Below are 217,037 nucleotides of genomic sequence, written 5' to 3'. Positions count from 1 at the left end.
CACAGCATTAAATTGTTAGAAAAACAAACACTCAAACGGGATTCTCTAAGTTAACTGTGCCAGAACGCACGACTACAATCCGAACAAGTTTCTGCGCAGATGGTATGTGACGAGATACTTGGGCAAATAAGTCGTTGCATGAGGACCGATCATTATAATAAAAGCACGTCTCATACGACTTTATTATCTTTGCGAGTGTATGTAATTTAGTTACATCATTGGTGTGAAGCAACCTGCGTTAAATGTTTGTTTTGTTTTTGAAAGCCACAGTGACGCGAATTTTAAATATGTTGCTAATACTAGTAATAGTAGCGTCTTGCAACATTGTGTCTGGTACAACAATAAAACCAATTGTAATGTGGCATGGAATGGGTGAGAATAAATTTTCAGCTATTATTATCGAGCAAAATTAAGATATTTGTATAAATTGACGTTTCTCTTCTTTTGTAATTTTTTTCCAGGTGACAGCTGCTGTAACCCAATTAGCTTAGGGAGAATAAAATTAGTAATCGAAGACACGTTTCCAGGTGTCTATGTGAAGAGTATCAAAATTGGTGCCAATATAATTGAGGTATGTTACGGCTTGTATATTTGACCCCTTTTTGTAAACAGATGGTACTTCACGACATTATTAAAATGAACGCTTTATCTCTAGGACACGGAAAACGGATTCTTTTTAAATGCAAATGTGCAAATTGAAGAAGTGTGCAGTCAGCTAGCAAATGACAGTAAGCTAGCAGACGGATACAATGCGATAGGTTTTTCCCAAGGAGCGCAGTTTTTGTAAGTTATATCTCACCAAGAGCTAAGTTTTACAATTTTGATGGCAAAAAACTCGTTTAAATAATGTTCTAGTACGTAACACACTTTGAACGATTCGGAAATATTTCTGTATGAGTCACTTCCGCATTGCAATATGTAATGTAATATTGTTCACATACTCTTAACTTTACAGGATAGAAAAGAAAATTAAAATTGAATTGGATCATTATCAAAATGAAGAGAAGTAAAAGAATCCCACAAGTTATAACAGAATGACTCATCATAAGTTCATTGGTGCTAGGAATTGATCATTATCAAAATTCTTGCTCTTTAAATGTGCTATGCATGAGTAAATAAGTTCAAAATAAAACACAATTTACTACAGTCAAATAACCATGTTACCTAACCGGAATATAAAGTAGAATAGTTGACAACATTACTGGTGTTTAACAACTATGGCCTGTATACTGTCATTTTTCTGGCCTGCCCCCAGGATATTTTTAATCCTTGTTCCAATATGCCAGTTGACAACCTTTCAGCCATTTCAAAGTGTAAAGTGATGTATAAATCTTGTAAGTGACTCACCTTGAGAGTAGTTGAAAAATTGTCATTCGAAATATCAGAAGAAGAATTAAGAATATCATGGATGAATGCCTAAAAAATGATGGACAATTTGATCCCACAGGAAAACTTCAAAGTTATGACATGAGCTAAATATTTACCCAATAACTCTTGTTTGTTAAATGTATCTCGAAACTGCCTCAAAATGTAAGTGTAAATGCTTCTGGAGATGCTTTCCATGGTGAGCATTGGGGAGTACAAAGAGGTAAATTTTTTATGTGGTACATCACTGCAGTATAATATATGATTATATGATGAACAACCAAGATACACAGGCACTTTCTGAGCATTACAGGTAAATTAAATAAACATTTAGTTTTTACAGGGTATCGTATAACTCTCTTGGCAAATGCCTTTCTGAGATTGATGTCAGAAATACTCCTCTGTGATAGAGACAAGGAGGAGATTGAGCCAATAGGCCTAATTAAATCACTGAAGACTAAGGACTCTCATGGATATGATTATGTGCCTAGCAGAATGTTAAAGTACTGTGCTGCACATGTTAGCTCTGTATTTAGTCGTATTTGTAATTTTTCCTTTAGGAATGGTCAGTTTCCTGAACAATTGATGTACTCAGTAGTAAAGCCATTTTATAAAAAGGGAGAAACGGATAATGTAGACAATTTTCGACCTATTTCTAGCCATCAGTGTTTGCTAAAGGCACTGAAAAGGCTGTGTATGTAAGGATAATTGATCATTTTATATCACACAATTAGCTATCAAATGTACATTTCGGCTTTAGAAGTTGTATAACAACTGAAAAATGTTCGAACTCTATACATATTTTTTGATTTTAATAAGGTGTTTGATTGTGTTGATCCCAAAATATTGCTCCAGAAGTTGGACCATTACGAAATACGGGGAGTAGCTCACAATTGGTTCATCTCTTATTTTAGAAACAGGCAGCAAAAGGTCGATATTCACAATGTTGAGAATGGCTGTGATGTGGGGTCTGAGTGGGGTATCGTCAAGTGGAGGGTGCCTCAGGGTTCAATGTTGGGGCCACTCCTGTTCCTTATTTATATAAATGATATGTCCTCTTAGTATTACGGGTAACTCTAAAATATTTGTGTTTGCTGATGGCACTAGCTTGGTAGTAAGGGATGTTGTGTGCAACATTTGCTCGGTTTCAAATAGTGCAGTTCACGACATAACGTCATGGCTTGTAGAAAATAAACTAACACGAAACGACAGTAAGACTCAGTTTGTACAGCTTGTAACAATTTCTAGGTGTTCAGATAGATTGTAAAGTGTTGTGGAAAGCCCACATTTAGGATCTTGTTCAAAGACTTAATTTTGGCATTTTTACTATTTGAACGGTATCTGAAGTGAGTGATTGTTCGACACGAAAATTAGTCTGCTTTGATTATTTTCATTCGCTTATATCGTATGGTATTATATTTTGGGGTAACTCTTCCCATTCTAAAAGGATATTTTTGGCTCAGAAACGGGCGGTTCAGGCAATAAGTGGTGTAAGTTCACGAACCTCTTGTCGACCCCTGTTCATAAGGCTGGGTCTTTTAACATTGGTCTGTCTCTCTCTCTCTCTCTCTCTCTCTCTCTCTCTCTCTCCCTCTCCCTCCCTCCCTCCCTCCCTCCCTCCCTCCCTCCCTCCCTCCCTCCCTCCCTCTCAGTCAAACTTGCATTTGGATCGGACTTCCTTAACTCTTGTGCAGAAAGATGTGCAGTAAACTGCTGCATCCATTTTCAATAAACTACCACTGGAATTCAAAAATCTTAGCAGTAATCCATGCGCTTTCAAATCGAAACTGATGAATTTCCTGATGGGTCACTCCTATTCTGTCAAGGAGTTACTTGAAAAATTAAGCAGATTCTTGTTGTATCGTTGATTGCGTTTACTTAAACTTATGGATTGACTTTATTCGGGTTCATAAACATTTTATTTTTATCAGTTATTACTTTTATGTTGTAATTTCATGTACTGACACATTCCATGAACTTGGAGAGTTGCTCCTCAATTTGGTCCTATGGAACTTGACATGTAAATAAATAAATAAATTCTACATTGGTACATATCTATCCAGTGCATGGTCAACTATTCTTTTAAATTTCCTGTCCATGCTCCTGCTGTTTGTTGAAAGCTTCAAGTTCCTCACTCGAGATTTGACATTGCTGATGTTTTATCTAGTTTACTGAACATATATATCTTTCTGCTTAGTTTAGTTGTCTTTTATACTTTGATAATCATTGTTGCCACAACCATGTCTTGGTCACTGATACCAGTTTCAGTGTGGACGTCCTCAAAAAGATCAGGTCTATTTGTTGCCGGTAGATCCAATATATTTCCATTGTGAGTGGGGTTCCTAGCTATCTGTTCTAGGTTGTTTTCAGAGATGGCATTTAGTAATGTTCCACAAGATGTCTCATCACGCCCACCACTAACAAAACTGTGATTCTCTCAATTAATTCTTGGATGGTTAAAGTCTCCACCGATGATTGTAGCATGAGTGGGGAACTTATGTACAAGTGAACTGAGGTTTTCTCTAAAGTTTTCGGTTACATCAGGGGATGAGTCTGGTGGGTGATAGAAGGATCCAATTATAATTTTGTGCCTACCCCTCATACTGAGTGTTGCCCAAACTATCTTACTTGCAGCTTCAATTTCTGTCTTGATGGATTTCAGTTTCTTGTCTACTGCAACAAATACATCACCCCAACCTCCCATTTACCTATATTTCGATACACACCCAATTTTTCCCAAAAATCTCACTGCTGTCAATTTCTGATTTCAACCAGCTTCCTAAGCTAGTAGAATGTGAGCTTCACTGTTTTTCATGAGCTCTTCGAACTCTGGCCATTTGTTGTCAATAGTTCAGCAGTTTACCCTTAGTATTATCATCATCTGGATTGTATGGAGAGTTGCCTAATCTAAAAAACTCTTGTGTGCACCCCATGCATAATCAGCTACCTGAGTAGCAGCCTCTTATGTATAGTGCACACCTCGCCTATTTAGGGGGACTCTACAGTTCTCAACCCTGTGTTGCAAGTCCAGGAAGTCGCAGCCGAGCTTATCCCAGAACCTTTGAAGTTTCTGGTTCAGTCCTTACACTCGGTGCAGAACCAAAGGGTACAGTCAATTCAGGGGACAGTGCTGCAAATTGTGAGATTTGTTGAAACTCCTCGCACTAGGTTGGCCTTCTCAATTGACTCTGCCACTCGCTGGAATGACCCAAGAATGACCTTGTAGCCGAGACGACAGGCATCATTTGTTCCATTGTGTGCCACAATCTGCAGTTGGTTGCACCCTGTTCCCTCAGTGGCTGCCGGAATAGCCTCTTCCACATGTTGAATGAGGCCTCCAGGCATACACAGAGTGCACCTGGTGTCATTTCCTGACCCTTGCTGCCATTACCCCAAGGGGTACCAGCGTTCACTGTACATTTGAACTGCTGATGTTTAATAGACCCCTATCCTGTTGTGTTTGCCTCCTGCTGACGTCGTACAAAACAGGTTTCCCCAAAATAGGTGAAATGAGGCCTACTGGCTCAGTTTCAGTTTCAGTGAAAGACAGACAGGTTCTTTCAAAGAAGATTAAAGTAGTGGCTTTTAGACATCTAAAAATTGTTATACTGCACCAGTGAAAATGTGAGAAACATACTAAAGGGGTTTAGATAATGAATGTGTGTATTCAGATAATGGAAAGTCAAGGTTGGTATATCAGCAATGTAAGGATAAGATAGATTGCTTCTTACTTTAAAGATGACACATTAAGTTACAGACAGGCACAATGAAAAGACATTTACACATTAGCCATCTCTGTCAACTTGGACCCATGTTGGAGGTGCATGAGGTGTGCTTGATTGTGTGAATGAATGTGTGTGCATTTCTGATGAAGACTGTGGCTGAAAGGTAATGTGTAAGTGTCTTTTCGTTGTGTCCTTTTACAACATAACATGTCATCTTTACAATCTTTTTATCAGTAAGTGACATACCCAACAACATTCTTACAATATGTATATATTGTGAATGTTTTTGTGCAATAGCAAAATGACTTCTTTATTCCAACCTCTTAGTACAGCTTAAATTCCAAATTCAAGGACAAATAAATACCACATAGTCACTGTTCCCACCATCACCAGATATGTGAAACCCAAGTTGTGCTGTTCATGGTTGAAATCCAGAAACCTTAGGTTGTGGAGCTCATGTTCGTACTGTGTTTCTTGACATTTAGAAAACCTTTGCCACAGTTGCACACTGTCGTGTAGTCAACAAAATACATACATGTGGAATATCTGCACAGAAATGCCATCGGATTGAGGACTTCTGGTGAACAGAACCCAGGCACTGTGAGAATCGAAGGTGATGTCTGGTGCACCTTTAGGTAGTTTAATAATGTGACTACTGTTCATGGCATGTAATGCATAAATACAGGGAGATGGCCTGGTGGATAACACCTGTAGCCTTATGAGGTTATTGCAGATGATGCAATAGTGTGCAAGGAGGTTTATTTCTAATACACATAAAGTTAAATAAAAGATTTAATATCATTCACTATGCTGCTGGCGATCAGTCACTGTAATCAGGAAAAGTGCACTTATGGTGTTGGCAGCTGTTGTGCTGATGTTGTTAACAACTCATGTGCTGAACGATGGGAACTGAATGCAACAAATAGTGAGTCGGTTGTCAATAGTGAATCAGAATGCTCAGCCATAATTTTCTATGGTCGATAAATAAAGGTAGCTACTATTTTGTACTGTTAGGTTAAAATTTAATGACATTGTCACAATTTTCGCAAAAATCTGATATACATCTACATCCATACTCCGCAAGCCACCTGACGGTGTGTGATGGAGGGTACCTTGAGTACCTCTATCGGTTCTCCCTTCTATTCCAGTCTCATATTGTTCGTGGAAAGGAGGATTGTCGGTATGCCTCTGTGTGGGCTCTAATCTCTCTGATTTTATCCTCATGGTCTCTCCGCGAGATAAACGTAGGAGGGAACAATATACTGCTTGACTCCTCAGAGAAAGTGTGTTCTCGAAACTTCAACAGAAGCCCGTACCAAGCTACTGAGTGTCTCTCCTGCAGAGTCTTCCACTGGAGTTTATCAATCATCTCCATAATGCTTTCACGATTACTAAATGACCCTGTAACGAAGCACGCTGCTCTCTGTTGGATCTTCTCTATCTCTTCTATCAACCCTATCTGGTACGGATCCCACACTGCTGAGCAGTATTCAAGCAGTGGGTGAACAAGCGTACTGTAAGGTACTTCCTTTGTTTTCGGATTGCATTTCCTTAGGATTCTTACAATGAATCTGTCTGGCATCTGCTTTACCAACGATCAACTTTATATGATCATTCCATTTTAAATCACACCTAATGCGTACTCCCAGATAATTTATGGAATTAACTGCTTCCGTTTGCTGACCTGCTATATTGTAGCTAAATGATAAGGGATCTTTCTTTCTATGTATTCAAAGCACATTACACTTGTCTACATTGATTCAATTGCCATTCCCTGCACCATGCGTCAATTTGCTGCAGATCCTCCTGCATTTCAGTACAATTTTCCATGGTTACAACCTCTCGATATACCACAGCATCACCCGCAAAAAGCCTCAGTGAACTTCCAATGTCATCCACAAGGTCATTTATGTATATTGTGAATAGCAACGGTCCTATGACACTCCCCTGTGGCACACCTGAAATCACTCTTACTTCGGAAGAATTCTCTCCATTGAGAATGACATGATGTGTTCTGTTATCTAGGAACTGTTCAATCCAATCCCACAATTGGTCTGATAGTCCATATGCTCTTACTTTGTTCATTAAACAACTGTCGGAGACTGTATCAAACGCCTTGCGGAAGTCAAGAAACACGGCATCTACCTGGGAACCCGTGTCTTTGGCCCTCTGAGTCTCGTGGACGAATAGCGCCAGCTAGGTTTCACACGATCGTCTTTTTCAAAACCCATGCTGATCCCTACAGAGTAGATTTCTAGTCTCCAGAAAAGTCATTATACTCAAACATAATACGTGTTCCAAAATTCTACAACTGATCGACGTTAGAGATATAGGTCTATAGTTCTGCACATCTGTTCAACGTCCCTTCTTGAAAACGAGGATGACATGTGCCCTTTTCCAATCCTTTGGAACGCTACGCTCTTCTAGAGACCTACGGTACACCGCTGCAAGAAGGGGGGCAAGTTCGTTCACATACTCTATGTAAAATTGAACTGGTGTCCCATCAGGTCCAGCGGCCTTTCCTCTTTTGAGCGATTTTAATTGTTTTTCTATCTCTCTGTCGTCTATTTCGATATCTACCATTTGGTCATCTGTGCAACAATCTAGAGAAGGAACTACAGTGCAGTCTTCCTCTGTGAAACAGCTTTGGAAAAAGACATTTAGTATTTCAGCCTTTAGTCTGTCACCCTCTGTTTCAGTACCATTTTGGTCACAGAGTGTCTGGACATTTTGTTTTGATCCACCTACCGCTTTGACATAAGACCAAAATTTCTTAGGATTTTCTGCTAAGTCAGTACATAGAACTTTACTTTCCAATTCATTGAATGCCTCTCGCATAGCCCTCCTCACACTACATTTCGCTTCGCGTAATTTTTGTTTGTCTGCAAGGCTTTGGCTATGTTTATGTTTGCTGTGAAGTTCCCTTTGCTTCCGCAGCAGTTTTCTAACCCGGTTGTTGTACCACGGTGGCTCTTTTCCATCTCTTACGATCTTGCTTGGCACATACTCATCTAAACATATTGTATGATGGTTTTGAACTTTGTCCATTGATCCTCAACACTATCTGTACTTGAGACAAAACTTTAGTGTTGAGCCATCAAGTACTCTGAAATCTGCTTTTTGTCACTTTTGCTAAACAGAAAAATCTTTCTACCTTTTTTAATATTTCTATTTACGGCTGAAATCATCGATGCAGTAACCGCTTTATGATCGCTGATTCCCTGTTCTGCGTTAACTGTTTCAAATAGTTCAGCTCTGTTTGTCACCAGAAGGTGTAATGTGTTATCGCCACAAGTCGGTTCTCTGTTTAACTGCTCAAGGTAGTTTTCAGATGAAGCACTTTAAAAAAATTTCACTGGATTCTTTGTCCCTGCCACCCGTTATGAACGTTTGAGTCTCCCGGTCTATATCCAGCAAATTAAAATCTCCACCCAGAGCTATAACATGGTGGGGAAATCTACTCGAAATGTTTTCCAAATTATTCTTCAGGTGCTCAGCCACAACAGCTGTTGAGCCAGGGGGCCTATAGAGACATCCAATTACCATGTCTGAGCCTGCTTTAACAGTGACCTTCACCCAAATTATTTCACATTTCGGATCTCCGTCAATTTCCTTTGGTACTATTGCACTTCTTATCGCTATAAACATGCCTCCCCCTTCACTGTCCAGCCTGTCACTGCGGTATACATTCCAATCTGAGTTTAGAATTTCATTACTGTTTACATCTGGTTTCAGCCAACTTTCTGTCCCTAGTACTATGTGGGCATTGTGACTGTTTATTAATGAGAGCAGTTCTGGGACCTTTCTATAGATGCTCCTGATGTTTACTATTAGCAGATTAATATTGTTATTCCCTGTTGCATTTTGCCTACTCCTACCTTGCCGCGTCTCTGGAGGCGTCTTTTCGGGGCTAGAGAGGAATTCTCTAACCTAAAAAACCCACATGTGCTCTCCACACGTACTCCGCTACCCTTGTAGCCATTTCCTGCATGTAGTGCACACCTGACCTATTCAGGGGGACCCTCCATTTCTCCACCCGATAGCGGAAGTCGAGAAATTTGCACCCCAGATCTCCGCAGAATCGTCTGAGCCTCTGGTTTAAGCCTTCCTCTCGGCTCCAAACCAGAGGACCGCGATCGATTCTGGGAACGATACTACAAATAGTTAGCTCAGATTCCACCCCGTGAGCGAGGCTTTCTGCCTTCACCAACTTCGCCAGCCGCCTGTATGAACTGAGGATGACCTCTGAACCCAGACGGCAGGAGTCATTGGTGCCGACATGAGCAACAATTTGCAGTCGGGTGCACCCAGTGCTCTCGATCGCCACCGGCGGGGCCTCCTCCACATCTCGGATGAGACCCCCTGGCAAGCAGACAGAGTGAATGCTGGCCTTCTTCCCCGACCTTTCCGCTATTTCCCTAAGGGGCTCCATCACCCGCCTACCGTTGGAGCTCCCAATCACTAATAAACTCCTCCCCCTTTGTGCCTGCTCAGACCTTGCAGAAGGAGTGGCCACATGTCCACTCACAGGCAGAGCGGGCGATGCCACACGGCCAGCCTCCACATTGACCCTCCGCCTCGTGTGCCGCGAACGCTGCTAAACCTGCCACTCCCCTTGGGGAGAGGGTGGCCCAACCGCGCCCGGTACCCGCAAAGATGTCTCGACAGCAGGGACAGTGGGTGAAGCATGTAACACCTGGGGTGTACCATGCAACACACCAGACTCCCCACTGCCGCTAAACTCTGAGGCAGCAGCCTGAAGACGGCTGTCTGCGGCTGTCAACACGTTCAGCTGTTCGCGAACAGTGGCCAGCTCCTCCTGCATCCGTACACAGCAGTCACACATCCTATCCATCCTAAGAAATCAATTTACTATAGAGAGTTAATCAACTTTTAACTAGACTGCCAATTTGCTAAAGGCGGCTGATAGTTGACTAAACTGTGGTTACTAGACACTTCTTGTAGAAAACAATGAAAATAGCACTACCTGTCTCTGGACTCTATTCAAAACAAATACTAGCACTACTGGCCCTGTGGCTGACTAAAGGGACTCTTACTGTATTCAAAACACGAAATCTATGGAACACTATTACTAGCACTTGACAATTAAAGCTTCCTAAAAGCAAAAACACACAGAAGAAGAAGTGACAAGTAAGAAAAATACAGTTAATACTTAAATTAATGTAGCTTGCTGCACAGCATACGTGACACAAATGGCAGTTACGACGACACTTGTATGCTACAGCAATGATGAATATTTATCTTGGGCTACACTACATAGCAATCTGTTACAACAATTGTATTGTCATGTTCAGATATGTTGGCTTTGCCAGCCCACAAGTAGATTGTCACATTCCTACATAACCTAGGTCTCATGCTAACTGTAGGCCAGTCTGTCTGTCTTCCATTCACATTTATTGGCTTCTCCAGCTCATGACAACACTGTTACATTCCCAAACTGACCTAGGCCTTGGGCTTCACTACAGATCAGTCTACAAGCACATCTAGTTGTTTCCATTCACCAAATAATACAAAAATCTGTAACTAGCTACAAAATTCATTGTAACCAGATCAGCAAAAGTTATTGTGGTGCTCTCCATGTCAAAAACAATCAATTGGGATCTTATGCCAAAAGATTCAGTAATTTTTTATTGCCTATTATGTACTATCGCTCTTTTGACTATGACCATTGTCAATTAATTACCAACATCCACAAGTAATGTAAGATGCACAAACACCATAAGTGCCCTTTAGCCACAAGGGGGAAGTATCAAAAACTTCGTCTGGAAGTGTAATTGCAATTACGATAGATGTTGCTCACAAAATGCTCATTCAGCCAATTCTTGACTACGGTTCCTGAGTCAGAGACCCTTAATGAGCCGGATTAATGGGAGAGATAGAAAAGATTCCAGAAAGATCTTCACAGTTCATTGCTGGTTTGTCTAATCAACTCCTATGTCACAGAAATGGTCAGCCTACGCAAGTGGGAGACATTACAAGAAAGACCCAGTGCATCACATCATGCCTTTCTCACAAAATTCTGGAAGCTCTCATTCCAAAAATAGTAAAGAAACATATTACTTCCTCTAACATAAGTCTTGCTTAGTGATCACAAATATGAAATTAGAGGAATTTGGTGTGATACAGAGGTGTACTGCGAATCTTTCTTCCCATGCACCACCCATTAAGTGGAATAGGAAGGGAGAAAGATTATACTGCAACACTTTGTACCCACTGCCCTATACCATAAAACAGCTTGTTGAGTACAGATGTAGACATAGACATAGAACAGTCCTTTGCTGCAGCAGACCCAAAGGATGGAAGTGCTCTTTCCTCATATGGTATTACACTCGGCCTTGTTTAATACTTGTTGTGGAGGTTATAACTGAAAGAAAGAACCCATCCTCATTGTAATAAATCTAGGGATGAAAGACATTACCCAGATCTCAAACTTTACTGCTGTTTGTGAAAATCATCACTCCATGGTGGAAGCTTGTAGTAGTAGTAGTAGTAGTAGTAGAAGATTCGAGCTTTCAGTTTTAACCTGTGATGCGATCAACAAGGCGACTGTTGGTAATATGTAAAGACTATGGTGACTGTCACATGATACAATCACACGTTGAAGCATTGGGACCCCTGCAAGAATGTGGGGGTTTGGACAGGGACATTCTTGTAATTAACATCTTCAGAGATATTGAAAGACCGAGGAAGGTGATGTAGTGGTTAGTACACTGGAGTCGAATTTGGGAGGATGACAGTTCAAACCTGCGTCTGGCCATCCTGGTTTAGATTTTCCATGATTTCCCTAAATCGCTTCAGGCAAATGCCGGGCTAATTCCTTTGAAAGGGCATGGCCAACTTCCTCCCCCATCCTTCCTTCATCTGATGGGGCCTATGACCTCACTGTTTCGTTCTCTTCCCCAAACCAGCCAACATATTGTTAACTTTGGAAAATACAGGTTTTAGCTGGTACATAAAACCAACTATCGAATGCACAGTGGATGAAAAAAAAAGTTATTGTGAGATATTCATTAGTCTTACCTTCTCACAAGCAAACTATCTATTGAATCCAACTGAGATGTTATGCTACACTACATATCGGTTGATTACAAAAACCTCCAATAAAAAATTGTACTGTCAATGGTCAGAGGACTATAGCAGTAGTGTAGACTTCACCATATGCCATGATAATATATGTATATTACATTCAGAGTTGAGTAAGGCTTGTGAATGGGCAGATGACTAACCTTTATCTATATAATCTGTTGTATTGTGAAATTGCAGTCCATCTGGGGCAAAATGCTGTTACAGTAATGGACATGTGGAAGATATGGAACAAAGAGAAGTTGCAAACCCAGCAGTGGACTATGGAACATGGCGCCCTCATACCATTGGCAGGTCTAGGACATCATCCTGACTGTTGCCACAACTCCATAGCTCTGCTACAGGTATCATACCACTGAATGAACTTGTATTCTGTTAGTGTCTGCTGCACAAAAGATATCATCTAGAGATTTCTTTGGACAGGGTGCACCTGATAACAAATCAAAGATAACTTCAATTAAATGGACTCATGAGGGCAGCAGAAGGTGTGTTGATTGATAGCAATTATCTTTTCTGGCGGGGCTGACTAATTTTGTTAACAGTGATTGCCTATTATATGCGAACCACTGTAAAAGTGAAAATCATCTCCAACTGTTCATTACATAGTGTAATTTGAAATCTATGCCTGCGATTAGTTTCTAGTGATCATGGGTGGTCATGTCTATTAATGTTTGAGTGCTACCAACAGCAAAGATTTGATGTCCAACATGATGCTAATTCTTCAAAACAGTCAAATAGCTTGTTCCAGCAAGATAATATTTGACATAACACTGTATTCTTCAAAATAACTTATCCCTTTGTTAATTCACCTGACATGATTTCAATTGAATTTTGCCACTAAGCACGGCGGTATTGGGAAGATTCTCATTAAACGCCAGTGGCAGTGAAGTGCCATGCATCACAGAGAGATTTACTGCTGAAATTCTGAAAGTGTACATTCCAAGATGATTAGGGTACCCTATTGCTTACATTGCATATGCATGCAGGTAATCCCTCCCCCCCCCCTTCCCCCCCCTCCCCCCCCCCCCCCCCCACACACACACACACGCCCACACAAAACAAAACAAAAATCCTCACCAAATGACCATGATGGGAAAATGAGAGAATATAAAACTCATACAGATGCTTGCCAACGGTCATTCTTGTAATGCACCATTCATGAGTAGAATAGGAACAGTAAAATATAGTTTTGCAGCAGTTAGCTCTACTGCACGACATAAGACAGCATTTTGAGTACACATGTATGCATGGACTTTGGAGAGGAAGTTACATGTGTCATCCTGTGCTAAGACCATTGCGTAGCAAGAGTGGTGCATTATCAGAAGAGGGTACATGTTTTATGTTTCATGCAGCAATAGTTCTGCTGCGGTACAGATAACAGATACATCACAGTGTGTGAATGGAATGACATGGCAACTGGAAATGTCCTTCAGAGTTGAAGTACATGCGCAAAACGTCTAACCTGCTCGCAGATTCACTGTGAAATTCTGGTGGTATATGGACCAAATGCAATGAAATGTCCAGCTGTAGTGAAATGCTGCCAACAGTTTGACCAAGCCCAAACAGATATTTGTGATGCTGATTGAGTAGGAAGACCATTGATATTGACCACAGATAACAATGCCTAAACAATCAAGGAACTGATCTGCAGCAATCCTAGTGCGACTGTCACAGACATTGCTCAACAGATGAGCATCTCGATAGGCATTGTTCATTGTACTGTTTTAGATAATCTGCAGTATCGGATTTCTTGCTGATGCTGGGTTCCGTGATTACTGTCACCTGGACACAAAAATGCAAGCTTTACACTGTCTTGAAGGTTACTCCAAGGAAGGCAATGATTTCCTAAGCCACATCATTATGGGCGATGAGACATGTGTCCATATTTTGTGCTTGCAACAAAGAGTGTACCTGTGGATTGGAGCACCTCTTTGCTTCCACAGAAGAAATGCAAAGTTGTGCAACCTACTTGGAAGGTCATGGCCTCCATTTTCTTCAGCAATGAAGGAGTTGTGTACACAGAGTTTACGCCAAAGAAAATAACCATTACTGCCAATTTGTGCAACGCAACGTTGGTATTGCAGTGCAGCACCTGAAAGAACAACAGACTTGGAAAATTGAGCAAAGGCAATGTTCTCCTGCAGAACAATGCAACACCCTCTGTAATGTGTGCAGCATTGCCATAGAGTCCAATTCTTGTTCCATGTTGTCCTTTTCAGAAAGGTGAAAAAGCGTCTGGATAGGAAAAAGATTTTCCAACAGTGACGATGTTCACACAGTGGTTCTGGAATGACTGCAAAAGAAAGGAGCTGATTTCTAGCATTGAGGAATTGAATGATTTGTAGGACATTCTGAACGTTGTATAGAGAGACTGTTGGCTATGTTGAAAAATAATGTCACGTATCTGTGTCACTTGGACCTGTAGTGCAGAGTTCAATAAAATTTACTTTGCCCACTATAACAATGCATAACTTATTTTTTGAAACCCCTCTCAACAGATCTTATGCACAAAATGTTTGTTCAACTGCTTCTTACCTGTAAACAAATTTTCTATCTTGTGTACTTTATTTGAAATATTAGTTTATGACACACATGGTGCTGCAGAACAACTGATTAGTTCAAATTTGATTTGTCTCCTGATATAACAGTTTTTTTCATAAAGAATCTTTCACTCTGTGAAGTTTTGAAAGTTCATGGCAGTTTTGAACTGTATGCCTGACCAGAACTTGAAGTAAGGACCTTGCCTTTTGCATAGGACCACAGAGCTGTATCTATCTCTGTCAGTCTTGTAGGAGAGTAACTTTGGTGATGCTGATTGAGTAGGAAGACCATTAACATTGACCACAGATAACAATACCTAAACAATCAAGGAACTGGTTTGAAGCAATCCAGTACAATGAACAATGCCTATCAAGATGCACTTTGTAGTGCTCTAACTGATAAAGCTATCCAAGCAGACTCATGAATGCTCTCTCAGCTTCACTTGTGCCAGTATTTGCCACATACTCTCCAAACTTCACAGAAACTCTGCTGCTGTTTCAAAATGGTGCACACATCTCTGTAGGATGAAAAATTCATTCTGGAAACTAGTTCCTATCCTGTGCCAAAGCCATCTCTCCATAATATGCTTTCTTGTTAGAGTACTAGTCCCGCAAGGTATACGGGAGAAATTCTGTGAAGTTTGGAAGACAGGACAAGATGTACTAGCAGAAGCGAAACAGTGAGGGTGGATTACAAGTCGTGGCTGGATAGCTTAGCTGGTAAGAGCATAGTCCATGAAATGTGAGGTTCCGGGTTCAAGTGTCAGTCCGGTGCACACTTTTGATCTGCCAGAAAGTAAGGCTGCATTTTAACAATTCATGTTTTTTGTGACAAGTTAAAAGTGAGTGCCAGAACATGCCTGTTGTGAGCAGTGCACTACCGATAATGCTATTTGACCATGCCTAGTGGAAGACTCGGAGTGTCAGCTTGCCTTTCATTCATTTCTACACCTTTCATACGCCACAATTACTCTTCCACAAGACTGACAGAGATAGATACAGCTCTTTGGTCGTATTGGAAGTGATAAGCCTGTACATCTGATTCACTCGCTTGAGATCATATAATCCGCATCATGTTCAGTCTGAAGAAAAATTTGGACTTCGCAGCACAATTCCTCACGTACTAGCAGTACAAAAATGTCTGTCATAAAATTTTTTCCTGTGCATATTTCAGGCAGTAAATGAACGTTAAAAGATCGGCAATCAGGCAACAGTGTAATTACATATATGGCAACTTCCTTTGCCAGGATACAGCAGTATTGCCATGCAGTTGGTGCAGTGGATAGCATTTTGGGTTAGTATGCAGGAGGTCCCCCCCATGAACCATGGACCTTGCCGTTGGTGGGGAGGCTTGCGTGCCTCAGCGATACAGATGGCCGTACCGTAGGTGCAACCACAACGGAGGGGTATCTGTTGAGAGGCCAGACAAACATGTGGTTCCTGAAGAGGGGCAGCAGCCTTTTCAGTAGTTGCAGGGTAACAGTCTGGATGATTGACTGATCTGGCCTTGTAACATTAACCAAAACGGCCTTGCTGTGCTGGTACTGCGAACGGCTGAAAGCAAGGGGAAACTACAGCCGTAATTTTTCCCGAGGACATGCAGCTTTACTGTATGATTAAATGATGATGGCGTCCTCTTGGGTAAAATATTCCGGAGGTAAAATAGTCCCCCATTCGGATCTCCGGGCGGGGACTACTCAAGAGGACTTCGTTATCAGGAGAAAGAAAACTGGCGTTCTACGGATCGGAGTGTGGAATGTCAGATCCCGTAATCGGGCAGGTAGGTTGGAAAATTTAAAAAGGGAAATGGATAGGTTAAAGTTAGATATAGTGGGAATTAGTGAAGTTCGGTGGCAGGAGGAACAAGACTTTTGGTCAGGTGATTACAGGGTTATAAATACAAAATCAAATAGAGGTAATGCAGGAGTAGCTTTAAAAATGAATAAAAAATAGGAGTGCGGGTTAGCTACTACAAACAGCATAGTGAACGCATTATTGTGGCCAAGATAGACACAAAGCCCATGCCTACTACAGTAGTACAAGTTTATATGCCAACTAGCTCTGCAGATTATGAAGAAATTGATGAAATGTATGACGAGATAAAAGAAATTATTCAGGTAGTGAAGGGAGACGAAAATTTAATAGTCATGGGTGACTGGAATTCGTCAGTAGGAAAAGGGAGAGAAGGAAACATAGTAGGTGAATATGGATTGGGGGGAAGAAATGAAAGAGGAAGCCACCTTGTAGAATTTTGCACAGAGCATAACTTAATCATAGCTAACACTTGGCTCTAGAATCATAAAAGAAGGTTGTATACCTGGAAGAATCCTAGAGATACTAAAAGGTATCAGATAGATTATATAATGGTAAGACAGAGATTTAGGAACCAGGTTTTAAAATGTAAGACATTTCCAGGGGCAGATAAGGATTCTGACCACAATCTCTTGGTTATGAACTGCAGATTGAAACTGAAGAAACTGAAAAAAGGTGGGAATTTAAGGAGATGGGACCTGGATAAACTGAAAGAACGAGAGGTTGTAGAGAGTTTCAGGGAGAGCATAAGGGAACAATTGACAGGAATGGGGGAAAGAAATACAGTAGAAGAAGAATGGCTAGCTCTGAGGGATGAAGTAGTGAAAGCAGCAGACGATCAAGTAGGTAAAAAGACGAGGGCTAATAGAAATCCTTGGGTAACAGAAGAAATATTGAATTTAATTGATGAAAGGAGAAAATATAAAAATGCAGTAAATGAAGCAGGCAAAAAGGAATACAAACGTCTCAAAAATGAGATTGACAGGAAGTGCAAAATGGCTAAGCAGGGATGGCTAGAGGGCAAATGTAAGGATGTAGAGGCTTGTCTCACTAGGGGTAAGATAGATACTGCCTACAGGAAAATTAAAGAGACCTTTGGAGCGAAGAGAACCACTTGTACGAATATCAAGAGCTCAGATGGCAACCCAGTTCTAAGCAAAGAAGGGGAAGCAGAAAGGTGGAAGGAGTATATAGAGGGTTTATACAAGGGCGATGTACTTGAGGACAATATTATGGAAATGGAAGAGGATGTAGATGAAGATGAAATGGGAGATACGATACTGTGTGAAGAGTTTAACAGAGCACTGAAAGACCTGAGTCGAAACAAGGCCCCGGGAGTAGACAACATTCCATTAGAACTACTGACGGCCTTGGTAGAGCCAGTCCTGACAAAACTCTACCATCTGGTGAGCAAGATGTATGAGACAGGTGAAATAGCCTCAGACTTCAAGAAGAATATAATAATTCCAATCCCAAAGAAAGCAGGTGTTGACAGATGTGAAAATTACCGAACTATCAGTTTAATAAGTCACAGCTGCAAAATTCTAATGCGAATTCTTTACAGACGAATGGAAAAACTGGTAGAAGCGGACCTCGGGGAAGATCAGTTTGGATTCCGTAGAAATGTTGGAACACGTGAGGCAATACTAACCTTACGACTTATCTTAGAAGAAAGATTAAGAAAAGGCAAACCTACGTTTCTAGCATTTGTAGACTTAGAGAAAGCTTTTGACAATGTTGACTGGAATACTCTCTTTCATATTCTAAAGGTGGCAGGGGTAAAATACAGGGAGCGAAAGGCTATTTACAATTTGTACAGAAGCCAGATGGCAGTTATAAGAGTGGAGGGGCGTGAAAGGGAAGCAGTGATTGGGAAGGGAGTGAGACAGGGTTATAGCCCCTCCCTGATGTTATTCAATCTGTATATTGAACAAGCAGTGAAGGAAACAAAAGAAAAATTCGTAGTAGGTATTAAAATCCATGGAGAAGAAGTAAAAACTTTGAGGTTCGCCGATGACATTGTAATTCTGTCAGAGACAGCAAAGGACTTGGAAGAGCAGTTGAACTGAATGGACAGTGTCTTGAAAGGAGGATATAAGATGAACATCAACAAAAGCAAAACGAGGATATTGGAATGTAGTCGAATTAAGTCGGGTGATGCTGAGGGAATTAGATTAGGAAATGTGACACTTAAAGTAGTAAAGGAGTTTTGCTATTTAGGGAGTAAAATAACTGATGATGGTCGTAGTAGAGAGGATATAAAATGTAGACTGGCAATGGCAAGGAAAGCGTTTCTGAAGAAGAGAAATTTGTTAACATCGAGTATAGATTTAAGTGTCAGGAAGTCGTTTCTGAAAGTATTTTTATGGAGTGTAGCCATGTATGGAAGTGAAACATGGACGATAACTAGTATGGACAAGAAGAGAATAGAAGCTTTTGAAATGTGGTGCTACAGAAGAATGCTGAAGATAAGGTGGGCAGATCACGTAACTAATGAGGAGGTATTGAATAGGATTGAGGAGAAGAGAAGTTTGTGGCACAACTTGACTAGAAGAAGGGATCGGTTGGTAGGACATGTTTTGAGGCATCAAGGGATCACAAATTTAGCATTGGAGGGCAGCTTGGAGGGTAAAAATCGTAGAGGGAGACCAAGAGATGAATAGACTAAGCAGATTCAGAAGGATGTAGGTTGCAGTCGGTACTGGGAGATGAAGAAGCTGCACAGGATAGAGTAGCATGGAGAGCTGCATCAAACCAGTCTCAGGACTGAAGACCACAATAACAACAACAACAATGCAGGAGGTCAAGGATTCAATTCTGGGACATGGATTAGTTATTTTTAGTTGCTAAAATAATCTGCATTGTACAGTATCTGGCATCTTAATCGTCATACATCAATTACAGTAGATCTTTTACAAAACATTTGCAGTTGCATACTGCGAACACAGAAATGGAAATACAATCAGTTTCGTTGGTCAGATTTTAAAGAAAACTTTTGTACCTCATGGATGTGGATTCTTTCGCACCACTGCATCTACTAGATTCCAACTAATTTTGTGTGTACACTCCCCCAATAGTCCCATCGATTAATGATTAATACTAACTGTTATTATTGCCACGTTCAGGCCCATTACATTTAGTTAGGGTCTTATGTCACCAGTAGGGCTAGCAGCATGCTTTCCAAATAATTTTGTGGGATTATTGGGGTAGGGCACACAGATAACAGCTTTGGAATCTAGTAAATGCAGTGGCATGAAACAGTTCTCATGCACAATGCACAAAAGGCTTCTTTAAAAGCTGACCAGTGAAAACGATTGTACTTCCATTCCTGTGACGTACTACGTAACTTCAAATGTTTTGTTGAAGACCCACTGTAATCACTGTATGACGATTAAGACATCAGATACCATACCACGCAGACTACTTTTGGCAAATAAAAACAAATAAGCCTCAACCCACAACTGAACCCTCGACCTCCCGCATGCTAACCCAAAACATTATACACAGCAGTATATACAGCACTGCTCTGTTTGGTGACAGAGATGGTTACCGTACATTTGGTTACAGTGGTGCCAGATGGCTAATCTTTGACATCCATTTACTGCCCGAAATATGTGTCAGATGACATTTTGTGACAGACATTGTTGTATTGCTAGTACGTGTGGGATCGCTCTGTGAAACTCCAATGCACGAATTTTTCTTCCCCCTATATAACAACATATGGTGCTTTTCTATTGGAAACCTTGATCTGTATGTTTAAGATAATTTCGCAGTGTTCACTAAATTCCATTTGTCTTCCATCTCTCTTATTCATGTTCCCTAATACAAGTTTACTGACCCATTTTGGATTTTGGTGGTTGTCTGCCCAGGCATTAAAGCATCATGTTGTAATGTTTCCTTTATCATTCTAAACAGTTCCTATTTTATATCACTCCTATCTCTGTATTTTTAACTGTTGTTGTTGTTTGTTGGAAAGTAAGCTTGTGTTATGCATAGAGCAACCGGAGACACCATCAGTTTTATCATCAATAATCATTGACATGGCAGGTATAAATTTTTGTTTGTACTTCTATTTCCTCTTAGAGAAATAGATAATCCCTTGATTAGATTCTGATTTTTCTTTTACAGCAAAAGTAATACTGACTTCATCAAATGTAAAGTCTCGAATGCCTTTCCACCTGGTTCCTGATGCACTAAGATATTCTATCTGATCTTGGAGCAGGATTTCTTTGGAGGACTATTTTAAAAATATGTATCTTTCTCTGTTGTTGTATGTCTGTTAGGACTGATTAAAAGTTTGTGCAAAATGTTTACCTCTTATGTATTCAGTTAAAAGGTCATTGACTTGTATATAATGGAATGAGTAAATGTAATGACTTACCATATAGTCCAGCTGCAATACCAGTTCAGTGTTGTTGGCTGGGACGTGTAGGTGTGCAGGTGTATGATTATTCTGTTTGCTCTGAAGGAAGATTTATCCAAAAGCTCAGCAATGGCCTTACTCTTTTGTATGTGCCTCTTGATAGCTCAATGATTTGGTGAGTTGTTACTCCTTCCATTATGTATATTCCAGCTGAATGTAATAAAGAAAGATGTCATTTAAAATATTCTGTCAGGTTATCTGATAATTCTTGTTCTTTTTTTATAACATGACTTGCATCAAATACCAGTCCCTGAGTAGTTATGAATAATCTTTATTTTTATGTTCCCTGCCAACAGGAGAGCTGTTGCTCAACGCTGCCCGTCTCCTCCTATGATTAATCTTGTGTCACTGGGAGGGCAACATCAAGGAGTTTATGGTCTTCCAAACTGTGGATACCCGGCACATAAATGGTGTGATTACATACGGAAAATATTGAACGTAGGGGCATACTGGAGGTAAATTCAGTTTTTGCAGTATTTATAAGAATTCATAAAGGTAAAGCTGGTGTTACCTTTGTTAAGTGATTTGATGCAGTTGAAATTTTCCCTTGTGGAGACAGATTGCAAAATAAGGGAAGTTTCAAATAAAAAGATGAAGACTCTGGAGTCTCTTAAGTTCTACTCTTTGAGGGTTTAATACATAAAGGATTTGTGGAGCTATTTCACAGAGGTTTGGGCTTGGGTACTACTGCCATAAGAAGAACTGCCAACTTGGGGAACATAGAAACCAGTGTGATAACAATTTTACATATTTTCATTCACTGAAATCCTACAGGGTAACATTCTGGGGCAGCAGCTCACTTAGACAAAACATTTCCATTGTACAAGAAAAATAGTTACGATTATGTTCCGGTTTACACACACAAATATCCTGCAGGTGTCTACATTCGTACTTTATGAACTGCTGTGAAGTGCATGGCAGAGGGCAATTCCCATTGTACCAATTATGAGGGCTTCTTCCCATTCCATTCACACATGGTATGCAGGAAGAATGGCTGGTTAAATGCCTCTGTGCATGCTGTAAGTAATCTAAATTTACCATCATGACCCCTATGGGAACGTTATGTAGGGGCTTGCAGTGTATTCCTAGAGTGTCATTTACAGCTCTTTCTGAAACTTTGTAAGCAGGCTTACTCTGGGTAGTTTTCATCTATCTTCAAGTGCCTTCCAGTTCAGTTTATTCAGCATCTGTGAGATTCTCTCCCAGGGGTCAAACAAACATGTAACCATTTATCCTGCCCATTTCTGTGTATGTTCGATCACCATGCCAGTTCTATTTGGTACAGGGACCACACACATGTTCTAGCATAGGTGACTTGAGTGATTTGTAAGCAATTTCCTTTTCAAACTGATTGCATTTCCCTCATATTCTACCAATAAACTGAAGTCTGCCACATGACTTAATCTTCTACTGAGCCTATGTAATAGTTCCATTTCATATCCCTACAAATCCTTACACCCAGGTATTTATATGAGTTGACCTATTCCAGCTGTGACTCGTTGATACTTTGGTCATATGACACTACAGTTTTTCGTTTTGTGAAGCTCACAATTTTACATTTTTGAATATTTAAAGCAAACTGCCAATCTTACACCACTGGGAAATCTTATCAAGATATGACTTCATATTTGTGCAGTGTAATTGGATGTATAAAAAAATCTACTTACCAAGCAATAGCAGGAGAACACACCCATAAAGGTACAAAAATTTGAAAATTTCTGGGATTTCCAGAAAGCATTTGACATGGTGCTCCACTGCAAGCTGTTAACAAAGGTTTCAACATATGGAATAAGTTCACAGATATGTGAGTGGCTCAAAGACTTCTTAAATAATAGAACCCAGTATGTTGTTTTTGACGGCGAGTGTTCCTCAGAGACATGGGTATCGTCAGGAGTGTCCCAAGGAAATGTGACAGGACCGCTGCTGTTGTCTATATACATAAATGATTACAGTAATTGGAGTTGAGTGACTGTAGGGAGATACAAGGGTGACAGACAAAATTTCCAATTGCTGTGATGAGTGGCAGCTATCCCTAAATGTGGAAAAATGTATGGTAATGCAGATGAGTAGGAAGGAAAAACTTGTAATGTTCCGATACAGTATTACTAGTGTCCTCCTTGACACAGTCAAGTTATTTTAATATTTGGGCATAACAGTGCAAGACAAAGTAAAATGAAACAAGCGTGTGAAAACTGTAATAAGGAAGGCAAATGATCATCTTTGGTTTACTGGGATAATTTTAGGAAAGAGTGGTTCACTTGTAAAGGAGACTGCATATAGGAAATTGGTGTGACCTATTCTTGAGTACTGCTTGAGTGTTTGGGATCCGTACCAGATTGGATTGAAGAAAGGCATCGAAGTAATTCAGAGGCGGGCGATTATGATTGTTACCAGTATGTTTGTGCAACAAATAAGTGTTACAGAGATTCTTTGGAAACTCAAGTGGGAATCCCTGGAGGGAAGGAGGAGTTCTTTTCGAGAAACACTCTTGAGAAAATGTAGAGAACCAGCATTTGGATTTATCTGCTGAATGATTCTACTTCCACCAACATAACATTGTGTGTAAGGACCATGAAGATAAGATACAAGAAATTAGGACTCATATGAGGTGTATAGACAGTCGTTTTTCTCTCGCTCTATTTGCGAGTGGAACAGGAGGGGAAATGACAAGCAGTGGTACAGGTTACCCTTCGGTCCGCACTGTATGGGGCTTGTAGAGTATCTCTGTAGATGTAGATGTAGATCCCAATATTCTTCCATGGACACACTCAAATTTACTTCTACCTCTGTCAATGACTTTCTGTCCAAGGTAACATACTGCATCCTCCCTACCATAAAATTCTCAATCCAGTAACAAATTTCACTTGGTACTCCATAAGATTATGTTTTTGAAAATAAGTGTAGGTGTGGCACTGAGTCAGATGCTTTTTGGAAATCGAGATAAGCATTTAGGAATGTTCACCACAGACTTTCATTCATTCACTTTTGAACAATACACACAGCTGTAATTTGATAATCTGTCCAAGGTAATAATGTCAAAAATAATCAATTATTATACTGATGAGGTGAAATGAAATTAAATGTTGTGTGGCCAGGGCCTCCCATCACGTAGACCGTTTGCCTGTTGCAAGTCTTTTGAGTTGAGACGCCACTTCGGCGACTTGCGTGTCGATGAGGATGAGATGGTGGTGGTGGTGGTGGTGGTGGTGGAGGTGATTAGGACAACTTAACACCCAGTTCCTAAGTGGAGGAAATCTCCGACCCAGCCAGGAATCGAACCCGGAACATCAGGAAAGAAGACTGAGATCTAGAAAGTAAGACATCGTCAAATAGATTTCTGAATTTGAATTAACTGTCAAAGATAAATACAGTTCCATAACTGGAGATCAGTTAATGTTGCTGAATATGAACCCAACAAAAGGCTGTTGTCCTGGTAGTTCAGATTGTCCATTTGAGAAAGGAAAACTTGGACAGAATGGATTTAGTAGCAGTTATTGGCCAGATCTGTGGTTTGTGTGTAGGTCCCTGGCTCAGCTGTAGAGTGAGAAGCCATTACACAATGAAACTACAGTTAAATGATTGTAGACATTGAAAAGGAACAGTCACAGAAATTTAAAAATGTATTTGCATTTATAGCTTCAGTATTTTTGAAAAATGGACCAGTGTGCATGTGAAAGCAGAGAAAAGAAAGGTGCTCATAGGGAGTCATAGTTATTCCTGTATATGTATATGGAGACACATTAGGTGCACTATTATTATTATTATTATTATTATTATTATTTAGCTAAGCTACAAATTCTTAAAAATAATAATAATAAACTTTTGAACTAAAGTACACTTATGGTGTCCACAGCTCTTGAGCTGCATGCTGAATCTAATGATTTCTTTCAGCAGATGTTACATTGATTACATTTGTTTTTTATACAGAGAGCAGAAAGGAAACTAGATGTTCTTGCAGACTGACCCGTAATGTAGCCCAAGGCCTTGGTTAGGTTGAAAAGTGACAGTTTGATTGTGAGCTGGAGAAGTCATTGGATGTGAATGGGAGAAAACTAGATGTGCTGGTAGACCGACCCATAGGAAAGCCTGAGGTCTAGGTTAAGTTGGAATGTGACTGTTTGGTTGTGAGATGGCAAAACCAACAAATTTCAACACAAAAGTAGATTGATGTGTAACGTAGCCTGAGATATACATTTGTCATCCTACTTGTATGTCTTACACTGATTTTCCAAAAATTTTGACAGCGTGGTTAAATTATTACCTAAATAATAGAACAAAATGCCAGCTACCTTTATTTACAAATGATCGAAATTGTAAAAGAACATTCTGATTGGCTACCGCTAACTGACTCGCGATTCCTGATTTTCAGTTCCCGTTGTTCATCATGTGAGTTTTTACCAGTTTCCACCAGCACTGCAACAGTCGCTGACAACATAAGTGTACTTTTACCAGTTTTTGTGTTTTAATAAAATAAGGTAGATGGTGTACTGGCAATTTATAGCATGATTTTTTTGTGTGTTATTTCATTGTGTTTGTTTGAAGGTATTATAAAATGTGATGTGAGTGAAAAGTGCACAAACTGTTACAGGTTAGTGAGTTGTGGGATATTTTGCGAATAGTGTATCAACTCATTTCAGTGGGGTGAATGTAGCTAATGTGAAATCTAGCAATTACTCTCCTGTATCTGCATGACATGTGGTAGAAATAGATCACTAGCAGTTCAGGAATTGAGAATATTATGCTATTCAGGTGTAATTAGAGGATGCTAGACAATAATTAGACATGCTACAGAGGAGACGGTGGCGAAATGGGAACTGACATTCAGCAATGAGGCCTTAGGAAGAGAATGTACTCTGATAGTTTGCCTTTGAATGTTGATAGCAGATTTAGCCAGCTGTCAGTCATGTGGAGAGGAGCTTTCAGTAACTGTAAGGGCAAGTAAGATGAAGGAGACAACTCAAGTTGTTAGGAAACCTAAGTTAAATAGGAACAGTAAGAAGAGAGGATTCTGCTGGTAGGTAGCAGTCATAGATGTGGTGTAGGCCCACGGTTGCAGGAGACACTAGGTACGGAGTAACAAGTCAGCAGTATTTAAAAGCAAGTGGTGGGCTCAGTAAGATGACAGAGTACTTGCAGGCTTTGTGTAAGGATTTTACTAAAGAGAATCAGGTACTGACAGTGTGAGAGTCTGAAATAGTCTTGATAGGGACTGGACTTGTGATTTAGGTGGTGAGTTGGACTGGATTGGTACTCAAACCTGGACTCAGTTGGGAGTATCTGTAGGTTAGTCTGTAGTAGACAAAGCCTGCACCTGAATGGGACTGGGAAGGGATCATTGGTGAAGCTTACAAGTGACAGTATATTAGGTGGATCTGGGATCACTGAGGGCCAAATTATGGTGATAACACACACAGAGAATTATTATTTATTAGAATGTAGCCAGGTTGGAGATATCTTTGCTTGAGGGAGGTTCCTTTAATGCTAGATGTTAGTTAAAAAAGTGAGGAATGCAGATCGGAAGAAGCAGTAAGCTTATTTAATAAATATACTAGGGGGCTTAAAGGTAGAGTAGATGAATTGTTAATAATTATTGACACTGGTATTACTTTTATCTCAGAGCATAATTTACATAGTGAAGAAATGCTAAGGTTTCCTTTGTGTTCTATGTAAGGTACTTGCAGAAGAGAGGTGTGCCCATTTATACCAAGTGTAATGTTTCATTCAAAAGTGTTGACATACCAAAATACTGTAAAGACCAAATATTTGAATGTTGGGCAGGAGAGTCTGGATTTTCAGGAAGAAAATTAATCTTAGTGACCACTACAGCTCCCCTGTTCAGACTACAGATTCCCTCTTCAGACTTGATGCTGTGCTAGGCTATGTTCTTAACAAAGACATGAGGTGGTTTTTATGTGGGATTTCAATGTAACATTTGTGATTGATTCCCCAGGGAAAAAAAGTGACTGGATTTGCTTATATCATACAGCCTAGTACAGACAATATACATTCCAATTGGAATTCAAGGAAACAGCTGCATGATCATAGACAGTATCTTCATAGACTATTCTCTAGTTGATGGGCACAGTGTGAGACAAATTAGTAATGGCCTGTCATATGATGATGCACACCTAGTAACATTGAAGGGAATCAAGGCAGATCCATATCCCAAAGTTGTAAACAAAATATTGAGAGATGTGAGACCTCTTGCACTGCAGACATTTGAAGCCAGTCTTGAAGTAGTAGTCTACATACATACAAATTATGACAAATATAATACATTTCTTCGAACTTGTATCACTTTCTTTGATGTCTCATTCCCATTTTAAAAATGCAGGCACGTATGTAGTGATAACATTAGCAATTGATTTTGATAAATAATGGCACTAGACTACTGTACAGGTCATTTGTGGAAGAGATATCGGGGCAGAATGTGGGTGCTCGACATGTGAAACCTCTTTTGTGTGAGAATTAAACTTTTACTGATCCACCAACATTGTGCGAAATATTTAATAATAATTTTATGTAAGTAGTCAGCAGTTTAAATCAAAATTTTCTTTGCACAGCTAAATATGCAAAACTCTTGAAATCTGGTGTTTGAAGGCAAATACAGCACATACACGGGAAACAAGCAGAGATGAAAATTGAATCAATTATTAAATCTTTTAAGACAACATTCTCATGAGTATGATAAAATTTTCAAGTAGGGATATGAAGATCAGTGTGCCCTATGTTAGTTCTGTACTCAGTCATGTGTATAATGTTTCCTGGCTGATTGAAAATCATTTATAAAACAGGTGGAAGAAATAATGTAGACTATTGGCCGATTTCTTTGTTGGCAGTGTTTTCAAAAGTTTTTGAGAAATAATTGTATAACATTGTTGTGGCAGATCTCATAATTTGCTGCTAGACTCAGAGTTTAGCTTCTGGGAGTATACACAGAGATTGCAATTTATTCTTTTGTATGTGAGGCACTGGGAGGGCTGAATGATGTGTTAGTACAGTAGGTATGTTCCCCGATTTAACAAAAGCATTTGATTGTGTGTGTATCACACAATACTTTTGCTGAGCTGTTTGGAGGGCCCAGCCCATAACTTTCCAAACGTTCTCAGTTGGGGAGAGACCCAGCGACCTTACTGGTCAAGGTAGGGTTTGACAGCTGATAGAAATGTTCACTATGCATGGGCAAGCATTATCTTGCTGAAAATGTAAGCCCAGGATGGGTTGCCATGAAGGATAACAAAATGGGATGTAGAATATCATTGACATACTGCTGTGCTTGAGGCTGCCACAGATGACAACCAAAGAGCTCTTGCTATCAAAAGAAATAGCACCCCAGACCATCACTCCTGGTTGTCGGACCACATGGTGACAACAATCAGGATGGTATCCCATTGCTGTCTGAGGCATCCCCAGACAAGTCTTCATTGCCATCAGAGCTCAGTTTGAAGTGGGACTCATCACTGAAGATAATTCTTTTTGAGTCAATGAGATTCCAGGCCGAAGACGTATTTGGAGACACTCTGGACAACAGTGGGATACCAACGTGACATTCGCCTGCCCCACTGCCTGATATCCAGAAATGGATGGTCTGAGGTAGCGTTTCTTTCTGTAGCAGGACCCCTTTGGTTGTCATCTGCAGCTTCCTTACACCACAGCGGTATGTCGACAACATTCTACAACCCATTTTATTGCCCTTTATGGCAAGCCATCCTGGGCTCACATTTCTGCAAGATAATGACTACTCGTACACAACGAGAGCTTCTACTGCTTGTCTTCTTGCTTGCATACCCTACCTCGGCCAGCAACGTCGTCAGATCTCTTCCCAGCATTATGGCCCTCCAACCAGCTCAGGTTTTGATGATCTAACGTGTCAATTGGACAGAATTTGGCACGATATCCTTCAGAATGAAATCTAAGTAATCTTATCGATCAATGCAAATCAGAAAACTGCTTGCATAAAGGCGAAAGGTGGACCAACATGTTATTGACTTGCTCAGTATGAAGCTCTTTCTGTTGAATAAGTTGTCCAATTTTTCTGAAATTATAATCATTTGTTTGTCATTACGTGTACATCTACCAATTTCCATCCCATTCGCATAATTCCTTTGTTGTGGATGACTTTTTTGTGTCTTTAATATATAGTTTATAATTGATGTAGCTAATACAGTTTTCAGTAACATTAGCACATGGTTTTCAGAGATCAGATTAATGTTTAGCTGCAACACAACTTAATGCTTTCAGTTTTTGACGTGGAACAGTCATAAAAGTGAAATTTTTTTATTCCAAGGTGGTTAAACAGTCGAAGTCAAACATTTTCAATTCTTAGGACCGAGGTTAGGCAGAAGGCTTTCTTGGTAGTATGACATTGAAGATCTTGTGCAGAAACTGGATGCTGTTATCTTCACTGTTAGAATGATCTCCACGTGAAGGCTTGTTTACGTTGCTTACTTCCTTCCTGTTATTTTCTACAGTGTTACATTCTGAGGCAACTGTCTTTCGCCAAAAGTACACTCATGCCAAATTAGGGTGGCATCATTTCGTGAACTTTGTGTAGGTCGTTGTTCAGGTAAGTCTCTCAAGATTCCAACTCTGCCCTCCCTGTACATATATTCCATGATGGGATTTGTTATTGACAATACTGACTCATACAAAAGAAACTGCAACATTCATTCAGTGAACATAGTATCAGTTAACATAAAAGTGAATCAAAATTAAGTGCAGTAACAGAAGAGTGGAAATGGAAAATGTTCTAAGTGCCAAACCAAGCATTTGACAGGAGAATGAAAACTGTATATAAACGATTTGCATCCAAAAATTGAGAAGGTATTCTGATACCATAGGATTATGCTGCTCACCACATCACTGCAAAAAATAATGAGACACATTAAAAAAAGTAAATACTTTATCAAGAACATTCCAAGTCCCATACCAGGAAACTGATGCCAATACAATAAGGAAGTTTTTACGAGTTGATTCTTGCAAAGAAGAAAGCAGTGACTAACCACTGTTAATAATTCTATATTCACACAGATAGCGCTGTAATCATTTTCTAACCACCATGTTCATCTTCAGATGGCATGTCACATTTCTGTTACAGGATGTCAACAGGTCATCAAAGTCACGAAAAAGTAATGAAAATTAACGGGTGGTCGGACATTTCCTTATAAAACTTTTGTAAATAATCTCATTTTAAAAGGTGTTAGGTACGATCTGAGTAAAATTGATCTGCTAGCCAAACATTTCCCATCCCACATTAGTAGTACTTGCAAGGTGTAACTTAGCATCTGTCGAGTGGAGGAAGTGGGAAGAGTACACAAGTTTGATGCAGGAAGAAATGGAGTGCTGCGGGGAAGGGGGGGGGGGGGGGGGTGACATGCATTGTGATGTAGAAATTGAGGTCAGTGTTTGTTTGACATATTTAATAACAAAAAACAATGGAAAAAGTGCAACAAAATATGGATAGTGACAGCACAGTCCAGTGACAAAGCAGACAGCAATGCAGCCAACACTTTCTTCTTCTTCTTCATCTTTTTTATGTCACATCAGATTTCAGTTTGTTATACCATACAATTAGTATAATAATATTAAGTTATTTTTGGTGTTGTTTACATTAGTTGTTGGCTGTTTTTCTCCGCAACAACTAATGTAAACAACAGTAAATGTAATATAAATGTCAACAGCCATCTGAATGTGATGAACCTGTCATTTGGAAACTGGTGCCGACACTGTTTGTGTAAATAAACAGTATTATTTACAATGGCTGTTTGCTGCATTCTTCTTCACATTAATGAACTTGTATTTTGTGCACAGTCACAGTCTCAAAAATGTCTGTTTTTGACATAATTTTTATTTTTTATAATACAAGTACACAAATACAGCATTAAGTTTTTTACTGGTACAACTCTAGCTGACAAAAACCACTTCTCATATCTTTTAAATTTTGGAACTCCAGAGGAAAATATAGCTTGGCACAAAGACCATGCACCATCTATCGACAAATGTTTGAAATACTTGCCCAATGGTTTGGCACCTGGATCAAGCCTAGGGACATGCAACAGAGTACCAAGAAACCAATAGTCTTGAAAAACCATTCACAAAACTGGTGCTTGGCTGATCCTTTGACAGTAGAATGTAGCTCCTCCATGGGCATAGATGCAGTCACTGATTCTATTAGGAAGTGTGTTGTATGCTCTGCTACCATGAGTTGGCCCAGAGCTGTTGTAACTGGCCTTCAGTACAATGGATATTGGCTCTGTAATGCGGTTGATCACCAGTTTTGTTCCACACGTTTTCTGTTGAATACATATTGTGGGATCTTGCTGGCCAATGGAATACCCCCACATTGTGTAACAGTTCATAAAGACATGTGATGCGTCAGTAAGTGTTATACTGTGGAAAGATAGCATCAAGATATGTCTCATGAGAATACAGTATGTGTCATGTACAGTTGTGCCACCATAGTTTCCCAAATTCACTACTGGCCAGTAAAATTGCTACACCATGAACATGATGTGCTACAGACGCAAAATTTAACCGACAGGAAGAAGATGCTGTGATATGCTAATGGTTAGCTTTTCAGAGCATTCACACAAGGTTGGCACAGGTGGCGACACCTACAAAGTGCTGACATGAGGAAAGTTTCCAACCAATTTCTCATACACAAATAGCTGTTGACTGGCGTTGCCTGGTAAAACGTTGTTGTGATGCCTCATGTAAGGAGGAGAAATGAGTACCATCACATTTCTGACTTCGATAAAGGTCAGATTGTAGCCTATCACAATTGCGGTTTATCGTATCGCCACATTGCTGCTTGTGATGGTCGAGATCCAATGACTGTTACCAGAATATGGAATTGGTGGGTTCAGGAGGGTAATACGGAACGTCGTGCTGGATCCCAATGGCCTCGTATCACTAGCAATCGAGGTGACAGGCATCTTATCTGCATGGCTGTAACGGATTGTGCAGCCACGTCTCGATCCCTGAGTCAACAGATGGGGACGTTTGCAAGACAATAACCATCTGCATGAACAGCTCGACGACGTTTGCAGCAGCATGGACTATCAGCTCGGAGACTATGGCTGCAGTTACCCTTGACGCTCTATCACAGACAGGAGCACCTGCGATGGTGTACTCAACGACGAACCTGGGTGCACGAATGGCAAAACGTCATTTTTTCAGATGAATCCAGGTTTTGTGTTCAGCATCATGATGGTCACATCCGTGTTTGGCGACATTGCAGTGAACGCACATTGGAAGCGTGTATTCATCATCGCCATACTGGCGTATCACCCGGCGTGATGGTATGGGGTGCCATTGGTTACACATCTCGGTCACCTCTTGTTCGCATTGACAGCACTTTGAACAGTGGACGTTACATTTCAAATGTGTTATGACCCGTGGCTCTACCCTTCATTCGTTCCCTGCGAAACCCTGCATTTCAGCAGGATAATGCACGACCGCATGTTGTAGGTCCTGTACGGGACTTTCTGGATACAGAAAATGTTCAACTGCTGCCCTGGTCAGCACATGCTCCAGATCTCTCACCAATTGAAAATGTCTGGTCAATGGTGGCCTTGCAACTGGCTCATCACAATACGCCAGTCACTACTCTTGATGAACTGTGGTATCGTGTTGAAGCTGCGTAGGCAGCTGTACCTGTACACGCCACCCAAGCTCTGTTTGACTCAATGCCCAGGCGTATCAAGGCCGTTATTACGGCCAGAGGTGGTTGTTCTGGGTACTGATTGCTCAGGATCTATGCACGCAAATTGCGTGAAAATGTAATCACATGTCAGTTCTAACATAATATATTTGTCCAGTGAATACCTGTTTATCATCTGCTTTTCTTTTTGGTGTAGCAATTTTAATGGCCAACTATGACCTGAACTTATACACAATGGATTCCCACACTATGACACTAGGGTTAACACTGGCGTGTGTCTCCAAAACATTGGCAGAATGTGTCCCCTCACATCAGGTCACCAATACTTGTAGATGACAGTCATCGAATGTAGTTCAGCACCAAACCAAATATCATCATGGGAAATGGTGTGACACCACTCTTCAGCCTTTCATGTTTCCCAGATACAGCACCACTTTAAATGACACTATTGTGGCCCCTGGCAAATGGTACAGGATGTCATGGAATTATTATATAAATTCGATTACACGTGCCTGAATGGCTGATGCAGATATGAAGGGGCTGTGAGGTACAAACAATACAGCAATCCTCCTTTTGCGGGGTCAGGCTTGGATCAGCTAGAGTCATGACAATGCCTGTGATATTCACCACAACTCCACTCTGTCCAATATGAGACCTCTGCACGTGCCACACTCCTGGATATTGTTTAATTTGATCGACTGACTGTATGCAGACACACTATGATGTCCTTTCCATTTCCCGTCCAGTTCTTGTAAGATTGACTCACAAGCCCATGTGGTATCCTCCATGATTCTTAGTATTACTTACTATCTGTCTGATGCAGTGCATGCCCATTATATACCCTGTTGGGGTGATGACATGGTAAAACAACAGTGCACTCTGGTGGCTGTTCTAGTTGTCATAGATCAATCCATCTCCAATCATTCATATATCTGCTGATGGTATGTATGTGTCTACATTGGATCATTCCATTTGGTGCTCAATGCTTTTGTTAATTAGTTCAGGATATTTCTAGTGTCTTTTTCCTTCTGGCACTGGTTAAACATATTTCCATCCAGACAATTGGTGGTTACAAAGTATTAACCATTATCATTAATGTTAGGGAATTGAACTATTGCTTGGGCTAATTAAAAATTTGGCATTGATGATGGAGTAAAATGCCATGTAGAGCAGGATGTCAATACTGTGCAGATTTGGAGTGTCTTATGCACTATCAGTCTTTTCAGTAATCATTTGCATGCATTCAGAGCAAAAAATGTTGCTGACTTGTAATTTTCTGGTAAACAATAGATTACTGGGTATTTTAGTACTCAAATATATCCTAATTAGGCATTAATGTGTTTCATCATAGAGCACAAATATATTTTAATTATTTTTTCTAGACAGCAGAGTGGCTAATTAGATCCATTGATGTTGTGGACCATTGACATTTTCATTGTAAGAGATGGGCACCAAATATGTCACAGTGGAGTGTTGCAAAGACCATCTTTTGAATATCTTTTTCTTCACACAGTACATTGGTATTATAAATGTTAATATTGCAAAACTTGTGTTTTCAGAGAATGTTTTGGCAATTATGCATTAGGTCTGCACTATTTCATAATGTCTTACATTTTTTGTGTTGTTAATAATTATCATTGTCAGAAATATTTACAATGTTGATGAGGTACTGAACAATTAAATGTTTTCACAGTTGGGTGCAGCGTGAATTAGTACAGGCAGAATACTGGCATGATCCACTGAACGAAGAAGAGTATCGCCAGAGAAGTATCTTCCTGGCTGACATAAACAATGAACGACAACTGAACGAGACCTACAGAACTAATTTACTGAAGCTAAAGAACCTTATCCTGGTGCGCTTTAACAATGACACAATTGTGGAGCCCCGAGAGACAGAATGGTTTGGCTTCTATCGTCCAGGACAGGCCAAAGAAGTGTACTCGTTGAGGGAGAGCCCACTGTACATTGAGGTAAGCCTGATACATGCACTGTTGCAGGATATTACAAAGAGTAAGAATTTAATTTCACTTGTAACAGGTACACAGTTTCAACTAAATAGTTTCTGAATTTCATAATACTTTAGGTATTACATGCTGTAGTTCTTGTTAAGCCCTTCCCCTGAAGCATATGAGAGCGGTTCATAAAGCTCATGTGTTTAAAGACAGAAGTTATTGCTAAACCGACTTGGTGTTGTTACTGTGTGTCACCATCTGGCATATAACGCTAAAATAAAAATTACAAAATTCATAAGTGAGTTTGGATTTTGCAGCCATTTTAGTAAAATGCGTTTCATGATTTTTCTGAGACAAAAGAAGTGCAGTATCATTCAGTGATTTATGTTTTGTTTTTGCATGGGAAAACGTGACAAGATGAAGGGAAAATTGGAGGCTGTTCATGGTGACACTTTGTCATCTACATCTACATCTACATTTATACTCCGCAAGCCACCCAACGGTGTATGGCGGAGGGCACTTTACGTGCCACTGTCATTACCTCCCTTTCCTGTTCCAGTCGTGTATGGTTCGCGGGAAGAACGACTGTCTGAAAGCCTCCGTGCGCGCTCTAAGTGCATGTTCAGTGACAACAGTTACATAATGGTTCAACAAATTTAAACAGAATCAAACATCAGCTTTTGATGAGAATCACACAGAATGTTGAGCATATGAACTGAGAAATAATTGATGTAGTCCATTACATGATTTTTCCTAATTATTGACCAAGGGTGCACAAAGTAGCTAAAGTCATAGATTTGTTGCCAGGAATGGCAGTTAATAATTTATATGGTAGTTGGCCATGAAAAAATTATGAGCACGATGTGTACTGCTGTTGTTGAGTGAACAACAGATATGGCTTTCAATACAAAGAACTTTTTGTGTCATGTTGTCACTGTTTATGATACCTGAATTCATCATTATACCCCAGAAACCAACCAGCAATCAAGTCAATGGATTGTATATGGTCAATCTGCTCCAAAGACGGTGAAGACATTCCCACCAGCTGGACAGAATATGTTTGGCAAGGATTTCTTGTGATGTAAATCATGACAGACTAATAAAAGTCCTAGAATAACTAGAAATTATTGGTGAGCAATACTACAACCATTTCAACATGGATCGGTGAAGTATTCAGCGTAGATGAACACACACACACACACACACACACACACACACACACACACACACACAGAGAGAGAGAGAGAGAGAGAGAGAGAGAGAGAGAGAGAGAGAGAGAGCGCTACACACCTAGAGGTTGTAAACAGTAACTGTTTACAATGTACCACAGAGGTGTTAGGAGAAGTGAAGATGAACAATTTGATGTAAGGCACCTGTGGTCTGTCAATCTGGGAATCAGCTTCAGACCTAGAAAACTACCTAATTTTCAGTGCACATATGCCACGCAAGGTTGTTAGTATCATCTCACCCTCTTTTCCGCAGCTCGTGGTCTAGTGGTTAGCATTGCAGCCTCTGGATCAGGGGTCTCAGGTTTGATTCCCGGCCAGGTCAGGGATTTTCTCTACCTGAGAACTGGGTGTTTGTGTTGTCTTCATCATTCAGGAAAATAGTGAGACAGGGCAGTGAAAAGATTGGAAATTTGTAAGGGCGCCGATAACCACACTGTTGAGTGACCCAAAAATCAAAATCAGCTTCTCACCCTGCCAGCTGCCAGCTTTTGTTAACATTAATTCGTTAATATTTCCTGTGAGGGTAATGAAAGTAGAATACTTTTGAACATATTATGCAAAAACTAATTAGGTTTCAAATTCCATCTAAACTTAACTCTTACAAGCATGGTAGTCTCGTAGTAAGAAGGCAAGAGAAACAAAAGATGTAACTATTAATTTTATGTGCTTAAAATCCACAAAATTGCGAGATACAAAGTTACACGAACACCAGTTTCACAATTTTAAATGCACAACTAAGCCAGGGGCATAAAAGGGTGAGAAGACCTTGTAAAATTTCTCCCTTGGGTGGCTTTTTTTGTTCAATTTAATGATGTTTCTCCAACTTATTAGACCACAAGTGTCTTATATTTATTTGTTCATCTCAGTATCCCCTACACCACTGTGATATGTTGTAAAGTTATTATTTACACCATATATAGGTTTATACAACCAACTAGCTTCACTAGAATCTCAGGAAGTCATGGGTCATTTTGAAAGAATGACACTGTTCTGGTCCATTGGTGTACTTGCATTAAAGAAACCTGGTGTTGCATTTCATTTTAATCTGTTGTTGCAAGTGTCACAAATGTCTGGCGATTAGAAGCAGTTATCTGTGTTTCCTTAGCAATGGAAAGGCAGCTGGACCTGATTGGACATCTGTGATATTCTGTACAAATTATGCATAAGAACTTTCTAATGTTATAGCAACAGTTTATTTTAGGTTGCTGGAGCAACAAACAATACTAAGAAATTAGAAAGGCGATTCATTCCCATTTTCAGGAATGGTTGTAGGACAGGTACACACAATTATAGCCCTATATTACTGACATCTGTCTGTTGTAGACTTTCACACCACATTTTTGTTTATGTGTTGTGCTCTTGTTGGAGAATGAAAGTCAGCTCTATAGTTATCAACATCAATTCTATAAAGAGAGATCTTGTGAAACCTGGCTTGCTGTGTTCATCCATGTGATACAGGGTACCTCATAATTGGCACCATGCCTTAGGAACAGTGGCCCTTAATACACACATTCCATCTGGATAACAACTTGATTTACTGTCTACCAGTATCAATCTGTGCTGCTGATCATCTTCAGGCCTCAGTTGGAACAAAAAGAAAGTTACAATGATTTTACAGAAGTGCAATATTATGAACACTTGTCTCATAGATAGTAGAAATAACACCAAAATATTATGAACACTACACACACAAATGGCACCACAAAGTGGAGTTTTGTCAACAGCTGTTTGAAACTAATGTAAAAAAAAAATGTGACAGTGAAAAAATTTTTTATAGTTACATGACATAAGTCATATAGGAGTATGTTAAAACAGTATAAAACTATATCTTCATGTATAATTAAATAAAAAAGAAAAATTAATAAAAAAATCAGACTTACAGGAGACACTAATTTAGTACATTTCAGCATAAGTGATGCATCATACTTTAATACATTTAAAAAAAAAAAGTTATAAACTTACTGACAGCACCCTGTGCATCATACATTTTTGTTGTTTACATATTTTAAAAAACCAGGGGAAAATATCTGAGACCAAGAATGTGCCTTCATTTTAATATACAGGGTGAGTCACTAACTATTGCCACAAAAAATAACTCCAAACGTATGATAGGAGCTGAAAAGTTTGTGGGACAGAAGTTGCATGGGACAATGGGGGCCATAATATGACATTGGTTTTTTGTTGCTAGGTGGGGTCACTGCAGAGATATGAAGGTCAGCTTTGTTTTTTTAAATGGGATGCTACAGTTTGGTACTTATTTTCTGATAGTGGCTATTGAGACGAACCCAATGGTGTGTAACAGTAAGGTCTTTGAAGGTCAACGAAGGTCAAAAAGGTGGCATAACATCAATTTACAGAAGGTGTTTGAAGTGATGACCATTGGTATCAATGCAGTGCTACAGTTTTCCTATCATGAATTGAGTGGTATTCCTTATCACATTGAGAGATATTCCTTAGCACATTATGCTCTGACAATTCTCACTCGCATATCTTCAGATGTAGTTGGAACATCTTTATAAACAATCTCTTTTACGAAATCCCACAAGAAAAAGTCCAGAGGCATCAAGTCTGGTGAATGAGCCGGCCACGACACATCTCCTTTGCATTCAATCCAACGATTTGAGAATTGTCTCTGCAACACATTTGTAGCCATCAGCAAAAAATGTGCTGGACATCCATCGTGTTGATACCACATTCTGTTCCTTGATCCTAAATGTATTTCTTCCAATAACAAACCTAATGTTTCTTGCAGGAATGTGGTGTACTTCCTACCAATAAGATTTCCTTTGATGAAATAGGGGCCTATAATTCTGTCCTCCAGAATCCCACACAATACATTCAGCGACCATGGTTTTTGGTGTGCAACTTGCCGCAGCCAGCATGGATTTTCAGTTGCCCAATAGTGCATGTTATGCAAATTAACATTTCTATAGTTTGTGAATGTAGTCTCATCAGTCTGTGAATGTAGTCTGTCTAAATAAAATCAAATTAATAAATCTGTCATCCCTCTGAATCTGAAGTTGAGCCCATCAGCAGAATTCAATGTGACGCATACACTCTGTACCAGTTAATTCTTGATGGAGACTGATATGGTAAGGATGATATTTATGGCAATGCAGAAAACAAACAACACCACTCTGGCTCATGCCAGATTCCTTTGCGATTTGACGCGAACTAACACAAGGATCTCAAACCACAGCGGCAAGAGTGCCAATTTCTGTTTCCTCGTTAGTAACTTTCTTTTGCTGGATATGTTTCCGATGCGATAAAGATCCAGTTGTTCTCAATTTATCATACTCATATTTAAATGTACGAAGTGAAAGGTGAGTGTATTGAGGATATCTTTCAGCGTATAAGTCTCTAGCTCTCACTGAATTTCGTTGGCATTCTCCTTAAATGAGAAACATATCGACTTGATCTTCGAAGGAATAGACGGAATGCATCATTCACATTTGCTTGATTTGACGATACTGATCTTACCGTTCCTATTTGTGTTATATTCCAAAACTGTTGAATGGTGTTTACATGTCAATGGCACATTAGATGGATACGCTGTATTTGGCGAATATTTACTATTTGCACGATATACGAGAGAGAATTGTCAGAGCATGTGCTGTAATAAGTGTCGAAGTGATAAGCAATATCACTTAATCCATGATAAGAAGATTGCAGCACTGCGTTGGTACCAATGGTCAACCACTTCGGACACCTTCTGTAAATGGATGTTCATGCCACCTTTTTGAACTTCAAAGACCATACTGTTACACATCATTGGATTTGTCACGATGGCCACTATCAGAAAATAAGTACCAAACTGTGGCATCCCATTTAAAAAAAACAAAGTTGACTTTCATATCTCTGACATGACCCTACCTAGCAACAAAAAAAACAGCGTCATATTATGGCCCCCATTGTCCCATGCAACTTTTGTCTCACAAACCTTTCAGCTACTATCATACCTTTGGAGTTATTCTTGGTGGCAATAGTTAGTGACTCAACCTTTATAAGAATAGGAATACACTCAGAACTCTTACTGTGAGGTAAAACGGGAAGAGGGAGGGGGGAGGAACAATAACTGCATTAATGCAGTACCTTTCAGCATGGATGACGCATTAGACAGCACACTGTGTATCATACATTTTTGTTTTTGTTTACTTATTTTAAAAGGCAGTGTAAAATTATGGAAGATATCTTAAACTTTTTGAATTTGCCTTCACTTTCTTGAATAAGAATAGAAATGCACAGGACCCTTACTGTAAGTTATAAAAGGGGAAAAAAATGTGTTTATACATGTAACAGACTACAGTCTGTGCTGACCACCTTCTGTAAAGGTCAGCTAACATGATGAATACATTCCTGTTTGTGGAACAAGGCAGAACATCAGGCATTATGCATGTACTGGAGGATATCATCATAAATATTCAACTAAGTGTTATGAGAAAATTCATTCTAGAGTTCCAGCATGCTGGATTAATTGCAGGGCAGCAAATTGTGTTAACTAGTTTGATATAGAATCAGCCAAAGTTGCAATACTAACTTTTTACATAATTGCTGACTAGTTTTGGGTGACCTGAATCCATTGTCCACACATACAAAACAGTATTTTCCGAAATAGCGTATAAACCATGTCAAGATTATACACCTACTTGTAACAGAGTCATGTTTAACTATGAACAGTGGTATATGTTTGTTCTGGCAGTGCTCATTGTTAAACTTGACTTTCTTATACGTTTATGTATAATCTTAACATGGTTGATATGCTATTTTGGAAAATACTGTTTTGTTTGTTTGGACGGTTTGAAAATCGGTTCGTGTAATCTGAAACTAGTTATCAATTAAATAATAAGTTAATGTTGCTAACTGTAACTGTGTCTATATCAAGCTGAAAAATTCGATCTGTTCGTTAATATTCTTGTCAGGTTCTTTTGAAATCTATACTGCCAAGAGAAAAGAACATTTACCAGAATGTTAATGGACAGAATGAATATTCCCATTGCACTTACTGTAATGTTTATGATGACATTGTCCAGTAGTTGTACAATGCCTGATGTTCTTCCTTGTTCCGTGAACATGAACGTATTTATTATGTTGTGTGGCTGCAATGGAAGGTGGTCGGCATAGATTGCAGCCTATGACATGCATAAACACACTACTGCATCGCCCCTCCCTCGGCGTGCTTTGGTAGGTGGTGCACTCTAGCGGCCACTCACTCCTCAGACTGATATTACTCAGGATTCATACGTATCTTAAAAGTGCTTAAAGATACTTTATTTTTATACTGTGCTATAAAAGTCCTTATATATGCCTTATTTTGTCCTTTTTTTAAATTACTGTCCTTCCAAGTTCTTGTTTTTGCCTTGGCAGTTATATTCAAACTTAAAAATCACTTAATGTATCAAACTTAAAAGGAGAAAAAGAAAGGCTGCATGTATAGGCCAAAGGCCAAAGCAGTTATGAGGCTTGCTCAAATGCTTGACATGTAGGGTGAGATGGGTAAGGCTCTCCCTGCCTCAGGCTTGTAGATTAAAGTGGGTGTGTGATTACATGCTCTGGAAGTTTTGGATGACATTTCTCTGTTCGTTGCTTGTAGAAAAGCGGAAAATTGCCAAGCCAGTTTCCAATTCCTATAGGGTTGTTTCATCAGCACTAAAGCATAAGTTATTAAAAAGAAAACTTCATTTTTTCACATCTTACAAAGTAAATCATTATCTTCTCAATTTTCGTTTACTGAAGAATGAGAATGTCAAGAAAATTGATTTCTCAGATAAGCTTGTTACTTATGAAGTGGGGTCATCTTCGCTCAGTGAATTAAGTAAGGTAGATTTAGGCTCTGTTGGAGGCAAAATTTTGTCTAGCATGGTTAAGGAGGAAAAGATTACCAAGAAAAATGTTCTAACCTTTATCATGAAGCACAGTCATTTATTTTGAAAATGATTGAAAGTTTTCCTGAAAAATCTCCATTACGATATTACTTTGTACATTGTTCAGTCTATCTTGATCCAGAAGTTATTCTTGAAAATAGAGATGCTTGAAAGAAAAAATGAAATTAATACTGAATAATCTGCTCGAAAGTGGTCATGTTTTGGCGGAAAATTGTGATTCCCTCATATTGAGTTTGGAGATTTTGTACAGAAAATTCTATATCAAGAATGTAGAGATTTTGACATTAACATTTTGAGATTAGATGACTTCTTGTACAAGAAATGTATTCAAGATGTTTCAAAGAAATCTTGGAGGTTTGCAAGAATATTTTAATCTGGTCACATGGTCAAGCAACAGTATAGTGTGGATTCTCAATCAACAATGCCCTAGAAGTAAAGAATTGAAAGAAAGGGCCTATGTTGCTACACAGCAAGTTAAAGACCTTTTTAAATTTTGTGGGGGAGTGCAGAATGTACAAATTACTAAGGATTTGTTGGCATGTGCATCTTCTGTCAGAAAAAAAATGTGTGACTTATCTTGAGGAACAAAAACAAGTGCAGAAGATCAAGACACTATCAGAAAGAAAGCATGGATTGCAAGAGAGTTGGGAGGTTTAGAGCAGAATGCACCTCAATTCTAACATTTCTTTATTGCGTAAATCAGCTGATGAACTTTCAGAGATTGCAGAAAGGACGAGGATCATTTCTCATTACTCACAATCTAATCACTAGTTCGCAATATTATGCACTAAGGAAAAAGACTCGTGAAAAGAAAGAAGTGGTTCAGGCATTAGACCGCCAGAGTAAGGAAAAAATAAATGACCTTAAAAACATGATATGAATTACTGTTTTTTGTCTATACTGTGGCTTTTTTAATTTATTTATTTTTTAGTTCTTATAAGTTTTTCTTATTGATAATTCGTTCTCAGTGTCATTAAAACTCACACACTTGGAATTACTTTTGTGTGTTGTTGCATGATAGAAACTGCAGAGAGGACTATAAAATGTGACATACTTACTTTAACTGCTTTAATAAGAAAAGCATTTATCAAAGATGAAGCAGATGTGCAGTGAAGAATATTGTTGGTAAGGTTTTAAAGAATTTCCCTTATTTCTGTTAAGTTGAGACTGTTCATAATAATGGCATGTGGCGGGGGCCTCCCGTCGGGTAGACTGCTCGCCTGGTGCAAATCTTTTGATTTGACGCCAGTTTGGCGACTTTCGCATCGATGGGAATGAAATGATGATGATTAGGACAATACAACATCCCGTCCCTGAGTGTAGAAAATCTCCGACCCAGGGAATCGAACCCGGGCCTTTAGGATTGACAGTCCATCGCACTGACCACTCAGCTACCTGGGGCAGACCTGAGGCTGTTCAGCTTTATTATAGTAATACTATATTGAAGTTATCATCTGCTTGTGCATTTGTGTTTTATTCTTGACCTCACTATAGTATGGAGTGCATTGTTGTCAGTAAAGAAAAGGTGCTTAAAAAATTCCTTAATTTTTATTTCGTAAGTTCAGTATGAACCATTTGACACTTAACACTTTCATTTAATTGTATTAATAGTAAGCTAAGAAATAGCTGTGGTTATCTCATAACTAAGTTCCATTTTCATCAGTTTTTCTGTGGCTATTTTATAACTAATTTCATTTATCGTTCCCTTTTCTAACTTGCAGTAAGAGTGCTCAGTGTATTTCTATTCTTATTCATTTGAATGAAGGCAAATTCATTAGTTCAGATCTGTTTGATTATTTTACATTCTTTTAAAATATGTAAACAAGAATGAAAATGTATCATACACAGTGTGCTTGTAACATTTATTTATTATCTATTACGTATCATTCATGCTGAAATCTACCACATTAATGCACTTTTATTTTGTAACTAGACTTCTTCTTTTCCCCCCTTTATTACCGTTTTATAGTAAGAGTTGTCAGCATATCCCTATTCTTATTCATTAAAATGAAAGTAAATTCTTAGTCTAGGATTTGTACAGTAATTTTGCACTGGCTTTTTAAAATATGTGAACAAAAATGGAAATGTATGACTCAAATTGTGCTGTCAGTTCTTTTAAATTTATTATTGTATAATGCATCCATCATTCATGCTAAAATGTACTACATTAAAATGTCCTGTGAGTTTGAATTTTTTTATTAAAATTTCCTTTTTTATTTTATTATATACCACATGGAGAAATAGTTTTACACTGTTTTAACTTACTCTACTATGACTGATGCAAATGTCATGTGATAGGAGAATTTTTCCCCACCACATCCTTATTTTTCACTTTAGTTTTACACAAATGTTGACAAACTGCGCTTTGCAGTGCCAGGTAGGTGTCAGTTCATAATATTTTGTATTTATTTCTACTACCCCTGAGACAAATTTTCTTTATATTGCACTTCTGTAAAGTGTTAAATTAAATGTTGTGATTCTGGTAGTGTTTGTTTATTTAATACAGAGTATCATAGACAACATTATCCAGTTTGATACCATCTATCTTGCCTTCCAGAAGCCATTATATACAGTTCCACAGTGTTCTTTAGTGAACAAAATGTGAGCTTACTGAGTGCTGGACCAGTTATGTGATTGGATTCAGGGCTTCTTAGTTGGTAGACATCATCACATCATTCTTCACAATAAAAAATCAAGAGACGTGAAAACAGCTTCAGCTGTACCACAAGGAGGCGTTATATATGACTGTTACTGTTCATGATATAAATAAATGATGCAGTGGATAATGTTGGACTCTCTGTGAAGATGTTCATTAATGATGATGTCATCTACAGGAAGGTCACAATGGCAGGCTGTAGTGAACTACGGGAACAAAAGCAGAGGGTTAGCTATTGTTGCTTGGACTGGGAATTAATCCTGACTGTAAATAAACATAACATATTGCTGAGAACCTGGTGAAGAGACCCAGTGCTACAACACCACTGGCAATAAATCAGTGGAAACAGAAACAATCGTAAAATATCTAAGAGTAATGTCCAGAATGATCTAAATGATCCCACAGAACTACTTGTATAAAATGCTGATGACAGTCTAGATCCAATGGAAAAACCTTAAGGAAATGAAATCATCTGTGAAAGAAGTGGTTTAAAGAACTCTTGTTTCACTGAATCTTCAAACGTTTATCAGTTTGGGTCCCTTACAGATAGGAGTAATATTGGGGGGGGGGGTCACCATAGACTTGTTTAATAAATGCAAGAGTGTTAGGGAGGTGCTCAACAAACTCCACGAGCAGGCACTACAAGAGAAGTGGTGTTCCTTCATGTAGAGGTTTGCTGTTGAAAATCTGAATGTGTACATTCCTACATACATAATGTAAAATGAGTATGACAGGAAAATCAGAGACATTAGAACTCATATGTAGATTTAACCACAGTCATCCTTCACATGCACCATTTGCAAATGGAACAAGAACATAGGGAAATGATAGTAGTACTCAAATTATCTTCACCACACACTGTATTGGTGGCTTACAGAATGTAGATGTAAATGTAGATGACAGCCATACTGGCAATGAACTTGAAATGAAAGACTTTAATGGAATTACTTTTACCTTTTTTAGTTGTTATATCACTTTATGATAAGGGTAACTAGATGAATTGAGAGTGATAGCTACAAATTGTAATTTAATGTAAATTCGTAATGTGAAAATTGGCTATATTGGTTGACTGTGTGTGTAACAATAGGAAGAAATTTGAATATGGGAGATGTACATGTTGAGAAGACTGGGCAAAATGTTTTGTCACATTATACTCAATATATTTTGTGAAAATTTCCTTGCATTGTGGATTACATGACCCATACATGAAGAAAACATTCAGTGCACTGAATTAAAAAGCTCAAGTATATCAGTTGCTAGTATATCTTAAGATAGGAATTGGTAACCACAGTGTTATTTTAACATCATTGTTTGCTAGAAGGCATTATTCATTTAAGACTGTCACAAAACATTTCATACTTTTGACTGTCCCCTCAGGGTGCCAGAACTATAGATCTGTTTCTTTTATGTCAATTCATGATGGAACATTTTTGTGGTTAAAAATTCATTACAAAAAGCAGCATGGAGGGTGGAAACTGTGTAGAGTAGGGCGAGAGTGTGAAGTGAGTGAAGTGGGGAGCATAGGGACAGAGGTGGAAGTGGGTGTGGGAGAGGCTAGCAGGCATTGAGGCCAAGAGGATAGCGAGATTGAAGGATGTGTCATGAAGACAATTTCCATCTACATAGTGTGAAGCAGCTGGTATCAGTGTCAAAAATACAAATGACAAGGTTTGTGAAGCAGCCATTGAAGTAAGCATGTTGTGCTCAGCAGTGTATTCTACCACTGAGTGATCAACTCTGGTCTTGGCCATAATTTGGAGCTCGTCATTAATTCAGATGAACATCTGATTGATAGTCATGTCCATATAGAAGGTCGTGCAAAAGGCAAAAGTTACAGCAAATTTGCTGTATGATATGACTGGTTACACATGTCCGTGCCCCCCCCCCCCCCCCCCCCCCAATTGGGAAAGGACAGGCTCTGAGGTGGAGCCACCCCAAAACATATATTAAAATAAATTTCTCAGTAACGTGTTACAGAATTTAAATTATTAAAAGCCATTTTGCATATTTCCCATGTGGATTTAAATATCGCCAGTCAACATTTTAAGAACTGTTGGTATGCGATTTCACACGGTATTTTTTGAACAGATAGTAGCTAATCTTAAGGCTGCACCTAGAAACAGGGCTTAGCTCTGCGTGGCATAGGTTTGGGGGAAGGTGGCTTCCACATAGTACAGCTCTTATGGGTGTGTCTAAGGCTCTGGTATTTCAGTCTAAGGGTGTCCTGCCAACCAGCACACAATTTTCACATTCCATTGCTTACGTCAAAGTTGCTGAAACTTTGCTATTGAATCCCTGTGTCTTTATATCTTTGGCCTCAAGCAGTTACAGGTGTAGACAGGGCACAACAAACTTTCAGCAGCAAATTGAAAAGTAAGAATGTAGGGAAATCAGTAAAGAGAAAGAAAGTGTTGTTGTTAGGTAGTTCCCATGGAAGAGGTGTTGGCCAACTCTTGCAGGATGAACTAGGATCAGAATACCAGGTCACCAATTTTTTTAAACCTAGTGCTGGTCTGGAGCAGGTGACAGAGGATTTAGGATCACTTTGCAAAGATTTCACTAAGGAAGACACCGTGGTTATAGTGGGTGGGGCAGGTAACAGTATTGACAGAGATCCTGGGTACAGCATAGAGTGTGACCTGGCGAAGATTGCATCAGCATCGAGGCATACCAGTGTTGAGTTTGTATCTGTTCTTGGGCGCCATGACCGACCTCATTTGAACTCTTCTGTCAAGAGAGTTAATTTGGAGCTGGAACGGCTGCTCATGTCGGGTGCGGGGTCACACATTGGTGTGGTTCATGTTGATTCTGTCAGTAGGTGGGATTATACTAGGCATGGCCTTCACCTCAACAGGAAGGGGAAGGGTAAATTGGCTGGGGAAATAGCAGGAAAGTTAAAGGGGGGAGGCACTGTCATGAGTGGTAAAATACCAGTGGTTATAGGATTCAGAAAAGACCCTTTTTTAGGGTAGGGAGGACAGAAAGAAAACAAATTTTAAGAGAGGTTAGAACTGAGACAAACCTTCAGTTTGAGAAAGAAATCAAAAAACATAATTCCAGCTTATTACATCAACATAAACAGCCATTGGTTAAGAATTTTCAACTGTCAGCAGATATTTTAACTCCATCCAATTTTAAGTCAGTCAATGTGAAATGTCAGCTATCTTTATTGCATCAAAATATTCGAGGACTGAGAAATAAAATTAATGAATTAACTATCTGCATAGATGAATTAGAGTCTTCAAACCCAGCTGACATAATCTGCCTCTCTGAACATCATGTGACCACTGGTATAGAACTTTTAAGTGTTACAGGGTTTAGGTTAGCATCTCACTATTGTAGATCAGAAATGGAGAAAGGAGGAGTTGCCACATACATCAGGAACTGTCATAAATTTAAGAACATAGACATTCATAAATTTTGCCTAGAACAGCATATGGAAGCATGTGCAACAGAATTAGAATTTCACAAAAAATCTTTCATAATATTAAGTGTATATCGAGCACCTGCAGGTAACTTTAATCTGTTTGTAAACCACCTTGAAGCTGTACTGGCCCATTTAACAACCAAAAACAAAGAAATAGTGGTTGCTGGTGATTTCAATGTAGATTTCCTTAAAGACTCTCCCAATAAGAACCTATTTGAGTTAGTAACACTATCATTCAACTTAATTCCCACAGTAAAGTTCCCCACTAGGATAACCACTTGCTCACAAACAGCCATTGATAATATCTTTATAGAAAAGTCAAATGAACAAAATTATATTACAAAACCAATAGTCAATGGCCTCTCAGACCATGACATGCAGTTCCTTCTGTTAAATGTTAATACTGAACAAGATATAAAATCTGTTAAATCTGAGCTCAAGAGGGTAATCAGTAAGCCAAAAATTGATTATTTTAGGACACTCCTCAGAGACATTCACTGGACTGATGTTTACAGTGCTCATGGCATGAATGAAAAATATAACATTTTTGCTAATAAAGTGCTTACCTTATTTGAACACTGCTTTCCCCCAAAACTTACCAAGGTTAGAGCAAAGTCTACAAAGAAGCCATGGATTACTCGAGGAATAGGGGTATCTTGTAAAACAAAAAGAAAACTGTATCTGTCAATCCGAAACATTTCCAATGTTGATGCTATAGCACATTATAAGAAATACTGCAAAATATTAAAGACTGTAATACGGATGTCAAAGCAAATATATTACAAGGAAAAGATAGTCATATCAGATAACAAAATAAAGACAATATGGGATATAGTGAAGGAGGAGACCGGTAGAACCAGACATGAAGAGGAACAAATAGCATTAAGAGTAAATGATGCATTGGTGACAGATGTGTATAGTGTTGCAGAACTTTTTAACAAACATTTTATAACTGTTACTGAAAAGATGGGGTTGTCAGGTTCGGTAGATGCTGCTATGGATTACCTTAGACCAGACATTTCAAGTAACTTCCATAATATGAATTTGACCCTCACTACCCCAACAGAAATAATGTCCATCATAAAATCTTTAAAATCAAAAACATCTAGTGGGTATGATGAAATATCAACAAAGTTAATTAAAGAATGTGATTCTGAGCTAAGTAACATATTAAGCTATCTGTGTAACCAGTCGTTTATCAGTGGAATATTTCCCGAATGGCTGAAATATGCTGAAGTTAAGCCACTGTTTAAGAAGGGAGATAAAGAAATAGCATCAAATTTCCGTCCAATTTCACTGTTGCCAGCATTCTCAAAAATTTTCGAAAAAGTAATGTACAGTCGTCTTTATAACCATCTTATCTCAAATAACATACTGTCAAAGTCCCAGTTTGGATTTATAAAAGGTTCTGATATTGAGAAGGCTATCTACACTTACAGTGAAAATGTACTTAATTCATTAGACAAAAAATTGCAGGCAACTGGTATATTTTGTGATCTGTCAAAGGCATTTGACTGTGTAAATCACAATATCCTTTTAAGTAAACTAGAATATTATAGTGTAACAGGAAATGCTGCAAAATGGTTCAAATCTTATATCTCTGGCAGGAAACAAAGGGTGTTATTAGGAAAGAGACATGTATCAAGCTATCAGGCATCATCCAACTGGGAACTAATTACATGTGGGGTCCCACAAGGTTCCATTTTGGGGCCCTTACTTTTTCTTGTGTATATCAATGACCTTTCATCAGTAACATTACCAGATGCCAAGTTTGTTTTGTTTGCTGATGATACAAACATTGCAATAAATAGCAAATCAAGTGTAGTCTTAGAAAGATCAGCCAATAAAATATTTGTAGACATTAATCACTGGTTCCTAGCCAATTCTTTGTCACTAAACTTTGAAAAAACACACTACATGCAGTTCAGAACTTGTAAGGGGTGTCCCAAGAGTATATGTCTAACATATGATGACAAGAAGATAGAAGAAGTGGACGGTGTTAAATTCTTGGGATTACAGCTTGATAATAAATTCAACTGGGAGGAGCACACCACAGAACTGCTGAAGCGTCTTAACAAATCTCTGTTTGCAATGCGAATTTTGTCAGACATAGGGGATATAAAAATGAAAAAGCTGGCATACTATGCTTACTTTCATTCCATAATGTCATATGGGATTATTTTCTGGGGTAATTCATCAAGCCAAGCTAAAGTTTTCCGGGCACAAAAACGTGCAGTAAGAATTATATGTGGTGTGAACTCAAGAACATCCTGCAGAAGCCTGTTTAGGGAACTAGGGATACTAACTACAGCTTCCCAATATATTTATTCCTTAATGAAATTTGTCATTAAAAATATATCACTTTTTCAAACCAATAGCTCAATTCATGGAATCAATACTAGAAATAAGAATAATCTTCACAAGGATTTAAAGTCACTTAGTCTTGTACAAAAAGGTGTGCATTATTCAGGAACACACATTTTCAATAACTTGCCAGCAGCCATAAAAAGCTTAACAACCAATGAAATTCAGTTTAAGAGAAGCCTAAAGGATTTATTGGTGGCCAACTCCTTCTACTCCATTGATGAATTTCTGAGGAAAACCAACTGATTTGTATATAAGTACAACATATCTTCTGCACAATTTCAGTGCAGTAATGTGTTCACTGAAAATTTGTGTGTGTGTGTGTGTGTGTGTGTGTGTGTGTGTGTGTGTGTAAGTATAATCTAACTTCTGCACCATTTCAGTGCAGTAATGTGTTCATTGTAAATAAGTATTACAGTAGTTGTATTACATGTTTCTTACCTTATAAATAAATAATAAACTTTTTTATTTTAAATTCAGTGCAATAGTATTTGTAAAATGACTCTTAGTGTTCATTAAAAAATGACGATCATTCCACTTGGGACCTGTGGAATGGTACATTAGCTTATTTGTTTTAGTTTAAATATTTGTCATGTATTGTTGTTTTTCTGACATGTTCCACATCCTGGAGGACCTCCTCACTACGGATCAATTGGAATGAAAGTAAATCTAATCTAATCTAATCTGTTATCTGTGATGTGTCATTAATCAGTGTTTGGAAACAATGCAATATGAATCCATTGTGGAAGGTATCAAGTAAAATATTGAAACTTGTAATTAGGAAGAAAGTGAAGGAACTTGGTTTGCCCAGACCTAATGTAAACATGAATCAAGTACCAAACTAGTGTAAATTTAGGCTACGGTATACATGCAATTTTAACACAGCAGTGTACAATGCAGCTGGGTGGTTGCATGTGCTATGCCACTTAAAATGAATGTTTTTGTAATACACAAGTATAAATACGGTGTGTAAATTACAATGGTGAATGCTCCGGTAGCTCATGTCAGCCAGTCACAGCACAGGATTTGCGACATCATGAAAACATCCCTGTTCCATCTCACAAAATGAGAACGCCATGATTTGACCACACAAAATATTGAAGTTTAGAAATGAAAATACAAGAAACATCAAGCATGCAGCAAAGTTAATATATACACTGCATTAATGATCTTTCCAAAACGCGTCTTGTAGTTCGATTTGTTGGGGGATAAGTTAGCTTCCTATATATTTTATCTTTCATTTAGTTTTTCATGTTATTTAGTAGTTCATTATGAAATGGAAAAAACATATGGCATGTAAATGCTTGGCTAGAGTATGATGATGTTGCTCCCACTCCTCCTGTAATTTTGGTTGTGGTGACAGACTAATTTGTAGGATAGCCCAACGTCTAGGTTAGCGCCAGTCGATAAACGTTGCAACCTTCCCCAGCATGGAAACAATGAGCCACGCCTGGAATAGGATATTCATGTGATAGAACTCTAATATGATGTGCTGCGGCCAAGAGTAGGGTTAACCACTCAGTGATAGAAAATACTGCTGTGCTCAGCATGCTTGACAATGCCTGCTTCAAACCTTTAACATTTGCATCCTCATCCCTCATACTAGTGTCTCTGAACTGTGTGTATGGAAATTGCCTTTACAACACATACTTTGATCCCAGAATCCTCCTAGTCTCGATCCCTGTTAGCTCCTGTCCCACATCCAATTCCACTCATATCCCCATGAACCATATCCCGCTCCACTCCACTCACTTCTTCCTCTAAAGAAACTACTGCTTTGTTTGCCATTTCACCCTCCTTGTCCATTGCTCCATCTGCCTACATATGAGCAAACTCTCCAGTGCTGGAGTCCAGTCCTGTGCACTTGCCTTCCCCTCCCAGACGTTAGCCACTCTTTCCTCCGATCTTTTGTACCTCTCCCCACTTCCTTTGTCCCCTGAGCCAGTTCGCCTGATAAAAGCACTCATCCTATTCAAGCTTCGTGGCTGGTACAACATAGTCATGTGGGACAATGTAGCCATTCTAACTATACAGTGAGCTGTTGCCTTTACTCATTTCATTATGTATATTCCACTAAGAACTTTCCCTGATCGATAACATTTACTTGGAGTAGTGTGTGGGATGTAATCACTTGTTTTTGAATTGTTACAGGACCGTATAGGCCTAAAACAGATGGATAAAGAGGGCCGCCTAAAACTGATTGCAATTGATGGTAATCATCTGCAGTTTAGTGAAGAATGGTTTGTCAATACAATCCTTCATGGTTTTCTAGAATGATACTTTATCATTACAGGGAAATATTAATGAGTATAGGGGGATGTATTTCCTGCAAGTTTCTGAAAAAGTACAGTAGACTAAAAATATTTATTTTTAACTGCCAATGAATGCTAGAATGATGAATGTGAGAAATAGTAGACAAAAAAAACTCAACACATACACATATCATTTTCTAACAAACTAGTTAACTTCACTGTTTGGTATACTTTATTTTAAAAACAGTAATAATTGTGCAAACTTGGAGTGTGTGTGTGTGTGTGTGTGTGTGTGTGTGTGTGTTGTTCTGATATGCATATTGAATGTTGTCTGTATTTATTATTTTATTAACTATGCCCAAACACTGTCTGCTTCAATCCAGAGAATCACCCTCAAAGCAAATATAGTTTTTACTTGTACTGTTTTTGGGAACACGTCAATCCTCATTATTTACAAGACTTGTTTTCTAAATCCTGAACAAATTTTGTGTGTTAATTTTGGCAGATGAATGCACACTTTGTATGCAGCTTAATTCAGTGTAGACATTACGTAGTCTAATCTCAAGATTTTTGTAATCCTCTGTAATTTTATTATTGGCCCTTCTGGATTCCTTAGTGGCTGTGGTATGTGATATTCTGATATCAGATTTTTTTGTGCTTCTGTGTAAATACTCTTGTTGTAATTTGGTGAAAATAAAAATAATGTAATGAAAACTATGAAAAAGCACTGCTTTATGCTTTTGTTTTGTACATTAAAGGCTTAGTGAAATGGAAGAAATGAAGACTAGTGACAGAGCAGCCACAGACTGAACTGTTTCTGCTTTGTAATTTTGTAATATGGCAGCAGAAAAAAATTAACATCTTTAGATAAGTTTCATGTCACTGATGAGTATATACATGTTTGAATACAATTGAGTATTCTATGCATATGATGTAACAGGCTGGTGTAGAAATACTATTTATTGTTTATTTATTTTATTCATTTATTAACAATTGCAGCCCACTATCTGAAAAGCTGTAACAGACTTTGCAACCTGTGTTTTTGCATGTAATAAAAGTGTAGATAATAATTATTACTCTTTAATAATTACAAATAACATATATAAAGTGATTAATTAAGGGTGTACAGCAGGTGATTTATTGCATTATTTTTTTATGTTGTAAAATAGGCCCTACATACAATCTGCTGGTCCTAGGAGCACAACTGAACTTTCATTCTGAATTTTTTGTGTATGTTACAAAGTAATGCGAGATAACTGGACTTAAATGTCTTTCTAGACCCTCTTAATTTCACTAATCTGTGCCATTTGTGGCATCTATTCAGAGAGCCATAGGAGGATTTGTGTATTCTCAGTCATTGTGTAAAGATATGATTAAAGAGTGATCTTATTTGAGAAATAACTTTTGATACTTATTTTTCAAGTATTTTTTTTTTCTCATTTTTGATACTGCCAGTCTATCTTACATCTGCATACAAACATTCAGGTGTAATGTCGTAGTTCACTGTTCCTGGATACACATTTTTTGTAGCAATTCTTACACTATTTTACTGTACATCTTCATACTCCACTTTGTCAAAGACATGCATAATTTCCTGACATATATGAGAACACGTGGAAACAGAAATGTTGAATTCTGATAGCTTCCTCAAATTATTCGCTTGTGTAGTTCCGAAACAATTTAGAAGCCTGGCGTTTGTAACATACTTTTGAACAGTTGGGGCATAAATTAACCCATGTGTTAGACCAACCTTTGTACATTTTACATTACTATTCACTGACTAAAGAGCTGTAGTTTGAAAATCACAACTTGGATCCATGGCTTGATGGTGCCTGCTCCACACTCTAATCCTATAGTCAGCTCTTATCAACTGTTTTCCAGTTGTCAAGGGTACAGAGGCACTCACATCGGTCATCTGCAGCCATATCCCAATAACGTCAAATTTCGCCACACTGTCCAAATGGACATATGTTCATCGTACATCTCACATTGATTTATGCAGTTATTTCATGCAGTACTGCTTGTCTGTTAGCACTGACAACTACACTAACACCTCTGCTCTCAGTCGTTAAATTTAGGACATCAGCCACTGCATTGTCTGTCGTGAGAGCTAATGCCTGAAATTTGGTATCCTCGGCACACTCTTGACACTAGACCTCGGAATATTGAATTCCCTAATGATTTCCTAAATGAAATATCCCATGTTTCTAGCTCCAACTACCATTCTGCGTTCAAAGTCTGCTAATTCCCATCTTTCGACCATAATCTTGTCAGACACCTTTTTCACATGAATCACCTGAGTACAAATGACAGCTCGACCAATGCACTGCCCTCTTATATCTTCTCTAGGCAATACTGCCACCATCCCTATATGTGCATATTGCTACCCCATCTCAGAGCTAAAATAGGCAATAAATAGAAAGCTAAAGGATAGAAGGAATATATAAATGGACTATGCAAGGGAAATGAACTTGAAGGCAAATGGAAGAGGAAGTAGATGAAGATGAGATAGGAAATAAGATACTGCAGGAAGAATTTGATAGGGCACAGAAAGACCTAAGCCGAATCACTGCCCCTGGAGTACCGTATTTACTCGAATCTAAGCCGCACTTTTTTTCCGGTTTTTGTAATCCAAAAAACCGCCTGCGGCTTAGAATCTACATCTACATCTACATTTATACTCCGCAAGCCACCCAACGGTTTGTGGCGGAGGGCACTTTACGTGCCACTGTCATTACCTCCCTTTCCTGTTCCAGTCACGTATGGTTCGCGGGAAGAACGACTGTCTGAAAGCCTCCGTGCCTCTCTAATTTTACATTCGTGATCTCCTCGGGAGGTGTAAGTAGGGGGAAGCAATATATTCGATACCTCATCCAGAAACGCACCCTCTCGAAACCTGGCGAGCAAGCGACACCGCGATGCAGAGCGCCTCTCTTGCAGAGTCTGCCACTTGAGTTTGCTAAACATTTCCGTAACGCTATCACGGTTACCAAATAACCCTGTGACGAAACGCGCCACTCTTCTTTGGATCTTCTCTATCTCCTCCGTCAACCCGATCTGGTAAGGATCCCACACTGATGAGCAATACTCAAGTATAGGTCGAACGAGTGTTTTGTAAGCCACCTCCTTTGTTGATGGACTACATTTTCTAAGGACTCTCCCAATGAATCTCAACCTGGTACCCGCTTTACCAACAATTAATTTTATATGATCGTTCCACTTCAAATCGTTCCACACGCATACTCCCAGATATTTTACAGAAGTAACTGCTACCAGTGTTTGTTCCGCTATCATATAATCATACAATAAAGGATCCTTCTTTCTATGTATTCGCAATATATTACATTTGTCTATGTTAAGGGTCAGTTGCCACTCCCTGCACCAAGTGCCTATCCGCTGCAGATCTCCCTGCATTTCGCTACAATTTTCTACTGCTGCAACTTCTCTGTATACTACAGCATCATCCGCGAAAAGCCGCATGGGACTTCCGACACTATCTACTAGGTCATTTATATATATATTGTGAAAAGCAATGGTCCCATAACACGCCACAGGTTACTTTAACGTCTGTAGACGTCTCTCCATTGATAACAACATGCTGTGTTCTGTTTGCTAAAAACTCTTCAATCCAGCCACACAGCTGGTCTGATATTCCGTAGGCTCTTACTTTGTTTATCAGGCGACAGTGCGGAACTGTATCGAACGCCTTCTGGAAGTCAAGAAAAATAGCATCTACCTGGGAGCCTGTATCTAATATTTTCTGGGTCTCATGAACAAATAAAGCGAGTTGAGTCTCACACGATCACTGTTTCCGGAATCCATGTTGATTCCTACATAGTAGATTCTGGGTTTCCAAAAACGACATGATACTTGAGCAAAAAACATGTTCTAAAATTCTACAACAGATTGACGTCAGAGATATAGGTCTATAGTTTTGTGCATACATGGAAGAACCCTGGAGATACTAAAAGGTATCAGATAGATTATATAATGGTAAGACAGAGATTTAGGAACCAGGTTTTAAATTGTAAGACATTTCCAGGGGCAGATGTGGACTCTGACCACACGCTATTGGTTATGAACTGTAGATTAAAACTGAAGAAACTGCAAAAAGGTGGGAATTTAAGGAGATGGGACCTGGATAAACTAAAAGAACCAGAGGTTGTACAGAGATTCAGGGAGAGCATAAGGGAGCAATTGACAGGAATGGGGGAAATAAATACAGTAGAAGAAGAATGGGTAGCTTTGAGGGATGAAGTAGTGAAGGCAGCAGAGGATCAAGTAGGTAAAAAGACGAGGGCTAGTAGAAATCCTTGGGTAACAGAAGAAATATTGAATTTAATTGATGAAAGGAGAAAATATAAAAATGCAGTAAGTGAAACAGGCAAAAAGGAATACAAACGTCTCAAAAATGAGATCGACAGGAAGTGCAAAATGGCTAAGCAGGGATGGCTAGAGGACAAATGTAAGGATGTAGAGGCCTATCTCACTAGGGGTAAGATAGATACCGCCTACAGGAAAATTAAAGAGACCTTTGGAGATAAGAGAACGACTTGTATGAATATCAAGAGCTCAGATGGAAACCCAGTTCTAAGCAAAGAAGGGAAAGCAGAAAGGTGGAAGGAGTATATAGAAGGTCTATACAAGGGCGATGTACATGAGGACAATATTATGGAAATGGAAGAGGATGTAGATGAAGATGAAATGGGAGATACGATACTGCGTGAAGAGTTTGACAGAGCACTGAAAGACCTGAGTCGAAACAAGGCCCCCGGAGTAGACAATATTCCATTGGAACTACTGACGGCCGTGGGAGAGCCAGTCCTGACAAAACTCTACCATCTGGTGAGCAAGATGTATGAAACAGGCGAAATACCCTCAGACTTCAAGAAGAATATAATAATTCCAATCCCAAAGAAAGCAGGTGTTGACAGATGTGAAAATTACCGAACTATCAGCTTAATAAGTCACAGCTGCAAAATACTAACACGAATTCTTTACAGACGAATGGAAAAACTAGTAGAAGCCAATCTCGGGGAAGATCAGTTTGGATTCCGTAGAAACACTGGAACACGTGAGGCAATACTGACCTTACGACTTATCTTAGAAGAAAGATTAAGGAAAGGCAAACCTACGTTTCTAGCATTTGTAGACTTAGAGAAAGCTTTTGACAATGTTGACTGGAATACTCTCTTTCAAATTCTAAAAGGTGGCAGGGGTAAAATACAGGGAGCGAAAGGCTATTTACAATTTGTACAGAAACCAGACGGCAGTTATAAGAGTCGAGGGACATGGAAGGGAAGCAGTGGTTGGGAAGGGAGTAAGACAGGGTTGTAGCCTCTCCCCGATGTTGTTCAATCTGTATATTGAGCAAGCAGTAAAGGAAACAAAAGAAAAATTCGGAGTAGGTATTAAAATTCATGGAGAAGAAATAAAAACTTTGAGGTTCGCCGATGACATTGTAATTCTGTCAGAGACAGCAAAGGACTTGGAAGAGCAGTTGAATGGAATGGACAGTGTCTTGAAAGGAGGATATAAGATGAACATCAACAAAAGCAAAACAAGGATAATGGAATGTAGTCTAATTAAGTCGGGTGATGCTGAGGGAATTAGATTAGGAAATGAGGCACTTAAAGTAGTAAAGGAGTTTTGCTATTTGGGGAGCAAAATAACTGATGATGGTCGAAGTAGAGAGGATATAAAATGTAGACTGGCAATGGCAAGGAAAGCGTTTCTGAAGAAGAGAAATTTGTTAACATCCAGTATTGATTTAAGTGTCAGGAAGTCATTTCTGAAAGTATTCGTATGGAGTGTAGCCATGTATGGAAGTGAAACATGGACGATAAATAGTTTAGACAAGAAGAGAATAGAAGCTTTCGAAATGTGGTGCTACAGAAGAATGCTGAAGATTAGATGGGTAGATCATGTAACTAATGAGGAAGTATTGAACAGAATTGGGGAGGAGTTTGTAGCACAACTTGATTAGAAGAAGGGATCGGTTGGTAGGGCATGTTCTGAGGCATCAAGGGATCACCAATTCAGCATTGGAGGGCAGCGTGGAGGGTAAAAATCGTAGAGGGAGACCACGAGATGAATACACTAAGCAGATTCAGAAGGATGTAGGTTGCAGTAGGTACTGGGAGATGAAAAAGCTTGCACAGGATAGAGTAGCATGGAGAGCTGCATCAAACCAGTCTCAGGACTGAAGACAACAACAACAACAACAACAGTTTTGTGCATCTGCTCGACGACCCTTCTTGAAGACTGGGACTACCTGTGCTCTTTTCCAATCATTTGGAACCTTCCGTTCCTCTAGAGACTTGCGGTACACGGCTGTTAGAAGGGGGGCAAGTTCTTTCGCGTACTCTGTGTAGAATCGAATTGGTATCCCGTCAGGTCCAGTGGACTTTCCTCTGTTGAGTGATTCCAGTTGCTTTTCTATTCCTTGGACACTTATTTTGATGTCAGCCATTTTTTCATTTGTGCGAGGATTTAGCGAAGGAACTGCAGTGCGGTCTTCCTCTGTGAAACAGCTTTGTAAAAAGGAGTTTAGTATTTCAGGTTTACGCGTGTCATCCTCTGTTTCAATGCCATCATCATCCCGGAGTGTCTGGATATGCTGTTTCGAGCCACTTACTGATTTAACGTAAGACCAGAACTTCCTAGGATTTTCTGTCAAGTCGGTACATAGAATTTTACTTTCGAATTCACTGAACGCTTCACGCATAGCCCTCCTTACACTAACTTTGACATCGTTTAGCTTCTGTTTGTCTGAGAGGTTTTGGCTGCGTTTAAACTTAGAGTGAAGCTCTCTTTGCTTTCGCAGTAGTTTCCTAACTTTGCTGTTGTACCACGGTGGGTTTTTCCCGTCCCTCACAGTTTTACTCGGCACGTGCCTGTCTAAAACGCATTTTACGATTGCCTTGAACTTTTTCCATAAACACTCAACATTGTCAGTGTGGGAACAGAAATTTTCGTTTTGATCTGTTAGGTAGTCTGAAATCTGCCTTGTATTACTCTTGCTGAACAGATAAACCTTCCTCCCTTTTTTTATATTCCTACTAACTTCCATATTCAGGGATGCTACAACGGCCTTATGATCACTGATTCCCTGTTCTGTACATACAGAGTCGAAAAGTTCGGGTCTGTTTGTTATCAGTAGGTCCAAGATGTTATCTCCACGAGTCGGTTCTCTGTTTAATTGCTCGAGGTAATTTTTGGATAGTGCACTCAGTATGTCACTCGATGCTCTGTCCCTACCACCCGTCCTAAACATCTGAGTGTCCCAGTCTATATCTGGTAAATTGAAATCTCCACCTAAGACTATAACATGCTGAGAAAATTTACGTGAAATGTATTCCAAATTTTCTCGCAGTTGTTCTGCCACTAATGCTGCTGAGTTGGGAGGTCGGTAAAAGGAGCCAATTATTAACCTAGCTCGGTTGTTGAGTGTAACCTCCACCCATAATAATTCACAGGAACTATCCACTTCTATTTCACTACAGGATAAACTACTACTAACAGCGACGAACACTCCACCACAGGTTGCATGCAATCTATCCTTTCTAAACACCGTCTGTACCTTTGTAAAAATTTCGGCAGAATTTCTCTCTGGCTTCAACCCGCTTTCTGTACCAATAACGATTTCGGCTTCGGTGCTTTCTATCAGCGCTTGAAGTTCCGGTACTTTACCAACGCAGCTTCGACAGTTTACAATTACAATACCGATTGCTGCTAGGTCCCCGCATGTCCTGACTTTGTCCTGCACCCGTTGAGGCTGTTGCCCTTTCTGTAATTGCCCAAGGCCATCTAACCTAAAAAACCGCCCAGCCCACGCCACACAACCCCTGCTACCCGTGTAGCCGCTTGTTGCGTGTAGCAGAATTTCAATGTACTACGAAAATCCGACTGGCAAGACTGTTGCTAATAGGAACCTGATGAAATGTGAATCACATGCAGTATTCACTTCACCATAAGAATAATACGAATATAAACATTTTGCCATGTATTCTTTCCTGTTTGTTGCTATCTCATTTAAATCCTGTCTGCCTAATAAACTACGAAACTAGAGTGAGACAACAGCAAACGCGGAAGAAAATACGTATCGTGTCCTGTTTATATTTGTATTATTTTTATGCCTAATAGTGATACAGTCGGAAATGCAGCACGGCAACTGACAAGATAGAGTGCAAAGCAAGCGGAAGTTCTGAAAAATGTTGGTAGGTGCCGCCACAACTAACTTCTGCCGTCGAATGTATGTAGCGCTACACAGGCATGCTGTGTAGGCGAGATAAATACTGGCGCCAAAACCTCTGCGTCAGTAAATAAATTTAAAAAAAAAGTGGAAGACGAGCTTTTTTTTCTCCGCCCCGAGTTTCGGAGTTTCGACCACTGCATTTTCATACATTATCCAACGAAGTAAATACAAATCACGCATTGTTCATCTTCGAAAGTAGCAGAATTTCAATGTACTACGAAAATCCGACTGGCAAGACTGTTGCTAATAGGAACCTGATGAAATGTGAATCACATGCAGTATTCACTTCACCATAAGAATAATACGAATATAAACATTTTGCCATGTATCCTTTCCTGTTTGTTGCTATCTCATTTAAATCCTGTCTGCCTAATAAACTACGAAACTAGAGTGAGACAACAGCAAACGCGGAAGAAAATACGTATCGTGTCCTGTTTATATTCGTATTATTTTTATGCCTAATAGTGATACAGTCAGAAATGAAGCACGGCAACTGACTAGATTTTTAAATCTAAAATGACTAATTTCTGTGCAGAATTTGATTTACTAAAGAAGCGGCCGCAAAGATTTTCAAACGGAGAAAAATTTTCGCCTAACTCTCGTTCAGAACATGTTCTATAATACGGAGTCTATTATTTGGTTCTTGTTGATCATTATCAAAGAAAGCAGCAGTGTAAGTAGCAACAAGTAGCAGTCACTTGCCATTGTTTCGCTAATGAGACAATTCCTCTCTTTGTTTAATCGTAAGCGGCGGTAGCGCGCACAAAAGCAAGCCATGCCGCGGGCGGCGACAGGCCGTAAACACGCACTATAAGAATGCGACAAACAATGCATGACGCAGTACAGTAATGCATTTTCAGCTTAGAGTGACAAACACCTATAACAAAGAAAACGGCCAGATCAAAGCAAAATAAGCAATCGATTCAAACCAGACGAAGCACGTGAAAAAGGAAGGGTACCCGTATAAATACGGACGGAGCGCCTGACGCATAGCAATGGCTACCTGGTAAAGCTTAACTGCTAAGCTTACGACTCGAACCAAACTATTGTGGCTGTATCGTCTTTCATTCGATCTAAATTGTGTCTCATATTACAATGGACCAACTTTGTTTCGATTTGAAGGTGCGGCCTAAAACTTTTCTCTCCCCTTGAATTTCGAGTCTCAAATTTCAGGTGCGGCTTAGATTCGGGAATTTTTTTTTTCCTTGATTTCGAGTCTCATTTTTCAGGTGCGGCTTACATTCGAGTGCGGCTTAGATTCGAGTAAATACGGTAGATTGACATTCCCTCAGAACTGCTGATGTTCTTGTGAGTGCCAGCCATGACAAAACTCTTCCATCTGAGTCATGATTGCAAGATACAGATATGAATTATTTACAGAAAAATAAAAGAACTGGTGGATCAGTTTGGGTTCTGGAGAAATGTTAGAACACATGAAACAATACTGACTTCATGGCTTAGCTTTGAAGATTGCTCAAACAAAGGGAAATCTACGTTTACAGCTTTTGTACGTTTAGAGAAATCTTTCAAGAATGTTGCAATTCCGAAGGTAGCAGGGGTAAAATACAGGGATTGAAAGGTTGTATATGACTTACACATAACCCAGACAGCAATTATAAGACTCTATGAGCATGAAAGGGAAGCAATGGTTGAGAAGAGTGTTAGATATGGTCAAAACCTATCCTCAGTGTTATTAAATCTATACACAGGATAAGGAAACTAAAGAATAATTTGGGGAAGGAATTAAAAGTTCAGGAAGAAGCAATAAAAACTTCAAGGTTTGCAGATGACATTATAATACTGTCTGAGACAACGGAGGAATTGGAAGAGCAGTTGAATGGAATGGACAGTGTCTTGAAAGAAGGATATAAGATGAACCTCAATGAAAGCAAAACAGTACTAATGGAATGTAGTCCAATTACATCAGGCAATATTGAGGGAATTAGATTAGGACATGAGACACTAAAAGAAGTAAATGAGTTTTGCTATTTGGGCTGTAAAATAACTTCTGATGGCTGAAGTAGAGATGGTATAAAAAGTAGGCTGATAATGGCAAGGAAAATGTTTCTGCAAGAGAAATTTGTTACTGTTAAATATAAATTTAAGTGCTGAGAATTCTTTTCAGAAGGCATTTGTCTGGAGTGTAGCCTTGTACAGCAGTGAAATGTGGACAATAAACAGTTTGGACAAAAAGGAAACTGAATCTTTTGAAATATGGTGTTACAGAAAAATGCTGAAGATTAGATGGGTACTGAATAGCATTAGGGAGAAAGAAATGTGTGGCGTAACTTGACTAAAAGGAGAGATCAGTAGTTAGGACGCATTCTGAGACATCATGGAATCATCAGTTTAGTATTAAGGTGAGGAGTGCGGGAGTAAAAATTCCAGGAGGAGGCCAAGAGAAGAGTACAGTAAGCAGATTCAAATGGATGTGGGTTGTAGAACTTATTTGGAGATGAAAAGGCTTGCATAAGATAGAGCAGTATAGAGAGATGTATCAAACCAGTCTTCATACTGAAGGTCACAGCCACAACAACAGCAACAACAACCACTTCTACCACTACCACAACTACTACTACTGCATTATTCAGGCAATCACACAATCAGAATATTTATATTAAGATCATGTTTTATTTTTAAGGTAACTTTGAAATTTGAAACAAAATGCTAATTGTACTTGACCAAAAAATGAAAATGTTTCTTGAAAGCCTATGCATTACAGTGCCTTATTGACTTACTGGTTGCACATCTCTATCTCCATCTACATGATTACTCTACAATTCACAATTACGTGCCTGAAGAGGGTTCATCAAACCACCTTCAAGCTATTTCTCTACCATTCCACTCTTGAACAGCGTGTGGGAAAAATGAGCACTTAAATTTTTCTGTGAGAGCTATGTTGTCTTATTTGACCATGGTGATCATTTCTCCCTCTGTGTGCAGGCATCAACAGCATATTTTCTCAATCAGAGGAGAAAGTTGGTGACTGAAATTTCACAAAAAGGTCCTACTACAATGAAAAAAACCTTTTAATTATTGCCACCCCAATTCACATATCATGTCTGTGGTACTCTCTCACCTATTTCACGACAATATAAAACGAGCTGTTCTTCTTCGAACTTTTTCGGCAATTTCCTTCAGTCCCATCTGATGCGGATCCTACACCGCACAGCAGTACTCAAGAAGAGGGCAGATGTGTGGTTTAAGCAGTCTCTTTAGTAGATCTGTTGCATTTTCTAAGTGTTCGGAGTTTTGGTTTGCTTTATCCACAGCATTATCTAGTTTAAGTTATTTGTTATTGTAATCACTAAGAACTTAGTTAAATTTACAGCCTTTAGACTTGTGTGATTTATCATGTAAACAAAATTTAGCAGGTTTCTTTTAGTACTCATGTGAATGACGTCACACATTTCATTATTTAGAATCAGTTGCTGCTTTCTGCATCATACAGATATCTTGTCTACTTCAGTTTGCGATTGGTTTTGATAATCTAATAACTTTAAGGAATGGTACATGACAGTGTCATCTGCATACAATCTAAGAGGGCTGCCCAGATTGTCTCCTATGTCATGTATGTAGATCAGAAAGAGCGGTGGGTCTATAACACTTCCTTGGGGAATGCCAGGTATTACTTCTGTTTTACTCAGTGACTTTCCATCAGTTACTATGAAATGTGACCTTTGTGAAAGGAACTCACGTAACTGAGGCTATATTCCATATGCACACAATTTAATTAAAAGATGCTCGTGAGGAATGGTGGCAAAAGCCATCTGGAAATCTAATAATATGGAATGAATGCGACATCTCCAGTTGATAGCTCTCATTACTTCATGAGAATAAAGAGCTAGTTGTGTGTCACAAGGAAAATATTTTCTGAATCTGTGCTGTCTGTTTGTCAATAAATCATTTTCTCCAAGGTAATTTGCAATGTTTGAACACAGTATATGTTCCAAACCCTACTGCAAATTGATGTTAGTGATATGGGTCTGCAATTCAACAGATTACTCCTATTTCATTTCTTGAGTATTGGTGTTACTTGAGCAACTTTACAATATTTAGGTGTTGAACTTACAGTAAGTGAGCAGGTGTATATGATTGCAAAGTATGAAAATTTTTAAAATTTTCTGTAGTCATGTTGGGTGAGAGCACATTTTTTGTCTGAAAAAATGATCTCACTGCATCTAGAGATGTAACTGGAGCAAATCTAACACCTTTAACATCTGTAGGATTCATTTCTGCTGCAATAGAACTGTCACACGGTATGACTTTTGAGAGTTTTTGAAGTTTGTTACGGAGATGCTAAACAAACTCCACTGGCAGACATTACAAGAGAGGCATTGTGCATCACGAAGAGATTTACTATTGAAATTTCGGGACAGCACTTTTCAGTATTAGTCAGCCAACATATTACTTCCCCCCACATACATCTCACGTAATGACCACGAGGAGCAAATTTGAGAAATTAGAGCCAATACAGAGGCTTACCTACAGTCATTCTTCCCACGCACTATTCGCAAGTGGAACAGGGTTGGAGGGATCAGATAATAGTATTGAAAGTACCCCCCACCACACACCATTAGGTGGCTTGCGGAGTATGATGTAGATGTAAAGTATACACCATAATAAATACTGAAAAATTCTAATGAGATAGCTTTGCATATTGTTGGCAAGTTTATAATAACCTGAAGAGTAATTTGTCAGAGCCAACCTTATACAGTCTGAAAGATGAGGATCAATCAGTTTATTTATTTTTATTCTAAGTTCATCACTGAAAACACATTCACACTGATAAGTTGATCCAAAAAAATGATTAAACATACAACACCACTTTTACACTTTTAGGGCTGGGAAATGTCATTTTTAAATCAATTTATTTCCTCGTCAAGTTCACTCTCACTACAAAAAAAGAAGAGTACTCATTTTACTTGAAATAGTTTCCACAGCCAGTATTTGGAAAGATAGTGATATGAAATCTAGAACAGGTTCCATTGCCCTGAAATTTGAAAATCCATTTTAAACTGTCTTGATTGTTGTAAAGCTGGCCGTTTACTTCTTTTCAGCTTCTTGACCCATTGCTTTTTTTTGATCAGACTGTATTCACGGAAACTGTTTCACATTTAATTTCTGTAACTTTGCAATTCAAAGGTCAATTTTTGCGTGAAACACATTATAGAAGAAATAGGTGCTGTAACTACCAAATTAGTGTGCTTGCCGCTTCATACTTCGCGTGTGAATTTTGTGCTCGATTCGGCCACTAGATGCCAATTGGCCTGCTAGTACAACAACAGTTGCATGTGCAGCCTGCTGCCTGTGTCTCCTGTTAGAAATAATGACTATACGGGACAGAGCGCAAGGCTCTGCTGGCCACTTGTGTGTTGTCTGTTGTATGTACTTTCTTCCTCATCTATAAATGCTTTTTTCATGTAAAAGCTGAAAGCAAGGGGAAACTAAAGCCGTAATTTTTCCCGAGGGCATGCAGCTTTACCGTATGATTAAATGATGATAGCGTCTTCTGGGGTAAAATATTCCCCCATTCTGATCTCCGAGCGGGGACTACTCAAGAGGATGTCGTTATCAGGAGAAAGAAAACTGGCGTTCTACAGATCGGAGTGGGGAATGTCAGATCCCTTAATCGGGCAGGTAGGTTAGAAAATTTAAATAGGGAAATGGATAGGTTAAAGTTAGATATAGTGGGAATTAGTGAAGTTTGGTGGCAGGAGGAACAAGACTTCTGGTCAGGTTACTACAGGGCTATAAACACAAAATCAAATAGGGATAATACAGGAGAAGGTTTAATAATGAATAGGAAAATAGGAATGCGGGTAAGCTACTACCAACAGCATAGTGAACGCATTATTGTGGCCAAGATAGATACGAAGCCCACGCCTACCACAGTAGTAGAAGTTTATATGCCAACTAGCTCTGCAGATGATGAAGAAATCGAAGAAATGTATGATGAAATAAAAGAAATTATTCATATAATGAAGGGAGACGAAAATTTAATAGTCATGAGTGGCTGGAATTCGGCAGTAGGAAAAGGAAGAGAAGGAAACATAGTAGGTGAATATGGATTGGGGGTAAGGAATGAAAGAGGAAGCCGCCTGGAAGAATTTTGCACAGAGCACAACTTAATCATAGCTAACACTTGGTTCAAGAAATATGGAAGAAGCCTGGAGATACTGACAGATTTCAGATAGATTATATAAAGGTAAGACAGAGATTTAGGCACCAGGTTTTAAATTGTAAGACATTTCCAGGGTCAGATGTGGACTCTGACCACACGCTATTGGTTATGAACTGTAGATTAAAACTGAAGAAACTGCAAAAAGGTGGTAATTTTAGGAGATGGGACCTGGATAAACTGAAAGAACCAGAGGTTGTACAGAGTTTCAGGGAGAGCATAAGGGAACAATTGACAGGAATGGGGGAAAGAAAGACAGTAGAAGAACAATGGGTAGCTTTGAGGGACAAAGAAGTGAAGGCAGCAGAGGATCAAGTAGGTAAAAAGATGAGGGCAAGTAGAAATCCTTGGGTGGCAGGAGAAATATTGAATTTAATTGATGAAAGAAGAAAATATAAAAATGCAGTAAATGAAGCAGGCAAAAAGGAATACAAACGTCTCAAAAATGAGATTGACAGGAAGTGCAAAATGGCTAAGCAGGGATGGCTAGAGGACAAATGTAAGAATGTAGAGGCTTATCTCACTAGGGGTAAGATAGATACTGCCTACAGGAAAATTAAAGAGACCTTTGGAGATAAGAGAACGACTTGTATGAATATCAAGAGCTCAGATGGAAACCCAGTTCTAAGCAAAGAAGGGAAAGCAGAAAGGTGGAAGAAGTATATAGAAGGTCTATACAAGGGCGATGTACATGAGGACAATATTATGGAAATGGAAGAGGATTTAGATGAAGAGTTTGACAGAGCACTGAAAGATCTAAGTCGAAACAAGGCCCTGGGAGTAGACAATGTTCCATTAGAACTACTGACAGCCTTGGGAGAGCCAGTCCTGACACAACTCTACCATCTGGTGAGCAAAATGTACGAGACAAGCGAAATACCCTCAGACTTCAAGAAGAATATAATAATTCCAAGCCGGGCGGAGTGGCCGAGCGGTTCTAAGCGCTTCAGTTTGGAACCGCGCGACCGCTACGGTCGCAGGTTCGAATCCTGCCTCGGGCATGGATGTGTGTGATGTCCTTAGGTTAGTTAGGTTTAAGTAGTTCTAAGTTCTAGGGGACTGATGACCTCCGATGTTAAGTCCCATAGTGCTCAGAGCCATTTTTTAATAATTCCAATCCCAAAGAAAGCAGGTGTTGACAGATGTGAAAATTACCGAACTATCAGTTTAATTCGGGGATGATCAGTTTGGATTCCACAGAAATGTTGGAACACATGAGGCAATACTGACCCTACGACTTATCTTAGAAAATAGATTAAGTAAAAGCAAACCTACATTTCTAGCATTTGTAGACGTAGAGAAAGCTTTTGACAATGTTGATTGGAATACTCTCTTTCAAATTCTGAAGGTGGCAGGGGTAAAATACAGGGAGCGAAAGGCTATTTACAATTTGTACAGAAGCCAGATGGCAGTTATAAGAGTGGAGGGGCGTGAAAGGGAAGCAGTGATTGGGAAGGGAGTGAGACAGGGTTATAGCCCCTCCCTGATGTTATTCAATCTGTATATTGAACAAGCAGTGAAGGAAACAAAAGAAAAATTCATAGTAGGTATTAAAATCCATGGAGAAGAAATAAAAACCTGAGGTTCGCCGATGACATAGTAATTCTGTCAGAGACAGCAAAGGACCTGGAAGAGCAGCTGAGCGGAATGGACAGTGTCTTGAAAGGAGGATATAAGATGAACATCAACAAAAGCAAAACGTGGATAATGGAATGTAGTCGAATTAAGTCGGGAGATGCTGAGGGTATTAGATTAGGAAATGAGACGCTTAAAGTAGTAAATGAGTTTTGTTATTAGGGGAGCAAAATAACTGATGGTCAAAGTAGAGAGGATATAAAATGTAGACTGGCAATGGCAAGGAAAGCGTTTCTGAAGAAGAGAAATTTGTTAACATCGAGTATAGATTTAAGTGTCAGGAAGTGGTTTCCGAAAGTATTTGTATGGAGTGTAGCCATGTATGGAAGTGAAACATGGGCGATAAATAGTTTGGACAAGAGGAGAATAGAAGCTTTCGAAATAGGGTGCTGAAGATTAGATGGATAGATCACATAACTAATAAGGAGGTACTGAATAGGATTGGGGAGGAGTTCGTGGCACAACTTGACTAGAAGAAGGGATCAGTTGGTAGGACATGTTCTGTGGCATCAAGTGATCACCAATTTAGTATTGGAGGGCAACGAGGAGGGTAAAAATCATAGAGGGAGACCAAGAGATGAATAGACTAAGCAGATTCAGAAGGATGTAGGTTGCAGTAGGTACTGCAAGATGAAGAAGCTTGCACAGGATAGAGTAGCATGGAGAGCTGCATCAAACCAGTCTCAGGACTGAAGACCACAACAACAATGTAAAAGTTACAATGTTCTTGGGGTAGAACACTTTGGCAATGAGTACAGTATTCGACTTCATGTGCTCCACTTCAGTCATCGGTTCTTTGAGTTTAATTTCCATGGAGGCAGTGCTTAAATCTTTTCTTAAGCAACAGCAGGCACTGACTGTTACTATTTCCCTTTTAATGACCACATGCAGCCTCACAGACGACATACTTGCCGCCATTCCCTGCGTATGATGATGCAGTAGAAGACTGGGATGGCTGTGAAAAATGCATGCAACATCATTTCCAGGAATTTGGGGTAACAGTGGTAAACTTGTGTGAGGCTCTTTTTGTCATGGATCTCACCTCATGTCTATCAGTTGTCAGCTCGCCCCTTACAAGAACCTTCAAGTCTTTCTTTTGGTCAGATGTGCAAGTTACTTTCTACCTATCTCAGTAAAATTATTCCATTATTGCTGCTCGTGTGGAGTTTTACCATTGCCAAAAGCTGCCAAAACAGTCATACAGGGCAGGGGCAGCAGTACTGCATGGACTTTGTCTTTGTCATAATTTTGTCACAAATGTTCATAAGGAACGCCAAGTAGACCAAATGGTTTGAGATGCAATCATACGAGTTACTCCTGACAGGGAAGCTCTACAAGTATGAAAATCCTATGGTTACAGAAGTATTAAACATAGCTCAGTCATTTGAAGTTTCACAGGCTGCAGGTAGTCCGATAGAATCCTGATCAAAAGTTTCATAAATTGTTCCTCTCACCCCTCCCAGCCTTCAGTCAGTTCACAAGGGAATGGAGAAGATGCAGCAGTCCAACAGGCATTTCAGCTTTTTAGAACAACTTATTGCATCAGTTCCGGGCTGCACCAACTATTTGGAGGACATAGTTCTTTCTGGTGCCTCTAAAGAAAAATATTTGCAGAAACTCCATGCTCTGTTTTCTGTTTTATCAGTCTGCAAGGTTAAAGTGCAATTTGGACAAGACACAGTTTTTTCAACCATCTATTATTTATTTGGGCTTTAAGTGTTGTGCGCTGTCATTACACCAGCATATTGAATCTATGGCAGCATTGCCACACCCTCATATCCATCAAGGAACTGTAGGCATTTTTAGGCAAAATTGCGTATTACCACAAATTCGTACCGGACGCTGCTGCTGTGGCACAACTGCTCCACAAAGACACTTTTTTTCCCAGGCATTGTTGGGGAAATAGTGAGAGTAGTTCCAGCGTGCCCACAGCGTGCATCCTTGTAGCCATGGCCAGCTCCCCGTCAGCTTGGGAAATAGTTCACGTAGATTTTACGGGACTTTTTTTAAATATGACCTGGCTCCCTGCGATTGATGTGTATTCTAGGTTCCTGTATGCAGTGCATTTTCTGTCTAAAAGTGGTGTTCAACATGTCACAGCTCCTCCTTCCCACCCCCAATTAACTGGGGAAGCAGAATGACTAGTACAAACATTTAAGACTCAGATGAAAAAATGTGTTTCGCGTGTGTCACCGGAAGTGGCTCTTGGCCGGTTCCTCGGTTCTTACAGGTTTACTCCTGTTGGAGGTAAAGAATCCAGCAGGGTTGTTGCGTAGCCATTAGCCCCGTACTCTGCTACTTCTGCTTCAACCAATGCCACAACATCCGCCTACACTGGTGTCGCAACACTTTTGTGGGCTCACACTTCTGACACCAGACTGGAAGACTGAAATGGGTGCCTGCGGTCATCGAGAGTCACCATTGTTGATGCCTCTGTGTCATTCGCATTGCTGAGGGGATGGCGTCACAACACTTTAACCTTGCGTGGACATTTCTGCTGCCCTGGCATCCTCTGTCCATCTGGCAGTCTCCCTACATCATGACCAGCGCCCTCGCCTTTTGTGCTGCCGCTTTCACAATTGTCTCCTCTGCTATGGTTGCTATGGTTGCCCCCTTCAGCTGTCGGGGGCCAAGGCAGAAGAACACTGCCTCCCTCGCTGTCACAGCCAACACCTCCACCACTGCCTCCTCCATTGCAGCCTGGGACACGAGGGAGGGGGCAGCACCACATCTGTCCACTCTCACGCCACTTCTGACCCTACATGCCGGTGGCAGCACGTCGCGTGACTCAGCAACCAATGTGAATGGCGGAAGAAATTTATTTGAGCACAATGCTCACTTCTTTGCAAAGGAAGATGAGTAACTACTAAGTGTGTGTGCGCGCGCGCGCGCTTTGCTTCATAGTTCATGCTTAATTTGGCCACTAGGTCTGCTAGTATGACAGCAATTGCATGCGCAGCCTGCTGGCTGTGGCCCCTGTTAGAACTAATGGCTACCTATGTCAGACACAAGGCTCCCCTGGTCTCTTCTATGTTGCCTGTTGTATGTACTTTGCCTCTCATGTGTTTATGCTTATTCATGAAATAAAGTTGCGGTGTTCCTGGGTTATAACAGCAAGAATTATGAAGCTTTCATTTTTCCTTTGAAGCTATTTGTTTAGCTCATTAAGTTTAACTACTAGTTCAGGTACAAATGCCATATCCAACAATCAGCACAAATCATGCAGTTGTGGGTAATCTTCCTCTCTTTCAGACACGAGAGATTTTATTGCTGGTGAAGTCCTCTAAATCTGTTTAGAACCATACCTCTATAAAGCCATTGAACTGCGGTGTGCAACTGCAGGTCTCCAGACAGGGTATCCAGCTCTTCTAATAGCACTCTAAACTTTCTTCTCTGTAGTGATTGCAAGAATTTTGAATTCACAATTTTTGTAACACTATTCATAACATGTATTACAGAATAAGTCTACAAAGCATCTGCTTATGCATGTTACAATGAAAGTTAAAGGCGATAAAGATACGCCGTTCACACACAATGTGACATCCTTTGTGTTTGTCATCAGTAGTAACAGATGCAAGTTTCTGAATAGACAAATCATATTCATAAATGAAGGATTTGAATGCATTGTAAACATTCCCTCCTCATGTAGCATCTTTGGAGGTCAAACTGTAAGCAGGTCTTTTACACTGAAATCCGAAAAATCAACCTTACAAAAATCAAACTTCAGGTGAATCAACTATCTACTGATTCGTCTAACTACAACCTGAAACACAAGCATGACGGCAAACCTGTTATCAGTTGACTTTTTATATTTTCTGCCATTAATTCTACTTTTATTGTCACAGTAGGTCTTGGCAGACAAGTCTCTGTCTGCCAATACTATCTCCAAATTGTTTTTCAATGTGGAAAACAGACTCGCTAGCTGCCAGAAAGCACTCCTTAACAACTGTGCCATTGTCAAATTGTTTTGCACATTTTCATCAGTACTTCTGATACATGAAATGATCCTATGTTTGATGAGAGACTTTTTATACAGGCTTTACAAAAATACTGCTGCAATTGTAATTTACTTTTAAGGTTAGAAAGTGTCTACCTTCTCAGCTAACTACCAGCAGCTGCTTCCAATTCGAAGTCTTTGTGAACTGTTCAAAATTGACATTCACCATTTCCCTTTTCAGGTATTACATATCAAACACATATACCTGTCTTTATGCAGTGTATATAAAACTGTTCTTTCCACCCACCACAGAAGTGGCATGTTTTCCTGTGTTTAGCTACATTCACATTTCACAAACACTGAGTGAGAACTATAACTTGGCATGTGGACTCCTTAGTTTGTATGAGTGGGACTATTAGGTGAATGTGTTGTCAGATTTACCACCTACAAATACCAAGCGAATCACTCATTGTCAACAAACTGGTATGTCACGAAAACAGTTCATTTAAACAGATTTTGGACATAGGTTTTGAAAGATCGACTCAAAGCCTTGTCAATCGACCAGATGACCACTATCGATGGGTTGAGCACCCCTGGTCTATGGAGATACTAAAAAAAAAAAAAAAAAAAAAAAAAAAAAAAAAAAAAAAAAAAAAAAAAAAAAAAAAAAAAAAAAAATTTCAATGGAGGAAGATACAAGCTGGAAATTGAGCGGTAACTCTGTTTTGAATGCTACAAGAAGAAGCAAAACCATCAAAAGTGCTTCATTCCCAAAGCACTTCCAAGAAGACAGTGGCTTGTTTCTTGGGTACTCCAGCCATGTGCTTTTGAGAACCAAAGCAATCTGTTTGCCCCAAGTCATCATTGAAGTCAGGAAAAGGTAACCAAAAATCATATTGTTCATTATTTTTACAATGCAAGTTGTCTAAACACATTGAACAATTGATTATGTGACAAAGAAAACAATGAATATATGTGTCTATCGCCGAATAACTTTTCTGTTCCCTTGAGTGATTTTCGTCACATCAAGAACCTGTCAAACCCTACCAAAACTATGTTTTTGAGATACTAACATTGAAGAGGAAAAAGTTTCCAGAATTGTCTTGAACACATGCAAATGTGCATAAATTTGACACAAATATTTTGAGAAACAGTAAAATGTTTGTACAAAAGAGAGATTATCTTTCACTGTTTTTGTTAAAAACCCTGGAGCATGAAAGTTTGGCTCAACTTTCCACTGCCACAGCTTCTATGGTTCCTTCTAATTTATGTAAATGAAGTTTAAGGTAAAAGACTGATCTGCACGAGGTCAACGCTAGGTCAGAAGATGAGAGATGTGAGTTGGGGAAGCCAATAGATGTGATGTCATATGAAAAAGTTCAGCTGTTAGTTATTCCACGGGAAAAATCTGCTATTGTTACTGAACAGTTCAAGTAGTGATTTTGGCTGATTATCATTATTTTTATTGCCTTGGCAAAATAGAGAGAGGAGTACACAAAATAGTCAATATTGATGGAACAAAGTGACATACCATACAATTCTTGCATGGGCAGAAGATTATTTTGTGTGTTCAAAGTGACCTCCCATCAGCAGCTAAACAATGTCAATGCAGCTGAACTGCTGACCAAGCTACAACTGTCAGTGTGGCTGGTGTGATAGCAGCACATGGCGCCTTTGTGGTTTCTCATAGCTTGTTCAGTGTAGCTGGCTTCTGTTGATAAACTTTTATTTTTCAAGGTCCTCCATAGGTAGAAGTCAAGAGGTGTAAGGTCTGGAGACTGTAGTAGGTACCCAACAGCTCCTCCTCGACCTGTCCATCCATCCAAGTAAGCTCTGACGTCTCTGTGGTAGTGATAAGTGCCATCATCTTGTAAGTAAAATCTTTTCTTTTAAACAAATGGCAGGTAAAATCTATGTTTGCAGCATATGACAGACCACTAAACACATTGACACCCGGTAGATTTACATGTTTGTCCATGTGAATGTGAGGATTTTCAGGAGCCCAGTATATGCAGGTGTGGCAGTTTACAGTACCGTTTAGTTTGAATTGCATATCGTCAGAGTGATAACCATCCCTGCACACCATACATCCTTGTGAAGAATGTCTTCAAACAACTCCCAGTACTCCATCCTTCGATCCGGGTCATATTCATTCATAGCATGCAGCAATCTTTGAATGTAAACTTCCCAATTTGCAGCCTTTAGAATTTGTCATACCCTTGATCAGCTTACCATGCTTTCATGTGTACCCTGCTTCACAGATTTTTGAAGTGACCTAATAAAATGTTGCAACACGGCAGCATTGGAAGCTGAACTTATTAAGGTTTTCAGTTGGCCAGACCTCTCCTTATGCACCTCCTGAACAGTATGGCCAGCTTCAAATTCATCCCAAATATGATTAATTGTTGTACATGTTGGTGGGTTAGTTCCATACAAATTACATCACTGCCGTAGTACCTCCATAATGTTTTCATACCTCCAGTATCACTCCAATATGGCCTTGTGTTGCTCAAACAACACTTTTACTTAATTCATTGCTGCATTGTCACCCACTGGAAAATGCGCGCCAAGATCTGTTGAGAAAACATTGGACTATGCTACTGTGCAAAATTGCAACAGTGTCATTTTGCTCCAAAGATATTAACTATGAAAGAGTGTCTACATTTATTCTGGACCAATGGCACTGCCTCTGACCTGAACTCTTACCCTTGTCTGTGATATGAAGTAAATTCCCGTTATCTGTTAAAATTATTCTGGTGAATAACTGACGCTATAGCAGATCAATCATGTGTATCCAGCCACAGCAATTAAACAATACTGTGCAGCAGGTGTGTAGCAGCCATTGCTGAATACTCTTCCATTTCACTTTGCCTTGTTTAGGCTCTTAGTGCTAGAATGAAACATAACAAAAAGCTTACAGGCAACACCATACTATCAATTGTGCATTGTTTATACTACTGTGCTTCAGAAGAATGAAGGGTTCTGCCAAAACGTAACGACTGCTGTGGAAGAGAATTTTAGGCAACACATTTAAAGCAAAGCAATATGGATTAGGATAGATGGCTACTCACCAGACAGATGAGAGATTGAACAGGACTGAGCACTATGGGACTTAACATCTGAGGTCATCAGTCATTGAACAGCAGACAGGCATATTTAAAAGTAGGCTAAGTTTTCCTTCAGATTAAAAAAAAAAACCACACACACACACACACACACACACACACACACACACACACACACACACACACACACATACACACACAGAGCGAGCCTCTGTCTTCTTTGTGCACTGAGGCATGACTGCAGTGAGTAGTGATCTCAGTTCGGGATGGATAGTTGAGGCACAGAACAGGCAAGGTGGGAGGGACAGCAGCATAAGTATGGGGAATTTGTCATTACTTATTTTTGAATGACTCAAAAAAGGTACACAAACAACCACAAAATATGAAACGAAAGTCCAAATGGTAACAAGGAGGCCAGTGTACAAAGTTGTGTGTGCTAAGCTAAGGTTTGTAGCAACCAGAAACAAGGGAAAATCAGTGCAGAGTTCTACACTGTCCCGGTGCTCCTGCTGTTTCCATTAGCCCCCACACCAAGTCTTTGTGGAGAGCACGTGCAGTAAGCCTTTTGTTAACTCGCAGATAATATCAAAATCCAATCTCGTAATTTCTCTGTACAATTTTAAGAAACAAACATAGGAAAAAGTCCCCTGAGGGGCATTTGATATATACAAAAGTGGAAATCTTTGATGTTAAAAATTGTGCATAATATTTATCTCCATAAAAAATGATTGAGGTAAATAGATCTAAATATTTCGCTTGACTCATTCAGCATTACAACCTTCCAGGACCTCACCACTGCCATCTCTCCAATTTTTAATTTGTAAATGATAGGCAAATTTTCCAGTACAGATTTCAGATTTTGGCTCCAACAATTTATTTCCTGAGAGAGAGAGAGAGAGAGAGAGAGAGAGAGAGAGAGAGAGCCATGTGAAAAGTAACTTCAATTATGTATACTACACGGTACAAATGTTTACATAAAAAAGTATGTAACAATCTCATTGCTTGCACAATGCAAACAACAAATTGTAGTTTTTGCATTTATTAATACAATCTTCCACAACAGACAAGAACACATAACAAATATAGAAAGAATAAATAGAGCGATGTGCGCATGCACTTTTTCATTCTTACCATTACAGATTCATTTATTCTACTGTGGATACATACTCGATTTCACTTTGGTAACTAATATTCAATCAATATGATGAAAAACGTTAGTAGATTGTATACAGAATACAATGAAATAAATTCAGCAATACTGTATTGAAAGCATTTCAAGTCATCACTGTCAATTTTACACCTGTACTTAGGCAGCAGAGTACAGGCACTTGAGATACAAGACCCAAGGACCTTCATTCACTCTTCAGTCTTATACTAGTCTTCCTCTTCAACACCTGTCAGGATCCATCTTTAACCGGATTATACTTCTTCACCTGCAAACAATAATAATGCACAGTCATCAAGTGATGTGATATTTCTGTGTCAACATGACTAATGTTCTTAAGCTTGCTCATTCATTGCCCTGAAGTTGCTGTCTACAATGTCAAACAATTAGGCTGTCCCAATTTTGCTTTCCTTAACAATACTTTTTAACTGATTATTGCTTTGACTGGCTAATAGAAAATAAGGCCTCTTGATTTTTTTTCTTTTTTTCCCAAACAGTATGTTATTCTTGTAAGTCTACACATAGCAGTACAAGAAGAAATACAGAAAACTGTATTACAGAATGTAGCCTAAATGCATATAATGGCCCCTTATTAGTAGTTAGAAAACAGAATGGAGACACTCATTTGGTTTTAAACACTATGACTTTGAATAAACAATCCGAGATGGAAAGGGATAGGCTCGTCAGTGCATAAGAATTACTGTCCAAGTTTGAATAAGCGAAGTTTTTTAGTTCAGTGGATTTTACAGCTAGATACAAGGCAGGTGCCCCTCCACAAGGGTTCTAGAGCCTGCACGACATTCCTGTTGGATGGGAAGTCTTACCAGTACAGATTACTTCCCTTTGGTTTAAATATATCTGTAGAAGTTTTCAAATGGGGCTCAGATAAAGCTTTGGGCAATGACTTATTTAATAATCATTCAAGTGGACAATATACTCTCATCAAAATATCCACGAATGTACTGCCAGTCTGATGATGGCGACATGTATGATCGCCGAAATATTGTGCCCGTTGGACACTGTAGACCGGGAGTACACCCATGGATATTTTGATTATCAAATACGCCGGGAGAAACTCAAGAATCACAATATACTCTCAGTTTCTAAAACACAGAAAGAACACTGCACTCTGCCTATTAAACTTTAAAAAGGTTGCAGGAGAGTGGGCTAACAATAAGTAACTCGCATTTTTAGAAGAAAGGAATTAAAAGTTTTGTAGGATTAAAAGACGCACAACCTGAGCCAGAACAAATTCAGGCAATAAAAGGTTGTCCAGTTCCTCGAAATATAAAACAGTTGAATTCATTTATAGGATTAGCTGGCTTCTATAACCAATTTACAAAAGATCAATCTATGAACAACCAATGACACTTGAAGCAATCTCAATGGATCTGGGATGATGGGGCAATGGAAGCATTAAACAAAATTGTTAGCTACTCTATCCTTCTTCATCTCCCAGTACCGACTGCAACCTACATCCTTCTGAATCTGCTTAGTGTATTCATCTCTTGGTCTCCCTCTACGATTTTTACCCTCCACGCTGCCCTCCAATACTAAATTGGTGATCCCTTGATGCCTCAGAATATGCCCTACCAACCGATCCCTTCTTCTAGTCAAATTGTACCACAAATTTCTCTCTCTCCAATTCTATTCAATACCTCCTCATTAGTTATGTGATCTACCCATCTAATCTTCAGCATTCTTCTGTAGCACCACATTTCGAAAGCCTATATTCTCTTCTTGTCCAAACTATTTATTGACCATGTTTCACTTCCATACATGGCTACACTCAATACAAATACTTTCAGAAAAGATTTCCTGACACTTAAATCTATACTCAATGTTAACAAATTTCTCTTCTTCTGAAACACTTTCCTTGCCATTGTCAGTCTACATTTTATATCCTCTCTACTTTGACCATCATCAGTTATTTTGCTCCCCAAATAGCAAAACTCATTTACTACTTTAAGCGTCTCATTTCCTAATCTAATACCCTCAGCATCTCCCGATTTAATTCGACTACATTCAATTATTCTCGTTTTGCTTTTGTTGATGTTCATCTTATATCCTCCTTTCAAGACACTGTCCATTCCGTTCAGCTGCTCTTCCAGGTCCTTTGCTGTCTCCGACAGAATTACAATGTCATCAGCGAACCTCAAAGTTTTTATTTCTTCTCCATGGATTTTAATACCTACTACGAATTTTTCTTTTGTTTTCTTCACTGCTTGCTCAATATACAGATTGAATAACATCAGGGAGGGGCTATAACCCTGTCTCACTCCCTTCCCAACCACTGCTTCCCTTTCATGTCCCTCAACTCTTATAACTGCCATCTGGCTTCTCTACAAATTGTAAATAGCCTTTCGCTCCCTGTATTTTACCCCTGCCACCTTCAGAATTTGAAAGAGAGTAGTCCAGTCAACATTGTCAAAAGCTTTCTCTAAGTCTACAAATGCTAGAAATGTAGGTTTGCCTATCCTTAATCCATTTTCTAAGATAAGTCGAAGGGTCAGTATTGCCTCACGTGTTCCAGCATTTCTATGGAATCCAAACCGATCTTCCCCGGGGTAGGCTTCTACCAGTTTTTCCATTCATCTGTAAAGAATTCACGTTAGTGTTTTGCAGCCGTGACTTATTAAACTGATAGTTTGGTAATTTTCACATCTATCAACACCTGCTTTCTTTGGGCTTGGAATTATTATATTCTTCTTGAAGTCTGAGGGTATTTCACCTGTCTCATACATTTTGCTCACCAGATGGTAGGGTTTTGTCAGGACTGGCTCTCCCAAGGCTGTCAGTAGTTCCATTGGAATGTTGTCTACTCCCGGGACCTTGTTTCAACTTAGGTGTTTCAGTGCTCTGTCAAACTCTTCACGCAGATCACATCTCCTATTTCATCTTCATCTACATTCTGTTCCATTTCCATAATATTGTCCTCAAGTACATTGCCCTTGTATAGACCCTCTATATACTCCTAAGCAAGCTTTATTGCAAGCCAAAATTCTGACCCATCCTCTGATGCATCAAACCTTTAAATTGGCTCATATGTATCAGAATGTGGACATGGATGTGAATTTTCAGGGGGAATGGGCTACCAATAAGGGAGAATGCAATACAATATCTTGCACCAGTCAATGTCTCAATAAACACAAATTAAATTGTGCAGCTACAGAAACAGTATTATTATCCATAGTTCGTGGTTTCCAAAACCCTTAGCTGGGAATCATAGACTGAAATATATACATATCATCAAGCTTTATTATTTTAATGGAGAGTAAGACTATTACACAGTAAATTAATGTGATGGGTACTTTTATTTACAATCATTTAAAATTAAGTTAAATTATGTGAAGGGTTCGTAAACTTTAGTGGCCAATATGCTCTCATGACTACCTTTGGGGATGAATGCGGGAGGCCCTGGGATTATATTTAGAGTAAATTGTTAGCTATAAGTTACATGAACAATCAAGTAAGGATATCAGCTAAGAAAATACAAAATGACCTGAAGATGGATATTTTAAGAAGGGCAGGGATTAGAATAAAATGTTTTTCAATGGGGATATGTTATTTTGAAGACAACATAAATACTCATAGCATTGGAAGTTGTGTATACCTAAACTACTAGTCTAGGATCTGATTTGGTTCATACACAAGGGATATGGACATGTTGGTCTACAAAAGTGTGTTCAACATATTTGGGTAGCAGAGAAATAAAAAGGATGGTATGTGGTTGTGATCTTAATCAGAATGTTAAAGAAAATAATGGACAAATAAGATATTCATGATGTGATTTTTTTCAGTTCTCTGCCAAAGGGCAGAGGTGATTTTTCTTATATTTTTGTTTTGATAGCTTGCTGGCCTAAACATATAAAGCTATATCCCATTAAACTATCCAATATAAATCCATGGAGAAGAAATAAAAACCTTGAGGTTTGCAGATGACGTTGTAATTCTGTCAGAGACAGCAGAGGACCTGGAAGAGCAGTTGAACAAAACGGACAGTGTATTGAAAGGAGGATACGAGAAGAAAATCAACAAAAGCAAAATGAGGATAGTGGAATGCAGTCAAATTAAATCAGGTGATGCTGAGGGAATTAGATTAGGAAATGAGACACTTATAGTAGTAGATGAGTTTTTCTACTTGGGGAGCAAAATTACTGATGACTGTCGAAGTAAAGAGGGTATAAAATGTAGACTGGCAATGGCATGGAAAGCGTTTCTGAAGAAGAGAAATTTGTTAACACTTGAGTATAGATGTAAGTGTCAGGAAGTCTTTTCTGAATGTACACTATGTGTCAGTATCAGCAACCTCAGTGGTCATTAGACATAGTGAGAGAGCAGAATGGGGTGCTCCGAAGAACTCACAGACTTCGAACATGGTCAGGTGATTGGGTGTTGCTTGCGTCTTATGTCTGTACACAAGATTTTCACACTCCTAAACATCCCTAGGTCCACTGTTTTCAATGTGATAGTGAATGGAAACGTGAAGGGACACGTACAGCACAAAAGCGTACAGGCCGACCTCATCTGTTGACTGACAGAGACCACTGACAGCTGAAGAGGGTCATATTGTGTAACAGGCAGACATCTATCTAGACCATCACACAGTAATTCTAAACTGCACCAGGATCCACTGCAAGTACTATGGCAGTTAGGCTGGAGGTGAGAAAACTTGTATTTCATGGTCGAGTGGCTGCTTATAAGCCACACATCACGCCGGTAAATACCAAACAACGTCTCGCTTGGTGTAAGAAGCATAAACATTACATGATTGAACAATGGAAAAATGTTGGGTGGAGCGACGAATCATGGCACACAATGTGGAGATCCGATAGCAGGGTGAATGCCCGGTGAACATCATCTGCCAGTGTATATAGTGACAACAGTATAATTCGGAGGCAGTGGTGTTATTGTGTGGTCATATTTCTCATGGAGGGGGCTTGCACCCCTTGTTGTTTTGCATGGCATTATCACAGCACAGGTCTACGTTTATATTTTAAGCACCTTCTTGTTTCCCACTGTTGAAGAGCAATTCGGGGGTGGGGATTGTATCTTTCAACACGATCAAGCACCTGATCATAATGCACAGCCTGTGGCAGAGTGGTTACGGGACAATAACATCCCTGTAATGGACTGCCTACAGAGAGTCCTGACCTGAATCCTAAAGAACATCAGAGCAGCACTCCATGAAGACTGGGCTGCCATTCCCCAAGAGACCTTCCAGCCTCTGACCTTTCGAAATGTGGTGCTACAGAAGAATGCTTAAGATTGGATAGGTAGATAATGTAACTAATGAGGAGGTACTTAACAAAATTGGAGAGAAGAGGAATTTGTGCCACAACTTGACTAGAAGAAGGGATTGGCTGGTAGGACATGTTCTGAGGCACCAAGGAATCACCAATTTAGTATTGGAGGGCAGCATGGAGGGTAAAAATCGTAGAGGGAGACCAAGAGATGAATACACTAAGCAGATTCTGCAAGATGTAGCTTGCAGAAGTTACTTGGAGATGAAGAAGCTTGCACAGGATAGAGTAGCATGGAGAGCTGCAACAAACCAGTCTCTGGACTGAAGACAACAACAGTAACCAGTTGCTTATGAGATTATTTTGTGGATGTAAGCAAACCAATCTCTTACTTACCGATAATGGAACTCAATTTATAAGAAGCAATTTTAAAGGGTTTTTGGCATGGGAAGGTGTAAAACATGTACTCATTTCAAAATATCATCTGAAATCCAATCCCTCTAAAAGAATTATGCAAGATCTGAGTGTTCCAAGAAATACACAACTTGAGCATAGAGGATTTTGGAGTTTCATGTTATCCTTAATGAATTATGTTACATGTCAACTGGACTTTACCTGGTAGAAAATATGAATACAAAGTTGACAAGAGAACCATTGTTAAAAATTTTTCTTTGCCTCGAACAGAAGAATACCAACTAGCAAGGTACAAGAACAGATAAAAACGAGATTAAGTAGACAAACCCAATGTCAAGTACAATATAATTTAAAAGCAAGTGCCCCTAATTTTAAACTAAGATATGAGGCTAGTAAAGGTAGTCATCACAGTTCAGAATTAAAGAAAAAAAACAAGCAAGTTTTTCCATTGTTATGAGGGTCCATACAAAATTATAGGGATTCCACATCAGAAAGCTGCTTTCCTAGTAGACCCACTGAATGGTAAAGAAAAAGGCTTCCACAATATAGATATGATTAAAAAATGTGTCTTAAGAAACATCTAGTACAATAAAATTAACAAACTTTAAACAGCAAAGAGACTGCAGAGCCTAGAGGAGTTCTTTCTTTTTCTACATCGAGCTGGATGTTACATCCACCACTTTTGAATGGAGGAAATGAAGGAGGATATGCCCTTAAATATGAAGTGTAGAGACAACAGGCAAACATTGAGATATTGATTGTTGTACCATCTAATAGGAGTACATTCATTCTAACACATGAGGACATTCAGAGTTACAGTAGTGAGTATGTAAAGAGCTATAAGACAAATATAGCATCAAAAGACTATTAAAAAACTGGTGTGAATAAGGGTTAGGGCACGAGTGTGTTACCTGAACATATATGTATAAAAGGAGGAGGTAGAGTTGTAAATGTTATTAACAGGATATTGTACCCTAATCTGTATTTATGGTGTGATCAAAAGATAGGTGGACCACTGTAGATATTTACATGAGAGTAGTATCTGTGGAAAGAGGTGTATCTTTACACTTACTGCACATGTTGGTAGCATCAGTTTCAAAATTTCTCCAAAGTAGCAAAGTAGGTGAATTTACCCGTGTTGGTCTGTTCCACAAGCGATTTTAAAGATGACATAGTAAAGAGACAAATGTCCCAGTTTTGTATGCCATTCTCCATGTTCGGATAAATAGGAAACCAACTACAGAATGTCTGCTGACAAATCTTTTTTAACTGTTCAAGACATGTAACTGTTCTGATTCGGTGGCATTTTATAAAGGGTGTAAATGGTTCTAGAGGGAGCTTTATTTTTTAAAATTTTTGTTGGAGGTATGTAATATGGTTGGGTTTATAAGAATTTTCTGTGCGAGGAATTTGCACACATAAAGGTTATTTGTGTCATGTTGTTAACTTCTCCACTTGGCGTCAACAGTGATGTCTTAGGACCACTTTTCAGGGCCCATTAGGGTGAAACCGGGGAAGTCTGTTCTGTAGGATATGGTGATCATCGTCCTACTCCCTGGCACAGAACCTGCCAGGAAGGGAATCCTGGGGTGGGTATCAATCTTTGGGGTTCTCTTCTTTACTATGTCCAATAGTCTCTGCTGTGGTACCCTTCTTATCTCTGTTTAGAGTACATACCCAATGATTTCCAATAGTTTTATGAGCTGGGCAAGAAAAGCCTGGATTCTGGAATAAACGTACTCAATTACATGAAAAATGAACAATTTGACTAAACGGCTGGACTGTATATCCTAGTAATGAGTGGTGCAAGAGCAGAAACCACAACATGTTGTAGAAAAAAACCTGTTATTGACCCTTATGGGTAATAAATGTTTGTTACCTGATATCTCATGTTCATAGTAAGGGTGAGTATCTGGTAGAAATATTATGGAACTTAATCAAAGTGAACCATGTACCTACGATTAGTAGTTCCACACTACTGTGGAGTTTTACCCAGTTAATAAACATGAATAAATAAATTAATTGAAAATGAGATATAATTACAACTATAATATTTTTAACACTTGTAGTGAAGTTGTACTTTAATTATTTGTTGTTTGGTTAACGGGTCAATGTAGTGATGACATCATTCATATAAGGGGAGGAATCTGTAGTGCAATATACCACTTTGATGACAAGATGTGTTGCACACGCATTTCTCGAACCAATGAATGATGACGCCACTATAAAAAGTTGATTTTCATAATGTATTAGATAATATATTGTTTGGATGTATGTTTTATTTATGCACATGTATCATGAGATAGATGGACACAACCTATCTGCATGCTGAGACGATGACAAACATTGTACAATGATCACAGTATCTGCTGGTCAGGCAGCTTATTCCGTGCCTTGGAGATATGGTGCATGCCACAGAGGAAGAGTGGTCGTGACAATGCCTGTGACTTCACAGGTTCAAGAAAATACCTATTACACAGAAATATTTTTGGACTGTTCTTATCAATGTTTTTGTGATTTTCAGCATAATGCAACAACTTTGTAAAGCACAGTTATTGTAAACAAGAGTACCATATATGAGAGGCTGTTAATGAGAAACCTCTCATTTATTTTACGAGCTGCATGATGGATTTGTACTATTAACTTCCAGCAGTAACTGTAGTACTTCAAGAAAAGAAGTTCAAGCAGAAGAGGTTGGCGAGTGTGCTCAAATAATAAAGTGAACAAGATTAAATAACATGAAGTCTTGGCTCTCTAACATACTTTATTTCGCCACCCAACATCACAGTAAAGAACCACCAGACTATCACACTAACAATATTTCCATTCATACACAAGGCTAGACTAGACTAGTTTCAGCAAGTTCAGTATGTCTTCTTGTAGCCTATAATAAAAACAGATTTTCTTTGTTTACTTTCAGTTTCTATCTACAAATTGATTTTCAGTTTTAACTACAAATTTTGCAAAATATGATTACTGGTGAACAGTGAATACCCAATCTGAATACTAGCTGTTAGCAGCCATTTCCTCCACCATTGTTTCATTCAGGATTTGCAGTGTCTTTTCCATCATTCTCATTTGATTTATTTACCTATTTATTTATTTTTTTTGTTGTCTAAATGATTACTGATTTAACCAACTAAATTGTAGCTTAATATGTTCTAACACTGGATAGTTATTTTATTTGGTTACAACAAGTTTTCAATACAATGTTCTCTCATTTTTAAAAACACCACGATGAAAAATGAATGATGTTCTGAAACTGTTGATAACTGACAATCATGTATGATTGATAAGTATTATTGGGTTCATCATTGGAAATAAATAAGATTAATTACTTTATTCAAAGTTGTAATTTTCAGCAACTGCAGCATATATTCCAGAGTAAAATTTGGTCCTAAGTACTTATACTTTACATAAATGTATAGCCAAGGTCTAAATATTTAAAAATATCCCTAATTTTTTAGGCTTCTGAAGATGACAAATTAATTCATCAAAATTGGTAAACCAAAGAAAAAAAACATATTTGCAACTGACAACTGAATTTTATTCTGAAATGAAAGATTAACACTAACATAAATAAGCATCTAATGAGTAAGTTACTGCAGATATTTTATTAGTTGCCTGATGAGCACTTATTTTGGAGTCATTCAAATAATTAATCATAATGCAACTGTTGTGGCTCAACACCTTCCTTTCTTGGAATTTATGGACTAATGTTAATTTCTTGAAAATATCTTGCTCTGTGGACATAGACTTTCAGCTGTCAAACTAATGTTTGTGACACTTTTGGGTAGACCAATGTGATGGTCTTATTGAGTTTGACTGGCTATCTGACATATCAGAAGGACCTGGCCACTAGGTAGTTTAGATCTGCCAACTCTGAAGGATGACTTCCACAATGTGGAAAGATTAAAACTTTGATTCTGTGGAAATGTATAAGTAATATACATGTCAATTTTACTTTCTTATTAATTATTGATGTTATATGATACCCACAAAGTTTAAACTCTTAACACCCTCTTTTAGGAATGAATTGTTGAATCTTTGCGAAGTGTCATCCTGTCACACTACATTTTCCAGTATCGGCACTTCTCATCAAATACCCAATCTTATTCTTCCAGTTGGTGTTGTACTTTCATCCTGTCACGTGTTCTGCACAAAAAATGACATGTTCATCTCTGACAATATTATGAAAAGGATAATTGCTACTCACCATATAGCAGAAATACTGAGTTGAACATAGTCAGAACAAAGACCGTCAAACAAACCTTTCAGCCAAAGAGGCCTTCATCAGGACACACACACACACACACACACACACACACACACACACACACACACACACACACACACACACACACACAAGACCACCATCACTAGCTGCCAAGATGGCGTCAAGCGCAATGTTCTCACTGCCAAGTTCATGTTAATAAGTTAGTGTTCTTATTTGATCATATAACTGCTTCTCACAGATAAAATCATAAATGGCCTTCAAGTAGCATGACACTAGAAGAACTTTTCTACCCATCAAGTACCACGAAAACAATGCATTGCAGGTGGTAATAAATAAAACAAAGTAACTCAACAAGCTGTATTTTACTCTTTGGAAAGTGGGAAAAAGTCACTGATAAACATTTGAGTCTCATTGTTACATAACGTTGTGAGACAATTTTTCCTTCCAATATGAGTGAGAACACCCAACTACATCAAGGCACGTGGCTACCAGCTTGCACGACACACAGTATCTGGCACTAACCTGCAGAGACACACAGCTGAGCCAGGAGCGAGAGGTTGGCATGTCACCCGTCAGCTGCCAAGTGTCAGTCACAGCTGAGTAGCATTCTATCGTGTCATGGTAGCGGTCCCAGCCCTCTTCACCACCCAGGACGTATATGTGCTCATCAATTACAGCAATACCTTTGACAAAATTGTGACATTAGATAAAACACAACACATGCAATTCTGTACTGCACAATGCCTGGTCGCACCATCAGAAATAAAGCACTAGGTAAATCAACAAATGACACAGCACTAGGTAAATCAACAAATGATACAAAGTTGTAAGTTCTTAGATGTTTATATTTATTAAAATCTGAACTTGAAGTCACGTGTTACAGATCATCTTATACGTTTAAAACTCTGCAGCTTGTGCACTGAAATTAATAGTAGACTTTGGAGGTGGGTTTTTTTTTTTTTTTTTTTTTTTTTTTTTTTTTTTTTTTTTAAGCTAAGTAGCATTGTCCCTGACTTAAGCAAGGGATATTACCTAAGGCAAACTACACAGAAATGAGCTTTTTGATCAGCTTACGTGCTGGAGCCTCCTCAATTTCTTATACAATTTACAGAAATGAGTAATAAGGATAATGTGTGTGTCCATACCCTAGATAGCTCTAAGGAGTTGGATATACTGACAAAAATCCTATAGCTCATTTATTTCCTTATGTAGTTTATAGTCAATAATCTGTCACATTTCGAAGTCATGATAAATTACTGGCAAACTAGCCCATCATAGAAGGGTGCCTTTGAAACTGAGCTCTAATGTGATTCCTGGAAGAAAATATACAAATAGAACAGCATTGGTGTACTGTAAAGGCAATTATCTGGCTTCCCCCACTGAACATCTCTCAAGACCACTTTGTCAAAGAGAATTAAAACCATAATCCCTGTACCTTCTTCCACTGTTGACACTTATTGCTAAAGCTGCAGCAAGCCTTTTCCATCATATTCTCAATTACTTTTGGTGGCTGTCTAGTTCTTTCTAATACACTGAAGAGCCAAAGAAACTGATACATCTGCCTAATGTTGTGTATGCACGCAGAAGTGCCGCAACATGACGTGGCATGGACTCGACTAATGACTGAAGTAGGGCTGGAGGGAACTGGCACCATGAATCCTGCAGAGCTGTCCATAAATCCATAAGAGTACAAGGGGGTGGAGATCTCTTCTGAACAGCATGTTTCAAGGCATCCCATATATGCTCAATAATGTGCATGTCTGGGGAGTTTGGTGGCCAGTGGAAATGTTTAAACTCAGAAGTGTGTTCCTGCAGCCAATTTGTAGCAATTCTTGACATGTGAGATGTCACATTGTCCTGCTAGAATTGCCCAAGTCCGTGGGAATGCACATAGTCATGGGAATGCACAATGGACATGAATGGATCCAGGTGATCAGACAGGATGCTTATGTACACGTCACCTGTCAGTGTCATATCTAGACGTATCATGGGTCCCATATCACTCCAACTGCACATGCCCTACACCATTACAGAGCCTCCACCAGCTTGAACTGTCCCCTGCTCACACACATGGTCCATGGATTCATGAGGTTGTCTCCATCCCCGTACACATCCATCAGCTAGATACAATTTGAAACGAGACTCATCCGACCAGACAACATGTTTCTAGTTATCAACAATCCAATGTCAGTATTGACAGGCCCAGACAAGGTGTAAACCTTGGTGTCATGCAGTCATCAAGGGTACACGAGTGGGCCTTCGGCTCCAAAAGATAGCATTGGTGAGGTTTCATTGAATGGTTCACACACTGCCACTTGCTGATGGCCCAGCTTTGAAATCTGCAGCAGTTTGCAGAAGTGTTGCACTTCTGTCATGTTGAATGATTCTCTGCAGTCATCTTTCATCCTGTTCTTGCAGGACCTTTTCCTGGCCATAGCAATGTCTGAAATTTGATGTTTTATCAGATTCCTGAGATTCACATCTGTGAAATGGTCGAAATGGTCATACGGGAAAATCCCCGCTTTATCACTACCTCAGAAATGCTGTGTCCCATCGCTCGTGCACCAACTGTAACACCACATTCAAACTCCCTAAAATCTTGATAACCTTACATTGTAGTAGTAGTAGTAGTAGTAGTAGTAACTTATCTAACAACTGCACCAGACACTTCTTGTCTTATACGGGCAAAGACAACTGCAGTGCCGTATTCTGTCTGTTTACATATCTCTGTGTTTCAATATTCATGCCTGTACCAGTTCCTTTGACACTTCAGTGTATTTCCATAGCCTTTAACTGAAAATCATCTCGCTTTTCTAGCCGTATCATTTTTCACTAAATTTGAGCTTTCAATAGCTGTCCTGTTCATCATAGGAATAAAATTACTACAAGAGATTTTACACTTCGCTACAAGCCACTAATACAACAAACATTGCTGCAGTGCCACAAATCTCAGAGGTTTTGATCTGCTGTCATTTGTGTTTCCAAAATCAGTCACTGTCTAACACACATGTATCCAATATTTTGATCCTGTTAATCTTTCAAGGCACTTGTTACCAATCACACCCAGCTCACAACTTAATGCAAACCGTTTATATTTCTTGTCACTGAGCAACAAAACTTATATAGTGTGTGCAATAAATGATACTTGCATTTTTGTGTTGTCGCAATTCATCAATGTGTCCCATTTTTTGAATAACCTGTTGCCAAAAATCTGCTTTGAAACTTCAGAACTTTCAGCAAATGACCAACACTTCAAAACAGAGTTTTACAATTAAAATTCTGTGTTACACCCTGTGAAGTGGGCGAGATACTGTCCTGTAGGGTTAACTTGGCAAACAACATTGGTTGCTCTGAATATAAATAGGAGTAGTAAGTTTTATATCAAGCTGAAGAATAAGTGCCTTTCTAGATTTAGTAATACTTTGGATATAAACTGTGTTCAAACATTACAAAACACCTCTAAGAAAATGATCTATACTCTGACAGTCGACAAGGATTCAGAAAATTTCACTCTTGTCAAACGTAAGTAGTTCTTTATTCACTAAAAGTAGTAAGTGCTACTGACAGGGGAGCTCAAATTGATTCCACATTTATAGATTTCAAGAAGACATTTGACACCAACACTCACAAGCGGCTTCTACCTCTGGAGTATTGTCTCACCTCTGCACTTGGATTCGTGATTTCCTCTCAGAAAGGTCACAGTCTGTAGCAACTGACAAAGTCATCAAATAAAACAGAAGTAATATCTGGCATTCTACAAGGAAATGTTATAGGACCTCTGCTGTTCCAAATTCATATAAAGTTATCTGTAAAAAGTAACTGGATAGATAAAAAAATCTACTCACCAAGTGATGGCAGGAACACACACATATAAAAGGTATTACAGTTCGCTAACTTTTGGAGCCAATGGCTCCTCCTCCTGGCAGAAGGGTTGAAGGGGAAGGAAAAGAGGTGCAGGGAAAGGACTGGTGAGGTTTTGGAAAGAGAGTCTAGGTCAAAAAGGTTGTCCAGAATCCCAGGTCAGGGGAGACTTACTAGACACAACAAGAAGGAAGACTTATTGTTGGGGACTGTGCAAGGCGAGATTTGAAAACATACGATGGTGCTTGCCTGATATATATATATCGAAAGTTAAACAATAGTGCACTACTGTTTAACTTTCGATAAGCCTCATTCATAGGTTGCAGGCAAACATCTACATGTGGCTACAATAGTTTCCTGTAGAACATGTACGAGCAGTAAAAACCTAACCACAAAGTTCATAGTTCTTGAAGAATAGAAAGGTACTTACGCAGCAGACACTGTCAATGTTTTAACACACGGTCTATTGGTGTAACACTTATTTCACTGTTAAGTTGATGCATTGTTGTCATTCTAACCAACACAGGTTCTTCGTCTGAAACTCTGCTGTGGACTGACTGTGTCAGGACCAAAATTCGGGCCCTTATATATCTCACAATAATAGATACTGAAACTTCACATTGTTCGATGCTAAATTTACAGAAATTACAATTAAAACTTAACTCATTAAATTAACTGAATACATCAAAAAATTTGTTCCATTTAACAGTTTCTTCTACTACAAGGGTTAGGCCGAATTATTTGTTTAAATGATTAAATTAAGAGATATCATTAGACTGAAAATTACTTGGGAATTAATTAAGAGCTGGATCTGCTAAAATGTTTTCGATTAGAGGTAAATAAATACTTTAATATTAGTAGTATTACGTCTTCCAAATGTTTGTAATTATTATAGAACTTATATTTGTTTATATGTCAACAGCAGAATTTAAGTTCTGAAACAATTACTGATTTCGCCCTATGATGAAAGTATTAACTAGGAATAGTCAAATTAGAAAATCAATTACATACATAAAACGAAGCGCAAAATTAGATCTTGTGTTATATTCTTTAAAACTGAGGGCCAACCTTTCTCTTATGAAAATGCAGATTATATTCACCTATATTAACGGTAATTAGAGAAGTGCAAAAATGAATTTTAAGGAGGCAGATGGCAAAACAAGAGGGGAAGTAAAAATATCCCAGCTTGCTTCATCACACATGGAGAGCTTAAAGGAGGAAGACACAGTAATATGAAAGACAGATTACTGCTAAAACATCGTGCATGAATTAACAACAGCAAAAAGCTAAGTGTTTTGTGTGCGATAGAGGTGGGAGATGGGGACAGCGAAAAATATAGGTCAGGAAATGAAAGATATAGAAAACTAAAAGGGAGTGAAGAAAGAAACAGTTGGTCTGAAGAAATGCTGAGACTAAAGAAATTAAATTAAGGCCAGGTGGGTGGCGAGAACCAAGGACATGTTGTTGTGCCAGATCCCACCTGTACAGTCCTGAGGAATTTGTGTCCGGGGTTGAACATAGATGGCATGTGTATTGAAACATGCACCGAGGTCACGACTGTCACACTGTAGAGCACACTCTGCAACATGATAGTGTGGCTGCTGGTATACATCCATTATCTATGCCATTCATCCTTACTAATAATTTGGTGGTACCCATGCCAATGTAAAAGGACAGTATTTACGTAACAGCTGATACATGACATGTCATGTCATTTCATTTCACAGGTGGCTCTCCCTTTGATAGAACATGTTTTGCCAGTTACAGGACTGGAATAGGTAGTGGTAGGAGGGTGCATAGGGCAAGTCTTCCAGCAGGGACGTTCACAGGAGTAGGAGCTGTAGGGTAGGGAGATGGGTGCAGAAGGAGCATATGGTCTGACAAGGATATTGTGGGGACTGGGAGGACAACAAAAAGCTATTCTCGGTATGGCGGGCAAAATTTCTGACAGAATGTACCTCACTTCAGGGTATGATTTCAGGAAGTTGTTGCCCTGTCAAAGTAGCTGATTAATACATTCAAGACCACGATAACACTGAATGACAAGAGGTGTACTCTTAAGTTGTGTTTGGAGGGATCAGCAGTGCCAGGATTGGATGTGATTGCCTGGGAAATCTGCTTTTGAACTAGGCTGTTGGGGTAATTACATTCAGTGAAGATTGAGGTGAGAATGGTGTTGTATTGCTGTAAAGACTCTGCATCTGAACAAATGCGTTTGCCTCGAATGCCAAGGCTGTATGGGATGAAATGTTTGACACGGAAAAGATGGTAACTGTCAAAATGTAAATACTGTTGTTTGTTGGTAGGTTTAATGTCAACAAATGTGTAGCTGACCTTTGGTGAGGATGAGAGCAGCGTGAAGGAACATGGTATTGAATTTGGAATTGGATCGTGTGAAACTTAATTGGGAGAATGTATTTAGAAATTCCAGAAATTTTAACATGTCATCCTCACCATGAGTCCATATGGCGAAGATGTCATCAATGTATCTAAGCCAGACCATGGATCCCAGGAAAGCCGTTTACAAGTGACCCATGAAAAAGTTGGCATAGGAAGTAGCTATCCCAGTTCCCATGGCTGTAACCCTGGTCTGTTCGTATGTCAGCTCCCAAAGATGAAGTAGTTGTAAGTATAAAGTTGATTAAAGTGAGCAGGAAGGATGTCATACGTTCGGAATCAGGTGGGCACTGAGTGATGAAATGTTCTGCAGCAGACAGACAATGTACTTGGAGGATGTTGGTATAGAGGGAGATGGTAAGCTGTGTGGTAGGAGTCGGATGGGCACAGATTTCAGATGATCTACAAAATTATTGGCATCTTTAATATAGGAGGGAAGTTTTTGTACTAAGGGTTGCACTTTTGATCAACTAAGGCAGATACATGTTCGGTGAATTACTCCCAAAAGCCTCACATTGAAAGTCCCTGTTTCTGAATGTAATCCTACTCCACATCAGTCTCTTTTACAATTTCAAATACAGCAATCTCTTGCACTTACTTGGCTAATCCATGACCTATTGCCTCATCTGCCAATTTCCAGTTCACCAGACTTCTCCCCTTCTACAAAATCCTGTAGGTATCTACCCCTCACGTTTCCTTGGATCATACCATTCGTCAAGCCAACTTCAAATTGCAACAACATGCCAGACTTCACCTCAAATGGCCACCCAACCTTCTCCTGAACTACCTCAATGGTGGCATTTCCCTTCCTGCCCCTCTGCAACTCCCTGAACAGCCACACCACCAAGCACCACCCCTCTCTAGCAAACTGAATTTGGCTAACCACCTTAACATTCCCCAGCCTTCACCACTCCCTTTCAGGCCAACAACAAGTCTGAATCATAAGAACTACTCAAAACAGCACAGTGTTCTCAACCTCTCGTCTAAAGCACTCACCCTTTCTAAGTTACCTGTATTATCCAAGGCTATCAGTTTCAGCCATTAACCTGCTTTTCATCATGCTGCTTTGGTGGAGGCCCTACTTTCCTTCACACATAACATCAACTGGAAACATCAGTTTGCAAACCCAATCCCAAAACCATTTCAACAGTGAACCTGACATTAAACCCTGCCTTGAACAGTTCCAATCACAAACCCAACTTGTCCACCAACACTATCTCTAAACCATCCCTTACAAGCCTTCCAAGAATTCCTCACATCCAGTATTGCTTCATAACTCCTCCTCAGGTCCCTACAACATGACCCTAACCTGATGACTCCCATCTTTATCCTCTCAGTGGACAAGAAATGTGACACTGTGGTACTTAACCAAAAGGAGTATGTAAGTGAATGTCTACACCAGCTGTCTGACACCTCTACATACAGCATCTGACATCAAGATCCCATCCTTGTGATTCTAGCTGACCTGCAGTCTCTCCTTAAAACTTCAGGGCCCTCACAAGGACTAATACCCTAATCAATAGAAGTTCTCACCCCACCCAAACCACACACCCCCACCTTTCACTTTCTTCCTAAGGACCACAAACCCAATCACCCTGGTCCTCCCATAGTTGCTGGGATCCAAGCACACACCAAACACGTATCTGCCTTAGCTGATCAACACCTGCAATCCACAGTACAAAGACTTCCCTCCTACATTAAAGACACCAACCATTTCCTATGTTGACTGAAAACTGTGCCCAGCCCCCTCCCACCACAAATCTTGCTTGTCACCGTTGACACCACCTCCTCCTATACCGACGTCCCCTAATGTGCATGGTCTGTCTACTGCTGAACACTTCCTCAGTTGGTGCCCACCTGATTCCACATGTGACATCCTTCCTGCTCAACTTTATGCTTATCAACAACTACTTCACTTTAGAGGGGCAGACATACAAACAGACCAAGGGTAAAGCCACGGGAACCAGGATGGCTTCTTCCTATGCCAACCTTTTCAGTGGTCACTTGGAGAGAGCTTTTCTGGGATCCATAAGCCTTCATGGTCTGAACTGAAGAATTTCCTCATGGGTCATTCCTTCTATTCTGTCGAGGAGTTCCTTGAAAAATTAAGCTGATTCTCATTATATTGCTGATAGCATAGCAGTCATATGGACTGACTTTTTTTCAGGTTCATGAGCATTTATTTTTATCTGTTATTACTTTTATGTTGTAAGTTCACGTACTGACACGTTCCAAGACCTTGGAGATTTGCTCCTCAATTTGGTCCTACAGAACTTGACATGTAAATAAATAAATAAATAAATAAATAAATAAATTGATATCTTTTGCCACATGACTTCTTGCTGAGGCTGACCTGTTGGATATTCCTAGAATAAAGTACATCCTCCCAACTAAACTTCACATGGTCCTTTTCCAAATACGATGCCATTTTATTTGATGTTGATCTCATTCTTACTGAAGGCCAGTTACCCACTTCTGCTCATATTAAACCTACTAACAAACAACAGTACTTAAATTATGACAGTTGCCATCCATTTGATGTCAAATATCCTTCGCATTCAAGGAAAATGTATTTGTTCAGGTGCAGTCCCTTTACAGCAATACACCACCATTCTCACATCATTCTCCACTGGACTTAATGACCCCACCAGCCTAGCTCAACAGCAGATTTCCCAGCTCATCACATTTAATCCTGGTAATGTTGATTCCTCCCAAAAAACAACTTATGAGTACACCTCTTGTCACTCAATACTATCCTGGTCTTGAATGTATTAATTAGCTACTTCAACAAGGCTATAACTTCCTAAAATCATGCACTGAAATGAGGTACATTCTGTCAGAGATTTTGCCCACCACATCTGGAATAACTTTTCTTCACCCTCCCAATCTCCACTGTATCCTTGTCAAGCCCTAATGCTCCTTCTGCACCCACCTCCCTACCCTTTCATTCCTTGCCTGGTGACTGTCCTGCTGCAAGTTTTGCCCTGTGCACCCTCCTACCACAATTTACATTAGCCCTGTAACTTGCAAAACATATTCTATTAAAGGGAGAGCCACCTGTGAAACAACATGTCATACCAGCTGTTACGTAAACACTGTTTGGCCTTTTGCACTGGCATGACTACCACCAAATTATCAGTTAGATGAATGAGCATAGGCAGAGCCCAATGTAACAGCCGTGACCTCGGTGCCTGTTTCACCATGTGTGCCCTCTGTATTCTTTCCCCAGACACCAGTTTCTCAGGACTCTGCAGGTGAGAACTGGCACTACAAAATGTCCTCGGCTCTCGTCACCCACCTGGCCTTAATTTACGTTAATTCCTGTCATCTCAACATTTCTAACAGTAGCTACTACTTTCTTTATTCCATTTCAGTTTTCTACATATTTCATTTTTTGTCATCGCCCTCCCACCTCTGTCACAGACAATGCACTCAGCTTTTCGCTCTTATTAGCTTCTGCTTGATGTTTTAGCAATTATCTCTATTTTGTATTACCATCTCTTTCATATTTAAGCTCTCATATTTTAAATCTCATCCAGTGCCATCCTCAACAATCTGTCTTTTCTCCTCATCCCATCTGGTAAGTCTCCCCTGACTCAGAGTTCTAATCGACTTTCCTGAATTCTACCCTTTTCCTATACCTCACCAGTCCTTTTCTTTCACCCCTCTTCCTTCCCCTTCAACCCTTCTGCCAGACAACAGAGCCACTGGCTCCAAAAGCTAGCAAGCATTAATACCTTTTACGTTTATCAATCACAACATGAAGACCACCTACCTAATAGCCGGCACACCCACCTTTGGCATGGGCAACAGTGGCGACGCATTGTTGCATGGAGGCAATGTGGCCTTTGTAGGCCGCTGGAGGGAACTGACACCACCTCTGCACACACAAATCACCTAATTCCCGTAAATCTGGGGAGGGGTGCAATGAGCTCTGATACCCAATTCGGTAGCACCTCAAGATTTGTTCGATTGGGTTCATATCTGCCAAGTTGGAGAGCCAGCACAGCAATTGGAACACGCGACTGTGTTTCTCGAAGCCCTCCATCAACACTCCTGGCCTTGTGAAATGGTGCATTACACTGTTCAAAAATGCCACTGCCATCTGGAAATCTGATCATCATGAAGGGCTGTACTTGGTCTGCAATTAATGTACAATACTCCTTGGCCATCATAGTGTCTTGCACAAGGTATATTGGACCGATGGAGGTCCACGTGAATGTTCCCCCAGGGCATAAATGAGCCATTGCCAGCTTGTTTCCATCCTGCATTACAGTTATCAAGGAGCTGTTCCACTGGAAGACAATGGATTTGTGCCCTCCAATCAGCATGATGGAGAAGGTTTTGGGATTCATTAGACTATGCAATGCTCTGCCACTGTGCCAATGTCCAGTACTGATGGTCACGTGCCCCTTTCCATCGTAGGTGCCAATATCGTGGTGTTAATGTTGGAACATGTATGGGTCGTCCGCTTGTTACAAGTTCGAGTGTTTGGTGCACTGTGTGCTCAGATACACTTTTATTCTGCCCAACATTGAAGTCTGATGTTAGTTCTGCCACAGTTCACCACCTGTCCTGTTTTACCAGTCTGCCCAGCCTACGATATCCAACACCTGTAATGAGGGGTGGCTGCCCAACCCGACGATGTCTGGATGTGGTTTCACCACCTGTTGAAGACACTCCCCATAGCACTAACACCCAACAAGTCGTGCAGTTTCTGAAATGTTCATGCCGAGCTTCCAGGCCATCACAATCTGCCCTCTGTCAAACTCTGATAGATCATGCGTCTTCCCCTGTCTACACATGGACAGCATACTCACTGATATACATGCATTGTGTGTGTATCTGACCAGCAGCCATTCCTCGTCAGGTAATGCTGCTATCGCCTGGACAGGGTTATATTGACAGTAAGTTGTTGGTCCTAATGTTCTGACTGATCAGTGTATATGTGTATCCTACCACCGCATGGTGAGTAGGTTTTTTTATCCATCCAATTTATATTTTCAAAAATTGATTATTATCATTGCTATAAATTATAGCAATGATTCAGGAGACTCTCTGAGCAGCCCTCTTATAACATTTGCATATTATGTTGTTTACCTTTTAGTAAAATCATCAGATTATCTAAATCAACTGCAAAACAATTTAGGCAAGTTACCTGTATGTTGTGAAAAGTGGCAACTGACGAAATGTGTGAGGACATCCACACAAGTACTAAATCTTAATTTTGATTACATGAGAAATCACACCAATATAAAGCTGTCAATTCAACTAAATACGTATGGATTACAATTACAATTAACTTACACTGGAACAATCGCACAGAGACTTTTATGGGGAAGCCAACCTTAGATTGCATTTTATTGGCAGAACATTTAGAAGATGCAGACAATTAATTGTGAATTGCAGAGTAGTCATGCAGATGTAGATCTATATATGCACTCTGCAAGCTACCATACAGTGCATGGAGGGAGGTACCTTCTACCACTGCCTGTCATTCACTTTCCTGTACCACTAGCAAAAGGAGAGGGGGGAAAAGCAACTGTCTACATGTCTCTATACAATCTCTAACCTCTCTTGTCTTCGTGGTCTTTACACGAGATGAACACTGTAGGCAGTAAAATCTTACTGAGGTCAATTGCAAATACTGGTTCTCTAAACTTTGCAATAAAGTTATGCAAAAAAGTCATCTTCCCTCCAGGAATTTCCATTTGAGTCCATAGTTACCTTAATACTTGCATGTTTATCAAACATTTCACTGTTCTCCTTACAATGGCCAACTATACCTTACCAACTTTGGTGGGAGCACTACTCCCTCTCCTTATCTAAGTTCTGATATATTATGCTGCTACACCATTATTTGCTAACAGCAGTACGGAAATACTGGTTATTGTACATTACTGCATGCATAAATTAATGAGAAAGAAATACATATTTGATAGCATAATATGAATGCTTAATTTTAGCAGTTACCAACTTTTTCCATGTGAGCAGGTAAGAAGAAGCAGGCAGAAGCACCAAAAGACTAAAAGGTTATACCCAATCTGCTAATATGTTAACAATAAGATTAATTTCTAAGAAGCTCTTTTTGCTCCATGTTCTGAATTTGGTCAACATTCTAGTTTATTGTTTTGTTTCTAAATATACCACAATTTTTATTAAAGTCCCACAGTTGACTTCTCCACATCACTGATAATGTTACTGGAGGAGGAGCAGGAGGAGATGTAGATGATGATGATGATGATGATGATGATGATGATGAGAAAGAGGAGAAGGAAGAGGAGGAAATGCTGCTTGGTTTACAAATTAATTGAGGCAGAAACACCGTTTCAACAACTACAAAGGCCACAGCTGTAATTGGTAGGTATAAGGAGGCAAAAAATGGTTACTGCTACTGTCTCTTAAGTTTTCAGGAGAGATCAAATATTCCATCTTTTTTCAGGAATGCTCCAAGATGATGTTAATTAATATTTTGGCTAACAACCTTTTATCATTCTCACATTCTCAATGTGAGTCGCTAGCTAGACTTTTAAAGCACTTTACCTCTCATTTCATTTGCACTATCAAAGGAAATATTGGCTGGCATTCCCATGTATGTCATCCATAATGATCAACCAAATACTTTGTAAGCACTGTGACTTTGCTGAATCTGCACTTGCACTGTTGTGCTCTTAGAGGCATCAAGTTTTATCTATGACACTCTTGTTACCAACAGTGTTATTTCTGACGTGTGTTGGCTCCACAGGGTAAAGTGCTTTAAAAATCTTGCTAGCTGCTCACCTTGAGAATGACAAAGGCTGTCAGCTGAAATATTGGTACAAGAGTTAATTATATCCGAGCAACATTCCTCAAAATGATGGAATATAGTTATTGCTACTAATCATCCCAGCTCCAGTTTTCCTGAGTGTGCTGTACAAGTGCTTACCGTCTCCTCCTTCCTTCATAGATCTTCGGTTCCTGGACACCTTCCCACTGGAATCCTCTCTCTCCATGTACGATTTCACTGTATCTGTCCAGTGTTTTCTGGACCTCCCTCACTGTCTCTCATCTGAGATTTATTTTGAAATATTTTCTGGCTGATCTTTTCTCATCCATTCCCTTAACTTGCCCAAACCACTCAGTGTGTGTTTTTTATTGCAATAGTAATAGGGACTCTAATGCTGGCTAAATTCCTAATCACCTCAGTTTTGATCTTTATCTTTCTAGTAATTTCGTTCATAGCTCTTGTGAATCTCATTTCTGTCATTTGAATTCTGCTGTAGTCTTTTTTTAGTAGGGTATACATGTATCTCCAAACCAGAAGTATGTGTGGTACATGGTTGGTTTTGCTTATTGTTGTATTTTGTAGGCCCATGAAAGGTTTCTGAACTGATTGTAAAAACTGAATGCTTTCTCTGTCCTGCTGAGTATTTCCTGATTAACAGTGCTATCTTTGGATGTTGTGCATCTGAGGCATTTGAAATGGGAAACTGATTCTAATTTCTTTCAAATATAAGTTCTGACTTTTTCCTTTCCTGTTGATGGTCATTGCTATAGTCTTTCTCTACCTTAATGACTAAAAAGTGCTGCTGTGGTCATCCTGAAGGAATGTGTGGCGTATAGATCTCCCCCTACTAAGCAATCATATACAACCGCTCGCTCACCGATAGATCTGTACCTACAGATAGGAAAATTGCGCAGGTCACACCAGTGTTTAAGAAGGGTAGTAGGAGTAATCCATCGAACTACAGACCTATATCATTGATGTCGGTTTGCAGTAGGGTTTTGGAGCGTATATTGTATTCAAACATTATGCATCACCTCGAAGGGAACAATCTATTGATACGTAATCAGCATGGTTTCAGAAAATATCGTTCTTGTGCAACGCAGCTAGCTCTATATTCGCACGAAGTAATGTCCGCTATCGAAAGGGGATCTCAAATTGATTCCGTATTTCTAGATTTCCGGAAAGCTTTTGATACCGTTCCTCACAAGTGACTTCTAATCAAGCTACGGGCCTATGTGGTATCGTCTCAGTTGTGAGACTGGATTTGTGATTTCCTGTCAGGAAGGTCGCAGTTCGTAGTAATAGACGGCAAATCATCGAGTAAAACTGAAGTGATATCAGGTGTTCCACAGGGAAGCGTCCTGGGACCTCTACTGTTCCTGATCTATATAAATTACCTGGGTGACAATCTGAGCAGTTCTCTTAGGTTGTTCGCAGATGATGCTATAATTTACCGTCTAGTAAGGTCATCCGAAGACCAGTATCAGTTGCAAAGCGATTTAGAAAAGATTGCTGTATGGTGTGGCAGGTGGCAGTTGATGCTAAATAACGAAAAGTGTGAGGTGATCCACATGAGTTCCAAAAGAAATCTGTTGGAATTCGATCACTCGATAAATAGTAATAGTACAATTCTCAAGGCTGTCAATTCAACTAAGTACCTGGGTGTTGAAATTACGAACAACTTCAGTTGAAAAGACCACATAGATAATATTGTGGGGAAGGCGAGCCAAAGGTTGCGTTTCATTGGCAGGATACTTAGAAGATGCAACAAGTCCACTAAAGAGGCAGCTTACACTATACTCGTTCGTCCTCTGTTAGAATATTGCTGCACCGTGTGGGGTCCTTACCAGGTGGGAATGACGGAGGACATCGAAAGGGTGCAAAAAAGGGCAGCTCGTTTTGTATTATCACGTAATAGGAGAGAGAGTGTGGCAGATATGATATGACGCGAGGTGGGATGGAAGTCATTAAAGAAAAGACGTTTTTTGTCGCAGCGAGATCTATTTACGAAATTTCAGTCACCAACTTTCTCTTCTGAAAGCGAAAATATTTTGTTGAGCCCAACCTACATAGGTAGGAATGATCATCAAAATAAAATAAGAGAAATCAGAGCTCGAACAGAAAGGTTTAGGTGTTCGTTTTTCCCGCGCGCTGTTCGGGAGTGGAATGGTAGATAGATAGTATGATTGTGGTTCAATGAACCCTCTACTAAGCACTTTAATGTGAATTGCAGACTAATCATGTAGATGTAGATGAACTCAGTAAGTAAGGCAATGTCTCCGAAAAGCGAGGTTCTGGGTTTGAGCTCCGAAAAGCGAGGTTCTGGGTTTGAGTCCTAGTCCAGTACACAGTTTCGATTCATCAGTAAGTTTCAAGACAGTACATACTCTGCTGCAGAGTGATTCATTGCATGGTTGAGTTGTTTCCTAACATTTTGATAAAACAATAACAAAAAGCATGCAAAAAGTGAAGAAAAATGAAACAAGCTGAGCACTTACCTGGTCTATATCTTCTTTCAATCATCGATGCCTTAAATTCCCAGCAGTTTGCTTGAACATCATACCGCTCGACCTTGTTGGTGTTCTCGGTAGATGCATGCCACCCTCCTGTATAGATCAACGTGACTATATATTGGCAATCACAATATAAACACTACAAAGTAAGTCACTCCTCTCTCTCTCTCTCTCTCTCTCTCTCTCTCTCTCTCTCGCACACACACACACACACACACACACACACACACACACACACACACACACACACACACACACACTCTCTCTCTCTCTCTCTCTCTCTTCATGCTCTCATTATTGTGGACGAACTTTTCCTGTTACCATCACCACAGAAACAGGGTATGCTGAGTTACAGGAGACACAACGTCCTCCACATACCAGAAATAGAAACCAATTCACTTTGTTAACAATGTACAGATGTGTAGTTTACACTCTACACTACAGTAATAGAATTTGTAATTTTGTGTACTCAGAGTTTTAGTCCAGTCTACAATAGGAATTTCTCCTTGAAAATTGTGTAGTATTTTATCAATGAAAATTTGTTACTGGAGCAGTTACTGTCTGAAGTACAAGCTTTGACCATTTATTATAATAAATACCATCTGCTCATATTAAATAAAATATCTGAGCATATTAAGAGACTTAAAATTTACGCAACTTTATCTGATTATGGTTCATTACCAACACAAAAAATCTGAAACATGGTTAGGTAGCTGTACTCCAACACATTTTGAAATCTAAGTTAATTACTGAAATACCAGAGCACCTCTCAAAAAGTATCCAAGTTACACTTCTCTACATTCCTACTGCAGAAGCAACCCACAATGTACGGCAAAGTGTATCTCCTTCCCATTCTATTTTTGGATGTCACACAGTGTTTAACTAGGGATGCTTTAATTATTGTCAAAGTACATCTCTCAATGGAAGTTCATATGATTTAGTCTCTAATCATGTAGTTTCAACTTCAACTGAAAATGGATTAAGATTTCTGATTAAAACTCTGTGGATTGCTGAAATGTGAAGTTTAATAAATCTTCTTGAAATCTGGAACACACAAAAATTATAATGCAATGGGTATCACATACAGCTTTTATTCAGTGAGTAAGAGGGCAGGAATTATGTAACTACATACATACTCCACAAGCCTGCTCAGTGGCAAAGGGTGTTCTCTGTAGCACTATAATTCCCAACACCATCCATTAATGGAACATGAAAGTGGGGAAGAACATGTAATTCCAATTTTCCTATTGTGGTCACTTCACTTCACAAAATCTGTGTGGCAAGAAGGAATATGTTTTCAGAACGAAATTTTAACTCTGCAGCAGAGTGAGCACTGATATGAAACTTCCTGACAGATTAAAACTGTGTGCCAGACTGAGACTCGAACTGGGACCTTTGCCTTTCGTGAGCAAGTGCTCTATTAAGGAGCTACCCAAGCATGACTCACAACCCATCTTCACAGCTTTACTTCCGCCAGTGTCTCGTCTCCTACCTTTCAAACTTCACAGGAGAACTTCTGTGGAGTTTGGAAGGTAGGAGATGAGGTACTGGCAGAAGTAATGCTGTGAGTCATGCTGGGGTAGCTCTGTGATAGAGCATTTGACCACAAAAGGAAAAGGTCCCGAGTTCACGTCTTGTCCACCACACTGTTTTAATCTGCCGGAAGTTTCAAGGAATATATTATTTATTCGTTTGTTTGTTTCTTCTTGGAGCATCTGCTCTCTGAATTTAACAGTGAACCTTTCCATGATGTACAGTGCCTCTTTAAGCATCTGCCACTGGAATTTGACAAACATCTCTGTAATGCTCTACTGCTTATTAAATGAACCCATGATACAACATAGTGCTATTGTTTGGATTTCTCTCTCTCTCTCTCAATTGAGGGTTTTGCAAGTCACTTATTTTGTGGAAAAATCACATTTCCCTAAGATTCTTCCATAGAAGACTTGCCATTTGCTAGTTTTACGAGGTTATTCCACTTTGATCTCTCGGGGCAATTACTCCCAGATACTGCAGCTGGATGGAGCACTAGGCACATAATTTTGCCTTTATTGAAAAATTAAAGAGTGATGAAGTTATATAGCTGAAAGCTGCCATCTGACCCCAACAGGATCTCATTGAAGCCACAAGTTTTGTTTTTTATATAAACACTGCGATGCGCACTATAGTGGTGTGTAAGGAAGAATAAAGAATAAGGCAACATGGTACACTCTGCCGAGGGGGGGGGGGGGGGGGGGAAGAGAGAGGGAGAGAGAGGGAGAGAGGGAGAGAGAGAGAGAGAGAGAGAGAGAGAGAGAGAGAGAGAGAGAGTACTTGGTAGCAGAGCACAAGTGTCCTCTGCGTCTTTCCCATGTCTAAAGCTCCAGCCTCTGCCTACCCTACAAGTGGCCATGCCGGGGTAAGCACTACAATGGGCCACTGTTTCTGCTTCTCTCTCTCCCTAGTGGAATTTATAAGCCCGGAAAACTATTACTGTCACTTCTTAATGTTGTGTTTGTGTTACACCACACATAATTAACAATCTAAGGGCTATGTAACCTCAGCATGCTTAAACTACCATGAAAATCAATGCTAAACTCTCCATGTGCACCATGGAGAACCAGCTACAATCAGACACAGCTAAGTGACGCTATTGGCTGAAATATTCCATAGTACACTGCTCCTTGCCACTGCATATTGTCCCCCATCACCCACCTTCTTTAAATTCAACTGAAGATGGCTGCCTGGTTATCAGCAAATATATCAAGACACACAGTCAACATTATCTGGTAACAATTCTTAAATTGATTATTTAAATGGAATTTCAATGATCTAGGAAACCTTAAAGATATACAGGAATCACACACTGCAAAATTATATGAAAACATGTTAATTATTATTAAGGAGAAAAGAAAAAGAATATATTTGACATACCAACAACATATATGTGACCATCGAGAACACAAGCAGCAGACCCACTGCGAGGAATTAACATAGGTGCAAGTTCTGTCCAGGTGTTTGTCCTTGGGTCGTATCTCTGGACTAACTCAATTCCATCACCATCTTCCAATACAGCTCCACCTAGCAAAGTAAAATATAAACAAGGTCTAGAGCAACAGGAATACAACTAAAAGTGTAACAAAAATATAAATCTATTCTGCTTCTCACAATGCAACTAATTAATTTTCAGCACCCTCACTGACAAAATTGTCACAGAAGCACGAATGTTACCAGGTTTCACTCACTGTAAGCAACCTATGCAATCTTTTATCTCTACTGTTAAATCGGTGAATCACAAAGTAATTAAGGAAATACAAAAAGATCTGAAAAATAAAAAAGATCGAAGTATTGAGAAGTAGCAAAAATGAAATTAGCAACAAATTATTGGGGGCTACTAGTAAATAAAGTGAAAGATTTCTGCTGCCTTAGAAGGCAAATAGTAAATTACTGGCAAATGCGAGGAGGACATAAAAGAACACCAGCACGGGCGAAGAGCATACGCTTGCCAAATGAAGTCTGCAACTATCAAACACAGCTTTTAACTCACTTTTAACTGACTTATTGGTTGCACATAGACACACAGAGTGGAACATGAGCCTACCACTCTGATCCAACCCCTCATAACTCCCCGAGCATGTCTTTATGACAGTCCGTCTTCCAGGTTCCAAAAACCTACTTCACCCTCTGTGAAACACGCTGCTCATGAACACCCATCCTGTAACAGAGTTGCCAACCTTTCTGCCAAAGCTTTAAGCGCTGTAGAAGTCTCAGTACCTTTTAAAGGCCTCACCTTTAGCCCAAAAATCAAGTTCAGCCGTGCTCGACTCGTAAAGGATTTTCTTTGTTCATTCTCTTCAGTGGAGACATTTCTTTATCACACACCCCACTGAAAACAGCCAACCAAAATCTCACATCGAACCTCGTTTGAAACACTTCCAAACTCCCCACAAACTGTGATCCTCCTCTCTTTCCACCAAATCATCCCCTGATAATCTTTCAAGAATTCATCACTTCTAACCTGGCCTCACATTCCTTCCCTAAACCCTTCTCCAGAGTGTCCAACATCAGGCCTATGGAACACACAGTTATCCGTACCCTGAAAACTAACCCAGAAATTTTTAACCTCCCTACACACAAAGGCTCCACTACTATAATCATGTTTTAGCTTTGAAGATCTTAGCAGAATTTTTAAAGAAAAAAAGATAACTTAAGATAATTTTTTGTTGAGAAAGTGTTACTACTGTAAACATGTTGACATATTCCCCATCACAGTGAGAGGTGATAACCAGCAACCCTCAACACGCAAATACATAAAAAGCTCAGCACTACCAGTCATACAATCCTGAACTAAGTAAGGCCTTTTTTTTTTTGCATCTTTCTATTAACATTTTTTTCCTTTAACAGCCACTGTCTGTCAACAAAGCAAATGTAAGTTTTGAAAGCTCAAGATATGAGTTTGTTTTTCCAAATTGGTGATACTGTTGAGATCCCAGTATGTGCCAACACGTGACATGACTCAACCATTCAAGAGACTTTTCCCACACTTCAAGTACTGCATTGTGGTGTCTACACCAATCCTAATATTTGCCTCATGATGCGTAATGCACAAAGGGATGATGCATGTGGGTGGTGGCCTTTGTATGCTTTAGCAGGGTGGTGGTACCGGATAGTACATCTATTCAGCAATTATTTTTGTTCAGCTTTGAATCAAAAAGTACTCTGCTGCACTTTGTGTGTCTGGTGAATTTGCTCTTAAATTCCACAATAACTAACAATGACCACTGTCAACACATCAACCACAGCAGGTGACTCTGGCAGTGGTGGTTTTCTTCCAGCTGAGGCACTCATATATCCTTGACATGGGTGCAGTGAAAAACATTATCAATGAAATGGAGTATCCCATGTGCCAGCTATTAATGATATTACCGTGATCAAATGCACTTTCATCAAGCAACTTCCCACTCTTTTGCTCTATCACATTGTACAATGGCCAGTACAAGATCTGACGGCATCCCAAGTCTCTCTCTCTCTCTCTCTCTCTCTCTCTCTCTCTCTCTCTCTCTCTCTCACACACACACACACACACACACACACACACGTCCAATATCTGTGGCAACAAACCTCTCCTCTCTGTCTAACAAATCAGCTTTCTCCAATTCAAATGCTTACGATTATGCTTATAAACAGAACTGTCTATTTTTAACATGAAACTGGAATTAACTGCAATTTGAAACAATTACGTTTAGGGAGTTCCATCATGATGCTGGTTTAAGCACCAGCAACAACTACTGACTTCACTGTTTTTACTTTCTATCATGATTTCACTTAAATTCCTTGTTGACTAGATTTCAAACTGATGGTATCCCAAACTATTCAACGATAAATAATCAAATTTATTACATGGTTCTAATTCAACAGTTGATGAAGTATCATCATCATCATCATCATCATCATCATCATCATCATCATCACACACTCCAACTGTTTAATACCCTGTCACCACAGCACAGTATCTGTCACTAATGCAGCTATGTCCTTTTAGTGGGCTAATAAAAAAATGAGAATCCAATATAATACAATTCTAGTACTACTCACAATAGCTGTCAATCACATGGCACATGACACAATGTCTGCACAGGATGCTCTGATCTAGCAGTTTTCTTCTTCTTCTTCTTCTTCTTCTTCTTCTTCTTCGCCCCACCCCAATTCTGGCGGTATCATGAGAATCTGCCCGTAGCTTTTTTATGGAAGTATGCCTTGCTGGCTTCCATCTGCACCAACTCTGACAATTCTTGCATCACCCTCTGACAACATTTTCTGCTAACCCATCCACAGGTTTTCTACTGCCAAGTAAAAAGCCATGCCACAACAGCCCACACTGCCTCAAAAAGTGAATGAAACAGAGCCCGTGACAAATAAAATAAATTTACCTGTAACATACAGCATGCCTTCGTGTGCTACAACAGCTGGACTTGTAACAGCCATCTTCATAGGCGCTATCATCTGCCAGGAATTGCTTTCTGGATCATACCGTTCTACGGAATCGAGGCGGAAGGAACCCTCCCATCCACCAACAGCATACACACATCCATCGAGCATAGCTAACCCTGTAATGCATTTAAAGCACCGATACAGTCTCTTGTCAACACCTTGACCACATCAACAATATGGGATATATTAGTTCAAACCAGTTCATCATAACTGACAAGTGATCACATTGATTACATTACGTTTGCTGAATGGCGACAACTAATCTTTTGAGGACACAATTTACATACTGCTACCAGTTTACTGCTGTCCTCAACACAACAATAAGAATATAAATAAACAATGTCCTCCACATATGAAGAGGTCGACATGAAAAGTAAAGATCATTAACCTGTAGACATGATGATGATATTGACATTTTATGGGCACTTGCCATCTTTTTGTTTAGCACTTGTATTAAATCTTTATATCTAAGTTTGTTGAAAAATATAACAATTTTCAGTGCAATTACCATAATATATAGTGTGCATAATAAACATAGATTGGAGGGTGATGAATGTGTTAATCTGTGGTTTAAGGGTCGTGGATGTGAAAATTTTATTGTATCAGGTGAATCCGAAACCTTACGGCATCCCACAATTTAAATAATAATAATAATAATAATAATAAAATATGATCTTGCCAAAAGCCAAGAAGCAATGCTTCTTCGTGGTATAGCTCCTTGGGGTGCCCTAGGATGCTCTGTGTGTGAGGAACCAATGTGTTACTCAGTAGCTCTGCACACGTTTAATTTTTACACACACACACACACACACACACACACACACACAAACCCTATCTCACGTCATTCCACGTTCACGTCAACAATCATCAGCATGCTCACTGATCAGCAGTAAAAATGTGCCCACGTGTAACAACTTTGTTCTGCTAACTGTCATCATTATTTTAGTTTATGACATACCTAACTCTGAACGTGGCACGAGCATCGGTGCCATTTCTTGCCAGTGGTCAAGAATTGGGTCGTATCTCCAAACAGAACGAGAGGCATTGCCATCAGGGAATTCTCCACCAGCCAGGTAGAGAGTGTTCTTGCCAGATGCTACCAAACCATGCTTACTGAAACACATTCAATAACACACACATCATAGATAACAATATAAATTTGGTAGTTAAGTCTCTTTACTTAGATGAACAGTTCTATTAAAATTATAAGGAATCGTCAACTCACACTGGCATAAGATGAAGGGGGAAAATGTTATAACTCAGTAAATGCAAAACCGTGCAGAACTTAGACGAGGAAACGAACGAACTCAGAATCCTTTACAGTAATCTTCATAACAACTGAACATCTTCACTGACACTGAATCAGGTCTACAGTATAAATGTAGATTAATGTTGTTGCCACACAAACTTCCCTCCAGTACTAAATTGGTGATTCCTTCATGCCTCAGCATGTGTCCTACCAACCAATCCCTTCTTCTACTTAGGTTGTGCCACAAATTTCTCTTCTCTCCAATTCTAATCAGTGCCTCCTCGTTAGTTACGTATCTACACATCTTGAGCATTCTTCTGCACCACCACATTTCAAAAGTGTCTATTCTCTTCTTTTCTAAACTGTTTATTGTCAATGTTTCACGTCCATACATGACTACACTCCATACAGACACTTTCAGAAAGGACTTGCCGACACTTAACCAATACTCGATGTTAACAAATTTCTCTTCTTCAGGGAAAGTTTTTCTTACCATTGCCAGTCTACATTCTATATCCTCCCTACTTCGAGTGTCATCAGTTATTTTGCTTCCCAAATAGCAAAACTCATCTAATTCCCTCAGCATAACCTGATTTAATTTGACTATATTCCATTATGCTCATTTTGCTTTTGTTGGTGGTCATCTTATATCCTCTTTTCAAGACACTGTCCATTCCATTCACCTGCTCTTCCAAGTCCTTGTAAGTCCGACAGAATTACAATGTCATCGGCAAACCTCAAAGTTTTTATTGCTTTTCCCTGAATTTTAATCCCCACTCCACATTTTTCTTTCATTTCCTGTACTGCTTGCTCAATACACAGATTAAATAACTCCAGGGATAGGCTACAACTCTGTCTCACTCCCTTCTCAACCACCAACTCCCTGTGCCATCTTATTTCTGTACCAATTATATATAGCCTTTTGCTCGCTGTATTTTACCCCTGCCACCTTCAGAATTTGAAAGAGAGTATTCTCTTCAAAGACTTTAGTCAACATAGTCAAAAGCTTTCTCTTAAGTCTACAAATGCTAGAAATGTAGGTTTGTCTTTCCTTAACCTATCTTCTATGAGAAGTCAGAGGGTTACTATTACCTCGCATGTCCCTATATTTCTCCTGAACCGAAACTCATCTACCCAAAGATCGGCTTCTACCAGTTTCTTCATTCTTCTGTAATGGATTTGTGTTTGTATTATGCAGCTGTAACTCATTAAACTGATAGTCTGGTAAGTTTCACACCTGTCAGAACCTGCTTTCTTTGGAATTGGAATTATTATATTATTCTTTAAGTCTAAGGGTATTTCGCCTGTGCCTGTCTCATACATCTTGCTCACCAGATGGTAGAGTTTTGTCATGGCTGGCTCTCCCAAGGCTATCAGTAGCTCTAACGGCATGTTGTCTACTCCCGGAGCCATGTTTCGACTTAACTCTTCCAGTTCTTTGTCAAATTCTTCCTTTTCATCTTCATCTGTGTCCTCTTCCATTTCCATAATATTGCCCTCAAGTACAATGCCCTTGTATAGACCCTCTATATTCTCCTTCCAGCTTTCTGCTTTCCCTTCTTTGCTTAGGACTGGTTTTCCATCTGAGCTCTTAATAGTCATACAGAAGGTTCTCTTTTCTCCAAAGGTCTCTATTTTTTAAATTCATTCATTAGTATGCCTAGATTTTTAGGTGTAAAATGTCACTAAAATGGTGCAGCATTTTGGGCAAAAAAGGTGCCAATTTTAAATGGGAAAATTTACTATGGAAAGTGTATGAAAGTCATTAAACCCCAAACCTGCCAAAAGAATATGGTATTGCAGAGCCTCTGCTGTTCAGAATTACGATGCAATGTACCTTTGGATATGCATGCAAGAATGTACAAGTGCAGGTTGTAGACACATGGTTGATGACATATGAAGGTTTGGCTCTGGCCATTAGGCGTGCTCAGATAGCCTAATGGTAAATCCGGGTTCGAGTCCCGGTGTGGTACAAATTTTCATTGCCATTATTCGATCATACAACTGATGGTTGTCCATATTCACAACTACATATACATTTAATGTCTTCCCAACACAACTCACTTAAACATTGAAAAATCTAATGAAACACATCACTGGACAAACTGATATCTCTCAGTCACTCATGAGTAAAGGGTTCAAACAAATAACAATAAACATTTTGATGTGTGTGAGCATGTTTCTCTGCAAATAGAGACAAACATTCTAAATTAATATCCATGAGAGATGTGCATTTAATTTTCAAACAGTACTCAATATTCATGTTCATGTTCACTGATATGAAGTGGATCTGTAACTAGACTAGGGCCATGTGTTACTTCACTATAGTAATGTTATTGCTCTTTACAAGACTTCATAAAGTGTAAAACTGATAAGAAACAGTGTTGTTTATCATTAGCAAAGTAAAAATTCTTATCAATTATAGAACACTTCCATCTGTTATAAACTGTATTTTTATGTCTATGAAGTTATACCACAATTTTTTTTAGTCTCCTGTACCCTAATCAAATTACAGGAAAATGTATGCTATGTGATGAATATATTACTATTCACAAAATGTTTGGTGACAAATCATCTCCAGCCAACATACACAAAAATAAATATACAATGGCAGAAAATTTACACCCATTAAACAGCATTTACAAAAAATTAAGTTCATCTGAACCATTCTAATAAACTTCACCACCAGTACTGACATACTGGGAGTACGTGCATTTCAGTTTATATTCAAGAAATGGCTGCCTGCTTGTCTACAGTAAGACGTAGGTTGCAGCAGTCACACAAAGATGATGAGACTTTTACAGGACAGACTAGCATGGTGAGTTGTATCAAAACAGTCTTTTGATCTCAAGACCACAAGAAAAACTTTATGCTATTGGGTTTCTTGTCAAATGCTCATATTCTGAAATGTAATAATTTTATAAAATTAGTGCAAACTAGAAATGAAATTGCATTTTTTATTTGTTGGCTTCAGAATGTCTCTACAAATCCTGTTTTAGAAACTGATAGTGGGTAGCCACCTTTTGTTACAATCAAATTTTTTACAGAATTTATAATCAGAAGAGATCACAAACAGCACTGGGAAGAATGGCAGCAGTGGGAGGAACATACCTGACAGCAAAAGGCAAGCACGCTAGTGTGCGCCACTCGTGCGATGCCGGGTTGTAGCATTCCACTGATCTCAAGACAACCTTGTCATCCTCACCACCAACTGCGACAATCACCTGAAGCAAATATCTGACCATGTAGGGCAACAGCATGCCACTTCTTGAATACTCTACAGCAAAATTAGGTATGACAAAGATAGGAAGCAGAGAAAAATGTGATGGTAACACACACACACACACACACACACACACACACACACACACACACACACACACACACACACACACACACAGATTTCTCAGCATATTCATTTATTTACACATCATATTCCACGAACGCTATTATGAGAAAAAAGCCTTTAGCTATGTGGACAGGGTCAAATTATTTACAAATATGCACAAGTAGCTACTTCTGGCAACTTCTGAAAAGTACACTAACAAAAAATTATGATTCGCCCTAACCCAGTTGCTATGACAATAAACTTCTTGATTAATTTATTACCACATATATACAACAGATTCTTATAAAAGAAGGTCATTTGTCTTTTGTACAACATTCTTCTTGTAAATGTCACAAATATTTTATTTTATACATCTAGTTCTGTAGGATCAGTGATTCAGCTTCTCCATTAAGCAGATATTTCAAATCCGAGCAATACGAGAGCCTGAGTTGCATTCATTTACAATTGTAGTCCTTCCGGAGTACCAAAACTGCTTCTGCTGAACACATGTTACACCTCCATACCTGTACTGTGCCGGCACAAGAGCGATGTCGTGTGCGAGGTGTCTGCAGCTCGGAGCGGCGGTCAGGTAAGAGATGGAACATTTTGGCTTCTTCGACCAGTGCTCTGCACTCTGGAGACTGCCGCACCACTGGCTGGCTTTCCACACAGTCATGTAGGAAGTAGGGGCTCAAGAGGGGTAGTCGAACATGTTCCAGAACCTATAAGAGGAATAGCAAAAACCCACAGTCTTAGTGTCCACTGAACTTCAGTCTTGCAGCTTATTATATCTAGGAAATACTTATTAATCACGTCGCACAATTATAGTTTGATTTAAGCAGTTGGCCTCCAATACTTACGCAATCTACTTATCTTAATCAACATTTTTCTGTAGCACCACATTTCAAAAGCTTTTGTTCTCATCTTGTCTAAACTGTGTATCATCCACAATTCACTTCCGTACAAGGCTACACCCCAGAAAAATGCCACAAATTATTTTACTGTCAAAATAGCAGAACTCATTTACCGCTTTTAGTGTCTTGTTTCTTAATTTAATTCCCTCAGCATTGCCAGATTTAATTTAGCTACACTCCATTATCATTGTTTTGTTTTTGTTTACATTAATCTTATAACATCCTTTCAATACACTAACTACTCTGATCAACACCACTTACAAGTCCTTTGCTGTCTCTAACAGAATTACAGAGTAATCAGCAAGCTTCAAAGGTTTTATTTGTTCTCTCTGAGCTCTAATTCCCCTTCCAAATTTCTCCTTGATTCCCTGTATTGCTTTCTTAACATACAGATTGAACAGTATCAGGATAGGCTACAACCCTGTCTCACCCCCTTCTAAACTACCAGTTCACTTTCATGCCCCTTGACTCTTATCACAGCCATCTGATTTCTGCACAAGTTGTAAATTGCCTTTCACTCACAATATTTTACTCCTGTTTCCTTCACAATTTCAAACAGCATCCTAGTCAACACTGTCAAAAGCTATAATTTAACATCCATTCTAAGGTAATTCATAGGGTCATAATTGCCTCTCATGTTCCACCATTTCCCTGGAATTCTAGCTGATCTTCCTCAAGGTGGCTTCTTCCAGTTTTTCCCTTCTTATCTACATAATTAATGCCAGTATTTTACAACCATTATCTGTTAAACTGATAGTTCAGTAATATTCACATCTGCTTTCTTTGGAATTAGAATTATTACATTCATTTTTAAGTCTGCAGGGATTTCCATCTCATACATCTAATATATCAGGTGGAATAGTTTTGCCCACGGTTTTCCCTCACAAGGATACCAGCAGTTCTGAGGGAATGTTATCAACTCCAGAGGCCTTGTTTCAACTTAGGTCCTTCAGTGCTCTGCCAAATTCTTCTCTTAATATTATATTTCCCGTCTTATCTTCATTTACTTCATCTTCCATATCAATAAATCTGCCTTCAAGTTCATCTCCCCTGTATAGTCCCTCTATACATTCCTTTCACCTTTCCCCTGCTTTGCTTAGTAGTGATTTTCCATGTAAACTCTTGACATTCATACAGCTTTTTGCTTAAGCATTTTGCACTTCCCGTAAATCTTATTTTTTTGAAGTTTGTATTTCCTTTCACCTGCCTCATTTTCTGCATTTTTATATTTTCTCCTTTCACCAATTAAATTCAATGTCTCCTGTGACATCCAAGGATTTCTACAGGCCTTGTCTTTACCTACTTTATCCTCTGCCACTTTCACTATTTCATCTCTCAAAGCTACCCATTCTTCTTGTACTGTATTCCTTTCCCCTCCTCTTGTCAATCGTTCCCTCATGCTCCCTCTCAAATGGTCAAAAACCTCTGGTTCTTTCAGTTTATCCAGGTCCCATCTCCTTAATTTGCTACCTCTCCACAATTTCTTCAGTTTTATTCTTGTTTTAATAACCAATAAATTGTCAGAGACCACATCTGCCTTTGGAAATGCCTTAAAATTTAAAATCTGGTTCCAAAATCTTTATCTTACCATTATATAATAAATCTGAAACCTTCTGGTCCCTCCAGGTTTCTTCCATGTATAAAGTCTTCTTCAGGATGCTTAAACCAGTGATAAATTACGCTCTGTGCAAAATTCTACCAGCAGACTTCCTTTTACATTCCCTTCCCCCCCCCCCCCCCCCATTCCATATTTTCCTACCATTTTTCCTTCTCTTCCTCTTCCTACAACCAAATTCCAGTCCCCCATCACAATTACATTTTGCTCTCCCTTAACGATCTGAATAATTTCTTTTATCTCATCATACATTCTTTCAATCTCTTCATCATTAGTGAAGCTAATTGGCATATAAACTTTTACTACTATTGTGGGTGCTGGTTTCACGTCTACCTCGGCTATGATAATGCATTCACTACGCTTCCTATAGTATCTTACCCACTTCCTTATTTTCTTATTCATTATTAGACCAACCCCTGCATTACCTCTATATGATTTTGTATTTGTAACCTTGTATTCACCTGACCAGAAATCTTGTTCATCCTTTCACCAAACTTCACTAACCCTCACGATATGCAACTTATAGATTTTACTTTTTATTTTCTAACCTACCTAACCTATGGTTTGATGGGCAGAAGAGTCACACAAAAAGCTCAAATTCATGTATTATGAAGAGGACTGATTGCTACTTAGAACTGAGTTGCAGACAAGCATAATGAAAAGACTGGTGCACATTAATAGCTTCTGACCAAAGCCTTTTCCAGCAAAGGAAAAAAAAAAAACTTCATGCTACCCATATTCAGACAAGCAAGCACATGTGGCATCTCCCTCTCTCCCTCTCTCCCTCCCTCCCCCCCCCCCCCCTCTCTCTCTCTCTCTCTCTCTCTCTCTCTCTCTCACACACACACTCACACACACACACACACACACACACACACACAAAAAAAACTGCTACCACCAGCAGCTCTGACCAGAATGCGACTGTCACATAAATAACAGTCTGGAATGGGGCAGGGAAGGGGGAGAGATAGTAGGGTACAGATGGGAGGAGAGAAGAGTGCTGTCTAGTGAGGTGTGCAGGAACTAGAGACTACCAAGTGCAGTACTGGGAGGAGGTGGTGTGTGTGTGTGTGTGTGTGTGTGTGTGTGTGGGGGGGGGGGGGGGGGGGGGGGGGGGGGATGGGGGGGGGAGGGAGGGGGGGAGGTGGAGCAGGGAAGGAGAAAGGACAGGTGGGTACACTGGCAGAGAGTGGCACACAAAGAGGGTGATGGAATGTGAAAAGGGAGGAGGTGATTGGACAAAGGGGTGGAAATTGCTGCGTGGAGGGTGTGGGAAGAGTAAGTTGCTGTAGGCCAAGGCCACGATAATTTCAGGAGTGGAGAATGTGTTTTAAGGATAGCTCCCATCTGCAGCGTTTGGAAAAGCTGGTGGTGGAGGGGAGAATCCAGATGGCCCGGGTTTTGAAGTGACCATTGAAATCAAGCATGTTATATCCAGCTGCATATTGTGTCTTGCAATGGTTGCATCAGGGCTGGTACACAACATGGCTCCTTTCACAGGGGGCCCAGCCTTCAATGGGGGTAAGATAAGCCTGTGACAGAACTAGGATAGGAAATGCTGGGGGGGGGGGGGGGGGGGGAGGGGGGGGGGGGATTGCGCAAGTTTTGCACCTGTGTCATCCACAGGGATATGATCCCTCTAGCAAGTGGTTGGGATTGGGGAAAACATACAAATGGGCTAAGATATTGTGGAGGTTGGGTAGGTGACAGAACATCACTTTAGAAGGTATTGGAAGGATCCTGGTAGGGTGTCCCTTATTTCAGGGCATCATGATAGATAATCAAACCCCTGATGAAGGATGTGGTTCAGCTGTTCCAGTCTGAGGTGACATAATGGGCTCTCTTTTGTAGCCAGCTCTTGGGGATAGTGGGAGGATGGGGGGGGGGGGGCAAAATGGCATGGGAAGTCTGTTTGCAGACCAGGTCCTGGGCAGGGGACAGTGCCTGTCTGTGAAAGTTTCGGTGAGACCTCCAGCATATTGGCAAAGATACACATCATCTCCGGGTCTGAGGAAGCCAACGTCTAGGTTGATGGCAAGCAGGGAACCTGGTGAAGTGGATGGGGGAGAGGATGTTGAGTCTGTGAAGAGATAAGAATAGGGTGTCTTGCCCCTGAGTGCAGATCATGAATATACCATCTATGAACCTGAATTAGAGCAGGGTTTGGGGAGGCTAGGAAGATTTCCTCTAAATTGCCAACAAACAGGTAGAATAGGAGGGTGCCATGCGAATGCCCATGGCTGAGACTTTTTTGTGTATCTTCCATCCAAAGAAGAAGCATTTTTTTAAAGATATATGTAGTTAGGTGAATGAGGAATGAAGTAGTGGGTCTGGAGTCTGAAGGACATTGGAAAAGGTAGAATTCAACTGTGGCAAGACCATGGACATTGAAGGGTGTTGGCGTATAAGGAAATGGTGTTAATAGTGACCAGTAGGAAACCAGGAGGTAAAGCGGTGGGGATGGTGGAGAGTCAGTTGGGATCTTAAGTTGGAGATTAGACTACATGTTGGAGGTGTTGGTCAATGAGGACCGAAATTCTTTCAGTGAGGACACAACACCCATCAACAATGGGGTGTCCAGGATTGTTGGGTATGCGAGTTTTGGGGAGCATGTAGAAGGTGGGTAGGAAGGGTGTTGTAAAGGTGAGGAGGGAAACTGATTCAGGGGAGAGGTTCTAGGAAGGGCCTAAGGCTTTAAGCACGGATTGGAGGTTATATTGGATCTATGGGATGAGATAACTCTGTTACAATTTAGAGGTGGACAGGTCACACAACTGGCAGAGGGTTTCTGCCAGGTAGTCACTGTGATTCATCACAACAGTTGAGGAGCCTTTGTCTTCAGGGTGGATGATTATGTGACGATCGGTTTTGAGACTTTATGGCTGTCCTTTCCTCTGCTCAAGGTTAGCGTTCTTAGGAAAGAACCTGGGTAATGATGATGAGGCCAAGTTGGAGATAAGGAAATCATGGAAGTTGACACAAGGGGGGGTTAGGTGGGAGGAGGGGGAGGACCTCAGACCACAGTTGGATGGTACTATGAACTGGATAGGCAGGATTCAATGTCGGAAATAGATTGGCTTGGGTTGGAGGGACTGGTGGCAAAGCAGTATTTCCATTTCAGGGTTCAGGAGGAGAGTAGGTCTTCGACAAGTCCAATATGGTTAAATTTGGAAGTAGGGCTAAAGGTGGGGCCTTTGGATAAGACAAACTTCTACGGGGTTGAGGATTTTGGTGGAAAGGTTCACAATAGTGTTAGGGGATTGTTTAGATTCCAGATTTGATGTGCTGGTAGAGAGTTTTGGGGGGATGTGGTAACTTGAAAAGATCCACTAAACAGAGTCTGGGTGCTATGAGGGATTGACGAGGAGTAACACACTGGGTAGGACAGGGGATGAATAGTTGTGCCCCAAGGCAGCAGCAGAATGTCAGCAGGCTCAATAACTTACAGAGATGGTGACTGACATACTCTTCCAGGTCCTGCAGAGTGAAGGATTCAATTTTGAAGATGTGACGTATGTAGTACAGACTGCAGAGTAGAAGTATCTTGCAGAGGGAGAGATGGTTCCGAGATGCTTGTGCCACGAAAATGTGTTTTTGCAATGCCAGGTTTGAGAGGGACAGGGACTGGTGGAATCGAAAAAGGTGAAGGTCATTGTGAGAGGAGGGGTGGGATCTAGAGAAAGAAATTTTTATGGTTACGCCATTGGGAGAGATTGAATGGTTTAGGCACAGTATAACAACCAACCAGCTGTCCAACAGGATGGATGACCACTGCCAAACTGTGGCCAAGAGCGAAGTAGCCCACCTCGTGGCACAACATGCAGCTGAAGATAACATGCTTGATTTCAATGGCTGCTTCACAACTGTCTATTCTTTTCCGAATATTGTTGATCTTCCAACCAGGAGTTTCTATCATTTGAAATTCATGTGTGGCATAGATCTCTAGTTTTTCTAGGCACATCAAAAATCTCTTCTTAGTTTTAATTAAAAATGGAGGTACACACTTTCCTGATACATGTGAAATTTTCACTTCTGAGAATGCTACTTGTGAGCTGGCAGGCACCACCCTCTGCATGATGGAAGCGGTAGCACAGTGGGGGACAGTAACGGCAGTAGTCCAGCCTGAGAGATGTCAAATGCCAACTACTCTGATTCAAACTATTCCTTTTGTATATAAATCAAGTCAAGTTTTCCGTAACTCAAGACGACAATTGTTTACTGATACATGATGTAAAACAAATATTCATAGCCAAAGTTGCTTTCATATACTGGGGCATTGGCATCTGACTGAGGTAAGCCAGAACAAGTACTGAAACGGGAAGATGACCAGCAAGAGAAAGTTCCCAATCGCCACACTTTGAGCCACTTCTCTGATTAATTTCCAATCCTCTAATGTGCCTCACAATATGATAGAAGCAGACACTGATCCATCTATTGTAGGGCGATGTTAGCGTGGCAGCACCTTGGTGCTATTCAAGAAGAGCAGGCAGTAAGGGCGCTGAAATTCACTCCCTCTGTTCACCTCATGCATGGCAAGCGAAGCATGCCACAGTCATCCACACTTCATAACAGATTGGAGGACGACAATGTCAAACCAATTCTACTAGAACCTTGTCCAGGGCAGCAGTATTGGAGTCCCATATTTGTCTACAACAGCCACTCCTCATGAAGTATGACATATTTACTTAAAAGGTATGGCTGGTACATCCTGCACCTACTCTTGTGATGTTAACCAATGTTCCAAAATATTGATCGTATGAGTACATATGAATAACAATTAAGGGGAGCAGCAGCCATCTGTGTGGCCAACGTCATTACACACACACACACACACACACACACACACACACACACACACACACACACACACACTCACTCAACTCACTCTACCAGTAACCAGTGCTTATGATGAAAATGGTTGTTATGGGCAAAAAATCCCTACAACACCGTTTGCGACAAATTAACACCAATGTGGAAAGCAGTTACATGTATTTTTTGGCTTACCATATTTACTCAAATCTAAGCCACACTCGAATCTAAGCCGCACCTGAAAAATTAGACTCGAAATCAAGGAAAAAAAAATTTTCCCGAATCTAAGCCGCACCTGAAATTTGAGACTTGAAATTCAAGGGGAGAGAAAAGTTTTAGGCCGCACCTCCAAATCGAAATAAAGTTGGTCCATTGTAATATGAGATACAATTTAGGTCAAATGAATGACAATACAACTACAATAGTTTGGTTCGAGTTGTAAGCTTTGCCAGGTAGCCATTGCTATGCATCAGGCACTATGTCCGTATTTAGGCGGGTACCCTTCCTTTTTCACATGCTTTGTCTGGTTTGAATTCATTGCTTATTTTGCTTTGATCTGATAAGTGCCGTTCTCTTTGTTACAGTTGTTTACGTCACTCTAAGCTGAAAATGCATTACTGTACTGTGTCATGCATTGTTTGTCATATTCCGATAATGAGTGTTTAAGGCCTTTCACCACTCGCGGCATGGTTTGCTTTTGTGCATGCTACCATCGCTAAAAAAAAAGAGGAATCGTCTCATTAGCGAAACAATGGCAAGAGGCTGCTATTTGTTGTTACTTATACTGCTGCTTACTTTGATAAAGATCATCAAGAACCAAATAATAGACTGTGTATGATAGAAGATGTTCTGAACGAGAGTTTAGTAAAAAATTTTCTCTGTTTGAAAATCTTTGCAGACGCCTCTTTAGTACATTACATTCTGCACAGAAATAAGAGTCATACTAGATTTAAAAATCTAGTCAATTGCCGTGCTTCATTTCTAACTGTATCACTATTAGGCATAAGAATAATATGAATATAAACATGACATGATATGTATATTCTTCCGCGTTTGCTGTTGTCTCACTCTAGTTTCATAATTTATTAGGCAGACAGGATTTAAATGAGATAGCAGCAAATACGAAAGAATACATGGCAAAATGTTTATATTCATATTATTCTTATGGTGAAGAGAATACTGCATGTGATTCACAATTCATAAAGTTCATATTAGCAACCATCTCTTCTCACAGGTAGGAAAATATTCAGAATGTCGAGTTGGCCATATTGACAAACACCCCAAACAGTCTTGCCAGTCGGATTTTCGTAGTACACTGAAATGCTGCTAGCCTGCTACATTCGAAGATGAACAATACGGAATTTGTATTTACTTCGTTGGATTATGTATGAAAATGCAGTGGTCAAAACTCGGGGCAGAGAAAAAAAAGCTCATCTTCCACATTTTTTTTTTAATTTATTTACTGATGCAGAGGTTTTGGCGCCAGTATTTATCTTTGTGCCTGCAAAGCATGCCTGTGTAGCGCTGCATATATTCGACAGCAGAAGTTAGTTGTGGCGGCACCTACCAACATTTTTCAGAACTTCCGCTTACTTTGCACTCGATTCTAAGCCGCAGGTGGTTTTTTAGATTACAAAAACCGGAAAAACAGTGCGGCTTAGATTCGAGTAAATACGGTATAATCTTTATACAATGTATATTTAGTTCTAGATTACATTTGCTACTGTTGTAGCAGTCCTCTTTTGTTTTCAAAGAGAGAGAAGTTCTGTTCATACAAGTTCAATTAAGGCACTCACACGGTCTTTGTATCAAGTTGTCATACTCTATCTCTGTTTTACTCAAAATCACTTGATTAGCACAGCAGAGAAGCTGTGAAATAGATGAAAACTGTCTTAACTTTCCATTCTGTGGAAGCATACCATATCCTGGGTAACATGGGTGAAGGGTGACAGGTAGATTCCATATTTCTAGATTTCTAGAAAGCATCTGACATGGTGCCCCACTGCTGACTTAATGAAAATCTGAGCATACAGAATTGGTTCCCAGGTACTCTAGTGGCTCAAAGACTTATTACGTAATAGAACACAATACATTGTCCTAAATGGCAAGTGTCCATCAAAGACAAGGGTATTGTCACAAGTGCCCCAGCAAAGTGTGACAGGACTGCTCTTTTTTTTCTATGTACGTAATCACTTTGATGGATAGGGCGAGTAACAACCAGCAATTGATTGCTGACGATGCTGTAGTATACAGGAAAGTATCATCATTGAGTGATTATAGGATAATGGATGAAAGATTTATAATTGGTGTGATGAATGGCAGCTTGCTCTAAATGTAGAAAAATACCAGTTAATACGGGTGAGTAGGGAAAATAACCCTGTAATGTTGGAATACAATATTAGTGGTATGCTGCTCGACAGTCTGATCAGTTAGATATCTACCCACGATGTTGCAAAGCACTATCAAATGGAATGGGCATGCAAGGACAGGTAGATGCCGTGTTTCTTGACTTTTGCAAGGCGTTCGATACAGTTCCCCACAGTCGTTTAATAAACAAAGTAAGAGCATATGGACTATCAGACCAATTGTGTGATTGGATTGAGGAGTTCCTAGATAACAGGACGCAGCATGTCATTCTCAATGGAGAGAAGTCTTCCGAAGTAAGAGTGATTTCAGGTGTGCCGCAGGGGAGTGTCATAGGACCGTTGCTATTCACAATATACATAAATGACCTTGTGGATGACATCGGAAGTTCACTGAGGCTTTTTGCGGATGATGCTGTGGTGTATCGAGAGGTTGCAACAATGGAAAATTGTACTGAAATGCAGGAGGATCTGCAGCGAATTGACGCATGGTGCAGGGAATGGCAATTGAATCTCAATGTAGACAAGTGTAATGTGCTGCGAATACACAGAAAGATAGATCCTTTATCATTTAGCTACAAAATAGCAGGTCAGCAACTGGAAGCAGTTAATACCATAAATTATCTGGGAGTACGCATTAGGAGTGATTTAAAATGGAATGATCATATAATGTTGATCGTCGGTAAAGCAGATGCCAGACTGAGATTCATTGGAAGAATCCTAAGGAAATGCAATCCGAAAACAAAGGAAGTAGGTTACAGTAAGCTTGTTCGCCCACTGCTTGAATACTGCTCAGCAGTGTGGGATCCGTACCAGGTAGGGTTGATAGAAGATATAGAGAAGATCCAACGGAGAGCAGCACGCTTCGTTACAGGATCATTTAGTAATCGCGAAAGCGTTACGGAGATGATAGATAAACTCCAGTGGAAGACTCTGCAGGAGAGACGCTCAGTAGCTCGGTACGGGCTTTTGTCAAAGTTTCGAGAACATACCTTCACCGAAGAGTCAAGCAGTATATTGCTCCCTCCTACGTATATCTCGCGAAGAGACCATGAGGATAAAATCAGAGAGATTAGAGCCCACACAGAGGCATACCGACAATCCTTCTTTCCACGAACAATACGAGAATGGAATAGATGGGAGAACCGATAGAGGTACTCAAGGTACCCTCCGCCACACACCGTCAGGTGGCTTGCGGAGTATGGATGTAGATGTAGATGTACATATGTAGATGTGAATGTGACTGAATATTTTAGTTTCTTCAACAACATTCATGTATTATTGGATGCATTTTCTTATGTAGGTACAGAATCACCTTCGGTTTCGTGCAACAGGCAGAGACAGAGTGGGGATACAAATTTTTGGCAATTCATGCAATTACACAGCCATGTTAAAAGGAAACTGTAAATGGGCATTTACCTTACTTTCTGCAGAGAATCTCAATGTAAATGCATGCGTTTATTTTCAACTACTTCAACACGAAACATTCGAAGAGAGGGACAGTAGCTGCTAACATGGCGTAAACTGTGAAATTCACAAAGAGACAGACGAACAGGTTATGATTTACCTTCAGGAGGCATGGTTCCTAGTATAGGGAATAGAAAAACACAAATCCATAACAATATTCAAACTTCAGAACCACAGGGTCTCCTTTGGGCAGCATTCTGCCACCTAACCAGTGTGTGTCACCCCATGCAGTATCTCCAGTTCTGGAGGTATGCAGTGCCTGAGCCAGGCAATGTCCAACACAGTGTTCATGCAAGTACTATTTACTAATTGGTAGCAAGCTATTTACAACATGAAAGTGGAGTGTACCTTGCATGGCAGTCCAGGGCGACACGAGCTGGCTCTGCACACTGCAGGTTACTGGTGCAGATAACTCAACTGATGCTGTATATGGGAGGAAGACTAAAACAGAGGGGGGCTCAGATGGAGGAGTCCCGTAAATTGCTGACATTTGTATTATGAACATTAGTCTGTTGTCCAAGACGTAGCTCTCTACCAAAAATTTCATATTCCAGTCCTGGAGATATCACTGGATGCTTTAATGACATGGAAAGCCATTACAGATTCAAACAAGCTCAGCAAGCAAAACTGTTTGTATTAGATTTAGAAATTTAGAGTGTTTATTTTTCCTTCTTCCATGAGACCATTCTATATCTTCTGAACAATATTGATATTAAAATCAAGTTCACCAGAGGAAAGGAGAAAGAAGGCCAAATTTGGTGTTTTGATGTACAGGTACCTACAAAATGTGATGGAACTTCAGGACATAATGTTTACGGAAAGACCACTCACACAGAGAGATACCTTCACAGAAATTCCAATTACCATCCCAAGCAGAGAACAGGAGTGACCAAAACAATGATGGACTGGACTAAATGAATCTGTGAACCACAGTACTTTGAAGATGAGCTCAATCACTTATGAACAGCATTCCGAAAAAATTAAAACTCTGGCAGAGATAAATAAGGCACTACATCCTAAAGGGTCTAGAGCTTCTAACAAAAAGGAACCAACTAAAAAGAAAGTTTTCTTCAATTTGTAAAAACTGTCACAGATAGCATCAGCAAAGCATCGAGAAAACACAGTACTGATACAATGCTTAAACCAGTAAGAAAGGTCCACAAACATTTGAACACTGCAAAGGACCTAAATCCGTTGCTTGCCACATTAGTAGTATACAGAGTCCTTTGAACTTGCAGCCAAATGTACAGAGGGACTACACAAAGAAGTGTTAACACCTGCCTTTAGAAACACGAGAGCAATAGCTGCTTGGGCAAGATGGATAAATCAGCAGTAGCAGATCATGCACTAGCATGGAAAACTGTCAAATTCGTTTCTCTCACACATTGGTTTCAGCAAGATCTAATAATCAAAACACTAAGATGTACAGAGAGGCCACAGAAACACGACCCTTAAAAACAATTTCAACAGCAAAGGAGGAGGACTGAAATTAGACTAGTTGTGGGCCTTGGTGCTAAAGAAAACAAACAGCACCGACTCTACCCCACAACAAGCTCCAAAGTACATGTCAGGGCAACTCTGTGATCTTAGGCAGCACTCGATATCACAAACTGACCGTTGTGTGTATATTTACAGCTTGGCCTGGTGAGCTTCGCTTTCTGAGTTGTTAAAGCCTCTGATGATGCCTCCGGCATTGGAGGATGAAACATTAGGCATAGAGCTATGCCTTGGACCATGGCCAAGTGCTCATAATACTGGGTGGTTATATTTAAACTGACAGTATTCAGAGTGCTGCAGTGTGGGGAACTGAAACATCGTTGTTATGTTCATTAATCGGTGCGCTCAAGGAGTATCCTGGGAGGGGAAAAAAAAGGTTCTACTTCCTGCCACCAGGTGAGGATATAGCACTGTATGCAGACAGGCAGCGTGGGTGCAGTAAAAGGGGAGGAACACCACACACTTGATAATGGTGGTTCCGGCATTTTTTGGTCACAAGTTACAACATGTATTCAATACGTGTCTCCTGACTAAGCAACATGCTGTGCCCATAACACGGCACTGTCGACAGTTGCTCACAGCACATCCACTGTCATCAGAGTGACATGTCATCGTACAGTAGCCTTCAGATCAAGAAGAGGTGGGATACATCCCTGATAAGACACAATCTTTCAGGTACCCCCACAACCACAATTTAGGTCACAGGATCTGGAAGGTCACACATCTTGAAATTGACTAGATATGACAATCATTACAAAAGCTTTCTAGAAGCAAATCTTTCACCTCGCAAGCGACATGTGGTGTCACCCGATCTTGCATGAAAATAGTGGTGTGGACACAGTTGCATTCTTGCAAAGCTGGAATTGTATGCTGCACAAGACAGTCCTTATATTGTGCAAATATCACTGTACATCTAACAGGCCAATGATGTGTCATCTCCGAGAATGAGGGAGATTGTGAAAACATTCACATAAGCTGAGTGCAGTGGATGTTCCTGCACAACATGTGGCAGAGTGGAACCCCTTTCACAGCCCCTACCAGAGTAAAATGTGACTCCTTCCCAAAGAATATTCCTCAGCCACATGTTCTCCATTTACATGCATGTCAAAAATTAAGGGCAAAGTCACAGCATGACAGTCTATTTGGGGCTTCATTTAGTGCACAGTTTGAATCTTGTGTAGAGATGACAGTGTAAAATGCGCCACAATATTTTTTGAACTGTTAACTGGGAAAGAGAGTATTCTCGTCACATCTGACTGCAGGATTTCAAACGTTTGCTGCTCAGTGGCTGTAGCTACAGCAGCTTCATCAATAACTGCCATGGAAAATGAGCTAAAGTTCCTCCCTGCTGCACCACCTAATTCACCTGTTTCTTCAACTTTCTTCTTCATATCCTGTTGCTCATTTATTGACATGGGACTTGTCCACAGCTATTTCTGTTGGCAATATTCCTGCAATTCAGTGCTACTATTGCTCCTATTCTGACTGCTATTGCTGGCATTTTGATAAAAACTTTACCAGCAGTGCACTGCCTTCTCAATAGCTACTCCATTTCATACAAAAAACCTCAACCTTCTGAATCCTTTACACCAATAGTCACTTCACGAAAGAAGTCAAGTGACGAACAGCATATCGACATCAAAACAGGAAACATTTTACATTTTGACTGCTGACAGCATCATATTTTCACCTGGTGGCAGAAACTGAAGGCTACTCCGAGTGTACTGATTAATAAACACACCCATAATGTTTCAGCATCCTGAGATGCACACAGCGCGCACTGCACTACCCGGTACACGTATTGCAAATACCTGCCGTGAAAGGCTGCCTCCTACTGTAAATTGTCAGCACTGATATTTGAGGAAAGAATATTTAATTTCATTGTAGTTGTAAGTCATTTGACGACATGTAGTTTATTAGATGATGTGATAGTAAATGTATATAGCCTAACAATGACAACTGATGTCTGCAACATTAAACTATTTAAATACAATACTGTTGTAATGGGACAAAACTATAGAAGAATTTTGAACAGAAGTCGGAGCATAGAACTGCAAGGAGGCCACAGTCAGACAGCAGGTGAACTGCATTATAAGCTCACATATCATCATACCAACTGTGCTGAAACTAGGTCAAAAGTCACAGACATCAGCTGCAGCTGGCCATCACCTGTGCTTGATCAGCATCCTTCAGCAGCAGCACGACTTCCATGACACTGTTGTAGGTACCAGTGTCTCGGGACCAGCTTTTGAGAAGCCAGTCCGGCTCAACTGACTTACGCGTCCTCAATGGGCAGACCACGGGCTATTCCAGATGGTTCACAGTGGCCCACAAATGCAGCCCTTCTGCAAATTCAGTGCCGAGCATCAGCATTTAAACGTCAGCCCAGGTGACTACGTCACATTCAGCACGGCAGGACCACGCATGACACTTGCCATACGTTGGCTGGAAGTCTCCATAGTGAACTCTGCCACCACCAGATTGTGAAAAAAGGATCTCTGCCTGTCTACTCAGCCCTGATACCAACACCGGACCAGCCACCAGCCTTGCTCTTCAGTGTCGATCCACACTTTGAATCCAGGCAATGCCATCTCCATGCCACTGGGAATGCTGCAGCCAGCCGTAGAAACAGAAGACTGCTGCCTGGCCTCGCTCCATGTCGCAACCACACTGTGGCTCAAGCAATGAATGACTGTGCTAGATGGATGGGATAATTAAAGATTTTTTCATTTTCATGGAGGAATTAAGTCGAATAATTGAATAAAGGACAGATTTCCACTTCTCCACGACCCTCCCGTCTCCCAAAACATCTACAGACGTTACCATATCCACAGGAAGACTAACACCTCCTAACAAGCAATAACTGCTTGTGTTTCACTCTGGTTTTTCAGCAGCTGTTCCTTGGTCCACTACACTGCCAAATGAAAAGTGATGATCAATTTCAAATATTCCAGTAAGCACCAAACAATGAAATCAAATACGATGGAATAAGGACAAATTATGAAAAGGATAGAATGCTACTCGCCACCAAGCGGAGAAGTTGAGTTCGCAGACAGGTGCAACAGCAAGACTGCTGAGCCAGTAGCTTTAGGCCAAAAGGCTTTAGTAGTAGTAGTAGTAGTAGTAGTAGTAGTAGTAGTAGAAGAAGAAGAAGAAGAAGAAGAAAATAAAAAACCACAAAAACCACTGTATCTGGCTGCCAAGGCCAGATTGCAAACACCTGTGCAGGATGGAAGAAGCAATCCTGGTGGTGGAGGTAAGTCTTTTTTACTTATCTCCTTTTCCACTCCCCCCCCCCCCCCCTCCCCTCTTCCCTCTGCCCTCCATATAACCTCCCAACTGCATCTAGCTGCCCGACCCTCTTACCACCTCGTACCTGTATGTTCCCACAACCAACACTTACTGTCCCCCACCCTTCTCTTGCTATCCCTCCCTATCCGCCTAACACCCAGATTGCTTCTTCCATTATGTACAGTTGCTCCCAGTCTGGCCTCAGCAGCCATCTCAGTGTGTGTGTATGGTGTTTAATTCAGAAGAAGACCTTCTGGCCAAAAGTTTACTTGTGGAGCAGTGACATCTTTAGTGATTAAGCTCGCTCTCTCTCTCTCTCTCTCTCTCTCTCTCTCTCTCTCTCTCTCTCTCTGTGTGTGTGTGTGTGTGTGTGTGTGTGTGTGTGTGTGTGTGTGTCAAATGCTTATTAAAGAACAAGTGCCATTTAAAACAAATTACATGTCCATCTAATGTGTCCATATTAGAGTTTACCATTGTTTATATTTTGTGACTGCTTATCAAAGATAGGGTGTTACTGGGCACAGGGACTTTTAGACACACATTTAACGTGTTGTGCAGTGTATGCAGCGCACAGACATCTAATCAATCTTTAACAGAGAAATGTTTTGTAACAGGAGTTATCCAAAATGTAAGAAATTTATCATTGAAATTAGAAATGGAGCTGTTAATACAGTAAAATTTGAGGAGAAGTATAGTACTGTGTGGGGTAATATTCATCAATAAACAGCTGTCAACTTTTCCTTGAAATACACACTTCCTAGGGTGCAGTACAGAGAACGCTGGTGGAGCAGCAATTACAACATTCTCGTGAACAATATTTGCTAGCAATGGAACCAAATCGTTTTGAATCCAGTGTCCAGTCCCGCTGATGGATTATGTAGTAATACATACATTAAAACTGATGGTCATCACTGTCAACAGTTGGTATGAGCTTTAGTTGTTGCTATAAAGTGCAAACTGTTTATATCAATAAGAAACTAAATATTCGTTTTTGATCATTAGTCTCTTATCTCAAAGCACTCTGTTTAGGATCCTCTAATCTAGATAATTTTGACTCTACAGGTTTGGGACATACTGTATATGGTAATAAGGGCCAATAATAATTTAGTGTTCAAGCAGACATGCTGAAACAGGACAGAACAATTTGTTTTATCCTTGGATCACTTGGCAAACAGAACAGCTTTGTAAGCACTAAGACCGCTGGCGGAGTATTTTGCTGTACCACCGCCACATACCGTATGTATGTTCTGCAGCAGGCCAAGCTCCGCCCCAAACAGGGTTACAAACAGATGCATTACTTCCGCCACAACCACCGTATTCCATCCTGCATAAAGTATTGAGAAGAGGTGAACATACAATGCAGATAGAAAGCAATGGAAAACAGCAAACTGTCTCACTACTTAATATGTTTATGTACAGGACACTGGAAAAGAGAATCTAAGTGATAGAGATGTGGTGTTATGGAAGGGTATTCGAAATTAGGTGGGCTGATAAGAAATGAGGTGGTTCTCTGCAGATCGACAAGAGGAGAACGTGTCAATAACATTGACAAGAAGAGATGGAGTAATGAGACATGTCTTGCATCAAGGTATAAGTTCCACAGTTATCAAGGGAGTTGCAGATGGTAACAGCGACTGGAATATTTCCAACAAATAAATGAGGGCACTGGATGTAAGTGCTTCTCTGAAATGAAGAATTTGGCACAGGAGAGGAAAACTCACATATTACGTTTAACAAAAGGTGGGTGTGGGTGTGAGTGGGTGGGTGGGCACGCATACTCTTGTCTAATAAATTATCATAGAACCAAACGGAGTTGCATTCCTAATACTGTACAGCACAAGTTATGAGACAGACCTTTAACTGCAGTATCTACCAATTGCCAATAAAAGCCATTACAGCTTTGTGAAGACCCAAAGCATGTTACAAATGTTGTGTAAAAGTAAATAGTACAAGTTTCATGGATCACACGCAAGTACTATGTACCAGAGTTATTTGTTTTGCAAACAGAATTATATAATTTCTGGATAAATATTTCAGAGCATTACAGACCTTATGAAACTCCTGCCTCCTGAGCTCTGGACTATGGTTGAACCACCGCATGATCGCCTGGAACACAGTGTCTTCTCCCTCCACTTCAAGGTTGTCACTGCTCACAAATTCCACCAGTTTTGCTGCAGAGAGGTTTAGAAATTCTTCACTACGACTGACCTCACGAAAATTTCTGTCAGGAAGAACATATTAAATTATTACTACAGTATTCATATTTTCTTGACGCCTTAACACCAAACTCGACACAATGTTTTACCATGAAGCCCAGGAAAGTCACATATTCATTCTACAGAAGTAAAAACATTCAGACAACTTTCTCAAATACAGCTGTGGTGTTACACTCAGAATTAATCATACACTCTGTAGTGTGCATCAAACCTATCTAACATCCATGTTTACACTCAAACTGTGATTAACTTTATACCAAGTAATGCTGTCCTCGACCCAGAGGTTGGTTTGAACATTACGGTCCTTTGCTAGGCATGGTCCTTTTGGAGGAGATGGTATACTTTTGTCTTCAGCTGAACTTTGAATTGACTGACACAGCCCATTCTAAGTGCACATACTGTTCAGCACGGATTCTAAACCCTGATGCTATTTGGCCTTTATCACATTAACAAATTGCTGCCACAGGTGAATGACACAAGCAAGGAAAAAGTGCTAGGATTGACTAAAGATCAAATCTCTCTATGTTTAGTCCAACACTTAAGTAGTTAACCTTTGAGTCATATACCTTAAAGACAAGTGATTAAAATATGAAGCTAACGTGAAAGGTTAATTGAAATCCTCACAAAGATAACCATGTTGATGGATAAAACCCACTGACAAACTTTCAGTGTCCAATTTGGAAGGATGGGCTTAATGAATAAAGGGACAATGTGGAAATCTGCAGGACAGCTTAGCATATTGGACCTTTTTCTGCAGGCCCCTGGTGGAAAGATACAAGCTGGAGACAAAGATAACATGTAGTTGCTCTGCCTCTACACCTGTAGGAAAGGATGAGTTCACCTTGTAACCAGTCAGTGCTACCTATTTCTCTTCTGTACCAGTACGATCATGATGTACAATGAAGTATTGCTGTAAACGATTTCCTCCACTAGGAAGAGATTTTGGACCTATGATTAAACACAGGAAAATATGATACAGAAAGGAATGTAAAATCAACAAAGGGCTGAAAAGTTTACTTAGTACTAGAGCCAAGCACTGGGAGGGAAGAACAGAGCCAATCATTAACAAATGAAGTCTCCCACGCCAAAATACCGAACTCCACTGTCAACTCCCCACAGCTCACCAATCAGGTGGGGCATGATCTGAACATGCTACTAACAGGTAAGAAATTGTTTTGCAGTCATGCCCCTTATAGGTCACAATTTCCACGCTCAATGATACGCTAAGATGGCATAAGGGATACCCTCCTAAAACAGTGGCACAAGTACTTTTTCAAACAATATTCGTACTGGTAAGTTATAGCCCGTACCCCATTTTAATGAGATCAAGTAATCTACCATTCTTAAAAGTCCAACTAAGTAGACAGTATCAAGCATTTTTCAGGAATGATTATTCATGTGAAATAAATGAATGTTTACGTAGAATACCAACGATCACAATATTCCTCCCCTCCTCATACCACCTCTTTTGGCTTTCCTGAGTAATAGGGGACATGACTGTTGTTACAATCTTTTGCCAGTGCCTTGATAGTCAAGAAGAGTAAGCAGAGATCAGTATCAACATTGAGTAGAGGTAATACTGCCTCGCTTTCAGTTTTCTGTTATGCAGCATTCCCCGTACAGATACACAAAATTTTGCATAGATCTGTGAGCCGGTGAGAAAATTGCAAGTGTAGTACATTGAGATAATATATGATACTTGGCACAGAGATTAAAACTTACCACCTGATTATGACCTGACTTCACTGTGATTTGCAGAATATTTATGTAGAGGTAGACTTGCACACAGACTCTTACTTTTCCCCATGAAACTAATTGGGGGTCATACCAATTTCATTGTACAACTAAAAAGCTTCAGTCTGCTAGTAACTCTTTCCTACTTCCCAACTTCTATTTTTAAATGTTGAGTCTTTTACCAACACAGCACAATTATTTTTTCATTAGAAACAGACAAAAAGGAAGAGAACAACTGAGCCCTAGACGCTGAATCTATGACACTGACAATTACTTCTCTTCTTATTAAGAAACAAGACAAGGAATACCATCCCATGGAAGGTACGCCACAGGCAAAATTCAACTGATGGAAATTTTGTAAAACAAACACACACACACACACACACACACACACACACACAGTCTCTCTCTCTCTCTCTCTCTCTCTCTCTCTCTCTCTCTCTCTCTCTCTGAGGGTGTCTCTCCGCCGTCCACCTCTAACCTTCATAATCTCTTAGTTCATCCCTATGAAATCCCCAAACCACCTTCCCTACCCTCTGGCTCCTACCCTTGTAACCGCCCCCGGTGTAAAACCTGTCCCATGCACCCTCCCACCACCACCTACTCCAGTCCTGTAACCCGGAAGGTGTACACAATCAAAGACAGAGCCACGTGTGAAAGCACCCACGTGATTTACCAACTGACCTGCCTACACCGTGAAGCTTTCTATGTGGGAATGACCAGCAGCAAACTGTCCATTCCCATGAATGGACACAGGCAGACAGTGTTTGTTGGTAATGAGGATCACCCTGTGGCTAAACATGCCTTGGTGCACGGCCAGCACATCTTGGCACAGTGTTACACCGTCCAGGTTATCTGCTTACTTCCAACTAACACCAACCTGTCAGAACTCCAGAGACGGGAACTTGCCCTTCAGTATATCCTCTCTTCTCGTTATCCGCCAGGCCTCAACCTCCGCTAATTTCAAGTTGCCGCCGCTCATACCTCACCTGTCATTCAACAGCATCTTTGCCTCTGTACTTCTGCCTCGACTGACATCTCTGCCGAAACTCTTTGCCTTTACAAATGTCTGCTTGTGTCTGTGTATGTGCGGTTGGATATGGGTGTGTGTGCGCGAGTGTATACCTGTCCTTTTTCCCCCCTAAGGTAAATCTTTCCACTCCCGGGATTGGAATGACTCCTTACCCTTTCCCTTAAAACCCACATCCTTTCGTCTTTCCCTCTCCTTCCCTCTTTCCTGATGAAGCAACCGTTTGTTACGAAAGCTTGAATTTTGTGTGTATGTTTGTGTGTCTATCGACCTGCCAGCACTTTATATATATATAAAAAGAAGATGTGACTTACCAAACGAAAGCGCTGGCAGGTCGATAGACACACAAACATACACACAAAATTCAAGCTTTCGCAACCAACGGTTGCTTCATCAGGAAAGAGGGAAGGTGAGGGAAAGACGAAAGGATGTGGGTTTTAAGGGAGAGGGTAAGGAGTCATTCCAATCCCGGGAGCGGAAAGACTTACCTTAGGGGGAAAAAAGGACGGGTATACACTCGCACACACACATATCTATCCACACATATATACAGACAAGCTCGTCTGTATATGTGTGGATGGATATGTGTGTGTGTGCCCGAGTGTATACCCGTCCTGTTTTCCCCCTGAGGTAAGTCTTTCCGCTCCCGGGATTGGAATGACCCCTTACCATCTCCCTTAAAACCCACATCCTTTCGTCTTTCCCTGTCCTTCCTTCTTTCCTGATGAGGCAACAGTTTGTTGCGAAAGCTTGAATTTTGTGTGTATGCTTGTGTGTCTTTCGACGTGCCAGTGCTTTCGTTTGGTAAGTCACATCATCTTTGTTTTTAGATTTTTTATATAGAAATTTATTGAACTCTTTTGCTGCTATGTGCGAGACCATCTGTCAACCAAGTTGTGCCACTGGTGCTAAAGTTGAGATCATATCAATTACTTCCGCTAGAATAACTTGGTGCATTCTTGCACAGACAATGCAGCAGGAAAAGGAACAATGGTAATGGTGGGGGATGTCACTGAGAACAGCCACCACACAGTAGGGGAGGCCCAGGTTGCAGCTGAAGCCTATGCATAAACTCATCTCTCATAACTTAAGCTATAGCTAGAGAGTCTGTAAACGACTACATTAACAGGATATGTCTGTACAACCTATTATTCAATGAATATAGATGTTTCAACTACCTTGTTTCTCACCAGAGTAAAAAAAATCACATACACAAAGGCTCAACCAAAGCAAAACTAGCCCAACTATGGGCACCCAGAAAGAAATCTCAAAAAGTAGCATAACAAACAACATCCTTTATTATGACACTCACAATGTAAAATGAAGAACATGTCGCATAGAAACTGTGTGTCAGTCCCTTGAAAACCTGTTCATCAATATTAACTACATATAAAATTTTCTTCTCCTTTCTCAGTCTCCTTCCTAAAGTACCGAATCCATGAGAAGTACTTTTAGCTATGCCTCCCCCCCACCCCCAAATTCTTAATTCTCTTTACTGTATGGTTATAATAGCTAACAGTTCCTGCAACTCTCTCAAGCACACTTGTTTCTTTGTTTGTCTCTGCCAACAAAAATTTAATGATAATACGTACAATCACTCATACCTGACTATGAAGAACTTATCCTTTTCATTCCATACGTTAAGTCTCCCCTGACCTGGACAACTTTCCCATTTTCCTAGACCTTTACAGTCCTTTTCCTTCACCCTTCTTCCTTCCCCTTCAACTATTCTGCCCGAAGGAGCCACTAGCTCTGAAAGCTTGCCAATCACAACAGTATTGAGGGTGTGTTCTTCTGCCATTTCGTGAGTATTTTTTTACCCAATTAAATTATTTTCTTGCACCTATGATGCACAAAGACAGCAGCATCATGCTTCACAGTCAAGAGATGGCAATAAGAATGCTCTAAGTGCTTCGGTTGGCAGGCACATGAGCTCTACCATCTAATAAAGACTCTTAACTACGATGTAGTGAGAACAATACTGTGGCACAGTTTCAACAGTGTGCATGTGCATTCACGTATGTACAAGAGAACCATTCTGATTTAGAAGATTTTTTTTTATTGTATTTGAAATCAAACTTGTCCACATAAAAACAAGTTATTACAGTACATTTTCATTTTGTGAAGCAAATCCTCCACTCTCGTGAGACTCATTATAATTACTGACCAAAAGAGAAACAGATGAAAGTCTCATTTTAGATGCATACCAGATGGAGAGGCTTTAGTGACAACAAATTTACATGAAAGAAAACCTGATGTAAATCTATTGGACTTCAAACGACATACATTAATGAATTTATAGCTACAGACTTTTTTCAGTTGTTCTTTTTCCAAAAATTTTAATGGCATGTCTGAAGAAAGTACTGTAATCATATATGCACTAGTGAGAATACTAACATCCAAGCTTACTTGTATAGTGGATAAAATGACAAGGTTCAAGGAGTTATCTGTGTTTTTAGCTCGGTGTTCCTGGATTAAGGGAAAGAAGACAAAAAATGTCTATGAATACTGGTTTACATATCTACTTTATGTACCCCTGTCTCTCTTTAAATCATTTCTTTAAGACATACTTTTACTGGTTCTAAAAATGATGCATTTTTCTAGAACATGGGAAAACCCAAATACAGACTGTATAAAATATGTCCAGTTGTTGGCTGTTTAAAATATCCATTCTGAAGTACATTTAAGCTTATGAGTATTTATGTATTGGAAAGCCTTCATTATTGAAAAGATAAAGCATAGTTTAATGTTTAATTTGCTTCCCTTTGAGGATACAGCATATAAAATAAGTGTTCCTTCCACAACGAAGACTTTTCAATAAGTTCACGTGCTGAAATGTACTGCCAAATGGATATTTTAAAAAGCCAACAACTGGGCATATTTTTAAAAGTTATTGCAAGTACATTACTACAACCACAGCCATATTAAGGCAACAGACTTGCCACATACAATTATTTTGCAAGTACTTGTGGCAATATCAAGAACACTGGAAATAGATGTCAAAAAATGAATCTAAAATCAAATATTGGCAGAATATAAAAAATTCACAAACAGGTTGTGGGTTCTCTAATAGTGTGAAAAAATGAGAAATTCTGATACCAATTGCACGTCATACGTCAAACTACTGCTGCTCAGCAAACAGAATGGTATGTGAGCTGACTGTGAGGGTGCACACAAAGGTTTTTTAGATTATGTGACTCTCCATCCAGTCCAGATTATGACAGCTGTTGGAAACCCAGAAGTATAACTGTAAGAACCAAAGAAATGCCCCACACAGGAGAGAATATTAAAATCCTAGTGGTTAAGTGTCAAACTATTTGTAATAAAGCATCCGGATTTTAAACACTCCTAAAAGGCAATGACGCTCACATAACACTAGGTGCAGAAGCTTTTTGAAATCCAGGGTTGACAGCAGTGAGAGTTTTAGGGAAAATTTAAGTGTGTTACAAAAGGACTGGCTACTGGGAATCAGATTGTGTATTTGTCACAGTAGATAAACATATGAAAATACAATTGAAGCTACATGCAAGATTGATTGAGCAAGACCCAATATGAAGGAGGGTGGGGGAGGGGGTAAAATTATAATTGGATTTTTCCATCTACCACCAGACTCAACTCCTGATGTAGCCAAAAACATTATACCGAAAACCTCCATTTGCTTGTACATTAGTTCCCAAACCATGCTACAATCACTAGAGGGGACTTTAATCATCCAACAATCAATAGTGATAATTACAGTTTATTAGTGATGGGCATGAGAAGAAATCTGATGAAATGGTGCTAAATATCTTCTCTGGAAACTACTTGGAACAGGTACTAAATATCTTCTCTGGAAACTACTTGGAACAGATAGCTCAAAACCCCACTCATGAAGGAAATACACTCCTGGAAATTGAAATAAGAACACCGTGAATTCATTGTCCCAGGAAGGGGAAACTTTATTGACACATTCCTGGGGTCAGATACATCACATGATCACACTGACAGAACCACAGGCACATACACACAGGCAACAGAGCATGCACAATGTTGGCACTAGTACAGTGTATATCCACCTTTCGCAGCAATGCAGGCTGCTATTCTCCCATGGAGACGATCGTAGAGATGCTGGATGTAGTCCTGTGGAACGGCTTGCCATGCCATTTCCACCTGGCGCCTCAGTTGGACCAGCGTTCGTGCTGGACGTGCAGACCGCCTGAGACGACGCTTCATCCAGTCCCAAACATGCTCAATGGGGGACAGATCCGGAGATCTTGCTGGCCAGGGTAGTTGACTTACACCTTCTAGAGCACGTTGGGTGGCACGGGATACATGCGGACGTGCATTGTCCTGTTGCAACAGCAAGTTCCCTTGCCGGTCTAGGAATGGTAGAACGATGGGTTCGATGACGGTTTGGATGTACCGTGCACTATTCAGTGTCCCCTCGACGATCACCAGTGGTGTACGGCCAGTGTAGGAGATCGCTCCCCACACCATGATGCCGGGTGTTGGCCCTGTGTGCCTCGGTCGTATGCAGTCCTGATTGTGGCGCTCACCTGCACGGCGCCAAACACGCATACGACCATCATTGGCACCAAGGCAGAAGCGACTCTCATCGCTGAAGACGACACGTCTCCATTCGTCCCTCCATTCACGCCTGTCGCGACACCACTGGAGGCGGGCTGCACGATGTTGGGGCGTGAGCGGAAGACGGCCTAACGGTGTGCGGGACCGTAGCCCAGCTTCATGGAGACGGTTGCGAATGGTCCTCGCCGATACCCCAGGAGCAACAGTGTCCCTAATTTGCTGGGAAGTGGCGGTGCGGTCCCCTACGGCACTGCATAGGATCCTACGGTCTTGGCGTGCATCCGTGCGTCGCTGCGGTCCGGTCCCAGGTCGACGGGCACGTGCACCTTCCGCCGACCACTGGCGACAACATCGATGTACTGTGGAGACCTCACGCCCCACGTGTTGAGCAATTCGGCGGTACGTCCACCCGGCCTCTCGCATGCCCACAATACGCCCTCGCTCAAAGTCCGTCAACTGCACATACGGTTCACGTCCACGCTGTCGCGGCATGCTACCAGTGTTAAAGACTGCGATGGAGCTCCGTATGCCACGGCAAACTGGCTGACACTGACGGCGGCGGTGCACAAATGCTGCGCAGCTAGCGCCATTCGACAGCCAACACCGCGGTTCCTGGTGTGTCCGCTGTGCCGTGCGTGTGATCATTGCTTGTACAGCCCTCTCGCAGTGTCCGGAGCAAGTATGATGGGTCTGACACACCGGTGTCAATGTGTTCTTTTTTCCATTTCCAGGAGTGTATATTAAACCTAATGGCAGCTAATAGACATCCACATTGAAGCTAGTACCAGTGGCTATGGGGCAGTTGTAGCAACTATGATTACCAAAACACAAAGAATAGCTACAGAAAGTACAAAGATTTGTGTGTTTCATAAACTACATAAAGAAACTGTGGTGCCATACCTCAATGAGGAACTTGGAACTTTTAGCTCAAGACAGGAGCACGTAAAGGAAGTACGGCTCAAGTTTAAAAGAACAGATGACCACGCACTGGATATATATGTACCCAGTATGACAGTTCATGATGGGAGAGACCCTCCTTGGTACACAGTCACTGTAAAGAAATTCCTAAGCAAACAGAAACTATGAAAAGCAGAAGACTGTAGAAAGAGAGATGTTGAATGAAACAAGTTTAGCTATCAAGAGAGCAATGCATGAAGCTTTCAGTGACTACCAGCAAAATATTATCCAAGGATCTCTCACAAAACAAAAAGACAGATAATTCAGTTACAGCATAAAGAAATTCCGGTCATTTGTAAAGGCTGTCATGGTATCAAAGTTTGTGTGCAGTCACAGAGTAGATAGGAACTGAAATTGTGGGAGCAAAGCAAAAACAGAAATGCTTAACCCTGTTTTTAAATGATCCTTTACAAAGGTAAACCCAAGAGAACTGTTCCAATTTAATTCTCATACCACAGAAGAAATGAGTGAAATAGATATTAGCATCAATGGCATTGGGGAACAGCTGAAATCGTTAAAATTGAATGAAGCTTCATGGTCTGATGGGATCCTTATCAGATTCTATACCAAATCTGCAGCTGAATTAGCCACTCTAATTATAACCTTTTCCACATCCTTCAAACAAAGGACTGTACCCAGTTGGAAAAAGCAAAGGTCACACCTGTCTACAAGAAGCGTAGCAGAAGTGATCCACAAAACTACAAGCCTATCTCACTGATTTTCATCTGTTGTATAATCTTGGACAACATTATCTACTCTACACTAATCTGCATGGATACTGGGAACACAGATCATGCAAACCCAACTTTTACTTTTTTCACATGACATACTGAAAATCATGGACCAAGGCAGTCAGACAGATGCAGTGCTTGATTTCCATAGTACATTTGACTCAGTATCACATATGTTTATTACTGGTACGAGTTCATATGGGGTATCAACTCAGATTTGGGACTGGACTGATGATTTTTTGGTGCAGAGGATTCAGCATGTCATCTTGAATGGAGAAAAACAGACAGGTGTTGAAGCAATTTTGGGTGCACCCCAGGGAATTGTGTTGGGACCCTTCCTGTCAGTGTTGTATATTTATGACCTCACTTGCAATATTAACAGTAACCTCAGACTTTTCACATATAATTCAGCTATCTACAACTGAGTATTGTCTGTGAGAAGCCACATAAATATTCAGTCAGATCCTGATAAGATTTCAAAGTGATGCCAAGATAGACAACTTACTTCAAATGTTTGGAAACATAAAACTGTACAGTTCACACAATGAAAAAAAATGTCGTATCCTATAGATATAATATCAAAGAATCACTGTTTGAATTGGTTAATTAATATAAATACCTGTGTGTAACAATTTGGAGGTTATGAAACGGGACAATCATATAGCCTCAGATGTAGGTAGGGAAGGTGGCAGACTGTGGTTTATTGGTAGAATACTAGGAAAATGCAATGAATCTACAAAGGAGACTGCACACGAAACACTGGTGCGACCCATCCTAGATCCAGGGACCTGTACCAAACAGGACTAACAGGGGATATTGAACATATACAAAGAGCAGTGGCACAGATGGTCATAGGTTTGTTTGACTTGTGAAAGAGTCTCATGAAGCTGCTAAAAGAACTGAACTGGCAGAATCTTGAAGATAGATGTAAACTATCCTGTGAAAACCTACTAAGAAAGTTTCTAGAACCAACTTTAAGTGATGGTAACTCTTTATTTAAAATTTCTGTCACAGTTGTGTGTAGTGCTTTATGCTGGTAATTAGTTTTGAATGTAGCCATTTCTTTTTAAATCAGACTTGCACTGAAATTCTTATCTAAGTAAAACCTCACTGACATACATTGGTAACAACACAGTCTTACAACAGATATTGTGATAAACATATTACACCATGATACTTTCAAAAGATGAAACAGTGCACAAAGTATCAAGCTGCAGTGTGATTACTACACTATCTGTCATAAGATTGTGTTATGTTACCCAAGTATGTTAGCAAGGTTTTACTTTGACAAGCACTTCAGTGCAGATCTGGGTTGAAAACGAACAGCTACATTAGAAACTAGTCACCAGTATAAATCACATGTGACTTTGACAAAAATTTTAAATAAGATATTATGAAATCTAAGTTGACGGTGCTTTCCCATCAAAATGTTGGAACTACATACATATTTAAGTGATTAATCTACGAAGCAGCACGGACATGACAAAAATCATGGGATAGTGATATGCACATATGCAAATGGTGGTAGTACATGTACACAAGGTAAAAAATGGCAGTGCATTGGCAAAGCTGTCATTTGTACTCAGGAGATTCATGTGAAAGGTGTTCAACATGATCATGCACACATGATGCGAATTAACAGAGTTTGAACACAGAATGGTAGTTGAGGCTAGTAAACTTGGGACATTCTGTTTCAAAAATCATTAGGGAATTCAATATTTCGTGATTCACATAGTTAAGAGTGTGCTGAGAACAACAAATTTCAGGCATTACCACTCATTACGGACAATGCAGTGGCCGACTTAAAGACCAAAGCAGCAGCATTTGCACAGAGCTCTCAATGCTAACAGACAACCAACACTGTGTGAACCAACCACAGAAATCAATGTGGGACATATGAACATATCTGTTAGGACAGTGCTGTGAAATTTGGCATCACTCGGCTGGGGTAACAAGACAGCCGACACGACTGCCTTTGCTAACAGCACGAGATTGCCTGCAGTGCCTCTCCTGAGTTTGTGACCGTATCAGTTGGACATAAGACGATTGGAAAACTGTGGCCTGGTCAGATGAGTCCATTTTTCAGCTGGCAACAGCTGATGGGTCCTCTGCCACATTTGAACCCTACCAAGTTGTCAACAAGGCACTGTGAATGCTGGTGGTGGCTCCATAATGATGGGGGCAATGTTTATATGGGATGGACTGGGTCTCCTGGTCCAACTGACTGGAAATCATTATGTTTGGCTACATGGAGACCATTTGCAGCCATTCATGGACTTCATGTTTCGCACAATCATAGAATTTTTATGAGACCACAATTGTTTGTGATTGGTTAGAAGAACATTCTTGGCAATTTGAGCAAATGATCTGGCCACCCAGATCGCCCAACAAGAATCCTATCAACTATTTATGGAGCATCACTGAGGTCAGTTCATGCACAACATTCTGCACCGGCAACGTATTCACAATTACAGATGGCAATAGAGGTAGCATGGCTCAATATTTCTGAATGGGACTTCCAACAACTTTCTGAGTCGACACCATGTCGAACTGCTGCTGCATTATGCCGCGCAAAAAGAGGTGTCCCATGACTTGTCACCTCCGTGCAAGCTCCTACATATTGCTCCCTTAGGGATCACAGAAACATTATTAATTACAGCACACACAGAGGCATTTAAGCAATCATTCTTTCCGCAATCCGTGTGTGAATAGAAAGAGAGAAAATCCTAATAATTGGGACAATGGAAAATACCCTCAGACATACACTTCACAGTGATTTGCAGAATGTATACATAAATTTAGATGTAAAGTTATATAAGAAACCGAAGTGCAGCACCAAAGACAACAAATTCTTGGAATTACGTGACAAAACTCTTAAAATTTCAAGTTCAATAGCCGAAGAAAAACTTAAAAAGGATTGCAAGGAAACAGATGCAAATCACAGGCAAGTCTGGAAAAAATAGGCATTTTCCTAGGAGTGAGGAAGGATGTAGTGACAACAATAAGATGGACCAGAATGAAGTGGGTGAAGCAGGAAATGGACAAGATTGAAGGAAACTTTTAAAAAGTAACAGGATTTTTGGGAGGAATCTTATAAAACTGACAGGATACAGACAGAGAACTAACTGTATGTAAGAAACGTGAATAGGAGAACTGTAGACTTGCAGAGCACTTTCACATACTGTTTAACTGTGAACCACCTAGAGACTACTGGAACTGTAGCTGGATACAGCAGAGAGAGAGAGAGAGAGAGAGAGAGAGAGAGAGAGAGAGAGAGAGAGAGAGAGAGAGAGAGAGAGGGGGGGGGGGGAGAGGGGGGGGGGCACATCATCTAATCTGGGATGAAGTCGTATAGGCCATAATAGACCTAAAGAGAGGCTATAGAATAAGATGGAATGACATCTGAGGTGAGGTTATCTGCCCAATTTGGGGGGACAAAGAAGTTAGTAGCATGATCCAAAGAAGCAACGACAGTGCAAGTGCATTAAAGGTGGACAAGAGGTACGCAAACAACTACAGAAGAATTTCGCTACTAGAGACTAGCTATAAGGTGCTGTTACATCTCCTCTTGAGAAAGAGAAGAAGAGCAAACAAAGTACAGCTAGAGACTATCAAGCCAACTTTAGGATTAGCAGAAGATGCATAGAATGGATCTTTACCCCGAAACAACTCAAAACACACAGGCCTTAAAGACAAGAAAGACAACAAATAGTAAGCTTCACGCACTACATGAAGGCATACATCACTGTCAAGACACATTTGGGATGACCCTGAAGAACATAGGGCTACATGTGAAAACTAATAACAAAAATCTTGACAGATATAAAGACAAGGGTAATTCATAAAAACTGCCTGAGAGTGGAGAGCAACAAACAAGGAAATGAGAATACCAAAAAGAGAGATGTGGGGAAAAAATATGGACAACAGGGCTCCAAAGTGGGCTGCCTAACCCTAGTGGACAAAATAACAGTGAGACAGCACAAGACATAAACAAAGAACTCTACAACCTAAGAAAGATTTCCGAAATGGTGAGACTGAGGATTGCCTACAGAAGGCAAAGACAGAATACTACTGTGGATTGATAAACACCACAAGGCACACTGCAAAAGTAGATAAATTTGAATGCCTGTGAGAATATATAACAGGTAGAAAGACAATTAGTCATTAATACAAAGGACCAAAATGAAGTCAACAGTGATTTATAGAGTAAAATGAACATACAAGTATCTACTCACACAAATATTCAATATTGCAAGTCAATGGTGAGGAATACAGTGTTGTGTGTGACTGGGCCTACAACAATAGGATGACATGGTGCAGAACACCTACGAAAATTCTGAGGAAAATACTGTGCCCTGAAACAGGAGGTGACGGATGGATGCGAAGACCTAGGGAAGAACTGTACAGGAGCACGAGGACAACACTAGGAGCAATCAGACTGAAAAGGGAAAGATATGTGGGGCTTGTTATGGGGCTGAATATGGATGGAGTAACTGAAAGTGTGTGGTAAACAATGGGTAGATCAAGAGGAAACATACGAACTAAGAACGTTGAACTCAAGAAGGATTCATCAGAATTAGCTATCAGCATGCAAGGGATGTAAAACGAGAAGCAAGCAGACACCAAGAAATATGTTACTTAACAACAGAAAAGATATAGGTAAAGAGGGAGAGGTGGGAGAGGGGGGCGGGGGAGTAGAAAGGATAACAAGGTTTTGGTAGGAGAAGAAAATGCAATCCATGGCACTACATAGGACTTCATGTAAGAAGAACAAGAAGAGGTGGATCTATCTGCCCCTGAAGAAAGAATTATTTTATAAATTAACTGTTGGCAACAAAATTCCCAGAACCAATTTCCCACTGAAACTGAAGCAAGTTCAAGTTAATCTAGAGTGGTGGTGACCACACAAGCAAAGAAGATGATCTCTCTAAAGATTGCGGAAACCTCCAATGCCATTCCATAAACTTCGATAACAAAATTCTCTATGAGAATATAAAAGACTATGGTATTACTATTCAAGTTTCTTCTCGATTTCAAATATTTCACACAAAATCAATAACAAGGGCAAACTTTTTGCCAAGTAGTCTCTTTATGAAAAATAATCATCCCTTTAAACAATAAAGCCTGTGGGAATGCTGCCATGCATCTCATGCTGGCAAATGACAGCGATAAAAGAAAAAGAATCTGGTAATAACTGGCATGCAATACACGTAACAGCAAAAGAGTTAAGGTGGAAAATAGACTTTCATTATTCCACCAATACATATTTTGTTGGAAGTCAGTTTTTAGCTTATGAAATCACCAAACCTCAAAAACCCAAAACATAAACTGCACAGAGTCTAACAGTTGTCAAGTAGTGTCACACCGACAGCTCTTCAGTGTATCAATTAGCATTATGTTTCAAAGTACGTTGCAACTAAATTTTTACTTACTTATTAGCAGCTCATTCTTGAATTATAGTGGAATGGTGTAAATACACAAAAATACCAAATCAAAGAGTGGAGGAGGTAAGAATTACAGTGTCGACATATATCCCACAACCTCCTCCCTCTTTATTGAAAAGCTGGATAAAGAGAAATGAAAACAACAATGCTTACATACTAAGATATTTGCGAAAGTATATTAGATGTGCCTGACAGTTATTTCTTTTGAGTAAAATCAGTTTATAACTAAATAAGTACTACAAAAACAATCCCTGTCTATGAACTTTTCACCATTAACAAAGAAATTTATTTTTATATCTTTCATTGTTGGCTTGTGTACAACAGTTAATTTGTAAGCAACTGATTTCTCACAAATAACATTACAGGATAAGTATATTGGCATACACAAAATTACAATGAGTACTACATCACAACTATTCCTCTCAAAATAGCTGAAAAATAATGAGTCATAAGCATGGGCAATGGGAGTAGTTTTGTGAAGAGGCTCATACATGAAAGAATAGAAAGGTATTCGTTAGAAACTATGAAATATTAATGAAGGTAATGAAGTCCAGTAAGAAGGATGAGCTGTCATTCCTCTGAAATACTAAATCAATAGCGAAAAATGAATACAAAATAGTGACAAATAAGCACAGTGAACATAGTTGTATCGCAATTAAAATGAAAAAGATTACATAAAATAAGGGAAAGGCAAACACGTACCTGAAGCATATCAACACATGCTGCATGGTAATATGTAACAGCAAACACAGCAAGGCCATTGTGTGTGTGTGTGTGTGTGTGTGTGTGTGTGTGTGTGTGTGTGTGTGTGTGGGCGCGCGCGCGCGCACGCACGCACTATTGATGGAAAAAGAGCTAGTGTGAATGCTGTTTTCTGTTACATGTTAACTTGCAACATGCATTGATCTGCTGTAGGTGAGTTGTTGCCTTTTCCTTATTTTATGTACTGTTTTGTCTGGGAACTTACTAAAAATTAAAATAAAGAGAAAGAAAAGGGATGGAGGGAGGGGAAGGAGGGGAGGAGCAGAGAGAGAGAGAGAATTTATTAACACCAGCAAAACAGGATAAGAATTAATAATATGCAATTTAATTACAATAAACACTATTGAAAAGTTCTCTTACTGAATCTATGATTTGCTAGCACATAATGTACATAATGTAGATATTAATAAAGGTAATAGGTAAACAGTCGATTTGCCATCAATTGCCATGGAAATCATTTTGGGACTGCATCGAAAGGGGATGCTATATACCATCTGGATTGGACTTAATCCAGTTTGTAGAATCACAAAAGCAGTCAGTCTGCCCCCAACTCCATCCGTGAACAAAATGAGAAAAACGATACAATAAAAAAATCCACTGCACACTTCACAGCAATTCGTGGAAGAGAGCAGTACAACAAATGGCAGCATATAATTTAATATCTCTGACATGCAATTTAACTTTCACGTTTCCCACTGAAACACTAAACTGGCTTTGAGGGAATCCACAGCACTTACTTGAGCGTATAGTTGTAAGCTTTTTCTTGCAGCTCTGTGCATGCATGAGTTTCTGCAAAGCAGTGTATTCCTACACAGTTCGTTGTGTCCATGTGGCTTTCAAGATACTGACATGCAGCGTCACGGACTGGGAGGACCTGGAGCAAGTTGGCAGCGGCGAGCAGAGACTGGACGTTGTTGCGTGTGACTGTGACAGAGCTAGTGTATGCGTAGTCCAGCAGCAGTGCCATTGTGGATGGCTCCACACCATTCACCACCACAACAGACTGCTTTGACTCTGCCAGTGTTGTGGTAAACATAGCCTGCATAAATAAATCTCTCAATAGTACATCAACAATACAAGAAGGAAAAATCTACTCCACACATTTCATGTGGACTAAATGCAAAACTTAATTTGTTCACCAAACTAGTTCATCTTCCACTTATTAAAATGGAATCAATACCATCTCTTGCACTGGGTCTACCTTTGCATTACACTACATGAATCATGTTCCATGGGTCCTGCAGAGAGTAGTTTCCGGGATGTGGAAAGAAAACTTAGGATCATTTAAGCACAATACAACGAAATGGCTTAAAATTATGAAATATTATTATGTCACAATACTAATATTAATTGTAAAATAATCCTAAACAATTTTAAGAGTTTTTGTGAAGATACTCTTAATGGAGTAAGAGTTGCTGAACGAAGTTTCTAATTTAGTCAAACTCCAATATATTAGCAACAAGACACACAATATTTTCTAGCACATTGTGTGTGTATGTGTGTGTGGGGGGGGGGGTCCACTTAACCAAATGCTGGTCACCTTCTAGGAATTCCAAACTGGTCTCACCATCCTTCCTCAGATCCCTTCCTAAGAACACCAACCTTTCACCAGAAGAAAGGACAGCCACACATAGCCTCAAAACGGATCGTGACCTAATGATCGAACCTGCAGACAAAGGTTTCCCAAATGTTGTGCTGAATCTCAGTGACTACCTGGAGAAAGCCCTCTGCCAATTGTTTGACTCCACCTACAAACTTTGCCAGAGTGATCCCATCCCAGATGTCCAACATAGCCTCCAATCCCAGCTGAAAGCCTTAGGCCCTTCCCATAACACCCCCTGAATCTGCTTCCTCCTCACCCCTATGACACTCTGCACACCAACCTTCTACATCCTCCCAACAATCCTGGATACCCAACTGCAGAGAGTGAAAGAAAGCTTTTGAAGTCTGGGTTGAGACATACCCTTCTTTGTAAACTACTAACATGAAACAAGAACACATCAATCAGATTACTGAAACAAAGCATCAAATATTTGATGGTACTTGCCTGTATTTACTCACACACAGCTTATAGACCACTCTTTAAAAATGTGGATATCCTCTCACTTCCATGTATCTATTTGCACTGTATGATAACTCATCATCATCATCATCATCATCATCATCATCATCATTTAAGACTGATTATGCCTTTCAGCGTTCAGTCTGGAGCATAGCCCCCCCTATACAGTTCCTCCATGATCCCCTATTCAGTGCTAACATTGGTGCCTCTTCTGATGTTAAACCTATTACTTCAAAATCATTCTTAACCGAATCCAGGTACCTTCTCCTCGGTCTGCCCCCCCCCCCCCTCCTACCCTCTACTGCTGAATCCATGAGTCTCTTGGGTAACCTTGCTTCTCCCATGCGTGTAACATGACCCCACCATCTAAGCCTGTTCGCCCTGACTGCTACATCTATGGCGTTCATTCCCAGTTTTTCTTTGATTTCCTCATTGTGGACACCCTCCTGCCATTGTTCCCATCTACTAGTACCTGCAATCATCCTAGCTACTTTCATATCCGTAACCTCAACCTTGTTGATAAGGTAACCTGAATCCATCCAGCTTTCGCTCCCATACAACAAAGTTGGTCGAAAGATTGAACGGTGCACAGATAACTTAGTCTTGGTACTGACTTCCTTCTTGCAGAAGAGAGTAGATCGTAGCTGAGCGCTCACTGCATTAGCTTTGCTACACCTCGCTTCCAGTTCTTTCACTATGTTGCCATCCTGTGAGAATATGCATCCTAAGTACTTGAAACCGTCCACCTGTTCTAACTTTGTTCCTCCTATTTGGCACTCAATCCGTTTATATTTCTTTCCCACTGACATTACTTTCGTTTTGGAGATGCTAATCTTCATACCATAGTCCTTACATTTCTGATCTAGCTCTGAAATATTACTTTGCAAACTTTCAATCGAATCTGCCATCACAACTAAGTCATCCGCATATGCAAGACTGCTTATTTTGTGTTCACATATCTTAATCTCACCCAGCCAGTCTATTGTTTTCAACATATGATCCATAAATAATATGAACAACAGTGGAGACAGGTTGCAGCTTGTCTTACCCCTGAAACTACTCTGAACCATGAACTCAATTTACCGTCAACTCTAACTGCTGCCTGACTATCCATGTAAAGACCTTTAATTGCTTGCATAAGTTTGCCTCCTATTCCATAATCTTGTAGAACAGACAATAACTTCCTCCTAGGAACCCGGTCATATGCCTTTTCTAGATCTATAAAGCATAGATACAATTCCCTGTTCCAATCATAACACTTCTCCATTATTTGCCGTAAGCTAAAGATCTGGTCCTGATAACCTCTTAGAGGCCTAAACCCACACTGATTTTCATCCAATTGGTCCTCAACTAATACTCGCACTTTCCTTTCAACAATACCTGAGAAGATTTTACCCACAACGCTGATTAAAGAGATACCTCTGTAGTTGTTACAATCTTTTCTGTTTCCATGTGTGATTACTGCTTTTGTCCAGTCTAATGGAACCTGTCCTGACTCCCAGGCCATTTCAATTATCCTGTGTAGCCATTTAAGACCTGACATTCCACTGTATTTGATGAGTTCCGACTTAATTTCATCCACCCCAGCCGCTTTATTGCACTGTAATCTATTGACCATTTTTTCCACTTCCTCAAATGTGATCCTATTTCCATCATCATTCCTATCCCATTCTACCTCAAAATCTGAAACATTACTGATCGCATTTTCACCTACATTGAGCAACTCTTCAAAATATTCCCTCCATCTGCCCAAGGCATCCACAGGATTCACCAGCAGTTTTCCTGACCTGTCCAAAATACTTGTCATTTCCTTCTTACCTCCCTTTCGAAGACTGCTAATTACACTCCAGAATGGTTTTCCAGCAGCTTGACCCAAAGTCTCCAACCTTTTTCCAAAGCCTTCCCAAGATTTCTACTTGGATGCTGCAATTATCTGTTTCGCTTTGGTTTTTTCTTCAACATAACTTTCTCTGTCTACCTGAGTTCTAGTATGTAGCCATTTTTGATACGCCTTCTTTTTCCTTTTACAGGCTGCCTTGACTGTATCATTCCACCAAGCTGTTTGCTTCATCCTACTTTTACACACTACTGTTCCAAGACATTCTTTAGCCACTTCTAGTACTGTGTCCCTGTACCTTGTCCATTCCTTTTCCAATGACTGTAATTGACTACAATCAACTAACCGGTACCTTTCTGAGATCGCTGTTATGTACTTGTGCATGATTTCCTTACCCTGAAGTTTCTCCACTCTTATCCTCCTACATACGGCCCTGACCTCCTGCACTTTCGGCCTCACAATCCCAATTTCACTGCAGATTAAATAATGATCAGTGTCATCAAAGAACCCCCTGAATACACGTGTGTCCCTCACAGCCTTCCTGAGTTCCTGATCTGTTATTATATAGTCAATGACAGATCTGGTTCCCGTGCTTTCCCAAGTATACCGGTGAATGTTCTTATGTTTAAAAAAGGAGTTTGTGATTACTAAGCCCATACTGGCACAGAAATCCAAGAGTTGTTTCCCGTACCTGTTGGCCTCCATATCCTCTCCAAATTTACCCATAACCTTTTCATACCCTTCTGTTCGATTTCCAATCCTGGCGTGAAAATCACCCATGAGCAGAACACTGTCCTTGTCCTTTACTCTAACAACTACATCACTGAGTGCGTCACAAAAACTATCCATCTTATCTTGATCTGTCCCTTCACAATGTGAATATACTGACACAATCCTAATTTTCTTGCTAGACACTGTCAAATCTATCCACATCAGTCGTTTGTTTACATACCTTATTGCAACAATGCTGGGTTCCATTTCTTTCCTGATGTAAAGCCCTACACCCCATTGTGCTATTCCTGCTTTGACTCCTGACAGGTAGACCTTGTATTCTCCCACTTCCTCTTCTTTCTCACCCCCTTACCCGAATGTCACTAACAGCTAAAACGTCCAGCCCCATTTTACTTGCAGCCTCTGCCAGCTCTACCTTCTTCCCAGAGTAGTCCCCATTGATATTAATAGCTCCCCATCTCATTACCATTTGTTTGCCAAGTCGTATCTTAGGAGTCCCTGGTTTGTCAGTTAGAGGTGGGACTCCGTCACCTCCAAAGGTCCGAGGCGTTTTGCTCTGATTGTTGCCAGCATCATATTTAAAGTACCAGGGAAGCAGGTTGCTAGCCTTACTTGCCCTGAGTCCCATTAGGTTTTACCCCTAACGGCTGAGGGACTAACCGGTGGATTTGGTAGTCTTTGCCGTATGAGCACAAAGGTGACCATGACTCAGAATATGTCAGAGATGCCCAGCCTTATTCCAAAGTAACTGGTATCCCGACTGTCGGGACCACTTACTTGGCCACTCATACGTTGCCCGTGGTTCATGAACTAGGACATGACTACAGGAACCCACACCATGATGATAACTTTTAGTGAAAAAATATGGAGTGTAAAATCTAATCCAATAAAATGAAAATATTCACCCCCCCCCCCCCCCCCACACACACACACACGCACAAACAACAACAAGCAAAAATATTTTCATAAATAGGCACTGAACGCTTAACCTAAATTTTGTTTAAAAAAAGGGACCCTAGATTACGAGAACATTATTTATATTAAGCTCTCCTAGAAATTAAATCAATAAATGACCTGCCAAGCCTCAAGCCATCTTCTGAGGGATATTTGACTTTCCACTTCTTTTATAGCATGCATAAGTTCCTTCAGAAAGTACACTAAATACTTGTATCTGTGCCTTGGCGATATACTATATAAACATTACTGGCTCTTAGGTAGCTTAAATGATTTACCACGTAAATGTTACTGTAATATAAATATCAATCCACTTGAACAGATGCCTTTATGCTCTTTCTGCTTTTACAATATATTCTCTTTCCTGATGTACAATGTATTCTGTATGTACAACTACTTAGCGCAACGTTAAATTTTATTACACACTTACTTACCCTGTATCACAATGTACCATTTGCGTACTACGTGATTACCTTCACCATTAAAATTAATCTAATCTATGGAAAACGATTTTTACTTTCTTAACATCGAATCCATTGATAATAGTTATCAGTGGCTGCCAATTCTGCCCAATAAACAACTACGCAAGTTATAAAGGGAGAAAAAAAAGGAAAATGTTGTCATCTCAGGAACAAGAAGTTCGCAATACGACTGCAAACTAGTAACAAACAACGTGTACAAACACTACAGTAGGTTATTTTTATAAAATTTTCTAATCTTATTTATACAAACTACAAGTTACGCCGGCTTACCTTAAAATATGGACTGAACGACGCCAAAACATTTCTGTGCGCTGGGAACTTTACACCATCAACTGAAAGGCTAACGTCGCAGAAATATCCCTCATTCCTTAAATCATTTAAACCAAGAAGTACCTAGACACAATTACAAACGTCACTCCACCATAGAAACAAAATCGCTGCATGCTTTCAATAAATAAGCATAATCAAATGGTTATACCTCTTGAGAATGAGAGGTTTCCACGAACTTGTATTCGTCTGCTCCTGGTCCATCAGAATTGTCAGCTGTTGACGTACTGTCACTGTCAGAACTGGGCTTCCTTTGTCTATTATTGTAAGGCAAACGATTTGTCGGAATAGTACCGTCGCCTCCTACGGCTGGTTGGCCTATTGGTACTAATAACATGCTGTGGAACGCCTACATTCGTTGTCTGAGTCCTACTGTTGTCACTGTAACCATTGTCTTTAAATAAAAGTGACATCAAATATAGATTGTTGATATCGATTAATAATGTGAGCTTAATTCATTACTTGTGTCTGGCAGAAGGCAGCCTGCAGAACTAAAAGAAAATTACATCAACACAACTCCTCTCATTTTATTCGATGCATGTCCCACCCTCCACTTACGCTCAAAGATATAAGGTATGCGGGGTACAACAAACCGGTGAAAACACGGACTTGTCAGAGACTTTACATCAACTATCTCTCTGGGTCTCTGCGTTCAATCATGGCCACCTCTATTACAGGCGACCGTGGTTCAATGGTAACGGAAAATCACATTCTGTGACTCACAGTACGTTATATCGAATAGCCAGATGTAAGGAATGAGCCGAATTTATTATACTTAAACATTCAGCTCTCGCACATCGTTACGATAGCGCAGAAACCACAATTAAGCGTTACACAAGAAGGTCCTAATTACAGCAAAACCAGTTTATACTTTGCAAGTACCGGTAAAATGCATTAAAAATATTATTTTCTATATTGTATCAATCATAAATAGCAAATTGTAGAAAAGCCTAGATATTCTACAGTGATTAAGTAAATAAAAATTATAGTGTGAAAAATTTTACACTGTAAGAGTAATCTCAGCAGTTCTTTAAGCAACAGCACACGCTGTTATACTGTTCCTGGGTTTCTTTGTGAACAATAGGTTGTCTATAATTCTGCTTTCGGTAACTAGGTCCAACAATTTAGTTTTAACATTGTATATATTCGTCCACGCAGTTTTTCTTCTCCTGTTGTCCACATGGGAAAAATAATGTAACTATCTACTGAAGTACCTAACTCATTTATGTGAGACATTATCGTCAAGTCGATGATCATGCTATTATGGTAATGGGATAATTCGTTTTTATATTGGGTACGTATATTCCTTAGTTATATAAGTGCTACAAGTTACCAAGTTGAAATCAGTCAATAACAGAAGCAGTTGGGAGAAGCAAAATTTTCGCTGGAAGGTAATAATAAAGTAATTTCTACCAAGTACTTCACAAAATTGGGAAGCTGGAGAAACAGTTATACATGATAATTATCGCTCTTAGACCAAAGAAAAATTGAAGCACAGTAATGGTTGTCCTTTTTTCGACTTACGTAATACCTGATGTTCCCCTGGTATGTATTTATTTCAATTTTATTAGTCCATCTCTTCGTTTCCCCTCTCTCTGTCCAACTTCTCTGCCCCCTCTCTGTCCACCCCCTTCTCTCCATTTTCCTCTATCAGCCTCCTCCATCCCTCCCACTCTCTGTCCATCTCGTCCCACCACTCTCTCTCTTTGCTCACTTCCTTCTACCTCTCTCTCTACCCATCTGCTCCTTCCCTCACAACTCGTGACCTAAGTGCCATACAATGATATAATTTTGTAGGTACATTAAGCTACATATGTGGTAACTGTTAAATGACTTGCAAATAGAATTAGTAACAAAGAAGTAAGAATTTCTAGCATCATGATGTTATGCATGATTTACTGCACTGACAGCAAAAATGCGGTAAGTGATAAAGTTTTCTCCTTGCATATACTGAAGGGGTTGCCAGTGAGAAAAAAATTCATCCAGGTTTGAAATTAATTGTGAAGTTCTTACAAGTCATTAAATGCATTTGTTCTGGATTCAAATCTGGATATTCGCACATCATTCCCTACATTTTTTTTCAGCCCCACCATTACTCCTTTGATAGGCAGGTGGTTGTTACCACCATTCCCATTCTTTCCAGACAGTAAGAGATATGTGTTAAGTTTCCATCAAATCAACCCAGTGGTTTCAGAGGAGATGTTTAACATAACTACACTCATGCTCATAAATTAAGGATAATTGCAGAATATGGTGCCACACAACGTGGCACTACACAAAACTGGCGTTAATAGCATAGGCACATAGGGAACACACACAACACAGATCTGTAAGTCAATGGTATTGGTGATAAGTTGAGAAAACTGTCCCGAAACACATGTGCTACAAAACGCCATTGTTTCCTGCGCATGTATCCCGACATCAATATGGGATATGATCACCATGTACACATACACAAGCCGCACAACGGGTTGGCATAGTCTGGAACAGCTGGTCGAGCAGCTGCTAGGGTATAGTCTCCCATTCTTGCACCAGCTTCTGAAGTGTCCTAGGGGTTTGAAGACGTGCAGTGATACGTCGACCAAGAGCATCCCAGACATGCTCGATGGGGTTTAGGTCTGCAGGACAGGGCCACTTCGTTCACCTGATATCTTCTGATTTAAGGTACTCCTTCACGATGGCAGCTCGGTGGGGCCATGCGTTATCATCCATCAGGAGGAAGGTGGGGCCCACTGCAGCGTTGAAAAGATGGACATACTGATGCAAAATGATGTCCAGATACACCTGATCTGTTACAGTCCCTCTGTCAAAGACATGCAGGGGTACGAGAACCAATCATAATCCCATTCCACATCATCAAATCAGGACCTCCAGACAGGTCCATTTCAAGGGCATTAAGGGGTTGGTATCTGGCTCTTGGTTCACGCCATATGATCTGTTACAGTTCCTCAGTCAAAGACATGCAGGGGTACGTGCACAAATCATAATCCCATTCCACATCAGCAAATCACGACCTCCACACAGGTCCCTTTCAAGGACATTAAGGGGTTGGTATCTGGTTCTTGGTTCACGCCTTATGAAAACCCGACGAGAATCACTGTTCAGGCTATACCTGGACTCGTTCATGAACATAACCTGGGACCACTGTTCCAATGACCATGTACTGTGTTCTTAACATCAGGCTTTATGGGCTCTCTTGTGACCAGGGGTCAGTGGAATGCACCTTGCAGGCCTCCGGGCGTATATACCATGTCTGTTCAGTCGTCTGTAGGCTGTGTGTCTGGTGACAAATGTTCCAGTGGCTGCGGGCACTGATGGTGAGATATCGGTCTTCTTGTGGTGTTGTACACTGTGGACGTCCCGTATTTTAGCGCCTGGACACGTTTCCTGCCTGCTGGAATCAATGCCATGATCTTGAGATCACACTTTGTGCACACGGAGGGCCCGTGTTATGACCTGCTGCGTGTGACCAGCTTCCAGTCGCCCTAGTATTCTACCCCTCATAACGTCATCAATATGTGTTCTTTGAGCCATTTTCAACGCACAGTCACCATTAGCATGTCTAGCAGTGTCTGAACACTTACTCGTTGCACTGTACTCTGACATGCACCAACACATCTCTGCATATGTGGGCTGCTGCCAGCGCCACTGCGCGACGACCGCAGGTCAAATGCACCGCATTGTTATACCCTGAGGTGATTTAAACCTGCAAACCACCCACCAGAGTGTTGTTTCACCATGTATCAGCATTATCCTCAATTTATGAGCATGAGGGTAAATACATATATACATTTATGTAATATCTCTGAATATCTTTTTTTTCATGATCTGATCTTGATGAAATGTAGCCTATATGTCACTAACTACACTGACATAACAAGTGAAAACGCCACAAAAATCCGTCTAGTATTTTTTGAGATTATCATGTTAAGATAAACAGACAAGGAAGTATTAGTGAAACTTTATATTACAATGTCTTTTTCTTCCCTCGTCCAATTTTGATTAATTACAGTCTGTAGAATGCCCCTAACTATGTTCTAGTTACTTGCAAAAACCCTGTAAAAACTACTCTAATAATTTTGGGGATTAGTACATTCAGTGAAAAGTACATCAACATAATGGTTTTACAGATTTATTGTACATATAGCCAGATGAAGATTTATGAACGTAATTATAGCTTTTGAACTGTAATGGTATATGTCCAATAAGGTTGGTATATATATATATATATATATATATATATATATATATATATATATATATATATATATATGTGTGTGTGTGTGTGTGTGTGTGTGTGTGTGTGTGTGTGTGTGTGTGTGTGTGTGTGTGTGTCTGTGTTTCTGTGTGTGTGTATGTATGTATGTATATGTATATATATAATGGTGATGTAATTAAAACCTCTATCTCTCTAAAATGTTGTCTAACTTAAGTTGGAACGATCACATAGCTAGTTCTGTGGGTAGGGCAAACCAAAGACTACGATTCATTGGCAGAACACTAAGAAAATGCAAGAGATCTATTGAAAAGACTGCCCACAGTACATGTGTATGGTGTACTGCTGTGTGGCACAGGATCTGCATCATATAGGATTGAGGGAGACATCGAAAACAATTCAAAGAAGGGCAGCACGTTTTGTACTGTTGCAAAATAGGGGAGAGAGTGCCACATGTATAATATATGAATTGGGGTGGCAATCATTAAAACAAAGGCATTTTTCGTTGTGCCAGGATTTTCTCATGAAATTTCAATCACCAGCTTCTCCTCAGAGTATTAATATATTTTGTTGGCGCCTACCCACGTAGAGAGGAATGATCATCATAATAAAATAAGAGAGATCAGAGCTCACACAGAAATATTTAAGTATTCCTTTCTCCTGTGCACTGTTTGAGAGTTGGGTGGCAGAGAAATAGCTTCAAGGTGGTTCAATGATCCCTCTGCCATGCATGTAATTGTGAACTGCAGAGTGTTGATGTAGATGTAGATGCAGATGTATGTTTATTCAGTAAAAATTTTCTTTCTAAAACAATAGCAGATAACAAAGTTAATGTGTTGTTTTGTTTGTGTCTGTGACAACCAGTAATGTCTCTGTCAACATTACTGAAACTAATTGTTTACTTAGTCCCAGAAAGAGTTTCTTCTAATTCGTATTGTCATCATGCAAAGCAGCTTAAAATGTGATAGATTCTGCCCTACTTGCTAACCTCTGTCAACAAGGCACAAAAAATAATAAAAATTAGAGCCATTATAACTTCAATACTGCACCTCGTAAACTGGAGGAGATTAAATGTTTCTAATAACATTTTCTAAATCTCGGATCTGCATATTGGCACATTACTTGAATGTCTGCTTTGTGACATGTAATGAAAGCAATGTAGAGTTTTTTAATGAAGAAAATTTACTAGAAATTTGTATTCTTAACTGTATATCACACTTAATGCTATTGTCAGTAATTACAGATTGAAATGAGGAGAAATTGATGTTTTGGATTGAAAACAATATTTTCATTTATTATGTAGATCCAAAATAAAAAATCTGGGTAAGTGTACATAGGATTTGCACACTGAGAGTTCTGTACAAACTTAATTGTTTATATAGGCAGCCGAGCCACACCGAGAATCGAGAAGCTGAACGATTTTTTACTTTTATCAATATCAATACTGGCATGATATCAGTCTCAAGAAATCCCAGACTTTCAAGAACGTGTTTGATTTTAAGTTTACAATTTTTTGTATAATTTCACACTTTCTTTTGTAGCTTTTTATTTATTTTAATTTGGAGTCATTAATATGACATATTAATGTGGTATGCTAACTGGCAATTGCAAACTGAATTCGCCTGTTCTTGTCCCTGTTGCAATTACTGGTTAAGATTTGATGGAAATCTCCAGAGAAGAATATGGTACAGCAAGTCATAGGGCTACTGCTGTTATGGCAATGGAATGCCTCGATGAATATTTTATGGGATATCAGAACCTCCTCCCAAAGATAGAAGTGTAGTCCTGCATGAATTATGAGTATTACTTTGCTGTGAAACATTGCAGATGCTGTATATGTCACAGTCAATATGAAGTTGGTAACATGCAATGTGTTCATTTCCCTATAAAATGAGAAACCGTGCATTAACGTACAGAACAGAGAAAATTACTCAGTTGAGTACATTATAAATTGATAGATCAAATGAAAAGCCCAAAATAGATAACAGAGAAGAACTATGTGATGTAATTACTATATAGGAAAATTTTCATTGTAATGCAAATGTAAGACATTGAACTTCAATGTACCTTTATATGTAAAGTTTGTACAGAAGACAAACTTAATTATGACTGTTATTCCAACACTGAAGGAGAGATAAATAGGACTTACATAAAGTAAAAAGAAAAAATGTTACAATTTTATAATGTATATCTGTAAATGGTTTCAAATAAAGTTAGAAAGTGATTTTGGCAGTGAAGTGTAGGCTTTGAAGCAGAGTTTCAAATATGAGTGCAGTTAAGTGTGTGGTGTACACCAATGGAACAGCAACCAGAACTAATGAAAATTTATGAATTTTCTCCCTAATAAATAATCAAAAGACATTTAATACAGGAATTGCTCCCCTATAAAAAACAAAAAACTCTTCAAAAAACAATAACCTTTGTGTAGTCTCAAGTATTTTATAATTGTTCTTTGTATATTTTGTGTCTAGAATTCAGGTTTCAACTTTCACTATGGGTAGCACATGACAATAATGAAGAAAAAGTAGAAAAACAATCCCTGATAACCCACTATCTATCATTGGTCCAATAACAAAAGATTTATATCCTTGGACCGTGATTCTAACACAGTGGTACTGAAGGACATATAAAGGAAAAATCATACCTTGCAAATATAAAAACTAACTTGAAACCTATGTCACTATATTATGGCTTTGTGACTGTACATGCAAAAATTTGTAATTTTGTCCATTCAGAGAGGTATCTAACTACTATCTGCTGTCATCAACAGGTACTCAGGTTTTTGCTTCCAGCAGACAGTGGGAGCATATGTGATGTAATGTATGTATTGGAAAAACGAGATGAAAATTTTAGTGACATATGATACGACAACTAATAATAAAAAGAAATTTTTAGTGACAATCTGTAATTACACTGTATAAAGATGCACAGGAAAGTTAAAAGTTAAGATATAATATCACAGACAAGGTCAAAGGATTCTCAATTAAAATTGAACAATTTCGAGCTCTTTTATGTTCTGCCATCTGTTTTGTTTTCTTGTATGAGCTGTAACGTAAAGAGTGCTTATCTGAGTAATTCATGGCAAAATTTGTAATTTTTCATGAAATATACCTTCATGAGGTTGAGAGTTATTTATAACCAGTATGCAAATATTAACCAGCAACAGAGGAGAAGAAAGCACAACAAAAATGCCTGATTGCCTTCCATTAGGACTGCACATAAAATCATTATTGGAAGAATGCTGAGAACCACAACCTACAGGGAAAATGAAAACATCAAATGGGTAATCTTTCTTGCAATCCAGATATACTGCTGCCTATGTCAGGTGTTAAAATATGGCAAGGAGTGTGAAATCTAACAATAAAGAGATTTGTCAAATATACATATTTTATTTAATATTAATCTCCCTGTGTGGAAAGCCATTTCTTTCTTTCTACACAAAATATTAAAAATACTGCAGATGCCACTACAGTAAAGGGACATTATTTTGGAAAAATTCTCTCTATGTTCAAAACTCTGTTATTATTAGTCTTTTCTAAAATTTAAACTGCATATGAACGTCACTTTCTATAAAGACAGAAATATTTTTTTCCCTGGAAATTATTTGGAAGTATTGGTATACAGTCAACTGAAGGTGTACATTCCGAGAGCACAACTACAAATCAGTGTCCAAGGGAATTATGATTTAATTAAGGTGATAGTTATGAAGTTATGTAACAGTCAGTAACCTAAGACACAATTTATGTTATTTGATGCAAGTGTCAAGGGAATGACACGAAAATGGAAGACTGAGTGACATATTAGACTAGGAGGGCAGAGAGATTATATCAAAATATTCCCACAAAACAGAACAAGGCAACTTTCAAGAACATAAAAATAAAAGGAGAAACATATAATATGATTATAATAAGACAAGGAATTTGCACTACAGTGCAATGATAGTTTCAGTGTTGTAGTTTAGAGAGCCAAAAAGGACGGTCTTCACTGCCATCACATAAGTAATTATGTGGTTGTAGGACATAAATTACATATTAAATTAAATAGAATTTTAAAAAATAGAAAAATAACATCAGTTATGTAAACACTATCAGTAATAAAGTAAAACAAGTTTGTAAATATAAAGTACATAAAAACCTGCCGAAAATACTAAAATTAGCTACAGAATGGGAAATATGGAATGACTGGTTGCCAGAATCAACTGGAGTGCTAAACCAACATTGCAAGTGGGAGTCGTGCTGTCAAATGTAATTTCATAATGCACTTAAGCGTTTTAGTGACATCACTCAAAAGAGAATCAGCCTGACCACCAATTAGAAAAAATCACTTAGTCTTCCAATAAGTAACCTGCAGACAGTTTTTCACCCCATGGTTCACAAATCAGCTCGTTTATTCCTTCGAGAATGAATCCACATCTCATCCAGAGGCGTGTCAAAATGTTTTCGTCCCACCTAGATGGTTTGAAGGAGCTGTGCAATGACTGGTTGGTAGATTCTACCGATTAAAGATAGCTGTTCTTCATTTCCAACCATTTTTCTTCCCAATTATATGTGATCCTGCACCTCAACAGTGATGTCACTATGTATAAAATGACTTCATACTGTGCTGCAGTGGGTATTTTTGTTTTGTTACTAACACAGAATTATAAATATGCTAGATGGTTGCTTAAGAAGAGTCATAACAATTGAATGGAACACAATGTCTTGAACTGTAAGATTCTCATGGGGTAGGTCACTAGCTGATGTAAGGAAATTTAAGTTCCTTGAAAAATTCTAGCAGCCAACAAAACACAAACTAGCTGAAGACATTAATTTCTGTAGGTGCAGTTTATGCTGGAGTAATAAGCGGGAATGTTACCACACACAGCCAACAAAGCACTGACGAGATGGACAAATATTGTATATGTTAAACGTGGTCATCAGTATTGACCATTACAGATGCTGAGGGAGCTACTAGTCGCAAAACTTGGAGGTATACATTAATTGCAATGTTGATTATTTTTGTAAACACTCGTCACCAGTTTTGTGCAGGCCTTGTCACTACTGCTATGGAGGCCTAGTTGCCACTGTAGTTGCGGTAGGCCTAATTTGTGAGTTCATGAAACGGCTTTTTCTGAAGTACACCACTATTACACAGCTATGACCGAGGGTCAGGTAACGGGATAGGAGAATAAAGGTTCTAAAACACTCCAACAAAAAGATAACGAAGTCACACAAATGAGTTAAAAGGGTTTACTTATCTTTGTGACTTGTTGAATTGGCCGAGGCGAAGACGATATCTTCATCCTCAGCGCCGCCCGTGACGGTGGTAGAACTGGCGCAAGTGGCGAGTCTCTATGGCGCTGGCACCAGCTCGTATCTTTGGGCCTGTGGTGCTTTTGCCTGGCTTTGTCTCGTTCGGACGACAAAGCAGTTATTGCTATTATTCCATGTCATTGTGTGATCGATGTAGTAATCCCTCCTGTAGCGGCAGTTAAGTTCAGAATGAAACGTGTGGTTAAGAGGGTTGGGACAAGAGGATGGGGGCTGCTCAAATCTCCAACAGTAGGTCACGTATGGTAGGACTCGAATATTTGTCAGTCGATGTCGACTCTGATTTGTGAGGTTGAGTGTTGACACTGTGTGAATGGTTCTACTGCCAGAAGCAGTTGGGGTGCTAGAGACACTGGCAAAGGTTTGCACCGAATTGAAGGATCTGTGGTTGCTGTGGACAACAACAACAATTGTGTCACGATTTCGCGTCAACGTCACATGATGTCTTGTCGATGTCATGATGCTCTCAACCAGTCACAGTGCTGCATGGAACCGATTTATTTATCATTGCTAAGCCACCACTTCATTACTAGCGTGTGTGGCATCGTAGTGTATGTGTACACCTAGATAGAAATATTGAAGTCACATCATATTAATGACATTACAGTAAATTCTACAACCAAAGTTAGTTTATGCATAAGAAATACGACATCGCTACAGATAAACCCAGCACTAGATTGTGTGATATCATAGCAAAAATTCTGAGGGTTATTGATTTCTAACAAAAAATGCTGTGTATATAAGAAACACACAGCACAACAGATAAACTGCCTACTAAGTTACCAGCAAATTACTTTATTACGTGACATTATAGTAAAATTCTGATGCTTCGAACAAAGATGCTATGTGTGTAGCATAGCGCTACATTGAGCCGCTATTAACTACTAAAGGATCCATGCAGACTTCTCCCCCAAGAAAGTAATGCGTCTATGAACTACGTACAGATCTTCTCCTGGGAGTCAAGTATCTCTTTTCCGATACACCACTGACCAGTATCTGAAACCGCTCCAGCCAAAGCACATCACCTGCAGGATAGCCCACGCTTAGGTGCGGAGTATAGCCGCGACAGCGAACACTGATGCTTGGCATATGGTCGTGAACACACTGACACGAAGGCAGTAATGACCGAGGAATTTGAATCTACCGAAATCAAGCTTTAAGGGAAGAAGCATAAAACCTAGGTAAACCAGTCATAACTTTCAGACACCTACAGTCATAAATTGCAGGAACATACTCGCTCACCAGAGGAACTCTTTGGACTCATTTTTGGTTAGACGTTACTAATATTTTCGATGACAAGCACTCCTCACCCCTCCACTCTTTCTCTCTGGACTAATCAGAAACAACATTCCCCTCCTTCCCCTACCACAATTTTTTTAAAACTATTGCTTATGCGTGGGCGACGCTGTTTTCACCTAGACAGCATTACCAGGTGGAATGAAGACACCTAATTATAATTACGATATCAAAACAAGACAAAAAAACTGAAACTTTCTGACAGATTAAAACTGTGCGCTGGACCGAGACTCGAACTCGGGACCTTTGCCTTTTGTGGGTAAATGCTCTTCCAGGAAGTTTCATATCAGCTCACAGTCCGCTACAGGGTGAAAGTTTCAGTCTGAAAATAAACCCTGCAATTTCGTTACAGCACGGAAGCACTACAACAGATATGTCTGCGAAGGCCATGTGCAAAATCGCGATTTGGGGGCGGGTAATGGTGCTTCGTTCCTAGTTTATCTAGGAAGACGGGATGAAAATTTTCTGGTTTAGCCCGGACTAGCGGCCATTTGCATACCCTTCGAACATGTCTTACAGTACCTATGTTACAGTATATTAAGCAAGGTTTGAAAGACAAACCGCAGCTGGTGCCCAGGCAAACAACGAATCAAATGGCTCTGAGCACTGTGGGACTTAACTTCTGAGGTCATCAGTCCCCTAGAACTTAGAACCACTTAAACCTAACTAACCTAAGGACATCACACACACCCATGTCCGAGGCAGGATTCGAACCTGCGACCGTATCGGTCGCGCGGTTTCAGACTGTAGCTCATAGAACCGCTCGGCCACCCGGCCGGCAAACAACGAATCGATGAATTCCTCTTGCAAAAGGTGTTAATTGGGCTCAAATTATTATTCAACTAATGGGATCATTTGCGTGTGCACTGATCGGATTTTACATGCAAATATGTGCAAAAAACACGTTTTTCTGGGAGTTTTTTGAAGTACACCACTTCTATACTTTAAACTTGTATGAATCGGGTCAAACTTTGCACTAGGGTAGATAAATGGATAAAGTCAAAACAAAATTTTAGTCATCCCATAATCTTAATCCGTTGTCGAGATACGATAGATTATATTTGAGCTAAATGTAACACGTAAATTCATTCCTGTGTGAATTGAATGCGCTAAATCGGTTTAAAGTTGTTCAAATGAATAATAGCGCATCCTTACGATAAAACTGAAAATTCGCGATAAAAATCTAGCTTCACTCAGATTTTACGTGCAAAAAACACGTTTTTTGTTTTTCTAAGAAGGACACTTCTATGCCACAAATTACGGGCAAAAAAAAAAAGTTTTTCTGGGAGATTTTTGAAGTGTGCCACTTACGTCCTTTAAATTTGTACTGCTCGGTACAAACTCTGCACTAATGTAGATCAATGGATACAGTCAAAACGAAGTTTTAGTTATCGACTAATCTTTCTGCGTTGCCGAGATACGATATAAAGTCGAGGTAAACATAGCACGTAAAATTCATTCTAATATGAACTGATTCAAATAAATAAAAAAACGCACTTTTATGATAATACTGAACACTGGCTTATCAAAAATCTAGATTCATTCGGTGTTTACGTGCAAAAACCACAATTTTTTATGAATTTTTTCTACGCCTGTGTTTCAGATTTCTGTAAATCGCCTCAAATTTTGTGTGAAGGTAGATAAATACACAGAATTAATGGCCGTCTTGTTGTTTTTGTGAAAGATTTGTCCGTTGCCACGATATAAACAACACGGTTCGAATGACAATACAGAAACCTACCTACATCTACATCATACTCCGCAAGCCACCTAATGGTGTATGGCGGAGGGTACTTTTTGTACCACTAACTGAGCCCTCCAACCCTGTTCCACTCGCGAATACCGCGTGAGAAGAATGATTGTCGGTAAGCCCCTGTATTCGCTCTAATTTCTCGAATTTTCTCCTCATAGTCATTAAGCGAAATGTATGTGGGCCGGAAGTAAAATGTTGTCCAACTCTCCCCGGAAAAGTATTCTCTCGAAATTTCAATAGAAAATCTCTCCGTGATGCACAACGCCTTTATTGTAACGTCTGCCAATTGAGTTTGTTGAGGATCTCCGTGACGCTCTCGCGCCGACTAAACGATCGCGTGACGAAGCGTGCTGCTCTTCGTTGGATCTTCTCTACCTCTTCTATCAGTCCTATCTGGTAGGGATCCCAGACAGATAAACGGTACACAAGAATCAGCCCAGCAAGCGCCTTATAAGCCACTTCTTTCGTGGATGAGTTACATTTCCTTAAGATTCTTCCTATGAATGTAAGTCTGGCATGTGCTTTTCCCACTATTCGTTTTATGTGGTCATTCCACTTAAGGTCGCTCTGGATATGTTTTACGGTAGCTACTATTTAGAAGCGGTTATTCATCAGTAGTATAACTGTACAGTAGTGGATTTCTTTTCCTATGTTTGAGCAATATATGACATTTATTTACGTTCAAAGTCAACTGACAGGTCTGTACCAGTCATCAAATCTCTGGAAGTCATTCCGCAAATCGCTACTATCCTCTGGCGTTGCTACTTTGTTATAGGCAACTGCATCATCTTCGAATAGCCTTAAAGAGCATCCGACGCTTTCGACTAGACAATTTATATATACTGTAAACAGTAACGGTCCTATCAGACTTCCTTGGGGTACTCCGGAAATTACTTTTACATACTCGTATGTTGATTTTGTTCCATTAAGAGCAACGTGTTGAGATCTACCTGCAAGGAAGTCTTGAATCCAGTCACAAATCTGCTCCTATGCTTAATAAGCTCGTATTTTTTTCATTAAATGGTAACGCGGGACGGCGTCAAATGCCTTCCTGAAGTGAAGGAGCACTGCGTCAACAGGAGATCCGTTGTCTACAGCACTGTGGATCTCATGGAGGAACAGAGCGAACTGAGTTTCGCAGGATTCTGTTTGCGGCTTCAATGCTGATTTTTATAGAGACATTTTCATTCTACAACACAAAACATGTTCCACGATTCTACAACAGATTGACGTGAACGATATAGGTCTATAATTGTTTGCATCTGTCCTACGGCCCTTCTGAAAACGGGCATGACCTGCGCTTTCTTCCAGTCACTAGGTACCCTTCGTTGCTTAAGCAATCTACGATAAATTATTGCTAGAAGGGGAGCAAGTTGTTGCACACAATCTTTGTAGAATCTTATTGGTATCTCATCTGGTCCTGACGCCTTTCCAAAACTAAGATGATTTTTTTTTTTTTTTTTTTTTTGTTTTAGGCCGGCCGCAGTGGTCTAGCGGTTCTAGGCGCGCAGTCCGGAACCGCGCGGCTGCTACGGTCGCAGGTTCGAATCCTGCCTCGGGCATCGATGTGTGTGATGTCCTTAGGTTGGTTAGGTTTAAGTAGTTCTAAGTTCTAGGGGACTGATGACCACAGATGTTAAGTCCCATAGTGCTCAGAGCCATTTTTTTTCTATTCCGCGATTGGTTTTCTCAATATTTGCCATATCGACGTTCGTACGACGATTGTAAGGAGGGACCGTGTTACGATCTTCTGCGGTGAAACGTTTTCCGAAGACCGAATTCAATATTTCGGCATTCTCTCTGTTATCTTCCGTTTCGGTGCCAGTGTAATCACTCAAAAAAAAAAAAAAGTGTGTGACATCTTATGGGACTTAACTGGTAAGGTCATCAGTCCCGAAGCTTACACACTACTTAACCTAAATTATCCTAAGGACAAACACACACACCCATGCCCGAGGGAGGACTCGAACCTCCGCCAGGACCAGCCGCACAATCCATGACTGCAGCGCCTTAGACCGCTCGATGGTCACTCAGTGAATGAATAGATGAATTTGGCACACTGAGTTTACATACGACCAAAACCTCTTAGCGTTTTTACTCAGATCCGCTGGCAAAGTTTTGCTTTCAAAGCCACTGAACGCTTCTCTCATTGCTCTCCTTTCGCTCATTTTCGCTTCGTTCAGCTTCCGTTTGTCAGCTAGGGTTTTACTTCTCTTGAATCTGAGGTGAAGTTCTCTTTGTTCACGTAGCGGTTTTCTAACACGGCTATTAAACCAGATTGGGTCTTTCCCATCCTTTAAGACCTTACTCGGAACATAAGTTGTCTAAGGCATATAACACAATGCCTTTGAAATTTTTCCATTTGTTCTCCACATCTTGGTTCTCATCACCGAATACTTCATGCTGACTGCTCACTCTTGCTAAACAAAAATATCTTCCTACAGTTCTTACCGTTCTTTGCAAGACCCGTTTTCACAGATACTATAACAGCCTTATGATCACTGATACCTTCCTCTACGTTGACTAATTCAGGTCTGTTTGTTGCCAGGAGGCCTAAGACGTTACCCTCATGTGTTGGTTCTCTAACTATCTGCTTAACTTAATTTTCGGACAAGACATCCAGAACAATGTCACGGGAATCCCTGTCTTTGGTACCAGTTTTGATAGCGTGACACTCCCAGTCAATATCTGGCAAGTTGAAGTCACCTCCTATTGCAACGGCACGTCAGGAAAACTACTAACGATATTCCGCAAGTTCTGTCTGAAGCACTCTACCACTAAAGCTACTGACCCATGCGGTCTATAAAAGCATCCGATTACCATTTTTGATCGATCTTTGATACTTAACTTCACCCAGTTAAATGCACGATCGGAATCCGTGATAACCTCGCTAGATTTTATCGAATTCTTTACTGCAATAAACACCCCGCCACAACTGGCGACTAACCTCTCCTTACGATAAATATTCCAATCTGGACTTAGAATTTCTTTGTCATTGAAGTCCGGTTTCAACCAACTTTCTGTTCCTAATACTATATGTCCATTATAACATTCAGTAAACGATACTAATTCTGGGACCTGTTCGTGGATGCCCCTGCAGTTTATGTGAATCATATTAACCTTTTCTATTTGTGATATGCAACGACGAACATTCTCTGACGACATTGTGGCTAATTTATCAGGCAAATCTTGATCCCAAGGGAGCGTTTCTCTAACCTATACTGGATCAGTCATCGTCGAAGTCAACAAAATTTTACATCGGTTGCCAAGCTATGGTAGCCTAATGTCAAAGCCGGCCGGGGTGACCGAGCGGTTCTAGGCGCTCCAGTCTGGAACCGCGCGACCGGTACGGTCGCAGGTTCGAATCCTGCCTCGGGCATGGGTGTGTGTAATGTCCTTAGGTTAGTTAGGTTTAAGTAGTTCTAAGTCTAGGGGACTGACGACCTCAGATGTTAAGTCACATAGTGCTCAGAGCCATTTTTTGAACTTAATGTCAAAATTATGTTAGAGTAAAAGTAGGGAACCAAAATGGAAAAAACTCCATAGCACAAAAAGGCGAATATGTCTAGGGCAGAGCTAGGGATGCAAAAGAAGGGAACTAGCTTTTCGACTTACATGGCAGCTTCGAGGACATTTAAATCTATACATCTTGACATATTCACGAATTTTTACGAGTTAATCCTACTTCCCCAGCGCAGTGAGCTCTCTTAGCTGCAAGGTGTTGGCACAATTGCTTCTTTATAGTCTAAAGTCCCTGCTACTGTTCCCAAAATCCAGAAGACTCGCCAGTCATGGTGAACATTGTATAATATCATACGGCTGAAGACCATACCCGTAATGGCTAAAAAAGTGTTTCTGTGGGGATAACATTTCAGGGTACGAATATGTTCCTGGGCGAGGGGGGAATGACATGATGTTTCATGCTGCTTTACTTGGAATGATGCATTGTATTACATGAGGTGGTTATTAATACTAACGAGTAAAAAAGCGGGAACATGCTAAGATGTTTTCATTCAAATGTCGTTGAAGCTGCCAGATGAGTCGAAAAGCTTGTTCCTTTCTTTTACATCATCAACTCTGCCCAGGACCTACTCGCCTATTTTTAACTGTGATAGGAGCATTTTTCATTCTGGTTATTAGAATACGCAACATTACTATAAATTTCGTATATACTAACTACAGCACAATTCGAGTACCGGTATGACCGTCACTATTACAGTAATTTTGATTGATCCATAGAATGCCAATGACACATGCTGCATATATAGTACCCTGAAGTATTTAAAAGAATTATTGCTGCGTAAACTTGTCTATGCATGACTAACGAGTGACACTCCATATCACACAAAAAAACAAGACAGAGCAGTGGCCACTGTGCAGAAAAAAAAGAAACCAAAGCTTTTCTGCGTGCAAAGTCATAGACTCACAGAGGTCACCATTCCTATCTCGCTATACTGTAAAATGCGAACTTAGAAAGCTGCAGATTTTGTGTATCGTCTGTAGATAAACATAGTCCCCAAACACCAGTTATTACAGTTAACTTACCACCAACGTGATGCAAACAGCGAACAACACGCGCACAATGACTGCTGGAGAAAAAGATTGCAGTACATGAGAACAGTACAATCGCCACCATATTTGTGACGAGATGTTGCGCGTGTCTATCGAACCTATCGACTCAGTGGACGTGGTAGCCGATGTCAATCCAGAACGCAGGGTACCAACTACACAGTCATTCGGCCGTCTTTTCCAGCGAATAGCAAACTCTAGGGAGTGACAGGTAATATACACTGAAGAGCCAAAGAAACGGATACACCTGCCTGATATCGTGTAGGGCCCCCGCGAGAACGAAGAAGTGCCACAACACGATGTGGCGTGGACTCGATTAATGTCTGAAATGGTGCTGAAGGGAATTGACACCATGAATCCTGAAGGGCTGTCCGTAAATCCGTAAGAGTACGCGGGGGTGGAGACCTCTTCTGAACAGCACGTTGCAAAACATCCCAGATATGCTTAACAATGTTCGTCTGGAGAGTTTGCTGGCCGGCGAAGTATTTAAACTCATAAGTGTGTTCCTGGAGCCATTCTGTAATAATTCTGGACGTGTGGGTTGCCGCATTGTCCTGTTGGAATAGCCCAAGTCTGTCGGAATGCACAATGGACGTGAGTGGATGCAGGCGATCAGACTGGATGCTTACGTACGTATCACCTGTCAGAGTCGTAACAGGGGTCCCTTACCACTTCAACTGCACAAGCCCCACACCATTACAGAGCCTCCACCAGCTTGAACAGTCCCCTGCTGCGATGCAGGGTCCATGGATTCATGAGGTTGTCTCCATACTCGTACGCGTCCATCCGCTCGATACCATTTGAAACGAAACTCGTCCGATCAGGCAACATGTTTCCAGTCATCAACAGTCCAATGTCGGTGTTTGACGGGCCCAAGAGAGGCGTAAAGCGGGCCTGAGAACACCACGATTCTCTAATAATGGGAAAACTCGAAGAAAATTTCAGGTGTATACAAATTTATTTGCCATTACGTTACGCAGTTCAGCTCGAGCACTCACATTCTACTGGCTCTCCTGCACGATTCCTCGCGTGTCTTGTATACTCTCACTAACATTTCAAATAATTTTGGACCTAGTAATTCCGTTAATTACAACCACAGAAGTTGTTCCAATCTACCACAGAACATTTTATTATTCGAAGATTACAACTGAACTGTGTGAAATACACTATGTGGTCAAAAGTATCCGGACACTCCCAAAAACGCGCGTTTTGCATATTAGGTGCATTGTGCTGCCACCTGCTGCCAGGTACTCCATATCATCGACCTCAGTAGAAATTAAACAACGTGAGAGAGTAGAAGGGGCGCTCCGCGGAACTCAGGGACTTCGAAAGTGGTCAGGTTATTGGGTGTCATTTGTGTCATACGTCTGTATGCGAAATTTCCACACTCTTAAACATCCCTAGGTCCACTGTTTCCGATGAGATAGTGAAGTGGAAACGTGAAGGGACACGTACATCACAAAAGCGTACAAGCCAACCTCGTCTGTTGACTGACAGAGACCGCCGACAGTTGAAGAGGGTCGCAATGTGTAATAGGCAGACAGCTATCCAGACCATCACTCAGGTATTCCTAACTGCATCAGGATCCACTACAAGTACTATGGCAGTTAGGCAGGAGTTGAGAAACTTGGATTTCATGGTCGAACGGCTGCTCATAAGCCACACATCACGCCGGTAAATGCCAAATGATGCCTTGTTTGGTGTAAGTAGAGTAAACATTGGACGATTGAACACTGGGAAAGCGTTGTGTGGGGTGTTAATCACGGTACACAATACGGCGATCCGATGGCAGGATGTGGGTATGGCTGATGCCCGCTGAACGTCATCTGCCAGCATGTGTAGTGCCAACAGTAAAGTTCGGAGGCGGTGGTGTTATGGTGTGGTCGTGTTTTCCATGGAAGGGGCTTGCATCCCTTGTTGTTTTGCGTGGCACTATCCCAGCACAGGCCTATATTGATGTTTTAAGCACCTTCTTGCTTCCCTCTGCTGAAGAGCAATCCGGGGATAGTGATTGCATCTTTCAACACGATCGATCACCTGTTCATAATACACGGCCTGTGGCGGAGTGGTTACACGACAATAACATCCTTGTACTGACTGGACTGGCCTGCACAGAGTCCTGACCTGAATCCTATAGAACACTTTTGGGATGTTTTGGATCGCCGACTTCGTGTCAGGCCTCACCGACGGACGTCGATACCTCTCCTTAGTGCAGCACCCCGTGAAGAATGGGCTGCCATTCCCCAAGAAACCTTCTAGCACCTGATTGAACGTATGCCTGCAAGAGTGGAAGCTGTCAGCAAGGCTAAGGGTGGGCCAACACCATACTGAATTCCAGCATTACCGATGGAGGGTGCCACGAAGTTGTAAGTCATTTTCTGCCAGGTGTCCGGATAATATGGTTCAAATGGCTCTGAGCACTATGGGACTCAACTGCTGAGGTCATTAGTCCCCTAGAACTTAGAACTAGTTAAACCTACCTAACCTAAGGACATCACAAATAACCATGCCCGAGGCAGGATTCGAACCTGCGACCGTAGCGGTCTTGCGGTTCTAGACTGCAGCGCCTTTAACCGCACGGCCACTTCGGCCGGCCGGATACTTTTGATCACATAGTGTAGAATACAGAGTCAAATACATATTTGTCGTTTTCATGGAAAATAAGTGAAATGATTCAGATAAACAATATTGATAGCATTTTTGTTAAAAGCACTGAAACAACATTATCCCAAGTATTCCTATTATGTTTATTGCTTCAAGTATGAGTGTTCTATATTTTAGTGCAGGCGGAAATTTCACTATATAACCCAGCAGCATAAGTAAACCCTTTGTTTACATTGTTAATTAGCTTCATATTGTGAATTACAGTAATTACGAATCAATTAGAAGCCAGTACGTTAAGTAATAGTATGACAAGTTGACAGTGTAACAAATATAGTTGTCGTAGGTTTCTAACATCATAAAAACAGCATATTTGGTGAGTCTTTTGTTACACAATTGTTTGTAAATGAAAAGTCCTGTTGTTCTATGATCTTCTGACCGAAGACCGGTCTGATGCAGCTCTCCATGCTAATCTATCCTGTGTAAGACTCTTCATCTCCGAACAATTACTGCAACCTACATCCTTCTGTACCTGCTTACGGTATTCATCACTTGGTCGCCCTCTACCATTTTTACCCCCCCCCCTTCCCCCCCTCCAGCCCTCGCGCACTTCACTCAATACTAAATTCGTGTGATGTCCCAAAAGTGTCCTATGGACCGAAAACGTGTTTAGTCATCTGGTGCCACAAATTTCTTGTTCCCCTAATTCTACAATTATATTCAGTATCTCCTCATTAGTTACGTGATCTACCCATCTAATCTTCATTCTTCTGTAGCACCACATTTTGAAAGCTTCATTCTCTGCTTCTCTAAGATGTTCATCGTCCATATTTCAGTTCCATACATGGCTACACTCCAGGCAAATACATTCACAAAAAACTTCCAAGCACTTAAGCCTATGTGGATGCGAACAAATTTCTCTTCTTCAGTAGTGCTTTTCTTCCCATTACCAGTCTACATTTTCCTATTTCGGCCATCATCACTTATTTTGCTTCCCAAATAGCAGAACTCATCTGCGACTTTAAGTGTCTCATTTTCTGATCTAATTCCCTCGGCAACCCCTGATTTAATTCGACTACATTCCATTATTCTCGTTTTGCTTTTGTTGGTGTTCATCTTATATCCTCCTTTCAAGACACTGTCCATTCTGCTCAGCTGCTCTTCCAAGTCCTTTGCTGTCTCTGACAGAATTACTATGTCATCGGCAAATCTCAAAATTTTTATATCTTGTCCCTGAACTTTAATTCCTACTCCAAATTTTTCTTTTGTTTCCTTTACTGCTTGCTCAATTTACAAATTGAACAACGTCGGGGGTAGGCTACAACCCTGTCCCACTTCCCTCTCAAACACTGCTTCCCCTTCATGCCCTTCGACCCTTATAATTACCGTCTGGTTTCTGTACAAGTTGTAAATAGCCTTTTCAAATGGTTAAAATGGCTCTGAGCACTATGGGACTTAACATCTATGGTCATCAGTCCCCTAAAACTTAGAACTACTTAAACCTAACTAACTTAAGGACATCACACAACTCCCAGTCATCACGAGGCAGAGAAAATCCCTGACCCCGCCGAGAATCGAATCCGCACGACCAAATAGCCTTTTCACTCCCTGACCTTTACCCCTGCTATCTTCAGAATTTGAAAGAGAATATTCCAGTCAACATTGTCAAAAACTTTCTCTAAGTCTACTATCGCTTTCAACGTAAGTTTGCCATTCCTTAGTCTGTCAAAGTGCTAATTTCAGTTGAATGAATCGACGATAAATGTTCTTACCAACGAATGGACGTAATCTTAGTCAATACTTTGGAAAGGCAGAGCTCAAAAGGCGAAATTACATGTATGGGTCCTACCGAATGACTTAACAGTTAATCAAGCGATCCAAATTAGTTTCGAAATCTTATGAGAAATGGGCTGTTACGTTTCCGGCTACATGTTGCAAATTCCAAACAGCAAATGTCTGCCAAAACAACATGAAAACGCACCTGACATCCCATAGGAGAGACGTTCGGTATATATTACTGCAAAGTACATTGGTTAAGTCGAGGGGAATGCGTGGAACGATGTTTCGAATTAGATCTCGCTATTGTTGCATTTATGAAGGAAAAAGGACTACAGGAACGAAAATTAACCGAAATGGATTGCAGACCTTGCATTTTAAATTGACCTGACTGTACACTACCCACAGTAAGGCATTGCAAGGTGAGCCACAGCTTCTTCTTGATTCGATGGCAACGCATTGAAAAAGAAAATCGCGTTGTGGGAGGAACAGATTCTGAAAAACGGGGTACAGTTCCCTAAACGCAGTGGTGCTCAAGAAAACTCGAGGTCTGAAGAATTCATTGTGGTCTTGAAAGAATTAAAAGCATAATTTCCTAAACGACTGGAGGACACTGCCAGTCTTACATCTGTTTTCGTGACCGTTTTCCGATCCTGTTGGAAGCGTTCTTGTCCATGTGTAGATGTAACTGAATGATCTGAGAGGCAATTCCGATTTCAGACACAAATCCCTTTAACGTTAAGACTGCCCAGGACATCTTCATTGCTTTCCTCAGGCAGTTTCCACATCTCCATGCCGAGGTTGCAGAAGTGCTACAATATTGTGACCAACATATGAGTGTGAAAGACGTTTTTTCGATTATGGCACTAAGTAAGTCACGATTATGTGGCAACGTGGCTGCGAAAATCCGTGAAACTATCTGTATGCCGACAATTTCTACGAGAAAGAAGTTATATTACGTCTTCAGCGTGTCTGAAATAATTAAATAATAGCGAAAATTTGTTTTATTTTTGATCTATGTTGCTGAGAAGCGTGAAATACACTGAAACGCCAAAGAAACTGGTATAGGCATACGTATTCGAATACAAAGATATGTAAACAGGCAGAACACGACGCTGCGGTCGGCAACACAAGACAGTGTCTGGCGCTGTTGTCAGATCGGTTACTGCTGCTGCAATGGCAGGTTATCAGGATTTAAGTGAGGTTGAACGTGGTGTTATACTCGGCGCACGTGCGATCGAACACAGCATCTCCTAGGCAGCGATGAAGTGGGGATTTTCCACTACGACCATTTCACGAGTACACCGTGAATATCAGGAATCCGGTAAAACATCAAATCTCCGACATAGACGTGGTCGGAAAAAGATCCTTCAAGAACGGGACCAACGACGACTGAAGGGAATCGTTCAACGTGACAGAAGTGCAACCCTTCTGCAAATTGCTGCAGATTTCAGTGCTGGGCCGTCAACAATGTCAACGTGCGAACCATTCAACGAAATAACATTGATATGGGCTTTCGGAGCCGAAGGCACACTCGTGTACCCTTGACGACTGCACAACACAAAACTCTACGCCTCGCCTGGGCCCGTCGACTCCGACGTTGGACTATTGACGACTGGAAACATGTTGCGGATGGGCGTGTACGGGTATGGAGACAACCTCATTAATCCATGGAACCTGCATGTCATTAGGGTACTGTTCAAGCTGGTGGAGGCTCTGTAATGGTGTGGGGCGTGTGCAATTGGAGTGATATGGGACCCGTGATACACCTAGATGCGACTCTGACAGGTGACATAGGCATCCTGTCTGATCGCCTGCATCCACTCGTGTCCATTGTGCATTCCAACGGACTTGGGCAATTCCAGCAGGTCAATGCAACATGCCACACGTCCAGAATTGTTACAGAGTTGCTTCAGGAACACTCTTCCGAGTTTAAACACATCCGCTGGCCACCAAACTCCCCAGACATGAACATTTTTGAGCACGTCCTGGACACTTTGCAACATGCTGTTCAGAAGGGATCTCCAGCGGATCGTGGACTTATGGACAGCCCTACAGTATTCATGGCGTCAGTTCCCTCCAGCTGTACTTCACACACTAGCCGAGACCATGCCACGTAGTATTGGGGCACTTCTCGTACTCACGAGAGCCCTACACGATATTAGGTAGGTGTACCAGTTTCTTTGCTCTTTAGATTATAATAGTGCAGCATATCTAAGGAATCATTTGTTGTTAACATAATCTTCACCTTGAAAACTCGGGTTTTTCTCTAGCATTGTGGGAGTAGTTTACCATCATAATCGTATTCCTGCACGTACGTTTCAGCCCACCATGAGCCCATTTTCCCGGTATAGGAACAAGTACGGCACGACTCACCGTATGAACCCATTTTCCCGGTAATCTTGCAGTTAAGTTTTGGCGCAACAGAAACAGTTGCATGGGCACAAACAACTATCGGTTGGTGGAGGGAGGAAAAGAAACAGCATTTACAAACACGTAGAACATTCGTACGTTAGCCTCCGAGGTAGTTACATGTTAATGCCCCAAGACGTCTGATTTTACGAGTAAGTGTACTGATGTGCCTGGTACCTCGACTTGATTGTGGAGCCGAATCGCTTGACAGCGAAGTTCAAAAGTACGATTAAAAACGCCACTTGTGTGCAAACATCAGGTCCCTCTCCAAAACAATCTCATCGCTTCGAAATCTTCTGCACAAGAACACATGGAAATTTGAGAAGAAATATTTCGAGGAATTTTCGAAATGCTAGCGGAGAAACAACTCGTGGTACAAGGCGAACTAACCGTCCACCAAGACATCGATGAAGAGATTGTGTTTGAGGAAAATGAAGAACTCGCTTCATATTCATCAGACTATTACGAGGCCGAAGAGAAGCAGTCGAAAATGGACCGTGATTATGTATTTACAAGATTACGATCGTCAACCTAGCGAGAGCATCCAGGGTGGTGCTCGGCCGCTCTTCGTATAACGGGAGCTTCACGCCTCAGAATCATGAAAGACTTGAACAAATTGTAAGGACACATAAAACAAGATGCAACAAGGCGTATACAACTTAAAACAATTGATTCTTAGACCTATAATCATTTCACAGGAGCTGAGAATGTAATCAACAGGTGACGACGAGAAACCGGCAACAGTGCGCTCTTGCTGCTGCCAGTCAGTTTCCTGATTTAAGTTTTCAAGCTTCTGATTCGTGAATTGTGCTCTCAAACGAAGACAGCGGATTCGTCAGAGAACAAAAAGAGAGAGAGAAAAAGATTTATATCCGCGAAGGAAAGCGCTCCACTGCAGGAAATCCTTAATGCAGAAGCAAATTTTCGAATGCAGACTCGAGCCTTCGTGCCAAAATACGACAATGATTATTTTATTAACTCTGATCAAACACTACATGTACCTCTACATGGATACTCTGAAAATCACATCTAAGTTCTTGGCAACGGTTCATCGAATCACCTTCACAATAATTCTCTATTATTCCACTCTCGAATAGCGCTCGGAAAGAACGAAAGCCTATATCTTTTCGTGCGAGCTCTGATTTCCCTTATGTTATTATGGTCGTTTCTCCCTGTGTAGGTCGCCGTCAACAAAATATTTTCACACTCGGCGGAGAAAGTTGGTGATTGAAATTTCGTGAGAAGATTCCGTCGCAATGACAAAACGCCTTTGTTTTAATGGTCCATCCCAAATCCTGTATCATGTCCGTGACACTCTCTCCCCTGTTTCGCGAAAATACAAAACGTGCTGCTCTACTTTGAACTTCCTCGATGTACTCCGTTAATCGTGCCTGGTAAGAATCCCAGACAGCGCAGCAGTAAGTTACTGCAAAAGGGGACGGACAAGCGTGGTGTAGGCAGTCTCTTTAGTAGATCTGTTACATTTTTCTGAGTGTTCCGCCAATAAAACGCTGCCTTTGGATTGCCTTCCCCACTACATTTTCTATGTGTTCTTTCCAATTTAAGTTGTCTATAATTGTAATTGCTAAGTATTTAGTTGAATTTACGTTCTTTAGATCTGACTGATTTATTGTGTAACAGAAGTTTAACGGATTCCTTTTAACACTCATATGGATGACCTCACACTTTTCGTTATTTAGGGTCAATTTCCAATTTTCGCACCATACAGATTTTTTTTCTAAATCGTTTTGCAATTTGTTTTGATCTTCTGATGAGCTTACTAGACGATAAACGACAGCATCATCTGCAAACAACCTAAGACGGCTGCTCAGATTGTCTCCCAAATCGTTTATATAGATAAGGAACAGCATAAAAGTACCTGATTCATTTACATCAATAGCATTACTATTTTTACAGACTATAATACGCTAACTTGTGAATGTTTGTTCTAGGGTGCCAGTATCAATCAATTTGTGACCAAACTCTCACCGAACGCAGGAGAAAGTTGATTCTTGTGGAAGGAAAGGATATGCACAGGGTGACACATTCGCACACTGGGCAATATACTGTCGCCTTATCTGGAAAATTACTACCAATGGTCTTCGTCTGTTTGCAAGAGACCACTGGCTCATTTGGGCCAACGGGGCAAGAAGCAACTGATGAGTACGCACACAAATACGAAAACATATTGATAACATCTTCAAAGTTCGGTAAACTCGCAACAGTACTATACAGGAAATTTCTAACTGACGTCATGAAGGCATACGTGAGAGATGAACAACTTTTGCTCCTCGATTCATGGTGAGTGCAAAGGAAGCCGGTTTTGTGCGACAAAATTATCCAAGATAGAGCGGGTCTGCTAGCGAGCAGTGTTAAAGTAATTCCTCCAAATTGTACTACGTTGGTGCTATCCTGCGACGTTTATTTTTACAGACAGATGAAAAACCTTATAAAGTAACTAAAAAAATTGCTAGTACGTCATCAACACATTAGAGAGGTCGCTTCTTCAAGAGAAAACTGCATAAAAATTCAATCAATCGTACACCATCAGTTATCTGCACCAATATTCGGTGATAAATTCATACATGCGTGGTACTCCGCCGAGAACCGTTTATGAAAGTAAACCAAGTTTGTTGTGCAGCAGAAACTTTGAAAAAAACCATGCTCATGCAAAAACTTGCCGTTGATTACGTGTTCTGTATGACAAAATAATTATTGTTTTACATGTTTCTACGATCATAATCATCGTTCAGTGCTCCATACGTGTCACAAATGCAGGTGCAGCAATGTCAATACAAAGACTATACCGATTTGATTCAAAATGGTCGTGTGTCCTTTTTTATTTCCAATGTCCTTACAAAAATACTTTGTTTTCCTTTTTTCAGGTTAATTATTATTTAAATAATAAATGAATCATTGAATACTGATAATTTGGACAGCCATATCAAGCCTGTTGCTAGTGCTGCGTAGTAACAAAAAAAAAAGGACAGCAGTGAGATTCTTTCCAGAGACCTTGCTCTTATGAAACTAAGTACTTAATGACTTGGCTACGGACTCCTTGCGTATTAGTGATCACAAAATAGTACACATAAGCATAGCTAAAACTTTCATACTCGATTTTCTCGAAAACGGTTGAGAGTTGCTGCTTCCTCTTTACTTAGCTGAAGTCCTAGCCATGCTCTACACACACTGTCAACGAGAATTAATCGGTGAGGGAGAGTGCGTACATTCCCCTTGTGAGTGTTGTGGCACTCGTGCTGGGGCGTGGCTCGCGAGCCTAATTCTTGGGCACCCCTGATCTGCAGTGTGTCCAAACTCTGCGGCCACAAGATCAGCCTGCCAGAATGCAGTTCTGCCAACGGCTGTTGCAAAGATGTGTTGAAGGTTCAGTTTTCACAACAAATATACTGTTCACAGACGGTGGTCATTTCACCTGAGATGGGACTGACAAATTTCGTAACGAACATGTGTGGGCTGAAACAAAATCACACGCAGTTGAAGAAGCAAGACATCAGCGCTGATATTCAGTTACTGTATGGGCATAGATTACTGGATTTTACATTTTAGCAAAATGGTTCGCTGGTGCATGGCATTGAAAGATCCTCACCTGTCCCGCTAGAGGAGGTACGATTCTAACAATGGCTGAAGACGTGGTTCATCCATGATGAACCATCGGCCCATTTTTTTCCTGAATGACCGAGAACGTCTCACTATAAAATAAATAAGATAAATAAATAAATAAAAATATATTGTTATTTTGATATTGATTATTCTCTCTGTATGATGGTGATTGTGATTGCAATTGTGTTCGCTTATCTGGAACGTGGACGTTTGATTATCCGTTATCAGACGCTTGACAATGGCTTTTTCGTAAAGGCAATGTTACTCGTAGTTGACCGTGAAATAAAACTGAATAATCGGACTTCGTAATTAAATCGTTTCCAAGGACTGCTGCGGTAGGTGCGGACTCATAATCTAAATCTCAATATTACAATAATTTGCCAGCCATGCCAATACGTCGTACAGAGGTGATTGTCTACTAAACATAAAAAAAGTTATACAGTTAATTAAATCAGATATATTCAATGAATAAGCCTACAGTTCATAATCCTACTTACTTTTATAAACATAATTCTTTACAGAATCGAGTGCCTAGTGTGGTTGCAACTCGCAGTATTCTTCTATAACATGAAATATGGCGGTGTGCCAGACAATAAAAAAAATACGTGCTTCTCGCACCACTTCTACCAGAGCTCTCCCCTTCTTAATCAAACATAAGAGTAACGTAATTGTGCTTTTGTTTTATCAGCGACACAGCGCTGCAGTTGTGTGCCATAGGCTTTATTTATTTGTCACTGATTATTTATTTAATTAATATTTCGCGTTTCCGAGGAAACTCACGCTCGGCATGCAAATGTGCCTTTATATTGCCCCCTGAATTGCGAGGCGAAAGGACACACCTGCAGGCGAGCAATTCACCTAAAGGCACAAGAAAATCTAAGTTATCTACAACTATTTACATGACTTACATTACACATTATACACATTATATACAAAATTTGAATGACGCGGGTGCGCCGTAAAAGTTCTAATGTTGGCAGATAGAGTGTGCGCATGTGCAGAAGCGTCTGTGTAACTGTGGCACTGCCGTTATATCGTACAGTTAGATCACGCGGCACAGTATTGCAGTTCATATTGTTCGTGTGCGCGCGTTTTTCAGTCGTTGCACAAGGAAAATATTCAACCAAGATTACATATGAAGACTACATTCTATGACAGGTAACTTAGTTTTAAATTTACAATATTTGTTATAACACAATACAACTTAGATTGTTGAATGTTCTTAGTTACATAGTATTGTTTTGAAATACTTCAAAGAAAAATGTCCGTATTTTTCAGGTGCGTTGACCTATACACATCGTGTCGTTATTACAGTTCATATTCATCCGCTGCACAATAATTTTTTACAGGTTAGTATCGTCGTGGTAAAGTTTTTGATCACAGTAACATCGTTGTATAACAATGTGATTAATACATAAGCGTGTCCATTTCTCATTTCCATTATAGTCGTAGTGATGCAGTTGGTTGTGACTAAAAGCATTGCTTATTACAGATCAGACGTGACCCGTCGAGTAATTGGTCCACGTGCAGTTAGTTTTTTACATTCCGTGGAAGCTTGGTTGCAGAACCTCGGACGGCACATAGCTGGCGTCGATCCTTGGACAGTCCAGGTAAGAGTGTCCGTCACATTTCGAGAACATTTCATTCCCTGAAGTTCCAACCAAAATTCTTCCACCCGTCGTGTTGTTTTCTGGACAGGCACTTTGTGTCCATTTAATCCAGTTAACATCTTGAAGTTGGGTACTGTAGTAATGTCACTAGACGATGCACGAATTATGCACTTCACATTTTCAGTTTTTTGCTGAATATAGCTCACCTAAATGTTCGTAGTTATTAATCAAGGAAATCGTTCATCGCGTTTACATTGATTCGCTGCATAATGAATGGCATTAACAGTTTCTTTCACATAGGTTTCCGCGTAGTTGCAGAGTTAGTAATGTTCGTTAATGTCCGTGAACAGTGGTTCACTATGCAATGTCTTTTTGGCACTCGTTTTGTTCAAATTTTTACATAGTAACAGTTACACTATACATCAGTTAAAAAAAAAAAGTAATTATACATACACACGTCACATATTTTCTTAGCATAAACATAATATAGTTGCACATAAACATGTTTACATCATCATTACATCGCTATAGGTTATTACATTGTGTCACATTTGATTTCATGAATTGCAGATATTTACATCCTCTTTAGCGGTTTTGCTGGGATATTATCGATGTTTTTTGTGATGTCATCTGAAATTAAGATAGGTTAGACACAACATTCATTACATCAGTAGGCAAGACCAGGCGTTTTCACTACTCAACAAATATTCAAAATAGTAAGAGAGAGAAAATGTTCGATTCCTCGCGTTTTGTGCGTGTGTGTAGAGTGTCTGTGTGGCCTTGACTACTGATAGATGCTTTTCGTGTTGAGAGATGTGCGTCTAATCTATTTCTCAAAGTAAAAGATCGCTTCACAGATGACGTCTGTCAGTTCGTCAGGTGTCACACCAAGTCAGTGGTACCTTCAGTAACAAATGTTCCGTGAAAAATTAATATGTCATCCACTGCTACGTAATCATAAATTTTACTTTAATATTCCGTCTATCAGGTGGAGGCGCGCGCTGAAAGAAGAGTTCTTCTGTCTTCAACTGCGTCACTGGAACCGCTGAAATGAAAATTTCTATACTACTTATTATCTGTGTTGTAACAACAGAGTTTTTCGAGTTGCTTAGCAATATTTTGATGGGTATGACCTTGACATTATTCAGCATGAAATGCTCTAAGATCTCGGTGTGCGTAGAGCCCAATAATTTTGTTAGTTCTAGGATGTTGTAACAGACACGCACCAGGATGCGGTATGTTAACAATTATATAAGGTCCTTCATATAGCAGACGCCACTTAGCGTTGCGTCGTTTGAGTGCTACAGGTTTATGATGAGTACGAAGTAGTACAAGCATTCCTACCTCGAATTTTTGTTTTCTTTTTATTATGTTTCTGTGATGTTTGTTTCGTATTTGTGCGTGATGTGTCAATGTAGTCAATACTTCTTTTATTTTCTGTTCAGGTATGATTTCCTTGTCCGACAACTTAGGTAATGGTTGTATCCACTGATCGTTCTGTTTGCAATTGAACATGATCTCGTTAGGTGTGTAATTCGTATCGTAAATATTTAAGTTATTGTGTACGTCTTCGAAAAGACTTAGGTAGGACACCCAATTAGTATGTTTTGATGAAATATAGGTCCTCATGAATCGATTTAATTCTCGGAAAAGTCTCTCAGTCGCGTTACATTGTGGACTAAACCTCGAAATAAATATACTTTTGATGTTATTGTCCTTCAAGAAATTTCTCCATTTGTACCCAGAGTAGTATGCTGCATTATCTGATAGAATTGCTTTAGGTTTTCCCACGTGCGTCAGGTAATCACTTGAGAATCTTCGTATTATAGCATTTGCAGTGGCAGATTTTAAAGCATAAAGTTTTACATGTTTAGAAAATATATCGCAAAAAGCTAAGATATATTTGACGCCTCCAGAGCTTGCTGGATGCGGTCCACTGATGTCAGTACACAGAATTTCCAGGGGTTTACTGGGTAAAATAGAATGTAAATCTGTTTTTGTGGATAAATTCTGAGGTTTTGATTTTTGACATATGACACATGTTTTTAGTTCCCTGTAAATTTTTCTTCTCATATTGCTAAAATAACAGTATGTGCTGAGCTTTGCCAAACACTTTTTTTTCCCATAATGACCCCAAATTAAGTGTGTGTGCCAAATTAGATTACGTTCAGACTCTTTGGGAATGCATACACACCAGTTAGTAGCATTTGAATGTCGGCGGTAAAATAACACATCATTGTGTAACTTGTAATACTTAGTCAAAGGATGATTGTGTTTTTCTACCAGTAATGTTATTATCTTATACCAGTGAGGATCAGACTTTTGTAATTCAGCCATGTTTCTGCACATATCAATATAATATTGGTGATACTGCTTGTCTTGCATTAAGAGAATCCTGTAGTCATTTATATTTTCTAAGTCACTGTTGGTATCATTCATACCTTGTGGAAGTCTAGACAAAGTGTCTGCAATGGTGTTGTCCTTACCTCTTATGTACTTAATTTCAAAAGAGTAGTTCTGAAGTGTAACTGCCCATCGTGATAGTCTAGGATGTACAAGTTTACAAGTTAACAAAAATGTCAGGGCCTGGTGATCGGTGTAAATTACCGTATGTTTTCCAAATAAATAATAATTGAATTTCTTGAATGCCCATACTATGGAAAGTGTTTCTAACTCAGTAGTGGAGTATGTACGCTCACATTCAGTTAGAGTGCGACTCGCAAACCCAATAATTCTTATCTGTTCCTCCTCTTTATTCTTTACAACTTGAAATAAGCAACAGCCCAAGCCAGTACGTGAAGCGTCACAAGTCATACAAAAATCTAAATTGAAATCTGGATGGCTCAATATGTTAGCATTCACTAAAGCATGTTTAATTGTATTAAAGTCATTCTGGCACTGTTCCGACCAGATCCAAACTTGATTTTTTCTGAGTAGATTTAGCAGATGTTTACTGTTCAAAAGTGGTTGTGGCAAAAAAGTCTGAAAAATGAACATAGCCCAAGGAATGATTTTAACTGCTTTTTAGTTCGAGGGCTAGGAAAGTTTCTGATAGCATCTAATTTACTGGGATCCGGACGTATGCCCTGTGAATTAATGATATGTCCTAAATACTTTATCTCACTGCAACCAAATTTTGATTTTCTTAGGTTGGCTGTGACTCCAGCTTGTGCAATTTTTTCTAAAATTCTTTGAAGAGTGTCAATGTGTTCATTCCAAGATTGTGTAGCTATCAGTATATCATCTACATAGTGTGTGACTGTCTCAACTAAATCGTCGCCAAGCACGGTATCCAGGGCTGTAATGAATACCCCAGAGCTGACATTCAGTCCGAAGGGTAGAACACAAAACTGATAGGTTCGCCCCCCGAACATAAATGCAGTATATTTCCGAGAATCAGGAGTGATACCCACCTGCCAAAACGAATTAGCGAGATCTATTGTGGAAAAATATTTTGCATCTAGAAATCTCTGTAATTGCTCTTCTAAATTTTCAGGTTTTGTGTGAACCGGTAAAATTATTTCATTAATAGCTCGTGCGTCTAACACTAACCTAATGCTTCCATTTGATTTTTTGACAACAAGTAGAGGACTACAATAAGGTGAGGTGGATGGTTCAATGACCTTCCAGTCTAACATTTGTTTTAATTCTTGCCACACAGCAGGTCGTTGAGATAACGGTACGTTATATGTCTTATGGTAGAAGATCTTGTGAGGCTTAACTTCAATCTTGTACACATACGTGTTGATAACACCTAATCGTTTGGTAAAAACTTGTAAATATTTGGATAACACTTCCTGTAGTTTTATACGTTCATGTACACTGAGAGCTGTAGCTTCACTTATCTTATGATCAAGCAATGTTTTCAAGTCCATTAGCTCTGTGTCAGATGAGTGTGTTTGCATGTCTTGAATGTCATTGTCAAGTACTAACTAAACCTTGTACCCTGTACAGTGTTTGTCATGCTTTAGAGTTCTCCTGTCCAAATCAATAATAATTACACTGCCTTTATCATTTAAAATACATTTACCTTTGGAGAAGTCTATAATGCAGTCCTTCTCGCTCATAATATCTATTCCTAATATGCAATTTGTCACAAGGTTTTGTACAACCAGGAATGGCCATTGTACGGTTCCATTACCTATTTTAACGTTTACAAAAACTTGCTTCGTAACCCTACATGACTTATTACCTAGTGCAGTAGTTATTTTACAGTTTTGGGCAGGAAACTCAGGCACAGGTTCCAATTCACACATCTTTTTATAGAAATTAAAAGACAAAACGCTTACAGCTGCACCTGTATCTAGGATAATAGTAGTTGGAATCCCACCTACTACACCAGTAGTAGATGCTAAAACAATTTCATTTGTGTTTAAACGACATTGTGTACTGTCTTGTAAAAGTTCATCTGATATATTGTTATTGTGGTTGTATCTTATAAATAAAACAGGTAGTTTTTGTTTAGAATTACTCGGCATATCATTATTCTGTTGTTCAAGTGTGGTGTCAAATAACTGATTAACATTGAAGTCGCCCCCCAAGAATTCTTCAGCCACGACCTGGGGCAAAGTAGTGACTGTTTCTAGTTTGTTGGATTATCATTTGTACTAGGTACTGACACAGATTGAGGTTGTGTATCAGGTGTCATTTCTATTATATTCACATTCGGATATTGCCTATTATGATCTCCAAACTTTTGCGGTTGTTGTTGCTGTTGCGCATTATAACTTACCTGTCGGTCGTAAGGTATGCTCCAATTTTGTCCTGGTGGCTGCTGTGGTAAAGCAGAGTTTGAATGAAAGTACTGATCGTTACGAGTCCAACCTTGATGCTGTCTTGGCTCGTAGTTACTATTATTTCTATTTCTGTTTGTGTTTTTGTTATTACCATTGTATCCGTTGTTACCGTTGTAGTTATTACCGCGGTGCCTTTTGTATGGATTGCCACATGAAATGTTATTACTGTTGTAACTATTGTTTGTATTGGAATACGCGTGTTGACTTTGATTTCCGTACTGAGACGACATGTGAGTATGCTGTTTTTGTTGTACGGCGTATCCAACTGTGGGCGCGCCAGAATTGTGTTGGCAAGCCTGCATGTTTTGCATACCACTAGTGTAAACATTGTGGCTGCTGTTTTGCCGCGCGAAGCGCTGATCTTCAAGTAACATGTCAACCGAATCTAAAGCTGTTAAAAAATAATCTGAATCGTCATCCGGGATATGTAGAAGTTTTTCCTTAATGTTGAAAGGCAATTTGGCCTTCAACGCACGGAGTATATCACGCGTTGCGACTGGATCGTCTAAAAAATGTCCCATGTTCAAGTATTTTTCAAAATATCTGCGTAAGTTACCATTTTTACTGTTAAAAGTTTCAGGTTCTAAAATTTGTCTTCTGAGTCGCTCCTGGACGGATTGCGACCAGAATTTGTTCAGAAAAGCACGCTCAAACTCACTGTACTTGGTACATACGTCAGTTTGACTGTATGCCCAGACAGCTGCATCGCCTTGGATGTAACCGACAATATATGAAATCTTTTTCCGGTCACTCCAAGTGCGTGGAAATGCGTTACTAAAAGATTTAAGAAAAATCACCGGATGAATGGTTCGTTTTTCTGGGATAAAAATCTGAAATTGCCTGTGTTTCATTAAGCTTTCATCTTCCTTCGCATTGTGATATGGATTTATTCCACTGTAATTACTGGTATGTTCAGCTGGCGAGTAATTACGATAATGTTGCTGTGGTTTACCATGATAATAGCTTGTGTTTGTGTTTCCACATCGTGGTATGTGTTGTAGTCGTGGTGTGTTTTGTTCTTGTGTATTTGTCGTGTGCGGAATGTGTGTATCATACTCGAATGTATATTGGTTTCTGAACTGTACATTTTGACTGATATTTTCGTTACATTCAGACTGTAGTTGATCGGTGAATTGTCTCATGGGTGCAGTGACGGATTGTACTGCGTCACTGATCAGCTGTTTGTTATTAGTAATGTATTGCGCTACGGAGTCGTGCACAATTGTTGGTAAATTTTCACGTAAGCATCTATCAAAATGTTTGTCTTTGTTCTCAACCCAATCATGAAATTCTTTATTAATATTTTGAAAATGAGCTGTGGCATCTGATTGTAAGATGTCAGTCAGGTGTTGTTCAACATTGTCAAATTTATTCTGTACGTCAGTAATTCGTTTTTCAAGATTGTCATGTACTGAAGGATATGTTTGAATTTGTTCAGTAAGAACTTCACACGTGACATTAAGGTTTTTTACTTGTGTCTGTAAAAGTGCTACGTCAGTTGTAGTCTTTTCTTGTCTCGTATTGAGCTGGGAAAATTTTGTACTGAGTTCGGTCATCTGTTTGGTCAGTGTGGCGTCTATAAGTTCCACACGCTTACATAAAGTGTCATTACCTATCTTGATTGCTATGAGATCAGATTTGATTTCGTCATTTTGTGTTTTTAACTCTTCATTTTGTGTCTCTAATTGTGCCTTTAAGGTTGCCATGTTTTCGGCGTTTTGTTTCATTAGCATTTGTAACATGTCGGCAATGTTTACCGTTTGCAAGGTCTCTGCCCCCGCCGCGTCATTAGACGTGACGTCATGCATTAACATGGGCTCTGATTGAGATTTTGAAATTTTTGTAGTGGACGGCCTATCGTCAAAATTTTCGTCAACACTTGCGTCAATGTTTGATGAATCGTCACTACCGGTTGCTGTCGTAAAGTCATTTTCTAACACTTGTCTCACGTCCGAGTCGGATTGCGTCTGAATAGTACGTCCTTGCTGTTCCATTTTTGCGTATTGTTTTCTAGTTATTACCATGCCACACGTGATATATGTTTCAAGAAAATTTTTGACACTGATTTTAAAATAAAATGTAGTTGAGCATGAATCGCTCGTAGCAACAATGGGTGTCTGTTAATTTAAAAAATATAAACTGAATTTGAGATTATTGGTAATGGCTGCTGGCCATGTTACATGATATCGTACAGAAGTCGGCCATATTGTACACTCGTGTATTGGTATTGTTGGATACGTTATTGTTTAGGGAAAAGTACTGAGAATGAAATTTATCACTGAAACTGTTATGCAGAAAAGAAACACTACAGAATTTACTGAAAAGCTAATACACTGAATTATACGTCTGGTCAAGCCTACCAATGCAAAGATGCTGCGTCTTACCTTATTTTGCTGGAAGTTTCATTGCGTCTTCCCGCAAAATTTCAGAATTGGAAAATATCTTCAGATTTTGTTATCTCTCATACATTGACGTCCAGGTCCAGAAAGTTGATTTTTTACATGAAACAAAGAGAACAATGTAACAAATGACAAAATAACAAGTCCTGTCACGGTCGCCAATATAAAATAAATAAAATAAATAAATAAATTAAAAATATGTTGTTATTTTGATATTGATTATTCTCTCTGTATGATGGTGATTGTGATTGCAATTGTGTTCGCTTATCTGGAACGTGGACGTTTGATTATCCGTTATCAGACGCTTGACAATGGCTTTTTCGTAAACGCAATGTTACTCGTAGTTGACCGTGAAATAAAACTGAATAATCGGACTTCGTAATTAAATCGTTTCCAAGGACTGCTGCGGTAGGTGCGGACTCATAATCTAAATCTCAATATTACAATAATTTGCCAGCCATGCCAATACGTCGTACAGAGGTGATTGTCTACTAAACATAAAAAAAGTTACACAGTTAATTAAATCAGATATATTCAATGAATAAGCCTACAGTTCATAATCCTACTTACTTTTATAAATATAATTCTTTACAGAATCGAGTGCCTAGTGTGGTTGCAACTCGCAGTATTCTTCTATAACATGAAATATGGCGGTGTGCCAGACAATAAAAAAAATACGTGCTTCTCGCACCACTTCTACCAGAGCTCTCCCCTTCTTAATCAAACATAAGAGTAACGTAATTGTGCTTTTGTTTTATCAGCGACACAGCGCTGCAGTTGTGCCATAGGCTTTATTTATTTGTCACTGATTATTTATTTAATTAATATTTCGCGTTTCCGAGGAAACTCACGCTCGGCATGCAAATGTGCCTTTATATTGCCCCCTGAATTGCGAGGCGAAAGGACACACCTGCAGGCGAGCAATTCACCTAAAGGCACAAGAAAATCTAAGTTATCTACAACTATTTACATGACTTACATTACACATTATACACATTATATACAAAATTTGAATGACGCGGGTGCGCCGTAAAAGTTCTAATGTTGGCAGATAGAGTGTGCGCATGCGCAGAAGCGTCTGTGTAACTGTGGCACTGCCATTATATCGTACAGTTAGATCACGCGGCACAGTATTGCAGTTCATATTGTTCGTGTGCGCGCGTTTTTCAGTCGTTGCACAAGGAAAATATTCAACCAAGATTACATATGAAGACTACATTCTATGACAGGTAACTTAGTTTTAAATTTACAATATTTGTTATAACACAATACAACTTAGATTGTTGAATGTTCTTAGTTACATAGTATTGTTTTGAAATACTTCAAAGAAAAATGTCCGTATTTTTCAGGTGCGTTGACCTATACACATCGTGTCGTTATTACAGTTCATATTCATCCGCTGCACAATAATTTTTTACAGGTTAGTATCGTCGTGGTAAAGTTTTTTGATCACAGTAACATCGTTGTATAACAACGTGATTAATACATAAGCGTGTCCATTTCTCATTTCCATTGTAGTCGTAGTGATGCAGTTGGTTGTGACTAAAAGCATTGCTTATTACAGATGAGACGTGACCCGTCGAGTAATTGGTCCACGTGCAGTTCGTTTTTTACATTCCGTGGAAGCTTGGTTGCAGAACCTCGGACGGCACATAGCTGGCGTCGATCCTTGGACAGTCCAGGTAAGAGTGTCCGTCACATTTCGAGAACATTTCATTCCCTGAAGTTCCAACCAAAATTCTTCCACCCGTCGTGTTGTTTTCTGGACAGGCACTTTGTGTCCATTTAATCCAGTTAACATCTTGAAGTTGGGTACTGTAGTAATGTCACTAGACGATGCACGAATTATGCACTTCACATTTTCAGTTTTTTGCTGAATATAGCTCACCTAAATGTTCGTAGTTATTAATCAAGGAAATCGTTCATCGCGTTTACATTGATTCGCTGCATAATGAATGGCATTAACAGTTTCTTTCACATAGGTTTCCGCGTAGTTGCAGAGTTAGTAATGTTCGTTAATGTCCGTGAACAGTGGTTCACTATGCAATGTCTTTTTGGCACTCGTTTTGTTCAAATTTTTACATAGTAACAGTTACACTATACATCAGTTAAAAAAAAAAAGTAATTATACATACACACGTCACATATTTTCTTAGCATAAACATAATATAGTTGCACATAAACATGTTTACATCATCATTACATCGCTATAGGTTATTACATTGTGTCACATTTGATTTCATGAATTGCAGATATTTACATCCTCTTTAGCGGTTTTGCTGGGATATTATCGATGTTTTTTGTGATGTCATCTGACATTAAGATAGGTTAGACACAACATTCATTACATCAGTAGGCAAGACCAGGCGTTTTCACTACTCAACAAATATTCAAAATAGTAAGAGAGAGAAAATGTTCGATTCCTCGCGTTTTGTGCGTGTGTGTAGAGTGTCTGTGTGGCCTTGACTACTGATAGATGCTTTTCGTGTTGAGAGATGTGCGTCTAATCTATTTCTCAAAGTAAAAGATCGCTTCACAGATGACGTCTGTCAGTTCGTCAGGTGTCACACCAAGTCAGTGGTACCGTCAGTAACAAATGTTCCGTGAAAAATTAATATGTCATCCACTGCTACGTAATCATAAATTTTACTTTAATATTCCGTCTATCAGGTGGAGGCGCGCGCTGAAAGAAGAGTTCTTCTGTCTTCAACTGCGTCACTGGAACCGCTGAAATGAAAATTTCTATACTACTTATTATCTGTGTTGTAACAACAGAGTTTTTCGAGTTGCTTAGCAATATTTTGATGGGTATGACCTTGACATTATTCAGCATGAAATGCTCTAAGATCTCGGTGTGCGTATAGCCCAATAATTTTGTTAGTTCTAGGATGTTGTAACAGACACGCACCAGGATGCGGTATGTTAACAATTATATAAGGTCCTTCATATAGCAGACGCCACTTAGCGTTGCGTCGTTTGAGTGCTACAGATTTATGATGAGTACGAAGTAGTACAAGCATTCCTACCTCGAATTTTTGTTTTCTTTTTATTATGTTTCTGTGATGTTTGTTTCGTATTTGTGCGTGATGTGTCAATGTAGTCAATACTTCTTTTATTTTCTGTTCAGGTGTGATTTCCTTGTCCGACAACTTAGGTAATGGTTGTATCCACTGATCGTTCTGTTTGCAATTGAACATGATCTCGTTAGGTGTGTAATTCGTATCGTAAATATTTAAGTTATTGTGTACGTCTTCGAAAAGACTTAGGTAGGACACCCAATTAGTATGTTTTGATGAAATATAGGTCCTCATGAATCGATTTAATTCTCGGAAAAGTCTCTCAGTCGCGTTACATTGTGGACTAAACCTCGAAATAAATATACTTTTGATGTTATTGTCCTTCAAGAAATTTCTCCATTTGTACCCAGAGTAGTATGCTGCATTATCTGATAGAATTGCTTTAGGTTTTCCCACGTGCGTCAGGTAATCACTTGAGAATCTTCGTATTATAGCATTTGCAGTGGCAGATTTTAAAGCATAAAGTTTTACATGTTTAGAAAATATATCGTAAAAAGCTAAGATATATTTGACGCCTCCAGAGCTTGCTGGATGCGGTCCACTGATGTCAGTACACAGAATTTCCAGGGGTTTACTGGGTAAAATAGAATGTAAATCTGTTTTTGTGGATAAATTCTGAGGTTTTGATTTTTGACATATGACACATGTTTTTAGTTCCCTGTAAATTTTTCTTCTCATATTGCTAAAATAACAGTATGTGCTGAGCTTTGCCAAACACTTTTTTGTCCCATAATGACCCCAAACTAAGTGCGTGTGCCAAATTAGATTACGTTCAGACTCTTTGGGAATGCATACACACCAGTTAGTAGCATTTGGATGTCGGCGGTAAAATAACACATCATTGTGTAACTTGTAATACTTAGTCAAAGGATGATTGTGTTTTTCTACCAGTAATGTTATTATCTTATACCAGTGAGGGTCAACTTTTGTAATTCAGCCATGTTTCTGCACATATCAATATAATATTGGTGATACTGCTTGTCTTGCATTAAGAGAATCCTGTAGTCATTTATATTTTCTAAGTCACTGTTGGTATCATTCATACCTTGTGGAAGTCTAGACAAAGTGTCTGCAATGGTGTTGTCCTTACCTCTTATGTACTTAATTTCAAAAGAGTAGTTCTGAAGTGTAACTGCCCATCGTGATAGTCTAGGATGTACAAGTTTACAAGTTAACAAAAATGTCAGGGCCTGGTGATCGGTGTAAATTACCGTATGTTTTCCAAATAAATAATAATTGAATTTCTTGAATGCCCATACTATGGAAAGTGTTTCTAACTCAGTAGTGGAGTATGTACGCTCACATTCAGTTAGAGTGCGACTCGCAAACCCAATAATTCTTATCTGTTCCTCCTCTTTATTCTTTACAACTTGAAATAAGCAACAGCCCAAGCCAGTACGTGAAGCGTCACAAGTCATACAAAAATCTAAATTGAAATCTGGATGGCTCAATATGTTAGCATTCACTAAAGCATGTTTAATTGTATTAAAGTCATTCTGGCACTGTTCCGACCAGATCCAAACTTGATTTTTTCTGAGTAGATTTAGCAGATGTTTACTGTTCAAAAGTGGTTGTGGCAAAAAAGTCTGAAAAATGAACATAGCCCAAGGAATGATTTTAACTGCTTTTTAGTTCGAGGGCTAGGAAAGTTTCTGATAGCATCTAATTTACTGGGATCCGGACGTATGCCCTGTGAATTAATGATATGTCCTAAATACTTTATCTCACTGCAACCAAATTTTGATTTTCTTAGGTTGGCTGTGACTCCAGCTTGAACAATTTTTTCTAAAATTCTTTGAAGAGTGTCAATGTGTTCATTCCAAGATTGTGTAGCTATCAGTATATCATCTACATAGTGTGTGACTGTCTCAACTAAATCGTCGCCAAGCACGGTATCCAGGGCTGTAATGAATACCCCAGAGCTGACATTCAGTCCGAAGGGTAGAACACAAAACTGATAGGTTCGCCCCCCGAACATAAATGCAGTATATTTCCGAGAATCAGGAGTGATACCCACCTGCCAAAACGAATTAGCGAGATCTATTGTGGAAAAATATTTTGCATCTAGAAATCTCTGTAATTGCTCTTCTAAATTTTCAGGTTTTGTGTGAACCGGTAAAATTATTTCATTAATAGCTCGTGCGTCTAACACTAACCTAATGCTTCCATTTGATTTTTTGACAACAAGTAGAGGACTACAATATGGTGAGGTGGATGGTTCAATGACCTTCCAGTCTAACATTTGTTTTAATTCTTGCCACACAGCAGGTCGTTGAGATAACGGTACGTTATATGTCTTATGGTAGAAGATCTTGTGAGGCTTAACTTCAATCTTGTACACATACGTGTTGATAACACCTAATCGTTTGGTAAAAACTTGTAAATATTTGGATAACACTTCCTGTAGTTTTATACGTTCATGTACACTGAGAGCTGTAGCTTCACTTATTTTATGATCAAGCAATGTTTTCAAGTCCATTAGCTCTGTGTCAGATGAGTGTGTTTGCATGTCTTGAATGTCATTGTCAAGTACTAACTGAACCTTGTACCCTGTACAGTGTTTGTCATGCTTTAGAGTTCTCCTGTCCAAATCAATAATAATTACACTGCCTTTATCATTTAAAATACATTTACCTTTGGAGAAGTCTATAATGCAGTCCTTCTCGCTCATAATATCTATTCCTAATATGCAATTTGTCACAAGGTTTTGTACAACCAGGAATGGCCATTGTACGGTTCCATTACCTATTTTAACGTTTACAAAAACTTGCTTCGTAACCCTACATGACTTATTACCTAGTGCAGTAGTTATTTTACAGTTTTGGGCAGGAAACTCAGGCACAGGTTCCAATTCACACATCTTTTTATAGAAATTAAAAGACAAAACGCTTACAGCTGCACCTGTATCTAGGATAATAGTAGTTGGAATCCCACCTACTACACCAGTAGTAGATGCTAAAACAATTTCATTTGTGTTTAAACGACATTGTGTACTGTCTTGTAAAAGTTCATCTGATATATTGTTATTGTGGTTGTATCTTATAAATAAAACAGGTAGTTTTTGTTTAGAATTACTCGGCATATCATTATTCTGTTGTTCAAGTGTGGTGTCAAATAACTGATTAACATTGAAGTCGCCCCCCAAGAATTCTTCAGCCACGACCTGGGGCAAAGTAGTGACTGTTTCTAGTTTGTTGGATTATCATTTGTACTAGGTACTGACACAGATTGAGGTTGTGTATCAGGTGTCATTTCTATTATATTCACATTCGGATATTGCCTATTATGATCTCCAAACTTTTGCGGTTGTTGTTGCTGTTGCGCATTATAACTTACCTGTCGGTCGTAAGGTATGCTCCAATTTTGTCCTGGTGGCTGCTGTGGTAAAGCAGAGTTTGAATGAAAGTACTGATCGTTACGAGTCCAACCTTGATGCTGTCTTGGCTCGTAGTTACTATTATTTCTATTTCTGTTTGTGTTTTTGTTATTACCATTGTATCCGTTGTTACCGTTGTAGTTATTACCGCGGTGCCTTTTGTATGGATTGCCACATGAAATGTTATTACTGTTGTAACTATTGTTTGTATTGGAATACGCGTGTTGACTTTGATTTCCGTACTGAGACGACATGTGAGTATGCTGTTTTTGTTGTACGGCGTATCCAACTGTGGGCGCGCCAGAATTGTGTTGGCAAGCCTGCATGTTTTGCATACCACTAGTGTAAACATTGTGGCTGCTGTTTTGCCGCGCGAAGCGCTGATCTTCAAGTAACATGTCAACCGAATCTAAAGCTGTTAAAAAATAATCTGAATCGTCATCCGGGATATGTAGAAGTTTTTCCTTAATGTTGAAAGGCAATTTGGCCTTCAACGCACGGAGTATATCACGCGTTGCGACTGGATCGTCTAAAAAATGTCCCATGTTCAAGTATTTTTCAAAATATCTGCGTAAGTTACCATTTTTACTGTTAAAAGTTTCAGGTTCTAAAATTTGTCTTCTGAGTCGCTCCTGGACGGATTGCGACCAGAATTTGTTCAGAAAAGCACGCTCAAACTCACTGTACTTGGTACATACGTCAGTTTGACTGTATGCCCAGACAGCTGCATCGCCTTGGATGTAACCGACAATATATGAAATCTTTTTCCGGTCACTCCAAGTGCGTGGAAATGCGTTACTAAAAGATTTAAGAAAAATCACCGGATGAATGGTTCGTTTTTCTGGGATAAAAATCTGAAATTGCCTGTGTTTCATTAAGCTTTCATCTTCCTTCGCATTGTGATATGGATTTATTCCACTGTAATTACTGGTATGTTCAGCTGGCGAGTAATTACGATAATGTTGCTGTGGTTTACCATGATAATAGCTTGTGTTTGTGTTTCCACATCGTGGTATGTGTTGTAGTCGTGGTGTGTTTTGTTCTTGTGTATTTGTCGTGTGCGGAATGTGTGTATCATACTCGAATGTATATTGGTTTCTGAACTGTACATTTTGACTGATATTTTCGTTACATTCAGACTGTAGTTGATCGGTGAATTGTCTCATGGGTGCAGTGACGGATTGTACTGCGTCACTGATCAGCTGTTTGTTATTAGTAATGTATTGCGCTACGGAGTCGTGCACAATTGTTGGTAAATTTTCACGTAAGCATCTATCAAAATGTTTGTCTTTGTTCTCAACCCAATCATGAAATTCTTTATTAATATTTTGAAAATGAGCTGTGGCATCTGATTGTAAGATGTCAGTCAGGTGTTGTTCAACATTGTCAAATTTATTCTGTACGTCAGTAATTCGTTTTTCAAGATTGTCATGTACTGAAGGATATGTTTGAATTTGTTCAGTAAGAACTTCACACGTGACATTAAGGTTTTTTACTTGTGTCTGTAAAAGTGCTACGTCAGTTGTAGTCTTTTCTTGTCTCGTATTGAGCTGGGAAAATTTTGTACTGAGTTCGGTCATCTGTTTGGTCAGTGTGGCGTCTATAAGTTCCACACGCTTACATAAAGTGTCATTACCTATCTTGATTGCTATGAGATCAGATTTGATTTCGTCATTTTGTGTTTTTAACTCTTCATTTTGTGTCTCTAATTGTGCCTTTAAGGTTGCCATGTTTTCGGCGTTTTGTTTCATTAGCATTTGTAACATGTCGGCAATGTTTACCGTTTGCAAGGTCTCTGCCCCCGCCGCGTCATTAGACGTGACGTCATGCATTAACATGGGCTCTGATTGAGATTTTGAAATTTTTGTAGTGGACGGCCTATCGTCAAAATTTTCGTCAACACTTGCGTCAATGTTTGATGAATCGTCACTACCGGTTGCTGTCGTAAAGTCATTTTCTAACACTTGTCTCACGTCCGAGTCGGATTGCGTCTGAATAGTACGTCCTTGCTGTTCCATTTTTGCGTATTGTTTTCTAGTTATTACCATGCCACACGTGATATATGTTTCAAGAAAATTTTTGACACTGATTTTAAAATAAAATGTAGTTGAGCATGAATCGCTCGTAGCAACAATGGGTGTCTGTTAATTTAAAAAATATAAACTGAATTTGAGATTATTGGTAATGGCTGCTGGCTATGTTACATGATATCGTACAGAAGTCGGCCATATTGTACACTCGTGTATTGGTATTGTTGCATACGTTATTGTTTAGGGAAAAGTACTGAGAATGAAATTTATCACTGAAACTGTTATGCAGAAAAGAAACACTACAGAATTTACTGAAAAGCTAATACACTGAATTATACGTCTGGTCAAGCCTACCAATGCAAAGATGCTGCGTCTTACCTTATTTTGCTGGAAGTTTCATTGCGTCTTCCCGCAAAATTTCAGAATTGGAAAATATCTTCAGATTTTGTTATCTCTCATACATTGACGTCCAGGTCCAGAAAGTTGATTTTTTACATGAAACAAAGAGAACAATGTAACAAATGACAAAATAACAAGACCTGTCACGGTCGCCAATATAAAATAAATAAAATAAATAAATAAATTAAAAATATGTTGTTATTTTGATATTGATTATTCTCTCTGTATGATGGTGATTGTGATTGCAATTGTGTTCGCTTATCTGGAACGTGGACGTTTGATTATCCGTTATCAGACGCTTGACAATGGCTTTTTCGTAAACGCAATGTTACTCGTAGTTGACCGTGAAATAAAACTGAATAATCGGACTTCGTAATTAAATCGTTTCCAAGGACTGCTGCGGTAGGTGCGGACTCATAATCTAAATCTCAATATTACAATAATTTGCCAGCCATGCCAATACGTCGTACAGAGGTGATTGTCTACTAAACATAAAAAAAGTTACACAGTTAATTAAATCAGATATATTCAATGAATAAGCCTACAGTTCATAATCCTACTTACTTTTATAAATATAATTCTTTACAGAATCGAGTGCCTAGTGTGGTTGCAACTCGCAGTATTCTTCTATAACATGAAATATGGCGGTGTGCCAGACAATAAAAAAAATACGTGCTTCTCGCACCACTTCTACCAGAGCTCTCCCCTTCTTAATCAAACATAAGAGTAACGTAATTGTGCTTTTGTTTTATCAGCGACACAGCGCTGCAGTTGTGCCATAGGCTTTATTTATTTGTCACTGATTATTTATTTAATTAATATTTCGCGTTTCCGAGGAAACTCACGCTCGGCATGCAAATGTGCCTTTATATTGCCCCCTGAATTGCGAGGCGAAAGGACACACCTGCAGGCGAGCAATTCACCTAAAGGCACAAGAAAATCTAAGTTATCTACAACTATTTACATGACTTACATTACACATTATACACATTATATACAAAATTTGAATGACGCGGGTGCGCCGTAAAAGTTCTAATGTTGGCAGATAGAGTGTGCGCATGCGCAGAAGCGTCTGTGTAACTGTGGCACTGCCGTTATATCGTACAGTTAGATCACGCGGCACAGTATTGCAGTTCATATTGTTCGTGTGCGCGCGTTTTTCAGTCGTTGCACAAGGAAAATATTCAACCAAGATTACATATGAAGACTACATTCTATGACAGGTAACTTAGTTTTAAATTTACAATATTTGTTATAACACAATACAACTTAGATTGTTGAATGTTCTTAGTTACATAGTATTGTTTTGAAATACTTCCAAGAAAAATGTCCGTATTTTTCAGGTGCGTTGACCTATACACATCGTGTCGTTATTACAGTTCATATTCATCCGCTGCACAATAATTTTTTACAGGTTAGTATCGTCGTGGTAAAGTTTTTTGATCACAGTAACATCGTTGTATAACAACGTGATTAATACATAAGCGTGTCCATTTCTCATTTCCATTATAGTCGTAGTGATGCAGTTGGTTGTGACTAAAAGCATTGCTTATTACAGATGAGACGTGACCCGTCGAGTAATTGGTCCACGTGCAGTTCGTTTTTTACATTCCGTGGAAGCTTGGTTGCAGAACCTCGGACGGCACATAGCTGGCGTCGATCCTTGGACAGTCCAGGTAAGAGTGTCCGTCACATTTCGAGAACATTTCATTCCCTGAAGTTCCAACCAAAATTCTTCCACCCGTCGTGTTGTTTTCTGGACAGGCACTTTGTGTCCATTTAATCCAGTTAACATCTTGAAGTTGGGTACTGTAGTAATGTCACTAGACGATGCACGAATTATGCACTTCACATTTTCAGTTTTTTGCTGAATATAGCTCACCTAAATGTTCGTAGTTATTAATCAAGGAAATCGTTCATCGCGTTTACATTGATTCGCTGCATAATGAATGGCATTAACAGTTTCTTTCACATAGGTTTCCGCGTAGTTGCAGAGTTAGTAATGTTCGTTAATGTCCGTGAACAGTGGTTCACTATGCAATGTCTTTTTGGCACTCGTTTTGTTCAAATTTTTACATAGTAACAGTTACACTATACATCAGTTAAAAAAAAAAAGTAATTATACATACACACGTCACATATTTTCTTAGCATAAACATAATATAGTTGCACATAAACATGTTTACATCATCATTACATCGCTATAGGTTATTACATTGTGTCACATTTGATTTCATGAATTGCAGATATTTACATCCTCTTTAGCGGTTTTGCTGGGATATTATCGATGTTTTTTGTGATGTCATCTGACATTAAGATAGGTTAGACACAACATTCATTACATCAGTAGGCAAGACCAGGCGTTTTCACTACTCAACAAATATTCAGAATAGTAAGAGAGAGAAAATGTTCGATTCCTCGCGTTTTGTGCGTGTGTGTAGAGTGTCTGTGTGGCCTTGACTACTGATAGATGCTTTTCGTGTTGAGAGATGTGCGTCTAATCTATTTCTCAAAGTAAAAGATCGCTTCACAGATGACGTCTGTCAGTTCGTCAGGTGTCACACCAAGTCAGTGGTACCTTCAGTAACAAATGTTCCGTGAAAAATTAATATGTCATCCACTGCTACGTAATCATAAATTTTACTTTAATATTCCGTCTATCAGGTGGAGGCGCGCGCTGAAAGAAGAGTTCTTCTGTCTTCAACTGCGTCACTGGAACCGCTGAAATGAAAATTTCTATACTACTTATTATCTGTGTTGTAACAACAGAGTTTTTCGAGTTGCTTAGCAATATTTTGATGGGTATGACCTTGACATTATTCAGCATGAAATGCTCTAAGATCTCGGTGTGCGTATAGCCCAATAATTTTGTTAGTTCTAGGATGTTGTAACAGACACGCACCAGGATGCGGTATGTTAACAATTATATAAGGTCCTTCATATAGCAGACGCCACTTAGCGTTGCGTCGTTTGAGTGCTACAGATTTATGATGAGTACGAAGTAGTACAAGCATTCCTACCTCGAATTTTTGTTTTCTTTTTATTATGTTTCTGTGATGTTTGTTTCGTATTTGTGCGTGATGTGTCAATGTAGTCAATACTTCTTTTATTTTCTGTTCAGGTGTGATTTCCTTGTCCGACAACTTAGGTAATGGTTGTATCCACTGATCGTTCTGTTTGCAATTGAACATGATCTCGTTAGGTGTGTAATTCGTATCGTAAATATTTAAGTTATTGTGTACGTCTTCGAAAAGACTTAGGTAGGACACCCAATTAGTATGTTTTGATGAAATATAGGTCCTCATGAATCGATTTAATTCTCGGAAAAGTCTCTCAGTCGCGTTACATTGTGGACTAAACCTCGAAATAAATATACTTTTGATGTTATTGTCCTTCAAGAAATTTCTCCATTTGTACCCAGAGTAGTATGCTGCATTATCTGATAGAATTGCTTTAGGTTTTCCCACGTGCGTCAGGTAATCACTTGAGAATCTTCGTATTATAGCATTTGCAGTGGCAGATTTTAAAGCATAAAGTTTTACATGTTTAGAAAATATATCGTAAAAAGCTAAGATATATTTGACGCCTCCAGAGCTTGCTGGATGCGGTCCACTGATGTCAGTACACAGAATTTCCAGGGGTTTACTGGGTAAAATAGAATGTAAATCTGTTTTTGTGGATAAATTCTGAGGTTTTGATTTTTGACATATGACACATGTTTTTAGTTCCCTGTAAATTTTTCTTCTCATATTGCTAAAATAACAGTATGTGCTGAGCTTTGCCAAACACTTTTTTGTCCCATAATGACCCCAAACTAAGTGCGTGTGCCAAATTAGATTACGTTCAGACTCTTTGGGAATGCATACACACCAGTTAGTAGCATTTGGATGTCGGCGGTAAAATAACACATCATTGTGTAACTTGTAATACTTAGTCAAAGGATGATTGTGTTTTTCTACCAGTAATGTTATTATCTTATACCAGTGAGGGTCAACTTTTGTAATTCAGCCATGTTTCTGCACATATCAATATAATATTGGTGATACTGCTTGTCTTGCATTAAGAGAATCCTGTAGTCATTTATATTTTCTAAGTCACTGTTGGTATCATTCATACCTTGTGGAAGTCTAGACAAAGTGTCTGCAATGGTGTTGTCCTTACCTCTTATGTACTTAATTTCAAAAGAGTAGTTCTGAAGTGTAACTGCCCATCGTGATAGTCTAGGATGTACAAGTTTACAAGTTAACAAAAATGTCAGGGCCTGGTGATCGGTGTAAATTACCGTATGTTTTCCAAATAAATAATAATTGAATTTCTTGAATGCCCATACTATGGAAAGTGTTTCTAACTCAGTAGTGGAGTATGTACGCTCACATTCAGTTAGAGTGCGACTCGCAAACCCAATAATTCTTATCTGTTCCTCCTCTTTATTCTTTACAACTTGAAATAAGCAACAGCCCAAGCCAGTACGTGAAGCGTCACAAGTCATACAAAAATCTAAATTGAAATCTGGATGGCTCAATATGTTAGCATTCACTAAAGCATGTTTAATTGTATTAAAGTCATTCTGGCACTGTTCCGACCAGATCCAAACTTGATTTTTTCTGAGTAGATTTAGCAGATGTTTACTGTTCAAAAGTGGTTGTGGCAAAAAAGTCTGAAAAATGAACATAGCCCAAGGAATGATTTTAACTGCTTTTTAGTTCGAGGGCTAGGAAAGTTTCTGATAGCATCTAATTTACTGGGATCCGGACGTATGCCCTGTGAATTAATGATATGTCCTAAATACTTTATCTCACTGCAACCAAATTTTGATTTTCTTAGGTTGGCTGTGACTCCAGCTTGAACAATTTTTTCTAAAATTCTTTGAAGAGTGTCAATGTGTTCATTCCAAGATTGTGTAGCTATCAGTATATCATCTACATAGTGTGTGACTGTCTCAACTAAATCGTCGCCAAGCACGGTATCCAGGGCTGTAATGAATACCCCAGAGCTGACATTCAGTCCGAAGGGTAGAACACAAAACTGATAGGTTCGCCCCCCGAACATAAATGCAGTATATTTCCGAGAATCAGGAGTGATACCCACCTGCCAAAACGAATTAGCGAGATCTATTGTGGAAAAATATTTTGCATCTAGAAATCTCTGTAATTGCTCTTCTAAATTTTCAGGTTTTGTGTGAACCGGTAAAATTATTTCATTAATAGCTCGTGCGTCTAACACTAACCTAATGCTTCCATTTGATTTTTTGACAACAAGTAGAGGACTACAATATGGTGAGGTGGATGGTTCAATGACCTTCCAGTCTAACATTTGTTTTAATTCTTGCCACACAGCAGGTCGTTGAGATAACGGTACGTTATATGTCTTATGGTAGAAGATCTTGTGAGGCTTAACTTCAATCTTGTACACATACGTGTTGATAACACCTAATCGTTTGGTAAAAACTTGTAAATATTTGGATAACACTTCCTGTAGTTTTATACGTTCATGTACACTGAGAGCTGTAGCTTCACTTATTTTATGATCAAGCAATGTTTTCAAGTCCATTAGCTCTGTGTCAGATGAGTGTGTTTGCATGTCTTGAATGTCATTGTCAAGTACTAACTGAACCTTGTACCCTGTACAGTGTTTGTCATGCTTTAGAGTTCTCCTGTCCAAATCAATAATAATTACACTGCCTTTATCATTTAAAATACATTTACCTTTGGAGAAGTCTATAATGCAGTCCTTCTCGCTCATAATATCTATTCCTAATATGCAATTTGTCACAAGGTTTTGTACAACCAGGAATGGCCATTGTACGGTTCCATTACCTATTTTAACGTTTACAAAAACTTGCTTCGTAACCCTACATGACTTATTACCTAGTGCAGTAGTTATTTTACAGTTTTGGGCAGGAAACTCAGGCACAGGTTCCAATTCACACATCTTTTTATAGAAATTAAAAGACAAAACGCTTACAGCTGCACCTGTATCTAGGATAATAGTAGTTGGAATCCCACCTACTACACCAGTAGTAGATGCTAAAACAATTTCATTTGTGTTTAAACGACATTGTGTACTGTCTTGTAAAAGTTCATCTGATATATTGTTATTGTGGTTGTATCTTATAAATAAAACAGGTAGTTTTTGTTTAGAATTACTCGGCATATCATTATTCTGTTGTTCAAGTGTGGTGTCAAATAACTGATTAACATTGAAGTCGCCCCCCAAGAATTCTTCAGCCACGACCTGGGGCAAAGTAGTGACTGTTTCTAGTTTGTTGGATTATCATTTGTACTAGGTACTGACACAGATTGAGGTTGTGTATCAGGTGTCATTTCTATTATATTCACATTCGGATATTGCCTATTATGATCTCCAAACTTTTGCAGTTGTTGTTGCTGTTGCGCATTATAACTTACCTGTCGGTCGTAAGGTATGCTCCAATTTTGTCCTGGTGGCTGCTGTGGTAAAGCAGAGTTTGAATGAAAGTACTGATCGTTACGAGTCCAACCTTGATGCTGTCTTGGCTCGTAGTTACTATTATTTCTATTTCTGTTTGTGTTTTTGTTATTACCATTGTATCCGTTGTTACCGTTGTAGTTATTACCGCGGTGCCTTTTGTATGGATTGCCACATGAAATGTTATTACTGTTGTAACTATTGTTTGTATTGGAATACGCGTGTTGACTTTGATTTCCGTACTGAGACGACATGTGAGTATGCTGTTTTTGTTGTACGGCGTATCCAACTGTGGGCGCGCCAGAATTGTGTTGGCAAGCCTGCATGTTTTGCATACCACTAGTGTAAACATTGTGGCTGCTGTTTTGCCGCGCGAAGCGCTGATCTTCAAGTAACATGTCAACCGAATCTAAAGCTGTTAAAAAATAATCTGAATCGTCATCCGGGATATGTAGAAGTTTTTCCTTAATGTTGAAAGGCAATTTGGCCTTCAACGCACGGAGTATATCACGCGTTGCGACTGGATCGTCTAAAAAATGTCCCATGTTCAAGTATTTTTCAAAATATCTGCGTAAGTTACCATTTTTACTGTTAAAAGTTTCAGGTTCTAAAATTTGTCTTCTGAGTCGCTCCTGGACGGATTGCGACCAGAATTTGTTCAGAAAAGCACGCTCAAACTCACTGTACTTGGTACATACGTCAGTTTGACTGTATGCCCAGACAGCTGCATCGCCTTGGATGTAACCGACAATATATGAAATCTTTTTCCGGTCACTCCAAGTGCGTGGAAATGCGTTACTAAAAGATTTAAGAAAAATCACCGGATGAATGGTTCGTTTTTCTGGGATAAAAATCTGAAATTGCCTGTGTTTCATTAAGCTTTCATCTTCCTTCGCATTGTGATATGGATTTATTCCACTGTAATTACTGGTATGTTCAGCTGGCGAGTAATTACGATAATGTTGCTGTGGTTTACCATGATAATAGCTTGTGTTTGTGTTTCCACATCGTGGTATGTGTTGTAGTCGTGGTGTGTTTTGTTCTTGTGTATTTGTCGTGTGCGGAATGTGTGTATCATACTCGAATGTATATTGGTTTCTGAACTGTACATTTTGACTGATATTTTCGTTACATTCAGACTGTAGTTGATCGGTGAATTGTCTCATGGGTGCAGTGACGGATTGTACTGCGTCACTGATCAGCTGTTTGTTATTAGTAATGTATTGCGCTACGGAGTCGTGCACAATTGTTGGTAAATTTTCACGTAAGCATCTATCAAAATGTTTGTCTTTGTTCTCAACCCAATCATGAAATTCTTTATTAATATTTTGAAAATGAGCTGTGGCATCTGATTGTAAGATGTCAGTCAGGTGTTGTTCAACATTGTCAAATTTATTCTGTACGTCAGTAATTCGTTTTTCAAGATTGTCATATACTGAAGGATATGTTTGAATTTGTTCAGTAAGAACTTCACACGTGACATTAAGGTTTTTTACTTGTGTCTGTAAAAGTGCTACGTCAGTTGTAGTCTTTTCTTGTCTCGTATTGAGCTGGGAAAATTTTGTACTGAGTTCGGTCATCTGTTTGGTCAGTGTGGCGTCTATAAGTTCCACACGCTTACATAAAGTGTCATTACCTATCTTGATTGCTATGAGATCAGATTTGATTTCGTCATTTTGTGTTTTTAACTCTTCATTTTGTGTCTCTAATTGTGCCTTTAAGGTTGCCATGTTTTCGGCGTTTTGTTTCATTAGCATTTGTAACATGTCGGCAATGTTTACCGTTTGCAAGGTCTCTGCCCCCGCCGCGTCATTAGACGTGACGTCATGCATTAACATGGGCTCTGATTGAGATTTTGAAATTTTTGTAGTGGACGGCCTATCGTCAAAATTTTCGTCAACACTTGCGTCAATGTTTGATGAATCGTCACTACCGGTTGCTGTCGTAAAGTCATTTTCTAACACTTGTCTCACGTCCGAGTCGGATTGCGTCTGAATAGTACGTCCTTGCTGTTCCATTTTTGCGTATTGTTTTCTAGTTATTACCATGCCACACGTGATATATGTTTCAAGAAAATTTTTGACACTGATTTTAAAATAAAATGTAGTTGAGCATGAATCGCTCATAGCAACAATGGGTGTCTGTTAATTTAAAAAATATAAACTGAATTTGAGATTATTGGTAATGGCTGCTGGCCATGTTACATGATATCGTACAGAAGTCGGCCATATTGTACACTCGTGTATTGGTATTGTTGCATACGTTATTGTTTAGGGAAAAGTACTGAGAATGAAATTTATCACTGAAACTGTTATGCAGAAAAGAAACACTACAGAATTTACTGAAAAGCTAATACACTGAATTATACGTCTGGTCAAGCCTACCAATGCAAAGATGCTGCGTCTCACCTTATTTTGCTGGAAGTTTCATTGCGTCTTCCCGCAAAATTTCAGAATTGGAAAATATCTTCAGATTTTGTTATCTCTCATACATTGACGTCCAGGTCCAGAAAGTTGATTTTTTACATGAAACAAAGAGAACAATGTAACAAATGACAAAATAACAAGTCCTGTCACGGTCGCCAATATAAAATAAATAAAATAAATAAATAAATTAAAAATATGTTGTTATTTTGATATTGATTATTCTCTCTGTATGATGGTGATTGTGATTGCAATTGTGTTCGCTTATCTGGAACGTGGACGTTTGATTATCCGTTATCAGACGCTTGACAATGGCTTTTTCGTAAAGGCAATGTTGCTTGTAGTTGACCGTGAAATAAAACTGAATAATCGGACTTCGTAATTAAATCGTTTCCAAGGACTGCTGCGGTAGGTGCGGACTCATAATCTAAATCTCAATATTACAATAATTTGCCAGCCATGCCAATATGTCGTACAGAGGTGATTGTCTACTAAACATAAAAAAAGTTACACAGTTAATTAAATCAGATATATTCAATGAATAAGCCTACAGTTCATAATCCTACTTACTTTTATAAATATAATTCTTTACAGAATCGAGTGCCTAGTGTGGTTGCAACTCGCAGTATTCTTCTATAACATGAAATATGGGGGTGTGCCAGACAATAAAAAAAATACGTGCTTCTCGCACCACTTCTACCAGAGCTCTCCCCTTCTTAATCAAACATAAGAGTAACGTAATTGTGCTTTTGTTTTATCAGCGACACAGCGCTGCAGTTGTGTGCCATAGGCTTTATTTATTTGTCACTGATTATTTATTTAATTAATATTTCGCGTTTCCGAGGAAACTCACGCTCGGCATGCAAATGTGCCTTTATATCACACAGACGTTTAATGCTCAATTGATTGGTCAGTTCGGTCCCACGATCTTCATACCCTCGGATTTTTTGGCTGTGTGGACTCTTGAAACCTTTGTAATGTGTGCAAGCGCCACTAATGATGTAAGCTCACTTCACAAAAAATTAGTCACCCCTAGGTAAATCATTATAAGCATCATTACAAGCAATTCCGCGCCTGGACCTGATAACCGCCTGGATTCGGTCAGGAACTGAGGCCACAGGGCTGTGCAGGTTGATGTATATGGCCAACTTCCTCTGTGCCAAAAACCAAAGCCAGCGCTCCCCTCTTCTCCCAGTTAACGCTTCTTTTTCTTTTCCTTTCTCTACGAATCACGCCACCTTCTCCTCCCTCATATTCTTTAATTGTGTGTTATCACATTCATCTTTCCCTTCCTCGTCCATTCCTTTCTCCATGTCCATTGCTACTAGCACACATAACTGAAAACCTACTTTATTGAACCTCTAAATATTCTTGTATTTACCATGTACGAGTATAAGCTGAGTGCATTATTTTCTTATTGTACTATTGTAATTTTTATTTTTCTAAATTCAGGGTCCATCCCCCATTAACCATGGGCCTTGTCGTTGGTGGGGAGGCTTGCGTGCCTCAGCGATACAGATAGCCGTACCGTAGGTGCAACCGCACCAGGGGCGTATCTGTTGAGAGGCCAGACAAACGTGTGGTTCCTGAAGAGGGGCAGCAGCCTTTTCAGTAGTTTTACGGGCAGCAGTCTGGATGATGGAGTGACCTGGCCTTGTAATAGCAACCAAAACGGACTTGCTCTACTGAAAGCAAGTCAAAACTACAGCCATAATTTCTCCCGCGGGCATGCATCTCTACTGTATGGTTAAATGATGATGGCGTCCTCTTGGGTCAAATATTCCGGAGGTAAAATAGTCCCCCATTCGGATCTCCGGGAAGGGACTATTCAGGAGGATGTCATTATCAGGAGAAACAAAACTAGCGTTTTATGGATCGTAGTTTGGAATGTTAGATACCTTAATCGGGCATATAGGCAGAAGGAACGGCACTTCTGGTCAGGTGAATACAGTGTTACACATACAAAATCAAATACGGGTAGTGGAGGAGTAGGTTTAATACCGAATAAAAAATAGAAACGTGGATAAGCTAATATGAATGGCATAGTGAACGCATTGTTGTAACGAAGATAGACACGAAGCCAACAACCGGCACAGTGGTACAAGTTTGTATCCCAATTAGCTCCGCAGATGATGAAAAGATCGCAGAAATCTATGGTGAGGTAAAAGAAATTATCCAAGTTCTTAAGAGAGACGGGAATTTTATAATCGTGAGGGTCTGAAATTCGATAGTAGGAAAAGGCAAAGACCGAAAAATAGCAGGTGAATATGGACTGGGGGAAACGAATGAAAGAGGAAGCCGCCTGATAGAATTTTGCACAGAGCATAATTCAGCTATAGCTAACACTTGGTTTAAGAATCATGTAAGAAGGTTCTTTACGTGGAAGACACCTGGAGACACCAGGAGTTTCAGATTGATTATATAATAGCAAGACAAAGATATAGCAACCAGATTTTAAATTTTAAGACGTTTCCAGGGACACATGCGGACTTTACCCACAATTTATTTATTGGTTGTGAACTGTAGATTAAAACTGAAGAAACTGCAGAAAGGTAGGAATTCAAGGAGGTGGGACCTGGATAAAATGAAACAACCAGACGTTGTAAAGAGTTTCAGAGGGAGCATTAGGGAACGATTGACAATAACAGGGGAAGAAATACGGTAGAAGAAGTATGAGTAGCCGGCCGCTGTGGCCGAGAGGTGCTAGGCGCTTCAGTCCGGAACCGCGCTGCTGCTACGGTCGCAGGTTCGAATCTTGCCTCGGGCATGTATGTGTATGATGTTCTTAGGTCAGGTTTAAGTAGTTCTAAGTGTAGGGGACTGATGACCTCAGATGTTACGTCCCATAGTGCTCAGAGCCATTTGAACCATTTTTTTGAAGTATGGGTAGATTTGAGAGATGAAATAGTGAAGGCAGAAGAGGATCAAGCAGGTAAAAAGGCGAGGGCAAGAAGAAACAAGAGATATTTAATTTAATTTATGAAAAGAAAAAAATATAAACATGCAGTAAATAAATGAGGCGAAAGGGCATGTGAACGTTTAAAAAATAGGATCAACAGAAAGTGCAAAATGGCTAAACAGATATGGCTAGAGGTCAAGGATTTAGAAGCACGTATCACTAGAGAAAAGATAGATGCCGCAACAGGAAAATTAAAGAGACCTTTGGAGAAAGGAGACCCACCTGTATGAATATCAAGAGCTTAGATGGAAAATCAGTCCTAAGCAGAGAAAGGGAAGCTTAAAGATGAAAGGAATATATAGAGCGTCGATAAAAGAGAGATGAACTTGAAATCAATGTATTAGAAAGGAAAGTGAACGTTGACGAAGATGAGATGGGAGATATAATATTGCGTGATGAATTTGACAATACACTGAAAGACTTCAGTCAAAACAAGAGCCCGGAAATAGACAATATTTCGTTTGACATACCGATAGCCTTGAGAGAGTCAGTCTTGACAAAACTCTTGTATCTGGTGAGCAAGTTGATCGGGAAAAGGCGAAATACCCTCAGACTTCAAGAAGAATCTAATAATTCAAATTCCAAAGATAGCAGGTGCTGACACGACACGTGTGAAAATTATCGAACTGTCAATTTAAGAAGTCACAGTTCCAAAATACCAATTCTTCACAGAAGAACGGAGAAACTAGTAGAAGCCGCCTATGTTTAGATTCCGGAGAAATGTAGGAACACCGAGCGAGGTGGCGCAGTGGTTAGACACTGGACTCGCATTCGGGAGGACGACGGTTCAATCCCGCGTCCGGCCATCCTGATTTAGGTTTTCCGTGATTTCCCTAAATCGCTCCAGGCAAATGCCGGGATGGTTCCTTTCAAAGGGCACGGCCGACATCCTTCCCCGTCCTTCCCTAATCCGATGAGACCGATGACCTCGCTGTCTGGTCTCCTTCCCCAAACCAACCAACCAACCAAATGTAGGAACACGCGTGACAGTACTGACTCTCCGACTCATCTTAGAAAATAGGTTAAGGAAAGTCAAACGTACGTTTATAGCATTTGCAGACTTAGAGAAAGCTTTTGACAACGTTGAGTGGAATACCCTCTTTCAAATTCAGGAGGTGGCAGGGGTACAATACAGGGAGCAAAAGGCTATTTACAACGTATATAATAACCAGACGACAGTTATAAGAGTCGAGGGGCATGAAAGGGAAGCAGTGGTTGGGAAGAGAGTGAGAGAGAGTTGTAGCCTATCCCCGATATTATTCAATCTATACATTGAGCAAGCAGTAAAGGAAACAAAAGAAAAAATTGGAGTAAGAGTTAAAATCCAGGGAAAAGAAATAAAAACTTAGAGGGATTGCCGCTGACGTTATTCTGTCAGAGACAGCAAAAGACTTGGAAGAGCAGTTGAACGGAATGGACAGTGTCTTGAAAGGAGGCTAAGATGAATATCAATAAAACCAAAACGAGGATAAACGATTGTAGCCGAATTAAATCAGATGATGCTGTGATGCTGAGGGAATTATATTAGGAAATGAGACACTTGAAGTAGGAGATGGAATGTAATCGAATTAAACCAGGTGGTGCTGAGGGAATTAGGGGTGGTTAGTGTTTAACGTCCCGTCGACAACGAGGTCATTAGAGACAGAGCGCAAGCTCGGGTTACGGAAGGATGGGGAAGGAAATCGGCCGTGCCCTTTCAAAGGAACCATCCCGGCATTTGCCTGAAACGATTTAGGGAAATCACGGAAAACCTAAATCAGGATGGCCGGAGACGGGACTGAACCGTCGTCCTCCCGAACGCGAGTCCAGTGTGCTAACCACTGCGCCACCTCGCTCGGTGCTGAGGGAATTAGATGAAAGTAGTGGATGAGTTTTGCTATTTGGACAGCAAAATAAGTGATGATGGCCGTGGTACAGAAGATATAAAATGTAGGGTTACAATGGCAAGGAAAGCGTTTCTGAAGAAGATAAATTTGTTAACATCGAATATATATTTAAGTGTTACGAAGTCCTTTCTGAAAGTATTTGTATGGAGTGTAGCCATGTACGGAAGTGTAACATGGATGATAAACAGTTTAGACAAGAAGAGAACAGAAGCCTTTGAAATTTAGTGCTACAGAAGAATGCTGAAGATTAGATGGGTAGATCACGTAACTAATGAGGAGGTACTGAATAGAACTGGGGAGAAGAGAAATTTGTGGCACAAATTGACTTGAATAAGGCATCGGTTGGTAGGGCATATTCTGAGGCATCAAGGGATCGCCAATTTAGTGTTGGAGGGCAGCGTGGAGGGTAAAAATAGTAGAGGGAGACCAAGAGATGAATACACTAAGCAGATTCAGAAGAATATAGATCGCAGTAGTTACTCGAAGATAAAGAGGCTTGTTTAGGATAGAGTAGCATGGAGAACTGCATCAAACCAGTCTTTGAACTGGAGACCACAACAACAACAAATTTAGCGTAACATGTTTACTGTAATATGTACAGTGTAAAATACACTACTGGCCACTAAATTTGCTACACCACGAAGATGACTTGCTACAGACGCGAAATTTAACCGACAGGGAGAAGATGCTGTGATATGCAAATGATTAGTTTTTCAGAGCATTCACACAAGGTTGGCGCCGCTGGCGACACCTACAAAGTGCTGACATGAAGAAAGTTTCTAACCGATTTCTCATACACAAACAGCAGTTGACCGCCGTTGCCTGGTGAAACGTTGTGATGCCTCGTGTAAGGAGGAGAAATGTGTACCATCACGTTTCCGACTTTGATAAAGGTCGGATTGTAGCCTATCGCGATTTAGGTTTATCGTATCGCGACATTGCTGCTCGCGTTGGTCGAGATCCAATGACTGTTAGCAGAATATGGAATCGGTGGGTTCAGGAGGGTAATACGGAACGCCGTGCTGGATCCCAACGGCCTCGTATCACTAGCAGTCGAGATGACAGGCATCTTATCAGCATGGCTGCAACGGATCGTGCAGCCACGTCTCGATCCCTGAGTCAACAGATGAGGACGTTTGCAAGACAACAACCATCTGCACGAACAGTTCGACGACGTTTGCAACAGCATGGACTGTCAGCTCGGAGACCATGGCTGCGGTTACCCTTGACGCTGCATCACAGACAGGAGCGCCTGCGATGGTGTACTCAGCGACCAACCTGGGTGCACGAATGGCGAAACGTCATTTTTTCGGATGAATCCAGGCTCTGTTTACAGCATCATGAGGGTCGCATCCGTGTTTCGCGAATTCGCGGTGAACACACATTGGAAGCGTGTATTCGTCATCGCCATACTGATGTATCACCCGGCGTGATGGTATGGGGTGCCATTGGTTACACATCTCGGTCACCTCTTGTTCGCATTGACGGCACATTGAACAGTGGACGTTACATTTCAGATGTGTTACGACCTGTGACTCTACCCTTCATTCGATCCCTGCGAAACCCTTCATTTCAGCAGGATAATGCACGACCGCATGTTGCAGGTCCTGTACGGGCCTTTCTGAATACAGAAAATGTTCGACTGCTGCTCTGGCCAGCACATTCTCCAGATCTCTCACCAACTGAAAACGTCTGATCCATGGTGGCCGAGCAACTGGCTCGTCACAATACGCCAGTCACTACTCTTGATGAACTGTTGTATCGTGTTGAAGCTGCATGGGCAGCTGTACCTGTACACGCCATCCAAGCTCTGGTTGACTCAATCCCCAGGCGTATGAAGGCCGTAATTACGGCCAGAGGTGGTTGTTCTGGGTACTGATTTCTCAGGACCTATGCACCCAAACTGCGTTAAAATGTAATCACATGTCAGTTCTAGTATAATATATTTGTCCAATGAATACCTGTTCATCATCTGCATTTCTTCTTGGTGTAGCAATTTTAATGGCCAGTAGTGTATGTTGAGTGTAAGAGAGTGCCAGATGGCCCTGATTTTGCCTGGTTAAATAAATAAATAAATGCGACCTTGCAGTGGAACCAAGGGTTCGTAGAATTCCAGAATATGGCTGCCCATATCATCACCAAACCACCGCCATGTTTCAGTCTTGGGACGAAAACTCGGCCAGAGGTTAGAAGCAGTGTGAAAAAAGGCTCATTCGACCAAACAAGTTTTTTTTCCATTACTCCATAGTTCAGGTCTTATGGCTTCGTCACCACGTTTTCCTGTTTCTGGCATTTGGATCAGTGGTGAGTGGCTTTGGAATTCCTGCTCGCTCTGCAATATCCATCGTATAGAACTTTCTTCGGGTTGTTTTGGTGCTGACATGATTCGCGAGTGGGACATTCTGTTCTGTACTGACTTTTACAGCTGCCGTCCTCTTATTTTTCGTCACAGTCCTCTTCAATGGCCGGCCGTCAGGATGGCTCGACACCCGCTTTCGTCCGCCATGTGACTTAGCAGATGAAATTTATTCGGTTTCCGTGCATGCGGTATAATTCTTCGATAGGGTGCCTCTTGAAACACCGAACACTTTGGCTACCTTGCTAACGAAAGTACCCACCATTCGATCACCAACAATTTGAGCACGCACGAATTCACTTGGCTGCGAGATGGTGCACTCACAACTACACAGAAAACTGTCCTGAGCACTGAGGTGATCGCGCGGATGCCGCCCGTGATCAAACACATCAGCGCAAAACACAGGCTTACCTAGCATCTGCATGTATGTTCAAATATGTCTCCATATTTTTGTCCAACCCTTGTACGACTGAGCCTATGTTATCTTTCCATTTCAGATCGCTACGAAGCATTACACCCAGGTGGCGGACGGTTATAATTAAAGTGAAGTTACTCACGGACGTCTAGCATGGGTTATAATTATCGGGTGACAGCGAAATTTGATAAATATGCTCATACGTTAACGCGGAAGCGATCAAAACTGGAAAAAACATTTCTTCAGATTTTGACCACCAGGTCCAAATTTGGCGGTGTACACAGTTTGTATGACACCCACGCTGTTATGTGACAATCCATAAGTTGCTTGAACAGTATGGATGCTCAGAAGAGGGGCCGTGCGCTCTTCCAAATGGTGAAACTGTTTTCACACCTAAATCGTACTCCTCAAGCCACCTAATGGTGTGTGGCGGAGGGTACTTTCGGTATCACTATCTGATACCTCCAACCCTGTTGCCGAGCGGTTCTAGGCGCTTCAGTCCGGAACCGCGCTGCTGCTACGGTCGCAGGTTAGAATCCTGCCTCGGGCATGGATGTGTTTGATGTCCTTAGGTTAGTTAGGTTTAAGTAGTTCTAAGTCTCGGGGACTGATGATCTCAGATGTTAAGTCCCATATTGCTTAGTGCCATTTGAACCATTTGAACCATCGAACCCTGTTCCACTCGCGAATAGTGTGTGGCAGGACTGATTGTCGTTAAGCCTCTGTATTGGCTCTAATTTCTCGAATTTTCTCCTCGTGGTCAATATGCGAGACGTATGTGGGGGGGAAGTAATATGTTGTCCGACTCCTGTCCTCAAAAGTGCCGCCCCGAAATTTGAATAGTAAACCTCTCCGTGATGCACAACGCCTCTCTCGTATCGTCTGCCAGTGGAGTTGGTTTAGCATCTCCGTAACGCGCTCGCGCCAACTAAACGGTCCAGTGACGAAACGCGCCGCTCTTCGTTGGATCTTTATCTCCTCTGTCAGTCCTATCTGATAGAGATCCCAGATAGATGAACAATACCCAAAAATCGGGCGAACAAGCGCCTTATAAGCCACTTCTTTCGTGGATGAATTACATTTCCTTAAGATTCTTCCTATGAATGTGAGTCTGCTTTTCCCACTATCTGTTTTCTGTGGTCATTCCACTGAAGGTCGCTTTGGACATTTACTCCTAAGTATTTTACGGTAGATACTGCTTCCTGCAGTTTGGGTAGCCGAGAGCACTAATGCGCTGCTTCATGGACTGGGGTAGGCGCGCTGGCCCCGGATCGAATCCGCCCGGCGGATTAACGACAAGGGCCGGTATGCCGGCCAGCCTGGATGTGATTTTTAGGCGGTTTTCCACATCCCGCTAAGTGAATACCCGGCTGGTCCCCAAGTTCCACCTCAGTTACACGACTCACAGACATTTGAAAACGTTGGCACTATTTCATGATTTACACTAGACGCAGACAGCTGGGGTACACTACTTACGTCCCGGGGGGTTCGGGGTGGCGTCAGGAGGGGCATCCGGCCGCCCTCTGCAATTAACACTGCCACATCCGTACTAACAAAGCCGATCTCGCGTTGGAGCGGGTCAGAGGCCCTGAGAGAGAAAGAAAGAAACTGTTTCCTGCAATTTGTCATCAGTAGTGTAACTGTACAGTAGTGGATTTCTTTTCCTATGTATGCGCAATATGTTACATTTATTTACGTTCAGGGTCAACTGCCAGAGCCTGCACCATCCATCAATCCTCTGCAGGTCGTTCTGCAAATTCGTACTATCTTCCGGCATTGCTGCTTTGCTATAGAGAACAGCATCGTCTGCGAATAGCCTTGAAGAGCATCTGACACTTTCCACTAGATCATTTATATATGTTTTATGTGAATGGCAGGAATTACAGTGCTTCATTCAGAGGATATCGACGATTGAAAGCTCTGAGTAGACCCGATGTCATTAAGTTGTTTAATAATGGTGATAATGAAATCCGAAAAAATAGGTGAGCTTTGTATGGCACCTGGAAGAGGATAGCGTCCTGTACCGGTAGAAGTTATTGACGAAGTCGCGGCCGGCCGACGTGGCCGAGCGGTTCTAGGCGCTTCAGTCTGGAACCGCGCGACCGCTACGATCGCAGGTTAATTCTGCCTCGGGCATGGATGTGTGTGCTGTCCTTAGGTTGGTTAGGTTTAAGTAGTTCAAAGTTCTAGGGCACTGATGACCTCAGATGTTGAGTCCCATAATGCTCAGAGCCATTTGAGCCATTTGTGACGAGGTCACTGTTCCTGTAACTGACCATGCAGCTCGTGCCCCATGTAGTACTGGTGCTCGCGCAGCGTCACGAAAATTGTCCACCCCCAGGGTCAACAGTACGGAAAGTTTTGCGGTCTATTTTACGCTGGTACCCGCACAAGATTCAGACGGTACAACAACTGAAACCTCATAATCCACTGCAACGCTTTGATTTCACTCTTCGGTTTCTGACACGGATCGGAGTTGACATGTGGTCGGGCAATATTCTGTAGACTGATGTGGAACATTTTCCCCTGCAGTGTGCAGTGAGTACACAGAATTGTTAAACTGCATGTTGTGCACGAAGAGCCATTGCACTGGCCGAATTTTATTGTTAGGTGTGGATTCAGAAGCTCCTTTATTCGCGGTCCGTGCTTCTTTGACGAGAATACGTCTAGACGCCCTGTCAGATGTACCGTCTACATCTACATCTACATTTATACTCCGCAAGCCACCCAAGGGTGTGTGGCGGAGGGCACTTCACGTGCCACTGTCATTACCTCCCTTTCCTGTTCCAGTCGCGTATCGTTCGCGGGAAGAACGACTGCTGGAAAGCCCCCGTGCGCATTCGAATCTCTCTAGTTTTACATTCGTGATCTCCTCGGGTGGTATAAGTAGGGGGATGCAATATATTCGAT

At 39.9% G+C, this 217,037-nt stretch overlaps 2 protein-coding genes across 3 annotated transcripts; one reads left to right on the top strand and one right to left on the bottom strand.

Annotated features, from left to right (window-relative positions):
* Positions 1-205: 205 nt before the first annotated feature.
* On the top strand, positions 206-53,687 carry LOC126452259 (palmitoyl-protein thioesterase 1-like). The gene is made up of 6 exons (XM_050091051.1): positions 206-372; positions 462-571; positions 656-783; positions 21,266-21,424; positions 34,325-34,601; positions 52,293-53,687. The coding sequence occupies exons 1-6, from the start codon at positions 243-245 to the stop codon at positions 52,416-52,418; spliced, it is 930 nt and encodes a 309-aa protein (XP_049947008.1). The 5' UTR covers positions 206-242; the 3' UTR covers positions 52,419-53,687.
* A 22,804-nt stretch (positions 53,688-76,491) lies between these two features.
* Positions 76,492-152,965, bottom strand: LOC126452252 (kelch-like protein 12). Of its 2 annotated transcripts, XM_050091044.1 has the most exons (13): positions 152,864-152,965; positions 152,553-152,782; positions 152,345-152,467; positions 146,745-147,046; positions 130,617-130,788; positions 113,136-113,333; positions 112,395-112,507; positions 108,993-109,147; positions 107,974-108,150; positions 104,978-105,124; positions 102,050-102,157; positions 87,050-87,210; positions 76,492-76,901 (listed from the first exon to the last, which is right to left on the bottom strand). In XM_050091044.1, the coding sequence occupies exons 2-13, from the start codon at positions 152,736-152,738 to the stop codon at positions 76,866-76,868; spliced, it is 1,878 nt and encodes a 625-aa protein (XP_049947001.1). In that variant the 5' UTR covers positions 152,739-152,782; positions 152,864-152,965; the 3' UTR covers positions 76,492-76,865. The 2 variants fall into 2 exon arrangements, with proteins under 2 accessions (XP_049947001.1, XP_049947000.1); XM_050091043.1 differs by having other exon boundaries at positions 152,553-152,949.
* Between the last annotated feature and the right edge of the window lie 64,072 nt (positions 152,966-217,037).

This window comes from Schistocerca serialis, unplaced genomic scaffold (assembly GCF_023864345.2).
Source record: "Schistocerca serialis cubense isolate TAMUIC-IGC-003099 unplaced genomic scaffold, iqSchSeri2.2 HiC_scaffold_843, whole genome shotgun sequence".
In the NCBI taxonomy this organism is placed as follows: Eukaryota; Metazoa; Arthropoda; class Insecta; order Orthoptera; family Acrididae; genus Schistocerca; species Schistocerca serialis.
This window is presented reverse-complemented; position numbering and strand designations above follow the sequence as displayed.

Excerpts from the sequence above, each read along its gene's own strand:
- LOC126452259 (XM_050091051.1), top strand. The coding sequence starts at position 243 with ATGTTTGTTTTGTTTTTGAAAGCCACAGTGACGCGAATTTTAAATATG. Across the intron at positions 373-461 it reads TGTAATGTGGCATGGAATGG|GTGACAGCTGCTGTAACCCA; the intron begins GTGAGAATAAAT and ends ATTTTTTTCCAG. Across the intron at positions 572-655 it reads TTGGTGCCAATATAATTGAG|GACACGGAAAACGGATTCTT; the intron begins GTATGTTACGGC and ends CTTTATCTCTAG.
- LOC126452252 (XM_050091044.1), bottom strand. The coding sequence starts at position 152,738 with ATGTTATTAGTACCAATAGGCCAACCAGCCGTAGGAGGCGACGGTACT. Across the intron at positions 147,047-152,344 it reads CGTTCAGTCCATATTTTAAG|GCTATGTTTACCACAACACT; the intron begins GTAAGCCGGCGT and ends TTATTTATGCAG. Across the intron at positions 87,211-102,049 it reads TGAAAGAAGATATAGACCAG|GTATTGCTGTAATTGATGAG; the intron begins GTAAGTGCTCAG and ends ATTTTGTCAAAG.